This window comes from Malaclemys terrapin, chromosome 18 (assembly GCF_027887155.1).
Source record: "Malaclemys terrapin pileata isolate rMalTer1 chromosome 18, rMalTer1.hap1, whole genome shotgun sequence".
Classification (NCBI taxonomy): Eukaryota; Metazoa; Chordata; order Testudines; family Emydidae; genus Malaclemys; species Malaclemys terrapin.
The window spans coordinates 897,981-1,111,204 of record NC_071522.1 but is presented as its reverse complement, the minus strand read 5'-3'; the positions used below and the strand labels follow the sequence as shown (position 1 = coordinate 1,111,204).

General features: G+C 53.4%; 3 protein-coding genes and 1 long non-coding RNA gene across 7 annotated transcripts; 1 reads left to right on the top strand and 3 right to left on the bottom strand.

The window, feature by feature from the left end:
- Positions 1 to 31,635: 31,635 nt before the first annotated feature.
- LOC128825882 (uncharacterized) lies at positions 31,636 to 37,914 on the bottom strand. The gene is made up of 2 exons (XR_008442749.1): positions 34,820 to 37,914; positions 31,636 to 34,152 (listed from the first exon to the last, which is right to left on the bottom strand). It is a non-coding gene; the product is annotated as an uncharacterized LOC128825882 (long non-coding RNA).
- Positions 37,915 to 51,068: 13,154 nt separating this feature from the next.
- On the bottom strand, positions 51,069 to 52,921 carry OVCA2 (OVCA2 serine hydrolase domain containing). Its single transcript, XM_054008439.1, has one exon. The coding sequence runs from the start codon at positions 52,325 to 52,327 to the stop codon at positions 51,647 to 51,649; it is 681 nt and encodes a 226-aa protein (XP_053864414.1). The 5' UTR covers positions 52,328 to 52,921; the 3' UTR covers positions 51,069 to 51,646.
- Positions 52,922 to 53,206: 285 nt separating this feature from the next.
- DPH1 (diphthamide biosynthesis 1) lies at positions 53,207 to 108,874 on the bottom strand. Of its 4 annotated transcripts, none has more exons than XM_054008434.1 (12): positions 108,807 to 108,874; positions 105,161 to 105,316; positions 93,223 to 93,286; positions 75,330 to 75,451; positions 70,189 to 70,343; positions 68,207 to 68,328; positions 64,605 to 64,673; positions 62,420 to 62,576; positions 57,945 to 58,045; positions 56,498 to 56,576; positions 55,490 to 55,624; positions 53,207 to 53,976 (listed from the first exon to the last, which is right to left on the bottom strand). In XM_054008434.1, exons 1-12 carry the CDS (start codon positions 108,862 to 108,864, stop codon positions 53,872 to 53,874), a joined length of 1,323 nt encoding a protein of 440 aa, XP_053864409.1. In that variant the 5' UTR covers positions 108,865 to 108,874; the 3' UTR covers positions 53,207 to 53,871. The 4 variants fall into 4 exon arrangements, with proteins under 4 accessions (XP_053864409.1, XP_053864410.1, XP_053864411.1 ...); XM_054008435.1 differs by lacking the exon at positions 108,807 to 108,874 and adding an exon at positions 108,418 to 108,489; XM_054008436.1 differs by lacking the exon at positions 108,807 to 108,874 and adding an exon at positions 108,407 to 108,466.
- Positions 108,875 to 124,346: 15,472 nt separating this feature from the next.
- On the top strand, positions 124,347 to 188,259 carry RTN4RL1 (reticulon 4 receptor like 1). The gene is made up of 2 exons (XM_054008004.1): positions 124,347 to 124,573; positions 185,198 to 188,259. The coding sequence occupies exons 1-2, from the start codon at positions 124,561 to 124,563 to the stop codon at positions 186,559 to 186,561; spliced, it is 1,377 nt and encodes a 458-aa protein (XP_053863979.1). The 5' UTR covers positions 124,347 to 124,560; the 3' UTR covers positions 186,562 to 188,259.
- The last annotated feature ends 24,965 nt before the right edge of the window (positions 188,260 to 213,224 follow it).

Sequence of the window (213,224 nt, the reverse complement as noted above, 5' to 3'; positions counted from 1 at the left end):
CTCTTTTAAATGCTGTTATAGTCCTAGCCTTCACAACCTCCTCAGGCAAGGAGTTCCACAGGTTGACTGTGCGGTGTGTGAAGAAGAACTTTCTTTTATTTGTTTCAAACCTGCTGCCCATTAATTTTATTTGGTGGCCCCTAGTTCTGGATTGAAAGACTCCACCCCTTGGTGAATTGGGGGGTGGCTCAGTGCCAGTCTAGTGCTTAGCCAGGAAGTCTCATTCTGCCTTTGCTTGCTAGGTTGAAGATCCCTCTACTATCAGAGCTCTAGTTACAGCCCACGTGGCCCTTGCTGCCAGCCAGGCAGGGCCGTGCTACTGCCCATTTACACACGTGGGGAAGAGACTAGGCGTGAGTCGCCTACAGACGTCCCTGCCAGAGCTCAGATTAGGGCCCAGGAGTCCCTCGTTCTAGCCTTGGGCTTGCTCCACTAGTTGTGCAGCATCCAGCCGGCTGGGGGGCCAGCCAGGCCCCGCTGGCTGCAGAGCAGTTAGATGGCCCGTGGCTATGAGCAGGCTTGTGCTAGCCCTAGTGCCTCCCTTGCTGATGCAGGCGGCCCTTCCCTCCATGGCTGAGAATTGGTCTGTGGCATCCCAGGCTTGGCTTTCCCCCAGCCTCAGAGTTTAGTCTCTCAGGACCCACATTGTTGAGGAGAGGCCAGGGCTCGGGGGCGATTCCTGCAGGTGCTGCCGGGGGTGTGTGCTGGGGGTGGGGGTGAGGGAGGTGTGGGGGGGTGGGATTGGGCTCACACTGGTGGGGGTCAGGCCTGGGGAGGGTTGGGATAGAGTTAGTGGGGGCCTGGGGTCACAGGTAGGGGGAAGGGCAGAGCACCGTGGGTAGTGATTTACAGCCATACCAGCAGTGCCTGGGCTTGTGCAGTGCCAACCTGTGGAGCCAGCCCAGGGACTGGTTAGTTTTAGGGCAGTGGGTGGAGGTTTGCCTGGCACCCTACTTCTGCTTCTCCGGTTCCTGCCTCCCCCCCCAGAAGTGGCTGCTAGGCAGAGGCCCAGGGATGTCGCTGGGTGACGTCTCCTCGAGGGTGGGAGGGGCTCTCCGGCCAGCAGGACTTGGTGGTTGGCTCTCGTTTTGGACTTTCGCTTCCCCTTTCTCACAGCACGGAGGCTCTTGCACAAGCCCGAAGCCACACGTGCTCCAACTGGGTGCGGGGGAAAGAACACGTCAGCCTCTGTCATGGCTCATGGTGAAAATGCCCCAACAAACCTGCTGAGGAGAGAGCCATGAAATAATGAAATGGGTGTTCATTAGAGCGCTGCCTACCAACGCCCCCTGTCCTCCCACAGGAACGGGCACACTCATATGCACACGTGCTCACACCTGCACGCTCGCTCCTACTGTGTGCATGCCAGGCTCACGTCCTGCCTACACTCACATGTTCACTCAGATCCCGTTTGTTCAGAACCCCCTCCCCACAGACCCTCAGGACCTGGGTGGGAAGAGAGCTTGGATGGCAGCGGTTTCCTCTGCACCCATGGCGTCCTGCTCTCCCTGGCTTCTCTGTTGGGGTTTTGGGGTGAACCACATGCTGTGGGCCTGTTTACATTTGGGTTTTACTCTGCCCTGTAATCTGCTGCTGGTTCCTTCACACAGCGTGTCCCAAGCACTGCGCACAGCTGTAAATCCCAGCCAGGCTGGCCATGCGCCCACCCTGCTCCCATGTTGAGTATGAGAGCGGGACCCTGGCACGCAGGCCTGCTGACGGTAACATTGCTCACAGCTGAGCAGCTGGAAAGGAGGGCACTGGGGGGTACCAACTTGGGCATGAAGGGAGCCGGCTTCCTTTAAATGCAGCCTGACCCCGCCCCAAGAACAGAGACATGGGGGCTGGCTCCAGGCTCCATTGATGCGCATGTGGAATGGCTGTTCTGCGGAGACACAAACACCTGTGCGGCCTTTGTACCACACCCGGGTTAGAACTGACACCTGCCAAACCCCTGGGGGCGCAAATGCTGCTTGTGCGAGAGAATGAGAATTGTTCAGGTTCCTGACCAGGTGCAGTGTGTGTGTGTGTGTGTGTGTGTGTGTGTGTGGGTCTGCATGTGCATGCAAGTGTGTGCGCGTGCATGTGCACGTGTGTGTTTGTGCATGCGGGCATGTGTGTGTGAAGGAGCTGGTGCAGAAGTGGAAGCCAGGGACTGGCCATCTATCCCCCACTCTCACATGCTCTTATGTACATTCATCCCTGACCGGCAGCTGACTCCTCCCATCTCTTCAGGTTCTGACGTTTAGCTCTTGGAAGTAAATCTGTCTCTGTTTGTTCTAACAGAACTGGGGTTGCACAAAGGGCAGCTGGCCTAGGCTGGGCTCTCTAGCTATTAGACCAATCTTGCTGGATCAGAACCAGCAGCACTGCTGTCGTGTACTGGAGCAAGATTGACTCTGGAGAAGAGTCTGTCCAGCTCCATGCACCCAAGCTCTGTGCATGTGTCTGCATGAGATCCCTGCTGTGCAATGCAGTGAGCTCGGACTGTACGGTGCACCGGTAACCTCAGGTCTCGCTTGGCGTCTGGGCACAAAAACAAGCTCCCTTCTCCACTGGTCTGTGCCCAGCTCCACCCCCTTAGCCACCGCACAGGACGGCCTGCCCCTGGCCGGGGTTAGCAGGCTGCACCTTGGCCCAGGCTGAGAAAGGCCACACCTGCCTGCCTCGCTGGGATACCTGCTGGGTCCTGTGAGCTGGGAGAACGTGACCTGCTCATTACAGAGACTCGGTTTAATCCCAGGTCCCTGGGCACTAATTTCCCCCTTTTTCCTGTTCAATTAATGGCTGGAAATGGTTTGGATTCTGGCAGCAGGTTCTGGACGTTGCTGTGAGGAATGGCTCCCGCGGGCTCCATCCGGGTAATTTATAGGCTGTGCTGCATAAATCAACCCAACGAGAAGCTCCGAGACAGCTGCCTCCCTGAGGCCTAGGAGGCGCCCGCTGCTGCCTGGGTGCCTGGTGAATGACAAGGCCGCGTCCCTGAGCTGGGCTCAGCCTCCTCCCGGGGGCAAGAGCGCCTCAGGGATCAAACAGGCAGGGACGGGGAAGGGAGGAGAAGTGACTCAACGCTCAGCCTTTCTCACTCCTTTCCAGCATCCCTCCTGCCTCTCAGCTGTCAGTGGAGAGGAGGGCTTCCCATGGGGGAGGGAGCATGGAAGGCGAGGCTGGGACAGGTAAAGGTTGGTGTTGGAAATGGAGATTTCACAGGGCGCCCTGAACTCAGCCGATCCCTTTCCCTGGGCTTTGCTTTAACTCACTGCCTGCCCGTGTTGGGCCCCTGCACTAAGCTCATTGGCCAGGCAGAGCCAGGAGCGGGTGCATGGGGCCTAGAGCTGGCATAGAGTCCACATCCGGCAAAGGGCTAGCGGGTGGGGTGTGTCCTGTCGCAGCTCGAAGGAGGGCCACAGTCATGCCCAGCACACACCCGGCAAAGGGATGCTCCCTACAAGGCCTGAGAGCAGAGCAACGTCCTCTCCTGGCCCTCTGGGGAAAACAACCACTTCAAACTACTCAGATTGGGAAGGTTTGATCTTATGTTCGGTTGGGAGCAGAGGTCAAAGGTCAGGCACCCCTAAGTCTCACTCCCCCCGAGACTGGCAGAGATGCCCTGGGCTAGCTCTGATGCCCTGAGACCCAGCCATAAAGATGCTGAACTCGCTCAAGGCCTGTGCGAGCTGCATGTGCTTTGCACAGGTGGGTCCATGCTGTTCTCCCCAGAGAGGGGACAGGACTTGCTGATGTCAGCCATCGCCACAGGGGCACAGCTGGGCCTGGGACCCAGGCGCAGCCCTACCCCCTTGGCCCCCCAGCCTCCCAAGAGCAGCCCAGATGCTGGGAGCCCGGTGCCGTGATGAGGTGGCGCAAGGGAGCGGCTGACTCCGGCTGTGAGGTTGCCAGCGAGGCTGGGCGTGCTGGAGACAGCGAACGGCTGTGAACAGGAGCGTGCAGGAAGGGGGCACTTTCGCCTCAATGTGGTGAGCAGATTGGAAACAGTTCTGGTTAAGTCATTGGCTCTTTTGGGAGGTCTGAGCGGGAGCTTCTCCTGTCTGTGCCCCCTCCCCACGATTAATCAAAATGCAGCAAATTAGCCCAGATGCTGGGAGATTCGGTTCAAATCCAGCTGTGGTTTGGATCTCGCTCGCATGCCTGGCTCCATGTGGGACCTGGGCTTTTGGACAGGATGCAGCCCCCTGGTCTCCAAAGGGCCCTGTTTCCGAGATCAGCCGCTCCCTAAAGCCCACACACATGTGTTCAATTAAGCAGCACTTTGGCCAGCCGAGCTGCATAAGTCACTGCGCGGAATGAGGCTGGAGCCCCTGGTGGCAGCTCGCAGTTAATTTTCCTGGCGTTGCTGTGCCACGCCAGCGCACGGAGCAGCCCCAAGCGTGGCTTTAACCCTTTCGTAGCCGCCACAGGCCTGGGCTGCTTCGCTGCACGTAGCCGCCTCCCTGGGCCCCGTCTGGATAGAGCAACGCAGATTTCCCAGCGTTGTTGCCTGAGCTGCAGCCCACATGGCTGCCACACTAACACAACCCGCTCCCAGCGCGCACATCCTTGGCCATGCTCCCGGAGGCTCTGGCCACAGCCTGCCACATGGCAGCACAGCGCGGAGTCCTGCCAGGCCGTACCACATAGACACCACTTTCCAGAGCGGGAGCCTGGGGAAAGGAGGGAGGTGCTAATGGCTCGGACTAGGTCCCCACTGCGCCTGTGTGCTGTACATTCCAGCAAAGCAAACTCCACCATGGCCAGTGTCTTCCCTGCAGCCAACGCCGACACCCCCCTCCTTGTGCCCCATCCAGGGCTGCCCACTGAGGCATGCGGAGCAGCGCATTCTGTAGGGCCAGGTTGCCTCTCCCGCCGGAGACCCTAACACACAGGATAACTGAAGAAAGCCCAGATCTGTGGGAGTGTCTCAGGGGAGGGGAATTGGGCTCATATAAATAATTTTTTCCCACCTCCCGCCCTGCCCTGGGAGCAGCTGGGGCTGGGGAGAGGCATATGTTAATAGCTGTGGTTCTCCTTAGCTCTGAGAGGCCAGCTGGCTGGTGACTCAGAAACAGAATGAATCTGAATGTGAGGGAGCTGGAGCTGTGTGAGCACATGGGGTTATGTTTTCCAGCCAGAAAGCGTAAGCAGCTGCTTTCAGTCAGGCTAACCCTTATCTCATAGTGAGAGGACAACAGGGCAAGAAGGAATGAAACAACGTCTCAGTGGGAGAGCATGGTGTGGGCCTCCCCTGTTACAGTCTGCAATGAACTCAACACAACATGGCTGCCTGTCTCTGCAGAAAATGCAATGGTGGCCTTAGAGATTTAAAGGTACAGGGCACAGAAAGTAGCGGCACAAGAGTCACACAGCTAAAGACACCAGAGGTGAGTAAAAAACAGTCAGAAGTCTGGAGTGTGTGACTCGCACCCTGCGAGGGCCTGGGCAAGGCTGTGTGTGCTGGGGGGGGGGGGCAGACTGAGATCTGGGTGACAGGTTTCTTGGGGTGTACTGCTGTGCTGCTGAACACACTGGGCTACCAAGACAACGGACACCTCGTAAATCCCAAAGATCAGCTAAGGTCATGCGGCCAAATCGGACACCTCCCAGCAGCGTGGTAACAGGAGCCAGCATGAAAGGGTTACAGTCGCGCCAGCTGGGCCGCCCTGGCCCCGGCACAGCCGCCCTGCTGCGGGTAGCTGGCTGGCCAGGAGAGGAAGCAGAACAGGCTGAGCTGCTGCCGTACTTTGCAGTTCCAGTGCCAGGGTGAGGCTCCCCACTGACCTTTCGGCCCTGGTGCCATGCAGACTGGCCAAGGATCATGTGACATGGGGCCTTCCAGGCCCAGCCAGGGGACGTCTGCTCTCCAGAGGCAGGAGGCGCCTGTGGCCCGCAAGTTGGGGGCACCGCAGTCAGGCAGCTCAGCTGACAAGGAATGGTTGTGTCCTGAGCAAGTGTGAATTCTGGAGTGTGTGTATCGCACCAGCAGGGACTGCAGTGCTGGGAATCCGCTCCCACTGCCTCAGTGACGGTGGGGAAGGGGAGCTGTGCACTGCACTGCTGGGCTGCCTCATTGCCAGCCCGGAGGCAGATCATTCACCTGCCCTGCCCCTCCTAGGGGTCCCCACATGTGACATCTCACGCAGGCGGCATGCCCCCACCCGGCAGGGCCTGGACCAACAGACACAAGCCAACAACCATCCCTGGCCCCCAGGAGCAGCTCCCAATCCAGACACTTGCAAATATCCACACACACATGAACAGAGCTGCTCTCAATCTCACACACACATACACAGCTGCTCACAATCACACACTGTACATGCACACACTCAGCTGCTCACAAACTCACACACACAGAGCTGCTCACAACCACACACTACATGCGCACACGCATACACACAGCTGCTCACAATCACATACACAGCTGCTCACAACCACACACCGTGGCATACACACACAGGTGCTCACAATCTCATACACACACACAGGTGCTCACAACCACAGACACTGGTACACACACAGCTGCTCCTGCTCACAACCACACACACATATCCTCATATGCATATTTGTTAAGTCCTGCCTCTGTGCTTGGTGCTGTACAAACCACAGAAGACACCTCAGCGCTCACACCCTGCAGTGGGGGACCAAACAATCCAGCTCCCCTGGATGTGTAACGAGCTCAAAGCAGATAAATGCTCAGAAGCACTGTGTCTGGGGCTGAAACGCTGCAGTGGGGCCAGCCTGCTGGGAGCCCCCTTCCCCATCAACATCTACATGGGAGCGCGGAAACCCCAGAGAGCAGGGAGCTCACAAGCGACCCCTGTTGGTGAACAGGGATAAGAGTGGCTCAGAGCTGCTGGAGAACCCAGACAGAGGCTCAATTGGGGAAGGAGAAGAAAGTGCAGAAGAGAAGAATGAGGGGGGATTTGATAGCAGCCTTCAACTACCTGAAGGGGGGTTCCAAAGAGGATGGAGCTCGGCTGTTCTCAGTGGTGGCAGATGACAGAACAAGGAGTAATGGTCTCAAGTTGCAGTGGGGGAGGTTTAGGTTGGATATTAGGAAACACTATTTGTCACGGAGTATTGGGGGACTCAGGGCCCTGCACCCCCGGCTTCCTGCGATTCACCATGACTCTCAGCCAGCCAGTAAAGCAGAAGGTTTATTTGGATGACAGGAATACAGTCCAAGACAGGTCTTGCAGGCACAGACAACAGGGCCCCCCTCAGTTAGGTCCAGCTTGGGGTCCCAGGGCATCCCAGCCCACCCCCCTTTGGGGGGTCAGAGCCATCTCTGCCTCCCAGCCATCTCTCCAGCCTGCTTCCAGCACTCTGCCTTCAGCGACCCCTCCCACCGCCTTTGTTCAGTCTCCCGGGACAAGGTGTCACCTGGCCTCCAAGCCCTTCCTGGGTTCTCATGTTACACACTCAGGTATTCGCCCTCGGGCAGACTCCCATCCTCCAATGCAGACTATCCCAGCCACACTCCCCTGTCAGCATTCACAGACCACAGTAAGAACAGGCCCAGTTCGTCACACTATTTCACTAGGAGGGTGGTGAAACACTGGAATGCGTTACCTAGGGAGGTGGTGGAATCTCCATCGTTAGGAGTTTGTAAGGCCCAGCCCTGGCTGGGATGATTTAGTTGGGGTTGGTCCTGCTTTGAGCAGGGGGTGGGACTAGATACCTCCTGAGGTCCCTTCCAACTCTGAAATTCTGTGATTCTAAGGAGCTTTCTGCTGCCACCTGTTGGTGAGCAGGTGGCACTGACTGAGTGGGCCAGGCCTCATTTGCACATCAGTTATGTAGCACGTGGGGGCATGTTGTTTAAAATGCAGCTAACTCTGGTGAGTGGGCGGCAGTAAAGTGTGACTGAGCCTCTTGGGAAATGAAAGGACAAGTTCTACCCCCAGTGTGCTGGGGTCACCCCAAGTGCAGTGCGGTCGCCCCCAGGTGGGGAGGGGTTATGTTGGCTTGTGGTTGCCCTCAGGCAGGGAGGAGTGGGTTGTGGTTGCCACCGGGGACAGGACAGGGTTGGGGTTGCCCCCAGGCAGGGAGGGAGGGGTGGGTTGGGGTTGCCCCTGGGGACAGGACAGGGTTGGGGTTGCCCCCAGGCAGGGAGGGAGGGGTGGGTTGTGGTTGCTCCTGGGGACAGGGTTGCCCCCAGGTAGGGAGGGAGAGAGGGGTGGGTTGTGGTTGCCACCGGGGACAGGACAGGGTTGGGGTTGCCCCCAGGCAGGGAGGGAGGGGTGGGTTGGGGTTGCCCCTGGGGTGGGGATGCCCCCAGGTAGGGAGGGAGAGGTGGGTTGTGGTTGCCCCTGGGGACAGGACAGGGTTAGGGTTGGTGTTGGGGTTGCCCCCAGGCAGGGAGGGAGTCTTGAACAGGTCAAAGGAAAGGGGAAGGTGTTTGCCATCATGGGAATGTCTCTTGAGGGGTAGGAGCCTGCCAAGGGTTCGAGGTGCTGGGCCTTTGTGTATGAAGGGTTGAGGGGAGGCAGTTCGGGGGCCTGGAGAGCTAAGGCCGCTTGGAAAGGGGGATTGGTTCTGAGCTGAGAGGGCTTGAAGCTGCAGAGACAGACACCGCCTGCCTAAGGGCCTTTGGGACAGGCCTCCTTGCCCAGCACCTAATGCTGAATTGCCCTTTACCGGCTCAGCTGGCAGAGTCCCTGGAGCAGCCTGCATGCCTGGGTCAGGAGATCGAGCTCCGGCGCAGCCTGACAGCCTTAGACTCCGCCAACCCCAGACAGCGAAGTGAGTGGGGAGCTGGGGTGGAGGGAGGGGAACTCCTCAGCCATCCACACGTGCCAGCGGAGGTGGAGCCTGGGACTACAGCCTGGGGTGTTGGTTCATACCTCGGTATTTGTTACTTTAGTCATTGTTGGCTCCCCCCTGCCACTTTCCCTCCTAATACAATTCTTTGTTCTAACCCTCTGGCCGCTGTGCTTAGGCGTGGGGAAGTGCTGCCCAGGGGGGCTCCCAGGTGGGACATACCGTGTCCCAGGTCTCTGGGTGGGAGCTTGAGTGATGTTCTTTAGAGGGAACTCCTGGAAAATTGAACCAGTCCCTTTTTGCTGCTGACAACCCTGGTAGTAGGTTTATAGGGCCAAACTGGAAGAGCAGAGCCGGCAGCTGTAACCGGCCTGCTGTTGTCTCTAAAGAACCAGCTGATGGACCCATTAAGACCTTCTAACAGAACAAAACCCCTCATCTCAGCTCGGCCGCCCTCCCAATTGAGTTTAATGCTGACACCTGATGACTTCTCTTCCAGACAGCAAAGAAATAAGAAAGGCAGCGGGGGCCCAGGAAGCTCCTGGCCTGGCTAAAGCCTCTAGCCCTTGCGGGGAAGCTAACAAGGGGAGCCAGAGCGAGGGGTGTGATGGAAGCTTCAATCCGCCTGCCCCAGCTGTCTCCCCAAAGCCTGCTCCATGGGAGGAGGAAGTGAGGGCACCAGCCATCGGCATGTCCCCTGCCCATCGGAGAGAGTCGCACAGAACCCCTGGCAGGGGGAGAGATGGGGAGGTTGTTGAGAGTTCCTGAACTAGAAGGGGAGGGAAGGAGGTACCCGGAGGGTGGGGGGAATGGAGGTATGCAAGGAGCCACTGCAGACACTGTGCAGTGAGCTTGGCTGGCAAAAGCTCTGGAGTGCCGAACTCACCCCACCCCCAGGTAAATCAGACCCCAGAAGTGAAGACTGATCCAAAAGCGCCAGTTGGGGTGGAAGTGGGGACGGTGGCAGCAATAGGGCCTGCCCCTGCACGAGGTGAGACCCTGCTACATGTACTTCAAGGGGACTGGCCCATGCCCACGCACCCCAGCGGGTGTCAGCGTATACACATGGATGGCACATGTATGCTGACGTGTGCCCCGCAGCCATGTACAGACGCACCCCTGAGACTTGGGCAGCGAAGCTGGCAGCCCTGGGACCAGCATCTCCAAAACTAAGGGCTGGCAAATGGGGCCGGGGGCCCGGGCTCCTGCAAGGGTTTTGCTGCTTTGGCTTGGGCCGGAAGTGCCCCTCTGGGCCGTGGTGGGACAAGTGACCCAGGGATGGAGCTTGGCCCTGAGGCTGCTGGAGAAGATTCAGGTCAGTTCTTGTTTTGTCTGGCCCAGGTTGTCTCCCCACAGCAGGGAGCCCAGAGAGCAGCTTCCAGGGCTTGGGAAGGGGAACGGGGAAGCTGCTTCCTGCTCAAACTTGGCTCTGGGTCTCTCCCCCGACCTTCCCTCTGGCCACATCGTTCTCTGCCCCAACCATCCCTTCTCTGGCTTCCCCCTCACATTCCGTCTCTTCACCTCCTGCGGCTCAGTACCGGCCTGGCCTCCCTCCCTCTCAGCTCTGCCCTTACCCCCAGACCTCCACTCTCCCTGCTGGGCTCCTGCCCTCGGGCTGAGACTCTGTTCTCTCGAACCTGCACGGCCAGTGCTCAGGACAGGGCTCTTGGTTCCCCAGGTCTCTGCTGGCTGCTACATTGTAGGAAACGTGGCATCCGTCCCACAGGGGAGCGGTTGGGGGCTGAGCCCTTTGGGGAGCTAGGTGTGCACAATGCTTCAGGCGATTGATCACCACTGTAGTGTAATCTCTCCCTGATGTCACTAGATGGCAGCACGTGACCCATCCTTGTGAGCCAGGCCGAGTGGCAGGCGCTGGGGTTGGTTGCAAGCAGGGCCCAGTGGAGAGCAGTCCAGGGAGACGCTGCTCGGTGAGCGAAAGTAGCCCCCACCTGCTGGGGCAGCTCCAGCCTCATTGCCAGGCTGCAGCCCAGGGAAGGGCACCTGGGCCCATAATGTGCCATTAGAGAGACACCACGTAACAGTGCAGCGGGTACCTCAGGTCATCCTGCCTCCATTGTCTGAGGTCAGAGTCCTACAAGTCTGGCTGTGCCTGTACTCTGTGACCTGGGGGACCCTGGTGTCGTCCTGCAGGGGCCTGATTTGCAGCTGGGTCTGGGGACCACCCTGCAGAGTGCCCACAACAGGACTGGAGAAGAGATTCGTCCTCATGCTCCATCCACTCTGTGTATAGCTGCTTTAGGTGGCACTTCCAGGTTGCCCCTTCCCTACTTGCAGCCCCAGGCTGTTGCTGAGGCCAAGAGGGATTGGACGGCTCTGTGGATAATGAGAATAGCCAGAGTTGTTATAGTTAATGGCAGCCTAAACTGGGGCAGGGTTCTTAAACCTCCTGCTGCAGGGCCTCGGCCAATCTCTAACCATGAGAAACCAGGAAGGGCGGGGGGGCTGCTTATCCACTTCTCTCAGCTGTGAGATTTCCTGCACCTTCTCTGACCCCCAGCAGACACAGGATCCTGGACTTCAGAGGCCCCAGCTAGGAGCTAGTTTGGCAATCCCTGTGTTGTTTTGCTCTGGCTTTGCCTGGGACCTGCTCCGTTGCCATGCTACCACCCCTGTGGGATCCCGCCACAGCGCAGAGTGCAGCTAGCAGGGTCTTTGCTGGGCTCTCCTGGGGGGAGCTTTTGGGCTGGTTTTCCCCTGGGAGCAGAGTTTGCTGCTGGAGGGGGCTTCCTGGGCCTGGATGTCCTGTACCCTCTGTCCTAGCACAGCCCTAGGGCAGCTCCCCCCTCCCCCCATTGCTTCTCCCCTCCCAGTTACATGTATCACTTACCAGTGGAGTCTTAAGTGCCTCAGCTGAACGTCAAAGGGAACAATTGTTGTTGTTTCAAGTACCTGTCATGTCATCGCGTCATCTTCCCAGCCAAGCAATCCTGCTGTCACAGGGTGATGCAGTGACTCAGCCAGTCTAAACTGGGGACTTGCAAACAGCCACAGAGCATGAAATGAGGAATAACTGCCCCAAGACCAAAGGCTCTTATGTAAATTAAGTTGTCATGAGACAAGAGGTAAGATTCTTTCCTGGATTGAGAACTGGTTAAAAGACAGGGAACAAAGGGTAGGAATTAATGGTAAATTCTCAGAATGGAGAGGGGTAACTAGTGGTGTTCCACAAGGGTCAGTCCTCGGACCAATCCTATTCAACTTATTCATAAATGATCTGGAGAAAGGGGTAAACAGTGAGGTGGCAAAGTTTGCAGATGATACTAAACTGCTCAAGATAGTTAAGACCAAAGCAGACTGTAACGAACTTCAAAAAGATCTCACAAAACTAAGTGATTGGGCAACAAAATGGCAAATGAAATTTATTTAATGTGGATAAATGTAAAGTAATGCACATTGGAAAAAAATAACCCCAACTATACATACAATATGATGGGGGCTAATTTAGCTACAACGAATCAGGAAAAAGATCTTGGAGTCATCTTGGATAGTTCTCTGAAGACGTCCACGCAGCGTGCAAAGGCGGACAAAAAAGCAAACAGGATGTTAGGAATCTTTAAAAAAGGGATAGAGGAATAAGACGGAAAATATCTTATTGCCCTTATATAAATCCGTGGTATGTCCACCTCTTGAATACTGCATACAGATGTGGTCTCCTCATCTCAAAAAAGATATACTGGCATTCAAAAAAGTTCAGAGAAGGGCAACTAAAATTATTAGGGGTTTGGAATGGGTCCCATATGAGGAGAGATTAAAGAGGCTAGGACTTTTCAGCTTGGAAAAGAGGAGACTAAGGGGGGATATGATAGAGGTGTATAAAATAATGAGTGATGTGGAGAAAGTGAATAAGGAAAAGTTATTTACTTGTTCCCATAATACAAGAACTAGGGGGCAACAAATGAAATTAATGGGCAGCAGGTTTGAAACAAATAAAAGGAAGTTCTTCACACAGCGCACAGTCAACCTGTGGAACTCCTTGCCTGAGGAGGTTGTGAAGACTAGGACTATAACAGCGTTTAAAAGAGAACTGGATAAATTCATGGTGGTTAAGTTCATTAATGGGTATTAGCCAGGATGGGTAAGGAATGGTGTCCCTAGCCTCTGTTTGTCAGAGGGTGGAGATGGATGGCAGGAGAGAGATCACTTGATCGTTACCTGTTAGGTTCGCTCCCTTTGGGGCACCTGGCATTGGCCACTGTCGGTAGACAGGATACTGGGCTGGATGGACCTTTGGTCTGACCCAGTACGGCCGTTCTTATGTTCTTAAGCCATCTCTTTGCTACCCCCACTGCCTCCTGCTCCCATGGCTGGGGCTGCCTGGCTCCCTCTCTCATGTGCAATTCCATTGACCCTGCTCCCCACCCCCACGCTCTGCAGCCTGGCCCCTGAGCTTCTCTCTCCCCAGCCTTGGGGAGGAAGCTGGCATCTTGCAATATGGTCCTGGGCGCTCAGTTGGGCCCTCCCTGGCCTCCAAGCAGCCCAGGGCCCAGAGCTGGGCTTTCCGTGCGCAGGCACTTGTGGGTTGGTGAGAGGGGCCTTGGTCAGTGGGGCAGCCAACTCCCCATGACAGCATTAGCTGGGGGGCAGCATGGAAGATTTTGTTGCCTGCATTTGCCTTTTAGTCCAAGTGCTGCAGTTCCTTCCCCTTTGCCGGCATCGGCACTTGTCCCTGTCAGACCCAGGTGCTGCATCTCCTTTGCAAGGGGCGACTAATCATCGCTGTCCCATGGCTTGTGCTGCCCAGTCTCCCCACGGGCCAAGGAAATCCGGGCTCACGCCGGGCAAGGCCATTTCCCAAACGCTGGTTCCAGTCACGAGCCCCCGGCAGCAGAGGTAAGAAATGTGCCCGGAGCAGCCCGGCCATGGGGACAGGGGGTGCAGCTCGCGGGGGCGTTGGCAGGACCCGAGCCCGGTGTGGACGCGCGCGGGGCTGCGCCCGAGGAACTCGCGGTGCAGCCCCGGCAGAGCCCCGCCTGCCCGGTCCTCCCTCGGATTGGCTCGAGCCCGAAAGGAGGGGGGGGGGCGAGAAGTTGCCATGGCAACAATGAGGCTGTTTGTCTCCTAGTAGCAAGTCCTTGAGGAAACGCTGCGGCAGCGGGGCCCGGAGCGGCCCCCCCGGGCTGGCGAGCTGCGAGCTCGGCTTTGCAGCCCAGCAACCCGAGCAGCGCCCCGGGGCCCCTCGGCCTGCACCGGGCGGGTCCGGTCCGGTCCGTGCAGCACGCGGCGAGCCCCGGCTGGCTCCCGCCTGTGGGGCCCGGGCTCGCTGGCTTGGCGCGAGCTTTGCCTCCCCCCCCCCCCGGCCGCAGCGATCTCCGGGGGCGGCCCCGCGGGGACCCCAGCGCCCCCCCCGCACCTGCCCGGTGACCTTGGCCTGAGCCGCCCCCCCCGAACCCCGGCAGCGGCGCGGGGAGCAGTGACGCAGGTGGTGACGTCCCCGCGCTGCCACCCCCCCCCCCCCCGTGATGTCATCGGAGCAGCTGGGGGCCGGGGGCTGAACGCGCCGGGAGCCGGGGGCCCTGCAGGCGAGGGGGGGCGGCCCCGAAAGGCCACATCCCCCCCCCAGCCCTGGAGCCGGCGCCCGGCTCCCACCGGGGGTCTTGGCGCACGTGGCGACCCCACAACCGGGCGGCCTTAGTGCAGCCCCCGGCGGGGCGTCCCGGCCTGCTGTGAGCGAGGGGACCCCGGGTAACTTCTCCGGATAACGGCGCCCCTCCAGGGCTGCGTCCCCTGGGCCCCGAGCCCCAAACTACAGTCCGGGGCACTCAGCCCAGGCCCCCCCGGCCTCCTCCTAGGTCCCTGCTGGGCTGCCCAAACCCAGGCCCCGGTCCCTGACTGAGCCCCGCCTCCTGGGTAGGGCGAGATGTGGGGGTGCAGCTGGGGGCTGATGCACTCGCCACAACTCCAGCCCTGGTGGCCTGGCACGAGGCGCTGAGCCCAGGGCTGCATTTTGCAGTGTTGCCAGGTGTCACGGAGTCCCCGGGCGATGCTCTGGAACTGCTCCCCACAAAGCCAGTCAGGACTCTGGGGAGCCTCCTCTCCCTCGGAGCAGACTGTCTTCAGGGCAAGAAGCTCACATGGCTTCACCTCCTGGGTCTGAGCTTGGAGCATTCAGCATATGCCCCTCCGTGCGCTTCCCACAGCGAATCCGCCCAGGCGGGGTCCTGGGGAAGCCAGAGGGTCCTGCACCCCCACTTCGCAGTCAGACGTGACTCTCAGCCAGCCAGTAAAACAGAGGTTTATTAGATAACAGGAACAAGATCTAAAACAGAGCTTGTAGGTCCTGAGAACCGGATCCCTTAGCCGGGTCCATTCTGGGGCCCAGCGAGCCAGACACCCCCATCTGCCCTCACTTCCCCGTGCCCAGCCAGCCCCAAACTGAAACCCCCTCCAGCCCCTCCTCCTCTGGGCTTTGTCTCTTTCCCAGGCCAGGAGGTCACCTGATCTCTTTGTTCACCTTTAGCTATTCCCTTGCAAGGGGGGAAAGGCCCTGGCCATTTGTTACTGGGAGACAGAGGGTCGGTGATGTATGCACACTGGCCTTTATCCCACCACCTTGAGACTTAAGAAATGCACAGGGGAATGCATAGGGGAAACTGAGGTAGTCACACAGTATTGGGGAAACATTAAGAACAGTCCCACTTCGTCACACCAGGTCCTTCACATTTCTCATAAGTTTGGCAGTGTCTGTTGTGTTATAGTCCCAGGGCCCTGGCACTTCTAAGCCTTGTGTTTCTGTGGAAAAGTGCAAACCTGAAGGCACAGACAGCAGATGGCAAATACCTAGAGCCCGACACTGACTGCTGGGGAGGGAGGGATTGACCCGGTAGCTTTGGACACGGAGTTGGGGATACTGCAGAGGCTGATGGGGCGGGGCCCGGGGCCCAGCTCCTGGCTCAGGTGATTACAGCTGACTCTCGGCTTTGGGGTGGTTTAAGTGACTCCCTCGCCCTCCTGGTTGTAAAGCGAATTTGAAAACATGAGCTGTGCACTGCTGTGCTGAGGGCCTCCAGCTGCTCGGAAAGTGCCACGCGGGTGGCTGGGCAGGGGACTGTTGTGCAGAATCTGAGCCTGGCCGTGGTGATCCCGAGAACCCAGCGTGTGTGGGGGAGGAAGGGGGCACCAGTCACTGGGCCCAGCGTTAGCGAGTTAATGTTTGAGGGGAGGGAGAGCTCAGGCCCGAGGCTCGTGTGCATTTTGCTGAACTCGTGTATGTGCCTGTGACACGATCGGGGTCACCTGAGGTGTCTGGGGAGAATCACTCCAACCTGCTTACAATGGGAATCAGTCTTGTCTGTGCCCCCAAGGGAACTTTTCCTCAGCACCAGCGGCCGGCTGCACAACCGCGCCACTCCAGGCTCAGCCCCTTTGGGAGGAAGTGGGATTTTTTTGTAATATTTTTTATGAATATAGTGCTTGCCTCAGTTTCCCCCTACTTTGCATTGCTGCCCCTGGGGGGTGGTAATGTTTGCTCTCAGGGCTTGTCTACACTTTGGAGCAGCTGTGCTGCTCAACGTCTGCTTCTCCCTCAGCTTAGGGAACCCACCTCCTAAGCTGCAGCTCCCCTCGACCTAGCGCTGCTCAGAGCGGGGGTTAGGGCAGTCTCAGGGGGTGGACTTTTCGCATCCCTGACAGACGTAGCTACACCAAAGTAAATTCCTAATGTAGACCCAGCCTCGGCAGACTAAGGGTGTCTGCACGTGAAACACTACAGGGATACTGCTTCAATGGAGTCACTACCCACCCCAACAGTTCTCCCAGCCTGACATGGAGTTCACTACAGCCTGGCTGGCATGAATGTGCTTTAACCTCCATTTCTCTCTGCTGCCCTGAGGACTTCCAGGGCTGTGTTCCAGGTGAGTCATGAACCCCTCGGTGGGGGTGTCACGGCAAGTACTGGCTGGGTGCGTTAGTCCCTGCACAGAGGACAAGTCTCCCCAGGAGTCTGTCTCAGATGGACTCGCTGAGCCGAGCTCCCGGTGTGCAGCAGGAGAGCTGGGGCCCAGTCGCTCAGTCTAGGAAGCGGTGAGGCTGAAGGAAGAGAGGGACCCCTTCAGGGTCTGGCACACTGACAGTCCTCCAAGAGACTGATTAATAGCTGGGGCATAGCACAGATCCTGTGGATCCGCCTCCCTTATCTTCTGCACACCCCACGGCACACTGATCCGCGGCCCCCACGGAAGCAGTGCCGCTCAGTTCGCTGGTTTTGCGGCAGTTCAGAGCTCGCCTTAGCCCAAGAACTTACATTTGGAGGAAAGTGAAATTGCTGTTTTCGTAATGGAGCCCAAGATCGAGGCTCTGATAAAGGCAAGTCGAAGGATTTGGAAACCCAAAGTTATGGGTAAAAGAAAAGCCTACAACACAATCTATAGCCCACACTGATACGGTATTGCTCAGACAATGGTCGGTTCTGACAGCATTTGTCCAGTCCAGAAAGCTGGGATCCTCCTTTCATGAGACATCCCCGCTGGCAGAGTCTCTCCTCTCCAATGAATAACTTGTGCTCTTTCCTTCTCGCTAGACAGGAACAGACTGTGGTCTCTTACCCCGGGGGCCCCTAGTCAGAGACTTTTGTGGGTTCTTTGCCCGCGTAAACCTGCACCTGCTCCAGACAGTAATGGGGGCTGGCGCCAGGGTTGTTCATTGTTCTCAGTGCTGATGGAGTGAGGCCTGGCACCGCCAGGTGACAAGTTTCAGTGCAATAGTTTTGAAACCCAATAGCCTATGACACATGGCTCTAACTTTATTTCCTGTACAAACATCTGGCCACAACCGTGCCAGTTAGCTAGTGCTTCGCTTCCCGCAGAGTCTCCACACGGCCCCTTGGGGAAACGTTGAGAAGCTGGTTGGACCCCGGTAATGTACCTGCCTGTCACATGGAGCCAAGGGGGAAAGCCAGAGCTGGGGCCCTGCTGGTCTCTGCCTGAGCTCCCCATCATGCCCAGAGGAAGCACTAATGGGCAGGACCCTCGGGATCCTGCACTGCTAGTTCAGGTGAGCAAACTGTTCCCTCAGTGCAGTTTAACTCTTTTCTTCCTGGCACAGGCCTGTGTCACGGAGTGGGGGGGGGGAGACAGGGCCTTGCACCTCCACTTTCTGCGATTCACCATGACTCTCAGCCAGACAGTACAACGGAAGGTTTATTGGACAATAGGAATGCAGTCTACAACAGGGCTTGTAGGTACAACCAGGACCCCTCGGTTAAGTCCTCCTGGGGGGTTTAGGGAGCTTAGACCCCAGGCTCGGGGTTCCCTGTGTTCCACCACCCAGCACCCAACTGAAACTAAAAACTCCACCAGCTCTCACTTCCCCTCCCCCTGCTCATCCTCTCCCTTGTTCAGTCTCCCGGGCAGAAGGTGTCACTTCTCCCAACCCCCTCCTGGCTCAGGTTACAGCTCAGGTATCACCCTGCAAGGGCATTCTCCCCTCCCCAATGTAACTCCCCTGCTCCGTCACAGCCTGTTTCTCCAAACGTCACCCACTAAACAGAGACCACGTGGGCCCAAGACACCTGGGGGCAAGTCTGAGGCCAAGGAAATGGCTCTGTGAACCCCCAGCTCTGCTGCAAGCAAAGCTGCAGGGCCGTGGTGACCCCTCTGCCCAGAGAGCCCAACGCTGACAATGCCCCTGGGGCACAGCCCTGGGCAGTCACAAGGCCGCAGCAGCCTTCCCAGGGGCTGATTTTGTTCTTGCTTCAGGAAAATGGGCAGATCCCTGCAGCACAGACCCCAAGTGGGACTAGAGCGAGATTGTCCCCTTCTGCAGCTGTCCTGCAACGTGGGGGTGTGTGGGGGTGTGCGCGTGCCTGCCCCTCTCCCTGCTCCTCCCCTCCTCTCCCACCCACACGCCAGGATACACAAGACTGAAGGGCCAAGGCTGCTGAGAGGGAGCATGTGCCGTGCCTGGGGAGGGCTGGAGCTATGAGTGTGCCAGGTCTGCCAAGCTGCAGCTCACGCTGAATCAGCACTGACTAATCCAACCCCTCTGACTCCTGTGCAGAGCAGCAAAGAAATGATTCGTGTGCTCTGAGTTGGGGGGGGGGGGAGGCTGCAGTGGAGACAGAGACATAGCTAGAGACCTGCTCCCAGGCCGCTGCTGCTAATATTCAGAGCCAGTGTTCACATTCTGATTGCCTGGGTTTTTGGGAACCCAGGAGCCTGACTAGAGGGGGCCAAGTTCCCCCATGGGAGCTACGTGACCAGCCCCCTGAAAGGTGGCTCCAGACACCAAGACACCACAGCCAGGGCTTGTGTTTGGAAAGGGGAGCCCCAGTGCAGGCCACACAGCTTCGGAGCCCAGGTGCGTCCCTGTTAACATCATTCAGCACAGGCGGGAGCACCAGGGGTAAGGCCTGGGCCTTGCTGGAGGTGGGTCCCATGCCTGGCTCAGGCCCAGGGTGCTAACCAAAGAACTAATCATTGCGGTGGACATGGATGTCGCTAGACGGAACAGTCTGGGGGGCTTCATGGGGGGGGCAGCTCCTGGCCTAGCGCAGCAGCAAGGCAGCTGTAGCTCACTAAGGCAGAGAGCTCCCCTGCACGTTCTCTCCACCTCACATTCATGCGCTGCCTGCCCAGTGCCCAGCTCAGTGCGAGGGGATAACAGGCACCGGTATGTGCGCCAGCTAGACCGCTTCAGAACAGAGCGTCCCCATGCCCACAGCACCTGGGATTTGCTGGGCCAGTCTCTCAGGAGAGGATGCTGTATTGGGGGCAGGGTGCTGTGGGTGGCTGCATTCGTGTGTGTGTGCGCACGTGGGCTCAGGCATGGAGCAGCGTGCAGAGGGATGCACCTGTGCAAGAGGGGATGTGGGGGTGCTGCATGTGGCAGGACAAGCGAGTGTCAGTGTATGTGTGTCAGGCGGCACAGTGCCTACCAGAGGGGGTCTCCTCCTCTCCATCTCCAAGCCACAACAGCACAGGCCTGGGAAATAGATCCTTTCCCCTTTCACCGCTGGCTTCTTGCCCCCTTTCACCAACCTCTGCAAACCTCTCATGCCTGGGTAACGCTCAGGCTCTGGGCAGAGCTGGGCATGCTCTTGGAGTGTGCAGGTTGCTGCAGCCAGATCTGGGTGCTAGCTCGCTGTGCTTCAACTGTGCGAGTCAGTGGGTGGTTTGGGAGGACACGGGCAGACATTGTTGCTCCAGCAGGGCTGCCCTGTTTCCCCCTGGGCCAAGGGTGTATCCTGCTCATAGAGCAACAGAGAAGCAGGTGTGTCCTTGGACACACGCTGAGACGGATGCGGTCGGCAGGATCCTGTGCAGGGAGCCTTGCGGTGTCCAGCATTTTGTAGGGCAGCTAAGAGCATAGAAACAAGGGAAAGGAGCAGAGCAAATGCCACAGCCTCCTGCAATCGCGGGGCCATGCTGCCTGCTGCCAATGAGCATTTGGCTATGAGTGAGTGAGTATGACAGCATCGCGGATGTAAGGCGCATTGGCAGAGCTGGGGAGGGGTAGGTGGGAGCTGGAATAGCTGGGGACTGGCAGAGCTGTGTACATGTGTAGCCCAGGGCTGGGCTAGCAGGGGGCTGCAGACAGGCCTGAGGGGGCTTGGCAGGGCTGTGGGTGGAGGGAGTCCAGGGCTGGGCTAGCAGGGGGATGCGGGTCAGGAGTGAGGGGCACCACCGAGCTGGGTGTGTGTGTGTCCCAGAGCTGCACTAGCAGGGGCTGCAGGTCGGGAGCGAGGGGCACCGCAGAGCTGGGGGGGTGTCCCAGGGCTGGGCTAGCAGGGGCTGCAGGTCGGGGGTGAGGGGCACCGCAGAGCTGGGGGGGTGTCCCAGGGCTGGGCTAGCAGGGGCTGCAGGTCGGGGGTGAGGGGCACCGCAGAGCTGGGGGGGGTCCCAGAGCTGCACTAGCAGGGGCTGCAGGTCGGGAGTGAGGGGCACCGCAGAGCTGGGACTTGCCCCTCCCTGCTGCCGGGCGCTCACGGGTCGCGGGGGCGGCTCCAACGGGCCCCACGGACGCGGCTCCGCCCCGGTGACTCAGGCTGGAGCCGCCCCCCGGCTCTGCGCGGGGCCCCCAGCCGGGCAGGTTCGCTCCCGCCCCGCCCGCCGCTGCCAGGGACAACGCGGCTGTTGCCATGGAGACCAGGGTGATGCTTTACCAGAGCCCGCGTGAGGTCAGAGCCTCCAACACAAGGGGGGGGGGGGTAAAGGGGAACAAACCCCCGCGGGCCCCGCCCCAGGCGGCTGGAGGGGCCTGGTCAGGGGGGGCTGCAGACCCCCACCCCGCTGGGTCCGGTCCCCCCCCCCAACCTGCTGGGTCTGGTCAGCCCCCCATTATTCCTGGGTCCCTGGGCTTCCTCTTCGGCCCCAGCTCTTACCCCCCAACCAGGGACCCCACAAGCTCTCCTGGCCCTGAGCCGCTGTCTCTGCACTAGACCTGGTGTCCTGAGCGGTGCCCGCAGTGCCCGCCCGGGCAGACCAGGGGCCCGGGGCCTTCGCTCGGCACTCGCGCTGCAGGGGTGCAGCCGGAGCCTGGTGGGGAATGCCTAGGACAGCCCAGCTGCCAGGCGCACCCCTGTGAGTCACTGGCCGGCAGGTGAAGCCAAGGTGCGGCCTGCATGTCCCTGCCGCCAGCAGAGGGGTCCCCGCTTCAGCACAGGCTGGTTTCAGCCTGATACTTCCGGACCCCCGGGAAAGAGTGAGGTGCCTGGAGCAGCTGCGGGGCCAGTGTCAGCACCCAGCTCCCTCCCTCCCTCCCTCCCCCAGCCTGGAAACGGAAACTGCATTGCTGCATTGCGTGGGCTTTTGCTCCAGCCCGACCGTCAATGCTTCTCCCCCTTCTTATATTTATCTGCAGGATAATGGGACTTGCCACCCACATGTATTTAGCAGCCACTTCAGCTCTCCAGCAACCAGGAGAAAGTTTTGAGGTGAAGAGCAAAGAGATGCATGAGGGAGAGGGGGAAGGGGGCTGGGGAGGAGCAGGCCAGGACCTAAATCCCCCTGACCCCTCCTACACTCCCCTCATTTCTGGGCCAGGGCTCATTGGCCACAGCCTTTGCTCCCCATTCGCCTCCTGCTCCCTTCCTGCTCTTTCGTTTGTTGCCTTCAGTTTCCCTTGCTGCCCCTCCTCAGTACTGGAAATGGCCGAGCCATCTCCACCCACTGCCCTGGCTCCCCAGAGCACGTCTGTCCCCCCGGACAGCGCTGCCACCAACGCCCAGCTCAGGTTAGCACATGCTGTGGCTGTTTCCAAGCAGTCCTGAATGGGTTGGAGTTGTGGTCACAGCTTTGAACCCGGGGGGTTGCACACTGTGGGCTGAGCCTCTCCCTGGGGCTCTAGTGGCCCACACCCAATGTGAAGGGGTGTGTCGGGGGGGAGGAGGACACTGCACTCGGGCTATTCTGGGCTGCTCAGTAGCCTGTGGGCAGGTGGCTATTCATGGGCATCAAAAGCAGCCACTGGGGCTAGGCCCAGAATTCAGCAGTCACAGAGGTGGCACAAAGACACCTTTGCCACCCACTTGGCCTGGCGTGCAGCACAGAATGTGCCCTCTGCCCCGTACCAGCAGCAGGTGGGTCAGAAAAACCAATCCCAGAGTTCATGTTATTTATTCCAGCCGGGGCCCATTTCTCAAGGCCCCAGGCATCTTTGGGGCTCAACACAATGGGGACAGCTCTCCTTTGACGGTGAGGTCAGACTCTGCGCAGGAGAGTCAGTTTTCTTTCTTCTCCAGTGGGTGTTGGCAGGAGGAGATGGAAGCCCAGGAGATCACAAAACCCTTCTGAGCTGAGGTGGCCAACAGCAACTCGCCACCCTCCCAAGAACCATCAGCATCTTCCTGCTCTGCAGCCAGCCTTGTCCACACGCAGCTCCAGCCCCACCTTCAGCAAAAGCACCTCAGCCAAGCTGCAAAGGCCAAATGCCTCGTTCTGTCTTATCCCAGCTCATGCTGCTCCCAGAGCAAGTTACTCATTAGCACAGGTGTCCTTTGCAACACTCAGAACCACGCTGGGCCCTGCTCCTGCACGGATCTGAAAGCATGGTACACGGAGGATCAGGATCACTCTAGTTACAAATGGAGACACAGAGAAACGACTTGCCCAGTGAGTCAGTGACAAAGCCAGGAACAGAACCCACGTCTCCTGGTTCCTCAGCCTAGTCTCACACGCCATGTGAATAAGGCTAATAATCTTCCCACTGCTGTCACGGAGGTAAAGCCGGGAGGGTCGTCCTCTGTCTGACGCAGGGGCTTGTCTGGGGGCTAATGGCAAGGGGGATGAGTCACAACAAGGCACATCCATGCTCCAGCTTCAAGCTGTTCCAGACCAGGACAAGGAGGAGGAGAGTGGAGTGGAGATGGGAGGAAAGGAGAGGCTCCCCTGAGACACAGGAGAGGCCGTGTGGGCTGTCTGCTGCATGGCTGTTTCGGGAGATGGGTGTTTACTGGTGGAGGACAGAACACGGAGCTGCTTCCACCGTCGGCTTCGGATGCTGCAGACCAGCACCACTGGGTTCTGTGCTTTGTGCCCCAGTGCGCTCAGCAAAACCGCCCCTGCCCATGGAGCTGGTCCCACACGCTGAGTTCCCAGCGCTGGGAGTGAGCCTGAGACGGAGGGGTGGGGGAGGCCAAGGGAGAAGGTAGCAGAGGGGAGCTGTGGTGGAGCTGGGACCAGAGTAGAAAGAAGCAGCCGAGAAGCTGGTCAGCAGGAGGGGGAAGGAAGTGTCTGAGCTGCCAAGGTGCACGACGAGTTCCTTCTGCTTTCATCTCCCCAGGGCCAGGCCCGGGCCAGCCTCGGCCAGGCAGCAGGCAGAGACTAGCAGCAGCGTGTGTGGAAACGCAGAGATGGGAGCAGCTCCCTGTCCCATCTTGCCTCTAGCTGGCCCCTCATTTAGTCACATCAGAGTGAGCCCTGAGGGATGTGCTCAAGGACCCCGAGGGCTCAGGGCATGGGAAGGGCACATGCAGCCCAGTCCCTCTACCTGGGCCTGGCAGAGGGGGCCCCTGTCCCTTTAAACCGCCCAATGTGCTGGCCGCTCAGTAGCGAGCATTGCTGCAAAGCAGGTGGCCGGGGGAGGAGGGGGTGGCGAGGGAGGCAGCTGGCCTGGGGCTTCTCTGGAGCTGCAGTCGAGTAGCCAAGCACGATGCTCTGAGCACACACCGCAGTCAGACTGCACGGGCCGCACGGCTTAGTCAGAGGAGGGCTAGGAGCAGGAGCTGACTCATGCTGTGGGCAATGGAGCGATCACCCAGGAGCCTGCGGGGCTGCCCCATGGGTGGGAGGCTTTTCAGCCAACAGTCAAAAACCACTTGTGAAGGAATCACTAATATGCAAAACTCCCTTCGCCTCGCCTGCCAGGGGCGTGTCCAGCCAGAACGGAGCTGCTCCCTGCAGTACTGGTGCTGGGAGAGGTGGGGTGGGGGGACTGGAGTAGCCTTGATCTCCCCCCACAGTCAGCACTCCTGCCCCAGGACCTACAGTGCCTCCTGCTGGGAGACACCGGGATTAGAATAGCTGGCTGCTGCACCTTTCTCCAGTGTCTCCTGCAAGGAAAGAGATTGCAGCTGGACCAGGCAGGAGTCAGGCTGGGATGGAGGGGGGCTGTGGGGTGGGATGGAGGAGCCCAGGCAGGGATGGGGGGGGCTGTGGGGTGGGATGGAGGAGCCCAGGCTGGGATGGGGGGGGCTGTGGGGTGGGATGGAGGAGCCCAGGCAGGGATGGGGGGGGCTGTGGGATGGGATGGAGGAGCCCAGGCAGGGATGGGGGGGGCGGTGGGGTGGGATGGAGGAGCCCAGGCAGGGATGGGGGGGGCGGTGGGGTGGGATGGAGGAGCCCAGGCAGGGATGGGGGGGGCGGTGGGGTGGGATGGAGGAGCCCAGGCAGGGATGGGGGGGCGGTGGGGTGGGATGGAGGAGCCCAGGCAGGGATGGGGGGGGCTGTGGGGTGGGGTGGGATGGAGGAGCCCAGGCTGGGATGGGGGGGAGGGGCTGTGATGGACAGGTCAGGCTGGAATCGGGGGGGGGCAGGACTGACCCCTCTGCTTCCCTCAGCCGTTTCCTGGCGGGAACCTGGGCACGTGCCCCCCGCCCGCGAGGCTGCGCCTTCCCCAGGGGACCAGCTCCCACCTGCAGCTTCCCGCTGCCCCGAGGCACCTGCTAATTAACCCCTGCGTGACCCGGCCGGGCCCGGGGCCCCTCGCTCGGCTCCCGCCGCCCCTCCCCCCGCGATATAAATAGCACCTGCTTCCCATTTCCTAAATTTTCCCGCTGACGTCGCGCTCACGTCATTGTGTAGGTTGATGCTTTTCTATGAATGAGCCGAGATCCCCGTTACTACGAGCCGGAGCCTATAAAAGCTCCGCGGGCTGCAGCGGGCAGCGGCAGCGGCTCGGGCTCCGCGGCGGCGAAGGAGGCGGCGCGGCGCGGCTCGGCCAGGCCAGGTAAGGGCCGCGGGCGGGCGGGCGGGACACGGGCTGCGGGGCTCAGACCCGGGCGGGCACCGGGACCGGACAGCTCGGCCCGGCCTGGCCCGCCGGGGCTCACGTGGCCCGGCTGCCGCCCATTGGCTCCCCCAGCACGTGCCGCGGGGGCGGGGGGCTCAGACTCGGCGGGGTCCCTGGTGCGGAGCCGCAGCCCCGGGGGGGGGGCGCTTGGCGCGGGGCCGTTCGAGGCCGGCCGGGGGGAGCTGGGGGGTCACTTGTTCCCCTCCGGGGGGGTCCCCGCTGCGCCCCGCCCGAAACCGCCGCTACCTGCGCGCTCCGTGCGGCGCGTCCCGTTCCTGCGCGGACCCGGGGCTCCTGCGTCACCTGCCGCGAGGCGCCGGGGGCGTCGCACGTCGAGGCCGCTTCGCTTCCTCCGCTCCCGCGAGCGGGGGCAGCGCGGAGCCGGCGGCGGGTTCCCCCGGGTCCTGTGACACAGCCGCCTCGGGCCGGCCCGGGAGAACGGGGCTGGCGGGCTCGGGCGCCCTGCAGCCGGCAATGGAGAGCCGGGGAGGTCGCTCCCCGCAGTCCGATCTCCGGGGCTCCGGCCGGGCCGCTCGCTTGGCGAGGGCTCCCCAGCCTCATGCCTCGCCTGAGGATAAATCCCGGAACCGCTGGGCCGACGGGGCTTGGAGAGGCCGGACCCCGGGGTCCAGCCCGTGACCGGTGTCTGGTGGTTTTACGGAGCAGGTTGGACAATGACCGAGATTCCGCAGCCGCCTCGGGTGACTGTTCCACAGCGTAACTACCTCCGGGAGCTGTTCCGAATGCCCCAAACCCTCCCACACTTCCAGCCGCCCTCCGTCTTCTCCAGACTAAACAGCCCCGGTCTTTCGCTCTTCCCTCCGAGGGCCTGGCTGCTAGACCTTTAATCGCTGTTCTCTGGGCTTCCCCAATGCGTGCGCATCGTGCGGTGCCCAGAAATGGATCCAGGACTCCCGCTGAGGCCTCCCCAGTGCTGAGTAGAGCGTTAGAATGACTGAGTTTGCTTCCAGCCCGTCTGTTCCTACAGCACAACCCAGAACGTGTTACACCCTTGACTCGTGTTTAGTGTGCTCTACTATACCCGCCACATCCTTCTCTGCAGTACTTCTAGGCAGTCCTTTCCCACGTGGTAACTGTGTAGTTGATTGCGCCTTCCCTCCTAAGTGCTGTACTTTGCATTGAATCACCTGATGTAAGAACTCAGGAACTGCCAGGCTGTGTCAGACCAAGATCCATCTAGCCCGATCTCCTGCCTCTTCCTGTGGAAGCAACAGATGCCTCCGGGGAAGAACCTGGCAGAGCCCCTCTGGCCCTGGTCTCTTGGCACCCACCCATGGCACCAAGTCTGAGTCTGGGTCAGCTAGTTTGGGCTCAGGATTGGGCTGTGGGGCTATGAAATTGCAATGTAGATGTTTGGGTTCATGCTGGAGCCCCAGCTCTGGGACCCTCCCCTGTCTTGGGGTCTCGGAGCCTGGGCTCCAGCCGGAGCCTGACCGCCTACACTGCAATTTCATAGCCCTGAAACTCAAGCCCAAGTCAGCTGACCCAGACCAGCCACGTCTCTCTGCTGATGCCCTGAAGTAGATTTTATATCCTTCCTTTTCAGTTAGCGTTTAATGTTCTATCGCTGGGTATTCTTACCCCTCGTTGAGTCGTCTTGCTGAGTTCCACCATCTAATTATGCCTTGTGTGGTGTTCAGCCTGCATTCGTCCTCCTCTTGAGTCTTGTCTACACTTAAAACACTGCAGCGGCACAGCTGCCCTGCTTCAGTGGAGACCCGATCTGTGCTGACAGGAGGGGTTCACCCATCGGCTACTGTTTCTCAGGGTGGTGAAGTCACTGGGCGAATTCTCCCGTCAACCTAGCGCTGCCTATGCCAGGAGATAGGTCAGTTTAACACATTGCTCAAAGGTGTGGGTTTTTCATACCCCTCAGTGACCTAGATATGCCAGTCGAATTGTCTGGTATAAACCAGGCCTCAGTTGCTCCCTGATGCTTTTATTTCACTAACTGCCCCTCTAGGGATTGCATCTTTCATCCATTCATAGATGGATCATGTGTCATGTCTCTTTCCCCTGCCCCCAATGCTCCTTCGCTATTGCACAGTTGAGCTCTGGCTTATTATCACAGTACCCAGAGTTGTGCTGGCATTTGCTGGCAGACACATGGGCCCAGCTGTGACCGAATGCATCCCTGTAGTCATACCCTAGTGTAACAATCTTTGTACACAATATGCCTTGTGATGGATCCTTTGAAAACTTATTGCTCACTGGCCAATAATATCCTATGTAAAGTTATGAACATAAGCTGCTGTTATGACTGAGGTGTGGTTACCAGACAAGTCTGGGAAGGGGGTAAACCTGTTTCTCAAAGGCAAAGGACAAGCTGATGCCTCCAACCAGGTGTCATTACAGTTGATTGTCCATCACTGGTCAAGTGGCTGTTCCTTGACAACTAAGGAGGGCTGGGACAGATCAATCTGCATTGTAGACTCCATTTCTTCCCAGCAGGAAGGAACTTTTTCTAGGGGTGACTGGCCTATGCAAGTGAGGGGCAAAGCACCCCAGGGTCTGTCTCTCTTTCATCTAAGTGACAAAGGAACCAGGCTTTTGACTCTGAGAGGGATCCTGATGTAGAAATGTGGTCAGCTCTGTTGCTGGGAACATGTGGGGAGGGTTTTTTTTGAACCAAGTCTCGTTTTAAGCTGTAGCTACTAGAAAGCATTTTATCTTCTCCTCCTGTGACCATTTCTGACTAATACCTTGTACTTGTGCTCCCTTAAAACCTTTGTAATTAAATAAACTTGTTTTAGCTTTGTAATCAAAACTAATCCAGTGCTGTGTTTAAACTGAACTGTTTGGGTAACTCCAGTTCAAGTCGTAGGCTGATACATATTGACCCTTGACAGGGCAATGGACCTGTAATATCTGAGCTGGACAGTGTGGAACACGTCTGGGGGGAAATTTGGGACTGGGAGTGTGCTGGGGTCACCCTGCAAGTAATAACTGAGGCTGGTGGAAGCCAGTGTGTGGCTGGTGTGTTGCTGGTAGGCTGCTGGGGTCAGGGCTGCTGGGCCAGGCTGTGGCTAGACACCGACACTCAGGGTGTGACCTGCACGCTGGTGGCTGTTTGAGAGGTCCAGGTTGGGAGTTACAGCAGTGAAGTGCTGTGAGGCACCCAATGGTGCAAGGCAGGTGATGGCGCAGCCCCTCGCTGGCCTGGACTGCACCCTGGAAAGGGACCCCAGCGTTCCAAGGAGCCTAGGCTGTGCTATTGACTGACATGAAGAGTAGGGTGGGGCAGGAGAAACTATTAATTCTTCTCCAGTTTCTTCCGAAGGTGTGCTCTAGCTCGCCAGTCATTTGGCTGCTTATCTTGAACCCCTTCTAGGTCACCAAAGTGTGTCTGGTACTGAGGTGCCTAGAATGGACTGCAATATTCCTGTTTGCAATGTTGGTGCCGTGATTTTGGAAAGATCTTTTTATTAGACCAACTTCTGCTGGGGAGAGAGACAAGCTTTCCAGGAAGCAGAGCTCTTCAGGTTTGGGAAAGGTACATAGAGGGTCACAGCTGAATATAGGGGGAACAGATTAACTACTTATGCTGAACTCATGTCAAGGGGCCATTCAAGGTGAAGTAGCCTGTTAATGTATCAGCAGTCATAGGACCAAAAAAGGGCTTAGTGGGTCACAGATTGTTGTAATAAGTCATAAATAGTGTCTTTATTAAGACCCTGATTTTTATCTTTTGAAATTTGTTTTTAGTGTCTATCCAAGTTCTGAATTTAATCTCCCAGGCTCATCTTTTGAGGGCGTTGTGCTGGTTTCCTTTGAGGATGAGGACTGAGAGGTCAGATATTGAGTGATCACTTTGTAAGAAGTGTTTGCCCACAGGTGCTAGGGTATTTTTTCCTGTAGCATTTTTCTGTGAGAGTTCACTCTGCTGCTCTTGAGTGATTGTCTGGTTTCACCCTCATAGTTTCATTGGGCATTTAGTGCAGGGGCTGAGGTCCACCACATGTTGATAGGCATGTGTAGGACCCAGGGATCTTGAAAGGTGAATTGTGGGGGAGGGGGGTGTTTGCAGGTTTTGCATCTGTTCTTCTGGCAGGGTCTAGTGCTGCTTTGAGTTGGTGGGTCCTGGACTGTGGAGCTTCTGATGAGCTTGGGGTGTTTCTGAAGGTCTGAAGAGAGGGCTTGGGAAAGACATTTTTTTTTAAATGTGAAAATGTCCTAGGAAGCTGGGAAGGGGATGTTAAAGAGCCAGGTGGGGATTGTGATTTGATACAAACTGACACAGGTCATGTTCTTCAGGCCACCCAAGTTGTGATGTTCCTGACCTGTGACCATAGGGTCTTGTTCCTCCCTCTTTACACTCATTGCATGGAGCCTTACATGTGACTGAGTTCTTTCTGTGTCTGGAGCACACCGCACAATGTGTGTGTGGGGGGTGAAGACCCAATAATAATCTGGAACTTGGCTCCTGGGGAGAGAGACAGTAGAGCCAGCTGTCCCAAGTGATCTATCTTAACCATCGATTTCCTTCCTCCTCAGGAATCCCCAACTGGCCCTGACCCCTCCCCTTCCACAGACCATGTTTCACCAGAGATCTGGGCTGGGCACTCAGGGCAGGGGATGGGGAGGGAGAGTGAAAGTTCCCCTTCTCAAGGCCAAGTTCTGCTTGCCTGACCCTGTCACCGGCCATGCAGAATCCCTTAGCATTGCAGGCGCCAGAGAGACAGGCTTTGCCCTCATGTTTTCATGAACTGGAGTGCACTTGATCTAGAGTCACCAAGAGATAACAAACCCCAGTTCAGAATAAAACCTCAATGTACAGGAGCCCAAGCTGAAGGTGTAGCCCAAGGTAAATAGGCAGCAGGTTTAAAACAAAAGGAAGTATTTCTTCACACAATGCACAGTCAACCTGTGGAACTCCTTGCCAGAGGATGTTGTGAAGGGCAAGACCATAATAGGGTTCAAAAAAGAACTAGATCAGTTCATGGAGGATAGGTCCATCAAGCCAGGATGGGCAGGGATGGTGTCCCTAGCCTCTGTTTGTCAGAGGGTGGAGATGGATGGAGGGGCCTGGGCTGGCACTGGCTATTTTGAGCAAATAGAGACCAAGCAGCTACTTTCCAAGGCAGAAAATGGGCAAAAAGCCTGGAGGTGGCAACCAGCTGCTCACTCCCGACCTCACTGGCCACTGAAGCCCGTCTGTGTTAGGCTCACACCAGTGTCTGAGCACCATGTGAGAACCTGAACAGAATGGAACGGAAATGGCTGCCAAGTCCCAGGTATGCCTGTGCAGAGACGTCTGGCTTCCCCATGCTGGCTGCCAGGCACAGCTTGGGAGCACGGATGTCCTGGGGCAATGCTGAGTGTGGGGGGCTGGGCTTCTTCCAGCTGGGAACAGAGGACGGTCTCCCTTTCCCAGCACCCTCCAGCATTGTGCTTATTTGTTTTCACGGTCCCTGGGTGCTTGGAGTGACATCAAACAGGCTTAACTAGCCAGTGTTATCAGGCACTGGCCTGCTGGCTGCCACTCCCAGGTGCCCTCACCTGTCCAGCATGTGCTGTGAGATAGATCCAGCCTGGGGGAGGGGAGTGTATGGGGGGGGGGTCTCTTCTCCACTCCCCAGGCAGTGACTGTCTGGGGGGAGCAGACAAGCCTTTCTGTCCTGGCTTTTGGTCACCTTGGTATTCAGTGGTTTTGGTTTTGTTTCTCCAGAGCATTCTGCCCCCAAAGCCCAATCCACTCCCCAGGCCTGACTCTCTCAACAGATGTTTCAAGTCTCTTGAATCAGAAATCAGTACAGCCATTGAGAGGCAGAACCAGGAAGAGCCCCCCCATCTCCCCAGTACTGGTCCCCAGTTTCAACCAGTTTCCCTGGTACTGAAGTTAGGCTCACTAGGCTGTAATGGCTGGGATCACCTCTGGAGCCTTTAAAAAATGTTGAAAGAGTCAATATGGCTTTGAGCCATGATTTCCCTTTTCAAATCTATTAGTTCTCTGAGGGGGTCAACGAACATGTGGGGAAGGGGATCCAGTGTATTTGGACTTTTAAAAATCCTTTGACAAGGCCCCTCACCAAAGTTTCTTAAGCAAAGTGAGCAGTCGTGGGACAGGAGGGAAGGTCCTCTCATGGATCAGTAACTGGTTAAAAGATAGGAAACCAACGGTAGGAACAGTCAGGTTTCCCAATGGCGATGGAAATGGTGGGGTCTCCCACGGATTTGTACTGAAATCAATGCTATTCAACGTGTTCATAAATGATCCAGAAAGGGGGGTAAACAGAGGTGGCAAAATTTGCAGATACAAAATTACTCAAGATCATTAAGTCCAAAGCAGAGTGTGAAGAGCTACAAAGGGATCTCACAAGACTGGGTGACAAAATGGCAGATGAAATTCAGTGAATGCAGAGTAATGCATATTGGAAAAATTAATCCCAGCGATACAAACCAAATGATGGGGTCTAATTTAGCTGTTAGAAAGAGATCTTGGCATCATGAATAGTTATCTGAAAACATCCACTCAGTGTGCAGCTGCAGTCAAAGCTAACCGAATGTTAGGAACCATTAGGAAAGAGTTAGTTGCATTAATATTTTCTGTCTTATTATCTATATAAATACATTACATGCTCACACCTTGATACTGTCTCCAGTTCTGGTCTAATAAAAAAAATATTAGAATTGGAAAAAGGACAGATGGGCAACAAAAGTGATTAGGGGTATGAAACATCTTCCATATGAGAAGAAATTACAAAGACTAGGACTGTGCATCTTGGTCATCTTTTTCAAAGGGGTGGGTGGGATATGACAAATCTACAAAATCATGACTGGTGTGGAAAAAGTGAATGAAGTGTTGTTTACCTCTTTATGTGATACAAAAACTAGGGGTCACCCTATTAAATTAATAGGCACCAGGTTTAAAACAAGTACTTCCTTATTATTCTTGACACCACACAGTCAACCTGTGGAACTTGTTGCTGGGATGTTGAGACAGCCAAAAGCAAAACTGGTTCAAAAAAGAATTGGATCAGTTGATGGAGGATAGATCCATTAATGGCTATCCCTGAGATGATCAGGGATACAACCCCATGCTCTGTCCCTAAATCTCTGACTGCCAGAAGTCAGGATTAGATGACGGGATAGATCACCCAAAATTGCCCCGTTCTGTTCATTCCCTCTGAAGCATCTGTCACTGGCCACTGTTGGAAGACCAGACACTGGACTACATGGACCATTGGTCTGACCCAGTGTGGCCGCTGTTATGGCTTAATTGGCCAGCACCCTAAGCATTTGTAGGAGCTGGTGCCTACAGCCCAGCCCTGGAACTCCCAGACCTGCCATTGGCTTCACAACAGAAATATCCTTTGACAGGCTCCCTGACTCAGTCTCTGTAGGAGAGCGAGAGAAGGCTCCCATGTGTCATCCCTACCCATCCAGGAGATCTAATCCGCATAAATCACCCTTAGCTCCATGCCACTACCATCCCCATGCCCATGCCTGTGAAGAGCCACTTGTGGAGACACGGGTGAGAAGATCCCAAGTCAGCGCGTCGGCACCTTGGCTCTAGACTGATTACTGCTAAATAGCGTTAAAGAAACAGTAACAGTCTACAGTCATGGCTACTGAAGCATGACAGCTACAGCGCCTGCACCCAGAGCCGCCGAGCAGCCAGAACCAGCCAGCCATACAGGAGAGCCAGGGCTGGGAGACCAAGGTTAAAGCAGTAGAGGCAACCAAGGGCTGCGGGCAGGGGTCTGCTGCTTATCCATCTCTCCATCAGCCATGTAGAGACACACCGGGGCAGAGGGATCACAGGGACCAAAGGCCTAGTGGGAGCTCTGGCAGGAAATATTTGGAGTGAGGGGCAGGGACACTCTCACTACTCAGTCATATCCCCGCTAGCAGGAGGGGCTGTAAATTTGCCATGTGGAGATGCTAGAGAATTTGCCCATGTTTGCATTGGCAATTTCTTCCCTCCCCTCCCCAGCACAAAGCAGGGGCTGCCTCTTTGCCTGCAGCATCAGCGATGCCCTCAGAGCACCTGTCCTTGTCTCTTCCCATCTGATGGGGAAGAGCAGGGTGATCATGTAGGGCTCCCGGAACTTAAATCCAGCTTCCACCAGACAGAACTGAGGTCGCAGTCCAGGGGCCTACAGGGCTGACAAGTGAGCTGTAAAATGGCAGCCCTGCCCTACGGCCTGGTCTCAACCCAGTACTAGCCAGGCTAGTGCTGGATTCTGTGGGGTCATAGCTGCTGCTGGGCAGTGGAGGGCCATGGAGTTGATTGGGAGGCCTGCCTGCTCATGGCTGCAGCCTTTGTGGGGGTGGCTGGTTCTGTGCTGTGTGGATGAACTGCCGGCAGTTATCAAACTCAAAGCCGGGGTTTGGCTCCAGCGGGACTAGGAGGCCAAGACAATCAGCTGTGCAAGTTCCCCTTGCTGAGGGTGGGGTGTGTGTGTGGAGGGGTTCGGGGGGCTTTGACATGACCTTACACCCTGGTCCTATGTCTAGTAACCTAACAATCCGCACGGTCTTAGAACGCCGTTCCAACTGGCACGTCTGGCCCGGCCTTGCACGTCCTTCACCCCCTCTGTCTGCGGGAGGAGCTGGGCTGGCTGTGCAGGCCTGTGTCGTTTGGACACTGTATTGTCCAGGCAGCTGGCTGAACTGAGCCTCAATCAAAGCGCTGCTGCTAGATGGGCTTCCTGGCAGCTGTCCATGGTGCTGGGCTGTAGCCGGCTGGGAAGCACAGTGTGTTTGGAAAGTCACTTCTGCAAAGTCTGCCTGGCCCCGGAGCTGGCCACATCCCGCTCCCTGAACTGGCTTCAGAGCAGCGACTTCTCGGTACATTTACCTCTTTCCAGGCCCAGCATCTGCGGAGACTTCCAGCTGTTACGGGCGAGACTGGCTCTCGGTTTTGCAGGGTACCAAGCAGACCATCTGGCCATTGGGAGCCTCCGGCTGTGGAAATGGGAGTGTGATTGTGAGGAATCCTGGAACGTATGTGGGCACCGAGGAGTCGAGGCTGGTCTGGATGTCTGCTACTGTTGGCTTCACTGGCATTTGCCTAGATTTCTAGGGTGACTTCTCAGCCCCACCGAAGTCTGAATTTAGTGGAGTCAGGATTTCACTATTTCTTATCTGGAAATACTTGTCCCACGTAACTGCAGGTGTCTGTCATGGTGGTGGGGGGTTACTCGAGGTGAATCACTACCACCTGCCGACAGTGTGAGAGCTTTGTCTGGGAGCCTCCCACACCTACTGCCCAGGCTCACTGAGCTGAACCAGCCCCACTTGCACATGTACCTCGGCTGCATCTTGTACAGGCCCTGGGGGTTTATCCCACACCGCAGCCCTTACTTATCACTGCAGGCATCGAAGGCCATCTCTTGGGCAGATGGCCCCACTGGCTTCTCATAACCCTCTGCCCTTTACCCCCTCACCCATTGTCTGACACAACCCCCATCTAGAAACCTGTTCCCAAGGCTTAGCTTGGCTCTCTGAGGTTTCTGATTCTAGGCGAGATACCTCGGGGGCGACTTGAAAACTTTTCAACACTGTTTCCTTGAATGGACTCTACAGCTCAGCCTGCCCCAGGCCATAGAGTTAAACACAGGTAAGGCTTTACCAGATGCTCTCTTCCTGTGTGTCAGGAAGCTGGTGCACTCTGCATGTCCTCTCAAAGCTCGTCAGGAATTCCATCATGCAGGCTCAATGCCCGAAGCTGAGGTGTAACTGGTCACTGCTGGGGGCTCACTGGGGATGCTTATGCAGGGGAGAGAGGCTTTTATTTAGTAATTCCAGCATTCTGAGCACATGTCCCTCTCTTTGCACTTTGGGTCTTCCAGCTCCAAAAGTCTCCAGTGAGTGGGTTCCTCCACTGCCTGTCCCTCCTCCATCCACCTCAGGTGTTCACGTTCCTTTTCCAGTGTCTCAAACTCCAGTCAGGCCATCTCCCTAATCATATGGCCACTTGAGTGAGAACTGGGCTGGGCTGGCTCCCCTTAGCTGGAGTGTCACCCTGAAATCTGTGCTCTCCCCATCCTCCTGCCTACCCAAGGGAGTTGGCCACCCTCCATAACTTGTCTTGTTCCAGAAGCATAAACCTCATTTCCTTGACACTTCCCCTGCAGTGCCCAGACTCCAGCCTGGCTGGTTTGGAATGTTTCTTGCTTGCTCATTTCGCATGGCTTTATGTTCAATTCCTCTCTCTCAAATTAAAGAGGGCAAAAAACACAGTGGGACCTTTTTTCTTTGTTTCCAGCCTTATTACTCTAGACCCTGATGGTGTGTGTATTTTAATTTAGCTTGTAAGTGTCTTGAGCATGAACTTTGCTTAGCTAATAAACTGGGTGCAGATCCTGCTGATTACCCCACTGTGACGCTTCCGGGGCTACCTGAGGTGTCCAGCATGAATCGCTACCACTCGCTTACAATGCAAGAGCCTTGTCTGTGCCCACCAGGGGAAGCCTCCCAAACCTGCTGGCAGCACAAGTGCTCTGCTCTGTGTTCAGCAAGCCCCCTGCTTCTCCCTCTGCAGGCTAGAAATTGGCGCACACCCCTGGTTAAACACAAGTGCCCAGCCCCAGGTCTTCTGGACACCTGCAATGCAGTGCACCCCAGGGCACCAGCCTGGCCTCTGTTCACCAAACTCTCTTGCACAAGTCGCTTTGTCCTGTCAACAGTAAAACTAAACAGATGTTTAACTGAGCTTGAGCTGAGCCCAAGTAGGTGCTGGTGAAAGGGCTGGAAACCCAAGGTTACAGATAAATATCAAGTGCAGTCTAGACCCCTTACTTAGGACCAAGTTCTGGTCCTGTCTAACCAGGTATTTCTCACCCTGTGGTTAATCCTCTGCACACGTCTCCAGTCCAGAGAGCTGGGACCTGTTTCAGTAAAACACTGGCATTGGGCAGAGGGCCTTGCTAATGGAGAACAGCGTGGGCCCTTTCCTCTCCTCTTACACAGTCCAAGACTTGTCTCTTCATAATCCAGGCATTTCACAAACTTCAGGTAAGCCTGAGGGTCCCCATGTCAGTCTTTTTTCTTCAGGCCTGCCCCTGTTCTAGACTGTAAACGCTGGGCTGGTCTGAGAGATGGGGGTGGGTCTCACTCTTGTGCACTAGCTGGGACCTGCCCACCCTCACATGACATGCGTCACTTCCAACAGTTCTGGAACACACTGTGCTGGGGTGTACCAACCCCGCTCTGGGCTAGTGGGAGCATCCCCGCTTGACGCACAAGCCACCCATGTCACGCACTAGTCCACATTACACATCTCTTAAAATGTGTACAAACCTCTTGCAGCAGCCATCATGATCAGCTGGTTGTTCGCTTTTAAGGACCACACACGAACCCTGCCCCCCCCACTTGGTGAAATGTTGAAGATGGTCAGACACGTGCAACATGCCTGCCTGGGTCCCCGTGTAACAAGGTAACTAGTGCTAATCACGCTCGGTCAGCCATGCAGCAGGTGTGAGTCTTTAGGCAGAAGTTGAATGAGAGGCTGGTGGGGTGGGAGGTGCATACAGGGTAGACTTATACATGCTCCAGGTGCTGCCTGCCCAGGCCAGGGCCATGCTCCAGGTGCTGGGATACTGACATACCATGGGCAGGCTCCCTGCCACCAGGGACAGTGTCTGGCTGCCCAACTTCATTTGTTTGAGTGTACAAAGCTGCTCTTGTAGCTGAAGCGAATGTAGTGAAGCGTGTTAATGGCAGTTCCACTGAGGCATGTCCGTGGGATCACTGCCCCTGCAGAGAGCTCAGCACAGCGAGTACTTGTACATCAGCAAAACCTCACAAGGTCAAAATCCAGACACGTCCCATCTTGGCAGAAACTCCCCCAGCTGCATCTCTGCCGAGGGAGAAACCTCTGTGAAGCCCAGGCAAGCAGGTAGGTTGGGGAGGGGGAGGAGGAATCTGGCCCCCACCTGCCCTGGATTCCCAGGAACTTGTTTTGCTGTGCACATTTCTCAGCCTTTAGCATCTCCCTCTTCTCTGTGCCCCTTGGTGGGGTTCCCACAATGGCCACCAGCGTGCTGTGGCTGTATGCACACTGAAGGGCAGGCCGAGCAAGGCTGCTGGGCAGGGCCCAGGGTCTGTCCTGTGGTGGTGGGTATTGTGTGCTCATCACCAGGGCTCCTGGTGGCCCAGGGGTGCTGAGCATGCTGTTTTGTTAAGGGGGTGGGGGCCCTGGCAGGTAGCAAGAGGGAGTCTACAAAGCCCAGCTGCATTATTTTCCCATTAGCCACTCCAGCCTGACTCTCCTCCTCCTGCCTGCTGCAGGGCCAGTCATTCGCCAGAGGAGATGTGGAATGGGGCGGGAAAGAGGGAGCCTATCAATTCTCTCACAAGGGAAAGTTATGGCCTAGGAACTCCCCAGCCCCAGCCTGGAGGAGGTGCTGGCTCTGCCCGCACTGCGCCCTGGCTGTGAGAGCTACCTGACTCCTCCTTAGCCGCTTTCTTCTGGGTGCATCTCTGAATTGGGGATGTTCCTCAGTAGCCCAGCCTGGTTCCCTACTGCCAAGGGCTGGATGCATTTTCCCGCATGCTCTGGGATACAAGGGAGTGGCCAGCAGATCATCTTGCACATGGGTGATGCTGCCCACGCTGGTTTGGGGAACAGGTGTGGGGTGGATGGGATTCCGCCTTCCCGTTACGTATACAACATGCCTTGGGTTGATGCTGATTTCTCTTCTTCCCCTTGTCCTCAGGTGTGGAAAGGAGCACCCCAGCCCTGTTGTCCTACACTTGTGACGCACTCTGAACTGTGGACTTTCTCTTCTGGGCCCTTGGGCCTCTTCCTGTCTGGCAGCAGGTGCCCAACTCTGGTGTGGATGTGCAGGGCTCGTACCTTTCTGCAGCCCCACGAGGGGAGCGGAGCAGAATAATAAAACCATCTGCAGTCCCACAGGGCATGGACCGGGAAAGCACATGCAGAGGCTGAACCTGAATCCAGCCATAGGATGGCTATTCCGGGCAGGAGCATGGCCAGTCACAGAAGGAGAATTTAGCAGCAGGGAGTGAGAAGGGCAGATGGGGTTGGTGAGCCTGGAACAAGGGCGGGGTTGGTGAGCCTGGAACAAGGGTGGGCCTTGTGAAGCAGGGTCCCCCTCCACTCCTACTCTTCCAGCCCTGGGCTCCCCCACCATGCACAGTTTTGCTGGTGCTGCTGTGTGAGAACATTGTGTCCTCTTGCAGCTCAGCACCTGTTGTGGATCTAAAAACACAGCTGCAAGGTGAGCAGAGGTCAGTGGCACTGTATAACCTAGAGAAGTTGCATTGTCTCTGGCAGTGAGCTCTGGTGTGTCCAAATGGCCTCTCTGCCCCAGTGGCTTGCAAGTTCAGGTGCTAGGTGGGGCTGTCTGACCCCTGCCAGGGCCAGTAGATTGCAAGGCGCAGACATGGGCAGGTGCAGAACTAGAGGCAGCTGTGGTGGCCTTTGCTCTTCCTCCAGCCAGTGCCACATCTCCACCTCACACGCCATGAGACTCTCTGCTGGGGCCTGTCAGAACTAAGTCTCCACTGTGGCTCAACCACTGTGGGAGGCTCTGTTCTGCACCCCAGCCTCTGCCTGGGAGGGGAGCTTTACTGCCAGCTCTTCTGTGGCAGGGGGGAGCGGAAATAGCATCTCACTTCTCTGAGCTGCAGGTCTCGGGTGGAGGTCACAGTGAGCACGGGCTCCCAGCACTGGGATTCGACACGCCGGGGCAGTAGAGGTGTCCCCAGGGGGAGCAGCTGAGCTGGCCTGAGTGTGATGGGTTAAAATGAAGAGGAGCTGGGTGCTGTGCCCTGGTGTGAAGGAGGGGGGGCAGTGGGCTGGGGGGGGGAGTTGATCCTGCTGGGCTGTGATGTAGGTGCTGGAGTCCTTTTCTCCTCCTGCACTGACTGAGCCTACCTTATCCCTGTCACCATGGTACCAACTTCTTCTGCCCACACCCCCATGTCTCCAGGGCAACCGTGGCTTTAGATTGTTACTGTGGTTGTGTGTTGGTAACAGTCTACAGCCATGGTCGCTTGGGCTAGACACACACTCATCACAGGGCTGGAGCCTTGGCCCGCTCTGCAGCTGCTGGGGAGATCCTGCCTCGAGGGGGCAGAGCCAGCCCTGTCTGAAAGGGGCCCACCCAGCCAGTACGGGAGAGGCAGGGCCACGCCTGCCTGCAAGCAGGGGTGCCTGGCTAGGGGGGCAGCAGCTGCAGCACAGGGCCGGGTAGGGAAGGAAAGGCAGAGAAGGGAGTTCTCTCATGCATTGAAGGGAGCTGCCCTGAGCCCCCTGCAGGGGCAGGGTGGGGTGTACTGGAGGGAGAGGGGGAAAGGCTATGGGGTGCTGGCTTGGGCCCCTGAGCTGTGTGGGGAGCTAGGTAAGGAGGGGCCCTGGTGCACACAGGGACCTTGCTTCCCTCATGGTGTGGGCTCTGACCTTCCTGGCATCATGTGGACAAATGCCTTGGGCAGGTGGGGCTGGGAGGGCCTGGGGCTGGGCAGGTCCTGGGATCAGCTGGAGAAACTAGGAAGCCAACGTGCCCTGCACATGAGCCTCGCAGCCAGGGAGCTGGCATACAACGCTAGGTCTTCTAGCCTGCTCCTTGGAACAGGAGCAACAGACAGTCCTATAACTTCACGAGACCAGCCTAGCCCCGTCTCCTTCTCCCAGTCACCCAACAGTCCGGCTTTGGCAGAGGGGCTGGACGGCATTGCTATTTCCAGGGATGCTATGCAGCTGGGGGGGGGGAGAGAGATCTAGTATCTTCATCACCCCGTGCTCAGCCCTGCTCCCCTTTTAGCCCCCCCAATGCTGTCTGCGGGGTACTCCCCTGGTGCTCTCCTCTTCCCTCTGCTGTCTCCCCAGCGTCAGCCTTGGGCTGGGTCAGGGCTGGGTGTGGAAGAGACACAGCGTGCTGGTTCCCCAGGGGGCTGAGGCTGCACTGCTAGATTCTTACCTGGCCTGCCCCAGCTCGGGGCGGGGGGGATGGGGCTGGCAGGGGGTGCTCCTGGGTTGTGGTACTTCCAGCCTCCCGGAGCAGTAGGAGTCCACATGCAGATTCTAGCTCTCACCGCACATAAACTCTTACTGTTTGGGGAAACCCAAGGGCTTGTTGGAGGCGCTGGCTGATGTGCTCTACGCTGCTCCCTGCTGCCTTAGACCAAGTGAGGGAGAAGAAATGATTAATAGGGGGGAGGGGTGCTCTCTCCCCATCAATCTCACCCATGCCCCCGGCCCTGGGGCCACCATTCAAGGCTGGGAATCTGACATGGTAACACCAAGCAGAAGGGAACCAGACCCACATGCTGAACCAGGCAGGGAGGGTGGCCAGAGCCTGTCTGCCAGGATCTGGGACTGGGCGGCAGGGGAGGGGTCACTGCAGGATTCCCTCTGGGGCACCGGGCCCTGGCTGCTGTCAGTAGACAGGACACGGGGCTGGATGGACCTTTGCTCTGAGCCAGTCGGGCCGTTCTTACCATGGGCAGTGGTAGGCCATTCAGCAAAACAGCTGCTGAGCAGTGTTGCCCTTGGGTGGGGCAGGGAAGACCTGCATAGGCACGGTGCTGGGCTGCAGGCTGGGGTAGTGGCTCCCTGCAGCTGAGGGGACCACCAGGCAGGGTGAGAGGGGTGGAGGCCTGGTAGGGGGACCAGACAGCAAATGTGAAAAATCAGGATGGGAGTTGGGGGTAATAGAAGCCTATATAAGAAAAAGATCCAAAAATCGGGACTGGCCCTATAAAATGGGGACATCTGGTCACCCTAGGGCCTGGCCAGAGGTTTTGTGGCATTCCCTGCACAACTGAGGCGGAAGAAGCCTCTGGCCTTGCCTATGTTAGAGCCATGGGGGCATGGGGTGGCCTGGGTTTCATGAAATCCTGCTCCTCCTACAGGAGCCTGGGACAACGCTGCTGCTGGAGGACAGGGGCACCCCTGGCTGCACGGGCCCTGCCTTGACTCCCTGGCAGCGGGGTCAGTGGGCTGAAGACACTGCCATGCAGACTGGCTCCAGCATAAAGGCCGCACAGGCTACAGCTGGGGGACTCCTTCCATCCCTGCAGCCCTGCAGCTCACTGTAACCCCTCTCCTCCATGCTCGCACCTTGTCATGAAGTTTCAGGGGCAGGACACAACCTGGAGCCCCGAGCAGGAGTTGGAGAGAGCTCAGGGCAGACCTCTAAAGCTGCTTTCCATTGCCTCAGTTTTCCAGTATTGTTGGCAAGAGCCGCTGGCTGCCTGGGTCCGGGGAAGTGAGTCCTCGTGCTGGAATGGCGGGAGCAGCGCGAGTGGGGTGGGAGCCTTTCCACCTGAGCCGGGGTGGGTTTGGAATGGGTGCCCAGGGGAAGGGGCTGCTGCTTCCGTCCATCAGGGCAAAGAACATGCCTAACTGCAGGACAGACGACACACTCCGCCCTGTTCCCCATGAGCCCAGACAGGGTAGGCGGCAGCCCCGAGGGGGCAGGTCCCACCCAGCAGGCGCGGAGGGTCTCCCATGGCAAGGCTCAGCTTTCTTCCTGCTGCATCTGGAAGCAATTCCCAACCCTGATGGAACGTGCCGCTTGCTTTGGCAGCTTCAGCCTCCCGTCTTACAGGGAACAGGCCGTCCCCAGCACAGGAAGTGCCTGCTTGGCTCCCTCCCTGCTCCTGAGCAGAGGCCAGAGCAGCCTGGAGCCAGGTCTCAGGCGCTGGGCCTTTCCCACCTGCCCCCAGAGCAGGCTGGCTTCCCTGGCCAGGGCCTTGTTTGCTGGGCACCTGGCTCCCCACTCGGCTGGGGTGGGTGTGGTTCTACCACCCCTCCGGGTACAACAGTCCTGGCACAGCGCTGCACACGGGACTGTCACGGGGGGGGGGGGGGGCATGCACAAAGCGCATGGGACAGCAAAGCCTGGGCTGTAAAGTGCCGGGGGGGGGCGCTGCTGCTGCCGTGGTGGGCAGGGGGGAGGTGGGTTACACTGGGGATTTGGAGGAGGGCCAGAACCAGCCCTATCCCAGGCCCGCTGTTCGGGATCAGCATGCAGGGCGGGGCCAGCGCCCCTCCCTGGAGCCCCGGCCAGGGGGTGGTGTGTGTTGTGACAGGCGCTGCTGCAACATTTTCAGACCCCCCCCCCCCCATGGCTGCATGTGGGCACTGGTGGGGGCTGCAGCCCCCCCCCCCCAGCAGCACCTGCCCCTGGGGCCCCTTTCGCTCAGTCACCAGCCTCACCTGAGCCCCCCCCCCGGCCTGCACCCACTGCCCCCTCCAGCCCCCGCCTGTGCCCAGCTGCCCAGCCCAGGGGGGCACGTGCAGCCTGCGCCTGTCAAGGGGAAACCGCAGCACGAAACGGGGGGGGGGGGGGCGGGAGGGGGCGTCATGTCTCTGCCTCCTTCATCCGGACAGACCCCCCCCCCCGCTGGAGAACCGGGGGGGGGGGGGGCTGGGAACGCCTGGCTAGTCCAGCTCCATGGGGGGACGTGCAGCGCGCCACCCCCATCACCCGCACCCCGGAACCTAACGTCAGTCACAGCCCTTGTGCCCCCGCCGCCCCCCAGCACCCGCTTGCCTGCTGCCGCCGCCGGCCGCGCTGGACTCGGACCGCCCGGGGCCCGGCCTGGCCCGACGGGCACTGAGGGCGCTTCGCCGCCTCCCGCCGGCTGGGCCGGACCCGGGGGGGGGGGGGGGGGAAGGGGCGGGACGCGCAGTCAACAGGTTGCACAACCCGAGCGGGGGGGGGGGGGCAGGAGCGCCAAGACCGCCCCCCCCCCGCAGGACAACCCAACCTCCCGCCCACGGGCCGGGCGAGCGCCCCAGCCCCGGCACAGCCTGCCCGGGACGCTTCAGGCCGGGGGAACCCCCCCTCCCGGGGTCCGGGTGCTGTTGGGGGGGGAGGGACCCGGGCGCTGCTCGAAGGGGGGGGGGCTATTCCCGTTCCCGGGTTACACCCAGCTTGTCCCCCCCCCCTTCTCCCAAAGAGGCTGCAGTTTAAGGCTTATTTGCATATGCTAATTGCCATGCTCCGGGGCGAGTTGCGGGGGGGCGCTGCGCAGGCATGACACGGCCCGGAGCCCGGAGCCCGGCCCTGCGCCCCACGTGGCGCCCCCAGCCCGCGCCTCCGCACGAGCCCTGCGCACCAGCTCGGAGCCGCGCGCGCTGCCTGGGCGCCGCTGCGCGGACGGGTCACCTGCGCACGCGCCTGTGGCCCCCCCCAGGCCGGGAAGGGCGCGCGGGGGGGGGGGGGGGGCTGGGGGTGCCGCTCCTGCGGCTCAGAGCCGCGGTCCCGTCATGCGGGCAGAGCAGGGCCCCCGCACGGGTTGCGCACGGCGCTGGAGTCTGCAAGGCTCAGCGCTCATTCGTCCCTGCCACTGACTACAGGCCCTAGGTCCGTCATTTCATGGCATTCGCTGCCTCAGTTTCCCCATAGTGGTTACTTACTTGTACAGTAACAAGTTCTTTGAGACGTTCTGTCCTTATGGGGGCTCCACTTGAGGTGCCCACAAGCCCATGTATCATTGCTTGGAGAGTTTATGCTTGTAGGGTCCCATGGGTCCACAGCGGCCCTGACCCAGCATCATGCTCTGGTCTAGGGCCCTACCACCCTGTCGTTCCAGCTGAACAAGACACCAGGACACTGAAGCAGACAGGAAGGAGGGCAGGTGGGGGGTGCACCCGTGGGGACAACACATTTTGAAGACCCCTAGTTACTAGCGACAGAACAGCTCCGTTGTTTTCACATAGTTGGGCCTACGGGTGCGCCACGTCATGTGTCTCCTGAGCCGTGCCCAGACTCTGCAGCAGATGCCGAGGAGTAGGGTCTAACACTGATTGGAGGACAGCATCTGCTCTGGAACTATGGATGCCAGCATAGAGCCTGGAAAAGGTGTGGATACACGTTCAGCTGCAGCCTTACAGATGTCCAAAATGGTTCTTAAGCAGAGCCCTCTGTGGACCATGCCCTAGTAGCATGAGCTGTAACCCAAGGAGCAGGGTACGACCAGGACATGGCATAACAGAATACAGCCCAAGACCCATTTCGATAGCATGAGTCAGAAAAGTGAGTTAGCAAGCTTACTAGGGGACACCACAAGGGTCTGTCTCAGGCCACAGGCAGCTGAGAAGGAACTGGAGTGATGGATGGCAAGTCTACCCTTCCCTCTATGTCCTCAGACTGGCACATGAGGATGTGTAGGGTATAGACTTGGACACTGCTGCTGAAAATCTCCAAAGGCACACGGACACCCAGGTGCACCCAAAGACGAGCACCCATAAGGACAACTACTTGGAGAAGAACAACCTTCTTCTGCGTGGGACTGGTGGGTTTGAAGATGGCAAGCACTATTCTAGCTTCTGCCACAGAGGAGCTATAAAGAGGAAATACATTACACCCACAGCTTCGCAATGTTGTCCAAACCAGCCAGATATTGTCTCTGTCTAGCTCTCATGCCTCACCTACCGGACAGCTAAGCCTGTGTGTCTCTCCCACTGAGGTGAACCATGAACTGGGGCTCTGATGCTACCCTGTGTGATGCTCTCTGTGGTGGATCATGTCTTCTGGGTATTGCTCAACCCTGACATTAAACTTGATAAGAGGTGGCCAAGTTGTTATCAAACCATTCCAGACATGAAGGGCCCCAAGGCTGCTCCAGAGAGCAATTTGAGATTTTCTCCCTCCCATAACAGTCCTGTTCTTAAACTCAACCTCCAAGTGTCAAACTGAGCAACTGCAATCTGGTTGCATCTGCCACTAAATTATTTGCAGCAAACATGTGGATGCCTTGACTCTGTCTAAACCCACTGCCCCAGATCCCCAAACCACCTTTCTGTAACAGTGAATTTGCACTCAGCTAAGGCCTGGCCGTGGACTGAGGTAGTGACTTAGATACCCAAGGGGATCATGAAGAGGGTGAAGGCTTTAGGGGTTTTGTACCCTCCCCTCGCTGGGAACATTAGTGTTTTCTCCAGCACAAACCCCATGATAACACAAGCAAGCTCTTGTCTAAAGCACTGATTTTCAACCTGTGGTCCATGGACCCCTGGGGAGCCGCAGACTATGTCTAAGATTTCCAAAGGAGTCTGCATCTTCATTCAGAATTTTGTAGGAGTCCACAAATGAAAAAAAGGTTGAAAACCACTGGTCTAAAGACTGAATCATGCCTGTTCTTTTATGGGCCAATCCAAGACCCAGTCAAACCAGTGGGAGGGATTTCATCTGCTAGAATGGGTTGAATCAGACTCTAGATGTATTTTTCAGAGGAAGGAAAATCCTTAGGATCTTCAAATCACTTCCCTACATGAAGGCCCTTCATGGAAAGGAAGGTAGGGATTATCCAGACAACATGCAGCACGGGCACTGAAAGGACTGCAAAAGTGGGGAGAGCAACTCAGAATGCCACCCATGGACATTTGGTCTGGCTGTCCCTCCCCACCCCCCAATCATCGCAGGAGAGAAGGGGCTCCAGCTTTATTTTTCCATCAGGGCTTTAAGCCATAACTTACACAGTGGAGCTAATTTTGCTTCCCAAAGAGTTCTTAAAAATATCATGGATTCTATTAAACTGGAACCCAACGTTCTATGTTTCCAAGCAGCTGGGAATTCATACAGAGGTCAATACTGAAGGGTAGAGGCAGGCCAGAGGAGGGGAGGGATTTGTGCCTTGTCTCTGCCACAGTTGAGGTGGAACTATTTTTTTTTTTTTAGCTATTTATGGTCTGTGACATGACTCGCTCCTTTCTGTCCTGGGATTCTGCCACCTAGTCCTGCCCTAAAAAGCAGCCCATCTAAAAGAAAAATGACTCAATCAAAATTGTATTACCTTGTTCTTATGCACATCAGCTCTTAGTTGCATCCCCATGGACATCAGAGAAAGTACAAATTTGTGCAGCTCTTAGCACAATGGAGCCTAAGACTGATTTAGCCACCTTCCCAAGGCACTTCTGCAAGCCCAACATAATGCTAACATAGAAATACATAATAAAAGACTTGGGTTTTGTTTTGTGTTTACCTGGGTTCAGTTAAGAGCCAGGTGCACAGACCCCTATTTTGCATCAGAAGGGGTCAGGCCTGGAGTGTCCTGCCTTCCTTTGTTCTATCTTGTGCTGGGAAAGAGTCTTTTGCCCCAACATGTCTCTGCACAAAGGGCCCATGAAATGCTGCTTCTCTGCTGTACTCCTGGAAGAGGGCTGCTGTGAGACAGGAGCACAGGGGTCTCTGGTCAGAGGAGACATGGTTCTAGGGCCGTATCTCCCCTAGAGTGCAGCCTGGTGGCCCACCCTCCCTTTGGGTTTACTGGAGCTGCAGCTAGAGTCTGTTTTTTTCAGAGTTGGTGTCTTTATGTAGCACATGCTATTGTTACCAGCTGACAGCTCTTGGCTGAGTGGCCTTTGTGATTCAGCCATGTGTTTATCCCTGCTAGTGGCCCAGCCCAGCATGGGTTTCCATGGAAAACTTCCATCAAAAACAAGGAGAAAGGGAGCTGGAGCAAGAGTGACTCAGACGCAACTAGAAGATTCTGTGGGTTAAATGGGGGAGGGGGAGATATTTCATTTGAGACCATGCGTCTCTGCTCCTTGCCAAATGCAGACACCAGGGGCAAAGAATGACCTCGTCTCTCCACACCTGCCTGCCTGCAGTGATCCAGCATAACTCCCCTCTGCAACATATACTCCTTCCTTCCGGTCCACATCCCCCTTTATGTTTCCTCTCTGCCCCCTCTCAACACTCCGCACGCATTTTCTCCTGTCTGCCCCCTTCCGGGCTGAGGAAACAGTGCCAAATACATTCCAGGCATACAGACAAGCTTGGACTCAGGGGTTTGAGTTGCGTAACTGTCTGTGAAACATGTTGATGATTTCCATTTGTACCATCACCCCAGCCTCATGCGTCAGCCTCATCACGTTGTCAGACACTTACTAGCAGCGCTCTCTTGTTTATAAGGAAAGGCAAAGAGCTGAGTAAGAAGCTTGGCTTGTGGTTCTGGGTTTCGTATCAGCAGTGCCTGGAAACCCCTGGCTCTGTTCAGTGTGCACCCCATTGCAGGTGTCTGGGGCTGAATAGCTTTGGCAGAATTAGTGGGTCTGGGAATGGATCTAGACTGGGGACAGTTCGAACTGAAATAAAATGAGAGTTGAAATGGAGAAGGGGTGGGATTGGCTGGAAGTTGTACCACAGCTGAGAAGGGGGATAAAGTAAGATGGGTGGAGCCAATAGGAAATGCGGAAGGACAGGTGGGGTTTGGAAGGGGATAGGGGAGGTTTCATTGGGTTGGACATTAGTCTCTTCAAGCTGAAGTTCTAGCTGCCTACCTATTTCATCTTCAATACTTTTGACTAGTGGGAGGAGAAGTCTGCAGACCTTTAAATGGGCTCAGTTCAGCTGAGGGGGCAGAAAGAAAGATTGCTCCCAACAGCAAAAGTGGGGCTTGAAATGGCAGCTCTGTTCATGGGAAGCGGCACGCTCAAGCCCGTCTCCTATGCAGAGCCATCACACTGAAGAAGAGAAGCAGAGCTTTCACCTATTGCCTGCTGGTCCCATGATAAACATGGACTCTGCTGTGAGGAAGCTCCCACCTTCAGAGACCTAGCGGTTAGAAGCCATTGCTGGGAACAGGAGGCAGAGCAGGGCCGCACAACGGAGAAGCTTACACTACAGTAGTCCCTGGTATCATTACAACAGGGCCATTAAGAAGTAAATACAAGCAGCCAAGAGACCAGAGCCATCCAAGCCACTCAAAGTCAAACTGTAAAGGACAGTGTGTGAAGGTCATTGCCTGGAATCCATTAGCATTAGTAGTTCAGTCATTCCTTACCAGAACTCAGCTCCGGGAGTCCATTGCACAACTTGCTGACCCACCCTCCTCCTCAGAGAATAATACCAACAGGCCTCCTCGGGGAATGCTGTGACATTAGTGACAGCAGTACAGTCCTGTGACCAGGCAGGCTTCGCCCACACCTCTGCCTCACCAACATGCCCCAATGCTGCCATGGACAGCTCCTCTCGAGGAGCCAGGGGAGGTCAATCCTTGGACTTTCTACCAACAGGCAACTAGCGTCAACAGTGGGAGTGATTTGGGGGATAGATCTTCCTCTATTTCTTTTCCAGTCGCACTCCCCAAAGCTGTTCTGTGCTCCCCTCGTACGCAGGCCTTTCTAGAGTAATAATCAAACTCAGGGCTTGAGTCTGAGCCAGAGACAGGCTGCATGCATGGAGTGGGGTCTTTAATATCAGTTTTGTATTGCTGTCCACAGCTGAACACACAGCAAGGTAATACCTACTTTACATCAGACAGAGAGAGTTTTGAAGTTGTATTGTCTAGTTAAAGAGAGCAGGTAGCCAGGACTCTGGGAATAAATTTTCAATTCCGCAGTGACTCACTGTGTGTGTCCCTGGGCAAGTCACTTCCCTCTTCTAGCAGCACTGACCTTTTGTAAAGCGTTGTGTTATCCTCACATAAAGGGCCAGGTTTGTAAAGGTGTTCAGGCACCTGCAGATAGGTACCACACAGGTTTTTCAAAAGTGCCTAACCCCATGGGAGTTGTAGTGCTTTAAAAAATCCTACTAGGTGCTTATCTGCATCTTCACATGCCTCAATACTTTTACAAACCAGCCCAATTTATATTTTTGAAGGGAGGCAAGTACAATAGAGTTAAGAGGCATGTGCAGATCCTTACCACACACAACTTTGGTTCAGTTGCTCCACCCCTTGCTCCACCCTGACAAGAGCTGTAGGGCAAGGGGCTGCAGGTGAGGGTTGATGTGCACTGGCCTGAACTATTTAGCACAGGGCTAAAGATAAAGAGGCAAGTCAAGCTCTGTTGTGTTTGTCTGGAGAATCCAGTAGAGATAGGAGGCAGTTGTTATACTGCAGCTCAGGGGTGGGAGTTATTCCTTTACTTCTTAGTCCATGAAAATTGCTGCAGACACTCGTAGCCAGACTGAAAAAATACATCTTTGAAATAAATGACTCAAACTTGGTTTCTGCAAAGTGCTTGTCCTGCTGCAGCCCTTTCATAATTCAGAACAGCTCAGTGGAATGCGCAACACCAAAACAAAGAGCATCTAACGGTCTCTCTGGGCCTGTCTCACTCTGAAATGCATGCACCCCTTAGAGCAGAGCTCCTTCTACTGTGCATGCAGCACTCCCTACATCCCATCTTAAAAGCCTTTAGAACATGGGGAAGTTGTGGCAGCTTGTCTGCCTGGGGTGGAGACAGGGCAGGTCTCCCTTTCACTGAATAATCTCTGCTAGCACCTGGGTGACCACCCTCCTATGCAGTGATTCAATGCTTGCAATACATTCACAGCAGAGTTGTGTGTGTGCGCATAGCCCACTGCTGTATAGATTCTGACCTGTTTTTGAGCTGGGACAGACCACAGCCCTCTGCTGGCTGAAGCCAGACCTGCCACTGTATTGTCACCATCCTCTAGACAGAATCAGACCTGCAAATGCTGGGTCTCTCACCTCCCATGCTTGGCTCACCCATAGGACATGTCTTGGTACTATGGAGATAATGGAGAATGACTTTTAGCTCAAGCAATTTTGGAAGTGGCCATCCCACAGTCTGTTCCTTATGGTCACAGGGGTGTGATTTATCCGTTTACTACAGTGATTATGAACTGGCCACCAGTCCGGGTACAAATGCTGAAAACACAATGTTGGATACAGTTTTAAATCCTGCACTTAGCACAACTACCACGAGAGGGCAAAACGCTCCTATCAGCCAGAATCCTGCCACAGCAACCGAAGGCACCTTAGCATAGATCTGCCTACCACCCTGATGAATTGCAGGACCTTTCCTACCCTCATCTAGATCTATGAATACATCAGCAGTACTGTGTGGTCTTCAGGGATCATTCCTGGACAACACTATTATCTCCCCCTTACAGCAACAACTGGGATTTCTTCACCTGCTCTACAGCTGCAGTGCAGAGATACCACAATACTGTCCTGTTAGCACCTAGAAGAGGGTATGAATCTCATCTGGGAACTGGGACAGCATCGTCACTGTTTATCTCTTCTGTTGAGAGACATGGGTTGTGTTGCTCTGGAACAGGTGTTTTCAGACAATCCTTTTAACAGAAGCTGTTGACTCAGGCTCTTTTCAGGGAAGTACCCTTGGCCTCAGATACTGCAGATTCCACTTCAAGAGTGGCTAGTACAACCAGTGTGAGAAGTCCAGCAGCCCCCAACTCTCCCCCCCCCCTTTTTTTGAATGAAGCTTACTGTATGTTCCAGGAAAATGTCTCAGCCAAAGATCTGGCCTAGGTTTGGCAAGCAGGACGGTCACACTCAAGGCTCTTCCTTTGAGAAAATACACTTGATATGGGACAAACTGCAAGGAGTGAAATTACATCTAGCTCCTCAGGGCTGGATGTGCACAAGAATTTCTTAGCTAGGAGGGGGAATGTACCAAATGCCTCGGCACCAGCAGAGGGGCAGATGGAATCTTTTCTAGAGCTAGGAAGTAGCAGCTTTGGCAAGGAACCAAGTTTGGCCAAGTAGCTGGTTTTCTTTGAGGGGACCACTTTGGGGCATAAAGGCTATGTGAGATCCTAATGCTTTGAACCAACCCCTCATTCTGTGTGTCTGTGGACACTTTCTCTGGCCAAGATCTGGGACTCCCGTTAATACCACTCAGAGCAGCCAGATAAGTCTCCACAGAGACCACAAGAAAAACTACACAGCAGACTTGTGTGGCCTTTCCATTATGAGGCTCCTCATGCTAGTGCTTCGATGCTCTACAAAATGAGACTGCAGAAAATGGGAAAGATGTAAAGAGCGAAGGCAGGGAGGGTTTAATATTCTCCTGAGTTATTTCACCAAAGAAATTCTGGATCTGAAGTGAGGCAGCAAATGCCCTGTCCTCAGCCCATCCAGGCAGGAGAACATAGGGACCTTTGGAACCTACGCAGACACACGGATGACAGCTCAATTGGAGTTCCATTTATTATAGATCATATCACCAAATATCCAATCTCCTGCGACAAAACTCCACCTGGCCTCACCTCTTCTGTGCTATAAGACCCATGATAAGAGTTGTAGATTTTTAACACCAGAAATAGTATGATCATTTAATTTGTTCTCCAGTATAACACAAAACATTTAATTTCAACCAGTGATTCTTGCACCAAACCCGTAACTTCAAGAGTATCTTTTATAAAGCCATGTAATATTTATTTTTTAAAATTTAGTATTGATTTAGAGTCCATGTGCCAGAGAATCCCCCACAACCCTAGGTTAAATGGTCCAATGGTTGTTACTGTGTTAAAAATTTGTGCCTTATTTCTAGCCTGAATTTGTCTGGCTTCAGCTTCCAATCACTGGATCTTATTATGGTTTATCGGCTAGATTAAAGAGCCCTCTGCTTATCAGAAATCTTCCCCCCGTGTAGGTACTTCTAGACAGTGATCACATCACCTCAACTTGTCTTGGGTCATCGAAGTCAACGGCGCGCCTCTAGCCTCCTCCCCTCCATGCCCAAGGGCAGGTCCCTCCTCTTTTATTTCAAAAACTTGGCCAAAAACTCAAGGTAGGCTCTCTTCTGGGGTGCAGCGGCAGGGACGAAGTGCCCCCCCGGATGGGTGAGGACCGCTGGATCCACGAAGTGGGACGCCAGCTCTCTGCTCAGTCCTGGCGGGATGACGCGGTCGGTGTCCCCCAGCACGTGGAGCGAGGGCACGGCGATGGGCTCCCGGTAGTAGCCGCTGTGCGGGGCAGCCCGGCTCTTGAAGCCGGCCACCAGGATGGCGAATTCAAAGGGGAACCGCGCGTCCCCGCGCTGCTGCAGGGCGCAGAGCAGGGCGGCCAGCGCCGCGCCCTGGCTGAAGCCCAGCAGCCCGTCGAAGGGCCCGTGCTCCGCGAGCGCCCGGGCCACCGCGTCCAGCGACTCGTCCAGCCCCTTGCAGGCGGCGGCTTCCTCCAGGGCGTCGAACGTCTCCTCCCGCGGCCTGGAAAACCACCAGCCGCGGGGCTCGGCGTCCTGCGGCTCCGGGCTCCGCCCCGCCCCGCCCCCGTGCTCGGCCGCGGGCCCCCGGACCGGGTGGGGCGCGCTCACGCTCACCAGCTCCGCGCGGCCCCGCAGCGCTTTGCGCAGCGCCCCGGTGCGCTCGTGGAAGCTGCGCTGGTTCTGGCGGTAACCATGGAGACCCAGGAGCCGGAGCGGCCGCTTCTCCCCGGACATGGCGGTCACCGGAACCGGATATCCGGCTTTCAAACAGGAAATGCCTATGCCCCGCCTGCCCGCCGGAAATGCCTATGCCCCGCTCGGGGCGGAACGAGCGTTGCCATGGGGCTGAATGGGAGTTTTCATTGGCCAGCGCGTGCTGAGAGGCGGAGCCAGGGCGGTCCGGCTGTGAGGGGCCCAGTCGGGGCTGTCAGGGCTGGGGCAGGAGCCCCCAGCACAACCCCCCCGCCAGAACGAGGCCGAGCCTGGAGCCTGAGTTAACCCCCCCCTCCCCTTGGTGGGGCGATGGGCCCTGGGACGCCCCCGTTCCTTGGCCGGCCTGAGCTCCCCCCAGCCGGTCCAATACAAGCCATGAGCCCCCCCGGCCTGTCAGTCTCTAGGCAGCCAGCAGCCCCCTGGGGCCGGGCCTAGCTCAGAGGGCCGGGGGGGAGGGCAAGGCTGGGATAGCAGGGGGCTGCGGGTCAGGAGTGAGGGGCACCAGCAGGAGCCCAAGGCTGGGATAGTTTTACAGGGCCTGCCCTGTCCCTCTCTGCTGGGAGCCCCTCTCTCTCCCTTGCCCCTGCACCATTTATCTCCCCGCCCCAGCACCACCACTGGTGACAGCAAAGACAACCCCCCCCCCCCGCAGAGGCAAGTTAACATGGGCTCTGACAGAGCTACGGGGCGTGTTTCTCTTCTCCTTTAGATCAATGTAATCAGGAGCTAGTGATAGCAAGTGAAGGCTGCTCTGTGAGTAGAACCGAGGCCCCGGGGAGGAGAGTCCACATCTGCCCACCTGTGACAGGACTCTGGGGCTGGAGGACACTATTTCCAACTTTGAAAGAGGATTTTGCAAACCATGGACGGTGAAACACACAGAGACAAAGAATCTGTCCCTCCACTGCAACTGGCAAATGTATCAAGGTAACTACAGTGTGTAAGTTAGGGTTCACTGCTGCCCCCAGGCTGAGCCTTGATGTCTACACACTGGGGCTGAGGCAGTGAGGGGAACAGAGCAGTGTGTTGGCCTAAAATCCATCTTCCCCAGGCAGAACACAACCGGAACCTTGGCACTGCTCCCAACTTTGTGCTTCTCAACATCCCGTTAGTGAGACTATGTCCCACACCCAGCACAGTTGAAGGGCCTTTTCGTGGCCATTTCCACCTCTCTGTAGTACACACGGGACATTTCAATGCAAATTAATCATGGTTTCGGCACAGCTGTTCCTTAATGGGGGATCTCAGTCCAGTGGCCAGGGAATGGTCCCTATCACAGAAACCACTGCTACAGCTGGTTCTTTCAGGCAGCCTCCGTGGAAACACTTCAGGCTGAATGGGCGAGACACTGAGAGATGGTTCTCCAGGGCAGTGAGAGAGTGGCCCTGCCACTGCCTACTCTGTACCTGCTCTGGGTGCCAGTCAGTCTATAGTGCTGTTGATCTGGCCCATTTCACCAGCTCTGAAGTCAGAGACAGCCCTTCCTGAGAGCAAAGCTGGGAGCGCTTGTTTCCAGGCCGGTAACTGCAGGGCTGTACCTGCCAATATCCCCATTGTTTGGGGGTTCAGGGGTGCTCTGGCTGCAATGGGGCCTTGTCTTGACAGCTGCAGTCGGTGCATTTCTTCCCCACACCAGCATCCACTGGTACCACAGGTTCAGGCAGCTTCCTCTACGGGAGAGAGAGAGAGAGAGACACACACACACACACCATTCAGAAGAGGATCCGTCCCCAAGGTTCTGCCAACACCGTGATATCATCACACCTGCTCCCTAGTCCCAGCTGCTGCTCTTGAAACACACCTGCCCCACTCCCCTTGTGGCCCCTATTAGGTTATCTTGGCCTCCTTTCCATCCCCTGCAGAAAGCTCACGTGCTGGAAGTCATGTTCTCAGCGTGGATTTATGGGCACGCTAAGCCTCCCCTCTCATTTCCTAGGCAAATGACACCAATAAATGCTCCTGCATTGCCCTGCAGTGAACAAGTGACAGGCTGTGACACAGCCCTTTGTGCTGCTTTTGCTTATCACACTCCAGACAGGCACCCAGCAGCTGCCACTTGTTACAGAAACAGCAACAATAACTCAGAGGAGCACCTGCTCCCAGGCCCATATCTCAGCGGGAACAGCCGATACCGATCAGACAAGATTGCTGCTTCTCATAGCCACTCCAGTCCTGCTGGCCCCTTAAATCACTTCCCAGAAAGTCCTCTAGACACCAGCTCCTCGTGCTAGGGTATTGTGACATACCCCGCGAGAGCTGGGAGCCCTGGTCTGAGCTTACCCCAGAAAGTATCCGGCTCTGCCACACATGGTGGGAGCAGGAGCATTGACCAGTGGGGTGAGCTGGCTCAGCGATGACCCCAGAGGACTCTGCTGGGCCCGCTCCACCCCAAAGGGAACTGGCCTCCTGGGAAGCCACAGCAAGGAAAGCTGCTCAGCATCCCTGCCACACACAGCCGCAGCACGGGGCCAGCATCGGAATGAGCTTCGGATTCGGAGCTTGAGGCTGCAAGTCCTGGGTCCGTTCGCCACATGACCTTAGGTGAAAGTCTGTGCCCCTTTCCAGGCCAACGAGGAGCGTGAGGGAGGGGGGCGGCTCCGGCTGCCACACCAAGCATTTCATTATCACCAGCCACTGGCTGGAGCCACTGGGTGGTGCTCTCAGCTCACGGCAGAGCCCAGGCACCGCAGGCTGCAGGGCGGCTTCCTTGCAAACAGGAAAACCCCAAACCCAGAGAAGCAGGAATTAAAGCTGTCCCAAGGGCTGGTGTCTTGTTGCCCAGGGCTCTGGCACTGTCCCCTCCATCCCTAGGGAGTACTGGGGCCACCAGCTGGGGAGCAGAGAAGGGAAAGTGCAGGGCCAGGGCCAGGGCCCAGCTCCCTCCTGGTCCTGTCTTTGTCTGCACACAACAGGTACAAAGCTCTGGGCACCTGCCCAGTCCCCTGGTGGTCAGGTGCAGGCAGCACATGGTGTTTCTCTTGTGCACAGCAGCAGGCCGCCTGACTGCCTTGGGTGAAAGGGGAGGGGTGAGGCTCAGGAGGAGCCAAGGCCTTGGCTGGGGCAGGTTTGTGGCCATGTTCCCCAGCATCACCCCAAGAGAAACGGGTCAGGAGGAGGCAGCAGTGAGAGCTTGTGTCGCCCCAGGGACCCTTCTTCCTTGCAACCCCATTGCAGGTGCCTTACCTGCGTTGGCCGGCTGGTGCCCCTCTGGGGCTGGTGGCTGGCATGGTTGACTGTCCAGGGCCCCAGGGACTGGCCGGCGTAGAAATCCATGGGGTAAGTCTGCTGCCACTCAATTTCCTTCAGGGCCACAGCAGCCTGGATGGGTGCAAAGTCATGTCACCACAACAAAGGACCCAGCATCCTCCACAGGAGAGTCGCATGGAGAAGCGACCAATGTATCAGCCCCTCTCAGCAGATGCTGGGGGCTCAGACTGCTCCACACATGCACTTTAACGACTTAGTAAAATGGTTAGAAGCATAGACTCCAATCAGAGTCTGCACCTTTCTGAGGTGCTTGGTACTAAAAGGGCACTGCTGCAGGGAAGCTTGCAGCGCTGGGGTCCCTGGCTGGGCACTGCTGCGGGGAAGCTCGCAGCGCTGAACTGCATATTAAATCATGACACAGTATTAGGAACAATACAGGTGCTCGCTCTGATGTGGTGGGGGGAGCAGAGACGACTGGGAGCACATGGAGAACGACCCTGCAGCGCTCGCTGTGATCTGCAGAAGCATGTGGAGGCTGCCCTCCCACCCAACAGGACACGCAGACCAGGCAGAGAATTACAAACGTGTCCATAAATCTTCCCTAAAATAATGTGGTGCTGGCCCCTTAGTCCCTGTCTGCAGCAATAGGGGCGGCCCAGTCACAGCCAGGCTCAAAGTTCCCCTGCTGTTATTTGTCTGTGCCCGGCTCCCAGAGCCTCTGCCTTCCTCACAGCTCGCCTGCATTGGGCCAGGCAGTTGGTGGAGGAGCAGGAGGCATTTGGGGAGCTTGGGGCCAGCTGGGCGGGGACAGAGGTGCTCCTGATCTGTGCAATGGAACAAGTTCAGCCAAGGGAACGTCTGTTCTGGGCCCTGAGCCTTGTCTGTCGGGTCCACCGACTCCTCTCCCTGCGGTGCTGGGCACTGGAGCGAATCCCTGTCCCACCTCTGCCAAGGTGAGACAGAGGGCTGCCGGGAATTTCTTACCTCGTAGGGTGTGAGCAGCGGCTTGCTGAAGGCTCCTCCCCAGTCAATGGAGAGCCGGGGACAAGCCACCTGCACCCACCTGGAAGGGAAGCACAGGGGCCACGTTACTCAGTTCAGGCCAGAGCTGCAGACAGGGTCTGCTCCCTCCCGCCAACCCACTGGGCAGGGACTTGCTCATACGCTGCCCGGTGATTCCACGGGCTAGGAGCCGTGCAGCAGGTAGCTCCTGGCCCACACAGGGTGCTAGGCGGTCACCCGTGAGCACTGTCGTTGCTGGCCTAGCTTGGCCTCCCCTGGTGGGCGTCCTTCTCAGACCCAGTCAGCTCCCTAGGGTGGGCGAATCCCCAGCATGTGGGGGGCACAGACTGCATTCGCTGGGGAGGTCCTTAGGTTTTGGGGGCCTTCAGTGGCTTCTTTTACGGCCACCCCCACGTCTGAGGAGCTGCTGCCAGGGCCAGGGGCTTGGCCATTCAGAGCAGAGGGAGGAAGAGGGGCCCAGCAGACATGAGGGAGCTCTGAAACTACAGAGCAATTATTGTCCTTTGGAAAAGCCAGATCCTCCATCTCAGTGTGACAAGGGCACTGTCTGCAGGGGCCCGGGGCTGCCCGCCCCCTGCCACAACCCGCTCAGCTAAGTGGAGGAAACCTGCGAAGCAGCAAACAGCGCTTGGCGTGTTTATTTCAGCTTGGCCTGGGCTGCATCCCCGTCACCAGGGATCTGTCCTGCTCTCCATCATGTTTAGCTGAGTCCAGCCGAGCGAGAGCATCGCACGACGCAGCCCTGGCACTGGGGAATATTTCAGAGCCCAGGGTCAAACATGCAGGGCTGGGAGAGGCTACTTCCCGAGCACAGGGGAACACAGCCTGGGGGCCACCCCCCGAACCACTCCCGCAGCAAGGGAGGGAGATCTGCAGGCACCTCTCACTGGGCAGTGGGGGCCCACGGCCAGGAGAAAGGGGGTGACCCGCTTCTGCGGGACGGCTCTGCAGACACTCACATAGGAGAGGATGGGAGGGGACGCGGGACAGCGCCCGGACAAGCCCTGGAGAATAGCGATGCAGCGAAGAGGACCCCTGGGAGGACAGGCGAATGCAGAGCCTGCCCCACAGAGCACAGCAGGCGGGCGGCTCCACATGGACACGTCTTGCTGAACTAGGGGACAGGAGGGGCTCGTGGCCACATGGGATCCCAGAGCTGGGGGCCTGCTTGAGTCCCCTGGGGGTCACCCCTCTGACCCCAGCCAGGCATCTCCAAACTGGCTCCTGCCCCCAGCTACCGGGGCGGGGGGACCCACACTGGAGCACATGCCTGGTACCTTGCCACTCAGCACCACGGCTGCAGAGGCTGTGATGGCGGCTGTGGGGGGAGGCCAGGTGAGACAGGATCCAGGGGAACAGGGCGCAGGGGGGACAGGGCAGACACACACAGAGCAAGGCCCACACTCACACGTCCACGTCGGGGAACAGCTGCAGCTTGCTGGGGAAGATCTCCGAGAGCAGCACCCTGACGAATGGGAGGCCGAGGGCTTGGAGCCGCCCCTCCAGGTGCTGTGGGGAACGAGACATAGGGAGCGTTAGGAGAGCCCCAGCTCGGCAATGCCCATCAGGCGGGCGGGGAACATGTCATCCCCTGGGCAAGGCCCTGCCAGAGCAAAGGGGGGCGATGAGCAGGGGAGGGGCTGCCCAGTACAACCGGGAAGGGCCTCAGGAGCGTGGGGGCCTGACCCCTGGGATGGGGGTGGGGTGGGATAATTGATACCATAAGGCTCCGGAAGCCCCCAGTCCCTCCAGACATCACTGCTACAGCAGGGAGAGCTACCGGGGGATGGGATGGGGCCCATTAGACAGGAGGCTGGAGCAGTCCCACCTGAGCCCCATCGAGGGGGCTTCTCTCTACCCAGCCCAGGCAGCAGCAGGACAAGCTCCCCCATCCTCACTGCCCCTCCCAGGGGCTCTTCCCCAGAGCCCACCCAGTCCCTGGCCTCTCTGCAGGCCTGTCAGTTCCTTGGGACAGCCCCCACACAGCACATGGGGGACACTGGGGTGCAGCTCCGGCAGCCAAGCAGCTGGAGCCCAGACCCCATCAGCCCCAAACAGCAGCTTCACTCAGCTCCACCCTCAACACTCGCAGCTGAGCCTAATGAAGTAATTACTGTTCAATGACAACAGTCTGTTCTCGTTAGCAGCAGCCTTCTCCTCGGCTGCCTGCAGCAGGGGCTGGGTGGGCTCCCCTCCATCCTGGCCCAGCCATCGCTGGTCATTCTGCCTCTGTCCCGCCTGCTGGCCATCACGGCCTTTGCCACGGCAGCCAGGGAGAAGGGATGAGTTAGTTGGGGTTGGTCCTGCTTTGAGCAGGGGGTGGGACTAGATCCCTCCTGAGGTCCCTTCCAACCCCGAGTCTCTGATTCTAAGCCGCAGGCAGCATCACCCTCTGTCTTGACCCGTGAGAGCCCGAGCTCCCGCAGGCCCGTCTGCTCTCCCTGGCATCGTCAGCTGAAAGGCCAGCGAAGCCTGCAGCACTGCCAGTGCCCTGCCCCCCGACCCAGAGCGCCCCCCTGCCAGCCCTGGGCCCTGCCCCCTGCCCCAGAGCACCCCCCTGCCAGCCCTGGGCCCTGCCTCCTGACCCAGTGCACCCCCTGCCAGCCCTGGGCCCTGCCCCCTGCCCCAGAGCACCCCCATGTCAGCCCTGGGCCCTACCCCAGAGCACCCCCCTGCCAGCCCTGGGCCCTGCCTCCTGACCCAGTGCACCCCCCTGCCAGCCCTGGGCCCTGCCCCCTGCCCCAGAGCACCCCCCTGCCAGCCCTGGGCCCTGCCTCCTGACCCAGTGCACTGCCATGTCAGCCCTGGGCCCTACCCCAGTGCACCGCCATGTCAGCCCTGCCCCCTGCCCCAGAGCACCCCCCTGCCAGCCCTGGGCCCTGCCCCCCAACCCAGAGCACCCCCCTGCCAGCCCTGGGCCCTACCCCAGAGCACCGCCATGTCAGCCCTGGGCCCTGCCTCCTGACCCAGTGCACCGCCATGTCAGCCCTGGGCCCTGCCCCCTGCCCCAGAGCACCCCCCTGCCAGCCCTGGGCCCTGCCCCCTGCCCCAGAGCAGCCCCATGTCAGCCCTGGGCCCTGCCCCCTGCCCCCTGCCCCAGAGCACCCCCCTGCCAGCCCTGGGCCCTGCCCCAGTGCACCGCCATGTCAGCCCTGCCCCAGAGCACCCCCCTGCCAGCCCTGGGCCCTGCCCCCTGCCCCAGAGCACCCCCCTGCCAGCCCTGGGCCCTGCCTCCTGACCCAGTGCACTGCCATGTCAGCCCTGCCCCCTGCCCCAGAGCACCCCCCTGCCAGCCCTGGGCCCTGCCCCCTGCCCCAGAGCACCGCCATGTCAGCCCTGGGCCCTGCCCCCTGCCCCAGAGCACCCCCCTGCCAGCCCTGGGCCCTGCCCCCTGCCCCAGAGCAGCCCCATGTCAGCCCTGGGCCCTGCCCCCTGCCCCAGAGCACCCCCCTGCCAGCCCTGGGCCCTGCCCCAGTGCACCGCCATGTCAGCCCTGGGCCCTGCCCCAGAGCAGCCCCATGTCAGCCCTGGGCCCTGCCCCCTGCCCCAGAGCACCCCCCTGCCAGCCCTGGGCCCTGCCTCCTGACCCAGTGCACTGCCATGTCAGCCCTGCCCCCTGCCCCAGAGCACCCCCCTGCCAGCCCTGGGCCCTGCCCCCTGACCCAGAGCACCGCCATGTCAGCCCTGGGCCCTACCCCCTGCCCCAGAGCACCCCCCTGCCAGCCCTGGGCCCTGCCCCCTGCCCCAGAGCACCCCCCTGCCAGCCCTGGGCCCTGCCCCCTGCCCCTGAGCAGCCCCATGTCAGCCCTGGGCCCTGCCCCCTGCCCCAGAGCACCGCCATGTCAGCCCTGGGCCCTACCCCAGAGCACCGCCATGTCAGCCCTGGGCCCTACCCCCTAACCCAGAGCAGCCCCCTGCCAGCCCTGGGCCCTGCCCCCTGCCCCAGAGCACCCCCCTGCCAGCCCTGGGCCCTGCCCCAGAGCACGGCCTTGTCAGCCCTGGGCCCTACCCCCTGACCCAGTGCACCGCCATGCCAACCCTGGGCCATGCCCCCCAACCCAGAGCACTCCCATACCCCAGCCTTGAGCCCCACCCCCTGACCCAGAGCACCCCCTGTGACGAAGTGGGACTGTTCTTAATGTTTCCTCTGAATACTGTGTGGGAGCCTCAGTTTCCCCTATGCATTTCTTAAGTCTCCAGTGTGCATAAATGGCTGACCATCTGTCTCCTAGCAACAAATGGCCAGGGCCCTTCCCCCCTTGCAAGGGGATAGCTAAAGGTGAACAAAGAGATCAGGTGACTTCCTGGCCCGGGGAAAGAGACAAAGGCCAGAAAGGAGGGGCTGGAGAGTTTCATTTTGGAGCTGGCTGGGGATGGGAGGTGAGGGCAGACAGGGGTGTCTGGCTCGTGGGACCCCAGGATGGATCTGGCCGAGGGATCCGGTTCTCTGGACCTACAAGCTCTGTTTTAGACCGTGTTCCTGTCATCTAATAAACCTCTGTTTTACTGGCTGGCTGAGAGTCACATCTGACTACGAAGTGGGGGTGCAGGACCCTCTGGTTGCCCCAGGACCCTGCCGGGGCGGACTCGCTGTGGGAAGCGCACGGAGGGGCATATGCGAATGCTCCAAGGTCTGACCCAGGAGGTGAAGCCATGGGAGCTTCTTGCCCTGAAGACAATCTGCTCCGAGGGAGAGGAGGCTCCCCAAAGTCCTGACTGGCTTTGTGGGGAGCAGTCCCAGAGCATCGCCCGGGGACTCCGTGACACACCTCAGCCCCACTCCCCCAGCCACTTCAGCGCTGCCCCCCCCAGTCCTGATGCACCTCCCCTCTGACCCCAGCACCCCGTTATTCTAGCCCTGCAGCTCCCCCCGCCCCACGAGCTGCCTGCTCGCTGGGGGCGGTTTTGTGACTTGGACTCGGGAGACAAGTTGGGGGGGTTCACTCATGTGATGGAAGTGCTGGGGGGGGGGCCTCTGGGCGTGACCCCAGGCTGCACGGTGGGATGTGGGGCGGGGGCACCCAGGGACACAGCAGGTGCCTCTCTCCCATCACATCACCGTGGCCTTAGCCAGCTGCGGAGCAGCTCCATGCTGTCCTGCGCTAGCCCTGGGACGCGTCGGGCAGGGCCAGTGGGAAAAGGATCAGGCCAAGACGGGGCAGAAGGTGGAGTCCCAGCCTTGGAGCTGCTGCCATGCCTGGAACTCAGCAAGGAGGCGGCACTGCAGAGCCCCAACCCCGCCCAGCCCTTGGCACTGGGCCAGGACAGGGGAAGCAAAACCAATCCCAAGTTCACGTCACTAAACTAAAAATAGCTGAGAATTAATTGCTGTGTGGCCAGCGCGGGGCTCGCGGGGCCGGCTCTCTCCTGCGAGGGGCCTCGGCCCTGGCTCCCTCTCATCTCCTGCTAATTGTCCTGCCAGCTTTGCTCCCAAACTGTAGAAATCCTGGTCGATGGCGATCAATGGGCATGAGCCAGGGCCACGAGGTGAGTCACTGGCCAGGCGAGATCCCCTCCCTGCCCCACTGCACAGTGAGGCCAGGGGGATGATGGGCAGCCGCTCACGCCAGCCACGCAGGAGGCACAACCGGGCAAGTGCCAGGGCAGCAGTGGGGCTCGGGGGGGGGGGGGGGGGCTGGGGAAGTGCTGCAGACCCCAACACGTGGTCCTGAGTGGGGCCGAGGTGGCTCCTGGACGGCAGGGAAGAGGGGGCAGCAGCAGGTCCTGGAAGGGAGGATGGATTCTGAGAAAAAGCCAGTTTCTCTTTCCTGCTCCTGGGGCGCAGCGAAGCCCTTCGGGGGATCTGGCTCCACAGAGCAGGGCTGGGGGGAGCCTGATCCCCAAGCCAAGCCAGCTGCAGGACAGGCACATCTCTGGAGGTACCTGCAAGATGGAGGTGGAGCCCTGGCGCCCCAGGGTCCCGAGAATGAGTCCCCAGCTCCGGGCGCGGGCGGCGGTGCAGATGGCCTCCTGCCGGGCATGCTGCATGCGCTCGTGGGCGTAGTGCTCCCTGGAGAAGATTTTGCTGTAGGGATCGTACCTGCGCAGAAGACAGAGCTGAGGACAGGCACAGCTGGCAGTGCCCAGCAGTTTGGCCCCTCCCTAGAGTCAGACCCTGGGGGGGATCGGGACCTCCAGGGCGCTGCACTCTCAGCTGCCCACAACTGACAACATTGGGGGAGGGGGTGTCTCTCCCCGTGGGAGGGAAGGAGGGGGGCTGACCCCCTGTTCTGTCAGGGAGGGGCCTGGACACAAGCACAGGTTCCCTCGCTGCTCTGGGATGAGCTCTCTGCAGGCAGCTCCAAACCACGGCCATTCCTGTCAGTCACAGGTCACTGGGCTCCCCTCTGACCACACGCTGGGAGGAGAGGGGACCAGCTAACTGCCCCTCCTCCACACCCCATGGGGGGCAGCACTGACCCACAGGCCTGCCAAACCCCTCTCTCCCCTCCAGGAGGGGCTGACGGCTCCTCTGACTTTTGTTCTCCTGGGGTCCCTGGCCCTGCGGCAGCCACCTCAGGCTGATCCGTCAGTGCCAGCCTCTCCCTGCCAGGCGAGGACTGTCTGGGTGAAATGCCCTCTGGCCCGGCCCAGGTACGGGAGCCTGCCTGGACGGTCCATTGGACCCAGCAGGCCCGGTGGTGTAAGACTGAGCCCTTCCTACCACCCGCATTAGAGGGGGAACCAGTCCAGACGCTGTGGGAATGGGTCACTAGAGAACGTTCCCAGCCAGCGCTCTGGTCAGCTCCCAACGCAGGGCAGAGCAGGGCGTGCGTGAACAGAGATCCGGCTCCTCTTGGCCCGGCCCCTGGCTTCAGCCCTGCCAAAGGCTGCAATGCACACAGGCCCGGCCACTCGCTCTCCTGCTCTGTCATTCTTCCCCCTCATCAATTATGAAGAAATCTTTGATTTGTTGCTTTGTTTGACGAAGAGAATTTTAATCAAATCCCACTTGGGCTGCAGCAGCTTCCCCAGCCCCATAAACCTGACGTGCGTCTCCCGTTAGTAACAAACGACCTACTAAGAAATTCAGATTTCACAAAATGGGCCAGCCTTTTGCTCCTGATATTTCATCTGCTTTCAGCAGCCTCATCATCACATTTTATGGCCTCTGCCTGCAGCAGCCAGGGAGTTTAATGGCTGCACCTCAAAGAGCTTTCACAGGTACTTGTCAAAATGTTTATATTCAGCCCGAGTAAATGGCTGGTGTTCATCTCATCAAGCCCGACTCCCCTCTGCACCTCTCCCTCAGCCCGGGAGCCGCTTGTGATTGCTCCGTGAGGGCTCCCCCACACGACTCGGCCGCCAGCCACGTCCGCCTGAGTGCCCAACACCCCGTAGGAGGCCAGACCGTGCTGCTGGGACCTGCAGAGTGAAGGCCTGGGGCCTGGTTCTGCTCCAGGAGCAACAGTTGGCTGAGGCCACGTCTGCATGTCCAGCGCAGCAGCGGCAGGCGGGGCCGGTGAAGATGCTCTATGCCGACGCTCTGTCCCCCGTTGGCGTAATAAAACCACCCCCGCGAGGGCAGAAGCTGTGCTGGCGGGAGCTCTCCTGCCGGCATCGCGCGGTGCACACAAGCGCTCATGTCAGTGTAATGTATGTCGCTCGGGGGTGTGTGTGTGTTATACGACATAACCTGTAGTGGAGACAGAGCCTGAGAAGCCCATTAACAGGGTCTGCTCTCGGTAGGCAAGTTTTGACCCCACCGCCTCTCTCCTCATCCAGCCACGCTGCACCCGGACCGGTGGTGGTTTGCAGAGCGCTGGCTGCCGGCTTCCCCACCTCAGCTCTGGCAGCAAATTGTATTAAAAAGCTAAACAAACATTAAACACTTCCCAGCATCCCTGTCATGGACTCCCATGGTGGGGGGGGGGGGAGGGGGGGCCAGGCAAAAGCCAATGGGAGGGGAGCTGGGTCTGAGCGACAGCCAGGGGAAGGAGAGGCGGGATGCCCAGCCAGAAATGGGAGGGGAGGTATCCACAGACAGTCTATGCCCATGCCAGGAAATCCCATATCCACTCCCCAGTGTGAATGTTGGTGACCCCTGCAGCCTGGCTGGCTCCAGTACCTGTAGGCGGGAACTCCGGGGTTGGCAATCATGACAGATTCCAGGTGGAAGCGCCCATCCCCCAGGTACCTGCAGCAGGGAGAGAAGAGCTCAGGGACGCTGCCACGCTCCTCAGGACCCAGCTGACTCCAGAGCACAGTCCCAGAGCTGGGGACGTTTGGTTCAGGCCCGTTCTGACTGCCTGGTGGCTGCTGCTGCATCTCAGCGCTGGGTGCAGGAGCCCATACCGGCCCGCGTGAGCACCACAGGCACAGAGCAGGCAAAGCAACCGACTAAGGGCTGGGTTCAAGCAGCCCTGCACTCTGGGACTTGCAAACAAAGCCTGTGAGGCCATATGGGGACCAGTCAGCGCCAGTGGGCAGGGGAGAACCAGCTCGTGCTGGCAAACAGTGAGAGAAACCTGCCCCCGTGCACGCAGCTGGCGGGGATGGGACCGCTCTGCCTGGCACGCATCCTGCACTCACACAGCAGGGCAGGCCACCCTCGTTTTGTCTGACTTATAAGTGGAGCTCAAACAGCCCGGGAGCGAGCAGGATGAGGAGCTCACATGAGCCGTTCTGGGTTGAACACACTGGGCTGCTAGCGCCAGGCAGGCAGATCGCTGCTGCCTCCTTTGCTTTAACAGCATCACATGCAGACAGTGAAAGAACTCGCGGACGTGGCTCTGGGATCCCCGCGGTAAGGTCAGGGCTTTGCGCCTGCTTCCACTGGTGGGGAACGGTTTGCTGTGACTGTGCCAGGCGTCTCCATGTGTAACACACCCACCTGCACAGCAATGGGGCTGGCCCTCCTCACCACTCCTGGCCCAGCCCATAGCTAGGTTCCAGGGGCCAGGCCAGCATAGCTGGTGCTGTAAGCCCGGAGTGTAGACGCAGCCTAAACCAATGGCAGGGGGGTTTCTATTGCTGTAGGAACACCCCCTTTCTGCGCGCTGGCAGCCAGCTCGCTGGACGCGTTCACACTGGGGCTTAGGTCCTCGGGGTGTAGATTCTTCACAGCCCTGAGTGAGGTAGCTATGTTGATCTAAGTTTTAAGTGTAGACCAGGCCTCCATATGGAACAGAACCCAGCCATGCTAAGCTGCCCCCCCTGTACTCCCAGCGGCCGCCTGGGCACTTCAAAATGTGCCCCTGCTGGCCCCACTGATGCAGTGGCACCTGGGCACAAGTGAGACTGCAGCCCTGGACACGGACCCGTCTCCTGGGTACCACAGGTAGGGAAATGAGTCAGGAGCGTATTTTAAACGCAATTTCCATTCCTACCACTCCACCTGGGGCTCTCCCTGCCCCCCGGCCAGCGCACTCCACCACCGCTGCCTGGGTGAGCGCCCCCTGCTGGAGCCAGGAGAGGCGTCCATTCTCCACCCAAAAATGGATTCCTGCTGCTGGACTGGGGCAGAGAGGGTGAGTCACTGTGCAGCCGCAGAGCTGCTCAGTAGTTACGTCTGGTTAGAGACATTTCTGCTTCCATTTCTAATCAGATTTCAAGTCAGCAATTACATTTCAAAGCCTTTCATTCAGCTGCCCTAATGGAGTGAGGGCTTGGAAAATGAATTCAGACGTAAAACTTGACTAGATTTTGCCCTTAATTGGAGAATGACATTTTGGAAGATCAAAGCTAATTTGTCTGGAAAAGTTAGCCCCAGAGACGGGGCTAAATAAGAAAATAACAACTCAGACAGGAGCCTGTGGAGTCGCGCAGGTACAACAGCCAGTGCCACAGCTGGGCCTCACCTGCAGCAGCTGGACACCCACATCTGCAATGGAACAGGAGCCCAGAAGCTGCAGCCACTGGAGGTTCTCTCCAGCACTAGGGGAGGGCAGGGCCAGGGAAGGGGGTTGGCCTTGAAAAGCCCTGATCTACATGAACATGGTGTGGAGCCTGAATCCCCCTCCCTGAAAGGGTGGGAAACTAGAAGGCAACACATCTAATACTGATTGAAGGAAACCCACGATTAGCCTGCAGAACTCACTGCCACAAGACATGACTGGGGCAGGAGCTCCGCAGGACTGCAGTAGGCATCAGGCATTTACATGGCTAGTTCCTTTAGGCAGAATGAGGATTTACTGGACAGCTCCGAGCCCTCGAGCCAGGGCCTGAGATGCCCATTGGCTGAGGAGGAGTGGGGGACACCCCCTTAAGCAACATGCCCCAGACTTTCCCAGGCCAAGCCCTCTTCAGGAAATGAAGCCAATCGTGCATGTCCCACCCCAGACCACGTGGCCACGCCACTCTTCACTTGTTCCCTGGGGTGTGTGTGTGGTTCTTGTTGCCTCCTTTGGAGCCGGTGACTGGGATAGAGGAAGCCCCTCTGGGCGGTGCTGGCAGTTCCTGTGTGCTGCTCACCACGCTGTCTACAGCACCCACCAGAGCTGCCCCCGCTGTGCCACCCTAGTGCAACGTGCCCAGAGCCGGCCAGCCCGGACTCGGGGCAGCTGCAGCACAGCAAGTCGGAGGGGCCGTCACTCAGTCACAGGAGGCCTGGAGAAGACGTCTAATGGCTCTGTGCCGGCTCTGAGGCGTTAGATTCAAGCACGGGCACCAGGCGCTCCCGAGGCTTTGGGGAGAGAGGAGCAGCGCAGCGCGGAGCCTGGAGCCCAGGCCGGGCAGGAGGAAGGGAGGCTGGGGCCTGCCAGAGGTGAACTTGACCAGGGAAGAGCAGCAAGCCCAGCTTGGGCTCCTGCCAGAGAGCAGTGTGGAAGGACGGGGTGTGTGTGAGGGGTCCTCCCCTCCCCACAGCCCTGCGTGGTCAGCAGGATCCCACGCGCCGTGCACGGACGGGCCAGCATCCGCCTGTGGGCTGGGGTGAGACACGCCAAGCTGGCCTCCGGGAACAGGCCCCCGGCTACACCCCAAGAGTCACCCCAGCACTCCCCCTCCCCACATAACGGGCCAGCGATCCCGACACAGGCCGTTCAGTTGCTGCACGTGCTAACCCAAGGGGGTGGGTACCACCCCATCCCACTTCAAGCTCCCAGGCAGGCTCAAGGGGCAGCATGAGCTGTGGGTCGCCTGCCCCACACACGGATTGCCACTGAGGGCACAGCCAGCACAGCTCTGCCTGGGCTCCCCCTGGGGTGGGGTCGTTTATTTATTTATTCTGCAGCTCACTGTATTCACAGTACATTAAGCATTTCCATTACCTAAAATAATTAGGTGATAGGAAGCGAAGTGCTCCCTCTAATTTGCTGTCCTTAAATAAAATTAATGGTGCTGTGATGTTGGGGCCCAGCCATTCGTCTTCTCCAATTATCTGCCCGCCTTTCCATCTATTATCTAGTCTGATCTACGACTCAATTATTCCTTCTGCGTTACAAGCACAAGCCACTCTGTGCAGAGCCTGCCAGGTGGGTCCTGTCTCCCCCAGGTCTGGAGCACAGGGACCCAGCTCTGCCAGATTCCCACCCCCCTGGCACCTGGAGCGCAGGGAACCCCAGGCTCTGCCGAGGTTTCCATAGCTCCTGGACACGCATGGGGCTGTACAAATTGGGGGAGAGGCCTGCTCCAGGCACAGGTTTTGTATCGCCTGAACTAGAGGACTTAAAAATACTCATCGTTGAAGTGTTTGCAAGGAAGCAGAGCTATATAAACCCTAGTACTTACACAACGGCGTCTGTGTCCGGCCCCAGGCGGGGAGAGGTGCAGCCCAGGATCTCGCCTGGGGAGAGCGGCTTGCACTGTGGGATGCTGACCTTGTACTCAGAGCGCAGCACCTGGGAGGCCGCCTGTGGGGAAGAGGCATGGGGTCAGATACCAAATGTGGAGGATGGAGCTTCAGGGTGGGCTGGGCTGAGAACAAACTGCCCCAGATGCTGTGGGAGGTGGAGAGGGAGGGAACGGCGCAGCAGTGTGCGCTTGGAATACAGCCCCTGACTGACTGCACGGGGCAGCATAGGGTGTTCCCAGGCCACCTCATCACACCTCCGCTCTCAGACTCTGTGTCCCTGGCCCCTGCCAGCCTCCAGCAGCCGGCTCCGCCAGCCCATGGCGAAGGAGAGGGCAGCGCATTCCGTGGATCCAGGGGACAGCCGAGGGGCCCTGGGATGGAGGGGGTGCGTGTGGCAGAGGCGAGGTTTCCAGACAGGGCTGGGGCCGGCCGGAGCAGCGAGAACTCGCCTGGCCGAGTGAACTGGCCCTGCCTCGGCGAGGGAACGTGAGCCAGACGTTGGGAGCCGCTAGCAGACGCATCAATTAAAATACAAGAGAAAATGTTTAACGCTTCAATGACCCCATGTTTAGACAGACACGGCTCAAGAGGCTCATTCATCTCTCCCGTCCTGCTGAGCCGGCCATTCACCAGGAGCAGCTAATCCGCAGCCAGACCTGCCAGCGGCTGCCGGAGCTTCCCCTGCCACTACCAGTGTCGCAGCAAAATGCCAAGTGCTCTCTGCCTGCCCTGACATTTACAGGGCTGGCTCCCCCGGGAGGGCGGGGGATGGCCATGAAACATTGATCAGAGTTATTACAAAGCACTTGATCAACATTATGGCAGGAGAATATTATTGCAGCTACTCATTAGAGGGGAACCGGCGGCTCTGAGCAGTCGCTGAGGCTAGAAAGAGAGACACCACTAGACACACAGGTGTGCACTCTGCACAGCCCCTCCCCCGACAGGTGTGCACCCTGCACAGCAACCCCCCGACAGGCGTGTACCCTGCACAGCATCCCCCCGACAGGCGTGTACCCTGCACAGCAACCCCCCGACAGGCGTGCACCCTGCACAGCAACCCCCCGACAGGCGTGCACCCTGCACAGCAACCCCCCGACAGGCGTGTACCCTGCACAGCCCCTCCCCCGACAGGTGTGCACCCTGCACAGCCCCTCCCCCGACAGGTGTGCACCCTGCACAGCCCCTCCCCCCGACAGGTGTGCACCCTGCACAGCCCCTCCCCCCGACAGGTGTGCACCCTGCACAGCCCCTCCCCCCGACAGGTGTGCACCCCCACAGGCTCTGGCAGGCACCCTGCTCTGCCCGGGCACATGCAGCACTGTGCTCTGCAGCTCCACCCGGAGGGGGCTGCAGCTCAGCAGGGAGGGAGTGCAGGGTATTTTAGGGCCCTTCAGAGTGAAATGGTTTGAGAAAAGCAAGTTCTTCCCCTTCCCCTCCCTTCATCCTGACACCGCGCCCATGAGCCCCGCCCCAGGACAGGAGCATCTCCCCACCTAGGCGTGGAGGCCCCCGCAACTGCCTGATTTCCAGGCTGAACATGGATCTTGATACAAATGCAACTGCCAAGGAGAGGAGCGTGCGAGAGAGCTGTCAATTATGGGACGTTCATGATCCCTGCTGTGCTCCTTATTAAACCCACTCAGTCCCATTAGCCCTGGGAGCCCAGAGTTTGCGCCGCAGGTACGACAGGCGCTGCTCCAATAGCTTCTGGACTGGGCTACCTGCAGAGGACCCAGCATGGGAGCAGGGTGACCTGGAAGCCACCAGGCGCTGGCTCCGGGAAGTTGTTGCTTATCTGCATTCACAGGCATTGGGAGGCAGCTGGTTGTGGGGCATGGGAAAGAAAGAGCCCACAGGCTGTTACTGGTGTGAGGCCCCAGGCCCAGCAGCCAGCCCGGCCCCACGGCCGTCTCACCTGCAAAGCGGAGACGAACTGGATGGTGCTGACAAGAGCCAGGCAGGCGCCCTTGGGGAAGTTGAAGTGGACGGTTTCCACAAAGTGGGACGTATCGATCTTGATATCCACAAACACATAGAGCATCTTCACCCCCTGCGTGGCGTCGATGGGAACTAGGGCCAAGGAGAGAGAGCGTGAGCTTAGCTGGCTGCCCCCAGCCCCGCCGGCCAGGAGCCGAGGCACAGGGCCAGCGGAGCATCCCTCCTGCAGCACCTCCCAGCCCACGCAGGCACCGGCTGGGGAAGCAGCCAGAGAGGAGCTCGAGCCCAGCTGCTGAACCGTCCCCCTAGGGCCTGAGTGCAGCCATTACGTAAGGAGAGGGGCCGCCCCCACTCAGCGGCACCACACTGGCTTGCAGAAGCCACCAGGCAGCCCCTGCCCCCATTTTCAGAGGCTCCTGGCTCGCTGCCCGGTGCTGTTACACTGAGGAAGGTGTCACAGGCAGGGCTCCCGGGCCCAGGCGCGGCGCTAGCCAGGAGATGGTGCGCGAGTCCCGTGGCATGGCAGCGCCAGCCCACCGCGGCCAGGTCAAGGCGTGTAGCACGCAGCTGGGACAGCGCTGGCAGGCAAAGGAAAGCAGCACTCGGTCATTTCTCTCCGGGGAACGGCCGCCCAGGGAATCGATGAACACAAATCTAATTACCCTCCATGCTAAGGAGCCCATGTCACCACAATTAAGCGAATAATTAAAGAACATGGGGTCCGCATCGACCCACAGCTCCGTGCTCACTGCCCATTTCAGTGCCATTCCCCTGAGCACAATTAAGTGCCAAATTACTCCCTCCGGGGGGGCTGTGGAGGGGTTGCAGGACCACAGAGGGAGATGTGCCCTTGTCCTTCACAGAGCAGGGGGCATGGCACAAAGGCCTGGGCACAAATGCCAGGGAGAACTCGCTGTAACCGTTGCAGGGGTAGGGTCACCAGCCTGCTACGGGCACCACCCCTGAGCACAGCTCTGCTCCGAACAGCCAGGGGAATGCAACACGGGGTGCATGGCCAGCAGCTGCACTGCACAGAGCCAGCCCCACTGGCTCTCTTGTGCAGAACTGCTTGCCCAGGAAGAAGTGCTCCCTTCCAGCAGTGGCTGCATTTCCCTGAAAGGGCTGGGGACCTTCACCAGGAAAGCCCAGGCAGGCAGCAGCGGCGCGTGTGAGCTCCTGCTCCCGAGTGCTTCTCTTCTAACCGTTCGTTAATCTAACAGCCAGGACAGACCAGGAGTTTTAACGCCCCCAGGCTACTGACACCGTCTCCCCCTGACCCTCGCTCCTATACTGCAGTGATGGACACTGATCGCTGCGGTCACCCCCCGGACGTGGGTTGGGACCCTCACTTTTCAACCCTGCAATATTCTATAAGAAATGTGATTATTACAAGTCATTTCTATGCCCTGTAAATTCACCTCCCAGCAAGGCTACCGCATCTGGGGCCCACGACGCAGAGACAGGTGGAGGACTCACTCTGGGCGGGGCGCCTGGGCTGACCTGCCACCGGTGGGGACTGGACTGCAGAGCGCTCTGGGAGCGAGGGAGCTGGTCCCAGGGAGCCAGAACCGGGGCTTAGAACCGGCTCCGGACTCAGCCAGACCCCAGCTCCCACGGCACGGGGCCTGAGCCTCTGGAAAGCCCCCCCGCCCATGCCAAGGACACACAGGAAGGGTCGTGGGTGACGGATGCTGGAGGGCGCAGCGGGCGGGGGTGCTCTGCTGTGCACTGTAAATGCCCAGGGAGTGTGTCAGCAGGGCCCCTGGGGCACACAGCACAGCCGGGCAGGCAGACAGACGTGCTCTGGCCACGCCAGCAGAGACAGTCAGGCCCAGGCCAGTCTCAGTGGGGTAAGGGCAGCAGAGCCCACCCACCCCGAGCCAGGGGGTGGCCTCCTGCAGCTGGGCTCCGTCTGCCCCAGGCTTGCCCGGCCCTCCGTTATCTGGGGCAACAATTCCACAGAGCCACCTTAAAACCCAAAATGTCTTATTGTTATTTTTGGGCTGATTCCACCCTGGGTGGACTTCAAAGTTAGCAGCATCTGGGACAGCAGCGCAGTTTCCATGGCAACTGAATCCAGAGTACCCTTCTGCCTAGGGAGCGCAGAGCCGCTCCTCGCCTGCCCTTTAAACCAGCCCTTACGGCCCCCGCTGCCACCAGACCAGAGCTAGCAGGGGCCCCAGACCAGGGAGCCCCAGCCAGACCCGCCTCTTCTGCTCCCCTAGGCCTCCACTCCCTTCTGCTCCGGCTCCCACCAGACCCCCTGGCTCCTGCTCACAAGCACAGCCCCTCCCACTCCTCTCCCCAGCACCTGGGACTGGGGTAAGGAGCTTCGCAGCCGCAGAGCCCCACTGCATGGGGAGCCTCCCCTACCAGCGCCTCTGGAGATGGAGAATGGGCATGTGACGGGGACTCAGGACTCCTGGGTTCTAATCCTGGCCCCGGCTCTTCCCCCTCGTCCCATGGGGAGAGCACCGACCTGCCTGCCGGGCCGGGGAGGGGTCACTGATCAATGTGCATCCAGCCGTCCCCAGTCCCTGTCCTGGGCCAAGGCGCTGCAGGCCCGGTGGTCTCACGGTTCTGGAGCCTGAACACACAACACCCAGTGCCCCAGGAGTGGGGCAGGGCTGGCAGAGCATGTGTCGTCCCCCCCCCCGCCCCGCCCAGGTGCAGGGACGGTCCCTCTTCCCTCCACGCAGGAGGCGAGAGGGCGTTTTCTGAGCAGCAGCTCCTTGGGGACAGGGCAGGGCTGCCCAGGGGCTTCCTTCATCTGTCATGCAGCCCTCGCCCCAGGCCTGGGCATTCAGTATCTAAAGGACCCGCCCAGGCCCACGTGTCCGGCACATGCAGCAGGGAACAGCGCTGCAGGGCTGGCATGGACCTGGGGATCACTCCTGTGCCGAGACCCTGTGACTGGAGTGGGCTGTAACGCCATCACGCCGGGGGCTGCAGCCCCCTCGCCGGGACCACTGTTAATGGCAGCAGCAGGAGGGGGCTGGTCGGTCCCAGACTGTGCACTGCACCATGGAAGCCAGGCGCCGGAGAGGCAAAGGCCACCATGAGCAGGGAGTGTGAGGCCAGCAACAGGCGGGGGGCAGAGAGAGTTAGACGTGGGGAGGGGGACAGACTGGGCAATGCTGCCTCCAAGGGGTCCCTGTGCAATGGACGGCAGCAGCCCAGGAGGGAGGCTTGACACCCTCCCCCCCCCCCGGGAGGCGTTTGGATCCCACTGGGGGGCCATATCCAGTCTCCCTAGCTCGGGCCAAAGCGACAGGAGCCTCCGGCTGGTGCTGGTGCAGAAGAGGCTACGGCAAATGTCTCCATGTGAATAGGACCAGTGTTTTCCAGCTGGGAGCTCTTCCCCTCGGCGCGCCCAGCCGGTTTGGGCCCCTCCACCAGCCCCTGGAGCACACGGTGCGGCTTGCAGCTCGGCTGGGCAGAGCTGGCCGTCTTGTTCACAGAGCCTGCCTGTTGGGCAGCAAGCACCTCCCCACAGAGCGGGAGCCCAGCTCAGTACATGGCCCGAGGGAGCTCACAAACTGGCCGAGTGCCCCCAAGGGCACAGCGCAGCCTCCTGGCAGGCACCACCCAGTGCCCATGGGAGCGAGCGACAGACAGCCACAGCTCGGATCCTGCAAGGCTGGGCTCCCCACAGGGCCCCAGCAGCCTGGGGACCCCCTGCACAGCAGGGCCAGACAGAGCTGAGCGGGCTGGAGGAGCCCAGAGAATCCAGGCTGCCATTCGCTTCTCCTAAGGCTCAGGAGTGGGTGAGGCGGGCGACCCGCCCTCCAAGCTCCCCACCCCAGGGGGCCTGCGGGCGCAGCGGGGATGATGTCTCGTCCCTGGGCGGCTGCAGGAGGAGCTGCTGGGGAGCCAGCATCCCAATGCTCGGCCACATGGATGCTGCGGCACATGCAAAGGACAAACCCCTCACTGTCCTAACGCCTCCTGGACACACCAGCCTGGCTGCTGCGACGCAGGGCGCGAGAGAGAACCTGAGACACGCCATTGCCAGTGCCGCACTCGCAGGCCTCTGCTCCCTGCCAGGCCCTCCATGGCCCGGCTCTGCCGGGCATCGGCACAGCCTCCGAGCCAGAGGGCCCCAGCCACAGAGCAGCAAAGGTTCCTCTCACGCAGCCTGAACGGTGGCCAGAGAACAGGGAGCTTGGCCGAACAGACAACAAAGCCGCTCTGGGCCAGAGCAGAGAGATTCGCTCTTCAGGAGATTATGGACTCACCACTAAGCTGGGGACTGGGGCCCGTCTGCAGTTCCCTGCCGCCCTGCAAGGGCGCTTGGCATGTTGCCGAGATGGGATGGGCTCTGCCCGGGGCTCAGAGCTCCCCACACACAATGCAGGGGCTCTGCGAGCACCAACCGCCCCACCACCCCCTGCCCAACGCTGCCACTCTTCTGCTCCCACTCCTCCTACCCACTGCCACCTTCCCCATGCTGCCCTTCCCTCAACCCCTCCCAGCTAGGGCCTGCACTGCCCACCCCCAACACCAGGGCCTGCTCCACCCAGTGCAGAAGCCACCTGCCAGCTCTCTAACTAATCCGCTTTGCTTCCAAGATCCCCCAGCCCCAGCGCAGCTCACACCTCTCTGCCCGCTGCAGAGAGCCCCTCACCACTGACATCAGCCACTGCACAGACCCCGGCCCTTCACGGGCTGCAGCTGCCACATGAACAGACTGCAGCCAGTGCCACTCAGCTCTGAGACTGCTGCCTGGGCACGGCCACGCCTGGGCTCGGGGGCTTGCCGGGTCATGGGCTCAGGGGCAGGGGAGCCTGGCCCGGGGACTGGGGGTCGGGGCTGGGGGGGGATCGGACTGGGGTTAAGGAGGATTGGGGGGAGGGATCAGCCTAGGGATTGGGGATCAGGAGCTGAAGGGGGATCGGCCGGGGGACTGTGGGTTGGGGCTGGCGGGGATCAGCCTGGGGACTGGGGGTCGGGGGGGGTTGGAGGGGGATCAGCCTGGGGTTCCGTGGGCGGGAGGGTTGGCCTGTTTTACACTGGCTTTTTCCTCTGTACTGATCCTGACCCAGAACACCCCAAGGCACCAGCACCAAGACACCCCTGAGCCCCCTTCCCCCAGGGCTCTGCTGGCAGGATACGTACCCAGGCAGCTGTGTCCGTAGTGTACCATGAAGTCCGCCCCGAGGGCCCTGGCCGTGAAGTCATCCACACAGCACGCACCGTACGTCACGTCTCCCATCACCACCACCTCGGCACCGGTGAACCTGTGGGGAGGGCAGGAGGGGCAGCGTGGAGCCAGCGCTGGGCTAGTGGTAGGGAGAGATGCACCAGGTGGCCTCGGGGCTGGGGCGATACCTGCCTGGCTGGAGGCTCGTTTTCAGCCCAGTCTGACTGCAGAGCCGGCCTCAGCGAGCCACAGGAAACCACGAAGGTGTGCCACGGCCTGTCCGTTAACGCCACTGCCCTGGCTTGGCGTGCGGACCCCTCCCCCCAGGGAGATTCACTAGCCCCCCAGGGCACGGGGAGTCCCTCCCCTCAGCCCCGAGCCAAGGAGCTCAGCAACAGGAGGATGAGAAAGGGGCCTCCCCTGACCCCAGCGCTGGGCTCCTGGCAACAGGACGGGGAGGGGCTCACACAGGGGGGAGCTGGGGTCAGGTGCTATGGCCTGAGGGAGGTCTGGGCCCACAGGAGCCTCGGAGCCCAGCTGACCCTAGCAGAGCCCGCTCCAGGCGAGCGTCTCCCCATGGCCTTTCCCGGACCGGCATTGCTGCCTTCGATCCTCGTGCAAGGCAGCACAGCAGGGCAGGGGCATGTGCCAGGCACCCGCATGTCCTGCCATGGATTGCAGCCGCTGCAAGCCCGTCCCAGCAGGGGACCAGGACAGGCACCGGCTACTCCCCGAGACAGCACCATGATTACACTGGAGAGAAGTAATCCGCCCCTTCAATTGGGTAAAGCTGTTTGCAATTCAGGGGATTATCTGCTCATCAGATATTACGCTGCCAGCTTCCCAACGTACCAGGACAGGGAGAGGAGAGGTGAGGCGAGGCGCTGTCAGTCTCCCGCCAGCATATCCTGGGGACACACGAGCCTCCTGGAACAAGCGCAGCAAGAGCCAAGCAGCGGCCAGGGTGAGCCCGAGTGGGAAGTGACAGACCCCCATTCACGTGGGAGAGCCGCTCCCAGGATCCCAGCCCTGGCCCCCTCTATCCCGTCCCGCCAGCGCTCCAGCCAGGCCACCGCCCCACTTGGAGCAGGGGCTCAGATTTGATCAAGTCCATGTGTCTGAGGGAGCAGCGCTGGCTTCACCTCTGCATGACTCCTGTCAACTATGCTGGCAGGGTCTGAACCCCATCCCTGCTCAGCCTGCATACCCAAGGCGCCCCGCGGCCCTGCATCCAGCATGCCAACGGCACCTCACTCCTGTGTCTGTGGGGAGCAGACTGGGGCCCTTCTCCCTCTCACAGAGGGGCCCAGGCACTGGCCCCCACACGAGGCACTGGCCCATTAGAGGAGCATCTGCTGCTTAGGTGGCACCTGGAGAGAAGTGTGAGTCACACAGCTCCCCGTCAGCACTCGCCTTCTGCTCCTGGAACGAGCCTCCGCGGAGGAAAAGCGTGCCCAGCTCCCGGTCCCACACAGCCGGAGCAGAGCCAGAACCCGCCAGGAAGAGCCACCATCCGGCTGGCACCCACGAGGCCAGGGTGGGGCGGCTTGTGACAGGCCCAGTGCCAGAGGCAGAGGATGCTCTGTGATTTAAAGGCGCCACCTCTGTAGGTATTTTATTGCACCAGTCCAGGGATTATTAGCTTGGCCGCATGCCCGGGGAGCTGCTGTGGTATTTTAATTAGGAAAGCAGGTATTGTAATGACAAAGCCCCCGCCTGGAGGGGCTGGTTAAACCATATGCTAATTCCTTATTTACATCAGGTTTCACTGAGCACTTGCAGGAGCCGCTCTCCTCCTATTGTCTGGGCCGTATCTCACTGCACCAGGTCCTCCGGCCTCGCCTCCCCCACGGGCTGAGACATGGGCAGCACACGGAGCAGCGGGCTGGCTCACCGACAGGGCTCAGCTGCCCGTGCTGGGAAAGGAGACGCATCGGGAGGGCCCATCTCACAGTGAGGGGCTCAGTCTGTGCAGCCCCTTTGCTCCTGGACGGCTCTGCTTAGGTAGCCAGCAAGGGGCCAGCTGCGGTGCTTCCTGCGACATGGCCCGAGACCCCACGCGGGGTCCAGCAGCGGCCCAGGGGAAGGGCCCGACAGCCCAGCCCTTTGGGCCGTTCCCAGGCCCCCCACGGGGAAGTGCGGGCAGCGGTGGCGCAGTCTCCAAGTCACCCAGTCCTGGTGGGACGCCGCGACAGCCCAGGAACCAGGGTGCCTCTCGCTGTCCCATCCAACCCACAGGCCACAGCATGGGGGCTCTCGGACCCTGAGCGCCCAGCTCTCCAGAGCAGAGCAACTCACTGACAACCCCAATCAAACTCACGCAGGCACCGGCCCCCAGGCTGCTCGGGCAGAGCCCCCAGCACGACGCCACACTGCGAACGCCGCCTGGAGAGCGGGGCAGGGAGCTACGTACCACTCGAGAATAGAAACTGTGGGCAGATCCGGCCAGATGGCGGGGGGGAGAAATCGCAAAGCGTGCTGAATATTAACAGCTCGATCGCATCCGTCAGCGCCGGGGCAGGGAAAGGGATCGCGTCTTCAGGGCAGGGAAAGGGATCGCGTCTTCAGCAAGACCTTCCCTGCACACGCAGCAGCCCCCAGGCCTGGGGCAACCCCTCCGCCTGCCTGGGGGACAAACACCCCTCTGCAGGGAACCTCCCAGTTGACGGAGGCCCCACCTCTACTGGCTGGCACGCTGCAGCCCCAGCCCAGAATGGCCTGGCAGGGTGCTAGCGACCGTCAAACCAGCCTGTAGAAGGACAATGACACACAGTGTCACGCTGGGAAGGCCCAGACTCCAGGCAGCTCCCCTGCCTTGAACCATTCAGCTCCCGCAGTGAGGGGACTGCGGCCTTCCAGACACAGGGCCACAACTGCCACCCTCCCCCACAGCGCGCACAAGGGGTGCTGGGCCGGGGGCACCCAGCAAGCGGATGCCCCTCACTCCAAGGGAGCCTCGGAGATTCCAGAACGCGGCTCTTGACCCCCAGCCAATCCAGACTCGTAGCGCCTCCTCTAATAAGCGGGGATGAAATTAACATGAATCAGACGGGCGGGGAGAGTGGGAAATTATTCATCTCCTTGAGATTCTGGATGGGGAGGTCTGACTCAGAGCGGCTGCCAGCTCTGCTTAATTTTTTATAGATTAAAATGTATGCAAATTGGCCCAAGCCCCAGAGGAAGTCCCTGGGGGTGCAGAGCAAGAAAGTGAAACAGCAACGGGGGGGGGGGGGAAGAGAGCAGGCTGGGGACCTGCCCTGAGTACCCAGGCCCCCCCAACCCTGGCTCTGTGACTCCCAGAGGAGGGGGGGAGCAGGCTGGGGACCTGCCCTGAGTACTCAGCCCCACCCCCAGCCTGGGAGCAGGACATGGCTATGGGCTGGGGGTGCAGCGGCAGGAGGGGGCACATGGCCCAGCGAGGTAGGTAAGGCCAGCCTCGCTCACCCGTGCTCAGAGTGGGAGGGGAGCAGGACCCTGTGCCCTGGCCCAGCATGGGGGCTGCAGCCTGGGGACAGCTGCTGGTGGCTGGAGCCGGGGAACAGCAATAACCGTCTCCCAAGACAGATCCCAGGCGAGTGCCACAGGCTCCCCTGGCTGTTTCAATCACCGCCTGCCCAAGCCTTTCATCCAGCTACAGAGGAAGGAAACTTCAATTAGCATCCACCTGAACTGACTCAGTGCAGAGCAGACCCATCTCTCGCCCTCCGACCGGCGCCAGCAGCACCTGCTCTATGCCAGGCCTGGGGCCCAGGGCAGTGGGCCAGGGCACCCCACTGAGCGTCAACCCACCTGCCTGGAGCCTACTGCTCTCGGCCACAAGAGCAGTCGTCCCACCCCCTCCCAGCACAGCCTCTCCCGCCCACTCAGCAGGGAGCTCATGAATATTGAACACTTGGGAAGGTTATTCATCTTCCAGCTCAGTGTGAAAAACCTCCCAGCCTGCGCATTTCTCTCCTCTTCCCCCTCAGTCCCTATCTCCTCCCAACGGCCGTCTGCAAAGTGCCCCGTTCAGCACAGACAGACCTGCCCCGAGCAGCCCCCCGGGACCCCACACACCGGCATGGGGGCGAGTGCACCACAACCCCAAACTCAGGGGATGCTGCCTAGAGGGCACCCGGGCGGATTTCCAGGCAGAGGAGAAGGGGGAGCTCAGAGCTACATGCATCAGGACAGGGCCAGCCCAGCCTGCTGCCCAGGGCCGGCCACTAGCCCTGGCACCGCCGCTCTGACTGCAGTTCTGCTTTTCACACCAGTCCCCAAAGCAGCTCCTGATGGTGCCCCCGGAGCCAGCGTGGCCGGGTGAACTTCAGCGCACTCTTGGGAGCAGAGGGGTGAACACGCAGACCCACGAAGCAGCCACCCAACCCAACACGCTCAGGCAGAAAAGAGGTTTAACCAGAGCCCACAACAGATACCCAGAGTCCTGGGCTGGCGACGAAGCGCAGCCCGCAGCCACTCGGACAACGCAGCCCTGGCTAGGGTTGCCAGGTGTCCGGTTTTCAATCTAACTCTCCCCGGCCCGGTAACAATGAGCAAGTGAGTGAGGGTGGGGGGAGCGAACAACGGAGGGAGGGGGATGGAGTGAGTGGGGTGGGGCCTCGGAGCAGCAGCAGGGCAGGGGTGTTCGGTTGTGCGCGGTTGGAAAGTTGGCCAACCAACGTTGGAAAGCAGGGCCAAGAAATTAGTCAGCCCAACCCTGGCCCCGGAACAGACAGGCTGGCTGGCAACTCCTGCCCCCAGTGCTGACTGCGTATGGACCAGCCGCTCGCTCCAGACACCCGTTTAGAGCTCCCATCCCACGCCAAGGGCACCGCTGCCCCATCCCTTCTCAGCAGCCTGCCCTGGCATGGCCCCCTCTCCTCCGCTGCCCCCCAGCAGCCAGCACCACCTCTGCCAGCGAGCGTACACCTCCACCTGGCCCGTCTCTCCCAGCGGTGCCCAGGGCGGCTGGAGCCGAGCGCTAACGTTTCACTGTGACAGATGCTAATCGGGGCCCTGGGCTCTGCTGCTCAGGCAGGCTGGGAGACAGCGTTGAGAGTGACTGGGGGCTGGGGCTCCCGAGGACCAGGCCAGAAAGGGGGGACGGGGCACTGCAGGCTGGGGTGGGGCCTGGAGTCCGTCCTGCTCCCCCAGTGGCCGCCCAGGGCCTCTCCCTCGGTGTACTAGGTAGGGTCAGAGTGAGCCAGCACTGTAGCCAGACGGGGACACAGGAAGCCAGGCCAGGACGAACACGGAGAGCCCCTGAGGCTGGGCACCCGGTGCAGGAGTTGACAGCATGGGGAAGGTGGGGGGCAGGGAGCAGAGGCTCTGGGGAACTAACACACATGGGCAGGGTATATGGTGGGTTAGTGGCTGATGACAAGGTACAGGCCCATTCGCCCCGCCTGGGGCGCCCAGGCACAGCGCCGGGAGGGGCCTGAACCCCACAGCAGGGGAGAGCCAGGCACAGGGGCAGGGCCTGGGGCCAGGCTGCTGGGCAGCAGTGGTTTCCCTGCCAACTCCCCAGCCGGGAGGCGGCCGAAAGAGGAGGTTTAAACGCTGCTTCAAGTAGCAGCAGCACGAGGGCCAGGGACCGGCCCTGAGACCCGCCAGGCCCCACGTGCACAGGAGCTCGGCTGTGATGGGCTCCAGGGTGCAAACACCTCACTGGGATCATCCCCCCGGCACGTGCTGGCTGGAAGGTCCTGGACAGTGGACTCCCTACTGGGGAGCCAGAGAAAAATGCATTTCATTAGCGGGGAGCTCGTCACCAAGCCACATTAACAGGCTTCCAACTTCATTAGCACAGGCAGGCTGCGCGTAATTAAAATAACGAGCTTGCAATTTTACTGCAAACGGCTTCGGAACAGCGCTGCTGCAGCTGGGCAATTACAGTCTGTGCGCGGAGCCTGGCACCGAGACGGCCCCAGAGCATCTGCAGGCTGCAAGTGGGTCACGCTGCGAGACGGGGCCGCCCAGAGTCCTGCTGGCATGACCCCATCACCCTCCCCGCAGGCGGAGCAGCCCTGGCTCTGCACCCCCACTCCATCGCCCTCCTGCTTAGAGCCCCCGACCTTCCTCCCCACACGGGGGGGTCGCTCCTCTGGTACCTACACGAGGGCCCTGCATGGAGGCCCCTCTCGGGCAGCCTGCCCGACGGGCGCCAGCCTCGACACACAGGACGAGCCTGCACTGGGCGCGCTGGGCCAGAGAAGCCTTTGCCATTTCTGCTGTGTGCAGGAGCCTCGAGGCCCGGTGTCCCCGAGGGGACCGGAGACCCCCGCAGCCACCCGGGTTGGTCCCCACCCCGGCCTCGCCCCTCACCATGGGAGCTGCACAGTGCAGTGGCCCCCGGTGCTGCTCCCATCCAGCCAGGCAGTGCACAATAGAAGGCAAGTCCGGAGAGGGGAACACAGAGGCCGAGGGAAAGGAGAGCCCAGGGAACCCTGGGGGCGGCAGGGCGGGGTGTGATTAGAACTGATCTGCCACAGGTGGGAGTGAGCTCTCACCACAACGCCAGTGTCGGGCTTGGTGGTCCAGAGCCCAAGGCACCGGGCCGGACTCGCCCCCTCCCCTGGTACCATGCCCTCCCTGCGCCATCACTCCCCGCACAGGGGTTTGCAGCATCTCCAGTGAAGTGAGAACTTCATTCCCTCTTAACGATGCTGTTGTGCGGTTAATGACGGTAATTAAAGTCCCCTGCACAGCACATCGCGCGTTGGGAACAGTTCCGTGCCATCGGCGAGCTCTGCCTGGGGAACAGGACAGCACTGCGTGACTCAGCAGGGCCACGCACAGGGACACCTTACAAGGGCAGGAGCTGCTGTCAGCTCCGGGGCCAGGGAGAAGTGGGCAGTGCCCCAGAAAATCCCTCCAGCCCCTCTCCAGCCAGGCGCCCCGGCTGTAGGGTAACTGCTGGCCAGCACAGTGCTAGCGAGCTCAGGACGCTCGCTCAGCCTGGCTCCACCTGGGTGGGTGGGGAGCACCTCTGCCCCAGCACAGCCGCCCTGGTGTCTGACGCGGAGCCCCGGGCTGGGAGGGCCGACAGGCCCCAGGAGGCCGCACCAACTGGCTGAGGCATCTCAGTGTTTCAGACGCAAGCCAGTTGTCAGAAGCTTTTTTGCTCCTCATTATCTCCCTTTTCTGGTTTACGGGGCCTTTCAAGCTGCGCCAAAGCCGTTTGCCGCTCCACACGCGCCAGCCAGGCCACGTTCCCAGCAAGCGCAGACCCTGCCTGAGACGCTTAACTCTTCACTGCCCACCAGGGACAACGCGACTTCGCTTGGCCCCCTTGGAGTCTCCAGCCAGCGCACGGGGAGGGACGGATGGACAGTGGATGCCCATCAAGATGCATCAGCTCCCTGGCCCAGGCTCACCCCACCCAAGGGCTGCGGGCTGCCCACCCCGCCCCGCTGTCCAACTGCTAACACACAACATGCACTCCCAGCTGCTGGCCCCGCTCCCCCGTAGTCTGGCAAGCTGCGAGGGGCACTATGGGGCACAGTCCATTACAATCCAGGGCAAGCCCCCGCGTGCAACACCGCAGTGAACGCACGCATCGTCCCCCAGCCCCTGCGTGCAACACCGCAGTGAACGCACGCGTTGTCCCCCAGTCCCTGCGCCCCTCGAGAAAGGAGCCAGCTCATCCCAGGCCAAATTCTCCTCTCCCGCCCCACTTGCCATCCAGCACTACAGGACCCCGGGGCCATCAGGAAACATTTGTGCTGCTCCACAGATTGTGCTGCATGGGGGCCCAGGCTTACTCTGCCCATGCAGAGCCCTTGGGGCCCTCTCCCCTCAGGGCTGGGACAGTGGGAGCACCAGCCGACAGCCCAGCAGCACCCCCGAGCTGCCCCAGCAACACAGGGAGCAGCAGGGCCGGGCCACCCCTCCCAGGATAGAGGTGAATGGGAACTTCGCAGGCCCATGGAGTTCCCCAGCCCCAGAGCAGAATCTGCAGCTGGTCTCCTGCCTGCTCAGAGAGGCCAGTGTGTTAAGAGAGCGATGGCCGGGAAGGGGGCTGGGGAGCCCAGGTTCCTATCAGGACTGCTGGGGTCCCCTGTGATTACCAGGAGCTGGTCACACAGAGAAGAGACAGGGATTAGCAACCGCAGCCCCTAACGCTTGGAGCTTATTAACAGACTCAAGAGCCCATCTGAGGAGCTGCTCCAGCGCCCGCCCAGAGCCCATGCTGGCCCCCAGAGCAGGGCACTGGCTCTCTGGTCACTCGGCCTGGGCACACAGCTCCCCATGGCACGCAGCGCAGGGGCTGATCCTGGCTGGCGACTGCACCCACCAGCCTGAGTGGGGACCCAGGCAGGGCTCTCCAGCAGCTGCCTGGCCACGCTCCTGTAGGGCTGACCCGCACGCTCCCCCCCGCTCCAGGGATGGCTCCCCGCGACCAAATCACATCAGCCCTGATAAACGGAGCCAATTTGGAACTTTCCGAGATAACATCATGATGCGATTTCCAGCAGGCAGTAGCCCTGCCAGCTCAGCGGGAACAGAGCCGCAGCACACAGCTCCCACGCAGGACGGCAGCGAGCTGAGGACACCGCAGCTCCCACGCACGGCCCGGCCGGCGACCGACAGAGACCTCGACTCAGCCACAGCCGCATGGCGCTCACAGCACTGCGGGCAGCCCGGCCCGGCAGGCTCACAGCCCGGCCCAGCCCAGCCAGTCATGGCCAAGCCCAGTAGGGCCACAGCCTGGCCGAGCAGGGCCAGCATCCCACAACCTCGCCCCGGGCCCGGCCCAACGCAGCCCAGCACTGAGACCAGTGACGGTGCCTGCATTTAAGCTGGTCTTCAGGGTGCCGAGCGCTGCAGGCTCTGCTCTCACTGCAGCCGTTCTGGGCAAAGCTCTTGTTCCTTGCACGGAGAAGTGCAGTTTGTTAGGAAGTAGATAACAAAGACAAACCTATTAACACTAATTAACGAGGCCTTGCACCAATCAATTCTGTAAGTGTGCTATACATTTCAAAGCTCTATGCTCAGTCTGTCAGGAGGCAGCTGCGGTACTGGGCTAACTGTGTCTTCATTTAGCTCACGGTCCCCCAGGGCACAGCCAAGCCCTAACGGGCCAGGCTCTGGGGCCACAAGAGGGACAGCTGCAGCCTGATAGAGTCCCAGCCCATCGGAAGAGACGCAAGCCCCCCTCCCCTTCACACTGCAGGGAGGGATCCCCCAGCCATGCTCCCCAGTCTGAGCCACCAGTCCCTTTCTCCCCACAGACCCTCGCACTCACCTTTCGCACTTGGGCCCTTCCCCACAGCTGGCACTGGGAGAGCCTCAGACATCCCTCTCTCCTGCCCCCATGACAGTGCAGGCCCCTCCAGATAGCCAGAGCGGACAGCAGCAGGACGGCGAAGGCTAAGGGTCTCCATCCCGCCCCCCAGCACTTGGGCTACCAGGAGGGCTGTGCTGGAGCAAGGAGCAGTGGCTTAGAGCGGATGCCTCCGGCTGTGGGTGGCAGAAGCAGCCCTGCACCGGGTGCAGAGTCCATGGCCGGGACATCTCCCTTGGCCAGAGCTTACACAGCACGTGCTCCGGCGTCCCAACCCCGGGGCTACTGCAGCTTTCCTGGCACCCCAATGTGCTGCCCCCTTTGCTTTTCCCGGGGAAAGTCGTTCCTTCCCGGATCAGTGCCGCTTGACCAGTCAGCGCGCCTGTGGCGGGCACAGAAGAAGCCTGTATTGTGAGGATACCATACAGTCCTCTGCCGGACTGTGCGCGTTGGTGCTGCATGATGACGAAGGGGCAATTCCAGCAGGGCGGACGGACAGGAGGGCGGAACTCGGGCAGTCCTTCGGAGAGCCACCCAGACATCTCGGATCCCAGGTATAGCCTCAGCCACTCGCTACGGCACAAAATAGCTATGGGGCTGGGGGGGCTCACGGTCTGACAGCCCCCCGCCCCCTTGGGGCTGCAGAGCCCCAGCTCCAGCTGGAATGTCTCCCTGCTATTTTCAGCCCTGTAGCGTGAGGCTGGGTCTGTAGACCAGGCCCTGCCCTTGCTGGTTGGTCAGCTGGGTAGATGTACCTCTTGGACTTGGTACCACACAACATTTTGATTAAAAAACTAGAATGATACAAACCTGACATGGTCCTCGTTAAACGGATTAAACCCTGGCTGACTGATCGGTCTCAAAATGGAACTGTAAACAGGGCACCATCATCGAGCGGGTGTGTTGCTAGTGGGCCCCACAGGGATGGGTTCTTGTCCTTACGCTATTTAACATTTTCATCCATGACTTGGAAGACGACAAACTCCTTGCCGAGAAAGTTCGCAGCCGAGACAAGGATTGGGCAATAATGGAGAGGACAGGTCACCATACAGTGTGATCAGGATCGCTCGGTAATCTGAGTTTCACTATGGTTGAATGCAAAGTCCTACATCTAAACACAGGCCGTCTTCACAGGCTGGGGGCTCTCTCCTGGGAAGCAGAGACTACGAAACAGACGTGGGAGTCGCACCGGACAGGTGCTGAACATGAGCTCCTCATGCAACACCGTAGCCAACAAGGCTAACGTGATCCTTGGAAGCACACACAGGGGATCCGAAGGAGCAGGGAGGTTGTTTTACCTCTGTGTTTGGTGCTGGTGCAACCGCAGCTGGAATCCTGAGTCCAGTTCCAGTGCCCACCGTTCAAGGAGGACGTTGATAAATTGGAGAGGGGTCAGAGAAGAGCCATGAGAAGATTGAAGGGTTAGAAAACCTGCCTTACAGTGATAGACTCTAGGAGCTCAGTCTTTTAACTTGGAGAGAAGGGTCAGGGTGACGATCACGGCCTCTAAGTACCGACATGGGGAACAAACATCGATGATGGGCTCTGCAACCCAGCAGCGATAGGTCCAACCCGAGCCAGTGACTGGACGCTGAAGCCGGACGTGTCTACACTAGAATAAGAGGTGAGATTTTAGCAGTGGGCAATTAGTCACTGGAACAATTCCCCAAGAGTCTCGGGGGATTCTCCAGCCCTGGCCATTTTCTGAAGGACACCAACGAATTCAGGACAATCTCTGCTCTGGGTGTGCAGGAGGTCAGACACACCAATGAATTCAGGACAATCTCTGCTCTGGGTGTGCAGGAGGTCAGACACACCAATGAATTCAGGACAATCTCTGCTCTGGGTGTGCAGGAGGTCAGACTACACCACCAATGTTCCCTTCTGGCTTTACAATCGATCAATCCATTTGCCCCCTGGGGACATAACCTGGTTTAAGCAGGGTCTGGAGACCCTGGCAGACCAGAAGCTTTGAGGGAGAAAACAAGGGCAACCTCTGAAGAGCAGGGGGGAAGGAGGGAGGCCGGGGTGTAGGTTGCTCCCCCAAAGCCCAGCAGCGGGGTGTCTGGATAAGCTGGCCCTACCTGGCTGTGGACACAGAGTCGTGCTGTGATAACAGCCCTCTGCGGCGCTCTTCCGAGCTGGGGTGTTTGGTGCTGCTCGTCACGGCTCCCACAGGACCGCGCAATCCAGGCTGGGCATTCGCAGGGCGCTGTGCCCAGTCAGAGCGGGAGAATCGTAGCATCCGCTGGATGAAGGCTCAGGGCCGGTCCTCTGGAGGGGATGCACACAGACTGATGGGGCAATGGTGCAGTTAGCCCTCACCATGGCAGCCCTGGGTGGCTGAGAGCTCAGCGGGGCCCATGCACTGCTCCATGGCCCAGTGCCCTGTGCTGGATGCACTGGTTTGTTTGGGCTCCTGGTTAACTTTTCCTTGTCAGCCCCCATGATCAGCATTCAGCGCTTGTGTTCACACTGTCTCAGCAGAGAAGCCTTTGATCCTCACAGACTGCTCCAAGGCCCCCAGCCCACATGCTCCCTGCTCCCTGCCACCACCGCAGCCCGAGGCTCAGGGCACCGGGGTCCCCGCACAGCGCTGGATCTGAGTCTGTTCAAAGGGAGCCCGGGACCCAGCCCCCTGCCTCACATCCAGCCCAAAGAGCGCCGCGGCTGAGGGGGACCTCCCCTGTCTGCCGACCCCGGCACACTAGCCCCATCCAGCCCCCAGAAGGCAGCACGGCTCAGGTACCCCCAGCACCCACCCCTCACGACTCTGCACCACCCGCTCGGCACCAGTTCCCAGACCCCTTTACGGGGCTGACTCTAGCTGCTCACCCAAAGGGCATGGCTGCAGGCCACAGCACCTGCCCTCCTGCAGGGCTCCATGCTGCTGGGTCCTTTCCCTCTTGTGCTCTGCAAGCTGCTCCCCACCCACCCCAGCAGCAGCTCCCACCTCACTGAGAATCCCAAACTCTGCTCCACGCTGTCACAGGAGGGCCTGAGGGGCCCTCTCCTGCCACGCTGGGAGCAGCCCCAGGGCTCAGCCATGGCAGGATGAGCGCTGTGGGCAGGAACAAGTGGGAGGTGCCAGGTGCTAGACTTGCCCCCTGCTGAGGGAGAGACTAAGGGGCTTTTCGAGGGGCTCGGAGCCCCAGCAATGTGGGTAACAGAAGTATCTGGGAACCCCCCCATCCCTCACAGCATGGCTGCGGAGCAGACAGACAGACAGACGCACCATGAGAGACAGACAGATAGGCAGGGGTCCCGGGCTCCTCTTGGTGGGGCATTTGTAGTGACTACAGGCGCTGGCAGTTCCTGTCACTAATGCAGCCAGACGCAGTGAGAATCCTTTAACAGATGTCAACTCCACAACAGAGATAAACCTGAAACAAAGACATGGGGTGCGCAAGCGGTGCCGGAAGAAAGGGCCCTGGGATCCCAGCATAACTGGAGCACTTCCCTGAATTGTAATCCTTGTCTTCAAGGCATGGGGAGCGAGCCAGCCCGCGCTGCCAGCTCCCGCGGTCCCTGGGCATGCTCCTGCTTAGCAATTAACTGGAGTGCTACCTCTGTGCACAGCGGAGTGGGAGCTTTCCAGAGCCCCTCCCCTGCAAACCCTGCCAAGGGTAGTGCAAGATGCTCCCCGCATGGGGCGGGAAGGATGAGCCCACCTGGGGGTGAAGGAGGTTTGTTAAACAGCATGTGTGTGTCCCTCCTTCAGACGGGTTTCATGAACGAGAGCACGACCCGGACCCCAAGCCCACAAGGGCAGCGACATCCGAAGCCTCCCAGCAAGTCCGTGTTAACAGAAGAACCAGGTCTCATGACTCCTGGCCCTTTGCTCAGTGCGAGGCCCAGTCAGCCAGCTGGCAGCCCTAGGACGCTCCCGCCTGGTACGCGCCACGCTAGGGCCTTACCTCAGTCCAGACTCCAAGAGGAAGGGCACCCCCTGCGCTAGCCAGGCTCCCCAGCCAAGCCTGAGAAGGGGTGGCTACAAGCCACAATCTTCCTGCCACTGCCACCTCCTCTGGCTTAGGCCACGTCTACAATGCAGCCTATGTCGGCAAAACCGATGTCACTCGGGGGTGTGAATGTTCTGACCCCTCCCCGTCCGAGCGACAGAAGTGACAAACTGTCTGGCCATTGGCTGGGCCCCAGTAGCCAGCGACAGTTGCATCTGATCCTCTAGGGATCTCAGCAAAGATCAACGTCTTTCCATCCCCCGCCTGGTTAGACATGCAATTCACAGGGAAACCGAGGCACGCACAATAATCATACACAACATTAAGAAAACTCCCCACTTCGTCACATCCCCCCCTCTCCCTTCGAGTCTGAACGGAGCAGGGTCCCTTCAGCTAATGGCCTGGGGAAGTGCAGGCCCCCCTCTCCGGGGCAAAACATCGGCTATAACCTTTGCATTCCCATGGACCTCCTCCATCTCATAATCCTGGCGGGTCAGACTCCATTGCAGGAGCTCAGCATTAGCCCCTCTCTTTGGTCCAGCCCGTCAGAGGAGAGTGGTCAGTGTACACAGTAAAGTGCCTCCCAAATAGATACGGCTGCAGCTTTTTAAGCACCCACTGCGTGGCCAGGCATTCCTTCTCGATGGCCGCATAGTTCTGCTCCCGGGGCAGCAGCTTCCCGCTCAGGTACAGGATGGGGGGGGGGTCTCTCCCCCTTCGCATTGGCCTGCATCAGCACCGCCCCCAGCCCAGCGTCTGGGGCGTCTGTGAACGCCACAAGGCTTGTCAAAGTCTGGGCTCACCAGCACTGGGCCCTTGACTAGAGCCTCCTTCAGAGCCCAGAGAGCCCCTGGCACTGCTCAGTCCAGACCACCTTGCCCTTCTTACATAGCTCCGTGATGGGGCTGCTAGAGAGCTCAAGTGGGGTACAAATCTCCAGCAGTGTCCCACCATCCCCATAAAGGCCTGGACCTACTTCTTGGTTTGGGGAGCAGGTCAGTCTCTGGTCGCCTCCACCATGGCTGGCTCTGGCTTCAGGCAGCCGTTTCCCACCTTGAGGCCCAGGCACGACACCTCGGCCATCCCCACCTTGCACTTCCCAGCCTTTATAGCCAGCCTGGCCTCCTGGAGACGCCGCAGCCCCCTCCTCACGTGGGACACAGGCTCCTCCGCAGTCTGGCTAAAGACACACGTCATCCATGTGCGCCAGGGCCAAGTGCTCCCTCCCCCTGTGCCTGACCCACCCGGCGCTGGCAGGTGGCCGATGCCCCCTGGAGCCGAAAGGCAGGACCAGGAACGCACAGAGCCCCAACGGGGTGATGAAAGCAGATTTCAACCTGGCATCTGGCTCCAAAGGCGCCGGCCAGTCTCCCTTGGTGAGGTAACAGGGCCCCCAACTTGTCTAGGATCTCGTCCGTCCTGGGCATGGGGCAGGCTCCGAACAGGCTCCCCGCGTGACTGGGACTCTGCGACCTGCAGTCCTACAGGGCAGCTCCCACATGTGCGGGGGAGCTCGCCGGCCTGGTACAGACCCACGCCGCGCTGCTGCGGGCAGAAGGAGCTATTTCTGTCACGTCTGGAGCCAAGGCAGCTGGGTGAAAAGGGCCAGCCGAAGCAGCAGCCAAGCTAAGCTTCCACATTCGCACCAGCTATAAATATTAATGGTACGAGGAGCCAGGCACTAACGAGCCAGGCACTAACGAGGCCCTCTGTCGTGCTAACCCCTCACCTACTGCAGTTCTCTCCTGACCCGCGGCAGCTCCTTGGGGAGTGAGGGGCGGGGGTTCGATGGCTTCGCACTAAGCGGCACAGGCTCAGGCAGTGGCTATAAAGGGCTCCAGCCGCGAGTCACCGCTGGCCACAGCCATGGACAGAAGGCTCCTAGCCACGCCCGAGCTGCAGCTCCAGGGGTCAATCGCCCTGACAACGCACAGCCCTGCGCCATGTAGCCAGGCCAACCTACGTCTCAGGTGTAGACCAGGCCTCAGACTCCCAGCTGGTATCTTCAGAGTTACACCCAATAGGCTGGCACAGCACAAGGAGGGGGGTAAAGGGCTGGCCCAAGGCCCAAGGGGAGGGGGCGGCGCCCGGGGGCTCAGGGCTGGCACAGCCCCCAGGGGCACCAACAGGCCCAGACCCTGGCCAGTGTTTCCCAAGCTGCAGGCCAGGGGCCACCTCCTCCCTCGTCCCAGCCCCCGGTTCCATCGCAGACCCCAGGCCTTGGCCACAAGCTCCAACACATCAGTGACCAGAGCCAGGCCACGCCGCCCCCAGCGTGGGCCCCGTCCAGCCCAGTGACCCCCCCACACCACGTGTCGCTGCTTCCCTCTCCCCCATCCAGCCCCGCTGCCCCCCAGCCTCTCCCCCACCCCGAACAGCCTTGTGGCAGCCCCTGCATCGCCCACATCTCCTGTGTTAGTGTTACTTTGCTGCGGGCCTCCTCCTCACAGATCCCCCACCCATGGGCACCCCCCACATATACACACAGATCCCCCCCGGCACACAGCCCCCACCCATGGGCACCCCCAACCGCACACAGATCCCCCCCCGGCACACAGCCCCCACCCATGGACACCCCACCCTATCCGCACACAGATCCCCCCCCCAGCACACAGCCCCCACCCATGGACACCCCACCCCATCCGCACACAGATTCCACCCCCCGGCACACAGCCCCCACCCATGGGCACCCCCCACATATACACACAGATCCCCCCCGGCACACAGTCCCCACCCATGGGCACCCCCCACATATACACACAGATCCCCCCCCGGCACACAGCCCCCACCCATGGGCACCCCCCACATATACACACAGATCCCCCCCCGGCACACAGCCCCCACCCATGGGCACCCCCCACATATACACACAGATCCCCCCCCAGCATACAGACCCCCCCCCAACCCTCTCTCCTCCCATCCCAGAGGACCCTCCATTTACAGCCCCACCCTGGGAGCCCCAGCTGGGGTGCTGGAGGCGGGAGCGCCCCGTGTAGGGTGGGCAGGCTGCGGTGTGCACAGGGGCTCGGGCTCCCGATTCATTCCGATAAAAAAATCCCTTAATCTGCTGCCTTTGAAGTTGGACCATGAAAGCAGCTCCCCGCTGTGCAGCACAGGGGCACTGGAAGCTCCCAGGCAGGCTTTGACGAGGCCCAGCCCGGTCGCTCCCCAAGTCCCGGAGGCCGGCAGGAGGCAGCGAGACACTCTGCCAGCTCCCCCTGCTCACGCCCGCACGGCCAAGTGCTGCAGCACCCCGGGGCACCAGTGCTGGCTCGGAGGGCAGGGCAGGGCCACAGAGCAGCCACCAGCCTGCTGGGCAACGATGCTGCCAACAAGCCCATCTGGCACCTACGTAGCTCAGAGCCACAAGCAGCAGCACAGTGCGCTGGGGACAGAGGGGCTAATCACCCAGCCGCTCCGCCCCATTGTGCAGGGGGGCCGGCCGTGGGGTTACTGGCCGAGCTGGGAGGGTGCCCTGCTCTGACCTGCCTGCCAGGCACCGCATTCGCAGCTGTTTGGCGAAGGGTAGGTGGGAGGGAAGCCAGCCATTGCACCAGGCAGACGGTGTGCCAGTGAGTGTCATGACCCCGCAGGGTGCTACTGGCTCTCACTCCCTGTGTGCAAACAGAGGGAGCTGGGGGGCGGTTACAGCAGGAGGAGAATGAGATTAGCCTAAATCCTGCAATGTACCTCAATCTGCTGAGAGCTCCGCTCAGCTCCCAATGGCCTCTCAGCACTTCACCCTCCACTTCTGCTGGGCTGCGACACATCGGGTGGGAAGCAGCATCGGGGACAGGAGTCTCCCTCCCCCCAACCCTGCCTCTCTCTGGGCCCATGTGAGCAGCCGGGAGAACCCGCGTGCCCAGGCACAGACCCCTGCCCACAGCTGCCCGCCAATCACAGCTGCCCGCTCAGCCCCAAGGAGCGAGGGGGCGGGATGCCCGGGTAAACGGGCAGCAGGGCCTTTCCCCTGGAGCCCAGGATGAGCCTGGTGCAGAGGCCATGGCCAGCGAGGCAGGGGCTTGAGGGAGCCCCTTTCCCCCCCAAAGCAGCAGGCCACTGAATGGAGAGTGCCCGAAAGCACCAGCCTCTCAGAGCTCACCTGCTGCCACCAGGCCCCACCCCCACTGCAGCCCAGAGCGCTCCTCGGCACACAGGCCCCGAGCTCACGTCAGCCAGTTGTTAACACGGGCGCTGTGACCCCAGCGAGGGCCAGGACATGCTGAGCTTGTCGGCTGCAGGCTCGAACGCGCCGAAGGGTGGGGGGCAGAGCCAGGCAGCGAGATCAGCCGACAGCATGGTCGTCTCTCACCGATCACCACTCGCACGGCCGCATAAATTCAACCACAAACAGCCTCTATGGGTGGGAAGCCAGGAATGCGCCGAGTGAACACTGGCCGGCCGCCCCACCCCGCACTGCACAGCTGGGCACTACCGAACGCAGGAGATACCAACTACATGCACCGCTGGCGGCTCCGTGGCAGGAGGCAGGACCACGGAACAGGCAGATCAATGCTTTAGCAAAGCTGTTTGATGTGGGGCAATACTTTTCTGCCCAGGGGACCTGTCTGGTCAGATGCCAGGGTGCGTGGCAAGGGCAGACACCCTTCCAAGGGCAAAGAGCCTACGTCTTTCACTCACCTTTCAATGATGTCAGCGATGGTGCACGCAAACATGAGGAGGCCTTCGGGCATCTGCAGAGCCACTAGGAGAGAGACAGATCCCCAGGGTTAGGATGCACTGAGCAGGTCATTTCCTCCGCAAAGCAAACACCTTGGTACAACCCTGACGACATCCCTGGGCACACTGAGCCACACACAGCTCAGTCCTTCCACCTCCGAGCCAGAGCTGCCCCCAGCGTGCTGGGACACCGGCGCACTCCGCCCGTAACTCCCAGCATTGCTGCTGGCTCCAGGAGCCCCTGAGCACTTCCTAAGGGGAGGGAGTCAGGAGTCCTCTGCACTGGGCAGCTGCAACACTCTGCTCCCTGGCCACTCTGGGGAGGAGTCGTCACAACACGGCAACGACGCAGGAAGGGGAGAGCTGGAGAACTCCCTGCAGCTGGGTGGTGAACCCGCCTGGCACAGCGAGGTGCGTGGCCCCAAGGTGCAGGCCAAGCACCAGAGCTCAGGGTTCTAGGCCAGCACCTCTGTGCCCAGGCCCCACGTGCTGCAGCCCAGCAGTGAGCCAAGACCCTCCCGGGTGCTGGCCCAGGTGACAGGCAGCAGGTTTAAAGCAAACAGCAGGAAGTGCCTCTTCCCACACACACAGCCGGCCCAGGAGCTCGCTGCCGGGGTGTGTCGAAGGCCAGAAGTAAAATGGGTTCTAGATCCACCATTGGCCAGGCTGGCCAGGGACACAACCCAGGCTCCAGGTGTCCCTAAACCTCTGGCTGCCAGAAGCGGTGACTGGACGCCAGGGGCCGGATCACTCGACAGTGGCCCTGGTCTGTTCGCTCCCTCTGCAGCACCTGGCACTGTTGGAAGACAAGATCCTGGGGCAGGTGGGCCATTGCTCTGACAGTGTGGCTGTTCTTATGCTAACTGTCAGACTGGGACTCAACCCCCTTTGCTGTCCTCCAGATCCTCGGAGAGGTGAGGGACGGTCCCCATGCTGGGGTGGGGACTGAGCGCCGGAACTGTGGCCTTGAACTCCAGCTGCAGGTCCCATTAATCCCGTTATTCTCTTAACTCTAGATCCCACTAATGCATCCCGGCCTTAATGACCCGAACCCACCGTCTCCCTCCCCAAATCCCTGGCTGACAGAAATCCCCAGGCTACGGAGCCCTGCCCGGGCAAACACCAGCTCTATTTAAAGACATTGTTTTAGGCCAGTGGGTTGGAACCACGCTAATCTCCAGCTGCCCCGACTCACAAAGCTCTTCTAAGGCTAAGCACTCGGCTTACCCAGCCAGGGAAATCCGGGCTTCAGGCACCTCAGGAGGGGTCCCAGAACACCGCTTCCTCCCCAGCCAGCCTCTGCTGCCCTGGGACGTCTGGAAAGCAGCGTGGGCCCCATCTGCCAGCCCTTCCCAGTAGGGCTGCCAAGCGATTAAAACAATTAATCCTGATTAATAACACTGTTAAACAATAATAAAATACCATTTCTTTACATATTTGTGGATGTTTTTCTACATTTTCAAATATATTGATTTCAATTACAACACAGAATACAAAGTGTACAGTGCTCGCTTTATATTTATTTTTTATTACAAATATTTGCACTGTAAAAAACAAAAGAAATAGTACATTTCAATTCACCTCATACAAGTACTGTAGTGCAATCTCTTTATCATGAAAGTTAAACTTACAAATGTAGACTTAGTTACAAAAAATAACTGCATTCAAAAATAAAACAATGTAAAACTTTAGAACCTACAAGTCCACTCAGTCCTACTTCAGCCAATCGCTCAGACAAACGGGTTTGGTTACAATTTGCAGGAGATAATGCTGCACACGTCTTGTTTACAATGTCACCTGAAAGTGAGAACAGGCCTTTACATAGCACTGTTGTAGCCAGCATCGCAAGATATTTACATGCCAGATGCGCTAAAGATTCATATGTCTTCATGCTTCAACCGCCATTCCAGAAGACATGCATCCATGCTGATGACGGGTTCTGCTCGATAACCATCCAAAGCAATGCGAACCGACGCATGTTCATTTTCATCATGAGTCAGATGCCACCAGCAGAAGGTTGATTTTCTTTTTTGGTGGTTCAGGTTCTGTAGTTTCCGCATTGAAGTGTTGCTCTTTTAAGACTTCTGAAAGCATGCTCCACACCTCATTCTTCTCAGATTCTGGAAGGCACTTCAGATTCTTAAACCTTGGGTCGAGTGCTGTAGCTATCTTTAGACATCTCACGGAGTATTGGGGAACTCAGGGCCCTGCACCCCCGGCTTCCTGCGATTCACCATGACTCTCAGCCAGCCAGTAAAGCAGAAGGTTTATTTGGATGACAGGAATACAGTCCAAGTCCAAACTAGGTTCGGATGACAGGAATACAGTCCAAACTAGGTTCGACGGGGACAGGTGAGCAAAGCCCACAGGTAAGTGGGGAACATGGAGACCGGGGAAATGAGTCGGAAACAAGAGGGAGTGTGGGCTATATTGGCAGAGAGAAAGGAGAGTCAGGAAAAAACTGGGAGGAAAGATCAAACCAGTATCTTAGATGCCTATATACAAATGCGAGAAGTATGGGGAATAAGCAGGAAGAACTGGAAGTGCTAATAAATAAATACAACTATGACATTGTTGGCATCACTGAAACTTGGTGGGATAATACACATGATTGGAATGTTGGTGTGGATGGGTACAGCTTGCTCAGGAAGGATAGACAGGGGAAAAAGGGAGGAGGTGTTGCCTTATATATTAAAAATGTACACACTTGGACTGAGGTAGAGATGGACATAGGAGACGGAAGTGTTGAGAGTCTCTGGGTTAGGCTTAAAGGGGCAAAAAACAAGGGAGATGTCATGCTAGGCGTCTACTACAGGCCACCTAACCAGGTGGAAGAGGTGGATGAGGCTTTTTTCAAGCAACTAACAAAATCATCCAAAGCCCAAGATTTGGTGGTGATGGGGGACTTCAACTATCCGGATATATGTTGGGAAAATAACACAGCGGGGAACAGACTATCCAACAAATTCTTGGACTGCATTGGAGACAACTTTTTATTTCAGAAGGTTGAAAAAGCTACTAGGGGGGAAGCTGTTCTAGACTTGATTTTAACAAATAGGGAGGAACTCGTTGAGAATGTGAAAGTAGAAGGCAGCCTGGGTGAAAGTGATCATGAAATCATAGACTTTGCAATTCTAAGGAAGGGTAGAAGGGAGAACAGCAAAATAGAGACAATGGATTTCAGGAAGGCAGATTTTGGGAAGCTCAGAGAGCTGATAGGTAAGGTCCCATGGGAATCAAGACTGAGGGGAAAAACAACTGAGGAGAGTTGGCAGTTTTTCAAAGGGACACTATTAAGGGCCCAAAAGCAAGCTATTCCGCTGGTTAGGAAAGATAGAAAATGTGGCAAAAGACCACCTTGGCTTAACCACGAGATCTTGCACGATCTAAAAAATAAAAAGGAGTCATATAAAAAATGGAAACTAGGACAGATTACAAAGGATGAATATAGGCAAACAACACAGGAATGCAGGGGCAAGATTAGAAAGGCAAAGGCACAAAATGAGCTCAAACTAGCTACGGGAATAAAAGGAAACAAGAAGACTTTTTATCAATACATTAGAAGCAAGAGGAAGACCAAAGACAGGGTAGGCCCACTGCTTAGTGAAGAGGGAGAAACAGTAACAGGAAACTTGGAAATGGCAGAGATGCTTAATGACTTCTTTGTTTCGGTCTTCACCGAGAAGTCTGAAGGAATGCCTAACATAGTGAATGCTAATGGGAAGGGGGTAGGTTTAGCGGATAAAATAAAAAAAGAACAAGTTAAACATCACTTAGAAAAGTTAGATGCCTGCAAGTCACCCGGGCCTGATGAAATGCATCCTAGAATACTCAAGGAGCTAATAGAGGAGGTATCTGAGCCTCTAGCTATTATCTTTGGAAAGTCATGGGAGACGGGAGAGATTCCAGAAGACTGGAAAAGGGCAAATATAGTGCCCATCTATAAAAAGGGAAATAAAAACAACCCAGGTAACTATAGACCAGTTAGTTTAACTTCTGTGCCAGGGAAGATAATGGAGCAAGTAATTAAGGAAATCGTCTGCCAACACTTGGAAGGTGGTAAGGTGATAGGGAATAGCCAGCATGGATTTGTGAAGAACAAATCATGTCAAACCAATCTGATAGCTTTCTTTGATAGGATAACGAGCCTTGTGGATAAGGGTGAAGCGGTGGATGTGGTATACCTAGACTTTAGTAAGGCATTTGATACGGTCTCGCATGATATTCTTATCGATAAACTAGGCAAATACAAATTAGATGGGGCTACTATAAGGTGGGTGCATAACTGGCTGGATAATCGTACTCAGAGAGTTGTTATTAATGGTTCCCAATCCTGCTGGAAAGGCGTAACGAGTGGGGTTCCGCAGGGGTCTGTTTTGGGACCAGCTCTGTTCAATATCTTCATCAACGACTTAGATATTGGCATAGAAAGTACGCTTATTAAGTTTGCGGATGATACCAAACTGGGAGGGATTGCAACTACTTTGGAGGACAGGGTCATAATTCAAAATGATCTGGACAAATTGGAGAAATGGTCTGAGTTAAACAGGATGAAGTTTAACAAAGACAAATGCAAAGTGCTCCACTTAGGAAGGAAAAATCAATTTCACACATACAGAATGGGAAAAGACTGTCTAGGAAGGAGTACGGCAGAAAGGGATCTAGGGGTTATAGTGGACCACAAGCTAAATATGAGTCAACAGCGTGATGCTGTTGCAAAAAAAGCAAACATGATTCTGGGATGCATTAACAGGTGTGTTGTGAGCAAGACACGAGAAGTCATTCTTCCGCTCTACTCTGCTCTGGTTAGGCCTCAGCTGGAGTATTGTGTCCAGTTCTGGGCGCCGCATTTTAAAAAAGATGTGGAGAAACTGGAAAGGGTCCAAAGAAGAGCAACAAGAATGATTAAAGGTCTTGAGAACATGACCTATGAAGGAAGGCTGAAAGAACTGGGTTTGTTTAGTTTGGAAAAGAGAAGATTGAGAGGGGACATGATAGCAGTTTTCAGGTATATAAAAGGGTGTCATAAGGAGGAGGGAGAGAACTTGTTCACCTTAGTCTCTAAGGATAGAACCAGAAACAATGGGTTTAAACTGCAGCAAGGGAGGTCTAGATTGGACATTAGGAAAAAGTTCCTAACTGTCAGGGTGGTTAAACACTGGAACAAATTGCCTAGGGAGGTTGTGGAATCTCCGTCTCTGGAGATATTTAAGAGTAGGTTAGATAAATGTCTATTAGGGATGGTCTAGGCAGTATTTGGTCCTGCCATGCGGGCAGGGGACTGGACTCGATGACCTCTCGAGGTCCCTTCCAGTCCTAGAATCTATGAATCTATGAAAAAAAAGTCAGACAGACAACAGGGCCCCCCTCAGTTAGGTCCAGCTTGGGGTCCCAGGGCATCCCAGCCCCCCCCTTGGGAGGTCAGAGCCATCTCTGCCTCCCAGCCATCTCTCCAGCCCGCTTCCAACACTCTGCCTTCAGCGACCCCTCCCACAGCCTTTGTTCAGTTTCCCGGGCCAAGGTGTCACCTGGCCTCCAATCCCTTCCTGGGTTCTCATGTTACACGCTCAGGTATTCTCCTTCGGGCAGTCTCCCATCCCCCAATGCAGACTATCCTAGCCACACTCCCCTGTCAGCATTCACAGACCACTTTAAGAACAGTCCCAGTTCATCACAGGTACCTTCTTTGTGTTTCGTCAGATCTGCTGTGAAAGTGTTCTTAAAACAAACATGTGCTGAGTCATCATCCGAGACTGCTATAACATGAAATATATGGCAGAATGTAGGTACAACTGAACAGGAGACATACAATTCTCCCCCAAGGAGTTCAGTCACAAATTTAATTAATGCATTATTTTTTAATGAGCATCATCAGCATGGAAGCATGTCCTCTGGAATGGTGGCCGAAGCATGAAGGGACATATGAATGTTTAGCATATCTGGCATGTAAATACCCTGCAACGTTGGCTACAAAAGTGCCATGCGAACACCTGTTCTCACTTTCAGGTGACATTGTAAACAAGAAGCGGGCAGCATTATCTCCTGCAAATGTAAATAAACTTGTTTGTCTTAACAATTGGCTGAACAAGAAGTAGGACTGAGTGGACTTGTAGGCTCTAGAGTTTTACATTGTTTTGTTTTTGAGTGCAGTTATGTAACAAAAAATATATACATTTGTAAGTTACACTTTCAGGATAAAGAGATTGCACTACAGTACTTCTATGAGATGAATTGAAAAATACTATTTTTTTATCATTTTTACAGTGCAAATATTTATAATAAAAAATAATAATATAAAGTGAGCACTGTACAGTATGTATTCTGTGTTGTAATAGAAATTGATATATTTGAAAATGTAGAAAAGCATCCAAAATATTTAATAAATTTCAGTTGGTATTCTATTGTTTTAATAGTGTAATTAATCGCAGTTAATGTTTTTGCGTGCATGGCGTGCGGTAACTGTGATTAATCGGCAGCCTTGCTTCCCGGATAAGGAGCAGAGAGCCCAGCACACACAAGGCAAGAGGCACTTCACACTCCCCAGACCAGATATTTCAGGGCCCAGGGCAGGTGGCAGGGCTCCAAGGAGCCCAACTCACAGCACCTTGCTCTGAGCACTAGCACCCTGCTCGTCCCACTGGGGCAGCGAGTGCCCAGGGCTTGGCACAGCTGGCTCGAGGGGCTCCGAATCCTTCCTCCCCCTAGGGTAGAATCAGCTCCAGCCCTGGGCCCCGGACTGCCGGCCAGAAAACAGACTTGCCTTCCCAAGTGAGGCCTGTGCTTCCCCCAGGTGCTGGGAGTGGGTGGGGGAAGCACAGGACAGCTGGCTTCCCCTCCGTTAGCAAAGCACCTGCCCTCTGTGCCCACCGGCTCTCTGCTGGCCTCCCTGCTACAACCCAGGCCCAGATACACATCTCCAGCCCATCACATCCCCTCCCCACCAGGCACTGGCACAGGGAAGCCTTGCCCCGAACTCCTGCCCTCTCGGGTCCAGCTGCAGCCCCTTGCCAGCGAGCCATGCGCTGGCCTCTGCAGGTGCACATCTGAGAGCCCAGCACGGCTGATGGGTTCAGCTTCCAATATTCCCCGAGAGGCTAAAACCTAAATCCGAGCCGCATGTTTGCACTATGACATTGTTGGCATCACTGAAACTTGGTGGGATAATACACATGATTGGAATGTTGGTGTGGATGGGTACAGCTTGCTCAGGAAGGATAGACAGGGGAAAAAGGGAGGAGGTGTTGCCTTATATATTAAAAATGTACATACTTGGACTGAGGTAGAGATGGACATAGGAGACGGAAGTGTTGAGAGTCTCTGGGTTAGGCTTAAAGGGGCAAAAAACAAGGGAGATGTCATGCTAGGAGTCTACTACAGGCCACCTAACCAGGTGGAAGAGGTGGATGAGGCTTTTTTCAAGCAACTAACAAAATCATCCAAAGCCCAAGATTTGGTGGTGATGGGGGACTTCAACTATCCGGATATATGTTGGGAAAATAACACAGCGGGGCACAGACTATCCAACAAATTTTTGGACTGCATTGGAGACAACTTTTTATTTCAGAAGGTTGAAAAAGCTACTAGGGGGGAAGCTGTTCTAGACTTGATTTTAACAAATAGGGAGGAACTCGTTGAGAATGTGAAAGTAGAAGGCAGCCTGGGTGAAAGTGATCATGAAATCATAGACTTTGCAATTCTAAGGAAGGGTAGAAGGGAGAACAGCAAAATAGAGACAATGGATTTCAGGAAGGCAGATTTTGGGAAGCTCAGAGAGCTGATAGGTAAGGTCCCATGGGAATCAAGACTGAGGGGAAAAACAACTGAAGAGAGTTGGCAGTTTTTCAAAGGGACACTATTAAGGGCCCAAAAGCAAGCTATTCCGCTGGTTAGGAAAGATAGAAAATGTGGCAAAAGACCACCTTGGCTTAACCACAAGATCTTGCACGATCTAAAAAATAAAAAGGAGTCATATAAAAAATGGAAACTAGGACAGATTACAAAGGATGAATATAGGCAAACAACACAGGAATGCAGGGGCAAGATTAGAAAGGCAAAGGCACATAATGAGCTCAAACTAGCTACGGGAATAAAAGGAAACAAGAAGACTTTTTATCAATACATTAGAAGCAAGAGGAAGACCAAAGACAGGGTAGGCCCACTGCTTAGTGAAGAGGGAGAAATAGTAACAGGAAACTTGGAAATGGCAGAGATGCTTAATGACTTCTTTGTTTCGGTCTTCACCGAGAAGTCTGAAGGAATGCCTAACATAGTGAATGCTAATGGGAAGGGGGTAGGTTTAGCGGATAAAATAAAAAAAGAACAAGTTAAAAATCACTTAGAAAAGTTAGATGCCTGCAAGTCACCCGGGCCTGATGAAATGCATCCTAGAATACTCAAGGAGCTAATAGAGGAGGTATCTGAGCCTCTAGCTATTATCTTTGGAAAGTCATGGGAGACGGGAGAGATTCCAGAAGACTGGAAAAGGGCAAATATAGTGCCCATCTATAAAAAGGGAAATAAGAACAACCCAGGTAACTACAGACCAGTTAGTTTAACTTCTGTGCCAGGGAAGATAATGGAGCAAGTAATTAAGGAAATCATCTGCAAACACTTGGAAGGTGGTAAGGTGATAGGGAACAGCCAGCATGGATTTGTGAAGAACAAATCATGTCAAACCAATCTGATAGCTTTCTTTGATAGGATAACGAGCCTTGTGGATAAGGGTGAAGCGGTGGATGTGGTATACCTAGACTTTAGTAAGGCATTTGATACGGTCTCGCATGATATTCTTATCGATAAACTAGGCAAATACAAATTAGATGGGGCTACTATAAGGTGGGTGCATAACTGGCTGGATAACCGTACTCAGAGAGTTGTTATTAATGGTTCCCAATCCTGCTGGAAAGGCGTAACGAGTGGGGTTCCGCAGGGGTCTGTTTTGGGACCGGCTCTGTTCAATATCTTCATCAACGACTTAGATATTGGCATAGAAAGTACGCTTATTAAGTTTGCGGATGATACCAAACTGGGAGGGATTGCAACTACTTTGGAGGACAGGGTCATAATTCAAAATGATCTGGACAAATTGGAGAAATGGTCTGAGTTAAACAGGATGAAGTTTAACAAAGACAAATGCAAAGTGCTCCACTTAGGAAGGAAAAATCAATTTCACACATACAGAATGGGAAAAGACTGTCTAGGAAGGAGTACAGCAGAAAGGGATCTAGGGGTTATAGTGGACCACAAGCTAAATATGAGTCAACAGTGTGATGCTGTTGCAAAAAAAGCAAACATGATTCTGGGATGCATTAACAGGTGTGTTGTGAGCAAGACACGAGAAGTCATTCTTCCGCTCTACTCTGCTCTGGTTAGGCCTCAGCTGGAGTATTGTGTCCAGTTCTGGGCGCCGCATTTTAAAAAAGATGTGGAGAAATTGGAAAGGGTCCAAAGAAGAGCAACAAGAATGATTAAAGGTCTTGAGAACATGACCTATGAAGGAAGGCTGAAAGAACTGGGTTTGTTTAGTTTGGAAAAGAGAAGACTGAGAGGGGACATGATAGCAGTTTTCAGGTATCTAAAAGGGTGTCATAAGGAGGAGGGAGAGAACTTGTTCACCTTAGCCTCTAAGGATAGAACCAGAAACAATGGGTTTAAACTGCAGCAAGGGAGGTCTAGGTTGGACATTAGGAAAAAGTTCCTAACTGTCAGAGTGGTTAAACACTGGAACAAATTGCCTAGGGAGGTTGTGGAATCTCCGTCTCTGGAGATATTTAAGAGTAGGTTAGATAAATGTCTATCAGGGATGGACTAGACAGTATTTGGTCCTGCCATGCGGGCAGGGGACTGGACTCGATGACCTCTCGAGGTCCCTTCCAGTCCTATAATCTATGAATCTATGAATCTATTTCATTAGAACAAACCACACAGCACAGGGGTGCCCAGGCAGCGCCATGGCCAGGACAGCCCACGCACTCCCCCTCTGCCTCCTCCCAACCTGAGCACCCCCGGGGGACAGGGCATGATGGTCTGGGCCCCGAGAGCGACCAAGCCAAGACAGGAGTGACACATACTCAGCTCTCTCAATGGTCCCAGAACCTCACAATCCTCAGTGACCCTGCCAGGGCAGAGCTGCCGTCCCCACGTTACCGGTGGGAACCGAGGCAGGCCAGGGACTTGTTCAAGGTCCCATGGGGAGCCTGCAGCAGGGCAGGGAGCCGAACTGGGTCCTGGCAGATGCCCTAAGCCAGGGGTCGGCAACCTTTCAGAAGTGGTGTGCCGAGTCTTCGTTTATTCACTCTGATTTAAGATTTTGCGGGTCAGTAATACATTTTAACGTTTTTAGAAGGTCTCTTTCTAGAAGTCTATAACATAGAACTAAACTATTGTTGTATGTAAAGTAAATAAGGTTTTTAAAATGTTTAAGAAGCTTCATTTAACATTAAATTAAAATGTAGAGCCCCCCTGGACTGCTGCCAGGACCTGGGCAGTGTGAGTGCCACTGAAAATCAGCTCACGTGCCGCCTTCGGCACAGGTGCCATAGGTTGCCTACCCCTGCCCTAACCCCTGGGTCATCCTTCCCCTCAAAGGTCACAAGAGCATCCCACGGGTTCATCGGTGACCCTGTCGCTCTCTGTGCTCCTCGCCCGATCAAACATTCCAGGCTGCCAGGGCCACGGCCAGTCACAAACCCCAGAGCTGCATCTCCTCAGCCCCTCCACACGCCCCAGCTTCCAGGAACCCGAACAGTGCCGAGGGCAGAGAGGGCACACTATGGGGGCCCTGTCCGCACGATCATCTCTCACACTCCACTCATGAGCCCTTCCCCGCCCACCGCCTGTGACAGCCCATGCTCACCTGCCCCCCACCAGCCCGCAGTAACAGTTCAGACACACCAAGCACCTCTCCCTTCCCAGCACCCATAGGTGCCTGCTCCTTTCCTCCAGGGCATGGGTGGCCCAGTGAGGATCGGGAGTCTGATGCACTATTCTCTGCACTGGCAGCCCATGAGGAACAGGGCAGAGCAGGCTGTGGCCAGCAACCCCAGCCAGGGAGAGGGCTGGGGCATTTACTCGTCAGCCGCTGAGGCCATGGGGGAGATAAAGCAGCTGCCATCAGCTGAAACCACATTCAAGTCAGAGATGCCCCAGCAGAGACCAGGGCACCTGTGCCTCCCTCTCCCCAAGCCTGGAAACACGCAGCCCACACAGTCAGGAGCTCATGCCTATGTCTGCCCCTCCCCCCGTATCAATGGAACTGCTTCCCAGGACCCCAATGCCGCCCCCCACCTTTGGGGGGCCTTGCCCTTCACCCATATTCCACCTGGGCACTCGCTCACCCGGGTGTACCCCCCAATCCCCAAAGGCTCAGCCAGGATGCGCAGGGAAAGAGGAAAGAGACAGAGCTGTAACTGGAGCCCTGGCCAGCATCCCAGCCCAATCGCCAGCAGGATGACAGCGACATGCGACTCAGCCTGTCCTGTCTAATGTGATTATAAACCTGAGATACAAACACGCTCAATCGTCACAAGAGTTATGGCCAGCTCCCCGTAACGTTAAATGCCGGCCGTGTGGCAGCTGCTTCCCAGTCTGACTGACAGCTTGGCACAGCCAGCAGCCATCAGTACATTCCCCTAGGGAACCTAGCCCCAAGTGCTCTCAGCCCAGCTCCTGGCCTGGCCTTACAACACACCCTCTCCGGACTGATTGGGACCCACACGCTGGCGAGGGCCAGGCACGTTCTGACTCAGGAGGGGCCGGGGCTGCGACAACAGGGTCAATGGGATCTAGCCCCCATGCAGCCCCAGTGGTGAGCTGGTGCACGAAGCCCGGCAGCTGTGTTCTCGGGCACAGCTCGAGCCTGGATGCTAAGAGTGCAGCATGGCCTCAAGCGGCCACTTACCTCTCTTTGCCTCGGCCTGCTGAATTCTCCACACTGTCTTGTAGATCTCAAAGTTATAGTTGCTGGGGAGGGCTCCAACTGCCTCCTGCAGCTCCTTATTGGTGAGAATTGCCTCGGGGATCTGCATAGCCACCCGTCGGCGCTGGGGTCCTCGGCCTGCAAGGAGAGCCAAGGAGCTTTTTATACAGAAGCACAAGGAGCCAAAGGATCCATGAAGAGTGGGAAGGCGCTGAGCCGCTGGCCACCCACCAGCCACACGTGCTGCACCTGACTCCGTTAGCTACCACCGAGTCTGACACCTGGCTCCCGCTGCACAGGGAGACAGGCCATCACACCGGCAGAGCCGGGGGAAAGCCAGGCTCTGTCCAGCCAGCAGCGAGGACTGGTTGGGAGGCCCAGTGAGACATGCTGGATGTGTCACAAAGAGGGAACCACCTATTGCCTCCAGAGGCCTGATGATGCAGCAGCCATCCAGAGATGCCAACTCACTCAAACGACTCCAGAGCTCAGACCCCTCTGCTCGCCTGAGAGCACAGGAGACCCACAGTCCTGCAGCATTCCCGCAAGGCAGAGACCCACAGCAGTCCCCACACCCGCCCTCCCAACCAGAGAGACTGACTGGGTGCAGGACAAGGGGAGGAGGTTTCCACCCCCCAAGCAGCCAGGCTCCGTAATGCGGGGAGGCACCAAGCCTGCTAATCTAGCACAGCCGGGGGGTGGGGGGGGTGTCGGAGGCGCAGAGTAACTTCATGCTCTGACCCCTCGATAAACTAACATTAAAGGCAAGAAAATGCTACAATGAAAGCTGTGTAATTACATTCAATCCTGTTGAGTGATGCGGGAGCAATGGAGGGGGCGAGGGGCAGCTGTCGGGGACTGCACTGAGCCCAGATTAGAAACTCCGAACAGAACTAACTGAGAAAGGCTTGGCCACAGCCCCCACCCCACTGACATGCACAGAGATGGGGGCCTTGCCCAGAGCCAGAAACCCACTGCCCGGGGGCCGCTCAGTGCCAGTAACCCAGTAGGGAAAGCTCTGCTGAGCAGCTAGGGGCAGCACCGCCTTCCAGGAGAGGCAGCGGCCAGTCACTCCAAGCCGAGTTCAGGGGAAGGACAATGACGACTCCCGGAGAGCAGGAGTCCAGCCAGCGACAGTGGAGGAGCTGGTGCCTGCTCCAGCATGACCCCATCGCCCCATGACATGAGGCCTAGCAAGGCTTCTGTGCAGAGACCACTTCCACTTGCCAGCTGCTGTGTCCCAGACAGTGTCCCCCGGCCGCCATCCAGGGAATGCGGAGAAGTCTGTTGTTCTCTCAGGCAGCTGGCAAGTTTAAAGGTGACCACCATGTGGCTACAGGGGCCCATAGGCAGGTCGGAAGGTCCTACACACTGGGTCACCACGCACAAGCTCCAGCCGAAGCGCCCCTCAGCGGTGAGGAGTCAACGGACATCCTGCTACCCAGAGCCCAGCAAACCCCCCAGAACCAGCTCCACCTGCAGCCCCTCGCAGAGCCAGCACGGGGGGGGGGGGGGGGGGGGGGGGGGGGGCTGCGGGGCTGCTCTCGCATAAGGGCTGCCCTGAGCCCGATTCACGACTTGGCCCCAAGGGAGTCCCAGGTTAAGGCCGAGTAGCCCTAGCACACACTGCCTGCCAAACATTTTGTACACACGGACACTAAAGGCTGTGTCTGAGGGAGCTCCCCTGCTCCTATCCCCAGACCCTGCCTCCAAGGGAGCTCCCCCTCCCCAGCTAGAGCCCACCCCAAGAAAGCTCCCCTTCTCCCTGCTGGTCCTCTGCCCCCACAAGCACTCCTCTTCCCTCCCCAGCCAGGACCCCACAGGAGCTCCCCATCCCACCCGCTACCAGAGTCCCACCAACTGGCCCAGAGGCAGCACTGCCACAAGTGTGTCCAGGATGCCCTGTGGAAGGGGCGGCAGCCGGCTGGCACTCCTGTAGGGGCAGTGATCTGCAAGGGAAGGGCCCGTTACTTCTCTAGTATCTCACTTGACAAAGTGATGGGAGCTGTAAAGAGCAGGTTTCTATTCCTGGTTTACCATGACTGCTCGAGACCCTTTTGTGGGACTCTGAATCAGAAAGGTGTCAGCAATCCGAACACTGCCAGATACAGCGTAAGGGCTGCTTTATTTATGCTTGCAAAGGGCCCTTTCATGACAGTGCCTCACAGCGAACAGGTGTTCGTTGCTGTCTGAAGGCCAGGTGACTCACGAGCGGCTTTGCCCACTCACTAAATGAGTTATCCAGGCTCCCGTGAAGCAAACTGCCCAGATAAATTAAATGCTACAAAGTAACTTAGACAACTGGGACGCTGAAGTCCTTATGGCTGACTGGCTTCGTCTCAGCCATGCCAGGCAGGAAAAGCCCCTGCTGACCGCTCTGTCCACCAAGTGAGCAGCAGGCAGAGGTGACTGCTAGCGGGTTACTGGAACGTGGGATAGGGAGACGCTGGGACCAAGGAGACGCTGGCATCAGAGAATGTATTCCGAGCACAGCTCAAGGCTGATGGACCCACCCTCCTCACGCCAGGCAAAATTAATGGTCCCACGGCAGCCACTCCCAGCAGAGCCTCCCTTCAGACTAGCCAGCATCCTCTGCAGAGCGCATCTCTGCATCACACACGGGGCGTCACCTCATGTTCGGGCCCAGAAGCCAGCGCTGCATGGGGGTAGGGGCAGGCCTAGCTCCTGGGGAAAGCCCCCGCCAGACAGGGTTACCGACCCTCCAGGATTGGCCTGGAGTCTCCAGGAATTAAAGATTAGATGAAACTCCATGAAACCGACCAACCAAAGTTGGCACCCTCAGCTCCTGCTCCTGCCCCCAGCATGGCACGTCGGAGGAGGCTGGTGCGCAGCCTGGCCGGGAGAACCGGGCCCGAGCAGCCACTGCCCCAAGCCCCGACGGGACAAAGCTCGGGACATCTGATGAAGGGGGGGGGACGACCCATCGCGGGTCCCGGAACCGGCTGCAGCGTGGGACGCGCTCACACACTCTGGGGACAGACAAGCACGTTCCCCTCCCCTGGCCTGCAGGGAGCCACGGGGGCGGTAAAGGCCCCAGAGCCCGTCCCCTGGCAGGGGGGGGGAGAGGAGAGCGGATCCGGGGCCTTCGCTCTCTAGACCGGTCCCAAGCCGGGGGATACGGGCCAGGTCAGGCTGGGGCCGGCTTGGACCGGCCCCTGGACCGGCGGCGGGCGGGCGGGCGGGCGGGACCCCTCGCTCTCCACACACCAAGGTCCCACCTGGCGCCGCAGCCGGGACCTCGCTCCGCGCCGGCTGCTCCTGGGCCGCCATCGCAAACAAACCCACGTGGAGGCCGGAAAGGCAGCGCCAATAGAGCTACGTGTGAGCCACCAGATCCTAGACAGGAGCAGACGCCGACCGAGCAATCGAGCGTATGTGGGCGGGGCCTCTGGAACGCCCTGCCCCTGGCTGTTCCCATTCGACCCCACCATGGGAGGGAGAGCTCTGCTCCCGCGCCGCAGCAGTGTGTGGGGCTTGAACAGCGCCGAGCGCCCTGCCTAACACCCCCCTGCTCCTGCCCCCGGGGCGCCCCCTGCCTAACACCCCCCTGCTCCTGCCCCCGGGGTGTCCCCTGCCTAACCCCCCCACACATAACACTGCCCCTTACTGTAATTTTCCCCATGGCACACAGGGGGCTGGTTTGTCCTGCAGTTTGCAGGGCTCATAGCAATAACATGCGACTCGGACTATATGAGCTGCGTCACATTCAGCGGGTGGTGGTGCAGAGTATACACAGGACGGTGTCTGGGCAGAGTCCTCCCATGCTGGCTCTGAGCCAGGAGCTCCAAGGCCAGACTTACTGGCACAAGCTGGACCAAGGTGCAGCTGCCCTCCTCTTCAGTGGAAGCCCAGCCCAGCCCGACCCCGGCCCTCGCATACAGTGCAGGCAGAGCCGGATTCATCTTTTGTGGGCCCTGGCCCCCACTGCACCCATATTTCCCCCCAAGACCCCACCCACTGCTCACATGGAGGTGAACAGAGAGGTACAAGGCATAGGGAAGGGGGGAGGCAGAGGCCTGGAGGGGGGTGGGAGGGAGCCCAAGGAGGGCTGGGAGGCTGAGAGGTGCAGGGAGGCCATGGGGCAGAGAGCAGCTTGTGGGGTGGGTCTCCATGGCTGGGGGCAGCAGGTTCACCCACACAGCTCAGGTTGGGGAGCCCAGTGGGAGGGGGTGGAGTGGGGGGGAAGCCTCTGTCGCTGTCCCTCTACCCCCCCTTTTCTCCCCAGGCTGCCAGGCCCACCCCCTTCTTGTGGCGGGCACCATGCTGTCCCAGCAACAAGCCAGCGTGGCTGAGCCCGCTGCACCTGTCCCCCAGCCCCTGTGCATGCGCCTGCAGCCAGGGGGACCCCTGCATCTGGGGTCTGGATTCCTGCTCCCTGGAGATTATCAATTGGAGGCACAAGAAGGAGACCAAGCAGTACCAGTAAGTGAGGGAAGGAGTGCTAAACCTACAATTGGTGGGAAGAGAAGCCAGGAAATAATTCCCCTTCCCTCCTTATTACAGGTACCCCTGGGTCCGTATCTGATCACAGATAGCAATTCCCTTCCTCACCCCGAGACCAAAGGAAGAACTGAGACAGTCGACACTGAGCCTTTTGTTAGACCATTGGCATGACAGAGCTTTGGCTTCTCTAGAGGGTTTTTAACTTTCTCTTTATCCAACAGATAGTCCCAACAGTCGCAACAAACCAAATTGTATTATTAAAATAAGACAAATGGGTGAATCAACACACTCCATGCTTCCTTGAAGTTGATGGGACTGAGAAACAAGCTTCCCACCAGTGTGAGAAAGATGTCTCCCTTTGCACCCCTTTGAGAAGCTTTTCTAGCTTATTAGTGGAGTGGTGCATGGTGACCATCACATTTTTACCTTGTGCCTCCACCTTTTAAGGTGTTGTCTTAAACCCAGGTGCACTATTAACTGTTTTAACACAGGTTTCAGAGTAGCAGCCGTGTTAGTCTGTATCAGCAAAAAGAACAGGAGTACTTGTGGCACCTTAGAGACTAACAAATGTATTTGAAATAAATTTGTTAGTCTCTAAGGTGCCACAAGTACTCCTGTTCTTTTTGTTTTAACACAGATGTGTTTACCCCCAAAATGATGGGATTCACCTTTATATAACATGTAGGCAACATGAACAGCTTGCACAGAAATATTTTTAAACAGAAAGTCAATGTTACACCCCAAATTGACCTGGGGATGACGACTGACATTATAAAAGGAATTAACCAAGAAATGGGTACACCAGCTTCGAACACATATGCATAAACAATGGCTGAGCTATTACGACTACTTGGCTGGAGACTAGTGACATTTTCCTTGGTCCATATTTACAGATACGTGGCCCCTCAATAAAACCTGCGGTACATGTATAGCCAATACCCGATTCCCAGTTGCAGGAATTTCGGTTGACACTATTATATCCTGCATCATCTCTGTGCACCCATTTAGGAATGTCCATAGGGATGAGAACAGAGTTGTTGACATTTAAGCCTATTGGTCCGAAGGGGTACACCCACCTTTCACTGGCATTGAGTCTAGTTAGTATAAATGTGGTGGTGATGTGGGTTTCCAGGTCATGAGAAATTGACAGCCTTCCACCCTGCCTGGTGGATGGCTTCACAAGAGCTAACATTTCTTAGCAATAGTTGCTTCAGCTCTGAAGGGAGGATTCCATTGACTCCATCCGTGAGAATGCTGCTAGCTGTATTGAGCAGCCAGGATTGGGCTTGAGCACAGGTTAAAGCCCATGAGAGGTTGCCCTGTAACACCCCTACGGCGTCTATAATTTGTTTATGATCCTCCTCTTGCAAACCAAACCATTTTGGTAGGGTCTTAACAACTTCATATTCCAGACTGTTCAAGAGGTTTAATGAGGAGGTCACTGGCTGGCTCAGTGAGGCCACATCATGCCCCATACTACTGATTTTTCCAGCCAGGATGTTGGCATCAATTGAGTTTAAAATACCTAGACCAGTACCAACTCCTCCTAACACCTTTGCCACTGCATCCCTTTTGACCCTTTTCACCCAAGCGTCCCATCCCGAGATCAGTGTTTGGACCTACGGTGCACACTTAGGTTCAATGCTGCTTACTTCCACTTGCAAGGCATAGTGATCATCTTTAGAGAATAGATCAGCTCAATGAGCAATAGCCTTTTGGAACTCCCCTTTACTAGCACAGGACCTACGTTGCTTGTATCAGGCTCCGGTACCACTGCCACTTGTTTGACCTCTCTGGTTCAATATATACCAATTACAACCCATCTGCCTGTGTCGTGTACATTGACATTCATATCGCTGGTACCGTAACAGTTGAACATTTTACATCTACTACATTACAGAAACAAATTACTAAATGAATTAAACATGTCCTGGGTGTTATTGTACAATGCAGACTTCTGCTATACACACATTAGAGGAAGTATGTATCTTTATATTTAAAGCCTTTACCACCAATTGCACTTGCATGGTTACCTTTACCTTAAACACTCCCATCTTTAATACAAGGGGATCTTTGAATTGATGCTGACACATCTAGATTCACCTCGCACTCTTAACGCCTCTGAACAATTGCCCAAGTGGTCATCATTAAGCTCCCATTGCAAGCCTTTTCCCATTTGTGAACAAAGCTTGTCTGGTCAGCGTTTTTGCCAGCTATTACAAAGGGGGGGTCACACTCATAAGTTTGCTGTGTGAAAGGGGTCACCAGTACAAAAGTTTGAGAACCATTGCTGTACCCCACATGAGGAAATGTCTCAATGGTGGCGTTGGCGGAGGCCAACAGCACTTATATGGTAATAGCTGACAAAAACAGTGACAAAGATACCTCATTACTTCTCCCATGAAGTGGGGGCCTTGATCGGAGTCGATCTCGTCGGGCAATCCAAACCTTGAGAAAGTTTGTTCGAGAAATCGCTTGCAGTGGTGGTGGTCGTATGATTCTTAGCAGGATACGCTTCTATCCGTTTGGAGAATGAATCCACGACCACGAGGCAGTGTTTATTGCCATTCCCAGCGATCCTATACAATCTGTAGTCAGGACCACGGGCCCAGTATTTTTCGATGGAGTATTGGACCCTTATCGATGTTATGATCTGGATTATTCTCTGCACAATTCAGGCAATTCTGCAGGTGCTTCTCCACGTCTCTGGTTAAACTGGGCCACCAAATCCACAGACAGTCTGCCACCATCTTTTCTAAGCCAAATGGCCTCGACTGTGAGATAACGCAATGAGTTCTTTCCTTAAGCATACAGGAACTACTAAAACTGGGTTTATGTTGTTTAGGTCTTTTCTTAAAGCCAGGGTTAGTTCATCTTTGTTCTGAACGATGCTGTAATTTTGATGCTCTTCCTTGACTAAGAGATCTTGCAACTCTTTGTCCTGTTTCTGCAGTGCAACAATGTCCTTTTGATCTTCTATTTCATTTTTCCCCCTGAATTTGATATGCCTTTAGATCAGATTTGGTCCACAGTTGCCCTATACCTTGCAGTGCAGCGTGTTTAGCGAGTCTGTTGACCTTCTTTAATTTGGATACTTCAGCTTGATCTTTCTTATGGGCTTTCACCTTGAACAGGTAAGTATCCCCCTTTCTGGTTGTTACTAATTGCCATGCACGCTTCAGGTATTTGGCATGTGCTATTAGCTTGCTGTCTGCTGAAGTCATATCCCTAGGTGATCCAAATGGGCATCTATTTGGTAAGTGCCTTGACCATAGGGTGACCAGACAGTCCCTATATTTGGGGCTTTTTCTTATATAGGCTCCTATTACCCCCCCACCCTCTGTCCCGATTTTTCACACTTGCTGTCTGGTGACCCCACTTGACCACCCAGTAAGAGTGTGAACAAATAAACACGCAAGCTTCTGAGGCAGCTGCATCCAGCGTGGCTAGGCAGCTACCACCTCTGCAAAGGGCACTTGTGGTCTTCCCTGGGTTAATAACACGTAAGGGATGGTGACAGATGTGGTATTTTGCTGACTACAATATTTTTGTTCAGTAAATTTAGGGTCCACCCTGTCAACCTGGGGTTGGATACCCTTCCATCATTAATCTGTCCGGATAGAACATACACCTGTAAAGTACGTGTTGTCTTGAGCATCACTGGTGACATGCCTATCAAGTACTCCCAGTGGTGCATGGCCCAGATCAGTGCCAATACCTCACACTCACAAGGGGAATCCCTTTGCTCGCTGTCACTCAGTGCTTTTGACCCATATGCCACTGGTTTGGGTCCATTCCCATTATCTTGAAGAAGCACAGCACTTAACCCTTTCAGGCTTGGCTAACTGTAGCTGGAATAGTTTGTCCTGCCCAGGATAAGCGAGTGCTGGCGCTTAGTTAGAGCCTGGTGACGTGTGTTGAAGGGCTCCACGTGTTCTTCATTCCATCTCCACCCTTGTCCTTTCGCAGTGGTTTGTGAGTGGGCAGCGACCTCTGAGGAGTTCGCCACAAAACCCCGGCAGAAAGCCTGTGAGGCCAAGACCGGATCTCAGAGCTGAGATATCTTGTGGGGCGGCGAGCTTACATATAAGCCGTATGCGTTGGACATCAGGTCTTCTACCCTCTACTCCAAGTTCCACTCCTCAGTAAGTCACTTTTTGTGAGGCCTTTATAGGGTTTATAAGAAATCCTGTTGTCTTTACTTTTCCCAGGACTACATTTAACAGTTTTACATTTTCTTCCATGGTTGACATCACAGTAAGGATGTCATCGACGTAGCTAATTATTTTATGCTTCTCTGGAATGGTGTTCCACATTCTGTGACACTTGTGGCAGATGGAGGGTGCATTGTAGAACCCCTGGAGAACACAGCTAAAGGTATATTGGTTATTATCAAAGGTGAATGTGAACTTGTACCGTGATTCGGGGTGAAGTGGGATAGAGAAGAAGGCGTTCGGTACCACTGCGTTCCTGTTGAGATTGCCAAATACCAGGAAATCATGGCAGCAACCACTGGAGTGAGCCTAGGTGTCACTTGGTTGAGCTCTCGATAATCCACAGTTAATCGCCAAGTGTCCTCTTGGCGGGGCAGTGCAACCTAACGGCTACAGTCAATTTGCCCCAGTGAGACAGGGCCAAAAGGCCTAGCGGCCAGAGTCAATAGATTCGCCCCTCTTGGCAGAGCAGTAAGGCGTAGTGGCCACAGTCAGTAAAGTCGCCCTTGTCAGCAGGGCAGGAAGGCCTAGTGGCCAGGGTCAGCCAGGATGGGGGCCACCATGCACAAGAAAGGGGATGGCAGCCCAGGTAGGGGGGTCAGGGCCCTCCCTCTGCACTGAACCCCAGCCCAGGGTCCTGGTGGTGGCAGGGGCATGTGCCACTGAGTCAGCGGGAGGGGGGCGGTTCCGACCAAAACACACTGACTCAAATTTCCGGTTCACAAACCGGGCCTCTATCAAATACTCCTAGGCTGCTTCCTACCATAGTTACCACTGTCACAGTCTGGGCATCTGTTATCTTTGGCTTCTCCGGTCTGTGCTGTCCCTGGGGACTCCGGACTCAGCAAGGTCTCTGTAGGTCCCTTGGCATCTGCCTGGGTTACAGCGTCTCCAGCTCCCATAGTCTTGGGCTTCGGCTGATACTTGAATGGAGCCAGCAGGCGTGCGGGCGGGTGGGTGGGTGGGTGTGTGGCCGGGCGTGCATGCGTCCTCCCCGGTGGGCAGCCCCCAACTGAGCTAAGCTGCTCCCTTTTATACCGGTGCACCTGGAGCAGGCCCAGTAGAGTGAAGGGGGCATGGTTTCCTTAGTGTAGGGTTAACCCTTCCCCGTCCAGTGCGGGCCAAGTGCGCCCCATCACACTCCCCACATGTGCCTCCTGCCCATTGCTCCCCCTGGCTGCCTCTTCTCTCCACTGACCTGGCCTCCTCTACAGAAGCTGAAAGAGTAGTAGAAGGAGCTAGATGCCTCAGGGACAGGACTGGCACCCAGTATCCCTCCAGAGACTTCTGAAGCCGCAGGTTACCCTGGCTTCCCTAGTGTAGTGTGCCCAAGCCTTTGCTACTAGCACTTCCTGGGACTCCAGAAACTTGGTAGCAAACATGGCCAATGCTTTGTTGGCGGTGTAGTTGGGCAAGTGGTTTTATAATGGTGCCGGGGCCCATTTGGGCTGCATGGGTTTCTCCCCACTCTCTGAGGGAATGTGTGTCCATAAGGCCAAAGGAACCATTCACAGGGATGGCCATGACAACACCTTCATAGGGTCTGGTTCTCAAGGCCCTGCTCAGAGATCTGCCTCCAGTGATCACTCCAGCCTGGTTTAGCTGTTTGACAGAGGAACGCTCCTGCTGCACGCTTGGCACCATGTGTTGACAGAAAGGGTTCTTTGCCCACAGGTGTAATAATACCAACAGCCCCTCTCCTGCATGCTCGTCCCGGAGTGGGCCTCCCATCACTGCAAAAACAACGGCTTTTCTAGTGCTCCCTCACAGGGAATGGATTCCCCTCTCCAAGGCTGGGCCACCTGCAAGAGACCACCTCTAATGGGGGACTGATGGTGCCCCCCAACCTGCCAGTTCCCTAGCACCCAAAATGGGGTGTAATGGGTGACCAAATACTGCCTGAAGGGGTCCCCTTCCTTACACAGGGCTGCAGCTTTCCTTCACCACACAAGTCTCTCTTCATACCTGCCCTTGGGTCCCGATCCCAAAGCATGTGCCAGGACCTACTTGCTCTCAGGGCTCTTTGCGTTTTCAAAACAAGGTATGTAAGTGCGTAGACAAGGCTGCCTGTTCCTTCAGCTTCTCTCCACAGCACTAAACGTCCTCATGGCCTGTCCTCAGTCCCAGCCCCGTGTGAAGGGAAAGCAGTTCCTCCACGACTGCCCTGGCTGGAGCAGAGAAATGCTGGGCAGATTGTCATTGTGTTGGGATTAACTTCCTGCAATCACCAGAACCCAAAGAAACCTGCCTCATATCCTCCTGCTAATTAGAGCCCTAGCAAAAGGTGGTCCTGCGAGAGCAATTCATATGGCCCTAAACAATGAACCCTTTCCCTCAGACCCCAGGTGGAAGCCTGACATCCCCCGAGCAATATGCCGGGCCCCCTCTCCGCTGCGCCACGGAGCTCTGCTGGAACAAGCGTCTGGGAATGTTCTGATCTCTAAATCCCTGGATCAGGCGCTCTGGGGCAATGGACCAAAAACCCCATCAAGGAGGGTTTCAGGACCAGTTCTGGCCATTGCTGTGCTTGCAGCGCCCCCAAGCCCTTCTCTCTCATCCCCTCCCTCCCCCCGCCCCCCTTAGGAGGCTGCTGTTTCGACAGTGCACTGACAGGCATTCAACTCTCCCTGTCTGTCAGCAGGAGCCCTCCCTGTCGGATAAAACCAGGCAGGTGTCAGGATCCCTCAGACATGGGACCCTGATCCACAGATTGGCTGGATTCAGTTCATCCATCTATGTCTGTGACACCAGCACCCAGCTGTAACCTCACCAATGGGACTGTGCTCCAGGGAGGGACAAGGGCAGGAAGAAGGGGCTCCCTGGAGACCCACTTCACACAACCCTGGGATGCAATGTCACTGAGCGAATCGGGCAGGAGGAAGAGTTTGGCTGGAAAAGAGAAAGATTTACATACAGAGCTCCTGGGCCGGCAGGGATGGGGCAGGAGAGAGACAAAACACAGGCCCATTGGGCAGGAGCTTTGGGGCTCGATCAGGGTTTGCTGAAGTGCATCAGGGCCTCTGTCACATTCACCACCTGGCTAGTGCTCAGGGCTCTGCTCCTGTGACGAACTGGGCCTGTTCTCACTGTGGTCTGTGAATGCTGACAGGGGAGTGTGGCTGGAATAGTCTGCATTGGAGGATGGGAGACAGCCCGAGGGAACATACCTGAGCTTGTAACACGAGAATCCAGGAAGGATTAGCCCGGGAAACTGCACAAAGGCGGTGGGAGGGGTCGCTGAAGCCAGAGTGTGGGAAGCAGGCTGGAGAGATGGCTGGGAGGCAGAGATGGCTCTGACCTCCCAAGGGGGGCTGGGCTGGGATGCCTTGGGACCCCAAGATGGACCTAACTGAGGGGGTCCCTGTTGCCTGTGCCTGCAAGACCTGTCTTGGACTGTATTCCTGTCATCCAAATAAACCTTCTGCTTTACTGGCTGGCTGAGAGTCGCAGTGAATCGCAGGAAGCCGGGGGTGCAGGGCCCTGAGTTCCCCAATACTCCGTGACAACTGGTGGCAGCGGTGGGATCTACTGCACCCCGTGGACGGCGCTTCCTGCAGTAAGTGACTGGGGAGCAGTAAAACAAAGGGGGATTGACGGGGACCAGGCCTGCTGAAGAGTGAGAGAGAGAGACGGTTGTTACCCCTGGGAGTGTGTGACCAGCGAGAAGGACTTTTGCAGTAACAGGGTCCCCCGGGGGGATCGCAGCGAGTGGTCCCAGGGGCGGAGGAGTCTGCAGCTCGACCCTGGCAGAGAGGTGGTGACCTCGAGAAGGGCTGGCACACTAGGGGGCCCCCTGGGAACTGTGGGGAGCTGTGAGCACACAGGCCGGTGAGTGGCCAGCAGGAAGATGTATGCCAAGCGGCTTAAGAGCGACCTGGTGGAGCTGTGCAAGCAGAGGGGGCTGTGCATTGGGAGGCTCACCAAAGAACAGCTCATTGCCCGGCTGGAGGCGGAAGATCGCGCGAATGAACTGATCCCTGTGTCTCAGGGAAGCAGCCTGGCAAATGCAGCGCAGGCCCCAGTGTCTGTCCCAGCTGGGAGTGGTCAGCCGGCTGCTGAGGGCTTCCCGAGACCCCTCCTTCCTATGCCTAGGGGAAGGGTGGGGAGGAGCCCAGCAAATACCGAAGGCGCCGTGACCCCCCCGGCCAGCAGGGGATCCTCCCGGCGACGTTCGGCATCCGTGGAGCGGAATTGGCTGGAATGGGAGAAAGAGCTAAAACTGAGAGAGCTGGAGGATCGTGAACAACAGAGACAGCATGAACAGGAGGAGAAAGAGAGACAGAGACAGGAGAATGAGAGACAGCGTCAACATGAAGAGAGACAGAGACAGGAGAATGAGAGACAGCGTCAGCATGAACTGGAACTGGCGAGATTGAAGGGCAGCGAACCCCCAGCTGCGGTGAGTGAGGTGGGACCCAGGACTGCATGGAGCTTTGATAAGAGCATCCTGGCCCCATGCAAGGAGGGGGAGGACATGGATGACTTCCTGGAGGCCTTTGAGACGGCCTGCGAGCTGCACCGGGTTGATCCCGCGGACAGACTCCGGGTCCTTACCCCCTTACTGGACCCCAAAGCCGTGGCATTGTACCGCCAACTGGGAGAGGCAGAGAAAGGGGACTACGAACTATTCAAAAAGGCCCTGCTACGTGAGTTTGGGCTGACTCCTGAAATGTACCGGGAAAGGTTCCGGAGTCAAGATAAAACCCCTGAGATCTCATATCTGCAACTAGCCGCCCGCATGGAAAGATACGCCAGCAAGTGGGCTGGTGGGGCCCAGATGAAGGAGGACCTGATTAAACTGCTGGTACTGGAGCAACTGTATGAGCGGTGCCCATCCGACCTGAGGCTGTGGTTGGTGGACAGAAAGCCAGAGAACCCGCGACACGCCGGGCAGCTGGCCGATGAGTTTGTAAAGAGCCGGTCAGGAGATAAAAGGGAGGAGTCCCAAAGGAACAGTCCCACCACAACGCAGAGAGAGAGTCACCATGGGACCTCCCCGTGGGAAAATACAGAAAAAACCCATCAGAGGGGAGCTGCTGGCATCAGGACCATCCGACCTACTCAAGGGGACCCATGGGACATGGGCTGCTACCACTGTGGCCAAAAGGGCCACATACGGGCCCAGTGCCCTAGGCTCAGGGACAGACTGAGCAGACCGAACCCACAGAGGGTTGACTGGGTAGAGACCCAGCCCGGCGAAAGGCAGCATTCCCAGGGAAGGGGGGCTGGCAGAGTACCACCTGCTAAGGAGGGAGGAGAGCTCCAGGCCAGCTCCTCTAGGGGGCTGGATGCTCCAGACTCAGGGTTTTTGGTTTATATGGTAGGCGCGGGGCTGTCCCTCCGGAGAGAGTACCTTGTTCCCCTGGAGGTGGATGGGAGGAAGGTCAATGGATACTGGGATACGGGCGCAGAGGTGACGCTGGCCCGGCCCGAGGTGGTGGCCCCAGATCAGGTGGTGCCCAACACCTACCTGACCCTGACGGGGGTGGGCGGAACACCAGTCAAAGTACCCGTGGCAAGGGTACACCTGAAGTGGGGGGCCAAGGAGGGCCCCAAGGATGTGGGGGTACACCCGTATTTGCCCACTGAGGTATTGATGGGGGGGACCTGGAGAACTGGCCAAGCAACCCCCAAAAGGCACTGGTTGTGACCCGCAGTCAGAGCCGGCGAGGGGCACTGTGCCCTGGCCTTGGGGGGGGGTGCCTTGCCTGAGGCGCAGGACCCTAACCTGGTGGGGAGGGAACGCCCAGGGACACGGCTCAGGGAGGCTGCAGCTTCAGGCCCAGCGGGCGAGGAAGAGCAGGTGGCCATCCCTGTCCCAGCTGCTGAGTTCCAGGCCGAGTTACAGAGAGACCCCTCCTTGCGGAAGATAAGGGACCTAGCCGACCTCAATGCGGTACAGACCATGGGACGAGGTGGCCGGAAAAGGTTCCTGTGGGAGAAGGGGTTCCTGTACCGAGAATGGGCTCCCCCAGGGAAAATGGAGTCAGGGGGGATCAGGAGGCAGCTGGTGGTACCCCAGAAGTATCGCCGCCAGCTGCTGTACCGGGCCCATGACATTCCCCTCTCAGGGCACCAGGGAACCTGGCGTACCCAGCAGAGGCTGCTACGGAGCTTTTACTGGCCTGGGGTCTTTGTTACTGTCCGACAGTACTCCGGATCCTGTGACCCCTGTCAGAGGGGGAGGAAGGCCTGGGACAAGGGGAAAACAGCTTTAGGACCCTTGCCCAGCATAGAGGAGCCTTTCCGGAGGGTGGCCAAGGTTAAAAGGGCGGCTCTGAACCAAGAGAGCCCAAAGCACAGACCTCCAGACTGGAGCGCTGGGAGAAGACCACAGCCCAGTTGGAGCCCCAGAGGTATGGGGGTGGGGAAAGGGCACAGGCCGCATAAACCTTCCCACATGCGAAATGCGAGTGCCATCAAGCACCCCCGACCTAAGGGGGGGCGTGAAACTGAAGGGGCCTGGTGTAATTCTCACCAAGGAATGGGAGGGATGCGGGGGCATCCATGGGAACGGGGGTAGGTTCGAACTTCCCCGGGTCACTGGCTAAAGTGACCCTGCTCAGTTCGGTCTCGAAGGGGGGAGATGTGACGAATTGGGCCTGTTCTCACTGTGGTCTGTGAATGCTGACAGGGGAGTGTGGCTGGAATACTCTGCATTGGAGGATGGGAGACAGCCCGAGGGTGCATACCTGAGCTTGTAACACGAGAACCCAGGAAGGGGTTGAAGGCCAGGTGACTCCTTAGCCCGGGAAACTGCACAAAGGCGGTGGGAGGGGTCGCTGAAGCCAGAGTGTGGGAAGCAGGCTGGAGAGATGGCTGGGAGGCAGAGATGGCTCTGACCTCCCAAGGGGGGCTGGGCTGGGATGCCTTGGGACCCCAAGATGGACCTAACTGAGGGGGTCCCTGTTGCCTGTGCCTGCAAGACCTGTCTTGGACTGTATTCCTGTCATCCAAATAAACCTTCTGCTTTACTGGCTGGCTGAGAGTCGCAGTGAATCGCAGGAAGCCGGGGGTGCAGGGCCCTGAGTTCCCCAATACTCCGTGACAGCTCCCTAGCCCCGGACTGTTACCTCTAAGGCCCCCCTCACATTAGTCTCGGAGCACCGGGGACAGGAATTACAGTTCTCATAACGGGGCCCCAGTGGGCTCTGCTTTTTGCCTCTCCTAAGTCCAGAGGCTCCACTCTCCTGCAAATCACCATCAGTCAGGGGGTGCCTTATCCTACGCGCTGGGCCCAGCAGTGCACTCTGAGGACACTCAGGTTCAGCTTCCTCTCCCCTGTCTGGGCACTGCCCAGGTGAAGGGCCTTCTCGCTGGCCTCGCTGGGCACTGGGGCTTCACTGCCCCAGAGGAGTGGAGCTGTCCCAGGGGATCTCCCTGCTGGAGCCCCGCAGGCCTGGAGCCTCTTGCTGGCGTCACACACTGACACACTCGCTGCTGCATTTGGACTTCTCTGACATTTGATTACAAACTAATTAAATTAGACTTTCCCTCCCCTACACAGGTTGAGTGACAGCTGCACCACACACTCCCTTCCCTCTGCACTCTGTCTTACTCAGCGCTTGAGTAATCAGTGCCTGCTTCACTCTGGACAGACTTCGTCCAATAGTGGGCTCCTCTCACGCCCCCATTTCACACCATCCCACCCATGTGCCCAGGCCCCTCATTCTCCCAGGGCTGCGGAGGGGTTTGTACATTCCAGGCGAGTACAGTCACTGGGCTGCTCCGTCTTTGGAAGCGTTCCCAGTGTGTGTGGAAAGAACAGTAACCACACTCGTGATGTTCACATCGCAGACTCAGAGAAATGCGGGGCTGGAAGGGACCTCAAGAAATCACCTAGTGCAGCCTCTGTGCTGAGGCAGAACCAAGGATCCCTAGATCAGCCCTGATCCGTGTTTGTCCGGCCTGTTCTGAAACCCCCCAAGGATGAGAATTCCACAGCCTCCCTCGATAACGCTCCAGAGCTCAACTCCCCTTAGAGTCACACCTGGTTCCTCATATCTAACCTACATCTCCCTGGCTGCAGATTAAGCCCATTCCTTCCTTCACTGGCCATGGAGAACACAGTGCGCTTTAAAACAGCCCTTCACATACCTGACGGCTGCTTTTAGGCTCTGGCTTCTTTTCTCAACACTAAACCTGCTCAGTTGTCTCCAGCTTTCCTCACCGCTCAGGTTTTCTACCTGCTGGGTCATTTTCCTTGCTCTTGTTTGGACTCTTTCCAGTTTGTCCACAATCAAAGCTGTCTAGAAGGCAAATCACCCCAACTAGCTCGCCAAAAACTCTCTTAGCTTTCGGGTTGACAGAGACTTTAGGAAGCTCCCAAACTCTAATCTGCTGGGCCCGTCTCCACAGCAGGCCCTTGGTGGAGAGAATATTAGTGATTTACAGCTTCCAACCTGAGGCCCAAATCTATCGTTCATTCTTTGGTGTCTGTGCGCTCAAGCATCTCCTTCTGGGAGGCCTGTGCCTGCATCCACTGGGGATGGGGGGACTCCCAGCTGCAAACAGAGAGAGGCTCTGCCCTGCTCCCCACTCGCTTGGCTTCAGACTGAACTTGCTCCAATACTCAAGTGCAAAAATGCCTCTGTGAGAACTGGCTGACTTGCAATGATGGAATGAGGCTGGTGGGAGTGTGCCCTGATCACACCCCAGACTGCTGACTAGGGGTTGGCTCTCCCATCTATTTAGAAAGTAGTGTGAGAAAAGGAGAGGGGGAGACAGCAGTGGGGAAGGGGCTGAGAGAGGGAAAGAGAACAAGGGAGGAGAGAAAGCCATAGCGAAGGAGACGGGGAAGGGTGGCACAGAGATCTACCCAGGTGACACTCCCATGAGCCTTTCCCTGCAGACATGCAGCCTGGAGCCTGGCTCCCAGCTGGATTCAGGGACCAGCAGGGAGGGGCAGGTGACACTGGGCCCAGCCTACAGGGATGCAGGGAGGGCGCAGCGGGTGCAGGCGCTGCCAGGCGGATCTCTAGCTTAGCACTTAGCTGTGTATGTCCGCACATGGTGCAGGCTCCGGGCCCTCCTCCCTGGGCAGCCAGGGATGGAAATGCCAGGGACTGGGGGTCGCTCGGGGTGTTCGGCCCCAGCCCTCCCCTCCCTCCGCAGCTCTGGTTTTCCTGAAGGGTCCAGATCACCTGCCCAGGAGCTTCCCTCGCTGCCCCCCAGTCTGTCTCTGCTGCCGGAGACAGCCCCCGTGGCCCTGCGGAGCCCGCTGCTGCCCCGGCCCCAAGTCCCGCACTGAGGCTGTTTGAAACGGGCCCGGCCCTGCCAGCCCCGCCCCGCCCAGCAGCACCCGCCGGCCTGCGGGGAGCGGCCCGCCCGCCCCGGGCTCCCCCAGCACCCTGGACAGCACCCGCGGCCGGTCCCGGGCGGCTCGGAGCCGAGCGCACCGCGCGCAGGGGGGACACGCGGCGCCGGGCTCCAGGCACCGGGCTGCGGCCAGGCTGGGGCGCCGGGCTCCCCCGGGACGGGGCGGGAGCGGCGCGCGCCAGTGCCCCCCGCGTGCCGGGGGAGTTGGCTCCTGGCGTTGTCATAGCGATGGGGAGAGGGTCTTGCCTGGCACGTTGTCATAGTTACAGCAGCTGTCTGTCAGCGCGAGGAGCGCCCCGGCCAGCGCCCCCCCCCCCCATCCTGCAGCCCGCCGCGCTCGCTGCGGCCAATGGCCCGAGCCGACAGCCCGGCCCGGCCCGGCCCTGCGCTCCCCGGGGCCAGGCGCAGCGGGCGCCCGAAGCTCCCCCGTAGGGTGGCAGAGGCTCAGCCCAGGGCACCGAGAGGCAGGTGCTGCCCCCATCGGGCAAGGGGCTGCAGGGCCGCCCCCGAGCCCCCATGGCCAGAGCCAGGGGCAGGGTCCGAGCCCGGTTCCGAGCCCCCCCGGGGAGAGCCCGAGGCAGGGGCGGGGGCAGATACCGGGGCAGGGTCCGAGTCAGGGGCAGGCTTCGGGTCCGAGGCCCCCGGGGCAGGGCAGGGCAGGGGGCGGTGGCCGCCGGGGCAGAGCCAGGGTCCGAGGCAGGGGCAGGGTCCGGTTCTGAGGCCCCCGGGGCAGGGCAGGGGGCGGTGGCAGGGTCCGAGGCTCCCCGGGGCAGGGTCCGAGTCAGGGGCAGGCTTCGGGTCCGAGGCCCCCGGGGCAGGGCAGGGCAGGGCAGGGCAGGGGGCGGTGGCCGCCGGGGCAGAGCCCGAGGCAGGGGCCGGGCCGGGCCGGGCGGTGTAGGTGGGAGCTCGGCAGCGAAGCACTTTCATAAATGTTGGATGGGAGGCGGGAGCGACGGGAGGGGAGCGGCCGGGCTCGCCCAGCCCAGCCCAGCCCAGCCCAGCTGCCGCCGCCGCTGCGGGAGGAGCGGGGAGAGGGACCCGGCGCGCCGCGCAGCCCTTTATAGGCGCAGCCCGAGGGGGTGGGGGGCGGCGGCGGCTCCCGGCCCAGAGGGGGGCGGCTCCCCCTAAAAGCCGCCGAAGGGAGCGAGCGCCAGTCACAGGGGAGGGACGGAGGGAGGGAGCAGCACCGCGCCGCCGCCCTGCGCGCTCCTAGCCCGGACTCGGCTCCGCTGCAGCTCGCGATGCCCCTGCAGGGGCAGCTGCCCCGGGATCCGGCTCCGCGCTCTCGGATTAGCCGCTGCCGCCGCCCGCAAGCCGGCCCCGGGCGCTGATCGGCGCCGCGCCGGGAGGGTTCGTCGCGTCCTTCTCAGCGGCACCGGCTCCAAGATGCTCCGCAAAGGTGAGTCCGGGCGGGGGCTGCGCGGGGCAGGGGCTGCGCCGCTCCGGAGGGGCCGATCCCGCACCTGGCGCCCCCCGCGGGGCCTCAACTTTGGCACTTGGCTCCGTGTCACCAAACTTAGGAGCCGCGGCGGGGACGCGCCGGGGCTCCGGTCCGCTGTCCAGGGTGCTCAGGGTCCGGCGGCCCCCCAGCGCCGGGGGGTCGGAGCCCCAGCTGCTGCCGGCGGGGAAACGCCTGGGCTGGGGGCCGGGGAGCTCGGGGGCGCAGCGTCCCAGCCTCAAACTTTAATGCAGGGAAGAGTTGGGGGGGGGGGCTCACGGGACCGAGCTGGGGGCTGGAAACTCGCTGGCTTTGTCTCTTCCCCTTTGTTCCTCGCTGTCTCTGTCCCCGCCGCCCCCCCTGCCCCTGCCCCGCTCCCCCCGGCCCTGCCGAAGCTGGATGTTCTGATCCAAGCCCTCTGGGAGGCCGAGAGCAGAATCAATATTTCACAGCCCCAGACGCGGGGATTATAGGACTTGCCAAGGTAGCTCATTAATTTTCCAAAGGCTGGAGAGTTGGGTCTTTTCTCGTTAACCCCTGAGGCTCCGGGAGCCGGGCTGCGCTCCCCACCTGCCGGGCGCTCCCCCAAGATGCTCCTTCCCCTTGGGGAGCTGATGGGCTCCGGCAGCCGCTGGTGATGTAATTCCCCGGGCGCTGGGCTCGGCGCTGCTGGAGCTCTTGCTCTCCAAGAAGGGAAGGGGCGCTCCTCTCAGCACGCCCTTGGGCAGGCGGTGCCGCCAGGACCCGAGGGAGCAGGGGCGAGGGCTCTGGTAGCAGCCGGCCTGGGCGCCGCGGGGCTGGCGGGTTGCTTGGCAGAGCTGTGCGGATCCTTGGCGCAGGCTGTTTTTTAATTTCTACTGACTGGCCCAGGGGGAGGGCAATAAAAGCACAGGACGAGAGGGCCGGGGGGGGCTGTTGTAAGAAGGGAGCTTCTGGGACTGGCAGTGAGCTGGGGGAACCTTGCAGCTAACGCTAACGTTTGGCGTTATTCAAGGGAAAAGTCTCAGCTCCCCTCACATGTCTCAAGAGTCCCCCCAGGGCTACACCCCTCTGTGCCCATGTAATCCTGCAGTTGTCACAACTCTGGGCAGGTGACATCACAACTATTTCCATGGCAACAAACTAGGACGTCATAGGCCAAGGTTTTTGACATCACTACAAAGGAAGAAGCCAAAGTCTGGATCCTCTCCCTCCTCACACATGCACCGATGCCAGCCACTGGCTATGCGGAAAGCAATGGCTGGGCAGGCTGTGTGGCTTGGTAGAGTCCTGGGACTGGCCAAGACTTGGTAGCCAGGAGGCCAGGAGCTGGCCAAAGTCTGCACCAAGCCCTGAGGCTCTGAACCAGGCCATGGGTGCCCACTGAGGCATCCTGGGGACTTGGGGAGGTTTCCAGGGGCTGGTCCCCTCTTCTGGAAGTTCTCGGCTGCAGCAGGGTGAGGACTTCCTGGAATGCTGCACAGGTGAGAACTTGGGATCCCACTTGGAGAGCCTGGAGCACGGGAAGGAGTTTCTCTGCTGGGGAGTAAAGGCACCTTGCAGCTGCAGGGCCTTGGGTTCTGAGTCTTAGTTCTCTGACTTCCAGATGGACTTTGTGCAGCTTATTAGTCAAAACAAGTTTGTTGTTGCCACTGGGGTTAGGTGCTCAGTGTGCTGTGTCCTCTGGCGAGCACCATCCCTGCGAACGGACCCCATCAGAAAACAAAACTTGCTCAGAATCCCAAGTGTGCCGGAGCTGCAGACAATGCTCAGAGCAGAGAGAAATAGCAGCTGCCCTGGTTTCCAGCCCCTCCATCACCCGGCACTCCTGGGGATAGCAAAGCACTGCCCTGGTCTGAAAAATGGAGAGGAAATGAGATGCAGAGACTAGGTGGAGCTGCTCCCCGCAAACAGGAAGGAAGGTCTGGTAAAAGGGTTTAATTTCACCAGGACTAGCCTGTTAAGGTCAAGATCTACAGCTCTCATTTTCAGAGCTAGAAAAACAAAATGCAAATCAACAGCCTCTGGGCTAATACAGAACCTATTCTTAAAGTTTTTGTCTTGTTAAGCAAGGAAATAGAGTGCCAAATAGGCTTTGTTAAGTGGCAGTCTAATTAATAATTTAAAATCTTGTAGCTGTCTTTCATTAGAATTTATCTGTACATCAACCACAAAATCAGTCAAACACACTCATTTATAAGTTAATGCCATCTCTGAATAATTCAACAAGCAGCTAGATTAAGGCCTGCATTCCTGCAAGATGCATTCCATTCTCTGGGTTTCTGTAGCCAGATGGTCCCTGTATGGCAGCTTGAATAGGCCCAATTCCTTGGCAAGTCTGCAGTTCTGTGGCACAGACAGTCTGGTACATGTGTACAGTCCCAAGTGCTTCCCCGGTGAGGCCATGTAATTCTTCTGGGAAGGGAATGAAACCAAACAGACCCCACGAGACAGGTTGGGAGTGTGCGCAGTGTGCAGGAGGGGCCAGTCTGCCCTTCCCCACAACAAGAGGGAGTGAGGAGGCAGACTCCCAGGCGCTCCCTCCCTGTGGGGAATGGCTGAGGGAAGCAGGGAACTTTCTGCGGAGCACTAGAGCCACCCTAGAGCATCAATGCAGCTGTGAGCTGGTCGTGCTCCATGTCAGAGGAACGTGGCAATTCGGAGCTGGCGTGGGCTGTGGCCTCCTCTGGGCTCCCCATACCCACTCCATGGGATGTTGCAGGAAGCAGCCAGCAGGCTGTGGCCAGGGGCACAGAGGTTTCTGGAGGCCATTCCAGGGGCCAGGAGACATGTGCTTGGGCAGTTTCCCTTGTGAGTGAAGAGGATTAAATAGTGGCTTTTTGTTTTGCCTCCCACATGACAGAGCTGGTTTGTCACTGCTGGGGTCCCGAGGACGCCAAGGTGGAAATCCCTGGGAGGGATTTTATTGCAGTCCATGACAATGCCCCCCAGTCTAGCACTACTGTTCACAGTGTCCTGTTCCAAAGTGTACCTCCCGGACACCTTGCTGAGAACAGCCTGGGGCAGATAGTGGGGGGGAGGAAGGTTTCCAGCTGAGATGCAGAGAAGAGACACAGCGGGTACCAGGAGCAGGAACAGCAGAGAGAAGGCTCTCCCTGACTGGCCAGACTGTGGGCAGGGACACTGAGGAGGCAAATGCTATGGGAGAGGTGGGTGAGGGGATGGGCAAAGGGAGGTTTTCAGCTGGCTCTTACAGTGGGCAGGAGCCAGTGGAGAGGTCTGAGGAAGGGATGCTGTGTCATGTGACTGCACATACGTGAGCAGGTGGGATAATGTGTATAGTGGGGGAGCTGAGAGCCATTGAACCAAACTGTAAACCCTGTGTATGATGGAACCACTTCAAGCTGGGGGGGGGGAGACAGCCCCCCCGCACCCCTAGTTCCAGCACCCCAGTGGGCGGCAGCATTCCGCACAGACCAGAGCTTAGAGCTGGGCTGTGGGGAGCTACAGAGCAGGGAGTCACAATTGTCATGGCAAGAGGCGAGCTAATCTGTCTGAGCATCTGCGCTGCTCTCTTCACCATGGGGTCCCACTGCCTGCGAGCTTTTTGGAGTAGGGACATTGACAGCGTTATCAGTCTGTAAAGGGCTAGGCATTGCAGGACTAAATCATAGTGACAACGTAACGAAGGCCTGGGTGAGCATGTCAGGAGAAGTGGAGCAAAAGCCATGCTGTATCCATGCGTTCTTCCAGAGGTGGCAATAGTCAGATGTGCAGACTAGGAGATTGGGGAGGAGAAGGTGAGTTCAAGGTCAAGGAGGATGCCAAGACCATGGACAACAGAGTCCAGGGGTTAAAGTTGTCCATGTGGCTCATTCAGTCCATTGACATGTCTTTTTAGCTCCTCTCCTGCTTAGCTGAAAGCTTCATGTGCCAGATGAGCAGCAAAATGACATTAAGTTAATTTCATGTTGTTGCTCAGCTGGTACATGGAAGGGAGCCAGGAAGACACGCAGGCTGGAGTTGCTGGGGTAGGGAAGGAGCTAAAGGGGCCAATTTGAGCTTCTGCCCATTTCCCTTTGCAGAAGGCTCTTTTTGTTAATAACTTGCAGAGAGAAACTGACTAGGATCAATCCTTGTTCATTCTGCATCAGAGGGCCTGGCTGCTAAGGGGAAGGGACCAGACGTTTTAGTCCGTTTCTCTTTACAGCCAGCTTCAGGTGTAAAGAGACTGACCCTGAAGGAAAAGGGAGAATCCTGGGCAGTTTTCCTCAAGGAGGGGAGAGAGATGGAGCTGAGCTCAAGGGCTAGTTTCTTGCCTGGGACCTTATTTAATAACAAAATTTTCATCAGAGTAGAATATAGGCTTCATTTGGGATCAGGGACCCCTTGAGCCGGACCTTGGACAAACAGCTACTAAAAGATGGTTCTTGTGCCAAAGATCTAAGAGATCTTTCTGCCTAGGAGAGGTCAATTCTGTTATGAGAATTGAGAAGAAGCCACAACTTTATTTGTTCAATGCAAGCTGAAGGTTGTCAGGTGGGAGTCATTAGAGGTGTCAGAATGTGCAGAGTGGAGGATCATCACTGTGAAGTGGCCAAGAAGTTTAACGGTAGAGCTTAGGTAAGTGTGAGAGCGAACAGAGAATTGACCCTTGGGATGTGGTTAGCTAGTTCTACAGGGCAGCAGCAATACTCTCTGCTCAGACATTTCTAGGCATACCTGTATGCTAAAAATAGTCCCTCAGCTGCATTTTGTGTCTCCTCCCTAGATGTGGCACATGACACCAGCCGGTTCCCACCAGGACCCTTACACTAAGAAGCATCTACAGCCATTTGCCCTGCAGAGCACAGGCTGCTCGGAACAAAGGCCACTGTCCTGCAGACCGAATGTATCTGTATCTCGGTAGATCACCTATTTTGCAGCAAGATCCATTTGCTAGATTATGCAGAGTGTGTACCCATGGCCATCTCACCTGCACTCAGCCCACTCAGCCATTACTGCAAGACTATTTTGAACATTCCAAACTTCTGAGTGGGATCAAAGAGCTACATTAAAAAATACATCAAAATAAAACCCACCCCATGCCAGAGAACTGCTTCTCTCTTTTAGATGTATGCTTTACTCTTTGCTTCCAAGTGATTTTCAATACACCTTTCCCTAGCATGCTGGTCTTGGAGAATGAACTCCTATTATCCATGGAGTAGGTACAGCATGAGTGTTTGAGGAGCAAACCTCCCTCATGGCTCTGTCAGGTGTACAAGGGAGTAGTCTCTGTCTGATCCACTCAATCTCTAGCTCGTCTGCAGAGATGTGGATAGATAGATGCACAACTGGTTGAAAGACCATACTCAAAGAGTAGTTACAATGGTTTGCAGTCAAACTGGGAGGACATATCTGATGGGGTCCCATAGGGGTCAGTCCTGGGTTCGGTACTATTCAGTATTTTCATTCATGACTTGGATAATGGAGTGGAGAGCATTCTCATAACATTTGAGGATGACACCAAGCTGGGAGGGGTTAGAAGCACTTTGGAGGACAGGGTTAGAATTCAAAATGACCTTGACAAATTAGAGAATTAGTCTGAAATCAACAAGATGAAATTCAATAAAGACAAATGCAAAGTACTCCACTTAGGAAGGAAAAATAAAATGCACAATTACAAAATTGGGAATAACTAGCTACGTGGTAATATGCTCAAAAGAACTGGGGGGTAAAGTGGATCACAAATTGAACATGAGCTGCAAAAAAGGCTAATATCATTTTTGGGCGTATTAACAGGAGTAACGTATGTAAGACATGGGAGGTAATTGTTCCGCTCTACATGGTGAGGCTTCAGTTGGAGTCCTGTGTCCAATTTTGGGTGCCAAACTTTAGGAAAGATGTGGACAAATTGGAGAGAATCCAGAGGAGAGCAACACAAATGATCAAGTTTACAAAACCTGAGGAAAGGTTAACAAAACTAGGCATGTTTAGTCTTGAGAAAAGAAGACAGAGGGGGAACCTGATAATCTTCACATAGGCTAAGCATTGTTATAAAGCGGATAATGATGTATTGTTCTCCATGTCCACTGAAGGTAGGCCAGGAAGTTTTAGGTTAGATATTAGGGAAAAATTCCTAACCCTAAGGGTAGTGAGATACTGGAATTGGTTACCAAAGGAGGTGTGGAATCCCCATCCCTGGAGGTTGTTAAGAATAAGATTGGACAAAGTCCTGTCAGGGAGGGTCTGGGTTTCTTTGAGCCTGCCTCAGCGCAGGGGTCTGGACTTGAAGTGTGCCAGTTCTGAGGTGGACATCTGGGAACTGCATTGGGACTTCCTCTTACACAAGCCACTGAACAGCCTTTGAATGATAACAGCTTTTGACAGCTAAGAACTTGTGCCACGTTTGACGCAGAAAGCTGGAGTTGAAAAGCTGGAGCTGTAACCCATTATCAATCCCCTGAGCCATCCCGTGTGCAGACTTGATTGTTAGATATGCTCCTTCACTGCCTACCAGCTACAGGGGCCCACCCAAGAGACTCAGCTGAAATGTGGGAAGAAACCCTCAGCCTAGACTACACGTTTAGTGTCCCGAGATTCCTAGACTTATCCCTGTGTAAACAGCCTGCTCCTGAATAGCACAGTGGAAAAAAAAATTCTTTACAAGGGAATGAAATAAAAACCCGAACAAAGGAACACGCAATGTAGTCTGTAGAAATGAGCACTTCGCTGGGAGCCAGGATACCCGAGTTCTTATTCTGCCTTGGCCACCCCTTGCTCTGTGATCTTGGGCAAATTGCTTAATGCCTGTCTCTTAGTCTGTAAAATGGGGATAATCACTCGGACCTGCCTGCCCAGGATTCAGAGCGAGTTTCTATACAGTGTTTAGAACATGCTAACTGGTTCGTGTCTTGCACATTGTCTGAGGCACACGGTATGAACACCATTGGTCTGAGCACCGCACTGAGCCGGCAACTCCTAAATTCTAGTTCCAGCTCTGACACTGACTTAATGGGGGGGCTTGGGTAAGTCACTGAATCTTCCATTTGCCACCTCTGTGAAACAGGGATAGTAACAATTACTTTACCTGACACATAAAGGAGCTGAGAATTTGTCAGTGTTTGTGAAGAGCTGTACCAGTGTTTAATATTATTAAACATATAAATCAACTAGGGTTGTCAACTCGACATTTAGAAACTATATACGATTATCAACTAGAGATGTTTTCTTTCCAGCTGTGTGATCGATCAGTGGATGGCACTGGGGCCGTGATGGATCTGTGACAGAGTGTACAGTTCATTATGATATTGTATGTATTTGTATTGCGGATTGGGGCTCTGGTGCGCTAGGTGCTTTACAAACATACAAATACAAACAGTCCCTGCCCATAAGATACAACAAGTGGATGTAACAGTGTAGGAGGGAGGAGGAGGGCAACAGTTATAAGAATAGCTGCACAGGCCAACTGTGTGAAGCCTGGTGATTTTACTGTGTAATCACTCTGAGTACATGGAGAAGCGAAACTGAAACCACCCAAGTTATAGTTTGTTTAGAAAAACAGCTGCTAAGTAAGGATTTTGGCATCGTGTGTGTGAGCGTGCATGTGCCTTGGTGCCCATGGGAAAGGTCTGCGTCGAGGGGTGTATTAGTGTAATGCACCCACTGCGAGCACAGCTGTTGCAATGCACTGAGCGTGTGCAGAAGCGTGTGCATACACAGCTGGAGCACTGGCCAAGGGATCTCATAGGCATGTACAACAGGCAGACTGACATGTCACAGCAAGTGCAAACCCGGTGGTATTGGTGAGCCCACAACACCAAGGGTAGGCTCAGAGGGCAGGTTAGCACCACTTCTTGTAACAGCTCCATTTGTCCCATACATGACTCAGAAAGGGACCTCACATTGCATGCTGGAAAGGTGCCGAAATGTGGATTTTCATGCTGGATTGTACCTCCAAAGGAACCATCCCGGCCAGAGTCCCAGTTAAGGATGTCTTTATGGAAACTCACCATCCTGTGCATAGTATCAGGGGGTAGCTTTGTTAGTCTGTATCCACAAAAACAAGGAGTCTGGTAGCACCTTAAAGACTAACAGATTTATTTGGGCATAAGCTTTCGTGGGTAAAACACCACTTCTTCAGATGCACCCTAGGGTCAGATGGACACTCTCAGGAGTACACCTCTACCCCAATAGAACGCGACCCGATATAACACAAATTCGGATATAATGCGGTAAAGCTGCGCTCCGGGGAGGCGGGGCTGTGCACTCCGGCGGATCAAAGCAAGTTCAATATAACGCGGTTTCACCTATAACACGGTAAGATTTTTTGGCTCCCGAGGTCAGCGTTATATCGGGGTAGAGGTGTATTCTATTCACTGATCACAAGGGACTAGGAAGCTGAGGTTTCATTGCTGGGTATGCATAGCTCTGCCAAGCAGCTGGGTTTTGTTCCATTCATGGGAGGGATGACTTGCCCATGTGGACGGCAGGGTGAGGCCAAGCCAGCAGAATGCTGATCTGGGCAGTTCTCAGTGCTGGTGCTGAATGCTTATGGATGGGTGTGACATGAGTGGCAGATGCAGGGCAGCAGCAGCAGGGAGATATTAGAAGACAATCTTCTTTGTGCAGAGTAGGATTGAAAAGTTATGAAACAGAAAATGCTCCATTTGGTGCAGAAAGCCTCTTTTTTGCTCCCTGTATTTTTAAGCACCTACAGCCGTTTTCTGTTTGCTTCCCAGTTTGTGCACCTGCATCATGGGCTCTGGAAACGGTCTGCTTGGCTTAGCTGATGTTTCTGTGCTTGCCTTGGCTTCACAAGCAGCTTCTTATGAGTCTTGCAAACAAGGCCAGGAGGGCTGTTCTCCTGCCACCAGATTCCCAGCACTGACAGGGAGGGTAAGCATGGGGCTGCATCACTGGTCTGTCAATGGGGAGCTCAATGTAGGTGAGCAGGCTTGGCTGCTGCGCAGTAGAGAGGCTTGTTGGCTTTGAAATGGAGCAGACAAACCCCTGAGGCCTATTTGGTACCTGCCATAGGACTGCAGGGGGCTTTTGCTCAAGTCATCAACTAGGAGACCCTGTCTACTCCTTCTGTGTGCTAGAGTGGAGGTTTATCAGTGCAGAGGCACTGATAGTGTGTGTGGTGCAGGCATTGTTCCAGCCAGCAATGGCTGTCTGAAGGAAGGACTCCAGGAAGAACAGCACCTCTCCAGCACTGCTTTGTATTTAGAGAACAGTGATACCGACTGAGTCCTGCATGGTCATCAGGTACAATGTTCAGCAGCTGCAGGGGAGTTCATCCTCTTAAACCCAACACTGTATTTAAGCCTCTAGTTAGAGGGTCTCAAACCTTTAAGTAGGGTGGACCACTTGCCTCCGTTCATGATCTCATAACATCCCTGTGGCAACTGCATCCGTTGTTTACATGGGAAGTTAATATTAGGGAATTATTTAAAGAGTTTTAGCTTCTTTTAATGTGAAGTAGCATTTGAAAACAAGGAGGAGGAGCCAGAGCCATGTGATCTGCCTCCTTTCCGTGGGTACACAACACGTGTTGTATGGGCTGCAGTTTGAGAACTCGGGCACTGTTAGACACCCGAGCAGGCCAGGACTGCATTAGCGACAGAAATAGTTTTGGTTTTGCTGGTCTTATTTTTATAGAATCCAGTTCACGTCATCGACCCAGTGGAAGGTGAAAGCCTCCGGCAGTGTTGTGGACCTTGTAGTAATTCCTCACTTATTTGGGAGTGAGCACTCAGATACCATGGTGATAAGTGTAGCCAGAAAGCCCAGATAAATCTACCTGGAGGAGCCAAGGCAAAATGAGAACTTGCCCCACGGGGCAATCACACCAAGGGAGAAGCACCCCAGGGATGCTGGAGCAGGCTTGGACTCCCCTTCACTGTGGAGCTACCTGCTCAAGGGCGCAGGTTCCCTTGTTGTTGAACTTAGCAAACGAGAGACGTGTGACTTCACAGACACACAGGTTTGTGTCTTTGTTTTATAATTATTGAGTGAATTTTAATACTCATGGAAGTGAGAGACTGCATGCACAGCTCTGTTAATCATCTCCGTCCTGATCTGCAGCTCTCTGGCTCCCTAGCACTGCTCAGTCAGTGCACCCCAGTTCTGTCCTGCAGCACCCCCGGCTATAACTGCCCGGCCCATTCTGAGCAGCAGCTCTTGCTGTGATTAATACAACCATGCTGTAGGTTGGTGGTTCTCAATGTGGGGTCTGTGGAGCAGCATTTGGGGGAGACGATGACACAACTCTAGCTGTCTTGGTCACAGTGGTGAAGCATGCGCAATGGACACAAGAGACAGTCCTGCCCTGCTAGACTATTTCAATTGTGCATGTGCCAGTCTTCAGGCAGAGCTCCCTGCCCGCCTGTCAGGGCTCCCTTGTGTTCTCCTGCCTGTTTGGGCTCCTGAACAGGCATAGAAGCCTGTTAATGAGACTCTTTCTTTATTGGTCATCTCTTTGGTGTAAATTTAACCGATCAGATTTGCTGACAACAGCAACATGGACGAGGTAGCAAACACACAAGTGGCAAAACCCGACTGCAAACGGACCCAGAGAGACACGAGTGGAAGGGCTGCGAGTAATGAGGGGAGACTTGGACCTGCAGCCAGGGAGTGGAAATAAACAGCCCAGACCCAGAACAGGGGCACGTAGCCAACCAGCTGCACTCAGCACAGTGAGGCTGTTTATTTTGATCTGTCCTAACATGACTTTATGTAACAAGCATTAGATATGCCACAGGGAAGCTACAGAAACGGGAAGTCTCTGTCTTAAGAACTGGCCCGCACCAGGAGAATGTTAACAGCCGCTGCACAAGGGAGTAGGCTGAGTCCATAAAGTCGCCTCTTATAGGAGGTTTTTAAATGTAAGCCCAGGTCTCTGGAGGACAGAGGTCTGAGCTTTAGCCTCTTGTCACTTCCCCTTCGCCGTCTGCATGCAGACTGGGTCCCTTTTTCACTTCTCCACAAGAGGGTGCTCGCCTTGGTGGCTCCAAGGGCGCCACCGATGAGCGCGGAGACCTTCTATCCGCTCTGCCACAGCCATGCAGCTTTTGCCATTGGCAACAGTCTCCTTGGCAGAACAGAAAATGGTTTCTGGTCGAGCTCTGCACCAGGGGCTAGGAATTCCCTGTGTCTTTTGCCACAGCAACTCCCTAGAGGCAGTGAAAGAGGTGACCTGTGAGATCAGTAGGTAATTCATAGAACAAACCATCATTCTGGAAATATGAGAGCTTCTTACAGAAGGACACAAATCAGGAGCAAGATCTGGAGATTTATTTACTTATGGGCAGATCTTGCTCAGTGTCCCTGGTGTAATTTCAGAGTAACTCCAGGGACTTCACAGAGCATATCCCTGTCAGTCCCACATGAGCAGCCTGAGTGCAGTACAAGTTAGCACACCTGGAGTCTGGGCATTTCAGTCTTTGCCCTTTTGCGATGGACTAAATCAGTTCCTTCCCCAGAACAGGTCCTTCCCTCTCTGTTTGGCTGAGGGGGGCAGGAGCTGGTTTCGCAGCCCCTGCTGGATTCAGGATGGGACTTCCAGCTGTCCATTCTCTCACCCTGGGGACGGATGAGGCTGTAGATTTTCCCTACCACTGTCTAGAGCAGGGATCTGGAGGGATCAGTAATTCTCTGGTATCAGGGTTCTACACTTCTTCCATCACGGTCCCTCTTTCTGCAAGAATTTGCCGGGTGTTTCTGCTAACAAGCCCAGAATATTATAATTTCAATGGGATTTAAAAAAACAAAATAGTCCTCACACAAATGACTCTGCAGTGCCTCTGCCAGGGCCTAAGATCTGCTGCTATCTATTTTTTAATAATTGAGGGTAATAAATATGTATTTCTTTCTCCTTTTTTTCCGCCTTCCGCAGCTTGTCAGCGCTCTGCGTCTCTCCTCTGATCAGACCGCATCTTTGCTGAGAAAAAAAAAATCCTTTAAGCAAAAAGGATTAAAGCCTTGAAAGTAGGTCTGCCTGAGACTCCTCTGCTCACCCCCTCTTGCATCCAGTGATCCTCTTCCAGGGCAAGGGAGGGGCCCACACAAAGTGTCAGAAGCCAGGGAACCACTGCAGAGGAGGAAAGAGGGGAGAGAAATGGGAAGACAGAAAGAGACAGAGAGAGATGCAGAGAGCAGAGGAGAGACAGGGAAGGAGAGATGGAGGGAAAGAAGCGATGTGGGTCCAGTTGTCCCCCAACCAAGTTTTGCAGCAGTGGTGCTGCTCTGACTTCACTCCTGATTCACATCAGGATGAGATCAGAGTCTAGCCTCTGAAGCAGGGGGATTATGGAGAGGGGCCTCCTCTCTCTTCGATGCACTACCACCCTGCCAACTTGTTGAGAACACATTGAATTGGCACTGAAAAGGGGCAGGGACTGCCCATAGGGATTGGCTGCTTGTGTTGGAAGAACCTGGTAGTAGCTGGAAGCAGGAGAGGAGGCTATTATACTAGTTAATCAAACCCCTGTGCTGTGAGTCTTGCCAGGCCTAGGGAAACGCTGTCAATATTGTGTTAACACAACCTGCGCACTAGAAACGTCCTGCAGAGGCATGGAGGGTGCTCTCCGCGGGTGAGTGGAGCTTTCATTGCTGATGTGTAGGGCTATTCAATAAAGTCCGTGAAACCAAGTGGCATTGTGACCTGGCCCGTGTAGTCGCAGGGGCACTCAGGTTTGGGCCGGCCACCCCTCCATCTCCACCGCTGCTTTGACCGTGTGTGGACGTCTGGAGCAGGGAGCTGGGCTCTGCCCTGTATGGCAGGACCCCACACTGCGGGGCAAGTGAGGGGTGGGATTGCTCTTCTTTCCGTGATGTATCGTTTCATTCCCGCACCTCTGCTGTAAAATGTACTAAACATTCCTGTGCCAGACTCGTAGCTTTCCTGCTGAACCGTGGGCTGGGGGGCGCCACGGGCCTCCAGCCCCATCTGGCTTGGAAGTGATGCCGGAACTGTGAATTGGTGCAGCTTCCACAAGCTGGAAGCTTAAAGCTGCTGCATTCTGGTGACCCTTCGCCCCATCCTCCTGCAGCTGTACAGAGAGGGAGCTGTGTGCACCGCAGGCTGCGCACCCTCAGAGCTGCTCGTCCCCAGAGGAAACTTTCTTGGGGACAAACACTCTGTGTAGAGACAGAGCTGCTCGGGCTGCACATATTGCTGCCGCTTTCCATTCTCTTGTTCTTTACTCCTACGGACATCGTCATGAAAACAGGATCTCAAGAGTCTCATCCGCTCTGGCTGCTCATTCCCCACCGGCAGCTGGATGGGTCTGGACAGCTCTCTGCTATCAGATGTTCTCTTACACAGACCCGAGCTGCTTGCTGCTGGCTGACAGACACCCTTGAAGCTGTCTGATAAGGCAGAGCTCGCTCTGGGATCGCCACGTGGGGGGCAGCCCCAGCTAGCGCGGGAGCCTCTTCCTCTTCCTCGGGGAGTGCGGCTGCTCCGCCTGGAGTGGGAGCAGCAGCAGAGCCAGGGTATTAGAGTGAGAGGAGCCAGTGTGAAGGAGGATGCTATTTATAGCTTCTTTCAGCTTTTGTTCCTTTTCCAGTGGAGCTTCTCTTTAAATAGAAACTGAGTTGGCTGCACCAGTCTTCCCTGTGCCCAGCCGTCCACTGGGGCATTGCCCATCCGTTCCCCTGGAGAGAGACAGACGCCACAGCGAGCCCCTCATGATCCTGTGCATGTGGCCCTTCCCATGGGTCTGGGAGCCCTGAGCTGAGGTGGCCACCTCCCTCTCTGTGTGTTTTGTGCCAGGGCCCAATGTCCTTGGGGGTGGGGGCCATGTCTGAGCCAAACAGGGATGGATGGAGGTGCCTGATTGCCCCATCTAATGAAATTGGACACAGCCCAGTTCAGTCCCTGCTTGTAAACTCTGCTCCTCTGATATCCCTCCCTGCACTTGTCCCAGGGGGGCAGAGAAGGGGCCCAGGGAGGTGGCTGCACTCACACGGAAGAGCCATAAAAGTGAGTGGGCAGAAGTGTCTGGGAGAGCCCTAAAAGCTGCAGTATCCCCAGCACTTTGTGTTGCTGCTCGGCATCTTTCCCTGCTATTCCTATCCAGCAGGCCTGCCCAGCCTCTCCTCTCCGGCTCTCTGATCGATAGGCCAGGGAACAAAACAAAACAAAACCCAGTAAATATTTAATATGACCCAGAGAGCCAAGGAGAACACTCCCCCGTTTCCCCGTCCGTCTCCTCTGCCAGCCACTCGCAGCAGCTCATCAGCGATAATGAGGCCGAGTGCAGGGGGAATCGATAGCAAAGCCAACGTCAGTGAAGGGGTCAGCTCCTGCCACTTCCTCAGCACCTGCCCAGGCTCACCAGCCCTCTCTCTCCCTGTCATTTGTAGTCAGCACTCCTCCATCCCTAGGTCTGCCTTGTCTGCCTAACACCAGTGCCCACCAGGCGTCAATGCAGCTAGTGATACCAGCATATGTCAGCTGGGAACAAGGCCCGGGGGTCTCTCCCCTCAGGGTCTGGCTCTTTCTCCCTGCAGTTGCTCTCTTCCCCCTTTTCTCACTTTCTATCTATTTTCATGCATAGTTCTCTGAAAACATCCGCTCAATGTGCAGCGGAGGTCAAAAAAGCAAACAGAATGTTGGGAACCATTAAGAAAGGGATAGATAATAAGATAGAAAATATCATGTTGCCACTATATAAATCCATGCTACGCCCACATCTTGAATACTGCGTGCAGATGTGGTCGCTCCACCTCTAAAAAGATATATTGGAATGGAAAAAGGTACAGAGAAGGGCAACAAAATTGATTAGGGGTAGGGAACAGCTTCTGTATGAGGAGAGATTAAAAAGTGTGGGACTGTTCAGCTTAGAAAAGAGATGACTAAGGAGGAATATGAGAAAGGTCTATAAAATCATGAATGGTTTGGAGCAAGTGACTAGGGAAGTGTTATTTACTCTTCTCAAAAGACAAGAACGAGGGGTCACCCAATGAAATTAATAGGCAACAGAAGGAAGTATTTCTTCATATAACGCACAATCAACCTGTAGAACTTGTTGCCAGAGGATGTTGTGAAAGTCAGAAGTATAACTGGGTTCAAAAAAGAATTAGATACGTTCATGGAGGATGGGTTGGTCCATCAGTGGCTATTAGCTAAGATGGTCAGGGATGCAACCCCATGCTCTGGGTGTCCCTTAATCTCTGGTTGCCAGAAGCTCAGAGAAGTGACAAGGGATGGATCACTCAATAATTGCGTTGTTCTGTTCATTCCCCCTGAAGGGTCTGGCTTTGGCTACTGTCAGAAGACAGGATACTGAGCTAGATGGACCACTGATTTGACCCAGTATGGCCGTTCTTATGTTTGCTTTTGTCTTGGTTGCCCTCTCTCTGGTTCTCTCCCTCCTTCTCTCCCCCTCACCTCGCTGCTTACCCCAGCACATATTTCCCAGCAATTTGAGAGGAGGCATCCATTGGGTTAAGGATCTGTTCCCCTTTTGTGCCTGGACTGGCCTAGTCTGACCTCCTGCACATCACAGACCACAGAACCTCGCCCACCCGCTCCTCTAATAAACCCCTAGCCACTGACTGAGTTACTGGAGTCATGGAATCATAAGACTGGAAGGGACCTCAAAAGGTTGTCTAGTGTAGTCCCCTGCACTCATGGCAGGACTAAGTATTATCTAGCCCATCCCTGACAGGTGTTGTCTAACCTGCTCTTAAAAATCTCCAATGATGAAGATTCCACCACCTCCCTAGGCAATCTATTTCAGTGCTTAACCATCCTGACAGGAAGTTTTTCCTAATGTCCAACCTAAACCTCCCTTGCTGCAATTTAAGCCCATTGCTTCTTGTCCTGTCCGCAGAGGTTAAGGAGAACAATATTTCTCTCTCCTCCTTGTAACAATCTTTTATGTACTTGAAAACTATTATGTCCCCCTTCAGTCTTCTCCAGACTAAACAAACCCAATTTTTTCAATCTTCCCTCAGAGGTCATGTTTTCTAGACCTTTAATCATCTTTGTAGTTCTTCTCTGGACTTTCTCCAATTTGTCCACATCTTTCCTGAAATGTGGCGCCCAGAACTGGACACAATACTCCAGTTGAGGCCTAATCAGCACGGAGTAGAGCAGAAGAATTACTCCTCGTGTCTTGCTTACAACACTCCTGCTAATACATCCCAGAATGATGTTTGCTTTTTTTGCAACAGCGTTACACTGTTGACTCATATTTAGCTTGTGATCCACTATGACCCCCAGATCCCTTTCCGCAGGACTCCTTCCCAGGCAGTCATTGCCCATTTTGTATGTGTGCAGCTGACTGTGGAGTACTTTGCATTTGTGCTTATTGAATTTCATCTTATTTACCTCAGACCGTTTCTCCAGTTTGTCCAGATCATTTTGAATTTTAATCCTGTCCCCAAAGCATCTGCAGCCCCTCCCTGCTCAGTACCATCCCCACACTTTATGACCGGGAGGGCTCAGGGGTTCTGGTGGCAGGAATGTTAGAGGATATTCCTGTTGATATTGTACGGAGGCAGAGAGAGGGATCGGTCTTCGAAGAAGGAAATGGTTTCCTCACAGACACTTGGTGCTGGGGTGGGGAAAGACACCCCGAGAAGGCATGCCAGAGCGGGGGCCTGAATCCCTTCCTCCCCGACACTGGGGAACCAAAGCCCAGGAGTTACAACTTGGATAAGAGCAGCTCTGCAGGGGGCCAGGCCTGTCCTCACCACTCAAACTACTCAAGGGAGCGCCACCCTCACCGCACCACCTGGAGTGTGCAGCCCTGGCAGCGCACAGCACGACTGCCTGCCTCAGGTCCCAGCCTTGGCCCCTCCAATTCTTTGAGGTCGCGGGGGCACATGAGGGCATGTGAAACTCCCCGGGTACCCATCCAGTGTGATCTAAAGGTGTAAAGGTGATGGATTGGGAGCTGCTCTGTAATGATGTATGAATACTGCCTCTTGGCTTGGTTATAGGATGTTCACTGTACGAATATATGGGTTTAAATCAATAGGGAGCTGTCTGAAATACAGGAAGGGCAGAGGGAGATATGAGAACTTCCCTAGGGTGCTTAGGGGGTGCCTCTGATCCTTTCATCTTTGATAGGGGTGAGATGTGACAGACTGGGGATATGCCTGGCTCTAATGGTGAACCCCACTGTGTTTCAAGGTCTCTACTTTGTATTGTAACCTCCTTTGTGAATAGAACAGCCATTTTGTAACTAGTAGAAAGACTGTGTGTTAGGAGCTGTGACAGAGCCATCGAGGGCCATCAGCATCGAATTATTCTTTCCTACTGGGACAATGAGAGCTGATAAGGGCGGGATTGGAGCCTATAAGTCCCCTGGCTGAAGCACATGGGTAGAAAGGGGATCAGAGACTATATTTAAGGCGGAAAGCTCCCTGTGAAGGAGGGCAGACCACTGCCCTGTGCAAGAAGGCCAGGTAAAAGCAGGAAGAGTCCTAGCCTGTGAATGCAGGTCAACCCGAGGACCCACAGAAGGAAAGAGATTAGATCTGGAGCGGGGTTGTGTCCAGGATTTTGTTTTTCATAGATTTGTGACTCTAGTGCTTTCAAGAGTAAAGGGTCTTTGGTTAAGAAAAACCCTTGATAATCTGCATTCCTTGTTCTCCTGACACGTCGGGGTTAATGAGAAACCAGAGCTCCTGGATTCTGGGGAAATGTATCTACGGGACTGGGGGCTTGGGAGAGCAGAGGGACTAGATCCAGATTGTGGTGTCCCACTGCCCAAGAAGAGTGTCAGACACCTGGGAGTGTGCCTGAGAGACCCTGAGCTAGGCACAGTGACCAGCCACTACCCAGCCCCAGGGTGTTAGAAGCTTGTGGATCTGGTGGTTGTATCCACTCACAACAGACTTGTGTCTGTCCAGAGAGCGGGACTGGGCCAGGCTGTGACACTTGGAAGAGCAGTCTGTGTTATCATTTAATTCCTGTGCATGTACCCAGAGCTGCACATGGGGCATGCAAAATATTAAATCATGGAAAACCATTCCTTTGAGTTAATCATTAAAGCCCTTCCAATTGCATCTCCACACCCCCTCTACATTATCTATGTTAGGGATGTGCCACCCACAACAATAAGTGTCCAAAGAGCCTGAATACCAGCCTCATTTGGAAAACTGAATGCTTCCCAACACTAGGCTGAAAACACCAGTCTCCAGAAGTTCAGAAACCATGCCACAACCCTTCAGAATCTGGTTGCCTGTTTCTAGTTGCAATTTTACCCTATTTCCAAACAATGTTTTTCTGAATGCAAATAACTCCCCCTCCTACCCCCAATCCACATACTGGCGCATTTGCTCATCACGGATATATATTCTCACACAAAAAGCTTTGTTAACTGGAGGTTGCCAGACTGCATATCCCCCCCAACGTACAGTGTCCAAAGCACGGAAATAGTAGCTATGACTTTGTCATGACTAGAAAGAGTGGGTGAGGGAAGGTCAGGTTTAGCTAACACATACGAGCTAAGCCCCACCGTTTCCAAACTGTAGAGGCCGGGTAACACCTCTAGTTCCATTTTAGCTAGTTGTGTCCAAGCCTGGACACACCCTAGGCTACAACATAAGCAGCTAAAATTGAACTAGAGGATTTACCCTGCCTCTACACTAGGAAAAAAGTGGAGTTTAGGTCAGGCGTAGCTAGCACTTGTTAGCTAACCCTGACCTGTCTTCACCCACTTTTCCTAGTCAAGACAAAGCCCAAGTCTGTTCACACCCCATCTGTGCTCCACACAACAATTGTCCTTATGCCCAGCCACAGCCCAAGTATCGTCACCCTCCTGATGAACCGCAAGCACCCTCAAACTCCAGTGTGAGCACTTGGTACATCTTCCCATGCTTTGGTAATGACCACAGGTTGGTGTGGTTTCTATACTGCACAGGGCACATAATTCTCTACATGGTTGTGTGTTGGGCCATGTAAATAATGAGGTACTTCTGCAATGTCTAGTGATGGCTCTTAATTTGGCATTGATGTCTATGCAGAAGTTACAGAACTGAACTCTGTCTGTGTGTACAATAGCGTACTGTACTGACGGACAGAGTTAAAACACTGCAAGTGGGTGGTTGTGAAGTGTGGAGTTTGTAGGGATTGTGTCTGTTTCCTAGAGGAACTTCAAACTGTGATACTGTCAAAGTAAAATTTCCTAAAGGAGCATTTATAAATGTTTCTTCTGCAAAAGTTAGTCAATATTTTTCCAAAAATGTACATGGAAAAGTCAGTTGTCCTCTGATGTGACTGTGCCAAATACAGTAATGAAAGTGAAACAGAGGGATTTTAGTCCTGCTTTACATGTAAGTATCAACACAGCCCTAACTAGGACGGTGCTAGTGACGTCTCCGTCATTTAGCTGGCATTGCACTGAGGCAAGTGTAAGCATAGATGCAAGCCTGGCCAGGAGAGGTGTGTGGCGTGAGTGTGTGTGTGAGGGTGGGCGTAGCTGCCAGGGATGTAGCACTACTTCCTGCAAAAGTGATCTCAAGTTAGTAATTCTGTCTCACATGAGATAGTCTCCAAAATCTATCTTCTGTGTGATGTCACCATAAGATAAAACCCAGCTAACAGTTTATCATTTACATTTATCCAATTGAAAAACTGCACAACAGCAATTATGATACTTTGCACGTTAGTAATAAATACACATATTATACTTGATACAACAGAAAACATGCATAACTCAGCTTTTATATGCCAAACTTTAAACTAAATAGCAAGGCACATCCAAAGCACATATGTAGTTAGTCAAAAGCCCATTAGCAGCACATGTAACATATTGTTTTTACAACATTAATATTCCCTGCAAACTTCAAACAAGGGCAAGATTCACTGGGATGCTCCAACTACTTTGGGGCCATTCCAAAAACCCAGTTAAACTGGCAGATCAGACCAGGTTGACAATGGTTTTCCACCTGCTCCCACTTATCCTGACAGTATCCTAGCAACCCTGACATACATGCCACTCATCACAGCCCCCAACACCTCAACCCCACTGGCCACAGCCTCCAACATGTCCCGCTCACCCGCAACATATGCACAGAGACCACAGTAGATGATCTAGAGTCTAGACAGACATTGACACAAATGGCCCCTTGTAGACAGTACAGTATTTTAAATCAGCAGTGGAGGGATTCTTGGCAGAGAAGGCTAATGGTCTGTCTAGCATGAAGCAGACATCATGTGCCTGCAAGAAACACGCAGAGAGACGACAGCACCAAACATCCCTGGCATGCATACTGATGCAAACACTGAAAGCAACACCTATGGTAGCCCAATAGCTGTACGTAACCGTAGCGAGGCGACGACTCAGCGGCCTGGCGCCTCCTGCTGGTCGTCCAGGGAATTAGCTTTTCCAGCCTTGGAGCGCCCTCTGCCGGCCGGTATCCTGCGTGCCTCAGGCCCCCGTGTCCCTCCCGGACCCCGGTGCCCTTTACCTTGGGTGCTGCCCCCTGGCAGTACCCCCACTCTCTGGATCTCCCCACCCAGGGGAAACCCCCCCAACCTTCTATCCTAACCTTGCCTCAGTGGCTACTGCCAGTCACCATCTAGCCCTCGCACACTGGGGCGGACTGCAGTCTGTAAACGCTCATCATCGGCAAGGGGGGTTTGGACCTGCTGCCTCTGCCTACCCCTGGGATGCCCTCTGCAACCCCAGTACCTGCTTTAGGCCTTCAGCAAGGCCTGCAGCCTGGAGCTTTTCCAGCCTGGAGCTCCCCAGCTCCTCTGTAGGTACCCTGCCGAGCTCCCAAGCAGCCAGGCCAGAGCTAGAGAGAGACTGCCTGAGTGCCTGGCCCACAGCCTTTTATAGGGCCAGCTGTGGCCTGATTGGGGCGTGGCCCCAGCTGTGGCTGCTTCCCCATCCGCCTCATCTTTGGCTCACAGCCCCAGCCCTCTCCCAGGCCTGGCTGTAACCCTTTCAGGGCCAGAGCGGGTGACCAGCCCGCTACAGTAACAAACAATTGGTTAGAAACACTGCTGTGAAACACAATGGTACAATGGAACCTATCATGGCTGAACTTGATCAAATGGCTGTAGTTCCTGTTTACAAACCACCAGGTGAACAATTTGCATGGCCGAAAAAAAAACGTGCCTTCTGACTTCAACACTGGATACCCCACCAATGACAACAATGGGGAAGAAGTTGAGAAAAGGGTGGCAGCAAACAACTTGACCTTGCTCTGAGTTTTCAAGGATAAATGTATCTTCCAAAGTGCACAATGGAGCAAGGGGTACAACCCTGATGTAGTCTCTGTCACCTCTGAAAACGCAGCAAGGTCAGAAGGGAGGTCATGGCAGCAATCCCAAATTGCAGGACAGACTAGTGCAAGTGACAATACAGGCTGCAGTACAACCCAAGAATACACAGCACCTGTCAACACCCAACTTCGGAAAGGCTGACTGGGAAGGCCTGACCTCTGAACTGGATGAATCCATCCCTAACATTGCTCTGACACAAGCACTATGGAGAATTTGTCTCTCTGGTGTGGAAGATGACCCAAAGCACGCCCCCAGGGGATGTTAGACCTTATCTGTACTTGGGCTTTCAGAACAGACAAGCCAATAATATAAGGGCTATTCAGAACTGTTTGACCTGCATCCCTTGAGTGAAGGAATCACTGGATCAGGGAAATGCTTATGAGAGAGACGGAGATGAGCAATGTGACCACAGAAGGGAGCGGATTGAAATACCTCACCTGTGCCACAATAGCAAAAAAGCCTGGGCCACCATTCGTAAGCTGAACCCTGATGGACAACATCCAAAGCACATTGCTGCAGTGCGTCCCAGCCAAGTTGCACACCTACTCATCCTCAGTGGCAAACCAGTCCACAAAGCACAAAACAAAACAAGTTAAGCAGGAACTTTGCTCACTCCCCAGGACTGCAAAGTCCACAATGAGCAGCTTAATGTGGGGGAGCTGACAATAGCCATGAAACCCCTGGAAAGTGGAAAGGCAGCTGGACTTGAAGGCACATTCAATGAACTATTACTACACTTCTGACCAAGAACACAAAAGTGGCTACTTAACTTCTTGAATTCTTGCCTGGAAATAATGCAAGTGGAGACAGGCTGAAGTGATTGCACTACTCAAACCACATAAATACCCTAATTCTGCAAAGAGCTACCAGCCAATATCCTTACTCTGCTCAAGCTACAAGCTAGATGAGGGGATAACGGGTAGAATAGTGCCAGTAGTGGAAGGGCAGCTGACTAATGACCAGCCTGGTTTCTGCCTAGGGCATTCACGATGTGGTCAAGTTGTAAACTGAACTCAGTACATCAAAGAGAGCTTTGCAACCTGCAACATTACAGGGGATCTGTTTGTTGATCTGTTGGCTGCTTATGTTATTCTGAACCATCATGCACTTCTGAAACTGGCAAGAATTTGGAGAAATAACAAAATGGTCCAAATCATCTAATCCTTGCTTGAAAATCAACATTTCTTTGTTGAGAACAGAATTCATTGTTCCAAGGTTTAGTGCTATCACAATTGCTGTTTAATGTCTATGCAAATGATGAACCAGAATTCCCCAACACGCAAACATTCATTTATGCAGATGATCTTTGCACTGACATCCAATTAGAAAGACTGAGGAAACAGAGCACATTCTAACTGGTTCCCTGAGTCTACTTGGAGAATACTACAGTATTGCACATGATTCCTGAATGCCAACCCCAGTGAGACACGTTTGCCCCTTCCATCTGGAACACTGTCAGGCCAAGCAAAAACTCCAGATATTGTGGGATGGTACAATCCTTGAGCACTATGAATATCCAGTGTACCTTGCGGTCACATTAGATTGAACGCTGACATTCAGAGGGCACATCAAGAAGCTGAAAAAGAAACTGAACTCCAGGAATTGTGTACTCAAGAAACTGGCCAACTCAAAATGGGGAGCTGACCCCAAAACACTCTGAACTGTGTATTCAATCTTGCTGTGTACTCAACCGTGAAGTGCTGTGCCCCAGTATGTCACACTCAAAACATGCATATGAAATTGATACTGAATTTAATCACTCCTGAAGGATCACCACTGGGACCTTGAAACTGACTCCCAACCTGTCACTAGACTGCCTAGCCAGGATCACACCTCCCTCAGTGATGGGATATAGTCAGTAAAAACAAGAGACAAAAACAGGTGTATGATCCAAACACACACAGCATGGACAAATTCCATCACCCAGGGCGCTGAAGTTCAGAAAAAGCTTTGCCTCTGAAAATCCCTTACTCCAAAATACCACTGTGGAAGGCTACCAAGTAACAACATGGTGGGAAATGCTGATCCTGGAAATCCTGGTTCCTTCAGAACAACTCCCTTTAGGCACTGACCTCAAATGAAAACACTGGTGCACTCTGGATTGAGCAGGAGCTGGGGTGACCAAGACTGGTGACAAAATGACCATGTAGAAACTGAGGAATGACCCCAAGTGTGAATGTGGGAAGCCTAGGCAAGCCTGACATGGTGTCTCTTGTCAACATCCTGTACTCCCAAGAAACTATTAGAGAGAAATTATAACACCAGGTCTTGGCTGCCATGTTGGAGTGATACGCTATGCTGATGATGACCCCCAATATCCTGGCCCCCAACACTACCACTCCCCAACATCCTGCAACCCCAGACTCCAAGTCCACCAATACTCCCCAGTCACCCCACAGCCCATCAACAACTCACCCCCAGTCCCTCATTCAGCACCTCTGGGATCTTCCTGCCTCCCCCCAACTTAGCACTCTGCTCCCATCCTGGGCAAGGGCAGCAGCTCAACTTGCTACCATCACCCACCCTGCACTCACACGGCCTGGGCCAAATTTGAGTGATGAGTGGCATTGTGACCTGGCACGCGGGGCTGCAGTGCCACTCAGGTTTGGCCCAGGCTGCCACTCCTCAGTCATGACAGAGGGGCGGCTGGGCCACATTTGAGTGGCATTGTGACCTCATGCACCAGGTGAAGTGCCAAAGCACTGCTCCATCCTGGATTTCAGGTTCTGGAGCAACACTCCAGATCGCTCCAGCAGCACTACACTCCTGGTAGTTGCATGCAAGTGAGGGCTGTACATGAAATACAAGAAGAGGCTTTGTTCTGAGATGATTAAAAACGGAAGTAAAGGTGGTTAAGGTGAGAGGAGAGGAAATACAGAACATGCTGGGAAAGGAATAGCCACTTTCTGAGGTCACATGTTATGCCACGGTTATCCTTGCTGACTTCAAGAGGTTGCTTTGTCTCTCCAAGTTGATATTTGCCACTTTCTTGGCCTGCAGGTGCTGTCTGTGCAGACAGAGAAGATGAGTAATCTGGGCACAGGAGTCTCTGGTGGGAATTCATTCTGGACACCAGCTGAGGGATGGGCGTGGGGATGGCAGTGCCAGGGCCAGATTAACCTTTTGTGAGCCCGGCGCCAAACATATTTGTGGGCGCCCATGGAGGCAATGGAGCCTGGCGCGGGGAGGTCAGTCCCCGGAGCGAGGGGCCAGCAGAGGCAATGGGGCATGGCAGGGGTGGCCCTGCTCCACCCAATGCAAGGGCACTATTTACAAACCGGCAGTTGCCAGATGCACAATGGCCTGCCCGGCCCTGTGCTGCCAGAGTGCCCCTTCCCCTCGGGGGCGGGCCCATGCCCCATCACACAGCCCCCCTGCCCAACACCCCCCAACTCCCTATGGCCAGAGGCCCCCTGGATCCACTATGCCCAGTGCCAGCCAGACCCACCCACAAATGCACAGTGCCCTGCACAACACCACCCCAGCCCACAGCCCCACAACTGCCCAGCACCCCCCCACAGAACCCCCACTCCCTACTGCCCCAACACACACAGATCCTCCCCGCCCCTTCACAGCCCAGCACACCCCTCAGAGACCCACTCCCCTGCACTCTGCCTCCCGGCTGCACTCACCGGCCCTGCTGGGAGGTGACTCTGTCTTCCGGGCTGAGCCGGCAGCGCAGCCAGGGCTGGTCCCGGGGCCGGGAATCGCTCCGGCCCTTCAGGAGTGGTGCAATCAGCCAGGCCAGGGCCTGCCCCGGCCGGGCTCCCTCAAGATGCACTTGCCTGGAGGGGTCCAGCCAAGCCCCCCACACTGTCTTCCTCCACCCCTGGGCTGAGACTAGCCAGGCATCTGCACCAGTCCCAGGCGGCTCAGCTCTGGAGAGACAGGTGGGGCCCCACAGGTGGTGGGAAGCAGAGCGTGCCCAGAGCCGAAGGAGCACTGGGGTCTGGCCAGGGGGGTGGGAGGAGCAGGGGGTGGGGGCAGGGAGCGGAGAGGAACCCTCGCCCAGCCGGCAGGCAGGCCGAGAGGAGCAAGTGGTGGGCGGGGGGAGCCAGCGGGGTCTTGGGGCGCAGTGCAAGCGGAGCAGGCCAGGGCCGCTTCTGAGCATGGGCCCAGCTCCATGGCGCCACTGGTGCCATTGTAAATCCCGGCACTAGCAGGCCCCGTGCCACAGCTGCAGGTTTGTGGCAGGGCGCTGAGGAAGTTTTGCAGCAGCATTAGAAAATGTTGACATGTTTTTTGAAACAATTTCAGATCTGATATCTGCACCAGATTGAGTTTGTAACCAGCTTTATTGTCTAAGCCTGCTGGGATTTCATCAAAGGCGTCTGCTGTTTACCCAGAACCATTTCATTGGCGAAAACAGCAAACAGATCCGCATTTCTATCTGATTTCACTTTTTCCTTTCCCCATGAATTTAAGTGCTTGTGAAAAGCAGACCTGATAAGGCAGAGCAATGTGGATAAATCCTGACTGGCACGGAAGGGACTCCAGCAGCTGCTTCCAGGTTTATTTATAGACTGAAAGTAATTTGGGGTGCTGCTGTCAGCCTCTAAGTGTGGAGTAATGAGACCTGCCCTGGTGTGGGGCCTCAAGTGACCCTCAGGGAGGCCTGGCGCTGCCCCAGCAGCTGCTGACCCACATCCTGCTGGCAGGGGGGAGAATCCATTCAGCCATTTTAGATCCTTTTTTTTTTTTTTACAGGTTTCAGTACAGTTTTAGATTTCTGTCCCTCCACAATGAACAGCAGTGACCCAGTCTGTAGATCTGCTCAGTGATACAGACACACCAAGGAAAACAGAGTCATGGGAAACAGATAAAGATGAAGGAGTAAACTAACTGAGAAGGGGCCCAGGGTAAATAACCTTAATCCTTCTTACCACTTCGCCTAGAAGGCTTGCCAGGGACATCCCGGGCCCTGCAAAGACTTAGCCAGGCTGTTGCATGCCGTGCTCAGCCATGTCAGTGTCCCACAAAGAAAGGAAAACGTGGAATGAGAAGACAGAGGCTGATTAGAACGGTTTGTGGCTCCAAGCTCTCAGAACCCAGACACAGTTTTATAAGAGACTAGACGCTGCTGTCCCAGGGCAGAGGGTCCCTGACTTCCCCAGTCCAGGGGGAATTCTTTCCTCTCCCAGAGTGCGTGCGCAGCCTTTGCCAGGCTGGGGAGCAAGAGAACCCTTTGCAGCAGCACAAAGCCTTATGGAACGATTACCTGGGTGGGGTCTATTTCCTTGTCTCCAGGGTCTTGTTTGCTAACACCAGCTGCAGGGATGTCTTAAGAGGAAGGGGAGATGATGACTGCTCCTTTGACATGGTCTTTCCAGAGGGCACGGGGATCAGGCTTCTCTTCCCTACGGGAGTGACAACTGAAGGCAGAGTTTGCTCTGTCACCTGCTTGCTCTCGGGAGGGTCCTGGTTGTGAGGCTCCATTTCCTGGCCCACTCCACATCATAAAGTCAGCTTGCCCTGTGCAATGGAGCTTAATGATGGGAAATGTAGTGACTCCATTGCAGCCCGTAGATCTCTCCAGTCAAGTCCGAGGTTGGAAGCGAGATCTGAAATGCAGACATGATATAACTAGTCACACGATAACCCCAAGCTCCAATCGCCAGGCTCTGTCTCAGTGAACTCTGAGGAGGTGCCCTCTTTCCTCTGAAGGCCCAGCAAGGGCATGGTTCTCAGGGGGTGATGGTGGAGCTATCTCTGCTCACACTAATTCACTCTGACCAGTCTGGAGGTGAGCACATCTCCCCATTCATCCCTGGGCCTTGGGCTCAGTGCTTGTCCTCTCCGCTGGCTGTAGTATGCCTGGGATCACACTGTGTGGTCCCCCAGGGGTGGCGCAGGTACCTAGAGCACTCTGTGCTTTAGAGTGACTCAGTGACAATTGCCACGTTTCCACGCTCTCCTTGTGAAGATCCCAGCAGCAGCTCATTCCCCTGGCCTGGGGCTCCTCCAGGTCTCACTTAGTGGAGTCTGTCAGCCAGGTGCTGCCTTGGAGACCGGGATGGCTTGTCGCTTACATCTATCACACCTGCACTGTGACAATGTAATTTTTATCTCTGGTTGTTTATTTCTCAGATGGAACTACTTGTAAATTCCAACAAGAAAATATATCCCTGAATGTGACAGAACCAGCACAAGACGATTAATCTGCCCTTTTAGACTGGAATGCAAACCTGTGTAATGTCACTCTGGGAATCTGGAGTAAAGCAATCAGCCTGGCAGCTAAGGGTCTTGCACTCAAAGGAAAAATTCTACACTCCGTTACTCCAGTGTAAATCCTCTGACTTCAGCAGTTGCTCCAAATTTACACCCACATCACTGACAGCAGAATTTGGCCTTGAATTATAGGCACTTTATGTTTCTATTGGGTCTAAAGTCTGAGATAGATGTGAGTGAGCCACAAGGTGAGCATCATCGGTGCTACACCTAGTAGAGACATAGATCTGGGCAGCTCTCCAGGAGATGCATAGGGCAACACAGACAATGGGCATAGACTCCAGAAGATGATGGGCTGATCCTCAGGCCTGCTGTACCAGTATAAAGCAGCCACGAATCTGACTTAGCCAGCTTCTGAAGGATTGCTCTGGGGTGGAAATGACCCTGCTCTTTGCCCCCAGTGTACGGGATGCTACCAGGGGGAAAGGGCATGGCCAGGGTATCACAATGCTCCAGTGATCTCTGGCTGTTAGAAGGGACCTCTTCGGCTCGAGGAAACTAGGTGTAAAGCAGAGCAGCCCTGAGGCTGCTTTTCTTTACGCCAAAGACTGGCCCAGTGGCTGGCTGGCCCCAGGATCGGGAGGATGCAAATGTGGTTCAGAGCTCATTGCCGTATGCCCTCTGGCTCCTAGAACTCTTCCTGTAGTTCCACTCCCAAGCCAGGACGTTCCACCAGCCCCCGGGCAGGAATTCACACAGCCGATCCATCAGTGGCTGTGAGCTGTCTGGTTAGTTTGGTAACAAAGAGATTCATCTACAAGTTTCTGAAGTGAAAAGGCTACTGGAGCCAGCAGCGCTGCCCTGCCAGCAGACTGGGCCTGTGACAAAGTGCAGCGCAGTCTAGGTCAGAGTGCGGGGAATCTCTGAGGCCACCGCTTCTCACCCACACCATCGGTGCCAGGGCAGGATTGTTCACTTCAGTCTATTGTCAAGTCTAGTTGTCTCCAGCAATGGGGCTTCCATCACTTCCCTGTGGAGACGGTGGCATAGCCCAATGCTTCTCACTGTCAGGTAGGTTCTCCTGGCTTTGAGCCAAAGTTTTCCCTTTTTTAATTTAATCCAATTACTCCAGTTCCGCGCCCTGGCACCACTTTCAAATACACCTCTATCCCAATATAACGCTGTCCTCAGGAGCCAAAAAATCTTATCGCGTGATAGGTGAAACTGTGCTATATCGAACTTGCACAGCCCCACCCCCCGGAGCACTGCTTTACCGCGCTATATCCGAATTCGTGTTCTATCGGGTCGCGTTATATCGCGGTAGAGGTGTACTCCTCTCCTTCCGCAGTGTTACCACCACCACATGCTGTATTTACAGTAGTTTGGTGCCGTCTGTCTATGCATGAGATACCTGAGGGCTGGACTCTGGAGCCCTTACTCACATTGGTGAGCACATGCTCACCTGAGCAGTCCCCCTGACTTCCAAGGGAACCTGGTCTGAGTAACTGCTCTCCAGTCTGGTCAGAGTTCCACACGCAGACCCTTAGGTCTCCTTGCAGCATGTGCACAGAACTTCCTTTGCAGGGACAGTTGTGGTGTGATTGCACACAGTGGTGAAGGAGAGGGAGGGATGAATGAACGGGAGAGCAGCACAGTTCCATGTCCCTGCTTTGGCAGGAAAGTCCCAGGAATTCCTGAAGGAGATTCCCCACCAAGAGCTTGAATCCCTGGGTATAGAGAACACTGACTGAAGATACCCTCTAACCCAGCAGCTGATACTTGTTAGCAAAGAGGACTTTGACAGTTTCCCCTCTCTCTTCCATTTGAATTTGCAGTGCTGACATAGCGGAGGTGGGAGGGGCTTTGCTCTGCATCCCACTGGACTGCAGCTGAGCAATTATTCCAGTGGGAAGACAGAAAGCTTGGCACAGACTTTCCAAGGTCAGGTGCTCAGATGAGTCTTGCATTAGGTCCCCTCCAGAGACGCACACAACTGCTGGTAGATTTGGCTGACACAGTAAGGGACCTTCCAGGCACTTTTACCGCCCCTTCTCCGAGAGAGGAACTGCTGGAAATGTCACTGTCCTTCTAGAGAGTGCCTGGGACTAAAAGGAGGCAGCAAACACAAAGACACTTCCCTCTCCCCGGGTGCTGCCCATGCGCTGCTGGGGCCTGCAGGGACCTGGGGATGCGCCTTGTGACAGCAGCTGAGCCGCACCGGCCACACAGGAGCCAGCATCTTGGAGCTTTCAGGAGGTTTATGCAAATGAGGATTTTCACTTCCTTTCTGCTCCCGGTCTGTTGTGCCCCAGATAGGAAAAGTGCTGAAGAGGAACATTTGTACGAGGTCTTGCAGTACATGAACACAAGCCATCTGTGTGGCTTCTGAGGGTGTGGGGAGTAGGGAGACAGAAACTGTGTTTGTGGGGAGGGGCAATAGGGAGACAGTTGGGCAAAGGGATGCAGGAGAGAGAAAGGGGATCAGGGACAGTGAGCTAGGGCCAAAGGAAAGAAAGGGAGGAAGGTCACGCTGCCTCTTTCAGCTTCGTTGGACACTCTGCTATCTTTGCAAATGTGCTAATGGCCTGGATGCGGGTGGTGGGGATGTGATGTCACATTGACACTGGGCTGTCCCCAAGCAGAGCCGAGTGCTCTACTGCCTGAACCTTCCTGTGAGAGGTCCGGGCAGCAAAGGCATGAGATGGCAGGACTGGGAGTGTTGAGTCAATCTTCATTATGCAGAAACCTGCAGCCCTATAGCAAATCCTCCTGTGCTATAAAGCCGTTTATTTACAACCCCCTACTCTGGGAAGCGGAGCGCGTCATTTGCCAGAGAGAGCAACGTGCTGCATATTTCAGTGTCTCTTGAATTTTTTAGGTTTCCCTGAACTGTGCTAATGGGTTGTTTGGGGGGCGGGGGAGCAGCCCAATACCCAGGCTCCTTTGCTGCTTGCAGAAACCGCTCTGCTGCACAGCCATGCCCGCATTGCTGCTCTTAAAATATTCAGTGCTGTTGGCCACTGATTTCACAGCAGGTCAAAGCGTGCAGAGGCAAAGTGTGACAGTGAGATTAAACTCGGCCCAGCAGGCCCCGTCCGCACTCCGGAGGCTAAGCATGAAGCAGCTCCACTTCTCCCTCCTGGGGAGCAGGCGAGGGGTTGGAGAGAGATTAATCAAACAGGGGCCAGGCACAGGTGTGGAACTAGGGGCTCTGGGGGGCTGCAGCACGCCCTGGCTTGGAGTGGTTTCCATCACATCCAGGGTTTACAATTTGGGTCAATGGCTCTCAGCACCCCCACGATGCAAACTGTGCCAGTCCCTGGGCCCAGGACAGGGGGGGCGGTGGCCGCTGGAGGACCTGGAATAAGTGAAGCTGCCAGTTTGAGGAGACGCCTCAAGTTGCTCAGCTTGTAGCTTTGGTGGGCTCACTTAGGGCCCTTTTTACTGGAGAGCTACACCTCCTGCTGGTTGCCAGGCAACGGTGACAGTGTGGTAGCCGGGCACTAGACAGTCTCACACCCTCTTGGCGCTGCCCCCTCCAAGGCTCAGCAACAGCATTGCTCTTCCAGTGACTCTCTCCCCAGCTTGGAAACTGGTTCCCTTTTCCCAGGCAGGTCCCACTCCAGGAGCCCAGTGGACTGCTCCAGCCCCATGGCCCACACCAGAGCCCGGTGTCAGCAGGGGGTGCGCCAACACTGTGTCTCTCTGGGTCACCGGAACGAGGGTTGGAGATTTTTAAAATGTCTCGGAGAGGATGACGATAATCCTCTGCCCTTCTGTGCCCCAGCACATTATATTTCCAAAGCGTTGCACGGACACTAGTTAGTGCTGATGGCGAAATGGTGGATTTAAGAACCAAAAGGGGGTGGTTAGAACCCAGAGAAGATTATGGACTGGAATTTAATAATTTTATGATAGGTCCAAAATTTGGCTTACTGATATTAGGCTGCCTGTGGTCTTTTAAGACAACACCCATGGCAAAAAAAAAAAAAAGAGAGAGAGAGGGAGGGAGGGAGGGAGAGCAAGCAAGGAGCAGATAGCACAGCGGCTGTGTGTGTGTGAAATCCCACAGACCTCTCATCACACCATACTGCTAACCCCCCTGGATCCCACAGTGGCATGACAAAGCCCAGTCAGTCCTGCAGAGGTCGTGAATTAGAAGCTGGCGCATGCCTAGGAGGGCGAGAGCTGGCTTCTGGGCCCCCCAAGCAGCCTGGCGAACGCTAGTTGTTGTCTTTCTGCTGCAAAGGGTGTGTGTGTTAATTACTCTAGACACACCATGTGACCTTTAGACATGCCCAAAATATCCTCCATAGCAACCAAGTGCTGGAAAAGACCCTGCCCAAGGCTCCCGACCCCTACCTGCTCCTCATGCCTCCCCCGAGAGCCTGAGTGAGTATGGGGCCTTGCAGCATGCCCAGAAGATGAACAAGCCTGGGCTCTGTCCCTCAGTGGGAAATGAAATCCAAAGCTGAGGGTTCTCCCGCAGCTACAGCCCTATCCCAGTTGTGTAGCTCTCAGGACTGTCAGCTTTCATGTGCAGGGGTAAATCTGATCTCTGCGAAACTTAGGACCCAAACCATCCAGGGTTCTGTACATCAAAATCAGCCCTTTGAAATGGGACCTGGAAGTGACCAGGGAGCTGCTGTATGAGCCTGTGGCGTATGAGTGTACTCCATGCCCTGTGACAGACTCTGCTTGGCAGGCAAGCAGATGCATTCTGTACTAGCTGCAACTTCTGAGTGGCCTTCAGGGATTGCCCCTAATAGAGTGACTGATCCAAAGCCCATTGAAGTAGAATGAAAGACTCTCATTGCTTTCAATGGGCTACGGATCAGGCCCAGGGAGTGTTGTAGTAATCCAGCTAGGAGGTAGCAGAGGCCTGGAAACTGTCAAGATCAGCATCCGAGAGGAACAGCGCTGTGCCTTAGCCAAGAGCAGGTAGAACAAAGCACTCAGAGGCACCTTCCATACGGGATTGCCAAAACCGCTATGGTTCCAGTACAACCCTGGGTCTGGAAACATAGAGACAATAATTGGACAAACCTCTCATGTTAGTAGTGGGGACTAGAGCTGGCTAAGTACTGCAAACATTTGTTTAACAAAGCCCGCCAACCCACACAGTGTATGTGGCCCTTTTACTGGCTTGTTGTAAGTGTACTGTGATGGTGGACATCACCAGATGATGCTGTTACACAGAATTTCACAAATTCTTGGCATATCAGCACTAATAATAATAAATGATGATATCCTCTCTCCTAGAGCTGGAAGGGACCTTGAAAGGTCATTGAGTCCAGGCCCCTGCCTTCACTAGCAGGACTGAGTACTGGTTTTACCCCAGATCCTTAAGCGGCCCCCTCAAGGATTGAGCTCACAACCCTGGGTTTAGCAGGTCAATGCTCAAACCACTGAGCCATCCCTCCCCCAGGTCAGCCTTTGACGAATCGCTGCATTGTTAGTGGTGTGAAAGAGTATCATTTTGGGGGTGCTGTAGGAGACGCAGGGCATTTTGCTCTCTGCCTTAATCTCTCTAACTAGAGTCAATTCTTGGGGCAGACTCAGAGCTGCTCCGACATTGGTGTTCTGCCTGAGATTCCTGAAAGAGGAGTTAGCCTGCATGCTGTTTGACCACCTCTGTTCAAGGATAAGTGTACAGAGTTTGAAATAAAACAAGTTACACTAAGAAAATATCCAAAGTCTGCATCACTGATTTCTCCTCCAATGGAAAACTGACCTGCTATGCTACAAAATCTACTGTTTCTCACTAGAGAGGCGACGCTATATATGAGTCAAATTTAGGTTTCAGGACAGATTGCAGAAAGGGAGTCATAAATATCCATATGAATAAGGATTTGCAGGTGTACTTGTGTTAGAGGCATTCACATGGCCGTCTTGAAAGTTCTGTTAGTTTGGGAACAATCCAACTGGAGAGCAGAAATAATACCATGAGACTTAGATGAACAAAGGACTTATTAAAATGGATCTGCAGGGGTCCATGTAGTCCAGTGTCCTGTCCCTGAGAGTGGATAGTCATAATGCTTCAGAGGAAGAATCCCTGTAATGGATAATTATGGAATAATGGGCTAACGGGAAATATTTTCCTTGTTTCTGGCAGTTAGAGGCTATCTCATGACCTGACATGAGGATTATTATCTGTAATTTTATCTGGGCTAAAGTAACTGGAGATGTTCTCATGATCCATTTCAATGTATAATCCTTTCTTGACTCCTGCTAAACTCTTGGCCTCAATGATACCCTGTAGTAGTGAGTTCCACAGGTTAATTATGCATTTGTGGTTAGTCGCAGGGCACAAATAGTGACTAATGAAGAACACATTCAAAGCTACAATTACTGTGAAGAGTTGGTGAGCAGTCCACAGCCAGGACTACATTGGCACAAGTCAGTCACTGAATAACGAACACACTCATAAAAACCCTAGTCTGTGGATAATTCATGAACAGAAAAAGGGGCTACATTAGTTGAATAAACTATCAGTTGTGAATTGTTCCCCCAAGCCCTTCTCAAGACTCCGTCTCAGACTGGTGCCCAGGGAGTCTCTGGAGCTGGCACTCTTGCCTTGGAAAGCCTTAATCGAATTCTGAATTGAGTCTGATTCACATCGTCTCCTTTAAATGGCCTGTGTTTCTTCCTCTGGAAGTGCAGTCTATCTCCTACCAAAATGAGAGAATACATTTCTTGTACTGGAGCCATCTCCTATCTGGAAGAGAGCGAGAGTATTGGACGGCGAGGGAGGAAAATCATACGTTATTTTTAAGGGCATTTTGAGTGAATGCTGAATGGGGTTTGGGAAAATTGCCTCAAAGGCTTGTTCTCTGCAGGGAAAGCATTTTTCATGGAGCACAAGTATTTTAAAACTTAATTGCACATTTGCATGGGCTAGTGTTTTTATTTCTCTCAGGTCTCCGAGGTGGTCTTTGAAGATTGCTGTCGCTCCATAATGGTTTTCTTTATCTCAAATAAATTCCACACACCTGTGAGGTGGAGCTGCTTGAAAGAAATGATGTTGAAATTGGCTCTCGATTTAATAAATCTGCAAACGGAGCTGGAATGCAGAGAAACGATGTGACTGATGGGGCTTGTTACTCTTCCTCTCCTCTTTCTCCCATTCCTCTTCCATTCTCCTTTCCCTGTCAGATTAATTCAGTTTAATCCTCTCCCCCCAGCAAGGAGGGATCTCTGGTGCTAGGTGACTTCTGCAGGAGTCACAAGCAATAACACCAGCAACCCCACAGCCACCTCTCTCTCAGGGCATGATATCTCAGATTGCCCCTCCCCACTTCCTGTCCCAAGTGAGGCTGCAGGCTAAACAGCACCAGCTGTGATTATACAGTCACCTGCCCTTTGACAGCTCTGTCAGCGTAGGAGAGCTTTAGGAATGGAATATACTATTTCTGCAGGCATTCCCCTTTGGGCTGCTTGTCTCAGTCTGACCCAGAAAGTCTTCAAACACCCCGAGAGATCAGGCTTTGGAATCTAGTCTTGTTAATTTTCACAGAGATGCTTTCTAACTTTCCCTGCATGCCTGAGCCCAGCAATGTAAGGGAAGGCCTATGCCCCATCCAAGGGAAGCAGGGTGGTCCATGGGATACTAGGTAGGCCTGGGAGTCAGGAGGTCTCAGTTATGATCCTAGCCCAGTCATGTGGAATTGCTTTAAAATGTAGTCTCTAATTTCGGGCAGCTCCCTTTCCGGGAGCCCATCCTGAGACCCTCGGACCTGGTTTCCAGAGAGCTGAGCACCTGCAGCTCCCACAAGCTCAACACCTCTGAAAACTGGACTCCAAGGATTCGATTTTCAAAAGAGCTCAATGCACTGGCAGGGGTGCTAGAACAATGTGTACAGTGGGGCGCCTGAGAGCCATTGAATCAAACTGGGAACCCTGTATATAATGGAAACCACTTCAAGCCAGGGGGTGCAGCAGCCCCCCCAGCACCCCTAGTTCCAGCACCTATGTGCGCTGGTACACAATGGTGCTGAGCCCTCTGGAAAGCCAGGCCATAGGCATCACTTGGGAAGCTCTGGCTGATAAGGCCTTTCGGATCTCAGGTTGAGCACCCAAAACTTAAGTCACCCCAAATCAGTGGTCACTTTTCAAACCTTGGCCTTAACCTCTCTGTGCTGTAGATTTTCTATCTGTAAAATAGGGATGACAACATCTACCCCCCTCTCTAAGAGCTTTGAGAGATCCTTGGATGAGTATATAAGAGTGAAGTGTTATAAAAGGAGATGGCTCAGGTTCCCTCTAGCAGCTGAGGTTCAGATAAAGGATTGGCACAGATCCCCTAAACCCAGTCTGTGTAAGGAATCCTGCCCCCTTTGTGGGAGTGGGTAAAAGAATTACTCTGTAGTTGAGGAGGGATAGCCCCACCCCCACAATAGCGCCAAGGATGGTTAAAAAGCTCCATCAAAGACCAAATGTTTGACTATGACCCCATTGGCAGATGCTGAGAATTGTCTTGTTTCTTCGTAGGGCCCGTTTGCTTAGACACAGCTGCAGATGGAGATTCAGAAGCATCTTTGCTGGGTTTCTTAGTCTGTCTAAATTAGGAAACCGTCAAGCCTTTGATTTTTAGTTAGTGCTATACAGAGATTGAAATAACAAATAGGCAACAATAAAAGACGCCACGGCTGTGCAAGCACCGCCCGAGGGGACTAGGAGCTGGCAGCGACTCCGCTCCCCCATTGTAGTGGCCAGCACCAGAGACTAAACTGCACTGTGAGTGGGGGGGGAACCCTCCTCCCACCCCCTCATCCTGCAGCACTTCTTTCACCTGGTGCAAAGCTCCGATTCTCCCCTTTCTTGTACCATGTGTTGTCCTTTACACCTGCCCAGAGTGGGGGTAGAATGCCACTGCCAGTGTGAGCGGTGGAGAATTCTGAGTTGATCACATTTTATGCTCACTTTGCACAGGCACAAATGACAGCGTAAGGGTGCCAGCCAGTGGAGAATCAGACCTACTGGATAGGGGAACCTAGCTTGGTGCCAGCACATTCAGAGCATATAAGGAGCCAGTGCACGTTGCTGACACAGGTCCTGCCATACTAGAGAAATATGCCGTGGTGTAAGCACATCCATGTAATTAAACTGGTGCTAAGCCTCAGGTCTTGACTCAGGCTCTGTTTAGACTACAAGCACTACACTGGCACAGCTGCAGCGCTGCAGGTACGCTGCTGTAACACTGGAGTGCAGACATTTCTTACAGCGACAGGAGGGGTTTTCTGTTGATGGTGTTAGTCCACCTTTCTGGGAGGCAATAGTAGGCTGATGGCAGAATCCTTCCGTTGACCTTCCTGCATCTACAGCAGGGGTGAGGTTGATCTAAGTATGGTTCTCAGGGTACAAAGCCTGTTACAGCCCTGAGTGACAGCTAGGTTGATCTAATTTTTAAGTGTGGACCAGGACTCAGACAAATGGTCAAGGTAAGGTCAGGTTTAGCTAACACATGCTATTTAAGCTCCACCTAAACACCACCTTTTTCCTCATGCAGATGCAGGTTAACGCCTTTAGGTCAATTTTATCTGGCTAGTAGAACTTGCCCTTCTAACTCCCTTAAACTGACCTTCAATTTACACAAACAACTGCAGTGATGCAGTTACACCGGTGCAACTTTCTCTAACCTAGGAAGGTCATAGCCTGAGTACTCATGCCTGGTGCCTTCTGTCAACAAAGTGTTACTCAGACAGATCCCTGTGAGCTTTAGAAACACATGAGTACCTGGAGTGGGAAAGTGCCTTTAAAAGAGCATTGAAAGGTCTGTCGTGAAATGTAAAATCCACGTCTGCTCTGCTATTCTGTCCCCCTGATTCTCTGATGGAAGCTGCTGTGCTATTTGTTGAATTCCATCTGCACTGGATTTGCTCTCTGTATCCTGGTTTTCGCATCTGGCTGTATAATCCTCCCAAAGAAGCATGATGTCCTCATTACATTGTCTTCCTTCCTTATTGTGAAGTCTTTCTGATCTGGAAGGTGCAGGAGGAGGGCTGTGAGTCTCCTGAATGAGTCTGGAATATGCTGAGATGTTTGGAGCTTGGAGCTCACAGCATGTTGGTTTGCTAATACAGTTACTCTTGAAGGAGCCTGAAGCCTGCTGCTTCTAGCAGTTTTCCAACAGTGACAGTTTATCCTGCTAAGCTAAGCCATGCTGTGGATATCCAGTTCACTAAGGGATATGTTTAGCTAGCTCTCCATTTTGGAGCCAGGGCAAAGTATCAGAGAAATGCCTGCAGCAGAATTCAGTCACTCCATGGTGTGCCACTGCAGCAAGAAGAAACAAATCCCTTTATGCTACGGCCAAAGCATGCTCAGAGCAGTCCCAGCTGTCAAAGGGAAAGAAATGGACAGTCACAGAAGTTCATAGACAGGTTAATGGCAGCTGCAGCATGATGCACAACTGGATTTTTCCTTCTCTACCTTGTTTCTTCAGGGATCAGCATCTCTCTCTTGTTCAGAAGCTCAGAATGGAACTCTCTGAGAGAGGCTGGGCAGGTGGCTTCTAGACTCAATTCATTATGGGGAGCAACATTTCCAAAACCAAATGCCTAAGAGCTGTGGAACGGAGTCGCTAGCTAGTCAGATTCACAGGCAAAATGCCAGTGTATCTGAATACCTGTGAATACAAGGTATAAAGATTCCATTCCACAGCTCATCAGTGTCGCCACGCACTGGGGGTTTTAGTACATAGGGAAAATAAGGAAGTGGAGGACAGGCATATGGACAGGAAAGGCCAGAAAGACAAATAACATTTGGTGAACCAGGCAAAGTCAGTTTGGCCCATGAAGGCCCCTTCCCTTTGCAGAGGTCCAGACCCATCAATGTAAACGAATGACAAAGATGGCCTCCTTCCCCGCTTCCTCTTCCCCTTTGGGGAACGTAACAGGTTTGGCTGCCTCCTGCATCCCCCCGAGCAGCCAGGGGTGCCTCTGCGGCACCCTGCTTCTGCTTCCCCCTCTTCAGAGGCCGCTAAGGACTGACTGCACACAAGCTGCTCTCTGGATTATCACTACCGCTGAGTGCGGCCAGTTTAATAACAGAAATGGTTCACAACAGTCCTTGGGGTCACAATATAAAGTCTATCACCACACGGAAATCCATATTTAGCTCTGGTGTTTTCCCTCACAGCCAGAGCTCTTCATCTGTCCCAGTCTGTTCTCACAGCTCTTCCTAGCTGGAGCTCAGCCTTCAGGAACTGGCCTCTAGCCAGGGCCGGCTCCAGGCACCAGCTGAGCAAGTCGATGAATTTAACTTCTTGCCCATCACAGTTACGCTGGGTAGAGTAGAAGTCCATCGGCCACTCCCATCAGTTTGGGTTTTTTCCAGTTGACTTGAAGACCAAGCGTACTTGCTTTTTCTGTAAGTATATTCAGGCACTGATGAGACTAGTTTGTGCGGATGGGAATACAGCCATATCATCTGCATATTCCAGGGCTGTTATGCGGCAGTCACGTCACATCACCCCCAGTGGCGAAGTGGTCTGTTCTAAGGCCTGGCAGGCGACCGGGCTCTCTGGAAATGGGTGATCTAGTGCTTTGCAGGTCATCCCTCATTTGAATACCAAGTCCATGTGCGTATGTTGTTCTCCTGGAAATCGGTGTCAGAACCATGGAGTCTGGTTGTAGCACAAAGCTTGAGTAGTCGCTCACTGTAACTGTCTGTGGTCACGTCCACAAAAAAGTGCCCAACACTTTCTGGCCAAGCTGTCCTAGCGTCAGCTCCCCGCATGACAATGGCATCCCATAGCACAATGATAATGTCATGAGTGGAATCTCTCACGATGATGTCATATTGTTCCTTTCCTCCTCATCAGCGAAGCTAGCGTTCGCTCATGGGGTTCCATGTGAAGCATGTCCGCTGTGCCCCCCCCCCCGCCATTGCAGTCTCCTGCTGCTCTTTAGAGGGCAGTTACCCATACCTCTTTGAGGAGTGGCTCATTCTGCAATCAGGATTAGCTAGCCCCAGCCGTCCAGCCCCAAAGGGGCAAGTCACCCTGTTACAGGCAACCTTGGCCTGGATTGAGGGTGGCCAATAGGGTCATGTTTCAGTTCGTTGGCTGGGTGAGGAGGGTTCCTGAAATTATGCAAAATGTTATATGATTTTCCCAAGTTAATGCTCATGCTGGTGTTTTTCAGGGAGGTTAGTCCAACGTAAAAGGCTGTGCTGTGTCCCGCTAAAACCCCATATATTTTGACTCACTCCATTTAAAATTCAGAAACTCCAGCAATTTTACTTCTTTGCCATTGTTCAGACCATTTCATTATTTGGAACTATTGAATTTGTTGCTGTTGTGGCACCAGCTAGCCTAGCCCCATTCCTTTTAGTCAGGCTTCTCTTCTGCTACAAGTTACTGTCTGGATCACAAGGTTGTCTTAGTGTGAAATGTAGGACTTTCCTGAATACTGCATACCAGCTGTGGGATTTTCTGTTCTCACTCTCCGCCTCCCCTGGGAGTCTATAACAGTTGGCCACAATACTTTCTTATTTTCTCCCCCTTCACATTCTTAACTAGAATCTTTCACTACCAGCCTCTTTAAGACGTGGCCTTGCAAATGGTTTTAAATATAGCACTAGCCCTCCATTTTCCTTCCTCTCTATCTCTCTGAGTTGATTGTATCCATCCATACTTATCTATCTAAATAGTTGTCTAAGTTTTTATGCCAGGCTCATCACCATGGTATCTGAACACCTTACAAGGGTAAAAAAGAAGGTTCCCATTATGAGAATCCTCCCAAGTTTTAGTCATGTCACTAGATCATAATGTCAATTATTAAACAGCACTTCATGTTCTTGTTGCTTGTATTCTGTGTGCCGTAGATTGATGTAAAAACACTTGGATGCATTAAGACTCTTCATAATCTTCATCTTGTGTCCTCCAGAGCCCATCTTCTGTTCATTTTGAACATTGGAACTACACACCAGATTATTTGTGTTAACTGAAAACTCCCTTTCTCCTTCTTTGCTATGCAGTTTGAATCCCACTTTATGTGGTCTGTCAGTTTTTAATATAGGAGATCAAAATCACTTCAGTTTAAGTGGAGACCATTTCACATAAGCAGTCTCCAGCCACAGAGAATATTCTAATGCTTCATAAATTCTAAACCCTCCTCCTAGCTGCCCCCACTGTTTGGACTCCAGTTCCAATCTGGGACGACTCCTCCACTCCTGCCTCGCCACCCCTCTCCCCTCTAGGCTGGCGCATCCACCCGTTGTGTTTCCTCGGGACACCGATGCACAAAATGCAGCCATTTCCTGGCATTTTTAGTAAAGTATCAGTTCAGTGTTTAGCTCCATTAAATCATCTCTATTTATTATCAGTAAGAGTGGCTGGAAGGAGATAATTGATTGGAAAGGCGACTGTATAACCAGTATGTACGTATTGATAACAACAGTTCTTCTCACTGTGACATCATCTGAACCCCCTTGATTGAATGACAGGTTTATAATCTACCTCCCTGTCTGTCTCTTCCAATTCTGCAGTTTTGGTCCATGCTGGGTGTGAGGCTTGGATGGTGAACTCAAGCACTAGGCCGGCCACATGTCAGATGCCAGCAGGGTCTCTGGCCTCTCTCCCCAGCTGGCAATGTCTGATTTCAGTCTGGGTGCTGGGAGGGTAACCTTGACATCCTTGCTTGTGCAGACGGGACCTGCTACAGGATCTGAATTGGTGCTCTGCTCATTCCCTTCTGAGAGATGTCAGCACTGGCTTTTTGACATGCCCCACACAAGAACTGAACATGTTTGCATTGGCTGCAGCTGGTCAGAATGGGTATGTTTACATTAGTTACTCCTGATGCAATTTTTATTATGGCCCATAAAAGTCTTAAATTACAGTGTTCTCTCTGCCTTTGGGTGCGATGAGCAAAGAGCAGGGTAAAGGAGCAGAAGGGAACTCTTTGTCCTAGTAAGTCCATCCCCTGCTTGTTCCGCTGCAGCTGAGTGAAAGGACATGCAACATGGCAGCAGCTGTGTTTGATCTTGTGGTCTCCTCGCCCAATGTATTAGAAGTTGCAATTAGTAACGCGTTCATGGATGAGAATGGTCAGTGGGAAGAGAGAGGCTCTAAATGAAGCCTGAAAGGTTGTTCCAATGAGAGGCAGCACATTTTCCAGTGTAGATCAGTTCTTTGGGCGTTTGCGGGATCAGACTCGGGTGATCACACAATTGAACTGCTTGGGGTCCTAAGCTATTGCTTAGTCTGCTTGTGCCTAGCACCACTATTGACTGTGAGCACGGAAGGATGTTTACACGAGCACAAAAGCATAGAGAGTAAATGGGCAAACCTGTGCACTCCACTGCTTTCCCTGGGAATCAGCCACTTCTGCACTCCCCGACTGCTAGCATGACACAGGCTCAGCACACTGATTGTATGGATTATAAAATGTGAAATGAGTTCCGTGGTGTATGTGAACCCCAGAGGTTCACACGACGACTTTAAAACATATTTATTCCGTGAAGCAGGCTTGTGCATGGAGGCTTCACAAAACTTCTTTTCTGAAAACAATTCTGATTTTTCAATGGATCCTTGTAGTTGTGGAGAATCTGTCATGAGTCACAGCAGGGAATTATAGGAGGGAGCTCACAGCTCTTCCAGTCCCAGCCTCTCTAGGGAGAAGGGGTAGGAAAGCTGGCAGTGGAGAATGCTCAACTATACAGTGCTAGTATCCCCCAGCACCAGGCACAACAGGGATTAGGGCAGGACCACTGGCCGTGGCATCCTTAGAAAGACATTTCTTTGTCAAAGGAAGGATCAAAGCTTTAGCAGGTGGATTTGGTCACTAGTGATGTCACTGGATGTCTCCAAACAAATGTAAATGCATTTGCTTCCATGCTAGAGCAATACTGTGGTGCTATTATTAGACTCCAATAGCTTTCTGTGGGTAGCTGTAAACCACCAAGTGCCTTTAGTAAATTAGCAGATAACATTTCATGGTGGGAGCTATTAGCACTGATTGGGGATAAAGCACTGATTAACTTCCAGGTCTGATCTGTACCAATAAGCTGAGAAGTCTCCCCAAGCCAAAGGCAGAGAATGCCCAGAGATAAGCTGTGGGGGTTAATGGACCTGGATGTTTAACAACATCCTGGAAGTTTGAACAGCAGCAACAAAATGTGATTTATTTTCCAGAGGAAGGAAGGAGGTTTGGCTAATTAGGAAGTAATGAAGCCCCTGCAAAAAGAGCTATTGATAAAAAGCCAGTAAGTGTGTTCTTGGGACAGGTGAACAAACACAAATCAGCAGGGCTGAGTGACTTTGCACCTCCCAGGGTGTCAGAAGACTCAGCTAACAAATGTACAGAGTCCGTACCTGAGTCAGGGGAGCAGGGTGCAGGGCCACTCCAGGGGAGCCCTGTGAATGAGCTCTGTGTGTTGGTGTGTGAAGGGAGGTTCTTGCAAAACTGCTTTCCCAGACAAAAACACCTAAACAACAATTCTGTTTTTCATTGGATCCTTGTAGTGTAGACAATCTGTCACAGATCTCTGCAGGGAATGTCATGAGGGACATCCTAGTGCCTCCAGAATCAACCATCACCAACTAAAGGGAACAGAGCTCCCAGCTACTCTGTTCCCAGCCTCTCTTATCTGGAGACACTCTGGGGAATCATGTAGGAATGCTGGCTAAAGAAGAGCTCACAGCTTCTCCAATCCCAGCTCCTCTCACCAAGGCTGTTTATAAGCAGTAGTGTTTAAATGCCTTTTATGTGGTTATTCAAATGATGAAAGACCTGAAAATGGGACTAACAAAGACAAGTTGTACTTCAGAATAAAACACCATGAAAGCAGCACATGCTGTCATAAGAATAAATTGTATCAACAGTGATCAGATGGAAAGTGAAAAGTTAGACTGGAGCTGCTCCCTCTTTCCTGTTTCCAGCAAAAATGTCTGGGTCCATGAATGCAGCCAACATCAGGTAGGATGAAAGGCTTGTCTGACAAGGCATTTCAAAGCTTCCCAAGAGCCTCTGGAGATGCTGTGGCCACTTGGACAGGAAAACAGAGACCCTCAGTTTACTGAGCATTTCAGTTATTTTCCTTTTTGCTTTTGCCAAGTTTTTTCCCTTTCTTTTTTAAATAAACTATTTCTGCTGTTTATAATTTGTTTTAACTTTGTAAAATGTGTAATTAAGGACCAGGACGTGAGGAGGTTGGGGGTGAAATGTCCCTGGTGCTGGGTGTTGCTTGTTGCAATAAATATATTTCTGCTGCAGTTGGTGCTAGATGGGGAGTGCAGGGCTATTCGGTCTACTCTGTAATCTGCACCACAAACCCCCTGACAGGCACAGCCCTGGCAGACAGCGCATCAGGTTGACTGGCATTAGCTCTCAGTCACACACAGTCCTGCAACAAGACAGCAGGGAAGGGAGAAGGTTAGCCCTCAGCCATCTAGTCCACAGATCGTCCCACTGCAGGGCAGGGGTTGTGGGGGACTGAGTGGAATCACAGAGTCCAGTGCTGGGTTCTGATTTTAGGGAGAAGACAGGCTGAACATCATTTCCCAAGCACTTACGTTTCCTGGGGAAATGAATCACTGCTGAAATGGAGAGCTCCTTTTCCAGATGGATTGTCCCCCGACTCCAAAGGGACCCTGTGGAACTTGAGGAGGTTCAGAGAAGGGCAACAAGAATGATCCTGAGCCTGGAAAGTTCTAATATAAAGAGAGAGTTTGAAAGACTGGGATTGCCACCTTAGACAGGAGATAAATAAGAGAGAACGTGTCAAAAGCATATCAAATAATTAATGGGCTTGAGACGATAGATCAGGAGATTCCAGTCTCCCTCTCACATAGCACACAAACAAGGGGACATTCAATTAAATTAAAAAGTAGCAAATTCAAAACTGATAAGAGAAAATACTTTTTCACACAATATGTAATTAGACTGTGGAACTCGTTGCCACAAGAAGTAACCGAGGCCAAGAACATAGTGATATTCAAAAAGGGATTGGACATTTATATGGATCACAAGAGAGTCCAGATTATAATAGTTAAGGCTATACAATCTTGGAAAGGACATAGAATCTTCTATTTCAGGGCTTCAGCCAGTGTCTAAGTGTCAGAGATCAGGATGAGACCTAATGCGGGGTGCAGATTACCCCACATCTGCTACAGCAGGGTTCTTACAATTTGCTCTAGATGGCCCTCGGGTCTGATCCAGTACTGGAATTCTTATATTCCTAACCACATGGCCACAGCTGCTCTTTGCACTGACATACAGTGTTGATGTAAATCCAAATGAGTTGATGTGACAGCAGCAACCATAGTCCAGTTGCACAGGAACTTCTCCCCTTCCCTGCAGGGTAAAGCTCCCTTTTGGGGTGAGAATGAGCACGCCCATTTGTATGTTTTCATAAAGCAAAGTGCCCCTGTGTCCCTGTGTCTCCACAGAGTGACATTTCTATTGAGGATACAGACAGGGAAGATTAAACACTCTTGATATGTTGGGTCTCATCCACCAGCTTGTCTGTCCCCAGCCGGGACATGTATAATGTACAGGTATTTCATGATGGGAATCCTTTTGCACCCACACATACAAACACACTCGCACGCACACCCCTTTTGTTCACAGCTGTGAATTCTTCTGATATTCCTAATTCCCTGCCATACCATTTATCAGTCTCAAGGGAAACTGATTTGAGAGGGTCTGATGTGTGACTTCAGCATCATGTTGCTAAAGTAGCTGAACACTGATGAGTTCGGTTTTACACCAATCCCAAGTCTTCGTGTGTTTTGTACCAACTGTTATTACCTGGCGAAAAGATCATAATAGGATTTACAATGGCACAGTAAGAAAGAGACTGATGAGCATGAAGGAAAGTGATTGAAGTCAGGTGAGCTGTGTTCCTATGCCTGGAGCGTACTGCAGAATCCAGCATCTCAGGGATCAGGGGCAATGCTCTAAAGAATGGGGGCAAAGGAGGAAAGTAGGGGTGAGTCAGAAGCCGCTTAGATGTTACATTCTGAGGGGCAGTAAATGGGGAGTTTGTCTGTTCCTGGGACAACTGGGACAATTTTTTTATTTCCAGATTAAATACAAAATCATAGAATCCAGAGATGGGAAAAGGCTATTGGGACCCAACCAGTCCTCTTCCCCTCCCCCGCTCCCCGGCCCAGTGAAGGATTGTTCTCTATTATGCATATCCTAGTGCTTTGTCTAGCAGAGCTTTAAATTTCACATTCAGCACCACCCTCCGCCACTTACTCCCTTTCAGCCTCTCTTGGGATTCTTCCCATCTATGCCAACAGTGCAGCTATAAGAATCGTCAGTCCAGGCTTTGGAGGTGCCCACCAGGTCACAGTCATTTCTAGCACCCCCTTCATTTGTGTACAGACCCTCCAGTATATTACAGCTTTTCTTAACCTTCTGCTTTTGATTCAGAGCAATGCTCTCTTCTCTTTGGGGAGTGCATGCCAGACTGTGCGAGTTCCCCTTCTCCCTCTTTTCTACCCAGTTAAAACTGCCTAAAGTGCCATTTTCCCCATCACCCACCTGGGTCCCTGATGTCTCTCTCAGTGCAAGCCCTTGTTTATGGGCCCGTCCTACTCCCACTGAGGTCAGGGATAGAGGCCCCATTGTACTCAGTGCTGTATAAGCACATAAAGAGATGATCCCTGCCCAAAAGAGTTTACAGTCTGAAACGAGAGACAGCAAGTGGGTGCCACAGAGATAGGAGAGCCTTAGTTATCAGTGAGACCATTCGGGGCAGCCCGATAAACAGTGTCATAGCACAGCAGCTGCCCGACCATCAATAACAATAACAACAACAACACTCTGCGGTACAATCCCAGGTCCTCCGCCCCATTTGCAGACATTCATTAATTTAGCCTCAATGCCCCAGTGAGATAGGGAAGTGGCATTATCCCCATTTTACAGCTGAGAAAACAGACCCAGAAAGAAGTGATTTACCCAGGGCCACATAGGAAGCTTGTAAACAGAGCTGAGAACAGAGCCCAGGTCTCCTAATAGCTTGACCTGAGACTTAACCACACACCCTTCCGTTCTCCTAAACACGGGTCAGGGGTTTCAAAGCAGTAGGCAGCTCATGAGACTGACAGATTCAGAAACTCAAGAACAGGTTGGCACCCCCAGGAAAGGCACCCCTGGAGAAAGGGGCAACCTGACTCCTACCTGAGACAAGGCTTGTGTGTGGGGCGTCTTTAGAACGGTAGCAGGAAGCCAGACAGGAGGGGGCTGGGGAAGGTCATAGGCAGAAGCTGCACAGGCAAGCAGGGAGGCGGAGCAGTTTTAATGATAATGCCGTTTTCGTTTTTCTAACACAGGCTGATTCTCATTTACGTCACACATCCACTTTACAGCCTCAGTGCGTTGCCAGAGTCGTAGAAATGAGACTCAGGATCTGTGCACAGGGCAATCACGGGATGTGACTGTAGCTCATGTAGACGGACTCCCGCTAGGATTAAGCTAACTAGCTGAAGTACCAGGGCAGTGAAGCTGCGGCAGCACAGGCCACACAAGACACCCAGAACCCTGGGTCATTACTCAGGTCTCTAGCCCACGCTGGAGACAAGGTCAACACTGCACCTCCCACCTGCAGTTGAGCTCAGCTACTTACATCCTGGTAAAAGCTACCTGTGCTTTGTGCCAGTAGGACTTCAGAGTGAACTAATGTGCACTAGCTATCCTGGTTAACAACACCCTTTTTGGCAGGGAAGACGTAGCCACAGTGTCACTGTGCGTCTGTCCCATAGTTCCTTGTGCAGCGCTAGAAGAAAGCGACAGTTTCTGAGATGAATAATAACAGTCACTCACAAGACAGAAGCATTAGGTGGGAAATTCTGAAAGTTCTAATGTAGCAATCAGAAGTGCCAATTCTCGTTGGATAATAGGCTGCTTGGTACACGATGCCCTCCCAAAGCTCTGTATGAAGGTGGTGGCTTGATTCTCCTCTAACTTCCACCAGGCTCAATCAGGAGTCAGAGGAAATACACCATTGTACAACTGGCGTGAGAGGAGAGCTCTGGGACTCATGCAGAGGGAGGAGGGTAAAACAGACACTCTATACTGTACTGGTAGGAATGAGCCATCACTCATTCCTGCGTGCACCTAGCTGGAGATTTGCCTGGGGTTGAACCCCAGCACCATGCCCTAAATGCCTACAGGCAGGGCCCTGTGTTACAAGATTCCTTGTCTGTGGAATTTGCTGGGAAATCCCCACCCTTCAGAACTGTACTCCATAACCTATGCTTTCATTTAAAAAAAGAAATGTCAAGTACACATGGCTGTGGAGAATAGAGTATAACTGATGCTGTGATGCCTGCTTGAGTCTGCAGACAGCCTGAAACCAAAGTTCTGAGAGGGGTGAAGTGCCCTATCTATCTTAATGGTTCGTTCATTCTGAAATCTAATGCCACGAATACAAATTTGAGTCTTGTTAACCATTTTGCTGCTGATTATTTTAACAGAAGCAGTCTCCTAATGTGCTTATCCCAAGCTGCCTCCCATGATCCCAGGTGCCAAAAGTCCCAGATGCCAAATCTCTAGCTTCTCCTTACTGCTATGATGCAACTATCAGTCACTACAAAAATACACTGAATTTAATATTGACACAGGCATTTCTTTGCTGTACTGATTATGTTAATCGTTTTCGTATTTAATTCACGATACTCCTCCATTCTTTAATTTATCGAAAGCTGCTGCAGAATCTCTAGCCCACCACAGAATTCAGGGACTTTGCACACAACTTACATCCCACTTGCTGTGCAATACACAGGTCCTTATCTATGAGGCATCATGTCTCCTGGTGCCCACTTCTCACAGCATCAAGTAATCATATTGATGCTTAGCACTCATCTAGCACATTACATGCTCACACTAGTTAATTAAACCTCACAACAGCCCTGTGAGCTAGAGCAGTATTATCCCTATTGGATAGGTCACAGAAAGAGCACAGGGGACAGCTGTTAGCATCCCTTTGTTTGGTAACATGACACTTTTCTGAGGCTTCCTTTTGCTTTGCAGTTGATGCAATACAGAGGCCTCATACATGTGCTTATATTCTGTGTGATAAGTGCTATATCAATGCCGATGGACCCCCTGTCGCCTTCTCCAAAGCTCGTGTCAGGATCAGGAGTAGTCCCACTGTAGTCACAGTTCTAACACAAAATTCTCGGAGTGAACAAATACCTCTGCTGCAGCCTGGCCTTTTGCTGATGTCTGAGACTGTCACTTCTCTGCCAGGGATTTGCTAACTGTAATACAGCGCTGGGCTGGGTCCTTCTCATTAACCAGATGGGCTCATGTTTCACACTCTGTTATGGCATCATACACTAGCATTCAAAGGAGACCAAAGGAGTGGGGTGTGTGTGTGTGTGGGGGGGGGGGGGGGGAATGTGCCATCCATTCAGGGGCTGGATGAGAGAGACTTGGGATTCCAGACTGAGCTAACAGCTTGACAGATTCTCTCTAAATGACACAAGCTCTTTCTGAGGAAGGAAGATGTAACCAAGATTGATGCTTTGATGCTCAACACACCACTCTCCTTCACCCCCATTGTAGATAGAGCTGGACACTGCTGAATTGTGTAGAAGGTAGACTGTACACTCCTATTTGCCTTCGCATCATACTAACACAAGAATATTTAATAAAACTGAAAGGCAGAAAAAACAAATACATAATTTACCCAGCATATAATTAGCCTGTGGAACTCCCTGACACAAGACACTGTTGAGGTCAGGACCTTTGCAGGATCAGACATTTATAGAGATAATGCTCTCATTATTAATGATATTAGATAGTCTAAAAACCCTTGTATAAGGACTAAAACCCTCCTGCTTCAGAGCATGAGTTACTCACTAACAGATGGGACTAGGAAAATCTTCACTTGGGGGCAGGTTATCCCACACTTGTTCACTTTTCTGAAGCATTTGCCAGTCGGAGGTGGAATACTAGAATCTGAGCTCTGATGGCAGTACCTATGCTGAGCGTGCAAGGAGCATAGCAGTGTATGCGACTCCTGCACACAGGAGACTGGAGCTTAGCTCTCAGCCCCCACTCTGAAAATGTTTCTAACCAAACAGAACAAATTTGGGAGGCCCCAGCTAGTGTCTGGTCCAAGAAATGAGTTGGGGAATCTCTGCTTTCTCCACATCTTAGCTTATTCAGTGCCTGATACTGATCTGACTTGTGTTCATCTTGGATGATTTTTGTCATTTCATCTGTGACTCTTTACTGCAAGTGCCTGGGAGACTTGTGGATGGTTGCTTTATAAAGAAAAAAATCATTATTGCTATTATGAACAAACTTCTTTGCATTTCTGTGAATAGCGAGGAAGAGCTTGTCACTTCAGGATAAAAGAGAATCAAAGTATCTGATGATTTCACTATAACACACAGACAAACGATCTAGATGATCAATTACACTTGTCTTCTTAGTATATTTCTCTCCCATGCAGGGGATCATAATTTCTAGTCTCCCCTTGAGGACCTGAGGATCTCCCCCTCCTCAGCCATTTCCCTTTACTTCATTCTCAACCTAGCATTGCGATGAACTTTCTTCTGCTGAGGGCTGTACACAGGTCCTCCTGGGGCCCATCTGTTCTGGCCTCAGCTGGTTAGTTGGGCTGTTAAACACCAGGACACTGCCTCCTCTTAAGGCAGAACACATTGGGCCACCTCAGCCCTCCTAGCACTGATGGCCCAGGACTCCCAAACACCAGCTGCTGGGAGGTCACCATCTTGAACACTAGTTTGTACGCTCATGCTTAGAGCTGTAGACAGAGTCCGGACTCCTGGGATCTATTTTTGGTTCTACCACAGACTCCGTGTTTGATGTTAGGTGAGTCACAGGTCTGCTGTGCCTCAGTTTCTCCTGTCTGTAAAATGGGGATGATAATAATTGCCCCCTCCCAGGGGTGTGCGAAGTGTCATTAGAGTCTGCACAGCATTTGGGCAGCTCTGCAGGTGCTAGCTGGAGAAAGACAATGTATTTGTTGTCAATTCCTCTTATGCAGTTGTGCTCAGGTAAAGACAATCTCAGACCTGCCAAAAGCCCAGGCGTAGCTGACTACAGAATGTTTGTTTTCCCTTGAAGCTGGGATTGTCTCCTGTTGACGATATCTCTGGGTGCGTCCCTCCCTCATGCCATTAAGGAAAACCTTCCTAGCTGCTCTCTGCACTTTACAAAGCTTCTTAATTTAGGAGGTTGAGAAGCATATTTGAATTACGGTTCAATCTGCTAGTTGGATGCTGTCCCAGTTGTGGATTGGCTTCTGCTTTGACTCTCCAGTCACTAAGAATCAAGAGCTTTACTTTAACTGGTTGAAAGCAGGTTGCAACTCATGCTGGTGTCACCAAGCCCAGTCTGAGTCTCACAGGTCCCTGCATTGCTCACCACCTCCCTTCTAGCTACCTCCCTGCTCTCATGTGGAATCCTAACCCTGAAGGAGAGGGAGATGGAGGCAAGGGCAGCGTGTGGGAAGGACCCAGGGCATTCTCTTGGTAATGCCATCCTCACCAGAGACAGTGGAGCAAGTGATGGGGAAGCAGCTTTGTCCTCCCCAGCTCATAGGATGGAATGATCTGCCTGTCCATAACCCCAAACACCCTGCATATCCCCCCACTATGGTTTTGTTCCAAGAGAGTCCAAACAGCATTAGACAAGGCAGGCCTTCAGCTGCCTATACCCTTGATGGGATGAGTCTGAGAGCTGCAGTGGGCTCCCCTGTGCTCTTCCAGGGGAAGGTGTTCACTGGAGCGAGCAGAGGCAGAGGTGGAGATCTGCCTCCCAGTCCCATTCTTCACCCAACCAGCTGGACAGGCACTATCTGCACTCAGCATCGGCTGAAGCAGTTTCTCTGTTCTCACAAGCGCACCCTTGTAGCAGGTGTATTCCAAATGGGGTTAAATGAAGAGAGCAGACTACATGAAGAAAAATAGTCTGCATTCCCTCCATTCTCCGCTTACATTAGTACTGATCCACGTATTTAAATTAAACAAGTTTCCACATCTGAGTTTCCAATCCCAAAGCCGCTGCTGCCACTGGGCTTATTTTTTCCTATTTGCTTTAGCTTGAACAGAGAGTGAGTGAGAGAGAGCCAGAGCCAGACGGACAGAGAGCAGCGCTAATTAAACAGGGAGTTCCACATTCGGGTACAAATCCTTTGGACCTCCAGCCACCTTGTCAATTCCTGTAGTTATTTATTATTTTTCAATGCAGTTTGTCATTCCTAATGGAGCCCCCGCATGAGGCGAGGGGTCAGGAGCTGCTCGTCAAGTGGATTAGTGCGCTGGAAGCATTATTGCTTTCTTTCGCTGTGAATTTGGGAGTGATTCCCTGATGGCTGCACTCTATATAGAAGTGAATCGGTGCTAATTTGTTTCTGAGGATCACACATCCAGGAAGATGTGAAAGACAATCCTGCCTTTCAATGCATATTTCAAGCCAGTGTGACAGCAAACAATGGAAAATAAACAAGTGAGTGAGACCAGACCTCCCTGTCCAGATGTGGAGATTCAGTGCCAGGCACACTGCACTTTAATTTACATACCAGACACATTTAGGCCACCCACCTCCAGAACTGCAGGTTTTGTTCTTTTTGTCCATGTGTCTAGAGGCAGCGGGCTCTTTGTGTTAGCACCTTCCCAGTGTCCAGCAGGATTACAGCTGTGCGCCTTCTCCCAGCAGTGGCCCGGCAGTGCCCAGAAGGGCTCAAGTGTATGAGCGTCTAGGTGCTCAAATGCTTTAGCTATGGATGCTGAGGATGCTAAATTTTATTTCCGCTGGATTCAGAGAACAGTGGCACTGAAATCTGTCAGGAAAAAGCTTCAGCTACACTTGTGCTGTGACTGAGGCTTATCACATTGATTGAAATTGCCTCACTGATAACTTGTACCACTGTGTCTGTTTGTCATATCCAGCTGCTGTCTCTAATCTTAAACGTAGACTGTAAGCAATACTGGGGCAGGGACCACCTCCTGGTTATTGGTTTGTACCGCATCTAGCACAGTGGAGCTCTGGTCTCTAGGTGTTACTGCAATACAAATACATAACTTCTATTTCATTTGGAAACGGTTAGACTGATGTTCAGGGCGTTTGAACTGGGAGGGCAAAAAGGCATTTTCATGGGCTAAATGTGCAGCCTAGCCTCTCCTCGACTTCTCTAATAAGCTACTTGGAGGGGCACAGTAACATGCAACCTGTGCTTTTTTCAAAGGGAGCCTGTTCAGAGAGTGGAGACTCTGGGATCCCTGAGCTATTAGGAGCCCCTTTGCTGGTACAGAAAGCCTGAAGGATTCATGTTTGGTCTGAATGTCAGAGAAGAGAATGAGCGTAAGACAGCTCCCTTCAGAGGAACCTGTCCTATACTGCCCTGGAATTTTACAACACTGGGAATAAATAAAGAAGTCCCATATCACTAAGAAGCCCCTACATGTTGTGAGGGAAAACAGCCCACACACTCTCCCATGTTAGTAATTTGTCTGATTCAGAGGGACAGAGTCTGTGGGGAGGCATTGGGCCCTGCTGAAATGAAAGATAAAGCTATTGTTCCAAAGAGAGCTATTGATTTTTGCATTATTACACTAAGAAATTTATAGGCCTCTGGTTAAAACTGCAATAAGAGGAAATGTACAAGTTCCAAAAACTTCCCAATGACCTTGGCTTTGACCTTGAGGAGGGGCGAGTAAGGTAAATGCCTCCTCCACCCCATATGCAGGGGGACTCTGGAACTTAAACAGGACCCTGGAACTTGTGCCTAGATGACATGTCCCAGGCATACTGCTGACCACAGGAGTCTGTTCACATTAAGATTTGCAGAGGAAAGGGTTTTACCTTCAGGTAAACTCCAAGCAGGCTATTCCCAAAGGTAACACATAGGCGGTGGGGGTATCTGCCCAATACAGCCTGAGCTACCCCATACCCACGAGCAAAGTCAATCTCTCTCCTGCTGGTCAGTAGAATTTCTTTCCTGTTGGTGCCTCCTGCCAGAACCACCACTAATGTCCTCAGAGCTCCTGAACCTGCTTCTTTTTCATGTACTGCCAGCCTGGACTAACAGTCATGCACCCCAGAAGGCTTAGCTCTTGTCACTTACAGCAGGGAGAAGCATTCATGGCACTGCTGCAAGCAAGCAAGCAAATAAACAGGCTCAGGAACTCTGGGCGCACAGGAGACTGCTGCAGTGTTGCAGGAGCACAGGACGGGAGGTATTTCATTTAGACCAGAGGAACTCAGGGGGGTGGGAGGGCAGAAGCAACACTAAAGAAGAAGGAAGCATGTTTGTGTGCAGAGAGGCGATAATGATCCTATGAACCAATTCACTCTTATGCTGGTTACATCTGGGGAGTTGTATTTTTTATTCCCATATATTTAATTGTGTTACTGAAGCAGCATCAAAGCTCACTGAAGGAAGACTCGTAGGTGTCACCAGAATTGAATAGGGTGTTGCTGAGGGATCCTGGAGGTTACTAGGCTACATCTGTTGTCATGACCCCAGTTTTCTCCTGACTTCTGTAGAAGGTAGTTCCACATCATGCATTGTTTTATACCATTTCTTCCCAACGTTTTCCATAGCGACATTCCTTCTGCATCCCCTTGTGGGCTACTGCCTCTGGGAAGAGAATTCTCATTTGTAAATGGACAATGGATCTACGTTAGAACAGTGCTGAAACACGCAGTTTTGAGCAGTTTGTAAAAAGGGTTTCCTCTTGTCCCTCCTTCCCCCAGAATAACTTTGACGGTCCCTCCGGCACCCCGCCCCCAAAGCTGTGTGGAGACAGTAGCCTTCCAGCTCGTCATCTGCCTTCGAGGTCATAATAGCTATTAAATCACAGCTTGCCTCACCAAATTAGGCAAAAACAAAATTATCTCCAATGATTTTTATGTTCCTGAAATGTTCCAGAACTGCCGGAGTGATTACTGGGGGATTGGAAGCAGCTGTCACTCTATCAGAAACCATAATTCTAAACAGCTGGGATCTGTCAGTTATTTATGACACCGTTTGCAGGAAATGATGAAGGTGGATGGGTGGCTGGCACTCCCTGGCTGAATGGCAGCGGCAGCAGGCTCACCACACAGAGAACACACGCTCCCAGAACTGGCTCCAGCCTCCAGGCGCTGAAAACAGATGGCTGCAGGGAGTGAATGAGTGGAGGCCGCTGGCCTTCCTGCGGCAGCTTCAGGCCTCCTACCCCTGGAGCAATGGGGGTTGTGTGGTGCAAGACTGTTCCTTTGCCCTCATCCCGCAGAGGCACCTGCTGCTGCTCCATGGAGGCCAAACACAAAGTGGTGGGTGCTGGGAAATGTAGAACAGGTTTGTTTGTTTTCTCCTCTACACAGCACAGATAGGGCCAATAACCCCAGCTCTGAGATACTGACTTGCTGAAACATCCTACTGCTGATCTGAAATGTAACTCCTTGTTCCCAAAGACAAGGCGCCACTGCAGCTCAGACTGCCCTTTGCTGCCTCTCAGATAGCACATGGAATTGTAACAGTCTGTAACAGATTGTTTTTTCCTGCTAAAAAGCAACTTCCATCTATCAGTGTGCAAATGTGACATTCTGAGTTAGTTCCCAAGGTTCAAAGTAAATGCCCCCTGGGGTTTTTAGCCTCGTCTTTGTGCCTCCGTCTCACATGGACTTGATGCAGAAAACTTCGGTTGATAGAAACAGGGTATTATTGGGGCAGCTCCATTACAGGCAGTTTGTGGAGTTGCACCAGGTGTGAATTTGGCCTTGGGAGTGGGTGATAGTCAAGTTTCTACCTACTTGATAACTCTGATGGTGAACAGGGGCCAGGTGTTTTGCCCTCACTTGTATCCTGCTCTGATTAAATATTATTATTTACATTAGGAAGTAGCTCTACATGGGGTTTTACAGCAGTAAAAATCAAAATGGGAGTCAAGCAGAACTGCCATGCAGATAGCCCCAACGGAGAGAGGTAATATCGTCTGTTGGCCCAACGCCTGTTGGTGAGAGACCAGCTTTTGAGTTTGCACCAAGCTGAAGAGGATATTACCTCACCTTGTCTCTCGAATAGCCTGGGACCAACACAGCTACAACTGCACTGCATATCAATGGAGAACGGCATTCATTCTTCTAGCCTAAATAACTTGTCCCCTAATGTCAGGACTTGGTTATGTTCATGAGACAGGCCAACAACAGTAATTCACATTCCCAAATCAATATATTGCTGCCCAGCTCCTGAAATAAGAGTTAAAATATCCTACTTTATGTGCAAGGAAACCTCGGCAGAGGAGCCCCCACTGCCCTGGTGCAGCACTGGCTCCAGCTACCTTTTACAGCAACCCCAAGCACAAAGGGCATGCTGCAGGCAGACCTGATCCCTACAAAGTCCCCTAACGCAGGGGGACACTGACCCCAGCAGCCCTAGATTGTCCACGCAGAATAGTTTGACGTGGAACCTGCGGTGTGTAGTAGCAGGATGCATGCTCTGGGACGCCGCAATCTTTACCCAATGGAGAGCCGAGGCTCGATGGTTGAAGGGTGCTGCATCTGCCCCGCAGTGCCCGCTAACTTGGCGATGTGGCTCCTGCCATTGTCCAAGGAGGGTCCTCCGCCAGGCATCTGGGGCTCGATGGCCGTTGATCCATATTAGCACTCTTCCGCCCATTTGAGCCCTAAGCATTGGCCCTGCTGCCGACGAAAGGTGTACACCTAGATTCACCAGTCCCAGATCCAGATTTTAGACATTTAGCCCAGATGAGAACCTATAGCAAAGGTGGGGGTGGCCTCGGGGTGAGGGTCGAGGTGGGGGATTTTCCCTTTTCCCTATGCATCCTTCCCTCTATCTCCATGCTGGTGCCACCACAGGGACAATCTGCCCTAAAATGGACAGGAAGGAAAAGATCTATTTTGTCTGGATAAGTGCACAGACTCTGTCCCCCAGAACCCAAATCCTTCTGAGCGCTTCAGCTCCAGCACTGGTTAAGGTAACACTAACCATGTAATAGTGTATAACAATAATCCAGTGCTGCATAAAGAAAGTCCTTATTCATTAATAATGCATTCAGGAGGAGTGATTTTCACTTCCAATAACAAGGCTGATATGTTGGAAACTAGCAGGTAATGAAGAACATTTATAATGATGTTAGTCTAATAATGAGTATAATGCTGATATAAGTAACATTGCAAGCTGGACACGTCCAGAGATAAATTATTTCAAGCAGGCATTAACTAATGCCTAATTAATGCCCAATTAGAAAGATGCTACATGGGAAATAATTCGGCCAGCCCAGTGAATTCACTCCAGTCAGTAAGAACACAGTGAAAACCAAGTGAGTGCAGAATGGCCCCAGGAAGGGAGGGGGAGGAGGAAACAATGCCTTACCCATGTGTAACAACAGGAGTGTGAAGCGCTAACAGGATCCTTGGCATCTTTACCAATGTCAACAGTGCTGTATCTTCTTAAAGCAATTAATTAAAAGGCTCCCACCAGCATTTTTCTGTTCAGCTTTTGAAACTCTCCCTCCCTGGTCAGTTCTGACACATCTACCAATGACACTCCAACTGCCTCCAGCCTTGGCTGGATGAAACTAAAAGCTTTGTGCTGGAGAGAATAGAAGATTTTTCAGCACATTAATCAATTTCTGGCTCTCTAATGAGGACAGCAGGCTGGGCGCACAGTTCCCCAGCAAGGACCCCTGGTTTCCAAACAGAAGCTCTTGGAAGGATGGGGGGCTCAGTTTTGGTGAGCTATGCCCCTTCAAACTCAAGGACTAAAACGCTCAGGATTACATGATACAAACAGATTCATACTGCCGGTCACCCCAGTCTGGCAATATTGATAAGACTAAGGGCCTAACAGTGGCTTCTGTTCTAAATTTCAGCTCCAGTGGTATTGAGCCATCCACACCTCTGGATTTGTATATGAGAGAGAATCCTCAAACTGACCAAAACTGAGACTATCACTCAACATGACATTCAAAGTGGTAGATAATCAGCAAATGTTATGAGCAAAAGTTACTCACATGCTTGGCTAGAGTATTGTGTGGTGGCACTAGAGAGTTGCCTAGTTTCTTCTGCTTTACCAATCCCCTCACCCAAAATATCCATTTATGTTGGCATTTATTCTGTGTCCATTGCCAACTTCACACAATTCCCTTCACGCTTGGATATCAGAACAAACTCCTCGCTGTGGCAATTTCACCATTATATTCCTGGGAAGCTGAACTGGAAACACATCAACAATAATCTGTATCATAACCACCTTCCATTTTAGCCCGAGACACAAATTTCGCCTTCAGATAGTAATGTCAGACAACATGAACTCACGTGTTTGTTAATTACAAGGAGGGGCCTGATTCTCCCATGCCCTGCAGCTTGTGCAGTCATTCACCCTGTGCAGAGTGAGTGTGAAACTGCCATTTGGCATTAGTGGTGTTTCACAGCCGCTCTGTGCAGAGCAGGGAAGAAGCAGGCCCAATGTGTCCTTTGTCACTGTGTGTTGATAACAGTGGCCTGTGTCATTAGCACCATGTACATATAAATCACCCAAATCATAAGACTTCTACCAGCCGACACATTCTCATCAGCTATACTGTTATCATGGTGACGAATGTGTCATGGAACAGTATGTTAAACTGTTGGTGGTGGGCATTGCGCACACTTCTTCTATGCTGCTCAGAAGTGGGAGACGGTTTAGTGATTCAGACCCTTCTGTTTAGGCATTTGTAATAACAGCTTCATCCCTGTGAACATCCCAGTGATCAGTGCCTGAGGAGATTTTGCTAACAAGTATCAATCTCTGTACTTTAGTTTCCCTATCTGTAAAATGGGATTAATGATACTGACACACCCATGTAAAGTGCTTTTTGATCCATGGATGAAAAGTGCTCGACCCTATTTTTATAACCACGTGCAAAGGGTTGTTTTTCTTACATGTTCACAGTTGGGAATGGGAAGGACTTGGTGACTGGCACTTTTGGGTATCAGTGTTTTTGAGGCCACAGCTGCCACTGCTGATTGTGGAGATGGTTCCTTGATGGGCAAGGACCACTAAGAGGTCACGGTCAGTATGAGGAGACTTACAATGATTAGGTCTAAAGGGGCCAGAATCCTCTCCCTCTTGAAATCAAACCCACAGAACAGCAAAGCCAGATGTCATGTTAGTGACTCCAAAAATGCTTCAAATAACAAACATCAATAATCATAACATTTTTATGTATTAGGTATTCCTGACACAAGGCCCTTCTCTGGCGCTGGTGCAAAAATGGGAAACCACCCACATCTGCAAATGCAAACCTGTAACTTCTGAAGGGCATGACTTGACAGAAGTTCTGCTACCCTCGTTATACAGGAATCTGACTGTTTGGCCAAACTACTTTAAGTCACACTAATTTTTATTAACAGCACTTTCAGATACAAGTGCCCTTTGCTGGTGATTTATTGACAGTCTTTGTGGTGCAATCATTCTAAAAATATGACAACTTTGCATTCAAAGAATGGAACCAGATGGACAGGTCACTCACAATTAGCTATGTAGTGATATCTCACACTACACTACACGAGAAGCCAACTGCAGAATTACACTTTTAAAGCAAGAGAATCAAAAACAGGGAAGTTTCTACTCTCTTCCTGACATGTGGTCTAAATACTGAACCCTAGATTCATCTTGGAGTCCTGGAAAAGGGGCTCAAAAAAGCCCAGAGGGCCCAGAATGACCCAGGACGTCTTGTGATAGCCTGGCACCAATACTGGTGAACTTCTCCTTCGTCTTTTTAGGAATATTATAATCCATCTGATATGCCAGGGTTTAGTTGACAGGTGGCACTTGCAGATGTATGTTACTCTAATCTGATGCCCGTTTCCTGTTATGTCCAGTGCAGAATGCATCAGACCTGGGTGAGCGTTTGTGGATGTAACAGAAGTGTAATTTGAATGAGAAATGAGAGCCTGGTGCAATGAGTTTGAGGGAATGGCCTGAAAGAAAGCAGGAAGATAGGCGTGTGAGAAGGAAATGCACAGGATGGTGAAGCTGGCAATACAATGGCTGACCACAGGGAATGATAGTTACTGCTCCTCTTTTTTTTTTTGTCCTTTATTCTCTGCTGTAATAAAGCCCTGATCAGAAGTACTTTGTGTGGTAGCAGAAGTTGTAATATGTTACACCACAGGAGATCTATTTAAATATGTTTGAGCACCTACTTCCAAATATAGTTTTCAACTCAGCACCTTCTCCACTGACTGCTGATAAAATCATATTTCCTGTGAGTCTCTTGTTCTTTAAAGCTGTATGTTGCTGTTTAAAAGACCTTGAGTGTTACAACTCAGTAAAAAAAGGACCATTCTAATTAGAGTGTCCTTTCCTGTCAAGAGATTTAGGGCTTGTTTCTAAAGGTGCTGAGCACCCAAATTCCAGCTGAATCAGTGGGAGATGCAAACACTCAGTGGTTCTGTAAATCAGATGCCTCGTGTGTGCAAAGCAGCCGGAGTTGGGGAAATCCCTCATTCCCCTTGGTGTAACTGACGGGGGCTCAAACACTGTCTCTCATTAGGACTAGAAGAGTTGGATGAAGTGTGAACAGTTATTTGTGAGCACTTTTGTCACACTTGCTACCCTTTCTGTTTGCTTTGCCACAAACTTACACGAGGGCTTTAAGCATGTGAACATTCTGAATGATTGCTCTTCAGGTGAACACAGTGTTTTGACCAGGGCCGGCTCCAGGCACCAGAGAAGGAAGCAGGTGCCCGGGGCGGCCAATAGAAAGGGGTGGCACTCTGTCAGGTATTGGGGCGGCACGTCCGGGTCTTCTGCAGCAATTCGGCGGCGGGTCCTTCACTCCCTCTCCTCCTCTTCGGCGGCAGCTCAATCGGGTTTTTCTTTTTTTTCTTTGCCGCTTGGGGTGGCAAAAAAGCAGAGCCAGCCCTGGTTTTGACACAAAGCAAGGAACTCGCTCTTTGCACTGCAAGTGTTTACCCTATTTATACAGTTTCAGTTGACCAATCAGAGGGCAGCCACAACACCATGTGATTAAGGTGGCCATTCATACACCACAAACAACAACCAGAGAATAATCAAAGCAAACATTTGGCAAACACCCCATAGGCTGAAATAAATTTGGATAACTACAAGTAACTAACCTACTCATCACAATCTGTTTGTGGATAATTTATGGACAGAAAAAGTGGTTGAGTTAATTGGATACATTTTTCACTAGGAATAATCCTCACGGCTATAATTACTAGGCAGGTGGTTTTGAATGATTTACAAGACATCGTAATTCAACTGACCTTGTTCTCTCCCTTTTTGAACAGGGGGTTCTGTGGAGCTGCTCCTGATGCTGTTGGGACTTGAGATTCACTTCACTGCTTGCTGCCCCATTGACTGTGTATGTTACCCATCACCTATGACTGTCAGCTGCCAAGCCCACAACTTTGCATCAATTCCAGAGGGGATACCAGAAAACAGCGAGAGGATTTTCCTCCAGAACAATCAGATCACATTGCTTCTGCGAGGTCACTTTAGTCCATCCATGGTCACCTTGTGGATCTATTCCAACAACATCACCTTCATAGACCCAGACACCTTTGATGGGTTTGTTAATCTAGAAGAGCTGGATCTGGGGGATAATCGCTATTTAAGGGCTTTAGCAGCTGAGACCTTCCAAGGGCTGGTGAAGCTCCATGCCTTGTACCTGTACAAATGTGGGTTGAGCTCTTTACCCAGTGGGATATTTGGTGGCCTCCACAATCTACAATATCTTTATCTTCAAGATAACCACATAGAGTTCCTTCAGGATGATATTTTTGTTGACCTGGTCAACCTCAGCCATCTTTTTCTCCATGGAAACAAGCTGTGGAGCCTTCATCAGAACACATTTAGGGGACTAATAAACTTGGATAGGTTACTCATCCATCAAAATCAACTCCAGTGGGTCCACAGACGTGCTTTTCACGATCTCCGAAGATTGACCACCCTTTTTCTGTTCAATAACAGCCTCTCTGAGCTCCAGGGGGAATGCCTCGCCCACTTGGGAGCCCTGGAGTTTCTCAGGCTGAATGGCAACCCTTGGAGCTGTGACTGCAAATCCAGGTCACTCTGGGATTGGTTGCGCAGATTCAGAGGTTCAAGTTCCAGTGTGATCTGTGAGTCTCCTGAGCAGATGCATGGCAAGGACTTAAAGGTGCTAAAAGCAGAGGATTACAGGAACTGTTCTGGGTCTGAGTCCCTCCATCAGATCAAAACACACACTTTCTCCACAGCAGACAGAGGAGCCTCCAAAGACCACCACCCACACCACTCCTCCAAGGAGAAGGGTAAAGAGAGAGGGGTCGAGCACAGTTTACACAGCAGTCAACCAGCAGCACCTCCCGGTTCACGTCCAGGTTACAGAAAGCCCAGCAAGAACTGCACCAGCCACAAAAGCCGCAACCGAACCTCTAAGCCAGTGTCTCTGGGGCCACGGAAAAGCATTCATGAGGCTCAGGACTATGTGCCTGACTACCAGCACAAATTCAGCTTTGGCATGATGCCTACAGCACCACCCAAGCGGAAGGGTAAGTGCACCCGGCGGACACCCATCAGACCCCCCAGTGGAGTACAGCAGGCAGCTGGGAGCTCGGTGATCAGGGCCTCTCGTCTAGTTTTTATAATGGTTTTAGTGGTCATAATACGCTGAGCTGGCTGTGACTGATAGTGTCTGTACTGCCACCAATCTACAAAGGACCAGAGTTTCTTTTCTTCTTCTTTTTTCGTACATGGAGGATTTGGCCTTGTGAAGGAAAGAATGTTGTTTAGGCTTTTGATGGTCTCCATACATGGACGAGTGGATTATAAACATGAACTGTACAGAATGCGCACAGCAGGAGTGGATTAAAGGCATTATCACATGCTTGTCACAAACAGCCCCAACTGAGCACCTACAGAAAAGCCAACATAACGAAAAAGGAGCTAAGCCTTCATTAATAACAACTGGACAAACATGGACAGTAGCTGTGCTCTATGTGAAATCCTGTTAATTTGAGAGAGCTCTGAAAGACCCTGTGATTACTGAAGGGAACATAATTGCTGTAAAAATGATCACCAATTAAGCCTACACCATCTATCTGAAACGGTGTGCAAAGACACTTACAAAATGTATAATAAGGACATTGGTTCTCCCACATTTTAGCCCTTTTGGCTCCAAATCCCACAGGCCAAAGCTGGCCAGAATCCTCTTAGAAGACAATCTCAAATCCCTGTATATCTCAGGCACACAGCAGAACAGGGCTTGCCTGCTAGGCTAGGAGTAGCCAACTACCAAAGGAAAGACTGATTAGAGGTGGATATTAAAACTTAAACGAAATGAGATTCCTACAGAAGGTGCGTTTTTTGTAACTGTGTTCACATATAAAATAAACAAATGCACAGGTTCCCTTCCCCTCAATTATCCATATGTATGTCTTATAATGTTTATAAACTATATGGAAACTATATCTTCAGATGTAAGGATTGTATTGTTGAATTTATAGCAGAAGAACAGTATATGGTTTTCTCTAGAAAACAATTGGCAGCAGTGCCTACAGATGCCGGGTAGCCATCCATCAGGCTCAGCGAGTGCCGGGGGAACCACAGTGGACCAATGTTCTTAGCAACTTAGAGCACTAGATTTTGGGGGATTTTTTGTATGCGATGTAACAAAGTCAATATCTGAAGAGCCAAAACTCACTCTTATGACCTAATTTCTAACCTGTCACATGCCAGGAAGAAAGGGATTAATTAGAAGTGTTCAGACCAAACATACACAGCTATAGAGCTCTGTCTCCTAGATAGCATCGTGAGGCCAGGGCAGACGTTTCTAGCAAGAGCGAGAAGCAGTTCCCAACAGTGTTAGCCGTGTGAGGACCTTTATAGCTGGTCTAAGGTTTTCACTCAAGTGGTGGAGTAGTGCAGGGACTCCAGGGATAGTCCTGACAGCCTAGGAAGTGGAAGATCTCATGGGAGACTCAGAAAGGGGCTGCAAACGATTAACTGGGAATCTGATAAGCGCCTGTAAGGAACAGAGTGCCCAGGACTTTCATCCATGATAGAAAAAAATGTATAAGGCAGCCATACAAAGGGAGTTGTGGAAGGGAGGGGTAGAAGAAGCAGGTCTGCCTGCCCATCTAACCTCTATCCTGACCCACTGGCAGTAATCCTGAAGCTGGAGTGCTGGGGAAGGGGGTCGTGTGTTCTGGTCTGGTTCAGGCTGGTATATGGTGGAGATGGTAGTGTTATTGACCAGAGATGACGTCTAGATGTAACACAAACAGTACACATTAGTTCCCTGTCAGAGTGGATATGTGAAAAGAAAAACACTGAAGTTAATGAAAAGAGGGAAATAAAATTATCTTGGACAAGCAAAGCCTGTTTTTCATTTCCTAACAATACTCCAGCTGCAGTGACACGTCTGGCCTGTAGCTGATGTTTGGAGCCAGACAACAGTGCTAAGGAAACGGCTCATTTTCTAGCATGTAACCAACTGGTTGAGCAAGGATGCGCTGACTCACTGAAACCTCAGGAAAATTCCTGTTCTCCAAATAATTAGCCTACTAGGGATAACTCATGTTCCATATCTATCCTTCTGGGGGCATCTTACTGCAGGGTACCCTCTTATGATCAGCCTGCCCTCCATCTGAGATGTTTGGTGCCAGTGCAGGGGGGGTGGGAAGAGGGCTATTTAAACTTTAGTAGTGAGAACTTCCTATTAAATATAGCAGGCCCCTGTTGGGTAGAGATGTTCATAGAAGTCCCTGGAACTGGAAAGAGAAACCCCTTAATCAAATTGTTCTGGGGGCAAAAAATGTCTATGTAGTTTCAAGGATTCACCATTCGGTCCTGAAGTGAGGCATCTAGAGATGTAATATGAAACAAGTGCAGAGTCTCCTGCTTGCCTCACAAACTTGAAGAGGCACAGGAGCTGGGATGCCTTTCAAAGAGGGAGGGAGGGGGCTTGAGCATGTATTTTTCAGAACAAAGTTCCTGGGTAATGACAGGAACAGTCCCAGAAAGAGGGAAGAATAGATTACTCATCTAGTCCTCTCTGTTCCAGCTCCTATGCAACCTCCACTAAAGGGATGTCCAATGCAGCCAAAACAAATAATCTGTGATCTGAAATAGCTCCCTCACGTCCTACACTCTATAACCAATAGCAGCTGAATGTGTCTGGCACTGTCCCTTAGAAGTCTCCGAATGTTGTTATGTTGGTTATTTCATTTCATACTCTGGAAATCAAAGCTCTCAGTGGGAGAATGAAGAAGAGAAGCACTTTATTAATTTTTTTTTAAGTCTCCATGTAACTCCTATAATATAGAAGAGCAATGTCAGCACAGGAAATGCTAATGATTTATAAATGATTTGGGTGCAGCAGGCACCAAGGATTCGGAGATGAATTCTATTAGAACAGACTATGGCTGGCCCCAAATCAGACTTGTATTTTTAGTATCCTTTTCCTCTAAGATGTACATGTTGCCTCTAAAAGGCAACTCCATCGTGTATTACATCCTTTGTCAACCAAGTGATCTGACTCCTGGCAATCAAGGATGCTGTTCAAAAAACAAAACTAAGACATAAAAAAATCACTAGATAGGAAAAAACACTTTGTCCATTATGGCTTGTGGGATTCTCTCACCCTCCCTTTATTACTGTCTGCCTCTGTCCCCGCTCTTCCTCTACGGCCACATCTGCTTGAGCGTAAACTCATCTATAATGCTTGCTTCGATGTCTGTCCTCAGTGCCCCATTCCACATTCACTCCTCTGTGAGTGAGACAGTTCTGCCACAACCCCTTGTTTGCTCTTTTGAGACAGTTCCCCACCCACCCAACTTCCATCCCTCGCCTACGTTAAGAGTTTGTATCTGGCTTCATATTATCAGACACCTTCATACACTGTGAAGGCTTCTGTGTCAGTGCAGCATCACCTCTTCCCCTGAAGAGCCACCACTACATCTCATAGTAGAGGGCTCTACAATCTAGCAGACAAAGGTGTAACAAGACCCAACAGCTGGAAGCTGAAGCCAGACAAGTTCAGGCTAGAAATAAGGCACACATTTTTTACAGTGAAGGTAATTAAACATTGGACCAATTTACCAAGGGACATAGTGAATTCTCCATTACTTGGAGAGTTTAAATCAAGATGGGATGGATGTCTCTTTCTGAAAGGTTTGCTCTGGCTCAACCAGAAGTCACAGGCTTGACACAGACTTACTAGGTGAAATGCTATGGCCTGTGTTATACAGGCCAGACTAGATCATAATGCTCCCTCTATGAGTCTCTTCACTCATTCAACCAGGCCCCACCTAGGCCTTCCAGCCCCCATCTAAGAATGCGGCGGGGGGGGGGGGGACTCAAGTCCCCTACCCTTGTGGTCCCAGTGGTTGAGAGGGAGAGGAGCGGGTCAGTCCTTGAGATAAGTGTCTTCTCAGGGCTCCAAGCAGATGATTGTGCTGCTCAGGCTTAGGACAGCCCCAACTTTCCTCATAATAGATAACCTGGTTCCCTGCTGCTGCCCCTTCAACAGGGCAAGAATATTGCCCCACTGGAACGATGAGTAGAACTGAGCACCAGCCCACACAGGGTACAATAGGAAGCTCACCTCTGGATCGGCATTCAGTCCTCTTGGTGCTGGATCTCAGAAGGCAGTTTGCCTACTCTGACCGCAGCCAGACTCTAGGCGAATAGCTTCGCACAGTGGGACTGCGACCTCTAACTGCCTTCCTTGGGCAAAATTTAATATGTATTGCTTCTCCAGTTTGGTTTACCATCTTCATAGTTTTCTATATTAAGCTGTGTTTTCTATTCACTGTGTTACTCACATGCAAGATCCAAATCCTTCCCAGTCTGGTTGCCTTGCTCCTCATTATTTGGTTGCTTCAGCAAACTTTAATATCTGAGCTTTGATTTTCTCATCCAAAACCTTTGCACAGAGTACATAAACAAGCGAACCCCAAACAGATCCTAGATTACGCTTCTGGAAATTCATTCACAACTACAGAGTCCCATTTCCAGCCACATGCTGTTTTCTGAATTTGAGCCAATTTTCTAACAATTTTACTTCCTTCCCATGATTTTACCTTTTAGTCATAATCATTAGCATGGGAACTTATCATACGCGCTTTGAAAACACAACATATGACACTCTCTGTTTCTCTCATCTTCCCAGGCAGGAATTCAAAGTACTCAAGGAAGAAAGTCAAGTCAAAAGAAACCCTTCTCCTCATCATCCCAAGCGGACATCAAATTAAACAGTTTCTAGTTTTTCCCTCATGGCTAATATGGGGCTTCTTAGCCAATAATTGCTTCATGCACTTTGTGGCCCCTTGTTTAAGATGAAAATTGTTGTGTCCAACTTTCTGGTCCTGAAGAATTAGACCTGCTCTGACAGGGATATCCACCCCCTGAAGCGGGCCCACTCAAGACCTATGCACCACTTAAGTCTCACTTAAGCCAACACAAGAAACTCTATGCTGTCAGAGTTCAGTCGTTCCTGACCTCTCTGTCTCTGCATCTGTGGTGTGCTTTCTGACACTGGCTTAGAGAACCTCAGCCATACACATGGGAATGTTTCCAAATATTATATTTTCCATTGCACTACCAAGAACTTTTCATTTTTTCTATAGTTTACTAACTACCCCAGGATTTTGTATGTTGATAGAATTTTTCCCCTTCGCTCAGCCTCCTTCTCCAGTTCAGATTATTCAGTGACACCATAATCCTAGGTATGGCATCACAATTGCTTCCATGTTGATGAATTTGGATATCATACACACTGGATTATGAAGATAGTGATTGGAATGGACAGGTTAAACGGAAGGTAGCTTTTGCCAGCCAAAAATATCTGGGCGATTAGTAACAACATGAAAAGGAGTGGAGACAACTCAGGAGTCTTTCATTGGGTTCTGATGAAAGACCACATTGTACATGAATTTAGTTCTCATAAAGGTGTCATATTGACAGCCATAAAGAACAACAACATCTCTTTATCCACACAACAGGTACAACATGAGCAACAGCAGTTCCAGATTCCCCCACACATCCTCTACCAATGCGTTCAGCCTTTCCCCATCCTGGAGAAACCACCCCTAAGGGCAAAAAGGACCTTCAGTCTCTGAGGCCGATTCCATCCGTGGCCTCTTACCCAGACTGCCAAAAGGGGGCCAGTTAGTCCCCACTGAAGCTGCATTCTTTGTAACGTAAACTCCTGGGAACTGGACTGAGATGCACCACACTCATTACACTTCGGAGTCACTAGAGTTTCCTGAGTTTGGCTGAGATTTTGAATGTGTCCAGTCATTCCATAACAATTTGCATATTTCTCTACATTCTCTTGAGCTCTTCCCTTACCTTATCAAGAAATCTGATCCCTGTCTCAGTCAGCTCCCCTTCCTCTTCTGTAAAAACAGAATCAAAATAACTGTTAAACGAATCAGCCATTACCTTCTCCCATGTCACCAATTCCCTGATATCATTTTGTAATGGACCAATTTTCTCTTTTACCTTCTGTCTGCTCTGAATACATCTCCAGAAGCTTTGACTATGCATGAAAATATCCTCTCCAATTCACTGCTTGATATCTCTTTCTGCTCCTCTAATTGCCCTTTTAACTTGCTTCTAAATTTTTGTACAAATCTCCGAATCCCCCTCCTTTGCAGGTTGTTAATATATAGTTTATAACTTATATTTACTAACAAATTGTTGTTTAAATAACACATGGTAGAACATAACTGCTGTATGGTAGCTCTGATTTCTCACTCTCTTTACCAAACAAGTCCCATTTTAACCCCCGATTAGCACATGGCCCGCTTGCTCTTACTGCAACTCGCTAGTATTTTTTACTTCTGTTGCAAAACAGTAACAAGACTAATTCCAGCTTTGCTAGAAATCTGTCTTCTAAAAAATTAGCGGGATAAAGGGGATTGTACAGTAACATTCCTGTCTAGCTTTTTCTGGGCCATGTGTAGAGGAAACAAAACAATACAGCTATACCAAAGAGAGATGGGGCCTAACCTGAATAACAGTCAACAGCAAACAGGAGCTCTCGTGACCTTAACTCTTTTAGAATCGTGAACAACTTACATTGCTCCTCACTCCCACAGAGCCCTTGTGCTATTGACAACCGCAGGGTAACATGTGCATTGTTCACCACACACAGCTTTTTAAAGAACTTGCTAGAATTACTCAGAACTTCCATTTTTTTTTCCATTTCTTCACCCAATTTGTTTATTTTAGTCTCATATCCTCCCTGACTCAGAAAATATTCTACCTAAGTACTGCAGTAACTTTCACAAGTCCTGAATTGTATGTTTTTCCAGATAAAGTATGGACTAAAAACAGGAGGCTTTAAGTTGTTATGCATATTATTTAGAGTAACAAAACCTCACACACAGATTCTAAAGGCAAAGCTCTCCCTGAGGTCAGCGAGAGTTTTGCCTAAGTGAAAACCGATTAAGCAGTTTGGGGTTTGGCCCTCAGTCTGGATCGTAAACTAAGCGGACTCCTGCTGGACTGTAAGATCCTTGACACAGAAACTGTCTCTCTATATTTGTCTTGTACTCAGCTGAGCAAATTGTTGCTAGTTAACAGCCATGAAATAGCAATTAACCATAATGAAGTAGTATCCCTCCCCAACATCACTGCCAATGTAAATGATATCCTACCCATTGGAATATAGTCAGGGTGTGGCTACTGGCTATATGGAGTCTGCAACCTGCCAACAACACAGCAAGCCAAACCTCCCGAAGAGACAGCTGCATAGCCACATACCCCAGAGCTTCACTGTACCTGGAGATTATAGCTCTCTCCATACCTCAGTACAGAGAGCAATATATCTGATTTTAGCCAGTGCAAACCTATCTTCCCTGGAGACAGGTGTTAAAGAGAAGATACAATTAAGAGAAAAAGCTGTAGATAGAAAAAGCCATTAACTAACAACATCCCAAACCCTTCAGTCAAGGGTTAAAGAAAAAGGCATCAGGATTCCATTCAAGAGCAAACTGTCATTATAAAACAGACTATAGATCCCAGAGGCTGACACAGAAAATAAAATGTCTATCAGTCATTCTCTGACTTGTCTGAGAACATATTGTAATTTCTTCCCCACTTCATACCTTTTGCTTTCCAGAAAGGTGGATGCCTCTTCTGGCCAGCGAATGTTGCTTTTTCCATTCCACAGAATAACTTTGTTTAGACTTAAGCAGCATGCACTTCAGCTGTACATCACCCGTCTTACTTCCCCACAGTAGGTCTCTGGGACACAGAATTCCAAGCCAAATTCCAGAGGGGATTTTGCATTCCTACAAAATCACTTTTCTTAAAGAACTTGTGTGGCTTCCCCTAATATTTATCCTGAGGAGTCAAGTGCCTGTACTTCAAAGCTAACAATGTAACTCTATTTATCACACATATGGATCATTTTCTACAGGATTAGCTGCAGAGTAACCTGACTGCTCTGTTTCAGCAAACTGTAGGGGACAATTCTATACTCTCGCCAGAAACAGTTTGGTGTAGAGGTTCTCTCACTCAATCCCTCCGTGATTAAAAGGTCCAGTGAACAAAGTTCTTGGGTGGGGTCTCACCTATGAAAGAACTTTTGGGTCTACTTTTTCACAACTGCCCTTCAGGTCTGAAGTCTAGAACATCTAGGAGCTACCCAGTTACCCTCATTGTTCCTATCTTCTTAATCACCATCCTAAACATGGAGGAAAACAAAGTGGCACTATTACACTAAGAATCTCACTTTTTGATTTAAGGTCATGCCCATGCATTATGCTCTCAGTGTGTATATTACGCAGCGTATAGTACAGTGCAACTGGGAAGGATCAAGCAGCCTTCAAAAATTCAGTTTGTTTCCTGCAGACTACCCCAACTCAAAGCTGCTCGGTATCCTCCGTCCATTGGAAATATTCCTATTGTCTGAGAAGCTAGGATCACGTTTTCATCTGATTTCTGCTATGAAGAGACCCTGGGGCACCCCCAGGTTCCCAGCTCTTACATAAAGAGCAGAGAATGCAGAACAGTGGAAACCAGACAACAACCGTTACCAGACAAACTGGTCATAGGGCCCCCTGCGGCAGCAGGAACGCTCAGCTCCCAGGCTCATTATTGTACCAGTTTCACATGGATAAAGCAATGAAAAATCAGAGAACATACATGTGGTGGGTCCTTCCCTACAAATTATAGTAAATAGAAAGTGAAGAGCTGACAGCTTGGCTCCACTATCTGGGTTTTCAGTTTAGCTCAGCAGGGCCGGATACATTCACGTTCACGGAATGGCTGAAATAGGTTCTCTGCAGAGCAGGCATAGGAAGACTCTGAAATCCCTTCTTTACTTGCTATCATTAAGAGCTGTCAGTATGCTAAGTGCTCCAGGAGAAGACCTGGCCCCTGCACTGAGAAGCGTATGGTCTAAACAGTGGGACAGCACAGACACATAGGAAGAGGCAGAGGGGGGTTCTGCCTTAGATCATCTTAGTTTTGGCCATGTCTGTCTTCCTAGGATCTTACATGGCTCCTATCACTGTAGAGTCTGAACACCATACGTGGGTAGCAGCACTTTTATGACAGAGAATAGCAGCATTTGGGGGCTGCGTGGCAGAAGTGAGCATTGAGCAGACATTGAAGTGAGTTAGAAGGGAGCTCGGTGCATTGGGATCAGGAGAGGGGTTCTTTTCAGGTGCAAGGGCCAGCATGGGAGAGTGAGGCAAAAGGAGAGGTGAGGCAAGAGCACAGCAGACAAAAGGACTGGTCAGAAATGACAGCAGACATATAGGTTGGGTGGAATCATGCAAAGTCCTGACAGTAAGAAGGATACACCTGATTCAGAGACTGAGGGGAAAACTAGAGAAGGGATTCCAATAGGGGAGACTATGGTCTGAGCACTGGCTAGGAAAGAAACTTCGCTGCTGAGTTCTGAATGGAATACAGGGGACCGAGATGAGATTCAGGGAGGCCTGAGAGGAGGATACAGAAGTAACAAGTATCTGGTTTAGAGATCCATTTATTTCTGCTCAGATGCTGAGATAGGACAGCATTCAGTGCAGATAATATTCATAGATTCGAAGGGCAGAAGGGACCATTGTGATCATCTAGTCTGACCTCCTGTATAACACAGGCCAGAGAATGTCCTCATAATATGCAAAGGACTCTCCTCTGGTGGCACATGTGACTTATTGTCTGGTCAACGTTAGCATGCCATACACATGTATGTACTGTAGTGTTTGGGAAACAGATATTTGCCTTAACAGTCCGCACAAATTCAAGTGCAAACAATAATACAATTATTACTATCATGAAATGTTATTCTCTTTTCAGTGTTCCAATGGAACAATGTTTTCTAATAAGATACAATACACTGTCCCTTTGTGTGAATGTTTGTGACCTACACCAATCAGTTTATTTTCTATTTGCCTTCTCTCTTTTATTTTTAAAATCTTTGGAAATAAAGGCTATTCCATTGTCTGTGCTGATTTTCATCATTTCATCTCAGGTGCTAGAAACCGGATTCCTTTAACGGAGGTTTTCCAGCTATGTAACTCTGTTCAAATTAACTACAAACTGAAAACCATCAAAGGCAGGTTTAGGCACCAGAGAAAGCAGAAAAAGGTCAGTTAAGTCAATACAGAACCAGTTCCTCTGGACTGCTAACAAACCCCAACACAAGCTAGAGCTTGGGGGGAGAGGGATAACTCAGTGGTTTGAGCATTGGCCTGCTAAACCCAGGGTTGTGAGTTCAATCCTTGAGAGGGCCACTTAGGGATCTGGGGCAAAATCAGTACTTGGTCCTACTAGTGAAGGTAGGGGGCTGGACTCAATGACCTTTCAAGGTCCCTTCCAGTTCTAGGAGACAGGATATCTCCATTAATTTAGCAGAGGGTTAGTAGGCCTCCCAGGCCCCTTTTCGTTGGAATACCCTCTGGCTCTGATCTTGCAACACACACAGCAGGAGAAACAGGCCCTGAAGAAATGCAGGGTCCAATGCCACAAAGACTGCCATTTCACATCTTTTCAGTTGGCAGAGTCTGATTTTATTTTCTTGTGTGTTACAGGGTCCAAATTTGCTTCTATTGAAGTTAATTAGAAAACTCCCATTGGCTTCACCGTGAACAGGAGCACACTCACAATGCTGACATTAACATGGCCCATTCTGTTAACTTGGTCTGTGTAGCAGCATCACTGCTGACATTATCACTGCTCTGGGAATTGAGCCAAACAGTAGCCTATATAAACTGCAGCTCTTTAAAAAACTCAATTGAGAAGTTGATTGTTTATTTCCCAAGAACACTCCCCACAAGACTGCAATCGTTTGTTAAGGTGGGTCAGATTTTGGACACAATTTAGGAGACTGTGTATTTTATTTATTTTTAATTTATGTTAAAGCAAACATTTGGGAAGTCCAGGACATCACCATTTGGATCTCAAATACTGCAGTCATTGACAAGAGTTTGCTCTTATTAAGATAGCGATTTGTGACTAAGAACTAAGTAAAGCTCACCAGTCAGCTCTCTCTGGGGACTTCCAGCAAGCTAAGGCCATCTCTGAAAGCAGCTCTATTCTACTGCAGCAAATGAAATGTGCTAAACGCCCTACCCTGCCCATCAAAGCTGCAACAGCACTTTGGTCATATGAATCCATGAACAGGCTAAGTCACAGACACATGTGAGTGCTCTAGCTAGGAGCAGTGCAACTTGCCACTGCCCAAGTGGATAGGATCTGAGGTTTACAGAGATACAACTATTACGATTATTACATTAACAAAGAAAAAACCCTTCAATTTTACCTCCCTGCAAATGTCCCTCCTGTTATAGTTCTGACCCCTGCACACGGATTGTCACACTTGACTCCTCGTGGGCAAAAACAGCAGCAAGAGCCAGTTTCTTCAAAGCTTCCAAAAAAAATAAAAAATAAAAAAAATGTCCTGCTGTGTTTATAAAGAGATGTTTTCTTCCTGAGCTATACAGCATGGTGGTTTTAATCTGAAACTTCTTTTTAATCATAGCAGGAGTCCCAATTAGCACATTGGATAATCTTTCAAGTAGAACTGGAGTTTCATGGTCATAGCGAGCAAAGGAAATATACAGCCGCAGAATAACAGGGTAGAGAGAGTGAGCGCACACGCATGCAGGTGCCAATGTCTGCTTCACAGGCTCCCAGAAGCACCGCTGCACTACAGCAAAACTAGGGCAGCTTTCCTCTGCAATATTTACATTCGAACAGGTCTCCTGACTTTCCAGGCATCACGTGACTGACAACTACAGTAAGGATGGGTGGGGAAGAAGTGAACATTATGGTACACCTTTACCTAGTGAGCTGTAAACATCAAACTACATGCAGCTTCCCCTGGGAAAAATATTGTGCATATTCCGGTTTCAAAAGGCAGGCGTGTAATTCAACACATATGCTTCTGATGAGGCAGTAGAGGGCGGACTAGGGGGGACCTGCCAGTGACCTACTTTCTTTTGTTGTTGGAAGTGCTGATCTCTATGCAGAATTCAGCAGCAAGCAAGGCAGAGATAGTGAGAAGGGGCCCAATTCTCCTCTCTTCCACCAGTTTTTACATCAGTGTAACTACTGATGTCAGCAGTTACTCCTGATTTACACCCATCTAAATTACAGGAAAATGAGACCTAGTGTTTGTAGGAGGCAAAGAGATTGCACAGGTGTAACACAGCAGATGTTGGCCCCAGATTGCCATAAAGGAGATTTACCCACATTGCAACTCTTCAGATACTAACCTTTATCCAGAGGATGCACTGAAAATACTGTGGTCAGCCTGCCTTAGTGGCTTAAGACAAAGGTAACACTTGAGGAGCCCTTACATTACATTTTTGTTTTCATTCACAAGGCAATCAGGCAGGTCTGGGTTAGTCACTGCACTGACCTAAAAAAAGCAAGGCTGTCTAATAGATTCAAATGCATACTTGTGTGGTAGATTTCAAATGCACATATTGTATAAATAACACAGGCAAGCTTTCAGGAGCATTCCTGCTCCTTCTACAGCCATAGTAAGTACAATGGTGTACATCCAAACCCCTACAGCTGTCTTTGCAGTCCCAGTGGTATCCTATGTTAGAATGCTGAGCTGCAGTCCTGAGATTTGGGAGTTCAAGGCTCATTGCAGTCACTGGGGTTGGTATAAATTGGTCTTCAGAGAAAAAGAAGTCAGTTGCCTTATGCATAAACACTCCTTGGTAACCTACTAAAGAGTCTCACCAGAATTTCTTCTCAGGTACCATGGAAAAAGAGATTGTCTGGATTTGCAGATTTGGGGATAACGTGCTTTTATCTTTAGCTTCCATCCTTCATGCTACATAATGCAGTTATTCTAAACATCACTTTCCTTTTGCAATGGTTTAAGAATGGACCATTTTAATTGATTAGTTTTCCCATTATGGATTATAAGTGGAACAACATTGTTGGAACTGAACTTAGGTCCTTGAAATGCAGAAAAACATTAGCCTGCAGTGCATTTGTAAACCTTGCAGGCTAATTTCTGCCCTTTCTGATGTTTCACACTCTCACTGTGGGATTTACCTAAGCGCACAGGATGCATCTATATACGGCTGGTGGGTGGAATTGCTTTTCATTGACATTCAGTCAACAGATTCTAATGATAAAACAATTTCAAATCCACATTTTCATTAAAATCAAAGCCATGGGAAATCATGCTAAGGTACATCTAATGAATTTCCCCTTCCAGGACTTTAATGGAAGCCTGCCAGGGGACTAAATCCAGTGGGGCAAAGAAAAGTTGGATAGACTTCATTTTCACCCCAATTCCTAGAGCAAGCTTCACAGCACAAACAAGTCTGGCCACCAAGAAAATAATCCTTTCGATTTGGCAGCAACATCAGTCTACTGGGGAAAGGATAAAAGGCATCTGAAGATGGAAAAAACCCCAACAATCTCAAACTGTATATCCATGAAATTAAAAAGGGATCTAGGTAATTAATTGTCCAATAAAACAACCCAATCTATGTTGAAATAGGGCCATAAGATTTGGAAAAGTCAGAGGTAGATAGGTCACCAAGTCCAGCTCCTTGTCAATGCATATCATCTAGCATTTTGTCCAGTGTATTTTTAAGTCAGTGAATCAACATTTTTGGTATTCAGTCCAACACCAAACAGCAACTCTTGGCATTTGCTGAAGATGAATACAAATAACCAACACTGTTGCAGACTCATGAGATATTCCAGAAGGATAGGGAGTAGCTTCCACCAGCAAACTGACCCTAGAGCATGGAATGGTAGCTTCAGAGAGATCTATATAGGGCACAGTATGTTCTGTAGCAGCTGAAACTGGACCCGTAGGGTTATTGGTAACATCACAGCCTAGCATTGTCCATTGAGGCAGTGGGTACTGGCCACTGTTGGCAAAAGGACTAGATGACCCCCATCTCAGATCTGGCTTAGAAGTTTGTCTGTTTTGGGGATAGCAAAATCCTGGTTTGTACCTTTAACCTTGCTCTGCTTCCATGTGACTGCTGTAGTGGCGGATTTAGAGTTAGTGGGGCCTTGTGCGCAGCTTCATTTTTGGGGTGTTGGCTCTGGGAGGAAGTTTGGGTGCAGGCTCTGGGCTGGGGAAGAGGGTTGGGGTGCGGGAAGGGTAGTGCTTACCTCGGGCGGCGTGGCTCCCAAAGTGACTGGCACACCCCCCCTCTGGCAGTGGCTCTTAGGCCGGAGGTGGGGGGGGGAACAGGGGGTGTCCGCATGCCACTGCCTGTAGGCACTGCCCCCCAGGCTGCGGAGTAAGCACTCAGGGCAGGGAAACCACGTGGAGACACCCCCACCCCCGCCGCAGGGTCATGCTGGCCACTTTCGGGAGCAAAGCGGTACGGAGGGAGGGAGGTAGAGCAAGCAGGGGCCACCTTAGCCCTGCTGCTGGCACGTCTTTGTGACCCCTGCCAGGGGCGTGCAGAGACGTGCTAGCAGCCGGCCGCTTCTGTGAGCAGTGTGGGGCCACTGGCCACAGCATGCAGGCAGCCTGTCTGCCTGAGCCCTGCTGCACCGCTAGCCGGGACGTGGGGGCAGGTTGTCAGATATTTGTCCGGTATGTTGGGGGCCCCACGTCACCGTATGGTTTGTTTCATGGTAAATCTGCTCCTGGGCTACTGAGCATGAAGGAACAGAGGGTGGGACAGAGAAAGAAACACCAACAAAAGTGACCAGGGACGTTCTGAAAAAAACACCACATTGCTACACTTGTTGATTTAGCAGCTTCTACCGTCAAGAGTCACAGCCAGAGATGTGGGTGTCCTGGGACAGACTACATGGCATTGCAGCCAAGATGAGCTACAGTTCTCTCCTTGGGTCCCTTCTTTTTATTCTGTAAAGCAGATTGCTTGGTCTCACAGAGAGCTTCCCCATGTTCGCCTTGAAGGAGCTTCACTTTTTATTTTAAATATCCGTATGCTGGTGTTTGTGAAAATTCCAGCCTCAGGATGACATTTACAACAGCAAGCATCCTACAGTATCTTCCTGACTTAAACGCCAATGACTGTCTTATTCCTCTCCCTTGTGCTACAGAGATTCTGACTGGGGCAGGGATGTAACTGGGAAGTGATGAAATTGTGAATCATGCTTTTACAACAACCCCTCCCTACAAACTCATGACGATGTCTCTACATGAGAATACTTTAGACTTACACAATCATCTTTGTAAAGGATTATTTGTATTTGTATTATCCCCCTTTTACAGATGGGGAAACTGAGGCACAGTGACAAAGCAACTTACCAACGGCCACACACCCAGTTGGTAGCAGAAATGTGAATAAAACACATGGCTGCTGCCTCCAAGTGCTACGCTCAATCCACTAAATCCATAGTCCCTTCTTTTGGAGCAGGCATAGCCAGTGGCAACTGCTCCTGAGGGAGCCGTTCTGACACGGATGTTGAGACACAGACAGTACCACGAAGGGACCGTGCCCCATCCTGAGTAGCCTGCATGCTGTGGGATTTCCCCATGCATTTCATGGTTTTATGGGGGCCTTAGCCCTTGCCCCACAACACAGGAGAATTTTCATCCACCCAATGGCATAGAGTTTTCCACCTAACTGTCAGTCGTGCAGCCTTTTCTGAAGGAGTGAGTGATCCGGCCCACAGAGTTCTCATGAAAGTGTGTGTAATTTTGGACATTCTTGGAGCCAAAAGTCATGGTTCTGGAGGTGGACTTGGAAGCTAACTGCTCCGTAATATAGTTGCACACGTTCCTAAAGATGCACACTAATCCTAGTTAACCTTTTTGGGATGCTGTTCTGCCTTTTGCCCCAGCCCTCCCTAAATGGCAAGAGATTTGTTTTGAGAGAACTTGTCTCTCCGAGTTACTCTTGCTTCACTGTTCATAACCTTCTGTTTAACATCACAATCTGTTGCAAGAAACTGGCCTGGCTTGGCATAAACAAAGGGTTGTGAAACCACAGCAGGAAGAAGAGGAAATGGCCTATTCTCTAAAGTCAAATGCCTTCAATAATTAGACCAAAACATACATGAAAGGGAAAAGCGATGGTGCTTAAATGTTGCGTTATTTAAAGAGTACCCTGGTGTTAAAAGTCCCTCATTACCATACAGGTATGCAGACTCAATGTAATTAGCCAGGGAAAGCACAGCGCCACCTGCTGTGGACTAGGGTCACATGCTCTATTTCACTTCTGCTACTGCTGGGGGTAGCATTTAATTTCTCTTCCTTTTTTATTTTTTGACAACACCCTTCATTGTGGAAGCATACATCATTAACTGCTTTCACATCAAAAGCCCTGAAAGGTTCTTATTATTTCTAATGCTACACGAAGAATTAAGAGGCAACTGCACATATGTTCTGCTCTGCCTATATAATATAATGGTATTAGCTGTACTCCACTAAAACAGCTAAGACACCTTGGTTATACTGTAGTCAGACAGGTGCTGACAAAGTGAACACATCTATTCACAATGCTGGTCACGAAATGGCGTCTATCTTATTGGTCTGAAAGGAAGAAGTTAGAGGTCTCACAAAGAGTAATGTGTACATTTATTTTGGAGCTGTCAGTGCCTCGATAGAGACTGGTTTCAGAGTAGCAGCCGTGTTAGGCTGTATCCGCAAAAAGAACAGGAGTACTTGTGGCACCTTAGAGACTAACAAATTTATTAGAGCATAAGCTGCTTATGCTCTAATAAATTTGTTAGTCTCTAAGGTGCCACAAGTACTCCTGTTCTTTTTGATAGAGACTGTCTCGTTGCAAAAGGCAAAGTGGGGCTCTGATCTCGCTCATCTCCCAGCTGGAAGGCATAGAAAAAGAAATGTGAAATCAGCACTATCACCACACCCAGGAATCCACAGGGTGCATACAACTCACGTTACACTCACAGTACACCTCAAGTAGTTTCAGGGTCAAAGGCCTGAACTTGTTTGCTCAGGGACTCATTCACCTCAAGATACTGAGCATGGAGCTAACTCCATCAACCCCTCGTTCATTTGGGAAAAGCATTGCCAAGGAGAACTGACAATCAGCTGCTGCAAGAGAGATTAAAGATGAAAAATCAGTAAGGTTCTGGTTTATATACACCAATAGGAAAAGCCATTTAGTGCCGCTTAAAAAGGGGCCAGGCTGTCACTAACTCAGCCTTCCATGTAGAGGAGCAGCAAGTTATGTTACTCACAACCAGCACCTGGTTTAAACAAGAGACTACTGGCTGGGTATTTTCCGAAGAGAGTCTTCAACAAGGAGATTCACTTCCCACTCCAAAAAATCATGCATGTGTTGAGCTTCAGTGAATACTGCAAGGGCCACCTCATTCCCTGGGCTGCAGGTGAGGCAGAGCAGGAAGGTGGGGCTACAGTTTTCACAGGTAATTGCCCAGTTAAGTGATTTGTTCTGTTATGGGGGCTGAGTTGGTATAGGCAGAGTTTTCCCTTTTTTTTTGTATTAAACAGATTATGTAGTACAAAATATATTAAAATACTCTGAGTTTGGAAGAGATTAGCCCAAGAAATAAGAAAGTTAAGCAGCAGAGTGTTAGTGCCTGATTAGTTCAACTATGTGTTAAGATGAAGAATTTAGACACTAACACACATGTGCACTGTGAGCATGGAGATGTACACAGTGCATGAGACCTGCTTACAATTCATGACCTAGCAGAATACAAGCAGTAAATGGCTAAGGAGATTAGGAGAAGTAATGAAGAAGGCTGAGAGGGGTGTGAAGCAGTGTGGATAGGTATGGACCCAACTTCCTCAGGGTTGCACTAATGCCCTAAGTAAACACAACAGACTATACTTTGCTTGAGGTGCAGTGTTTTCTCCCCCCGATGTCATCCTAAGACTGCAAGGTGGGAAGGCATAGTGGGCAAAGAGCCCCATGCCCAAACACCCTGGAGCTGTCTGTCATGAATAGTACACATCTAAAAGTGTTCTACAGCTTACATGCCTGCTGCTTGTACTCCATGAAAGGGGCTGACTCCTTCACACATGAGTGAAGGACACTGTACTTTTCCCCCTTGCACACGCAGACTGGGGTAGGTAGAATCTAGTTCTGTTTACATCACTGCTCAGAGTACTGAAATAGCACATTAACAATTTTCACTTCAATAGCTCCTTTCACCTGAAGTTCTCATAAGACTTCAGATGGAAGAATTGGAACAATCCCCCACCCATTAATATACTGCCCCAACTAACGTGGAATGCAATAGCCACAGTGCACAGGAACTCTATGGAACATTTACGGCAGGAAGTGAGAATGGCTCAAACAATTTTTCATAAAGCAAAGATGCTTGCATAACATGGGCCTTTGTTCGGGTGGAGGAATTCAACTGCTATAATTTATTTCCCTCGTAAATGCAGCAGTTATCACACATTTTACCACAGGATTCTTGGTCTCCTAGTGAACTTAAACGCAGTGCCATTATAGGAGCACTTTAACATGTAAATATTACATTCCTGGTCCTTTAGAAGACATTCATTTAGTGAAATAAAGTCCTGCTAGTAAAACACCTGATCAAAACCTTCAGTTAAATTGGCCCAGTAATTGCTCTAGGACTGGAGGGAGTCCAGTGACTGGTTGCAATTTATGACCACTTTCGGGGGGGGGGGGGGGGGGGGGGGGAGAAGAGATCCATCCTGAAGCATCTACTAAAGACTGAGCTGTGGTAAGATCAGAGCAAATTTACATTGCAGCTTTCTGTAACACTAAGTGGTCACTAATTTATGCTGAATTCCATTGTAATTCTGATGGAATCATATCTGACATTCATATAAGTAACAAAATTCCTCAGGAATAAAGTTACTACAATAAGAAACAAAGGGAAGAAGAATGATTGATCTTTCAGGGAGAGAGATGTCCTTTTCTATAATCTCTGCTCACACAAGATGATTTGCCCAGCCCAAATCTCACAGCCAGAGGCTGACAGAATGCAAGTTATAAGGTGGTCATTTTCATGGGAGCCACAACCAAAATGCAGTTATGGTTTATCAGAGAAATACAGTTAAGGATGAAAGCTGTGAAAAAGCATAAAGAAAATTAAGCACTTGAGATGAGCTGCTGTGGGGCTACAGAAAAAACACTGCTCTACAAAGGGGCATGAATTAGATGACCCTCATCTTTGCTTTTATTAAACCATCTAGGAGCTGTGGCTGGAGCAGACATAAGAGAGCTAAGACGACCATTTTAACCCTTTCAACCACACACACACACACACACACACACACACACACGATTAAAAAAGCCAACACAAATCCAGGAAACAATGAAATCAGAAATTTCAGACTATTAAACAGACTCTATGGAAGCTTCATATTGCAGAATGGCAGCATGAAGGTCCAACACAGAGTCTCTCAAGGAAAGGCATGTCTATCATGACATTTGCAAAAGACCTGAAGGGGTTTGGAATCTCTTCCCTTCTCTAGTGGGGCAAAGTCCCACAGCAAGTTGGGGTTGGGAGACAGACACGTCCCTGTACAATGGGCCAGAGAGCAAGGGCCTGCTCCCAGGCTAACTGCATCATTTCCCCTGAAGATAGTTGAACATTCAATTTTACACTGCAACAAGAACAACTTTGCACCTGAACTGCATGCATCACACCCCTCAAACAGGCTTACAGGACACCATAAAGATTGTTCAACATTTCTATGGGCTTGACCACCAGGGCAACAGGCACCTTAGGAAAGCTAAGAGTAAGAGCCTGAGGAAAGGAAGGAAGGAAGGCACAACCATGCAGATGAAAGAACCAACTCAAAACTCCAACAAGGCCTGAACTCTGGGGCCTCCATAAGTTTGCCTAACTTCTCCCAGATAGTGTTGGGTGTGGTACCCCTCTTGGTTCTGCTCTGCTTCTTGAAGCAGGAAGTACAGTACCAGAAAACTCTCAGCAGTCTATTCAGGAGATGTCTAGCCTCACTCTACAGACCCAAGAGGCCTAAAGACTGCCTCTGACTGTGGTCAGAACCTAAACATACATACATAGCCTGTGAAGTTGTCATCTAATGAATTAAGGTAACAGCTAAATCATGAAAGAAAGGGCAGCAAGCTTTACTCTACCGCTTATTCTTAAGCAAATACTTCAGGGACATCTCTACTCATTAGTCAAATACTGTTAGTATGATTGGAATGACATCTGGCTGAAGCCCCAGCTCTTTGGGAGACACAAATACGGCCGTCTTCCATGAAAGGCCAACTGGAACATGCCTGATGCAAAACAGCAGGATACACAGAACTGAAGTTGCATTTTTTTAGACTCCTATTGGGTCTAGTAATCACTGATACAGAACAGCAGCATCTCTCCTCTTAAGGCAATTTGCCAGCTAAGCCTATTCCTCTTTCCTATAGTCTTGAAGAGATCCTATAGCAGATTCATCACCTCCACTCTTAAATTCTATTTTTGGAAGATACTGAACTTTTGCATATGTTGAAATGAAGAGTATATTAGCACAGCTACTTTTTCGTTACAGTAATGAGAGCCTTGAAAACATCACCAAGAGAAACATGCCTTTTAAGAGCTGAAACAAATTACAGCAACTGAGTCTTAAAAGGAATTTTCGACAAAAATATAGTATTGCATGAAGTTGTTATGGCAACTGATGTTGTAAAAGTAACTACATTGGGGCAAGTTTTCTTCATCCATTTTGCTCAGCAAAGTCTCGGAAAACTTATAAATACAGCTTATCCCAAAATCCTTAACATTCCAGCCTCATGCCATCTGTGTGCAGTGAGTCTACTAATGAGAAAATATATCTACTAAAACCCACTAACCATTAAAAAATCCCATCCAATATTTTTCTAATGTAATTTATCAATTTAAACACATTGCATAATGTAATATTCTACAGCATTTCATTAAAATGATAAATAGCTGTAGAAAAACAAGAGATTAAATATATTGTAATGCAACATAACAGTATTTAAATTTAAATAAACCTGAACATGGAAGGGGAAGTGTACTGTGTTTGGGAACAAGAACAGTGCAAATTTAACTGCAGATCTCCGAATCAGAGAGTATTAAGAGGACAGAGGAAGAGGAGCAATAAGAAATGACAGTCAACTTCAGAGGAAATAAAATTTCCATTAGGCTTTGTTATAAGATTACATCAAAGCAGTTCATATGTTTTAATCTGGGGAAAGAGAAAGCAGCTACTTGGGGTTTGTGCCTGGGGGCTGCCTCTGCGTACTGAACCAGACAGTTTGCATAATGAACAATTTTTATTCAATCAGGATTTCAGCACAGATAGCTCCCACTCAGTGGTCCCTAGCACAAACGGAGTTTAGAAATGGTTTCTATTCTTAAAGCTCCACCTGCTGGCTCCAGGATATACACCATTAATTCACAGAAGGTTCGCATTAGCCAGTTATTATCCTAAAAATATTAAATTAAATACCTTTCATGCTAAAAGTTAAGGCTGTGACCAAAAAAGGCCAGAAGAAAGAAAATCCTGAGAGGGGGCATGGATTTTTTTAAAAAATAAAATACTAAATGGAATTTTAGCACAGAATTCTGCCAATATTTTAGTTGATTTAGGCATGTTCAACTGCCTAGTTAGACCCTGGACTGCGATGACAGTTTTGAAGCAGTGAAGGTCCATGGGCTACCACATGGCTGTAAGTCTACATGATTCGAAGGCCCAGTCAGGACAGCAGGGGAAGATGTGATGTGCACACAGCGGCCACAGACAGTATCAAGACAGAAGGGGGAATCTCTGTTTACTGCATACAATAGCATTTTGCACATTAACCACTTACTGGTTTTGTTTTTGTTCTATTGCTGTTTGAGGTATAAGAAAATGCAACATAATCTGAAAGGATTTTATGCAGGTGTAAGAGCTGAGCCAATAATTTTGAAAACTGGTACAAAATGAATATTGCTTTCTAGGAGAGGCAGCTTGTCTGAGACAGCTGAGACAGGGAGGGTTTATGACCTAAACCCCATTTTCCAGCGGTTATTCCAGTGGCTGCACTGCTGATTACCTTCAGCAATAGTGCAGGTTGTGGCTGTTCTACCTACTCATCCCGATTAGTCACTAACAGCTTTATGGAAAAATCAAACCAAGCTGCATGAAACTGTTTACTAAATCCTAAAATGATAATTTAAATGTTTAAAATATGCACATGGTAATTCAGAGCTAATTATCCTGAGCACATTTGAAACATTTATGCCATCATCTCTGGATCCTGTCTATTGATTGTGCTCTGCTGCTACACTCTAGTGTTTCTATAAACTGCTTCAGTAAATTTAACTGCCAGCTTAATTCAAGTAGGCTCTACCTCCTGTCGTTGACTGGTGCAGAAACCCATTCCCCTCACTTTCAGCAGCAGAGCCTCCTTGTACTTCGAGCCAACTTACAGAGCCACGAATGTGCTCATGTAGTTCTGATTTTTCTTCACTGTTTTTACTCAATTTCTATGGTTTAAAATCTATATTGCTATATGGCACCACTAGTACCTCCTGACTTTTAATCCAGAGAAATCCCATCTCTCTCCTCAGTCCCTGCAAATTTTCACTAGTTGTGGAAGAAGAAACTTGAAATTCCTGATTATTTTGCAGTCTATTTTCTCCAAGTTTACAACCTCTTTAAAAGGATTAATACCACTGCCAGTTATTGAGGCTTCTAAACCTGTGTCAGGACAAGGGTATAAAGGAGACAAATTCTCAGTGCTGCCCATACGAATAAATTAGACACAATCTGCCTTTGGTGAGAGTTTACAGAACCAATGTCATGCATTGGTATCCTGGTGGGACTTATAGCCAATATGCCTATAACTAAACTGGCTAAAGCAAAGAAAGAGTGACATTACTTCTCCAAATTATTAATTCTATTTCTCAATCTGAGTGGATTAACCTCAGACATGAGATCCGGAATTTAAAGATTCAGAATCCAGAAGCTATTATGAGTCAAGAGGAGGAATTAGCATTCGAATTATAAATATGCTCCAACAAACTGTCAGGAGTCGGCTTGCTACTCCTTCGCTGTTTGAAGATGGTGGCATCAGGCTTCCGGCATTTAGAGATAGAGTACAAACCTGGGAAGGATTTCCACAGCCCAGCTAAAGTTTGCTAGTAATAGTTGGAAAAACATTCTTCATCCCCCCACTGTCAAATGAGGAGAATTAAGAGCCTTTAAGGAACTGAGCATAGGTCACTCCAGTATTATCCCCCTGCGGGATCTCTACATCCAGTTGGATGAAGGCAGATAGAACCACTAGAAGATAGACAAAATATCTTTGTGATGCTTAGTTGGGTAAATAGAAGCCACTAATATCAGACACTCAATGCAGTAGGTAATGAAGGTAATAAATAATTATACTAGCTACTCAGATTTTCTGCCAAGTAGTCACTGATTTAACTGGTAACAAGAGGCCTCTTTACAACAAGAGAGAATTTCTCTGAGTACCGATTTACAAGCTGAAGTTTGGCAGGAGACTGCAAGAAGGATGAAGAAGAGGTAAAAGCCAATTTTACCTGGTAATCTGCTTGCTATTTTTGTCCTATCTGGATCATGCCTCATGCATTAATAGTACCCTACATTCTACCTAGTCACTCTAGCTCTTCGATAGCACCCAGGAGCTAATGGTTTCTATAATCGGCATGTGCAGAGGGTGGCTGCAGCACGCACATCTGTCTGCGAAATAGATGTTAACCCGGTAAAATGCCTAAACACCTTCATTCTCGAACAAATGGGGATGGCAGTGGTGCTCTTCAAGCACCCTCCCAATGTGACAGCCATGTGATTGACAGAGCTCTGTGCTAAGAGCCTGCACGTGCTCCTACTGTAAATAGTAACGCTTCAGAGCAGCCCTAACAGACTATTTCACAAAGTTATACCCTTAAGAGTTACACTAATGAGTATTTCCACACCCCAAACAAAAAAAACAAAACAAAACAAAAAAAACCACACAAACAAATTCCTATACAAGTATTCCAAGTACAGAAAAAACACCAAAAAAAATAACTGGAGCAAAATATGAGGTTAGAACCTCTCCAATTCAAGAGAAAATTATTAAGAATGGCTATAAAGATAGTGTTGGCATCTTTTGAAATGAGTGAGTTAGATTCAGAAGTGGCAGTTTCACATGGCAAACCATTCTCTATTTAATTAGAGGGCTCTGTGTGGAACACTTCCAGGCAGAGGAGAGGAGCAGATTGTGATATAGCATCTCAATTATCAGGACAGCACCTTAATGTTTCCATGGACAAACATTTTCAACCAACCACAAAGAGAAAAGGGATTTTGTTTGGCTGGAGTAATGTGGGAGTAAGCAGTCTTTTTCAAAGGCCTTTAGTAGGAAACAAGCAAAATCTGGGCCTTATTACAATAGGCATTAGTGCAGGGCATTCTCTCTCCAAAAAGGATGGTCTTCGTTCCATGACTGGCTGAAAACACAAATAAATCTCTACCGGGGAAGCTATGACAAGGAGACATGAGCATCCAGTTTGGTCCTTGGGTAAAATCTTTAACTCTTAACTAGGTTAGAGGGTGCTGCGTTCACACAGAGAAAAGTATCCAGCTATTCACCCCAGGACTCTGGAGTAAGCGACCACTGAAAGGAAATTCTAGATAATACAAGTTAAATATAGGTTACGTTAGCTGCATTTTACAAGCACTAGGAATGTTATCGGAGAAAACTGTCATTTTTAATGACAGCACAAGTGCCAATTACCAGAAAGCTGATACACTTGGGAGTGGAAGAATATTTTTTAAACTGCTTGAAATCTAAAAAAAACCTTAGTTATCAGCTTCTGAACTGGATGTAAATAACTTCACCTGGTCTTAAGAAATTTAACCATTTCACATGACACTGGAACAAATTAAAACAATTTTTTAAATGCAGCTTTATTTCCCTGCCAAATTTTACACAGGCTTTGTGACCCAACACTAAGGAGGACATGTAAATCTAAACTTGGAGGCAATATGGTCACAAAGAGAGAAGCAAGGCTGAATGTGTCTCAGAGTATGAGTAGGGTCTGGTTTAACAAGCCAACCAAGTCAGTGACACTCCCATCACCCTTCAGTCACATGGACAGTGCCACTGAGCCCATGAAACAAGGCAGGTATGCACCCGTAAGCAAGATGTGTCTGTTCTTCAGTGGCAAGATGCCGAGCCTTCTTTCCTGTATTATATTAAAGGCTACCTTGGCTTGAACCACGCAAAACTGACCACCACGCTGGTTGAGCCTAAATCAGAACATCTGTTATTTAACTGTGGCTTTTTCACACCAGATCGGCTTTTACAAGGGCAGAATTGGTTACACTGAGTAACGCTGTACTAATTTCTCTTAAGAATTTACATATCCCAAAGTTCCTTCGGGATATAACTGTTTATAGGAAATGGAAAGCTGTTTGGAGACCTCTGACCTGATAAATTTGAAGAAAAAAAATTTAAAAAATGGACCTATATACTAGCAGAATAGCTTGGTATTAAGAGCTAGTACAATAGGTGTAAAAGCTAAATGCTGAAAATTTTAGTCCCCCAAAGATAAATGAAAATCTTAGATAGCCAGTAAGGGGAACAGTAGCTTTCTAGTTTGTGGCGAGTAGAAAGTAGGATTGAATCATTACCTGAAGAGGAACCTGTATCATTTTCTATAAATAAAACCTGCAAGGCACATTGCCAAGGCAGCACAAGTCAATACAGCTTTTCCATAAGTGCTGCCAAACTTCACTTTTAGACAGTATATTAATTATATAATCAATAACTGTGGTTTTCATTAGTGTATTAAATACCTCAATCAATATTTTTACCTTTCAGAAACAGTCCTTCCAAAAAGGGGCGGGGGGAATTTTTGACCAGGCAGTTCAAGAAGTTAGTGCAACACACCAGAGACTAGGAGGGCTTTAACAGAAAGCACAGAACAATGGAAATAGACAGAAATGAGATGATTACTATTTTTTCAAAAACAACGAGGAGTCCTTGTGGCACCTTAGAGACTAACAAATTTATTTGGGCATAAGCTTTCGTGGGCTAAAACCCACTTCATCAGATGCATGGGTTCTAGCCCATGAAAGCTTATGCCCAAATAAATTTGTTAGTTTCTAAAAGGTGCCACAAGGACTCCTCATTGTTTTTGCTGATACAGACTAACACGGCTACCCCTCTGAAACCGGTCACTATTTTTTCAGTCTCTTGCACAATAAAATATGAGGGGAGTTCTAGTACTATAAAATAAAGGCAAGAATATTATTTTTTTCTTAATTATTTAACAGAGATGTCGAAGTGGCTATGACAGAAACATTGATCCATAAGTGAAAGCTATTATGCAGAATAAAATAATTGGCCTTTATTGCTGTTATACTTCCAAAAAAATATAAGGTCCAAGGAGCCAGAATCTATTTAAAAGATCCTCTGGGAACACAAACTCTAAAAAAAGAAAAAAAAACACTGACACCTGTTTTTGTGCATCTCCAAAGAGAAATCTAAAGTGAAGCTGTTTTCTCACTGGAACACCCCAGTAAAAATGTGTCCACACAACAGTTGGGCAATAGTTATGTGTCTCCTCTTCCCCCAATTTGAGAGCAAGAAAGGAACATTTCACGTTAACACCTTGTTTTCAGTGCTCCCAAATTGGGAGGGAGGTGAAGTATAAGAGAGGAGCAGAACTAAAAGACTGGTTAGCAGAGTGGAAAGACAGATTATCACTCCTAACACACAATTTGTCAATCCAGAACAGTGTTGAAGACTGTAATTTTCTAGTCAACGCTTTACAAGCAAGGTCAGAGTGAACAAGTACTTCCATAAAAATTCTGAAACATCAGCAAAAAACCAAGTGCAATCTACTCACTACCTTTAGAGTCCAAAAAGGGAAAAAGAGTTGTCCATGCATTTAATGGGCCTGGGAAAATGCCATTCATGACCATTATCAGCAATGGCATTT

Coding starts and splice junctions, on each gene's coding strand:
- DPH1 (XM_054008434.1), bottom strand. CDS start 108,864: ATGAGCCCTGCAAACTGCAGGACAAACCAGCCCCCTGTGTGCCATGGG. Junction 56,577..57,944: donor CTGTTCCCCGACGTGGACGT/GTGAGTGTGGGC, acceptor CTTCCCTTCCAG/GTGGGTGCAGGTGGCTTGTC. Junction 53,977..55,489: donor GCACCAGCCGGCCAACGCAG/GTAAGGCACCTG, acceptor TCTCTCCCGTAG/AGGAAGCTGCCTGAACCTGT.
- OVCA2 (XM_054008439.1), bottom strand. CDS start 52,327: ATGTCCGGGGAGAAGCGGCCGCTCCGGCTCCTGGGTCTCCATGGTTAC.